General features: G+C 42.1%; 21 protein-coding genes, 4 long non-coding RNA genes and 1 other non-coding gene across 42 annotated transcripts in view; 7 read left to right on the top strand and 19 right to left on the bottom strand.

Annotated features, from left to right (window-relative positions):
* tti2 (TELO2 interacting protein 2) overlaps positions 1 to 4,901 on the bottom strand; it is a 4,962-nt gene extending 61 nt beyond the window's left edge. Inside the window, exons 1-10 of the mRNA XM_018664409.2 lie at positions 4,740 to 4,901; positions 3,657 to 4,134; positions 3,381 to 3,577; positions 3,058 to 3,115; positions 2,355 to 2,483; positions 2,114 to 2,206; positions 1,708 to 1,901; positions 1,430 to 1,573; positions 694 to 853; positions 1 to 567 (exon numbers count right to left, since the gene is read on the bottom strand). The exon at positions 1 to 567 is cut by the window's left edge and continues 61 nt beyond it. Of these exons, the coding sequence (XP_018519925.1) occupies positions 481 to 567; positions 694 to 853; positions 1,430 to 1,573; positions 1,708 to 1,901; positions 2,114 to 2,206; positions 2,355 to 2,483; positions 3,058 to 3,115; positions 3,381 to 3,577; positions 3,657 to 4,133 (1,539 nt within the window). The 5' untranslated portion in view covers position 4,134; positions 4,740 to 4,901 and the 3' untranslated portion in view covers positions 1 to 480. The remainder of the gene's footprint in view (positions 568 to 693; positions 854 to 1,429; positions 1,574 to 1,707; positions 1,902 to 2,113; positions 2,207 to 2,354; positions 2,484 to 3,057; positions 3,116 to 3,380; positions 3,578 to 3,656; positions 4,135 to 4,739) is intronic.
* A 2,254-nt stretch (positions 4,902 to 7,155) lies between these two features.
* LOC108875429 (chromaffin granule amine transporter) lies at positions 7,156 to 24,191 on the bottom strand. The gene is made up of 18 exons (XM_018664390.2): positions 22,439 to 24,191; positions 21,849 to 21,908; positions 19,470 to 19,568; positions 17,026 to 17,390; positions 16,816 to 16,940; positions 16,676 to 16,734; positions 16,484 to 16,567; positions 15,951 to 16,043; positions 15,700 to 15,789; positions 15,502 to 15,545; positions 14,854 to 14,914; positions 14,597 to 14,692; positions 13,905 to 13,983; positions 13,638 to 13,689; positions 13,204 to 13,267; positions 13,000 to 13,119; positions 12,634 to 12,767; positions 7,156 to 10,031 (listed from the first exon to the last, which is right to left on the bottom strand). The coding sequence occupies exons 3-18, from the start codon at positions 19,564 to 19,566 to the stop codon at positions 9,921 to 9,923; spliced, it is 1,674 nt and encodes a 557-aa protein (XP_018519906.1). The 5' UTR covers positions 19,567 to 19,568; positions 21,849 to 21,908; positions 22,439 to 24,191; the 3' UTR covers positions 7,156 to 9,920.
* An 82-nt stretch (positions 24,192 to 24,273) lies between these two features.
* On the top strand, positions 24,274 to 30,252 carry LOC108875451 (uncharacterized). Its single transcript, XM_018664418.2, has 4 exons — positions 24,274 to 24,839; positions 26,664 to 26,780; positions 27,976 to 28,084; positions 28,170 to 30,252. Exons 1-4 carry the CDS (start codon positions 24,729 to 24,731, stop codon positions 28,481 to 28,483), a joined length of 651 nt encoding a protein of 216 aa, XP_018519934.1. The 5' UTR covers positions 24,274 to 24,728; the 3' UTR covers positions 28,484 to 30,252.
* ppiaa (peptidylprolyl isomerase Aa (cyclophilin A)) lies at positions 30,139 to 34,228 on the bottom strand (the record flags this gene model as incomplete). The annotated part of the gene is made up of 4 exons (XM_018663454.2): positions 30,139 to 30,585; positions 31,486 to 31,658; positions 31,889 to 32,008; positions 34,040 to 34,228. Coding segments are annotated over 4 exons (615 nt in total), but the record flags the coding sequence as incomplete, so codon positions are not given.
* Positions 34,229 to 36,401: 2,173 nt separating this feature from the next.
* Positions 36,402 to 52,736, bottom strand: LOC108875414 (zinc finger MIZ domain-containing protein 2). 4 transcript variants are annotated; one of them, XM_018664357.2, is made up of 21 exons: positions 52,424 to 52,736; positions 51,791 to 52,254; positions 47,972 to 48,059; positions 47,212 to 47,326; positions 46,920 to 47,128; positions 45,305 to 45,461; positions 44,678 to 45,074; positions 43,875 to 43,993; positions 43,705 to 43,797; positions 43,423 to 43,612; positions 42,774 to 42,915; positions 42,537 to 42,615; positions 42,323 to 42,454; positions 42,124 to 42,229; positions 41,164 to 41,321; positions 40,985 to 41,052; positions 40,813 to 40,881; positions 39,728 to 40,014; positions 39,237 to 39,409; positions 38,509 to 38,706; positions 36,402 to 38,024 (listed from the first exon to the last, which is right to left on the bottom strand). In XM_018664357.2, exons 3-21 carry the CDS (start codon positions 48,019 to 48,021, stop codon positions 37,917 to 37,919), a joined length of 2,850 nt encoding a protein of 949 aa, XP_018519873.1. In that variant the 5' UTR covers positions 48,022 to 48,059; positions 51,791 to 52,254; positions 52,424 to 52,736; the 3' UTR covers positions 36,402 to 37,916. The 4 variants fall into 4 exon arrangements, with proteins under 4 accessions (XP_018519873.1, XP_018519865.1, XP_018519891.1 ...); XM_018664349.2 differs by having other exon boundaries at positions 51,791 to 52,736; XM_018664375.2 differs by having other exon boundaries at positions 43,705 to 43,794; positions 51,791 to 52,736.
* Positions 52,737 to 53,714: 978 nt separating this feature from the next.
* Positions 53,715 to 83,903, bottom strand: ogdha (oxoglutarate dehydrogenase a). 4 transcript variants are annotated; one of them, XM_051075095.1, is made up of 25 exons: positions 83,745 to 83,903; positions 80,518 to 80,914; positions 75,983 to 76,174; positions 74,030 to 74,132; positions 69,654 to 69,698; positions 64,694 to 64,738; positions 61,867 to 61,982; positions 60,859 to 61,013; positions 60,626 to 60,772; positions 60,461 to 60,551; positions 59,943 to 60,122; positions 59,721 to 59,849; positions 59,458 to 59,637; positions 59,216 to 59,368; positions 58,420 to 58,522; positions 58,210 to 58,338; positions 57,952 to 58,102; positions 57,734 to 57,861; positions 57,460 to 57,638; positions 57,163 to 57,234; positions 56,896 to 57,021; positions 56,531 to 56,603; positions 56,274 to 56,437; positions 55,662 to 55,816; positions 53,715 to 55,572 (listed from the first exon to the last, which is right to left on the bottom strand). In XM_051075095.1, exons 2-25 carry the CDS (start codon positions 80,755 to 80,757, stop codon positions 55,452 to 55,454), a joined length of 3,177 nt encoding a protein of 1,058 aa, XP_050931052.1. In that variant the 5' UTR covers positions 80,758 to 80,914; positions 83,745 to 83,903; the 3' UTR covers positions 53,715 to 55,451. The 4 variants fall into 4 exon arrangements, with proteins under 4 accessions (XP_050931052.1, XP_018519836.1, XP_018519855.1 ...); XM_018664320.2 differs by lacking the exon at positions 64,694 to 64,738; XM_018664339.2 differs by lacking the exons at positions 64,694 to 64,738; positions 69,654 to 69,698; positions 74,030 to 74,132 and adding an exon at positions 74,538 to 74,631.
* Positions 83,904 to 84,538: 635 nt separating this feature from the next.
* Positions 84,539 to 114,018, bottom strand: adam9 (ADAM metallopeptidase domain 9). Of its 3 annotated transcripts, XM_018664299.2 has the most exons (24): positions 113,472 to 114,017; positions 106,502 to 106,602; positions 103,066 to 103,124; positions 101,113 to 101,191; positions 98,629 to 98,705; positions 97,407 to 97,605; positions 97,269 to 97,334; positions 96,839 to 96,910; positions 96,586 to 96,755; positions 95,983 to 96,064; positions 95,733 to 95,866; positions 95,471 to 95,642; positions 94,827 to 94,919; positions 94,504 to 94,608; positions 94,220 to 94,310; positions 93,381 to 93,486; positions 93,107 to 93,290; positions 92,942 to 93,022; positions 92,757 to 92,862; positions 92,457 to 92,604; positions 91,773 to 91,875; positions 90,778 to 90,807; positions 90,319 to 90,377; positions 84,539 to 89,744 (listed from the first exon to the last, which is right to left on the bottom strand). In XM_018664299.2, exons 1-24 carry the CDS (start codon positions 113,548 to 113,550, stop codon positions 89,675 to 89,677), a joined length of 2,466 nt encoding a protein of 821 aa, XP_018519815.1. In that variant the 5' UTR covers positions 113,551 to 114,017; the 3' UTR covers positions 84,539 to 89,674. The 3 variants fall into 3 exon arrangements, with proteins under 3 accessions (XP_018519815.1, XP_050931053.1, XP_050931054.1); XM_051075096.1 differs by having other exon boundaries at positions 97,269 to 97,605; positions 113,472 to 114,018; XM_051075097.1 differs by lacking the exon at positions 90,778 to 90,807 and having other exon boundaries at positions 97,269 to 97,605; positions 113,472 to 114,018.
* Positions 114,019 to 115,421: 1,403 nt separating this feature from the next.
* On the bottom strand, positions 115,422 to 122,270 carry ercc6l (excision repair cross-complementation group 6-like). Its single transcript, XM_018664287.2, has 3 exons — positions 122,063 to 122,270; positions 120,930 to 120,974; positions 115,422 to 119,739 (listed from the first exon to the last, which is right to left on the bottom strand). The coding sequence occupies exons 1-3, from the start codon at positions 122,116 to 122,118 to the stop codon at positions 115,986 to 115,988; spliced, it is 3,855 nt and encodes a 1,284-aa protein (XP_018519803.1). The 5' UTR covers positions 122,119 to 122,270; the 3' UTR covers positions 115,422 to 115,985.
* Positions 122,271 to 124,973: 2,703 nt separating this feature from the next.
* On the bottom strand, positions 124,974 to 127,352 carry sdhaf1 (succinate dehydrogenase complex assembly factor 1). The gene is made up of 2 exons (XM_018664261.2): positions 127,188 to 127,352; positions 124,974 to 125,921 (listed from the first exon to the last, which is right to left on the bottom strand). Exon 2 carries the CDS (start codon positions 125,477 to 125,479, stop codon positions 125,231 to 125,233), a length of 249 nt encoding a protein of 82 aa, XP_018519777.1. The 5' UTR covers positions 125,480 to 125,921; positions 127,188 to 127,352; the 3' UTR covers positions 124,974 to 125,230.
* Positions 127,353 to 127,568: 216 nt separating this feature from the next.
* On the top strand, positions 127,569 to 130,541 carry nudt18 (nudix (nucleoside diphosphate linked moiety X)-type motif 18). Its single transcript, XM_018664238.2, has 7 exons — positions 127,569 to 127,671; positions 128,206 to 128,378; positions 128,967 to 129,077; positions 129,154 to 129,256; positions 129,335 to 129,458; positions 129,692 to 129,816; positions 129,979 to 130,541. The coding sequence occupies exons 2-7, from the start codon at positions 128,208 to 128,210 to the stop codon at positions 130,359 to 130,361; spliced, it is 1,017 nt and encodes a 338-aa protein (XP_018519754.1). The 5' UTR covers positions 127,569 to 127,671; positions 128,206 to 128,207; the 3' UTR covers positions 130,362 to 130,541.
* Positions 130,542 to 130,743: 202 nt separating this feature from the next.
* On the bottom strand, positions 130,744 to 139,433 carry fam240a (family with sequence similarity 240 member A). Its single transcript, XM_018664274.2, has 3 exons — positions 139,182 to 139,433; positions 137,377 to 137,498; positions 130,744 to 130,943 (listed from the first exon to the last, which is right to left on the bottom strand). Exons 2-3 carry the CDS (start codon positions 137,496 to 137,498, stop codon positions 130,832 to 130,834), a joined length of 234 nt encoding a protein of 77 aa, XP_018519790.1. The 5' UTR covers positions 139,182 to 139,433; the 3' UTR covers positions 130,744 to 130,831.
* A 2,431-nt stretch (positions 139,434 to 141,864) lies between these two features.
* On the bottom strand, positions 141,865 to 144,941 carry LOC127143179 (uncharacterized). Its single transcript, XR_007814433.1, has 2 exons — positions 144,843 to 144,941; positions 141,865 to 144,530 (listed from the first exon to the last, which is right to left on the bottom strand). It is a non-coding gene; the product is annotated as an uncharacterized LOC127143179 (long non-coding RNA).
* Positions 144,942 to 144,968: 27 nt separating this feature from the next.
* Positions 144,969 to 152,410, top strand: lrrc2 (leucine rich repeat containing 2). Its single transcript, XM_018664215.2, has 10 exons — positions 144,969 to 145,096; positions 146,826 to 146,970; positions 148,029 to 148,144; positions 148,244 to 148,338; positions 148,410 to 148,566; positions 148,674 to 148,810; positions 149,632 to 149,777; positions 150,003 to 150,155; positions 150,826 to 151,001; positions 151,085 to 152,410. The coding sequence occupies exons 2-10, from the start codon at positions 146,834 to 146,836 to the stop codon at positions 151,132 to 151,134; spliced, it is 1,167 nt and encodes a 388-aa protein (XP_018519731.1). The 5' UTR covers positions 144,969 to 145,096; positions 146,826 to 146,833; the 3' UTR covers positions 151,135 to 152,410.
* Positions 152,411 to 152,626: 216 nt separating this feature from the next.
* mfsd14bb (major facilitator superfamily domain containing 14Bb) lies at positions 152,627 to 167,444 on the bottom strand. Its single transcript, XM_018664193.2, has 12 exons — positions 166,770 to 167,444; positions 163,953 to 164,045; positions 162,960 to 163,022; positions 162,152 to 162,279; positions 160,527 to 160,641; positions 159,345 to 159,563; positions 158,359 to 158,472; positions 158,091 to 158,162; positions 157,874 to 157,986; positions 157,530 to 157,627; positions 157,295 to 157,437; positions 152,627 to 157,087 (listed from the first exon to the last, which is right to left on the bottom strand). The coding sequence occupies exons 1-12, from the start codon at positions 166,824 to 166,826 to the stop codon at positions 156,848 to 156,850; spliced, it is 1,455 nt and encodes a 484-aa protein (XP_018519709.1). The 5' UTR covers positions 166,827 to 167,444; the 3' UTR covers positions 152,627 to 156,847.
* LOC127143178 (uncharacterized) lies at positions 159,571 to 162,145 on the top strand. Its single transcript, XR_007814432.1, has 3 exons — positions 159,571 to 160,275; positions 160,441 to 160,670; positions 161,782 to 162,145. It is a non-coding gene; the product is annotated as an uncharacterized LOC127143178 (long non-coding RNA).
* A 3,522-nt stretch (positions 167,445 to 170,966) lies between the features above and the next one.
* Positions 170,967 to 173,853, bottom strand: LOC108875334 (uncharacterized). 2 transcript variants are annotated; one of them, XR_001959853.2, is made up of 5 exons: positions 173,759 to 173,853; positions 173,196 to 173,273; positions 172,633 to 172,852; positions 172,119 to 172,291; positions 170,967 to 171,603 (listed from the first exon to the last, which is right to left on the bottom strand). It is a non-coding gene; the product is annotated as an uncharacterized LOC108875334 (long non-coding RNA). The 2 variants fall into 2 exon arrangements; XR_001959857.2 differs by having other exon boundaries at positions 173,196 to 173,332; positions 173,759 to 173,849.
* A 143-nt stretch (positions 173,854 to 173,996) lies between these two features.
* Positions 173,997 to 181,311, top strand: spinb (spindlin b). Its single transcript, XM_018664161.2, has 6 exons — positions 173,997 to 174,145; positions 174,679 to 174,727; positions 174,842 to 174,936; positions 175,044 to 175,199; positions 176,171 to 176,404; positions 177,154 to 181,311. Exons 1-6 carry the CDS (start codon positions 174,094 to 174,096, stop codon positions 177,351 to 177,353), a joined length of 786 nt encoding a protein of 261 aa, XP_018519677.1. The 5' UTR covers positions 173,997 to 174,093; the 3' UTR covers positions 177,354 to 181,311.
* A 1,174-nt stretch (positions 181,312 to 182,485) lies between these two features.
* Positions 182,486 to 187,155, bottom strand: mak16 (MAK16 homolog (S. cerevisiae)). Its single transcript, XM_018664149.2, has 10 exons — positions 186,965 to 187,155; positions 186,242 to 186,291; positions 185,582 to 185,691; positions 185,276 to 185,340; positions 184,855 to 185,006; positions 184,661 to 184,715; positions 184,488 to 184,562; positions 184,207 to 184,329; positions 184,060 to 184,125; positions 182,486 to 183,056 (listed from the first exon to the last, which is right to left on the bottom strand). Exons 1-10 carry the CDS (start codon positions 186,977 to 186,979, stop codon positions 182,829 to 182,831), a joined length of 939 nt encoding a protein of 312 aa, XP_018519665.1. The 5' UTR covers positions 186,980 to 187,155; the 3' UTR covers positions 182,486 to 182,828.
* Positions 187,156 to 187,748: 593 nt separating this feature from the next.
* Positions 187,749 to 187,847, bottom strand: LOC127143227 (small nucleolar RNA U13). Its single transcript, XR_007814497.1, has one exon. It is a non-coding gene; the product is annotated as a small nucleolar RNA U13 (small nucleolar RNA).
* Positions 187,848 to 189,021: 1,174 nt separating this feature from the next.
* On the bottom strand, positions 189,022 to 199,153 carry LOC108875314 (ras-related protein Rab-14). Its single transcript, XM_018664137.2, has 8 exons — positions 199,025 to 199,153; positions 198,503 to 198,561; positions 196,974 to 197,027; positions 196,654 to 196,831; positions 195,765 to 195,831; positions 195,161 to 195,248; positions 195,032 to 195,062; positions 189,022 to 194,762 (listed from the first exon to the last, which is right to left on the bottom strand). The coding sequence occupies exons 2-8, from the start codon at positions 198,552 to 198,554 to the stop codon at positions 194,585 to 194,587; spliced, it is 648 nt and encodes a 215-aa protein (XP_018519653.1). The 5' UTR covers positions 198,555 to 198,561; positions 199,025 to 199,153; the 3' UTR covers positions 189,022 to 194,584.
* A 940-nt stretch (positions 199,154 to 200,093) lies between these two features.
* Positions 200,094 to 214,468, bottom strand: si:dkey-220o5.5 (actin filament-associated protein 1-like 1). The gene is made up of 16 exons (XM_018664125.2): positions 214,319 to 214,468; positions 207,379 to 207,513; positions 207,013 to 207,090; positions 206,880 to 206,941; positions 205,232 to 205,349; positions 204,922 to 205,154; positions 204,054 to 204,233; positions 203,855 to 203,941; positions 203,582 to 203,651; positions 203,202 to 203,440; positions 202,999 to 203,108; positions 202,721 to 202,838; positions 202,435 to 202,522; positions 201,895 to 202,061; positions 201,387 to 201,497; positions 200,094 to 201,125 (listed from the first exon to the last, which is right to left on the bottom strand). The coding sequence occupies exons 1-16, from the start codon at positions 214,392 to 214,394 to the stop codon at positions 201,099 to 201,101; spliced, it is 1,899 nt and encodes a 632-aa protein (XP_018519641.1). The 5' UTR covers positions 214,395 to 214,468; the 3' UTR covers positions 200,094 to 201,098.
* Positions 214,469 to 214,711: 243 nt separating this feature from the next.
* LOC108875279 (dematin) lies at positions 214,712 to 240,531 on the bottom strand. Its single transcript, XM_051075169.1, has 18 exons — positions 240,391 to 240,531; positions 231,025 to 231,081; positions 229,695 to 229,760; positions 228,619 to 228,653; positions 228,070 to 228,150; positions 227,857 to 227,985; positions 225,216 to 225,260; positions 224,059 to 224,236; positions 223,691 to 223,735; positions 223,391 to 223,543; positions 223,162 to 223,268; positions 222,853 to 222,958; positions 221,939 to 221,997; positions 221,815 to 221,857; positions 220,798 to 220,850; positions 220,635 to 220,691; positions 220,403 to 220,483; positions 214,712 to 219,782 (listed from the first exon to the last, which is right to left on the bottom strand). Exons 4-18 carry the CDS (start codon positions 228,628 to 228,630, stop codon positions 219,669 to 219,671), a joined length of 1,263 nt encoding a protein of 420 aa, XP_050931126.1. The 5' UTR covers positions 228,631 to 228,653; positions 229,695 to 229,760; positions 231,025 to 231,081; positions 240,391 to 240,531; the 3' UTR covers positions 214,712 to 219,668.
* A 2,015-nt stretch (positions 240,532 to 242,546) lies between these two features.
* On the bottom strand, positions 242,547 to 246,170 carry rsph14 (radial spoke head 14 homolog). Its single transcript, XM_018664066.2, has 6 exons — positions 245,622 to 246,170; positions 244,692 to 244,794; positions 243,889 to 244,007; positions 243,577 to 243,805; positions 243,273 to 243,409; positions 242,547 to 242,842 (listed from the first exon to the last, which is right to left on the bottom strand). The coding sequence occupies exons 1-6, from the start codon at positions 245,794 to 245,796 to the stop codon at positions 242,556 to 242,558; spliced, it is 1,050 nt and encodes a 349-aa protein (XP_018519582.1). The 5' UTR covers positions 245,797 to 246,170; the 3' UTR covers positions 242,547 to 242,555.
* A 678-nt stretch (positions 246,171 to 246,848) lies between these two features.
* On the top strand, positions 246,849 to 259,181 carry LOC108875257 (uncharacterized). The gene is made up of 6 exons (XM_018664054.2): positions 246,849 to 247,866; positions 249,293 to 249,375; positions 249,815 to 249,929; positions 250,037 to 250,081; positions 250,954 to 251,041; positions 251,530 to 259,181. The coding sequence occupies exons 2-6, from the start codon at positions 249,297 to 249,299 to the stop codon at positions 258,118 to 258,120; spliced, it is 6,918 nt and encodes a 2,305-aa protein (XP_018519570.1). The 5' UTR covers positions 246,849 to 247,866; positions 249,293 to 249,296; the 3' UTR covers positions 258,121 to 259,181.
* A 1,289-nt stretch (positions 259,182 to 260,470) lies between these two features.
* On the bottom strand, positions 260,471 to 263,732 carry srp19 (signal recognition particle 19). The gene is made up of 5 exons (XM_018664079.2): positions 263,511 to 263,732; positions 262,293 to 262,368; positions 262,098 to 262,169; positions 261,330 to 261,438; positions 260,471 to 260,892 (listed from the first exon to the last, which is right to left on the bottom strand). The coding sequence occupies exons 1-5, from the start codon at positions 263,573 to 263,575 to the stop codon at positions 260,762 to 260,764; spliced, it is 453 nt and encodes a 150-aa protein (XP_018519595.1). The 5' UTR covers positions 263,576 to 263,732; the 3' UTR covers positions 260,471 to 260,761.
* Positions 263,733 to 264,956: 1,224 nt separating this feature from the next.
* LOC108874905 (uncharacterized) lies at positions 264,957 to 279,919 on the top strand. 8 transcript variants are annotated; one of them, XR_007814431.1, is made up of 11 exons: positions 264,957 to 265,129; positions 266,071 to 266,126; positions 266,460 to 266,622; positions 267,097 to 267,367; positions 267,772 to 268,691; positions 269,097 to 270,016; positions 270,422 to 271,341; positions 271,747 to 272,666; positions 273,072 to 273,736; positions 274,142 to 275,021; positions 275,427 to 279,917. It is a non-coding gene; the product is annotated as an uncharacterized LOC108874905 (long non-coding RNA). The 8 variants fall into 8 exon arrangements; XR_001959797.2 differs by having other exon boundaries at positions 266,438 to 266,622; XR_007814425.1 differs by lacking the exons at positions 264,957 to 265,129; positions 266,071 to 266,126; positions 266,460 to 266,622; positions 267,097 to 267,367 and having other exon boundaries at positions 267,730 to 268,691.
* Positions 279,920 to 281,510: the final 1,591 nt, after the last annotated feature.

The following is a 281,510-nucleotide window of genomic DNA, read 5'->3' as shown; positions in this document are numbered from 1 at the left end:
AATTATTTAACTGATTAGTCAGACGGCAGCTCATTTTATATTTATAGAGTTTGAACTTATCCATTTATACAGCAGCTTTAAACACGGAGCTGAACATGAAGTGATGTTATTATGTTTATGATGCAGCTGATGTGGAAGTGAAAGATGATGATATTCATCAGTTAAAGTTTGTGTCCGACTCTGATTCATCAGTTTGTCTCTTCAGTTTTCTTCTCGTCATTAAACCTCAGACACTGATTCTGATTCAGCAGGAACCTCAGAGCAGAGAAACACCAACAGGAAGCTGCTGAGAGACGCACTGAACACCAGCTTTGATGACAGGAAGTACAACACCAGACTTTTATTTTGAAATTCTCTCTCGTGCAGCTTCAAATGTCCCAAACACCAACATCAGCAGAATCTCCAACCTCTGCTCTGATTCGTCTGCAGACAGCAGCTTCACTCCGTCACAGTCCAACTGCCAGGTGCTCCAGGTGTGCGTCACCTCTCTGTCGTCACGGTTACAGTCGCCAGGCAGGCGAGCACGTCGGGGCTGCAACAGCTGCTGTCGACCTGCCGGAGGAGAGGCTGACAGACAGACAGGTAGAGAGAGAGAAACAGACAGGTAGATGAGTGTTGGGTCTGAACAGAAACAGCTGAACCTGCAGCCTCTGACATCATCACAGGTGAGACCGTCAGCAGACGTGAACTCACCTGTAGTTTTCCGTGCAAGCAGGCGTCCAGCAGTTTGACGCAGAGCGCGGTTCGATCCATCAGCTGCTGTCGGACGGAATCACTGAGATCAGAGTCCGAGCAAACATCAACCAGCAACCGCAACAGGCGACACAGCAACGCGTTGACTCGACAGCCCATCCTGCAGAGAGAGTTCAGAGCATCAGCAGCAGCTTGGTTTGTCCACCAGAGGGCAGAGCTGAGCTTCACTGTTTCACTCCAGGTTTCCACTCAGTCTCATCTGGACAGAACTCATCACTTACAGAAACAAAAGTGTTTTTATTTTAAAGGTTTATTAAAATCTACACGACTTCTTTAACATGGAGAAAGATGAAGGTTGAATCAAAGGCATCTGGATTTCTTTTAGGTTCTTTGAAGAAGTTTTTATCTGATCCAGATCCTCATCAGTCCACCTTAGACTGTTACTGGTTCTTTTTCATCAATAAACAACTGAAGGTTTTAACTTATCATTTATAAAAAGAATAAATTCAAAACAGAATCAGAACTGATTAACACTCATTGGTCACTTATTAGGTACACCTTTCTAGTTCTGGGTTGGACCCTCTTTTTCCTTCAGAACTACTGCAACTAATTCTTTGTTGCATAGATTCAGCAAGGCTCCGAGACTCTGGTCCATAAAGACGTGTCTCCAGAGACAAAATGAATTTTAAGGATTAAGGATTTTTTGAGGCCTGCTCAGGGAAGGGTTTGTTCAGACCGTGGCCAGGCTGCTCTGGTGGTTTTCTCCAGGACCTCCAGGATTCTCAGTCTGTTCGTCTCTTCAGGTGGATCTCTGATCTCCAGGTATCCCAGCACCACCCGCTCCACCCGCCGCAGGTGTCTGCACACTGCCACTCCCATCCTGTAACCAAACACACAAAACAAACGCACCCTGAGACTGTGAGGCTCCAGCAGCAGGAAATGAATGGATGAATCCAACAGTTAAAAAATAATCCATTCATTTTTGATGAGTTCAGACTCACCTGATAAACTCACCTGTCTATGTAACCTGGCAGGGCGGAGGCGTAGACTCGTCGCAGCGCCACTTTGTGCTCCGCCTCCATGTGAGTCAGGACCAGACGCAGCACGTCGTCGTGGCGACAGGGCTTCCTGTGGGCGGAGGAGGGGCCGAGCGAGGAGGGGGGTTTCTCCAAGACCAACAGCAGGTCCAGCAGACAGGACAGGACCAGCTGCAGAGACAGAGTCCGGGTCAGACCTTTACTCTGGACTTGTACTTTACTTGAGTATTTTCTATAGTTTTTATTAATTACACAAAATACTTTAACTAAAAATTATGTCTTTTTATCTTTTAACTTTGTAAACAGTCAATTTGTTGTTATTGTGTGTGTGTGTTAATGTGTGTGTTAATGTGTGTGTGTGTGTGTTAATGTGTGTGTGTTACCTGTATGACAGCAGCCTCTGTGGTGTACAGGTGTTTGAATAACGCTTGATAGACGACTTCTGCTCTGTTGAACTGACGGAGATCAGCAGCAGGCTGAACACACACACACACACACACACACACACACACACACACACACACACACACACACACACACACACACCATCGTCATCATCACACACATATTTTCTTGTGTGAACTGGCCGAACAAAGTAAAATAAATGTGTGTGTGTGTTCTTACCGTGTTGAGTACGATGTGGTGCAGACAGCGAACTCCCAGCATGCAGTTCTCTGGTCTGTAGTGGTCACTGAGGAGGAGGGAGGGGGGGAGGAGGCGAGGCAGGTGAGGGGAGAGAGAGGGGCGAGTCACCTGTACAAAACATGAAGCCAGCGTCAGAGGAGACAAACTTCTGACTGAACATCAGGAGGCAAAACAGGAAGTTTTCCACATGTGGATACATCGTCCAGTCGGGTGGAGGAAGTCGCTGACGTCATCAAATACAGTGGGAACATGGGACTTGTTTAAGAGTTCTCCTCCGAAACAAACGGACGCAAAAATGAAAACTGGTAAAACCACTGAATTAAGCAGTTTCACATTAAAAATAACTGTTTCTCTGACACAGGACGACGAGGAGCCGCAGGATCGTCGTCTACATTACCTCAGGTGTTCTGCTTGTTTTTAATGCTGCGTTCAAGCTCCTCTCTGAAGTCTGAATTCCTGAGCTCCAAGAATCCAAGATGGCTGCTCCTCACATCAACAGCAGTGAACACTGATGTTTTTACTGGAGGCTGATTTATCCACAGAAACATTTTAAGAAGTGAATGTTTTAACATCAACAGCCGCCGCTTATTAAAAACTCTGAGTTACAGAGTTAATAATCCGCTGCTCAGAATAATAAACACACAGAGAAATAAAGCTTTTTACTGACTGTGGCTGAACTGACCTGCAGGAGAGTCCATGCAAACACCAGCTTCACTGCTTCACAACGCTGCCATGAGTCCCTGCAACACACACACACACACACACACACACAGTTCAATCCAAGCTACAAATTTAATGACCGAACACGACGGTTTCTCTCAGGACGTGACGACAAACTTCTTCTGTGAAAAACTAACTCCAGTCTGAGCCTCTGAATCAGACGTATCCATCCGTTAGCCTGCGTCATGTCGGAGGGAGGAAGCTGCTGTTTTGTTTTCATTGTGTTACATTGTTCTGTATGAAAAGACTGAAGGAACCACTGCTGTTGACCAAACAGATTCTCACTTGGTGAGTTGAGGCTGCAGGACGTCCAGGACTCCTCCCAGAATCCCTCTGCTCCTCCCTCCCTCCTCCCCCTCCTCGTCCTGACTCCCATCCCCCATCAGGAGTTGGGCAGAGTCTCGCCAGCTGCCCGCCCGCAGCAGCGCCTCCTGCAGGCTCTGCGCCGCCGCCCTGGAGGAGGAGTTGGTCCACGCCTGGTCCTGAACACAGAGCGACACGCTGACTTAAAAAACATCAGTTCACATCTTTGACCTGCGACGTTTTTCCCTCCACACTCACCTGGAAATGCGTCACAGCGAACACACACACAGGTGGAGCCGCCGTCAGCAGCAGACCGGTCCTGTCACCGTTTCCCAGAGTTCCCAGCAGCGCCCTGAGGGCCGAGCAGACCGGGACGGCTCGGGCTGGGACGCCCTGATAGGCTGCAGGCGTCAGGGAGCCGCAGTCGTCCTCGCAGAGCGGCAGAGCTGCTCGACCAATTAGAGCGTCAATCAGAGACCTGTATGCAGACCAAAGCTCCGCCCCCCCGCCCTCCTCATTGGACGGGTCCAGAGAGAGCAGCCAATCAGGATCCGCTGTTAGAAAGAGCCGCTCGACTCGACCGATCAGGCCACTCGCATCCGAGTCTGAGGACGCACCAATCAGCTTCTCCTGCAGCCGAGACAGGAGCTCTGTGATTGGTGGGAGAGGAGGAGAGGGGAGGGGCTTCTCTGAGGAGGAGAGATGAAGGTCATGGAGTAAAGATGAAAGCTCCATCCTGTGGTGGAGAAGAGGAGGGAAAAAGAAAGAAAGAAACAGTTCATCATCAGATAAATTCATATCTCTGTCTTTTAATTGGAGAAATAAAGATGAGTTTATTATTTCAACATGATTATCAAAGTAAATAATAACATATGGAATCACAACATGTCCATCCAAATCCACAAAGAAATACAAAATACATACGGACAGAAACAGGAGCAGTGTGTGGTCATTTTCTCTCTTTGAAGTAGTTTTGTGTCTCTTTGCAGTCAGCATTTGTCTCTTTGTGTAGCTTATTGTTTCTTTGAAGTCATGCTGTGTGTCTTTGATATTTTTCATCTATCTGTCTCTTTGAGCTCGTCCTGTGTCTCGGTTTTTTAAATCTCTGTTTGGTCATCTCTCTTCTCTTTGAAGTCATGTTGTGTCTCTCTTTTTTCGTCTCTCTTGTCGGTTTGTGTCTTTTAACTCGGATTTATGACTCTCAATCTGAACACTTATTTTTCTGTTAGCTTAACGTCAGGTGTCCGCTTGGACTCGTTTACGAAATATTAATATCCCTGTTTGTTTTGTATCTGTTCGTCTGATTTTTATTCAAAACGGAAACGTGAAATGAAAACTGACCTGAAATCAGCCGCTTCACTCACTTCGGTTTATTTTCTTTCATCGACGCGAAGAAACGAGCAGATTTTATTTTAATTTGACACGTAAATTATCTCCTCACGTTGGCAGCAAACAGACTGAAACCTCCGGATGTTTTAAACAGGAGGGACGGTACGTTCGGAGAACACTTCCGGCTGGGTACAAGCTCCGCGGTAAAGGTTCCTACAAAAATCAAACGTAAAAAACCTACAAAAAATATAGTTGGCATTTGATCCTTTTATCTACTAATTTATTTATTTGCTTTATATTCAATGATTAGGCATTTTCCATAAAAAAAATCTTGTGATAATTTTACAAATAAAAGGAATATTACAGGAATATTACAGTCATTCATAACACCTCTCTGAAGGGATTCATGTTTTTGTTTTTGTTTTTTTAATAAGAGAAAAATCTGCAACAACGTCAAAGAAAATAAAATTTAAAAACAAAATGTATTTTTTAAAAAGAGGACTGAGACAGACAACATGTTAGGGGTTTACATGAGTTAATTCTGTCATTCTAATATTTTTTTACCTTAATAATTAATGTATAACTTCTTCCACTGGTGGATTGTTTTGTCACTGTGGATTTCTGTTGATAGAAAACACAGTGAAGAATTTGTGTTATAGTCTTGTGTCTGAAAAATATAATTATGTGATTATGCTGGTGTCATTAAAAACTAAAAAACATGTTGAGGTCACCTCCTCTGTATAAACACGACTGCAGAACAGGAACCATGTTCATACGTGTTGGACACATCAGAGAATCATCTGATATCAAAGTGTAGATGTGACCAACAAACATCAGAGACAGACTGCAGAGGTGTTTGTGGTGATATTAGTGGCAGATTAAAAGCCAATATACACATTTAAAAACTGATTTTTCCCCTCTTGTTTACCATAAATCAGCCTCAGAGATTCAGACTGAACCGTTTCCAACCTGTTTACACAGACACGACCACATCAGAGCCGAAACACAAAGAGTTAAACACCTTTGATGACTGCACACACTCAGATTAGCATGGTATCCACTCAGAGTGTGTTTATTCATATTTCAAAGCAGGAGGAAATGTTTTGAAGCTGTTTGTGTGTGTGGGCTGAAGCTGCTGTGATCTGCTGTCAGAGGATGTTATCAACAGTCGGTTAAAGAGAATATTAACCACACACACGCTGCCAAAACAACGGTTATTTCATCAAATTCAAGTCAAGTTTTGATTTTCTCTGCCTGAACATTCAGCTAGCTGCTGTTAGCAGAACAAACAACAAACATAAGAGTGTAAAGAGCTTAAATACAGGGACTCCCAGGCTCCTTCTGTGAGTTCTGGCGGGAAATCTTTGTGTAAACAGACTTAAAACATCAAACGGACTGAAAACCTTTTAGCATTTATCAGAACAAAATGCTGAGCTATGTGAATTTAAAATTACAAGATGTTTCAACAGTAACTCAGATAAAAAGCAATAATAATACATACAGGTTCATGTTCTTATTAAACTGGGGTTTAGTTTAGATTGGTTTACGTTAGCCAAGAGTTAAAGTTAGCCTTGGATTTGGGTTAGCTTTGGGTTTAGTTTAGTTTGAAATCAGAATTAATTATGACTCTTGATTCAGGTTAGCTTCGGTTTTGTTTAGCTGTGGTGGGTTTTTTAGCTATGGTTCATGCTAGCTCTGGTTTTAGGTTATCGTAGGTTAGGTTATCTTTTACTTAGGTTTTTAGAGTTTAGTTTAGCACAGGTTATAGGTTAGTTCATGGTTTTGATTACCCAGAGTTCAGTTTTTATTTACTTTTTATTTACCTGTTTTTATTCATTTATTTATCATTAGCACAAGATCCAATTTCAGGGTTTGAATCAGGCCAAGGTTTTTATTTCATGTTACCGTAGCTAGGTGTTCAGGTTAGCTTGAGGTTCAGGTAAACTCAGTTTAGAACAAATGTGAGTTCTAGTGTCAGGGTTTACGTTTTGGTTAGCTAAAGGTTTAGATTAGCTCAGGCATTATTTTTGCTCAAGTTCAAAGTTAGCTCAAGGTTTAGCTTAGCTCAAAGCTAATGTTAGGGGGTTCAGGCTGGGTCAGCTTTCAGTTTAGATTTCAGAGTTTAAATCAGCTTAGAGATTAGCTCATGGTTTAAATTAAGACAGGTTTTATTTTAGCTCAAACTTCAGGTGAGCTCAGGGTTTAGATTAGCTCAAGGTTCAGGTTAGCTGGAGGCTAAGATTAGCTGAAAGCCCAGCCCTAGGTTAGCTCAGGGTTAAGAATCAGTTGTGTGAAAAATCTTTTTCACTTTTAGACCAAATGCACCTCCAGCTGCACACAGAGTCTTTTAGTTGTATAAAATAATGAAGACACGCTGAGTTTATGACGTCAACTGATTTACTGAAAGTTCATGACTCATCCTCTCTGATGTAACAAGGTTTCTATTGCAGTCCTACCAGAGCTAATGCGAACAATATCAGTATTTGTGGTCACTATGAAATGATTCCTTATGAAAGAAAAACTGAGTCTGTGTGAGCTTTTCATCCACTTCCTGTTTACTTTTCCATCTGACGGAGCTTCTGTTCGTCCTGTCGACATTTTCTGTGACGAAGAAACGAGCCGTCACAGGAAATTAAAGGGAAGATAAGAAGCATGTGAACACACATATAAACACACGAGCTGATTTCCATCAGTCTGACACTCCTCAGGGTAAAACATGGTGAGGACAGGTGCAAACACACTCACGGGTAAGCAGGTGTAGTCCAGGTTACAGCAGGTTTAATGGCGACACAGGTCAGAGGTCAGATACAGAGTCTGGTACAGTTTCACATCTCAACACTTTTTTTTTAAGTGGTTTTAAGATGAAGAATCAGTGAAGATGAAGGAAGATCTTCCTCAAAATAAACTCACATTCACACAGAAATCTCTTTAATCAATGTCATAAATCCCTTAAAACAATGAAGGGATTTATACATCAAAATATTTTGTATTTTTCACCTGAAACAAAGTCCTTAACTTCTGATGTAAAGACAAATACAAAGAGAAAGGGGATTAAAACCTATTTTTTATCGTGTTTTAGTTGAGATCAGCATTACTTTCAAGTGTTAGCATTTCATTGAGCTAACTACAATATTTTGTGGGGTTACAGGTTAAATCCACTGAGCACTGTGCCCTGATGATACTAGTTTAGGTCAATGTTCATAAATGTTAGCGATGTTGTTTCAGTCCTGTTTCCATCGCTCATCAGCTGGTGATGATGATTTATGGGGCCTGGGACCTATTAGCTTTAGCTTCTGTTTTTTTCATGTATGTAGCACTGAAATGCATATTTCAGATGCATTTGCAGGTTTTAAACCAGCTCACATATTTCATTTAGTTAGCTAGCTAGCTGCTAAAACATTTGTTAATGGCAACTCATTTGGGCTACAGCTATTAACTATTATATTATCAATTAATCTGCTTTATTTTCCCAATTAGCCCTCCATATGTGTTTGCTAAAAAAAATACTTAGATTATTAGTTTATTCATTGACCATCAAAATAAATAATTAATCTTCTGCCAATCATCTGATTGATTAATCAAACTGTTTTAGTTCTAGTTGTTATTTCAGTAAAAACTGATGGTTGGCTAAAATAAAACTGCTTCTGTCTGAAATCAAAGAATCAAATTACTGTGAATGTTGATGGTGAATCTGAACCGTTACCATGGGAAACTGTGACTGTAACATTCTAGAACACAAAGATCAACATGTGTAGCAACAGTAACTAAATGGGGGCAGGGCTTAGAGGACAGTCACCGGGCGTCTCTTTATGGAATTTGTATTGAAGAATTCCCATTAGTGAACCTGTAAACCTGCACACAATAAACCTCTTAACACAGCCTCCATGAATCTATCATTCATTACAAACCAGGCAGAGTCCAGAACCACCCCCTATTTACTCTTTGGTGCGTTTACTGTCCACCATTTTATTTGAGTGTCTGTTGTCAGTAACATGTACACTACTTCCTGCTAACAATCCCACAATAACTCTGATTTTGATTAGTGTCGGACTCTGAGTTCCTGTTAAATAACGAGCAGTAAGTGAGTGATTTTGGACACAGGGCCTGGTTTTGTAAAATGTGGTATTTTATCGTAAAGACAGAGCAGAGTTCACAGAGTTGGGAAGTGGGAGAAGCTGCACAGGTGCCAATAATACCTGCAGTTTTCTTACTCTCCTGGATGGTGTAACAATCCCACAGGTTTATGTCACAACCATCAGTTTCAATTATTTCAACTTTGTCTCTGAGAAATCATGTTTTGTTTGTCACTCTTAATACTACAATACCCATGAGCCTCAGCTGCTGTGGCTATGGATAAAAGGCCAGTAAGACATGTGAATCAACGTCAAAACAATTTGTTGTTAAAGCTGACAATAACACATGGTGCCATAGTTTCTGAATGAAGGATTTAAAATGAACGTCTCAACCTTGAAACCTTTGGTGGATTATGAGTGTGTTGGGCCCCTGGACAAAAACCCTAACCCAACACTGAAAGAGACGCAAAACTGTTTGTAGTTGTTTTTGTGTCTTTGGAAATGCTTTCTTTTATTGTTGTTTGTGAGTTGAGTCTCATCACATCTGTTTGTAACTGTTTTATATTTCTGTCGTTCTTTCAGTCTCCTTGTAGTTGTTTTATGTCTCTTTGTAGTTGATTTATGCCTCTTTGTGGTTGTTTGTAATTCCTCATTATTATTTTGCATCTGTTTGTAGTTGTTTTAAGTGTCTTTGTAGCTGTGGTTCTTTCAGTCTCCTTGTAGTTGTTTTATGTCTCTTCGTAGTTCTCTCTCTTTGAGGCCGTTGTGGGTTTTTTTGCGTCTCTTTCAGTGACATTTGGCAGGTGAAGCTCAGAGGAACCTGTAGGTTCGCTAAGTAACACATCTGTGCTTCTACCTTTGACTTTTAATCATAGAACCAGATGTTTTGAACCTCAGTTGTTACTGATTTAGTTCCTCCCACTTCACAACTCTGTTGAATGTAGAAATTAAAGACATGTAAGAGGTTTTAACATTGACACTGTCCCTTTAAGAAACGTCCACTATCTGCTCTGTTCTGACTGTGATGACAGGAAGTCTGATGGTGATGAAGGTGAAACGTGGAGAGACATCAACAACATGGACAGGTGTGTGTGTGTGTGTGTGTGTGTGTGTGTGTGTGTCACTCCTCTGTCTCTTCCTCTTCGCTGTAGTCGCTCAGAGGAAACTCGCGACTCTCCTTCTGTGTGTTGTAGCTTTTCCTGTGCATCACACACTCCTGGTCGATGATCGCCTGCAACACACACACACACACACACACACACACACAGTGGATCAATAACCCCCCCGTACGTCTCTGTAATCTGTGTGTAATTGAGAGTTTATTAAGTCGAAATGTTTCCTCTGCAGCTTTGAAGGCAGCAGCTTCTGATCTGTGATCAGTCTAATCACTGTGTAATGACTTCACACAAACACTTTGGCTTCAACATCACACACAAACACACACACACATACACACACACTTCCTGCTGATCTGTCTGGACCTGCCACTACACACTGTGTGAGTGTGAGTGTGTGTGATTTTAATAACCAGTGTAATTTTCCCTGTAAAACTCAGATCATGACAGATATTCTGAGGGTTTTTGGGAATTCGTTCACGGTGCATTCACTGAACCCTGCAGCTGTTTTGCTTCATGTGTTGAAAGAGCAAGTGGAGAAAGAGTCTTATTATAAAAATAGATCAGGATGAAGCGTCCTATCGAGGGCCTGTGTATCTGACAGCCTGGAATGACGGTGCTCTGAAAACACGGTACAGCGCTCTTTAAATGAAGAAGATAAATCAGTGTCTGGTGTCGACATGGTGAGGTATCCTTCCAGAGAAGAACACGAGATGCTGTGGCCTATACACTGTGTTCCAAATTATTATGCAAATGATATGTTTCTCTGATTTTGTTATATAGTAAATGCAAATGACACTCAGCATAATTTTCAAGTCATCAACTGTTAGAATATAATTCAAATGTTTTTGAACAAACCTCCCAATGATCATTCAAAAATAAAAAACTTAAAATGCACTGTTCCAAATTATTACACAGAACAGTTTCAAAACATTTTATAGGTTGAACTGAACGTGGTCCTTTGTTGACTTTGCAGCATTAGGAGGTCATTTTTACTGACATCAAAAGCTATTTCATTCAAAAACATCTTAACAGGTCAAGTTATATTTTAACATAGGACCCCTTATTTGATAGCAGCTTCACAATTCTTGCATCCATTGAACATGTGAGTTTTTGAAGAGTTTCTGCTTGAATTTCTTTGCAGGATGTCAGAACAGCCTCCCAGAGCTGCTGTTTGGATGTGAACAGCCTCCCACCCTCATAGATCTTTTGCTTGAGAATGCTCCAAAGGTTCATAGGGTTGAGGTCAGGGGAGGATGGAGGCCACACCATGAGATTCTCTCCTTTTATGCCCATAGCAGCCAATCATGCAGAGGTATTCCTTGTAGCATGAGATAGTGCATTGTTATGCATTTTATCAACTCGTTAGAGAAGGTTATTGCTCAGTACAGGACGGTTGTGGGTCTTCACTTCGCTCTTTGCTTTTTTTCCCCATGGCATTAAAGAGTTCAGCTGCAGTTATCTGTGACTTACTTACCTGGATTTAAGTCTTCAAGACTGCAGCTCCTTACAGCACATTCCCATTAAAGAAGTTTATTAAAGAGTAACAGTTGTGTAACTGGAATAAAACAGAACAAACCTGTTGAGGCAAAATAAGGCGACTAAAAAGGAGTGGCTAAAGAACATACACAGTGCATGACTGATACATCATATAAATCAGATGTGTCCAAGTGTGTATTTACATTTGTCCTTTAATGCTATGGGCATAAAAGGAGAGAAAAAAACATTTGAATTATATTCTAACAGTTGATGACTTGAAAATTATGCTGAGTGTCATTTGCATTTACTATATAACAAAATCAGAGAAACATATCATTTGCATAATAATTTGGAACACAGTGTACAATTAGGGCTGAAAGATTTGGGGAAAATATGTAATTGCCATTTTTAAGACATGTTATGATGACTGTTATGGGGGGTTGTTACCAGAGGAAAGATTCTTTGTTTCCACGACTCTTTCCTCTCACTTCCCGCTCAAAACAGCTAATCCTCAAAATGTTAAGAATTCCACGTGTTTACTAAAAATGTTTTTGAGAAATAAACACAACACAAATTTTACCCATTCCTGTATTTAAAGGAGCCACCTATAAGTTTTAGCTATTGCTACATAGGTAACATTAGCATTAACAGCTGTTTACTCACCAGTGAGTTCAGCATCAATCTCATTCCTTTACTCACCAACAGATGTCTTCAGAGGTGGAAAACAATGCCAATGTTTACTTCTGGTTCTATCACTTCTTTTCTTCTACTGAAGTTTAGCATGCTAACTAGCTAGCCTGTCTCGTCACTTTCCGATAGCACCTCACTGTAACGTCCAAACTGTGCTGAAGACGTAGCTCTGCTCTGAGGATTATTCTAACCTTTTACTGTAAACACAACGATGGCTGAAGCTGTTGGCAGTGACCATCACCACCACCTGCTCCCAACAAGGAACCACGTTCAGCAGCAGAAAAAACTTTTTAAAAGCTCCTTTAAAAAAATTATCTTTTTAATACAGACACACTGTTTTCTTTAATGGGGGTGTATCCATTTTAGCAAACGTGTTGTTGCTCTCTGCTGGTGGGGGTGCAGTGAATGTATCGGGAGCCCTGTACATATATATTTTAATATTTTGTCCTGTTAGCAACAGAGCTAACTTCCTTAGCGCCCTCCCTCTTTATTAACTCTAAGCTGACTGAAATCCTTACGACAAAAATCAGGGGAGTAAACGTCAGTTACCATTTTCTCCTCTCGGACTGCAGGGTTACGTAAAAGGAAGCACAGTGGCGCGTACAGGATGTTGATCACCCCGATAAACACCATGAGACAAGGAAAACCCACCGCCTGGACCAGAGCGCCTCCTGTGGATGGTCCTGGAACAACACAGCAATTTTTAATTGCATTAATCTCAACCATGATTTAATTCATGAAGACCAGAGATTCAGATCTTAAATGTTGTAAAAAGTGTGACATTCTCCTTTGAGATGTGGCAGAGTAGAAGTACAAGGTAGAATGAACCTGAAGTAAGAACAAAGTGTCTTAAAGCAGTTGTAGAAAATGTACTTGATTACATTCTATCACTGATATCATGTTTGTGTGCGTTACCGATTGCAAAGCCCATACACAGCGCCACATCAGCAATGGCGTAGACGCTGCCGTAAACGGAGGCATGACGGATGTCGACCAGGTAACCCATGATGGCCATCATGGAGGAGTCCACCATACCTGCAGATCAAACATCACTCAGTTACACATCATGATTAGTTTCATTGTTTTGTTGTTGATATCTGTGAGCGTGTTGATGGTCACCTATAGCGAAGCCCAGACCTCCGTTTGGTCCAATCAGACCGTAGATACTCGTCGCAAAAGGAACCTGCAACACATTAAAACCACTGGTTAAACTGGATGTTTTTAACATGAAGTTTGGTGCTGACTCTCATCTGACTCTGAGATGACGGCGGTTAGTGTTTTATGATTTAACTATGACACCATATTAATCTTACTGGACTGATGGATGGATTAAAAGTTGATTTGATAGATGAGTGAGGGACAGATGATGATGATAAGTGGTTGGATGAGGGAAGTAATGCATGGATGAAAGGTTGAATAAATGAATGGTAATTTGGGTGAATGGGTGAATGGTGGGTTGTATGGACAGATTATTGGACAGATGAATGGATGTCTGGTTAAAGACTGGTTGGACAAGACTGATTGATGTTTGGATGAATGGAAGTTGTACTCACACACAGCAAACTGATGCCGACTATAAACATCCCTAACATGGAGCAGAGCCACCTGGAGACACAAAAATACCCATCAGCCACCTGTCTGTCCGTCACCTGCAGGTTTACCAGAAACCTCCAGGATCAGGTCTGAACAGGACTCAGAGTTTCCAGGAAAGTTAATCTGTTAATCTGCTGATTAAACATCTTCCTCTGTGACGCTCAGATGAACTGAGCGACCGACTGTGTGAAAGTTTTCATTGTTAAAATAAAGTGAAACACACTGACCGTCCCATCTTATTGGCCAGGATCCCAAACAGGTTTGTTCCTATCAGGTAGGAGACACTGGCAGGAAGGAAGGCCATACCTGCAACACAACACACACCTGTTAGACAAGGAGAGGAAAAGCTGTCTGAGGAAACACTTTGTGAAATCACTTGAACCTGGAGAGATTTCTGAGAACAGCCTGTGTTTGTTTTCTACGCTGGAACATTTGTTGTTCGCTGCCTGAAACAAATCATGTCCAGCACGGTGCAGAAAGTGCGAAGGAATGAAAGCAGCTGGACTTCTTTTAGGTTTCTTGAAAACGTTGCAGCTCTGAACAGCTTCATCAGTTCGAGAGGCTGGTTGGGAAGGCCCAGGTATTTAACCTATGGAGGTGGTGCTGAGACGTTGACCCACCCTGTCGTCATGTGTTGAGGTGTGAACGGGGTTAAGTTGGTTCACTTCAGTTCAGTTCAACCAACTTTTAGATCTGATGAAGTCTTTCGGATGAGAGCTGAAACTAAAAGAAGTCCAGTTGCCTCCAACTCTGGCACTCAAGAACTGCAGGCCTTCTGCACAGCGCTGGACACTGATCAGAAACGAGCCCCTCTGGATTCGATGGAAGCAGAGAAATCTGAGGAGAGAAATCTGGACCAAAGAAGCTGGGAGGAAGTAGGAGAGGAGGAGTCGGAGGGCAGACAGACAGTGGATCGTACCAAGTTGCCATTTAGGGGAACACATAGTCTGCATCATCCAGATTGGCAGCGTTGGCTCCAGAATGGCAACGCCCATGTTAGCGAAACACAAAGAGCCTGCAGAGAAAAAGACAAGAAGACGTCTGTCTCTCTGCACTGACACCAGCTCACAGTCTTGGACAGTCGACTGTGGTGGTTTCACCTTTTACTTCAGCAGATCAGTGTGTTTGAGGTAATAAATATGTTGATACAGGTGAGTGGGAGCAGACGTCTCTTACCTGCACTGATGAGGATGTATGGATCTTTTAACAGGGTCAGTAATGGAGTCCCCTCCACACTCTGAAACACAACAAACTGAGCTGAGACTGATCAGAGTTCAGATGTTACAGAAAAAGTCTGACACCTCACACACCTGGGCAAAAGTTCGTCTACTAAAGTTCTTGTTTCTGTCACAGACTCAGATTGTTCTTCTCAGTGTCTGACAACATGATGAGAGGATTCCTACAGAGACAGAGCTTTTTATTAAAGAGGAAGATCCAGAAACATCTCTATATATCTCTACCAGACTCCATTGACAAAAACAGGGATTTAACCAGGAGCTGCTGGAATACCACTGCCTCCATCTGTCAGTGTGTCTGTGTTACTGTGTGGTACTTTTACTTCAGTAAAGTATCTGATTACTTCTTCCACCACTGAAAGTCACACAGTAACACAGACACACTAACAGATGGAGGCAGTGGTATTCCAGCAGCTCCTGATTAAATCCCTGTTTTTGTCAATGGAGTCTGGTAGAGATATATAGAGATGTTTCTGGTTAAACTAAAGGATCTGACTCTTTAATGAAAAGGATTTAAAATAGTGGAGTTATGTCAGATTACAGCTCAAACTAGAGTTATTGTGGCATCAGTGTTTTAAAGTGGACTCACCCCAGGAGAGATCTTTGATGGCTGCAGGATGCAAAGCTGCAACGCTGCAACACACAAACATACACAGATGGAACAAAGTTAACAGTCTAGTTCAGACAGTTCACACTGCATCACATGTTCAATGAACGCTTTTAATTTGGCGGTCTGTTAACGCAGTGGGAATTGCATTGGGTCGGTCAGAGAGAAGAAAACCTTCACCTCCATCAAACACAGCCAAGAAGGCCAGGATCAGGAAGGGGGCGCTCTTCCCCACAAAGTCGTACATCACACTGCCGAACGGAGCTCCGACTGAAACACACACAAATTACATATAACCTTAAAAATGTACAGAAACCGAGAGACATCGCTATACATCACCACCAGACTCCATTGACAAAAACAGGAATTTTACTGAGGTTAGGTGTGTGTGTGTGTGTGTGTGTGTGTGTGTGTGTGTGTGTGTGTCTCACTCAGGACTCCCATAGCCAGTCCTCCCAGTGCGATGCCCATGGCGATGCCTCTCTCCTCGTCGTCTGTGTACACACTCGCCAACATACCCAGACCTGCACATACACAAAAGAGGAAGTGTCGACTTCACGTGAACAAGAAATAATCAGTTAACGTTCATTTGATTTAATTCTGTGAGAAACAGCTGTTTGTGACCTCAGAGGCCACACAGTAAAGGGGAGGTCTTCACAAACTCTACACATTTTAAAACGATTTTAACACAATGGACACAAACCACAGCGCCCCAGATCTGAGTGCAGTTTATGTTGCAGTGTGTATCCTGACTGTTTGTTGTTTGTATCCTGACTGTTTGTGTTTGTATCCTGACTGTTTGTTGTTTGTATCCTGACTGTTTGTGTTTGTAGCCTGACTGTTTGTGTTTGTATCCTGACTGTTTGTTGTTTGTATCCTGACTGTTTGTTGTTTGTATCCTGACTGTTTGTTGTTTGTATCCTGACTGTTTGTTGTTTGTTTGTTGTTGTGTTGAAGTGTCGACCTGCCACAGAGGAGAAGGACGAGCCGATTCCCTGCAGAGAGCGAGCGAAGAACAGCAGAGCGTAGGTTCCTGAAAACGCAAACACTGACACACACACACACACACACACACACACACACACACAGTCATTAGACAATTCTTCATAGAAAACACACCGCTGTGATTGTGTGTCTGTGTGTGTGTCTGACTCACTGATGGTCGACACAAACATGATGATGAATCCTGCGAACATGGGGATGTGATACCCGATCCTACAGAGAGAGGGTTATGATCAATAGATAAACCAATAGATAATAACTGACAGATGGATCAATACTGAAAGAGATCGATACCTGTTGGTGAGCGGACCGACGAACGGGTTGACCAACAGCTGGACGAGAGCTTTAGAGGCAAACAACAAACCAACTCGAACATTTTCCTCCTCCAGAAAAACACTGTCCTGAAGACAGGAGGAGTCCTGCAGGAGGCGAGGAGGAGAATCAATCACATGCATCTCTGATGAAAATGATGAATCGATTACGGATTATTGATGATTGACTGACCGTGGTCTCGTTGACCTGCAGGTCTGTGGTCAGGTCGGTCTGGTCTGTGGTCTCGGGCTCGGGGGTCGGCTCGGTCCGGATCTCCTGCAGACTGAAGGTCGAGTTGTCAAACAGAGACACCAGAGGAGGGAGGGCGGGTGGAGACGACTGTGTACCCAGGACTGGTGCACCGGGGTCGGGCTGTGGGAGCTGTGAGGGCTGGGAGGTCTGACTGGAGGTCTGCAGGTCCGTGGAGGGGGACTGTGAGGGAACCATGCCCAGGCCTGATGCACCATGGCTGGGCAGAGGGAGCAGGGAGGGCTGGGCGGTCTGAGGCTCTGGACTGGGATGCTCCATGGCGTACAGGAACGTGGGGATGATCGGGACTGTGGGAGGAGGTGATTGATTAATTGATTGATTGATTCCTTTGTTAAAATAAATTCACAGCATCAACAAATCTACATCATCTTTTATAAAGATAAAAATTAACTGCAGCATTAAAAGATCTGAGCAGAGATGAGTCTTCACAGGTTGTTGAAGACAGAGAGAGACATTCCTGCTCTGATCCGGGAGCTGGTTCCACCATCAGGGAACCACAGACCAGAACAGTCTGGACTGAGAACAGCTTGTGGTCAGGGATGGAGATGATGATCCCTGGAGGAACACAGTCTGAGAAGGAACAGAAGCCTGAAGGATTGAGTTCAGACCCAGAGGTCTCTCTGCAGGCAGCAGCAGAGACCTGGATTAGATTCAGGCGGCCTTGATCGATGGAGGTCATGTGACCTTTCAGGCTGATCAGAAACCAGACACATTCTGGACCATCTATAAGGGTTTGACTGTCTGTGAAGGGAGGACCACCAGAAGACCTGAGAGAACCAGGGTCTGAAGGACTGAGTCAGGAAACAAAGGTGTTATTCTGTTTTTGTGTCTGTTGCACATAATCAGAGGAAATGACCCGAGGTTCCTCATGGCCTTGAGAGATGAAGAGGAGATTTTAATGTTGATGTTGTGATGGAGACTCTGATTGGATGAAACGACTAAGAGTTCAGTCTTAGAGAAGATTAGTTGAAGGTGGTTTTCCTTCATCCATGTGGACGAAGACTGTCCGTTCGTCTGGTGGAGGTGACAGGTATAATTGGGTGTTATTTGCAGAGCGGTGAAGTTCCACTTATCCAGGGTCGGGTTAGCAGAGTATTGCAGACTTCCCTCTCCACAACATTTTCCAGCTCCTTCTGGGGGATCCTGAGGAGTTCCCAGTTCTGAAGGTAAAAGAAGGTCCAAGGTACTAGCAAGGTGTACCTAATAAACTGGCCAGAGAGTGGACATATAAAAAAACAGGTGTGTAACAGCATCTAAAACCCAACTGAGGCTAAAAGAGCAGCGAAGATTTTATCTGAGAAGAAACCGAAGGAGACAACGGTGAACTGAGCCAGCTGGATTTAAAGGTCAGGGTCAAGAGGTCACGAGTGCGTTAGCTCTGAGTCTAACGGCTGACGACAGCTTCGACCTCGAGGTTTCCAGCTGCGTCACAGATCTGCTTCCATCATGGATTATAAAAATCTTTCAGGAAACAAAGAAGCTTCTAAAAATAAACTCTCTCCAGTAACTGTGTCGAGGTTTCCGCAGTATGTGCACAAAACTTCCCTCTTCTGATTTACATCTTGGGTCATTACGTGAAGCCTCTCTGGAGTCAAACAGACTCTTCGAATCTAATTATATTTATTTCAAATTGAATCAGAGAATAAACTTGTCTCATTTTCAAGAAGCTCCTCAAACACAAAAGCATTTAAACAAACATAAACACATTAATAATCCAAGCAACACAAAACAGTTAACATAAAACAGCAACAAGAACAATCCTTCAATCCCAAACCACACAACTAACAGGAAATAACATTAAATTAAATAAAGTAAAAAAAAAACAAAACAAGAACACACTTATGCAAAGTATCTGAACATTTAACAACACGATGAGAGGATTCCTACAGAGACAGAGCTTTTTATTAAGTACAGATCCTTTCAGTTTAACCAGAAACATCTCTATATATCTCTACCAGACTCCACTGACAAAAACAGGGGTTTTACTGAGAAGACCACAGGAGCTGCTGGAAAACAAAGTGTTTGAGTTACTGTGTGGTACTTTTACTTCAGTAAAGTATCTGATTACTTCTTCCACCACTGAGAGTCACACAGTAACACAGACACACTAACAGATGGAGGCAGTGGTATTCCAGCAGCTCCCAGTAAAATGATCTTCCTCTTTAATAAAAAGCTCTGTCTCTGGAGGTTTTTGTCCATATCAGTCATTTACACCCAAAAACATTGGAACATAAGACCCAGGTTCAAAAACACCAGAGTTTTCCTTTAAAGTAAAAGCTTTTAAAAACAACCAATGAACCAATCACATTTTAGTTTGAGTCGGTGTGGGCGGAGGGATGGTTGAGTGTTTGTGTGTGTGTACTCACCGACCACAGTGAGCAGCATGTTGTCGAGCAGCAGAGCGACACACACCACCACCAGGACGAGTCTGGGTGAACCTCGACCCTGATGGAGCCACGCCATGTCTACACAATCAGACGCACACACAGGACAAAACACACACAGACACAGGATGACGTCAGAGGACAGTCCTTCATCATTTCTCATGGTGTTTACAGTTGTAAGATCCTTTTCTTCCTGTTTAACCAGAATCATCACTATATATCACTACCAGACTCCATTGAAAAAAAGAGTAATTTTACTGAGCAGAAAACAGGAGCTGCTGGAATACCACTGCCTCCATCTGTTAGTGTGTCTGTGTTACTGTGTGACTTTCAGTGGTGGAAGAAGTAATCAGATACTTTACTGAAGTAAAAGTACCACACAGTAACACAGACACGCAATTTTGTATTCCAGCAGCTCCTGTGTTCTGCTCGGTAAAATTCCTGTTTTTCTCAATGGAGTCTGGTATGGAGATAGACTTTCATAAATAGCTCCATCTCTGTATGAATCCTATCCATTCAATGTTGTCAGACACTTAGAACAACAGTCTGAGTCTGTCAGTGGCAAGAACAAGAACTTTAGTGGACGTATTTTTGCTCCATCTGCAGCAGCTTCAGCTACGACGCTAAAACAGCTACTTAGCTAACGTAGCATGCAAACAAAGAGATGAACATCTGAGTGATGTTTATTTGGCTTCATAATGTTTCTGTGCTGCAGTAAAGGAACAGAGTGAAGTCAGAGAGCAGCTGTAGAGAAGCTGAGCTCCGTCATATCACAGCTGATCTTTAATAAAACAACAAGATGGTCTGTTATTATCAGACTCCAGATATTAGTCTGAGCCACCACATCCAAACTCTCCCCTGCCTCTGACATCAGGTTCAGTCTCTGATCTGTCGTGTTCAGTCGTGACAGGAAGCTGATGTTCTTTATTCTTCTTCATGTCATTAAATCTCACGTTCAGACTCACAAATATTTACCACAGCACCAAATGACCAAAGTCAAATATTGAGTCAAGACCAACAAGTCTCAAGTCAATGCCAAGTCCCAAGTTAAAACTAAGTCCCAGGTCAAGACCAGTGTAAGACTAACATGGTCCAACAGTCTGAAGACCAACAAGTCTCCCAAGTCAAGTTCCAAGTCATAACAACATAACACATCAGTCAGTGATGAGTGGATGTTTGTTCCCTGTTTCCAGTTGTTATGCTAAGCTAAGCTAACTGCATCCTGACTACAGTCTACACGCAGGAGTGAAAACCAGCCGCTGACCAGACGGTGGCGCTAAAACACAACATCAGACTGTTGGTAAATAAAAACAGAGGAAAACAGAATCAGCGTCTGTTTGAACCGTTCATTCACACGTCCTCAGTGTTTCTAGATTTTTCCTCGTTAGCGTGAACGTGAACTGAGTGACGTCTGTTCTGACTGCTGATTGGTTTACAGGCTCTTTCCTCCCTCGCTAACACAGTTAAAACACACACACACACACACACACACACCTCCCTTTATTCTCTTATCTGTCCATCTCGTTTGCTTCACCTCCACCTCCCTCTCTCTCCTCTGTTCTGTTTGATGGAACATTGATGTGAAATGTAATTTTGTCTCTGAATCTTTTGTTCGACAAAGCAGAAACACACACACACACACACACACACACACACATCACACTGACTGAAATAAATGTGAATAAAAACTCAAATTAAAAACCCAGAGGAAAATGTAGAAATATAAAAGTCAAAACAAAATCAACAGAAACAAACACAAATTAGAGACATAGAAATAAAATAGAATAAAACAATCAGTTATAAAATGAAAAAATTAGAAAAATTTAAATAAAAATATAAATAAAATAAATCAGAAAATAAACACTCAGCTGAAACTGAACACTCACAGAAATAAAAACTACTTGAGTAAATTTAATTTAAATCTATTTCATCTAGAACTAAAATACGAGAAATCAATAAAAGAAATAAGCAAAATTAAAAATACCTACATATGAATACAATATGTAGGAAAATAAAAGCTCAGCTGAAACTGTAAACTGTAACTATAAATGAATACATCTAATTTAAATATAGGAACTCCACTAACTATACTAACTGAAACAATAAAGCTGCAAAATGCATCTATGAAGATCAAAACATTCAAGAAGAAAATAAAGCTGAAATAAATAAGAATTAAAACAAGAATTTATTTCCACTAAAATTGAAAAAAAGAAGTGAAACGCAGCTGATAAAAAAACTTTAAAATATGATCATTTAACAAAATAAAAGCCCGACTAAATCTAGAATTTAAAATGTAGTTATTGTCTGAATCAGCGTCTGTTTTTATCCTGATGAAGGTTTAAACGAACAGGTGCGTCTTACCTGGACGACTGAAGCTCTTCTTCTTCTTTCAGCTGCTGACGGAGCGACTATATATCTGAGCTGAGGGGAGGAGAGAGAGAGACGAGGAGAGAGGAGAGAGGAGAGGAGGAAGGAGACAGGGAGTTAAGGATGGAGGAGGAGGAGGAGGAGGAGGAGGGTGTTTCCTCTCTTTTATTCTGATAATGATAAAAACAGACAATATGGAGACAAACACACACACATTTACACACAGAACACGCAAATGATACACCCTCTGACCTGTGTGTGTGTGTGTGTGTGTCAGTAATTGTGAGCATCTGCTGTCCTTTTATTGAAGCCCTGGAACAACCTGCAGGCTGGAGACCTTATCACACACACACATCTCCACACACACACACACACACACACACACACACACACACACACACACACACACACACACACACACCTGGTCTGTTTACTCTGCATGTAGTCTTCTATGTGTGTGTGTTCACTCATACATGAAGTCGCACAAATTGTCCAAAAATACAAACACAATATTCAGTCAAACACAAATTAGTGTAACAGCTGATACAGATGTGTGTGTGTGTGTGTGTGTGTGTCAGACCAACCTGCCGTCTTCATGTCATCACTGGTTGTTTTCCTGATCATCCATCAGCTGGTTCAGACTTCTTTCCTTTTCCAGGCAGCTGCAGGTTTTCAGTTCATTTCATAGATAATATATGTGTGTGTGTGTGTGTGTGTGTGTGTGTGTGTGTGTGTGTGTGTGTGTGTGGTCGGGGGGGGTTAAGTAGCCTGGTTAGCATCTCTGTTCCTGGTCTTGACTTGGGACCTGTTGGGCTTGATGTGGGATTCTCCACAACACTGCAGAGAACTGATGAAGCTACATGTCTGGTGTAAAAGGGCTCTGCACACCAACATGAAAACATCATCACAGAGGTGAAGCAGGGTGGAGGTTGGGGTTTAGTGGCAGTAAGACTGGACAGCAGGCGTAGAGCAGGAGGTTTGTTATCACAGACCAGACTCCAGAAGGAAAATCATGTTTCTCAGTTTATCTTCCAGGATGATGTCAGAGCGTCTGAAGATCAGCAGGATGACGACCCTAAACAAGTAGAACTTCAGACAAAGAAAATCCACCTTGTGAACCTGATCCAGGTTAGTAGATCCAGGCTACACCCAGGCTGTGATCCTGCAGTTAGCCCAGCAGCTACAGGCAGCTTTAGAGAGGCCGACCCGGGTCACATGGGGCTCTCCCTGCTCTCCTGTGTCGACCATCTTAGCTCTCTCAGAGCTGCAGGACTGAGTCTAAAACCAGGAAGTCAGTTAGCATGTTAGCATGTTAGCTCTTCCTGTTGTCAGTGTGTTTCTGGTTAAATGTCTGAAATAAGGTCTGTGGTTTTAACACAAGCTCAAGACATTTTCAGGTTTTATTCTCCGACATAAAATGGGTCAGTAAATCCCCCACTCCTGATGTTTGAAGCTTTTCCGTGTCTTAAAAAAGGCGGTTGCTAACGAGTGTCTAAATGAGACTACAGAGGTTGTCGGGGACGTTAACATGAAAACCCATCTACTCACCAGTCCACCTTTACAGCCTCGTTGTGTTTCTACTCACGCTCTTTCAAACTCTCACTAACTTTCTAAGAAGAAAGGCTTTTGTAGAAGAGCTCAGAGCTAAATGAAATGACCAGTTGGAAGCTTAGTGGTGGAGACGTTGACGTCATGTGACCGTGGTGTAGTTGGTTTATAGCCTAACATTAGCTTCTTACTTCAAACATCAGAACAGTGGTGTTCATCTGTGAAGATGATCTGATCAACTAAACCTGGAAGGATCAGAAACTTTAGCTGCTCAGTTTATTTTCTATGAAATAATCCCATTGTCTTTCTGTGGAGGAACCAGGCTGATGCTAACTTCAGGTTTGACTACAGAAACACATCATCACTGTGGGACTGTTTGAGCTAAAGCTCTTGTGACTTAAGAGGTGCAGATCAATAATGTTGACCACCAGGTGGTTCCAGAAGTTTTTCGTGCAATTGTCACCTGTTGCTCACCTGTGTTCTGTTGGACACAGTAGAAATGACCTGTCTTGATCCTGAGGTCCCCTCTCGGCTGTTTGTGATTGGCTGAGACACCTGTCAGTCACATGAACACACCTCTGTTGATAAAGTCTGTTTATTGGAAGAACGATTGTGTTGGATTTCCGCGTTCACAGACTCAGGTTTACTCTTCATCTGTTCGGTGTCGTCACCGGTCTCTGAAACGGATTCACTTCTCTGAGCGTTAATCAGCTTTAATCACCTGTAAACACTCACACATCCGCCTCCTGACACACACACATCCCGCTCTAATGAGTCTTTATCGTAACATTTCAGACCACATAAAGAAACCCCCCCCCCCCCCCCCCCCCCCACACACACACACACACGCTGCAGACGGCTCTACCTGTCTCGTGTCTCCAGGTGTGTTTTAATCTCTCTGTGGTCTCTGCGGTGTCACGTATCAAACGACCCGCCTCACCTGAGGCCACGAGGGGGCTTCCAGGAAGGAAGCAGGGGCGGCGCTGTGTCCCCCGACTGATGCGGTCGAGCTTCAAACGCACCTTCAAGACTTCTGAGAAAACCGAGGACGGATCAGAAGGGAGGGGAGGGGTATAAAAACAAACGCACCTGAAGGCAGCAGAGAGAGGACACAGACAGACAGACAGACAGACAGAGGTTTAGAAACAGGTTTTCTTTAAGACTGAAAGTCAACACAGAATTAAAGACGAGTGATTTTTATTTTCTGAAAAATAACTGAAGCTCAGGAGAAGAAGTTTCAGATCTGTGAAGCTGAGGTGAGACTCTGATCGTTTCACAGAGGAGTGATTGATTGATTGATTGATTGATTGACTGATCGATCAGAGGATGTGGATGTGGCGCAGCGTACTGTGTGTGTCGGTGGTTTGTGGACTGGCTCTGGACTCAAACACCATCAGATCCTCTAAAGAGACGTCAGCGCAGAGCTCCGAGCAGCCGGTGAGAATCTGAACCACCTGGACTGTTTCACCTCCACCTCAGCTCCATGTGTTGTTCCTGCAGTTTATTTAGGCTCAAACTGTGACTTTAAACTTTGTTCAGCTAATACAAAGAAATGAATCATGATAAACAGCAGCAGGTGCAGTGATGGCAGTAGTCTCTGTAGTAGCTGGAATATTATCAGTAGGATTGGTGTGGTATTTGTACAGTACACAGCAGTGACAGCTGTAATACCAACAGCTGAACTCAGCTGTCTCTATTTCAACAGGTGAAGTCATTCAAACAAATGAAGAATCTGAGAATCTTATTAATAATAACTGTACAGTAATAACAGACCTCACATGATAAACTCTATGATGACGTCAGGAGTGAGGAGCTGGTTAATGTCTCGTGGGACACAAATAAGAAATGAATAACAAAGTGAGATATTAATAATAGAGCTTTCAACCAGCTCGTGGTTTGTTAACAGTTTGTTCAGTGCAAAGCTCTGATTTCTACAGTCCACAGCTGAGTCTACTGATCTGCGACATACTGGCAAACCCTGTTAGCTAATAGCGTTAGCTAATAACGTATTAGCAACCGTCAAGCTGCGACTCAAGTGTTTCCAAAAAACCACGGTTCGAACCGTCACAGTAACAACATCGGTGACTTACGTCATTAAAACCATCGTCACAGACGTTCCACCGAAAGCTCGAATAGTGACGTAACGCTGCGTAGCTGGAGCAGCGGTTAGAAGCTCAGCTCGTCAGTGATTGGATGTTAGTCTACAGCATTCAGGTGGAGGGCACGAGGCTCCGTAACATCCAGATGGATGACGGTTTAATGTTGGAACTGATCAGTTTATATCATTCACATCATCACAGGTTCAGACTGAGAACTGAAGAGTCTCCAGCTGCTTTCATCAGAGCGAACTCATTCAAAATCACTCTCATGAAATCTGTTTACAGCTTCAGATACGATAGGACGGGAAAATACTGTAATATTCATATTACTAATTCTACAGTGAAGCGATGATATGAGAAGTCTGAGAGCTGATTATGTTCCTTTATACTTTTTTATTTCTGTTCAGTTTAGAAACAAAAACAATCACCTGCCTGGATCGAACAGTATATATCTCTGATATTTGATTTACTTTTATTCTACTGTGAATTTCTTGCAGCATGTATTTAATTGACCTGAGGTGTTGTCGGTGCAATAGTACTGCAGTATTACTGTAATATTCCTGCGAGGATAAACAGTGTTTATAGTAACTCAGACATTTTTGATTTATTTTTAATAAGTTCAGAGTTTATTATGAAGTTATTGTATTTTGGTGTAGAACTAGTAAAAGTATTATTATTGTTGTGGTAGTAGTAGAGTAGCAGCAGCAGTTAGTACATATAGTAGTAGAAGTAGCATGAGTAGAAGTAGTGGTAATAGAAGTTACAGTGGTGTTAGAATACTAGTAGCTAAAGCTGTGGCAGTGGTAGTAGTAATAGTACTAGTTTTTGAAGTAGCTGTAATACTGTCAGTAGTAGCAGTGTGGTACTAGTAGTACCAGTATCAGAGTATGAACATCAGTAACAGTAATAAAACTTGGTAGCGTAGTAGTAGATTGTAGCAGCATTAGTAATAACAGTAGTAGTTATAGTAGTAGAAGTACATGAATTGAAATAGACAGCAGCTGTACCACTAACAGTACGACAGGAGTATGACTTAATTCATTTAAACTGATAAATAAAGTAAGTAACTAGGTAACTAAATAAGGAGTACCTGGACCAGGTTTAGTTACTGGTGTTGACCTTTAACATCTGAGATCTGAGATCACTCTCACCTGTCCATCAGGATCGTTCCCATGGTGACCAGGTGGAGCGGGCGGGACGACACCGGACGGAGACAAATGTCAACTCCCATCGACGACCAGCACCTCCATGTTCTACACCTGAGTGCAACGTACCTGTGGTGAGTGACACCTGGTCAGACCGAGAGCGTCACCGGATTCAAACCTACAGACACAAGTTGTTTTATCTGAGAACAGACAGGTACCACACAGGTGAGGTCTCAGGTGTGAGAGGAACGATGGGGAACGACCCCTTCCTACAGATCCTGGAGCGAAATAAAGACTTTTCTGTTCAGATTTTTCAGTGCAGATGTAAAAATCTTTGGAAATTTGTGAAAACATTCACAGATTTATGAGGGAATATCAACATTTAAAGGTCCAGTGTGGAACATTTACAGGGATCTGTTGGCAGAAATGGAATTTAATCCACATAGGTCTGTTTTAGTGTGTAATCACCTAAAACCAACAGTCGTGTTTTCATTGCTTTGAATGAGCCATTTATATCTACGTAGTGGGAGGGTTGAGGGGACGGGTATTCAGTCGGCTGCAATCTGCGTTCTCACCACTAGATGTCACTAAATCCTGCACACTGCTCCTTTAAAGTACGTTTTTAAGGTTACAGCATCAAATTATTCTGATGTTGATGTTTGTTTGAAGAAGTAAGACACTTACAGTGAGTGAGCTAAACTAATTCCACCATGAACCTTCAGGGCCTCCGTAGGATGTGGCCCTATGATGCGTTCCAGTTGTGCTCAGAACAAGTTCCTAATCACAAGTTTGATCCTGAACGCCTCCTGAAGTCAGCTTTCCAACTTGGAAAGTTGGAGCAACCCCACCAACCCCGACATAAGAATTCTAGATGGCTGCTGCTCACATCACGAGTGAATTTCTCACAACTGGGATAAATAAAGTCTTAATCATTAATAGTGAACACTCTGCTGATGTTCCAGTTCAGTCTTAGTTTCACATCAAGTCAGTTTTGTGTTTTGTTAACGATCGACGAATTAAACGTCATCAAACTGTTTTTTTTACACGATGACATATGCAACAACAACAAAGGCGAGCGTCCATGTTATTCCAACTTCTCAATTGGAACGCCGTCAACTTGGAGATGACGTCACTCCCAGTTCCGACTTCCAAAGTAAATGGTTTTAAAAAAACACACATCTCTCTTTTTCTCCGTTATCGTGGAGATGAAGACCATGAGATGCAGCTGAAAGATAGAAAGTGGACCTCTAGTTAAGGTCACTTTGCTAAGCTCTATTTCCAATCATCAGTGATTTTAATGCTCCATCCATCTGTCCGTCCGTCCATCAGAGGGGGGGGTGCAGTAACAGAGCCCAGAGGAGGCCGTCCTCTCCGGACAGACCGGTGGACAGACACACAGACAGAGACACAGACACCGACAGCTTCAACAGGACCAAAGGTGAGTGACTTGGGTTCGACTACATCTCCCAGAGTGCACTGCTGCTGCTGCTGCTCCAGTTAACCTCTGTATCTGTGTGTTTCAGCTCCGGAGATGTCGAGCTGCGTCCGGTCTGGTGACTGCGCGGCCGGTCTGTGCTGCGTCCGGTACCTGACAGGTAAACGGTGTCAGAGGATCCCGGTGGAGGGCGAGGCCTGTCTGCTGCGAGGCTCCACCAAGCTGAGGAGGAACCTGGGGCGCTGCGACTGTGACGCGGGGCTGTCCTGCACCGCCCTCAGCCGGGCGGAGTCCGGGGGCAAGAACAAGGGCCAGGGGGTGTGCGTGCCCCTCCCAAGGCAGGGCCAGAGGAAAACGAGGCATTCTGGGAAGAAGAGGAGGACAGCGGAGAGGAGCTGCTGATGGATTCATCATAAACTTTAATTTAAGGCTTGGTTCAGTTTGTAGCTGCAGATTTTAGCTGGAGGTTTCAGGAGATGAACTTTTTTCTCCACGTGGAGTCAGAGGAGAACCTGGGCCCTTCAGAACAAACCTTCAATACAAGTTATTTTCTGAAAAATAAAAGTTAGTGTCATATATTAAAATCTCAGAGTTTCAGTGTTTCTCTCACAGCTGTTATTTTCAACAGAGCTCTTACATATAACATAATTATACAACAGCACAGCTTCACACACAGGTGATCATCTTCAAACTGAACTGAATTAGAAGAAGGTTCAATCCAAATCAACTTTGTCATTTCATGCGACCCAGAGCCCCGAGACGGCAGGGGTCACAAAATGACCACAAAGAGACAAAATACAGCCATAAAGAAGCAAACAACGACCACAACAAAACGTAAAGAAAAACAAAGAAACACAAAAAATTACCTAAAGAAACAAAAAATGACTCGAGAGACAAAACACAGCCACAAAGAAATGTGAAACGACTACATAGAAATATTACGACTGCAGAGAGAAAAAACGACCACAGCGAAACATAGAACCACAAAAAGACATAAAATGACCACAGAGACTAAAAACAACGACAAAGAAACACAAAATAACCACACATTAAAACACTGATGATGTCTGTAGTTGTTCCTTCACAGGTCACATAACAATGTAGTTTAACTGTCAGATGAACCAGGTTTTTACTGTTAAATCAAAGTTCATGTTTCTGTAGGTTCAACTTCAATTTAAAACTTTTTAACTCAAACAGAAAAACATCTAAGAAACATTACTGCAGTAACAGCAGAAAATATTTAAGTTGGATGTGAATGAAATCCAAGATATTTGTGGCATCAGTGTCTTTTTTTTCCTCAGCCTTTCCAGAGCTTGCTCCAGTGAGAAAGAGAAAGAGCGCCTCCTGCTGGAGACTCGCTCTGCAACATCTTTAAATATTCAGTTAAATTAACGTACTGCTGTGGGTTTGAGTCCAGTTTCCTTAAAAAGCATCAAAAGGTCTTAGAAGTCTGGTGTTTTACTTTAAGTCAAAGAAATACTCTCAAAATTTTACCAGAGTAGATGGAAGTTTTAGCATCAAAATATATTTAAAGTATGAAAAGTCAGAGTTCTCATGAGGCACAATAATACACAGTATATTATATTATTAATTTATTCATGTATTTGTAACTAACCTACTTCTATAATAATTTATTTGATGTATCAATAATGAACCTGTAAAGCAACTGCCAGACACCATGAAGATGCCGTACTGAGGCTTCACCAGCAGGTGTCACTATACAGTTTTTTTTCTAAAATGTCTCTACTGAAAATGAACCAGGTTCAGTTTTGTTCCTGAGTCGCAGCTAAAATGATCTTTAATCCAGTTTAATCCAGTCTGTGAGTTCGTACAGTTTGGTGCAGAACAGATCCAGATATTAACCCCGATCGCTTCCTAATAATATCAATCATTAAACCGGAGTAGAGAAAATGGACGAAGGGAATAAGCCATTAAATCAACAGCGATCAGAGCAGGAGAGAAATGATTTGTTCTCTTGTTAAAGTTTCAGACCCAAAGCAACAGAACCACAGACCTCAGAACTGGAAGATTTTCTGACAAAAACACACGCGTTTCAATTGTCAAGGCAACTTTTCTGTTTTATTTTCTTATTCATTTTTTTGACTTAACAAAAAAAACGTTTGGACTTTGTGGGAAAAAACGTTAATGCAAAAGAAACTTTTAAAGGCAAAGTCACAAATGCAGCAACATGATTTCATCAAGAACAGAATAAAAAAGGGTGGAGGGTGGGGGAGGGGGTTCAGGTGGGGTAGGAGGGCATCAGTTGAATCAACCATCAATAGGAATGTTGAATGGCAGATGAGAGGGTGGGCGGAGCCTAAAGACAGGGGGTGTGGCTACAGGGCGAGCAGAAAGGGTTAAGTGCTGGAGCTCAGAGCTGCCCACAGTCAGCGATGATGATCTTGGTCTTGGTTTTGCCGGAGTTGTCGCCGTAGCTCTCGATTTTTTTTACTACGTCCATCCCCTCGACCACGGAGCCGAACACCACGTGCTTCCCATCCAGCCTGTGCACACAGAGCAGAGAATCAGACCAGCAGGTCTCAGCTCAGCGTCTTAACATCACCACAGTGAACTATACACCTGTACCATCACACCATGAAACTACAACTGGTTCAAACACCAAAAATCTGCATTTTGATAGTTACAGTTTCAACAAAATCAGTTTCAAGTTAGCGGACTTTACCATGTCAGAGTTTATAATGGGTGTGTATTTGTGTAAAATGTTCTAGAATGTGTGACATCACTAACTGCCACCTTTGAAAATTCTGCCACAAAAAAACTAAATAAATAAAAAATCTGATTCAAACCTCTTTTAATTCCCACAGTTTCCAACCTACACAGACACTTTCTATATGAAGACGTAGAGAAATGTGTCCTCTCTCACCCAGTGTGACTCCCATTGTCACATGACTCACAGTTTGTGAATAAATCTCCACACAGAGAGCGCTGACCCACAGTCCCATAGACTGCCATGTTAAACTGAGCTCTGAAGCTTTGTTTTAAAACTGTGACGGAGCCTAAACCGTAAACAGGACGTCCACATATAAAACATCAGAGTCTTCACTGAAGCTCTGTGCAGCTCAGAGTGAACACACTGTGCTGATGGGAGTTGTAGTTTTTGAGCTGTGAGGGCATTTTTGATAGCAACCTTTGGCGTATGAGCTGTTGTGATGACTCAGGAGTTTCTGGGCAGAAATGGACTAAGCCGACTGATTGGCTGATTAACTCTTAGTCTCATTGAGCCCATTTTTACTGCTGACAGTAGGGTACAGCAGGGTGCGCCCCCTGGTGGCTTCGAAGGAACGCTTGATTTGATTTGAGCTGAGTTCTCGTCAAGTGAAGCATTTGAAGCGTCGGTGTCACAGCTGATTGTGTTCAAACTGTGTTAGTGTGTTTTCTCTCACCATGCTGTTTTTGCTGTGCAGATGAAGAACTGGGACCCGTTGGTGTTTGGTCCGGCGTTGGCCATGGACAGGGTGCCGGGGCCGTTGTGCTTCAGGGAGAAGTTCTCGTCGGGGAACTTGTTGCCGTAGATGGACTTTCCACCGGTTCCATTGTGGTTGGTGAAGTCGCCGCCCTGTGAGTCCACAGGAAGAAGTTAAAATAAACCATCATTTGAAGACGTCACCTTTGACTTTAGGAAATTCTACCAAGCATTTTCTTACATTTTAACATAAAATAATCTGAAAATCTACTGGAAAAAAGGTGCCTGAAGCTGGAGTCAGATTTTAATCATTTTTTAATCCAAACATTGGTTTCTTGAACTAATTTCTTCCTGATGTTCAAAGCTAGAGACAACAGCCTCACCTGGCACATGAAGTCAGGGATGATGCGGTGGAAGGAGCTGCCCTTGTAGCCGAAGCCCTTCTCGCCGGTGCAGAGGGCGCGGAAGTTCTCAGCAGTCTTGGGCACAACATCAGCACGGAGCTGCAAAAAACCACAGAAACCAACACACCCAAAAAGTGAGTCAACGTATGAACAAACAGGGAGTGAAGTCAGTTCATTTTCAAAACAAAGGGGTAAAGAAAAGTGGTGCATTCAGTGACCAGTGAACAACATGTTGAAATCCAGGCCCTGAGCCAAAACCAGAGCTGGTTTATCAGACTCTGCACTTTGTTCTGTGAAACAACTGATTGTATAAGTCTATAAGGAAGAAGAAGAACCACTCCTTCACATGTACCTCAATTCAAAATGACAGGTTCATATGAGAAACTAATTCAAGTACATGGTTAAAAAGTCAGATCAAGTTCAACAGCACCTGAGGGTACGAGTTCAGGCCCAGTGAACCTGGCAGTTAGTGTGTGGTTGTTGTGTAATGTCAGTGAGGCAGCGACTGCAGCACTGCAGCAGACTGGAATATCTGCATGCCCTGCACAGCACTGACGCTACCATGCAAGTATGTTGGGGGGGGGGTCTGAGAGTGGTGGTAGGGGGTGGGGGCTGCAGCAGGAGACTAGCTGGACAGCTGAACTCAGAGCATCCACCTGCTCGGCAGAAGCAAACCACGCTGCAGAGACAGCATGAAACTTCTGCACAGTAACTCTTTATTTTCTGGATTTTGTTTAAACACACAAACGCACCAGTGGAAACGTGCGTACATGAACTACACTCCTATAGTTCCAGTGACCGGAGTTCCTCATTTTTCACACGCGTCCACTTTCACCAATGAGGCAACTGGAGCTCACGCATTCATAATTAAAGAGCAGGCGGCAGGAGGAGGTCAGATTCCCGGTAACAACACCGCGCTAAGCCAGGAGGACCGGGAGCAGCCAGCGGGTCTTCAGGCTCAAATTCAGGCCATAAAAAGAAAAATCGGGAACGCCCATAATGGGGGACGCAGTTAATGCCATGAACACAAAATGGCTGCTGAGGCGCGTGAAGGCTGCAGTTAAACGCCGTCAAACCGGGCGGATGTTAAAATAACGTAGCCGCTTCAGTAAGATGGTGAAGACAAAGAACTGCAGGTATCCCGGGAGCTCCATCTCCTACATCCGCATTTTTACCGTACAGACAGACCTCCTCCACCCTGCCCCCCCCGCCTCACCGCGTCAGTACCGTGGAACTTTCCAGAACTACCCCCCCGTCCGCGAGCACAGGAACCGGCGCCGTTAGCTTTAGCGGCTTATGCAAAACGCCGCAGGCACCACTTATTTTCTTATAACCCGGATCAAACCGAGATAAAACAGCGTCAACCCGCCACACGTTCAACACACGACAACATAAAAGAGCTCCTCTGCCGAGTTGATATGTGTTTTTACGCCGAGGGCAGCGGCGGTTTCCCGGGCTTCAGCGAAGGCCGCGAAACGCTGCAACAAAGAGCAGCGGTGGATTTCCGCGTCGTTAGCATTAGCTCAACCATTAGCCAGCGGTGCCCGGGCAGCGTGCCTCTCAGCGACTCAAACCGGGGCCGCGGGCCTCAGCGTGACGGAAGCTGGTGCAGTTTGTCTATGGCCGCGGGAGTTCACAAACAAATGTCGGTGGATTATTTACAGATTTGCGGCTAAAACCGCCCCGATGGCGGCGGTAACGCGTCAGTCCGGATCACACGAATATTCTTAACAAAACACTAACGAGCATTTCTGACATGAACAGGAAGGAAATCCTCCGCAGCTGCGCCGAATTACTCCACCTGCACCGACATTAGCACCGTACATGTCCGCTGTCCAGCCCCGTTAACCAGCACCGAGCAGCGCTGGCTGGACGCCACAAACACGTGCACGTGGTCCCGTCAAGATGTTGGTGACAGCTCGGCTAACGTTAGCGCTCGAGATAATACGTGCAGACCACGGCGAGCTGCGGACACCGGGGGTTTGACGTCCCGCAGCCCGGGCTGACCCCCCTGCAGCGGCGGTTATAGCCGAGACCCGGCGGAGTCTCACGGGGCTGACGTTAACGTTCACCAGCCGCCCTGACATCCATCAACCCCGGCTACGCTGTACACCACAGGGCGCGGCTTACCTCCATCACAACCCGGCCGACTGGTGTCCCACCGGCGGTGATATCGAAGAATACTCTGGGCTTTGCCATTTCAGCAGGCGGATCAGGAGTCGGTAGACTTGAGAGTTTTCCGGCAGAGGGACACAGTGGGCCGCAAGGAACCGAAAAAGATGGAGGAGTGTGGATAAATTTTATATAAGACGCCGGTGGGCGGTGTCAAACCACAGCCAGCCAATCAGCAACACGGGAGCGTTTAACTGACGTTGCTTCTAGCGAATCAGCAGCCAGGACGCCTGACGCTCCCATCTTACAGGTCTGTAAACGGACAGACGCAGCTCGCGATGCGTTTGATTCGAGCACCGGAGCGGACCGCTACGGCGGAGGTTGGGTGTTTCCAGGTTTTGTCGCGCGCAGCACCGCCCCGTTTCGGTGTCCGGGTCGTGAAAACCCTGAACTCACGAGTGCCAGAGCAGCGCGCGGTACAGGTGATTGACAGCACGGGCGACCAATAGCGGCGCGAGCTCACCGCGGTGCGCGAACGGTAAAGTCCCGCAGTCGCAGCGCGTTCCCGCTGACAGTGTGAAATGTGTGTGTGCGCGCGGTCACGCGGTTCAGGGCGCGGCCCGTCCAGTTCTCCGCAGAAAGAAAGAAAAGTGAAGAAGTTTGTGTTTGAAAGACGCAGAAAAGGTGACTTCACCGAGCTGCGCAGGTGATACACTGCGACCGTTGACACGTGACCTGTCAGAGTGAAAACAAAAGTTTCATGATTGTGTCTCTAAAAGTCATAAAACCTGAACTTTTTTTAGACGTGACTCATGGTTCCCGGGACATTCCCCTGCCGTTACTCGGGAACGTTTTCTGTCCGGAAGTTCATGAAACATTGCACAAACAACTGTCCAGGAACCTTTATTTAACATATATAACAATGATTCTTAATACGAATCACTAAGAGTCCCACAGTGATGATGTGTTAGCTTCAGCCTGGTTCCTCCACAGAAAGACAATGGGATTATTTCATAGAAAATAAACAGTGAGCAGCTAAAGTTTCTGATCCTTCAGGTTTAGTTGATCAGATCATCTTCACAGATGAACACCACTGTTCTGATGTTTGAAGTAAGAAGCTAATGTTAGGCTATAAACCAACTCCACCACGGTCACATGACGTCAACGTCTCCACCACTAAGCTTCCAACTGGTCATTTCATTTAGCTCTGAGCTCTTCTACAAAAGCCTTTCTTCTTAGAAAGTTAGTGAGAGTTTGAAAGAGCGTGAGTAGAAACACAACGAGGCTGTAAAGGTGGACTGGTGAGTAGATGGGTTTTCATGTTAACGTCCCCGACAACCTCTGTAGTGTCATTTAGACACTCGTTAGCAACCGCCTTTTTTAAGACACGGAAAAGCTTCAAACATCAGGAGTGGGGGATTTACTGACCCATTTTATGTCGGAGAATAAAACCTGAAAATGTCTTGAGCTTGTGTTAAAACCACAGACCTTATTTCAGACATTTAACCAGAAACACACTGACTCTGGGACGAGGGAACAGGAAGTGCTAACATGCTAACATGCTAACTTACTTCCTGGTTTTAGACTCAGTCTTGCAGCTCTGGATTCTTGGTCAGAAACACCTGAAGTTTGACTCCCGACCAATCATCATTCAAGTCCTCGGGGAGGATCGAGAAAAACTAACAGTGTGTTTACATCAGAGCGCGCTGGGCAGGAAAATACAGAAACATCTGACGTTCTAGATTTTCCGTCGGTGGTGTCGTGGGTTAGACGCCACATGTCGCACTGTAAGGCCTGTTCTTACGCTCACAAGTGATGCTGGTAAATAAATGAAGTTTATTTGTGGTGTCTGTCCCTTTATTTGCTGTGGACCTTTGATAAACAGTACTGGGGGTTTTCCAGTGGGGCTGGGGGGCTATGGGGGGTGAATTGTCCCTTTCAGGTTTTCATTCGGAGGTGAGGTGTTAAAGCAGACCCTGACAGAGATGAGGTGGGCAATGGTGGGGGTGTGGTATCGATCAGTGACCTTTAATGACCTTTGAGGACCGGGGGTTGATGCTCAGAGGAGGAGGTGCACGCTGGCATCATGAACCCCCCCCCGCCAGGCTCAGATTGTTAAAGTTTTAGTTTAACCAGACACACTAACAGATGGAGGCAGTGGTATTCCAGCAGCTCCTGGTTAAATCCCTGTTTTTCTCTATGGAGTCTGGTAGAGATATAGAGATGTTTCATTTTCTGCTGCTGCTCAGTTAAGTTTTATTTCGTTTATATTTTATTTTTTATCTCTTTGACGTGTGTACTCTTCCTCACTCAAACCAAACATTTCATAATTACCTGTGACTGTCGTATACGTTATCAAAGCACCAGACTCTCCTCTGTCTGTCTTTCCAGTGTGTGTTTATTAAATTACAAAGGTTATTATTATTTTTATTATTACTGTTATTAGCATCGTTACTGAATCATACAGAGTGACCATGTACAGTTTTTATTTTTTCCAGAAGCACTGGACTCACTGGGACATGGAGACACCACAACTGTCTGGACTCTAGTCACTTTACAACATACAGAGTAATGATGATGAGGAGGATGATGAAGATGAACTCTGGTTTATTATTACATATACAAGCTGTGGCTGTGATCGACGACCAAACGACTGCGTTTCCTGTTTTCCTCTCGCTGTCGTCAGGGAGACGGTGAGCTTAAAAACCGACGACGCTTCCCGCCAAAAAGCCCTCCGGAGTCAAAGTGACGTCGTTACAGAAACAGGTTTAGCGAGTCGAGCAGCTTTGGCCCCGTTTACACTTTTCATTTCAGCCTCAGAGGAAATCCAGATGTGACCGAACACACTCCTGTTTACACTCAGCCAGATGTGCAGATGGACGGAGGTGAACGACGACAGACGGCGTCTTAACGAGGCGTCGTTTCAACATCTGCAGCGAGATCACTGATCAGTCAGGTGATTGATCAGGTGATGTGACGTCAAACTGCATCAAATGACGATCGTTCAGGCAGACATTTGACGTCGCTCCTTTCATCCGCGCGGTGTCCAGTGGTGGAATTTACTGTCCTTAAGTACACATTTGCGGTACTTGTACTTGAGTATTTCCTTCCCGTGCTGCTTTACACTCCTACTGTTTGTGGAGGGAACCAGCTCGTCTCTGCAGTTCAGAGGAATCTTCTGGGGAATATTTGAACATTTACAGGGAAACTCCGCCCCTCCATCGCCACCCTGTGGCTGGGTGTAAACGATGCGTCTTCGTTAGCGCCGCCTTCAGTGTCTCCACCTAATCTCCTTTAAAGCTCATCTCCAGCTGTTTATACCAACACATTTAAAAACTCATTAGGACCAGAAATATTCTGGGTTTAAAGGACCTTACTGCTTCAACTACAAATCACATCAACTCCTCATCGCTGCTGAGCGACACAACGGACTGACGCCATTTTTCTCTCCGCATTTTCATAGAAATGAACAGAGACTATCGTCTGAAGGAGGGAAATGACCTGGTGGAGGAGGTGGAGGAGGCTCAGCAGAGATGGTTGGATGTGACCTGCAGTTTAAAAACACCAACGCTCACGTTAAACAGTCTGTAGTTGCTGCAGTGAGGCGGTGAGCTCCGACAGGGAATGAAGGATGAAGCATCAAAATACAGTTCAGAGGATAAAAAACAATAAAATAAAGTTACCATCAAGTTCATAGTCACACATCAAAGAGTTTTCATATTTAAAAGTTGTGTTTGTTTTTTGTTTCCTTCTTATCGTCCGCTCCATCCTGTGCAGACGGCGGCCATGTTGGACCGATGGTCGTGTTTGGTGGGCGAGGAGAAAGAGTTTGTATTTTACAGAGTGTGTTTGTGTCTTTGTGTGTGTGTGTTTGTGTGTGTGTGTGTGTGTGTGTTCAGTTGTTCTCAAACAAAGACAGCAGGTCGTCGTTGTTGTTGCTCGGGAGGTCTGGAGGTCCGAGGTAGGACAGCAACTCGTCCGGGTTGGTCAACTCAGGAAGCAACTGTGGAAACAAACGTGTTACATTGGTTATGGTGTTCCTCAGGGCTCCGCACTCGGTCCTCAGCTGTTCTTCAGCTGTACTTCTCAAAGTAACTAAGTACATTTACTCAAGTACTGACCTCAAGTACAAGTTACTCGTACTTTATCTGAAGGATAACAGCAGCATTTCTGAACCTGGGTTTTATTTTCACCTGTTTTAAAACGTCTGTGCACTTTGTTCACAAACACCAGACTGCACTGACAAAAACAGGGATTTTACTGAGCAGAACAAACAAACATCTGTCAGTGTGTTTGTGTTACTGTGTGGTACTTTTACTGCAGTAAAGTATCTGATTACTTCTTCCACCACTGAAAGTCACACAGTAACACAGACACACTAACAGATGGAGGCAGTGGGATTCCAGCAGCTCCTGAGTTCTGTTTGGTTAAATTCCTGTTTTTGTGAATGGAGTCTGGTACTGACATATAGTGATGTTTCTACTTACGTCCAGAGAAGGTTCTGGAACCTCCGCAGAGCCCCCGAGTCCGAAGGAGCCGTCGCCTTGGAGACGGGGATTCTGGTTGCTACGCTGCATCATCTGGTTGCCGCCCCCCATTTGGGAGTTGCTGTGGAGACCCTGTGACTGCTGCTGAGAGAGAGGAGCACCATGGGAAGTGGAGTCCAGACGGCCTGAGACTGATATCTGAGAGGAGAGAGAGGAGAGAGGAGAGAGGAGAGGAGAGAGGAGAGAGGAGAGAGGAGAGGAGGAGAGGAGAGGAGGAGAGAGAGGAGGAGAGGAGGAGAGGAGAGAGGAGAGGAGAGAGGAGGAGAGGAGAGAGGAGAGAGGAGAGAGGAGAGGAGAGAGGAGAGAGGAGAGGAGGAGAGAGGAGAGAGGAGAGGAGAGAGGAGAGAGGAGAGAGGAGAGGAGGAGAGGAGAGGAGAGGAGAGAGGAGAGAGGAGAGAGGAGAGGAGGAGAGGAGAGGAGAGGAGAGAGGAGAGAGGAGAGAGGAGAGGAGGAGAGGAGAGGAGAGGAGAGAGGAGAGAGGAGAGAGGAGAGGAGGAGAGGAGAGGAGGAGAGAGAGGAGGAGAGGAGGAGAGGAGGAGAGGAGAGAGGAGGAGGAGAGGAGAGAGGAGAGAGGAGAGAGGAGAGGAGGAGAGAGGAGGAGGTGAAGTTTCAGTTGTTTATCTTTCACTCTGTTTGAATCTGTTTCTGATCCAGGTGAGTCTCGGTACCTGTCCAGCCAGCGGGTGAGGGGGAGGCTTGTCGGGGGTGAGGAGGGCACTGGAGAGCTCCGACTGGTAGGAGAGAGGGGGAGGACCAGGGGAGGAGAAGTCTCCCCCGACCCCCGGAGTCCCAGGACCACTGAAGTCGGAGAAAGTCCCGGACTGAGCGGGATAGGACGGAGCTGATGGAGAGAGAGAGGACAGAGGATTTAAAGGGCCGGTACGCCTCTAATCTGAGACACATCAGTTCATTTAGTTACTGATGGATGACGTCCTTCTCTCCAGACAAAACACAGACACACAATCCTATACATTAAACATCACTATATCACACCAGACTCCATTGACAAAAACAGGGATTTAACAGCAGCTGCTGGAATCCCACTGCCTCCATCTGTTAGTGTGTCTGTGTTACTCCTGTTAAATCCCTGTTCCTCTCAGTGGAGTCTGGTATTAACTACCCTTTATAAAGTGGTAGAAAAACCCGTCTCCTGGCCTACCTGGTCCGGGGTAGTCAGGTGTGTTGCTGCTGTTACTGCTGCCCCCTGCAGGTAGGGAGGGGTAGGGCATCGGGGAGGAGGAGGCGGCGGAGGTGGATGAGGAGGGGGCGGGGCCAAGAGATGCGATCATCTCCATCACACTGGGCAGGACCATGTGGCTGGGGCTGAGCGTCCTGCAGCGCTTCAGCACCGGGCCGTCAGACTCCTCCTTCACATGGAGGTCCGGCTTCACGGGGACCGGCTTCCAGCTGCAGACCGGGTCGATGGTGATCTCCTCGTACTCCGAACTGACAGGGAGGAGGGGGAGGAGGAGGAGGAGGGGGAGGAGGGGGAGGGGGAGGAAGAAGAGGAGGAGGAGGGGGAGGGGGAGGAGGAGGGGGAGGAGGAGGAGCAGGGGGAGGAGGAGGAGGAGGAAGAGGGAGAGGAGGAGGAAGAAGAGGAGGAGGAGGAGGAGGAGGGAGAGGGAGAGGAGGAGGAAGAAGAGGAGGAGGAGGAGGAGGAAGAGGAGAGGAGGAGGAGGAGGAGGAAGAGGGAGAGGAGGAGGAGGAGGAGGAGGAGGAGGAGGAGGAGGAGGAGAGAGGAGAGGAGGAGGAGGAGGAGGAGGAGGAGGAGGAGGAGGAGGAGGAGGAGGAGGAGGAGGAGGAGGAGGAGGAGGAGGAGGAGGAGACAGGGTTTTCATCGGTGGTGACGTCAGAGTGAAGAAGCGAATATAAACACAGAGGATGTTGTCAGACTGCAGTTTGACCTCAGGCTCCGCCCACACGGATACGCTGGGCTTACCTTTAAAGTGTTTTAGCTCCGTATCTGATCACATGACCACTCACCTACACTGAGCATGTGCGTGTTGGTGGAAACAGGAAGTTGGTTGTTTGTTCTAACTAAACTGAGGTGAGGAACTCCTGTCATTCATTCTCCATGTTGATTTCACTGCTGGTAGTCGAGGCCTGAGATGGGTCATGTGATCGGAGCGTGACCAATCAGGGATCAAACTAAAACAGACACCATGCGTAACCATAGCAACAGCGAGGCATTTTAAAACTAAAAGGCATCAAACGCAGAGCGACAGAACAAATAAAGTTTCTTACTTTTGAACGTAGATGAGGATTCCCAGCATGTACTGATCCACCTCCAGACCTTCTAACAGAGCGGTTTTACTGCACACACACACACACACACACACACACACAGGTTACAGAGGAAATATGACACGTGTATAAACGATGTGTGTTTGTTTGTTTGTTGTTGTTTGTTGCGTACTTGCACACAGGGCACCTCCAGGTTCCTCTCTCACAGTTGAGCTGCAGGTACGACTCCAGGTCGAAACACTGTCGACACACAGCGAAGCTCGTGTTAAAGTAAATGATACGACGGTGAAAAATGTTTTGTCGCTGTGACATCACAGCCTGTGGAGTGCTGTGATTGGCCGGCGTTCTGACCTGTATGTGTCGGCAGTCGTGACCTCTGGCGGGAAGCTGAATCCGGCGGAAAGTGATCGGACATTTTAATGAGACTCTGATGGCCGTCTGCTCCACGCCGTCCTCTCCGTTCAGCCCGGGGGTCCCAGGAATCGAACCGCTGCTGAAGTTCCTTTTAACTGAGAATCAGAAACAATCAGAGACAAGTTTATCTGGAGGAGAAAATAAATTATGATCCATATACAGAGCTGCAGGACTGACGCTAAAACCAGGAAGTCAGTTAGCATGTAGCATGTTAGCTCTTCCTGTTGTCAGTGTGTTTCTGGTTAAATGTCTGAAATAAGGTCTGTGGTTTTAACACAAGGTTTGATTCTCTAACGTGCAGGAATCAGGCTGATGCTAACTTCAGGACTGGACTACAGAAACACATCATCACTGTGGGACTGTGTGTCACATCAGTCTACAGAAGCACATCCTGCAAGATAGAGAATGAAAAGAGAGAGGACCCAATGGACGACCGTTGGACCGTCAAAAAATCCCTGAAGTTTCTGTCTCTTCTTGGTCCTCAGAGAAAAAAAACACTTAAAATGGAAATAAAAAGATTCTGGAAACTGTTGGTTTGTTGCGGGCGCTCCATCAGTAAACTAAGCTAATGATAACACAGTGTTGTTATGGAAACAGACGGCGGGAGCGAGCAGAGACGAGCACAACTTCAAAGACATCTAAGAGGTAACGTGTGGAAATATTTTGGGCGCTATGCCATAGATCGCAAAGTCACGAATAAAGATAACGCAGTTCTCAACAAAAACAAATCTGAGGACTCACCTGTTGACTGTCAAGGTACCGAAAATAATGACTGGTGGTGTTTTGGGGGGAGGGGCTTCAAATGAATTCAGTCTTTTCAAAATTGTTTGATTTAGATTTTTTGAACTAGTTAAAGTCTTTTAGAATGAACTCGAATCCGTTCCCGACTGGACTTACTCTTGGTGACGCAGTGCTCTGCAGGCAGCAGCCTCTTCTTCATCAGACCCTGCAGCACCGAGCGCACCGACGGACGATGAACCAGCTGCAGGACAAACAGGTGAGACTGCAGAGAGAGGGGGGAGGCATATTCATCAGTCAGAGTGAGGGCCGTTGTTTATTTGACGTGAACGCAGAGGGATGTAGGGTCCGTTCTTACGCAGCAGCAGGCGGTCACGGTGATCTGGATGGTGTTCCTGCCCGGCTGACACACCTGCTTCAGGTACAAAGGCTTGTGGGAAGTTTTGTTGTCGCCTCGTTCGATGGTGAGAGGAGTCGCGTTCACGCTCACCTGCAGAGGAGACAGACAGGTGAATAAAGAGAGAGGAAGAGGAAGAAGGAAAGAGGACGAAGAGGGAGGACGAAGGTCAGACCTGGACGGAGGCGGGCCAGTTGGTGTTCATCTGTCGGTCCTCGTGGTGGTAACACTTAAACTGGAGCTCCAGGTCCGGTCTGATACGACACAAACACACCTTCCATCCATCAGCATGAAACTCAGAGTATGACTTACATCATCAATCATCTCTGAGATTTTATGTCTAAATGTGCAAATGAGGGATTATCTAATAATCTGATCAACATCCTCCTCAGGTGTCGGAGATCGTTCTCACCTCATGATGAGGGTTTTGTAGACGGAGTCTCGCAGCTGGAAGACGTGGTTGCTGACGGCCAGGTTGTGCTCTAACCTGAAGGGCTCCAGGACCACGCCGTCACGCACCGGGAAGGTCAGCCGCAGGTCGTCGCTGGGGTTACCTGTAAACAGGAAGTCAACGTGGTCAGACACCCGGACACTTCCTGTGACATCACAAACGACCTGAGAGGACAGGTGATTGGTTTACACACAAAACTGAGATTATGAGTAAATCTCAGTTAATCTGAGAGTCAGATTATTTCACTGATAATAATCTGTTGTTATTCATTAGTTCTAAGGATACGTTGCTAACTATAATCAGATTATGTAACAGCTGATAACGTGGTTATTTTGATGGTAACAACTGATAAAAAACATGTTTTGTTTTTCAGAGATAATCTGATTGTTTCACTGGTAATAATCTAATTCTCTGAGTGGCAGTAATCTGATTACTCAGAGTACCTCAGTGATAATGAGATTATTTTGTGATAATCTGCTTTAATCTCGACGTTTTCATGAACCTCGTACTTTGTAACTGTCAAACAGAGTCTGACTGTGACCTGTTGGATTATTGATCACCTGTCTGTGTGTGTGTGTGTGTGTGTGTGTGTGTGTGTGTGTGTGTGTACCTGTGGGAGGGGGCGGGGCCAGGCTGGCCATGTTGGGTTTGATGTCTGGCAGGAAGGAAGAAGGCGTCGGCTTGACGTCACTGTTGCCAGGCGACATGTAGGGCGGCGCCATGGAGCTGCTGGGGGTGATGGGAGGGGTCGGGTTTCCAGGTACGGGGGAGGAGGGGTAACCTGGCAACCCTCGACCAGGCTGGAGGGGGGAGGGAGAGAGGGGGAGAGAGGTGAGTATCATCACTTTAAAGTAAACAAACAGAGATAAACTACACTCAGAGCTGGTCTTACCCCCGACGGCTGGTTGAAGGAGTTGTAGACACCACCAGCGCCCCCTGTGGTCAGAGCGTTCAAGCCTCCGCCCTGACCGTTAAACTGGTCCTGCTGCACAAACACAGGAAGTCAGACATGTTCAACCCTCCTGATGCTGCCTGAACCTGAACAGGATTAACTTTAGTCACCTTGTAGTACTGCGAGTTGGGGGGTCCAGAGGGGGGGTACTGAGGGAGGGACATTTTATGGCTCTGATAGGAGGGGGAGGAGCCTGAGCGCTGAGGGGCGGGGCCAGGACCACCAGGACCTGCAGGGAAACGGAAAGAACAGATGCCAGCGTCAAATTTCCCATTGAAAATGAATGGGGTCTCGTAAAAATGGTCAAACCCACCGCTCTTTGGAGCCACAGTATTTCATCAGACTTTCACATAGAAACATGGTTGGAAATTTAAACAGGTCACAAGACGTGAGACTTTTTAAGGTTAAATGTGCATGTTGAAAGCTGTTATGGTTTTTACAAAATCGCAGTTTAAGTTGCAATTTTTTTTTTATACTGTCAGAGTTTATAATGGGTGTGTGCTGCGCGGAATGTTCTGAATGTTCTAGAATGTGTGACATCATCACTCTAACTGACACCTCTGAAAACTGAGTTAAAAAAACTCTGATTCAAACCTTTTCATTCCCCCAGTTTCCAACCCACAGACTCTGTGTATGAGGAGGCAGAGGAACGTGTCCTCCCCTCTTCACGTCCCACTGAACTTTTGAGCTATGAGGCTTTTTGATGGGAGTTTTGGCTTTTTTTAGCTGTTGTCCACCTGGGGTTACAGTGTAGTTTGTCTGTGCATATTACCCATGATCCCTTTCTCCTTCTGTTTCTAACTCTTGCGTCAGTTTCCTGGATATCAGGGATGAACTCTGGTTTTTAAAGACTTCTGAGAGTAACGTCTTTTTGTTTATCCAGAAACACTGCTACATATTTACTTTGTCTTACCTGGGTGGTACTGCATGTTAGGTCCGGAGTACGGGCCGGGGCCGGCGTGACCTCCACCTGAACCCGCCATCGAACCACCGGCACCACCGGGACCCGACATCACGTTCACATTGGAACCGACAGGAACGCCGTACTGCTGAGACATTCCTGGGAAAGACTCAGAGTTGTAGGGACGTTTGAGGCCCTGTGGGGGCCTCAGGTGGCCCTGCTGTGGTCCAGGACCATAGTTCGGGTGCTGTGGGACCCTCTGTGGGCCTCCTCCAGGTCCATACATGGGGCCCATTGAGGGACCCCTGGTAGGACCTGGACCAGAGCCCATACCTCCAGGAGCCATTCCGGGGGGGCCGCGGGGGCCAGAGTGGGCCATGAACTGGTTGTTGTAGGCCGGACCTCCCATCTGGAAAACATGTTATCACACATGAGACATTCATGGACATTTCCATGACTTTCAAGGACCCAGTGGATGAATTTCACTTCCACATGACCTTTGGCTCTCAGCTGTGGCGGCAGACACCTGGGACCCATAAATAAAACCACCTGAATCCTCCAGCAGGGGGAGCTCTAACCCTGATCACTAACATGGTCCCAGCTGTCACTCAGTCTACAGGTGAAAACGACCTCCCTCACCTGTCCATAGTTCATCTCTTGGTTTTGTTTCTCCTGGATGGCGGCGACGGTTGCCGTGGCGGTGGCGGTTGCTGTGGCAGCAGCGGCAGCGACGGCAGCGGCGGCAGCCTGAGTGAAGTCAGCAGAACCTCTGGAGCCTCCGGGGTTAGACGGGTAACTGCAGACATGAAGGACACAGCTTACATTTCATGTGTTTATGTGTGAGTGACTCTTTAGGTTTAGATTTTAATTTGATCATTTTTATAGAAAAAAAAGGCAAAGAAACTGTGAAAAATATAAACGTTAATGCTCGAAGTTTAGTTTTGTTTAACTGTAATTTCCAACTACATAGAAAGACAAGTTTGACTTAAATATGAGTTTGTTTCCAGGAAACAAAAGATCCATAAAAAAGTAATCAGGGGTCGGTCTGGGAATTGGTTGGATTTTTATTTATTTTTCCGTAGGTAAAAGCGGTACGACAACATACAAATTTTCAGTGGAGGTTCAGACTGGTGCACACGTCAGAAACAAAAAATTACATACGTCCACCAGCAGGTGGCGCTATAATCAAGATTAGCACGTTTCAGCTAGAAACGCCCATATCAAACTTCTCACATTCAAAAACCTTACTTCTACGTGTTTCCTGCTTTGAGCTGATGATTAAAAGTTAAAAGAATTTTGATAATCAGTTGCAAACAAACTTCCTGTGTGTTCTACTCGAAACAGGAAGTATGTCACTCCAAAAGTTCGTCACGCCCTGCCGAGAATCGGCCACTAGGTATAATAGTGATATATACTAAAATTATTTTCTCTAATTAGTCTTAAAGTTAAATACAGCGTGATGCCAATAAAGAATACAAAAATGTGAAACACTCGCCTGTGAATACACGATACAGTTGCGGACACATTTTAGGTTGATGGTGGGACAGTGTGACGTCCTGCTGGGGATGCTAGCTGAAAAATCAACCTCCCAAAAAAATTCATTGTTTTTTCGCTGTGTAATATTCACTGTCTGTGTGAAAGTACTCCAAAGAAAAACAACAGCTTGAAAAATAAACTGACGTGAAAATAACCTCCCCTCAGTGTGAAAAGACCTTTAGGCCTAAAGTGAGATCTACATGAAACTTTACCTTTGTCCTCTCATGATGACAGTTTATGAAAATTCTCCAAAAAATGAAAAAGTTACAAAGGAAAAAGGAAGTTCTGTCATATTTCTGTCTGATTAATGTTAAACTTGAGCGAACGTTTTGTCATCAAGTCAAGTCAAATTTTATTTATATATCGCCAATTCACAACAGAAGTTATCTGGAGGCTCTGTACATATAGAGCAGGTCTAGACCGTACTCTTTAAAACAGGTATTTACAGAGAGAGACCCAACAGATCCACCATGAGCAGCACCAGGAGACAGTAGAGAGGAAAAACTTCCTTTAAGAGGCAGAAACCTCGAGCAGAACCGGACTCAGGGTGGGAGGGGCCATCTGCCTCGACCGGTTGAGTCTAGACAGTATGAAGTTGTGTACAGTAGGTGGTGCTAGCGATGGAGAATATGCGACGTGTGTTTCACAGTTCTCGTTTTAATCCTGATGCTGCTCTTCAGTGAAAATGCAATGAATGTAGAAACCACTCTGCCCTCACCTCCCTGTGTACCCCCCCGGTCCTCCGGCGTAGCCCCCAGTCGTCCGGCCGTACATCCCCTGGTTCATGTAGCCTTTGCTGGGCTCTCCGTAGCCCTGCTGACCCATGTAGCCGCCGGGGCCGCCGGCCATGCCTGGACCCCCGGGGCCCTGCATCATGGGCCCCCCACCTGGGTTGGCCCCAGGCCCCATCACACCTCCACCCAGTCCCTGACAGACACAGAAACACAGGAAGTCTCAACATCAATCTGTTCAAATAATCAACGACAACTTCCTGTTTGGTGATGTCATACCTGGCTGGCTGAGGGATTGGTCACCCCCCAGACGGTGGTAACCACGGAGAGGGATCCTGTGGGCTGGTTGGTGGGCTGCTGCCAGCTGGACGGGTCGTAGGGGTACGAACCCTCGCTGCAGACACAGAGGAGAGTCAGTGAATCAGAGACCTGAACCAGGACCGATGAAGATCAGTTAATCTAATGTGGTTTATGTTTTAGAGTCACTGCAGTGATTGAAGGCGAGCTACAGAGAAGAGCTCGGTTAAGACCAGAGTCGATCTCACTGCTTCTTCTTCAGCCGTTTATTTGTGGCATCGCTCCAAGTCTCAGCCACGAGACCAACAGCTCAACACCTGCTCCTCTGTGCAGGGTTATTACTGCTCAGACCACACTCACAACCAGGTGGGGTTCATCACTCAGCAGGACAAGAACATGTCTGGATGGTTAGGAGTATTTCCCCCAGAGACAGAGCTTTTTATTAAAGAGGAAGATCCTTTCAGTTTAACCAGAAACATCTCTATATATCTCTACCAGACTCCATAGAGAAAAACAGGGATTTTACTGAGCAGAACAAACAAACATCTGTCAGTGTGTCTGTGTTACTGTGTGGTACTTTTACTGCAGTAAAGTATCTGATTACTTCTTCCTCCACTGAAAGTCTCACAGTAACACAGACACACTAACAGATGGAGGCAGTGGTATTCCAGCAGCTCCTGGTTAAATCCCTGTTTCTGTGAATGGAGTCTGGTAGTGATGTATGGGTGAGGTGTGTTTGTACCTGTGTGGGTTGTTGGCCAGTCCAGCCTTCATCTGGTTCAGAGGGTTCATGGTGGAGCCGGCGTCCAATCAGACAGAGAGACAGACTCCTGGACAGACAGACAGGGAATTGATTATCTCCAGTCAGCTGATAAACTACAACAATGTTGTAAAGTTATTCATGACAACATCTTCTGTTATGTCCATTATACAGACTCCAATACCCACAATGCCTTGCACAGTGATCAGCTCAGAGTTTAGACTTTCAGACTTTAACGAGTCTCACAGACAGTTCATCAGCCTGTCAGTGCCTCTGGTCCGTCAGACTAGTTTACTGACCGCTCAGACTGGTCCATCAGCTGCCAGCGTTCATACACATTTTCCATTTCAACATTCCAGACTTTTCCAGACTCATATTTCACATGAGTATAAAAAACTAGATGTTTATCATGTAAAAAATCGTTTTAAAATCCAAACCCAGTGTGATTTACCTGTATCCAGTTACAGGTAAATTAAAATTATTCAGACCTGGAAATGACTAAAACCAAATTCCAGACCGCCTTTTTTAAGACATGTAAAAGCTTCAAACATCAGGAGTGGGGGATTTACTGACCCATTTTATGTCGGAGAATAAAACCTGAAAATGTCTCAGACCTTATTTCAGACATTTAACCAGAAACACACTGACTCTGGGACTGCAAAGCATCATATTAGGAAACAGGATGGAGCTAGCAGGTTAGCATGCTAACTTCAGCAGAAGAAAAGAAGCAAACATTGGTGTTGTTCTCACCTCTATCGACAGTTGCTGGTGAGTAAAGGAATAAAGTTTGATGCTGAACTCAACACCGACGAGTCAACAGATGCTAATGCTAATGTTAGCTATGTAGCGGTAGCAAAAACTCACATATCGCTCCTTTAGGAGGTGGAGAAATAAAAGTTGAATATTTCTGTCAAACTGAGAGAAACTAACAGAGTGAAGTGAGTCACTCTGCTTCAGATCAGTGACTCAACCTTCCTGGATGTTACCAGGTCATTGAACGCATCATCAGCCTGATATTTGGATTTCCTCTGAATGAAACCTGAGTCATGAAACATCCTGATGTTTCTCTGATGATGACGATCTGAAATATTTTGGCAGAAGTCCAGAGATTTTATCTTTAAACTCATCAACTGAACGTCTTCGCTCTGTCACTTCAGCATTAGACTTTTTAAAGAAACAGTCGTAGAAAAGAGAGAAAAACACTAAATCCCAATGATCTGATGCTCGATTAGATAAATACTTTACATTTTCCTTCAGAAACAACCCGATGGTTTATTTTATCAAATTGATTAATTGATGATTTATTTCATTAGCAGACCGGAGGATCACTCACCACTTTATCACTGAACCATCAAAACGACCCAGAGTGACACTTCGTCCTCTAATAAACCATCTCCAGCTGATTATAAACACACAAACACCAACTGCTTTACAGTCAGTTCACAACAACAACAACTGAACGCACACAGAAACACGTCTGGAAACACTTCTTCATGGGCGTGTAGCTGCGCTGATAAAGGTCACATTTAATTGCCAGATTTGTGAATGGACTTTGGCATGACGTTCACTATGAGACGGAAACACAGAGCAAGAGGAAAAACAGAAGAGTTTCTGACAGACTGAAAACTCCCGACACTTCAGATCCAAGAGTTTTAAATTCTTTAAACCAGTCACATCAAATTTAATCAATAAAACTGTTGGTTGATCAAAAGAGTCTGGGGGGTCAGGAGCTGATCGAGGGGCTAGATTTATTTTTTCAGCACATAAAATATTGAATTAAAAACTCCATCCACATGTAGCAGGAAATTTAACAGAATTTAAAGAAAATCCACCAAAAAAAAAAAAAAAAACAACTTCTGTCCACTGCTGTAAATATGAAGAGTGTCTGACAACATGATGAGAGGATTCCTACAGAGACAGAGCTTTTTATTAAAGAGGAAGATCCAGATCCATCTCTATATATCTCTACCAGACTCCATTGACAAAAACAGGGATTTTACTGGGAGCTGCTGGAATACCACTGCCTCCATCTGTTAGTGTGTCTGTGTTGCTTTAAAGGATCTTCCTCTTTGCTGTGTCGAGTCGTCAGATCACAGGTTGTGAGTGGAGTCAGGGCCCTGATCGAATGTTTTTCCACAATTAGAGATCAATCAGCTAATGACTAATTGATCAATCACTTTAGCGCTACAGAGCTGTGAAAACAGTTTATAATGTGTCTAAAAAAAGGCTCAATCACAGGAAACAGTGCAGATAAATCAACAGAGATCAGAATAACTCTTATCAGAGGTAATGAAACAGGAGGAAACAGCTTCATAAACTCACACAGTCTAATCTCTATCTACAGCCACAGTTTACAGAAGCTATTGTTTCTCCTTCATGTCACAATCTCAACAATCCAAACAACAGAACAGGTCAAACAACTCAAACCACCACCAACCAGCCCTGACACTCCCCGCTGTTTACATCTGATCTCAGCACCTGGAGACACCCGGCCGGATCACATGACTTCACCTGAGCTCAGCCCTCACCTGCTCTGTAACACCTGCTTTATAAACATGTTCATGTCATTTTAATGAAAGAATTATATTTTTACTTGAGTAAAAGGGTCTGAGAACTTTCTGAACACTCTGAACGTTATTACAGATGATTCATGAACAGATCCAGGGACATATTTTAATCTGTCACACTTTATTTTTACAGCTCTCAGACCTGACAGCTAATTTCCTGGAAAGTTTCCTCATTATTTCCTAAAAACAAACTGATGTTTATCTGCAAATGACTCAAATGTTTCCAGCAGACCGGAGCACTTTGGTACCAACTCTAATGTAAATGAAGAAAAACCCAAGTTATGAATTATTGTTTGGTTTTCTAGGAAACTCTGATGGACAGACCAAACTGTGCGAAATATTCCAGGAATTTACAGCTAATACCAGATAATTATCAGGAAAATTTCCAGGAAATCTACTGGAAAATCCAGGAGGTGTGAAACAAAGTGTTGGTGCTTTGTCTTGTTAAATGAAAACATTAGTATTTCTGTGATAAACTGTTTAATGTAAAGACTGAACTAGTTCAATGTCTCCAGTCGCGTGCACGTAACATACGCACGCGCATGGTAATAACATTACCGTTAATATATAAACCTTAAAAATAAAACCCGGGTCAAACCGGGCCGTGTTGCCCCGGTTCTCCTCGTCCTCTCACGTCCATCTGACCCGTGAAATGAAAACCTCCGACAAAATGAAAGTGTCAGGAGACATTTTGAGATCCCTTGTAGTGTTGGGCAGAAGCTAATGCTAACATGCTAACAGGCTAACAGGCAGCTTCCCTGCGCTCCGCGGCCGGGAAACGAGGCTGCTCCCGCTGTGGGCAGCACCGTTGTTAGCGTTAGCATGCTAACGAGACGACACCGGCCCACCGCCGCTAAACAGCCTGAAATAGATCACCAAACGCTGCTGTTCAAACTGTCACGAAGCGAGTATTCACACGTTAGGTGATATGTGTTAAATTCACCGCGGTGTTGAAAATATCGCCCCCTTCCACAGCTGTTACCGTGCTAGCTGTTAGCCTAGCTAGCCCAGCGGGCTGTGACAATGGAATGCTCCGAGGCTAACAGTTAGCCGCCAGCTAGCTTCTTCCTCCAGCACAAAACAGTCACCGAATGTCGGCGAACATGTGGCTCCGCACCGAGCAAGAGCTCCGGGGTTTAATTACCGACACATGTCCCCGAGTTAAAACACACACCTGTAAACAGCACACACGGACGCAGCGGGTAGAAATGTTGGTTTTCTCACACCGACCTACCTCCTCTACTTCCCCGGTGTCCGAGCCCTGCTCCGGGGCTCCGCAGTCTGAGCTTCTCCGGGCCTCCGGGGCATCAAGAACCGAGCGCACCCGAAGTCCGCGACCCCCGCCGGGAGAACCTGCTCAAACACGGACCCGAATATCCAAAAATGCCCCGGTGCAATCCTCCGCGGAAGCCGTGATTCACCCAGCAGCCCCTGGCTTTGGTTACCTCCTCCAGACCAGCCAGTAACCCTCCCTCCTCCCTGCCACCGCCGCCGGCCTCTGCGTCTGATTATCCGGCTTCAGGAGGCGACACCATCCCCCCTCAGCTCCGGGACTTTACACTCACAAAGAAAATAAAGAATGACTTTAATGATGATGATCCGCTCAGTGTGTGGAGGACGACACCGGAGCCGCTGCGCCGGGTTTCCTCTGCATCGCTGCTGCCGGTGGGAGAAAAGCCAGCAGGTCGGACCGGAGAACTGCAGCGACCGGAGGGAGGGAGACAGGGGGGAGGGAGGGAGACAGGCAGACAGACAGTGAGGGGGGAGGCAGAGACTGAACTCAGTGTGGGAATCATCATCACATCATTTAAATCGAATTACATTTAAATCTTTTAATTGACAGATTTTTCTCTGAAAACATTTTAACCTTTAACACTGAACCATGGCAGCTCGGCTCTGACGCTGGGGGGCTCTGGTTGATGAGGGGTCAACAGAATCTGAGCAGCGGCGACGTTTAGTCTGAAAACACTGAATCCTACATTTCCCATGATGCACCTGGACAGTGTCTGGTTACCTCCGCTCTGTGACGCAGCCTGAGCGCTGAGACCGACGTGCGGTGTGTAGGCTGATGACATCACTGTGACGAGAGTCCGACATCACACTGTGACATCTGTTACCGTGGCAACCGAACACACGCGCGCACACACACACACACACACACACACACACACACACACACGCAACAGGACAAAGGAATTCAACAAGAGGATCAGAGAAGAAAAGATGGAGAGGAGGAGGAGAGAGGAGAGAGGGAGGAAAAGGAACGAACAAAACAAGGAGACGCGAGGAGTGGAAGGAGGGAATGAGAGCTGCAGTTTCTCCGACGTCCAGCAGGAGGCGCTGTGGTTATTACCTCCTCCCTCTGCTGCCAGACTCCATTGACAAAACCAGGAGTTTTACTGGCTGCTTGAACAGAACTGGACTCTGCTCTGTTCTGCTTCAAGGTAAAGACGACAGTTACTTGAACCTGAAATCTTGTGATTTTCTTAAATTTGCAGAAAAATGTACAGGGTCTGGTTGGTGGCTTCTGTAGCAAGATCTGTGTTTCAGCTGAATCTGAAGCACTAATGTTTTTAATAAGAATAAAATGAAGGAACACTTGGTGCATTTACAGGCGTTAGGTTGGAAAACAGAATTATTTCAAACTTTCCATGGGAAGGTTAGGGTTAGGGTTAGGTTGGAAATATTCCAAATCTGACACTTTCCATGGGAATTAACGGGAAACACATTTTAAAAATGACACTTCTGACTTTGTGAGTAGAAATTTAATCTTTTCTTTCATTGAAGAACAAAACAACATGAATGTTGAATAAAATAAACAGATTCCCTACGACCAGCTAAGCTAACACCATGGCAGCTAGCCTCTTAAATGGTCAATGAAATGGTGTTAGCTAGCTAACAATTAGCATCTCAGATTTAGCAGCTAACAGCTAGCTGCTGTATAAGCATTTTTTGCAGGGTAGAAATTCAACTGACTTTATATCAAATCTGTTTTAACTGAGGTTACGCTGCGGGATGTTTTTTTCCAACTACCTTTAAGTTTCCTGTCGCATGCTAACCTGTTTATTCCTGTTAATTCCCATGGAAAGTTTCGCTACATAAAAGACTAAAATATAAAAGCAAAGCTGCATTAAAGTGAGAAATGAGCAGGACAGTGATTCAGTACATACAGTATTCTTTATTGAATGAAGCAAAATAATGAAGAGAATTTCAATCCCCTACTATGAAAATAAATAAATCATTTTCTTTGTCTCAGCCCAGAACAACAACCTGCAGCTGATTTCATCTGCTGTCGTGGATTTTTTTCTGCTGCGAACCAGGAGATGAATTTAACGTTTTCCTGCTGACGCAGTTCATTCAGCTGCTCGACGCCAAAAACAATAAAAACATGAGACGTTCCGATCCAGTTTGGCACGGGATAACTGCTCACCGAGAGAAGAGAGAGAGAAGCCGAGGGGTTAAATTAGAATCATCAGCAGTGCATTGGGTTGAGTTCATGTCGGGGATCGCCGCCATTTTATTCCCCCCAAAATATCCCTTCAAAATAAAAGACAAAAATAAAATCTGTGTGCGAGTTAAGCGTTGCCATGGTGACTAATTACAGACTTTCCTTAACGAGCGAACACACACCTGCTGAAAGGCCAAAAAACAACAACCTCCACCTGCTGTAGTGATACCAATCCTCAAATATCACACTCCCAACTTTTCCCAGCTAGCAACACTCCCCATTCGTTTTCAATGGGGAGCGCTAACTATGCTAACGAGACAATTTAAAAAGAAAAAAACTAAAAATAAAATGTTTCCTGCAACGATTCAGGTGAAGATGATGATTTCTGTGTGTGTGTGTGTGTGTGTGTGTGTGTGTGTGAGGAAGGAGTGTTGAAGATGATGAAGATGAGAGAAAGGAAACAGGAGGAAACACTGTTTTCTGAACTGTCTGCTCTGATAACTGCAGCTGGAGGAGTGTGTGTGTGTGTGTGTGTGTGTGGACGGAGGAAGGTGCGTGTGTTGAGAGGTCAAAGGTCATGAAGGTTCAGGCTGAAGGCTCAACTCCACCAGTGACGTCACCTCATCGAGAAAAACTCTTAATTTTCCTCCTTGTTGCCGCTACAAGTTGCCTCATGTTTCCACAACTTCTAGAGCAACTTCTGGAGTTGTTCTAGCAGTTGCTAACTGGAACATTTCTGCAGCACGGAGCAACAAAAGCCATCAGGTACTGAAAACAGGCAGTCTGATCCCACAGCACCAGACTCTAAGCTAAAAAAATTGCGAATTTAAGACTCGATTTAATCAGGTGACATTTGTGTTTCGTTCTGACTTTCCAACAACCTTTGGAAAACACAAACTGCTGCACATCAATGATAAACTTCGTCACATTTTCTTCTCTTTCACGTCATGTTTATCTTCTAATCCTGAATCTCTGCAGCGTCAAACTCATCAGATTTATTTCGTTATCGTTCTTTAACGAGTCGGATTCAGACAACGTTTCATGTCCGAGAACTTCGGCTTCTTTTCTTAAATTAAAAACGTGTTTACGTTGTTTAAAGTGAAGCTTCAGGAAAAGAAAAGTCAAATAAAAATCGTCTCGCTCTGAAACAGAAACAGAAACAGACTGAATCTTAAACCGACGCTGAGGCAACTCAGGGAGTTGCGTTGCTACGTTGCCAGGTGGTGGAGTTGAGCCTGAAGCTGCTGCGGCAGTACACACAGTACTTATACTTCACACTGAGTACAGTATGCAGTATTACATCCTCTGTGTGTGTGTGTGTGTGTGTGTGTGTGTGTGTGTGTGTGTGTGTGTGTGTTCTGTGTGTGCGTTGATGCTGCAGTCTGAGGTCAGGGGTCAGAGGTGAGACAGGTGAGGGTTGACTCCAGGTGTTGCAGGTCACAGGTTTTTACTCCTGGTCCTTGAATGCGTCCAGGTCGAAGGCGGTGTCCAGGAAACGCCGCAGCTCCATCAGGTGAGTGTTTTTGTTCCCTGTCGCCGGAGCGGCCGCCGGCTCTCGACCGGCGTACCTGAGACACACAGGGTGAACTCACCTGTCACTGACTGATAGATTACACTGAGACATGATGATGATGATGATGATGGTGAAGGTTATTACCAGACAGGCTTGGCTCTCTGGATGGTGGTCCTGATGCGAGGCTTCACGTAGTCGTAGTAACCCTGGTTCTTGTGCTCCTCCTGACACCAGACCAGGTCGGCGTTGGAGAAACGCTCCGACTCCGCCTTCACCTGGTCGAACGGGAACGGAGACAACTGCAGGAGGAAGAAGAGGAAACGACGGGCTTTTAATTTGGTGACTTGATCTTCGTCGGTCCAACCTGAACCCTCAGACCTGGGTCACGTTCGGCTGCAGGGTTCAGGTTCAGGTCCAGCTTTCAAATAACAGACGAGTGGTTCGGTTCAGAGGACATTTCCAGATCTTTACCAGGTACTTACATTCTTACATTAACAACATTAAATATTCATGAGTTCAAAAATGAGGAAAAAAACTTAGTTATTAATTATTAAGCAATCTCTATATATCAGTACCAGACTCCATAGAGAAAAACAGGGATTTAACCATGAGCTGCTGGAATACCACTGCCTCCATCTGTTAGTGTGTTTGTGTTACTGTCTGTCTCCAGCAGCTCCTGTTAAATCTCTGTTTTTCTCAATGGAGTCTGGTGGTGATACACAGTGATGTTTCAGAGATGAGCTGAGTGTTACCGACCTGCTCTATACGTGCGATGGCCACACTTCCCTCCATCCCTCTGTTCTTCCTCTCTTTGGTCAGCTCATAGTAAACCTTCCCTGTGCAGAAGATCAGCCTCTTCACCTCCTCTGGACGCTCCACCGCCGAGCCTCCTTCTGGGATCAACCTCTGGAAGTGAGTTCCTGCAGAGGAGAGAAGTGGAGGAGGAGACGCTGAGGCTCAGACTGAGCACTAAAAACTGTACAGCTGTTGAATAATAATGATGATGATGTTACCAGGCAGCATCTCGTCGAAGCTGGCTCTGGCCTCTGGGTGGCGCAGCAGAGATTTGGGAGTGAAGATGATCAACTGCAGAGACAAACAGGAGTTTTATCTTACGCCCCCTGAAGTCACAGTCATAAGAATCCAAGATGGCTGCTCCTCACATCAACAGTAGTGAACACTGTGCTAACGTTCCTGTTTACGTCACGAAACGTCTTAAAGAAACCTAAAAGCAGTCCAGCTGCCTTCAGCTCTCCACATATTTGTCTTTCTATTCATAAAACTGCCTCAAAAAGCTAAAATTAATATCTTAAGATTTGAGTCTGGTAACGTCGCAGAGGGCTGAGCTGAGCAGCTGGACGATCTGACTGAGGCTCACCGGCTTCCTGAACGGCAGGAGGATCTGTCGTCTGAGGACGTGGAAGTAGTTTCCAGGAGAGGAGCAGTTCACCACGATCCAGTTACAGTCGTAGAGCTGACGGACCGCGAAGTCCTCGGTGATGTTCTGAGAGAGACGGAGGGAGACACAAGGTCAGGACTGACGTTTAAGACCAAAATCTGTCCGGTAGTTCTTAATCTTTGTAATCTGAATTACTGACACCGCATTTGAAGAGAGTGTGTGTGTGTGTGTGTGTGTGTGTCTTACAGGCATGACATCTGGGTCGTCGTTGCACATCTGGAGGAATCTTTCTGGACGAGCTGAAGAATGTTCTGGACCCTGAAAACACAAACAGAGTCAGTTCACATCAAATCTACACAAACTGCCAGGAATAAACAGTGTAGTGGGTTAAACTGTCCACCAGGCGGCGCTGTTCTGCCCCAGTCACATTTTCCAAACTGTAATATTTCTCACTGAATCAGATCAGTGGACGAAGCTGAAAATAAAACATCCAGTGTAAACTCTGTGGACTTGTCGACACCCTGAGGCGAGCGTTGTCCTCACCATGCCTTCCATGCCGTGCGGCAGCAGCAGCACGATGCCGTTCTGTCTGACCCACTTGGCCTGACCGGGGCAGATGAACTGGTCGATGATGCACTGAGCCGTGTTGTGGAAATCTCCGAACTGAGCCTCCCACAGGATCAGAGCGTTTGGACTCGCCATCGCAAAGCCCAACTCGAAACCTGACGACGCAGAAATTTACAACGATAAATCCGCAGAAAGAAAAGGTTTACTGAAAAAAGGTTTACTGAAGCAGCAGCAGAGAGTTCGGACTGACCGAGGACTCCGTACTCGGACAGCGAGCTGTTGCAGACGGTGTACGGCGCCTGGTCAGGAGAGAGGTGGTTCATGGGAATGCAGATCCTCTTGTCCACGTTCTGGTCGTGGAGGACGTGGTGACGGTGGCTGGAAGGAGACAAACAAACACTGGACTTTCAGGACTTTCACCTTTGATTCAGGTTCATGTTCAGGATTCAGGATTCAGGATCTGTTTACCTGAAGGTACCTCGCTCTACGTCCTGACCCGACAGTCTGATGTGGATCCCTTCTTTCAGCAGCGATCCAAAGGCCATGTACTCTCCCAGAGCCCAGTCCACCGTCCGGTTACGAATCATCTCGGCTCGACCCTTCAGGATACGACTCAGACCTGAAACAACAAAACGCAGCACGGTCACGACGCAGCGCTTCCACCAGTCATCTGGTCTTTACTTTGATTCTCTGTTAGAAACTGATGTTTATCGGTCTGTGTCGGACCTCCGTGGATGGTGAAGTCCTCCACAGGGACGGTTGAAGCAATCTGTCCGATGTGGTTCAGGTTTTCTTCAGTCAGACCGGTAGAGGGGCAGCTCATGGATTTAGGCTGTCCGTCCAGAGTGAAAAAGCCTGAAGACGACAACAAATCAAAGTCAACAATTCAGTCCATGAACTCAGTCTGGAGACAAACTGAGACACGTCCGTCCTCACCGGGCCAAGGGGAGTCCAGCCAGTGCTTGATGTGGAGGATCTTCTCATCTTTGGAGCGAGCGTACGCCTCCTCGCAGATCTTATCGTACTTGGCGATTTCCTCCTACAAACAGAGAGAAGGTCTGAGGACAGTGGAAATAATGCGATATAACGTAGTGAACTCGACAAGACAAACACCTGTAACGTTTCTGCCTCGTCACTGAGCTCCTGGAGATTTGTTTCTTTTTGTCAGCACCAACTCATGAATCCACGTTTTCTCGACCGTGGAAACTGAAGCCAGGTCTTTGCAGATATAAGTTTTAATGGCAGCTGTTATCATCTTCCATCTCAGGCCATTTTTACACCCCAAGCTGCCAGATGTGGTCTAAGTTTGAATGTTTTACTGAACTGGTTTTATCACATCTCATCCTGGTTATTTTACAGTCAGGAAGCAACAGAATCTTTTCAGTGTCTGTCAGAATAAAAGCTCTCAGTTGGCTTGAAATGAAGAACTGCTGCAAGAAATAAATGTTCCAATGCTTTTATTTTGTAGGCATTAAAGTGATTCTGTGGGTAACTGCTGCTGCCAATGACAGTTTATAAAGATGACAGACAATGTTTGTGTCTTTGGTATAATTATTTCCAAACCCAAACCACGTCCATACAACAGAAGCCGACCCTCTGTTAGTACAAGCTCCTTGTTTTGAATCTCCTCCATATTTGTTCGTTACCCCTGTATCCACATTGTGTTTAGGGATACTGTCGTAAAGACCGTGATTTGTGATGTAGTGAAATAATCGATAAGGCGTAACATTACCTCGTACTCCTGTCGGCTCACTGCTCCCTCTGCGATCAGCTTCTCGGCGTATTTCTGCAGAACCGGCTTCTGCTTCTTGATCTGTTTGTACATCAACGGCTGAGTGAACATCGGCTCGTCCATCTCGTTGTGACCCATCCGACGGTAACACACCTTCACAGAGAGAGAGAGACAGGTGATTGTGTCTTATTCCAGTCACATTGCAGCAGAATTAAAACAGACAGAACAGGGTGTGGACTGACCAGGTCGACCACCACGTCCTTATGGAACGTGGCCCTCCACTCGGCGGCCACCTTGCAGACGTAGATGACGGCCTCAGGGTCGTCAGCGTTGACGTGGAAGATGGGAGCGTTGACGACTCGAGCCACGTCAGTCGGGTATGGAGACGATCGAGCCATACGAGGATCTGTGGTGAAACCGATCTGGAAGACGTGATGACAGAACACGTCACGGCTCAGTCACGTTCGTCAGCGTGTTCATTTTTGTGTGTGTGTTTGTTTGTTACCTGGTTGTTGACGACGACGTGCACGGTGCCGTGCGTGGTGTAGGACGGCAGGTCAGACAGGTGGAAGGTTTCGTAGACGATACCCTGACCTGCAAACGCTGCGTCTCCGTGAAGCAGGATGGACATCACCTGTACGTAAACACAAACACGCGACTCTCAGCTCAGTGAAAACGCAGTTTACTGTGTAAAAAACAAAGATGGCGGTTCGCTGTGGCGGCTCACCCTGTTCCCGTCGTTGTCTCCGCAGTAGAACTGCTCAGCCTTGGTCTTCCCCTGGACCACAGGGTCGACGGCCTCCAGGTGAGACGGGTTGGCCACCAGAGACAGGGTGATGTTCCTGTCTGTCACACGGTTGATACGACGATGGTACATACCCAGGTGGTACTTCACGTCTCCAGAGCCCTGAGGAAGGAGGTCAAAGGTCAGAGGTCAGTTCAGAAACCAGATTAAAATAAACAAAAAAAAAAAACAAACAAACAGAATTTTTAACAGAGCTAAAGTTTATAAAAACGTATGCAGACGATGTTACGCTTGACCTTCACATCATCAGATGTTTTTCATCAGACATTTCTATCTGGTTATTTGTTTGTTCCAAACCGACGTAACTTTGAGTCACATCACATGACTGGATCTCAGTATACTTCCCTCCAAGTCTGGCTTTGTCCATCAACAGTTAACCTGGTTATTTTTCCAGGATATTTTGCTATAAAACAATTTAAAATTACAGCAGCTTCAATCACCTCATCAGCAGCTTCCAGTTTGGAGTCGAACTGACAGAAAATCTGCTCCAGTTCTTTACGGATCACGTTGGCCAAAACATTCAGACGACCCCTGACAGAGAGAGAGAAGGTGAGGACACAAACAAAGACAAGGATGAAACCTGTGTGTTTATATGTGTGTTTTACCTGTGAGGCATTCCCATGATGACGTTCTCGACTCCGTTCTCAGAGGATTTATCGATGATGGTTTTCAGAGCAGGGATCAGAGACTCACATCCCTCCAGACCGAAGCGCTTCTCTGCAGACCACTTCTTCTGCAGGAACTCCTCAAACCTGATCAACACATAGATTCATAGCATGTTACAGCAGCAGCAGCAGGTCAGAGCAGCTCAGGTAAACTTCTCCTCCTCCGTGTTCACCTGGTGGATCGGACCATACGGGCCAGCAGAGTCCTCTTCTCCTCCAGGGTGAACTGCATCACTCCCGGAGTCTCGAACTTCTGTCTGATCCACTGACACTGCTCCAGGTCGTTGATGAACATGAACTCCACTCCGATGTGCTGACAGTACGCCATCTGCACACCAAGACCACAAACACAGTACGGTTAGCGTTAGCAGCAGTCAGGAGCATCCTCCATCCAACAACCCACTCAACTTGAGTTTTAAAGTTGAAGACTATAGGAAACATGGACATGGTGTTTGTCCAAGAGCTTCACACAGAAACATTGATTTACAACATTAAACTGTTTTTACTGGTTTTAATCATCAGGTCTGTTTTGTAGAACCATCGACACTGAAAGAAAATGAACCTACAGATGAAACATGAGTTGTTAAACAGTGAAATCAAGGCGACTACTGGACGTTGTGTGCACATGTGGAAAACCCTGGTTAGGAGCTGGACAAGAAGCAGAACAGTCTCTTTATACATCCTATTCTCTTTTATTGTGTGATTGCTGCTGAAGCAGAAAATGCATTTTCCAGAAAGAGTCAAGGTTCAAGGTTCATTTATTGTCGTTGCATATTTCCACATGAACGAAAGCAGCGAATGGAACAATTCAATCCTTTTTTTTGATGCATCTATCGCTGTGAGCTGCAGCCGCCAGCAACTGGCAGCAATCTAGTTGTTAATGTGACACATAAATTAAACACAGTGAATCTGTGTGATGTTTATTCAAGAACTTGTTGCCCAGTTGAGGAGTAAATATGAAACATGAGAGTTTAGAAACAGAACAAACCTTTATCTGATTTATCTAGGATCAAATAAACTGAATATGTTGTTTAAATTTCAAATTAAAAGCCTCTCTAAGCTTTGTTTACATTCACTCAGCAGGACACAGTGTGTGTGGTTAATGTGTTTACTTCCTCATAAATCCTTTCAGATACATATTGTGATCATTACTGATACTAGAGCTGTGTTTCTGTGTTTACCTCCAGTCGGCGGATGATCTCCTTCAGAGGAAGAGCGCTCTCCGAGCCTCCGATGAAGGTGGTGGTCGGCAGACGGAACACCTTGTCCAGGTCAGTCTCGTCCAGACCGTAGAAGCCTACATGTCCCATGATGCACCACGGGGCAGGAGGGGGGAGGGAGGAGTGAGGAGGAAAGAGGGAAGGAGGTGAGGACAGGTTGGAGGATGGAGGGAAGTGGACGCCAAAAACATGCACAGACACACAAACAGTTCGGGACAAATGAGAACATGCAACATGTGAGTTAGTGACGAATGAAAATGCATCGTTAACAGACGTTAGTTCAAATATGCAGAGAAGAGCAGGTGATCAGAAGAAGACAGGAAGTGACAGCAGCAGGAGGGAGGAGGGTGAGGATCAGGTGATGGTGGTGGTGGGGGGGCAGAAAACAAATGAAAAATAAAAGTAAAAATAAGAAGAGACATCGTTAGTGTCAATAATCTGAGCCAATCAGCGGGTTCACACATCAAACCAGACACAGCTCTGAAACATCTCTATATATCACTACCAGACTCCATTGACAAAAACAGGGATTTAACCAGGAGCTGCTGGAATACCACTGCCACCATCTGTTAGTGTGTCTGTGTTACTGTGTGGTACTTTTACTTCAATAAAGTATCTGATTACTTCTTCCACCACTGAAAGTCTCACAGTAACACAGACACACTAACAGATGGAGGCAGTGGTATTCCAGCAGCTCCTGGTTAAATCCCTGTTTTTCTCAATGGAGTCTGGTAGAGATATATAGAGATGATTCTGGTTAAACTGAAAGGATCTGACTCTGTCTCTGTAGGAATCCTGTCATCATGTTATCAGACACTTAACAATCTGAGTTTGTGACAGAAACGAGAACTTTAGTGGACGTAAAATAAGACCCAGATTTAAATACATCAGAATTTATCCTTTAAGATTTTAAACTCTGTGATCGGCCACTAAAAGAAACATACAGATAAATTTTACTGATTTACTTTTCATTTGTTTGGCTGCAGATCTGATCAGTGTTTATCATTAATCAGCACATTATAAAGGAAGTCTGTTCTCATGTTTCCAGGCAGCAGCAGGTTTGTATTAGATTACAACAACGCTGAGGAAGTTCCTCAGACATCAGGGTTTCCCCACAAACTGCTGCTGGTTGTTCAAAACTTTGATTTAAAAACAGAAAAGTCTCTTTATTAAAGTTTGAGTTTGTCAAAGTAGTAGTTTAGATTTTGGCTAAAGGAACAGAACCGGGGTCAGGACGACATCTACAGGATCAAACTGTCAAATCTGGTTTTCAGCAACAAAAGAAAACAGAGAAACAAGAGACCAGAGCTGAAGTTTTCTGGACTGAGACGATGAGTCAGGAGGTTCAAACTTCACACTTCAGTCTCATGGATGTGGAGGAGAAACATTAGAAACATTCAGTCTGGTAAAGGCGGAAACGTTCAGCTTCACCTCGCCGTTCTGAATGAAAAGGTACGAAGGTGGATGGAAACTTTCCATCGGGAATAAACTGGTGATTAGCTAAACTGCAGTTTGGTCTATAACAGGGAATTTGAATGTGGTTGAAAGAATCGATCAAAGTTCCACTCACAAATAAATCTAAGTAAGTCAAAAATGTCATTTTTGTCTGATAGTTTGTATAAATTACCCCAAAATATTCCATTAATTTCCATTACTTCCTGTTAATTAATTCCCATATATTCCCCTTATTTCCCATGGAAAGTTTCCAACTTGGTATATTTCCAAAATTCCCCAGCTTAACTTCCCGTGGAAAGTTTTTGAAAGAAAAAGTTCAGACAATTCACTGGAAAATTTACACCCTTTTGAAACGCTAGCCACAGCGCCAAATCGACTTGTCATCAAAGCGAGAGCCATTACGTTAACGCCTCTGATTCCAAGATGGCGGCGCGCTGTAATAAAATCAAACACCAGGGGGCGACATTACAGTGCCTCAGTGTTGCTCAGGATCTTTTTAACAGCTGTTTTTTAAACCTCAAATATCGAAATCGGAATTGTGCGTCGTTTTGATCTCTGAGACGACATCCTCGACATCCACGAGCCCGACGATGATCAGCTGACCTCTGCTGACCTCTGAACATCAGCTCTGGTCTCGTGCAGCAGGACAGGACAGAGGTGAAGCGTCCACAAGCTGAAGAGGATTTCCTGCTTGTTTTTTACTTTAATCAGAACATAAATAAAATAAAGAAGTTCCACTTCACCACAGAAAGAGCAGCAATGTGTTCATGACAGCAGCGATGACTGAGCGGGAACATGGAGGTAGGAGCGTTATGGGCATTTAATCGGTTATTTTGCAAACTTCAAACTGATTATGGGGCAGTTAGGGGGGAGGAGGGGTTATGACGGAGAGGAGGAAAGATCGAGAGGAAGTAGAAAGATGTGTTTTGTGTCTGTGTGTGGGGGGATACATCTATTTCAGATTCCTGTGTCCTTAAATCCAACAACCAATGACCTTAAAGGATGCCCCATGAGAAGAACACTCACAGCCAATCAGAGGGCTGAGCTGGGCAGACTGACAGCTGGTTCAGCCAATCACGAAGCTGACGCAGGTTATAAAACTACCTCTGACGAGCCAACAGAAACCACACGACTGACAAGAAGCCGGCCAATCAAAAAGCAGAGTCTCTCTAAAAATCAGCACTCTCCCTCCCTCCCTCCTCCCCCACTGAGGGGGGAGGCGATGGGGTGAGGGAGGAAAGATAAAAACACTCGTCACATCTCTGCAGCCGAGGCTTGTTTTTGTTTCCACAAACAGCTCCACAGGCACAAACACAGGTTTTCTGATCTTTACCGCTCCCTCTGCAGCCGACAATAAAGTGTGAGTGGCAGTCTGACTCTGAAACACACATTCACAACACTTTATTTATCGCGTTTCCACGAACTAAGTGGAAACGAGGATACGAACACAGGACATGGACAGAAGACAAAATATATAAACAATGATTAAAAGGTTTATAACACACTATAATGTAGTAATAAACAGATGTAAAGACATTTGTTCATTTACATCTTTTTGGCTATCCGCTAATCGACTAATTTTTATTTGGGTGGGAGGAGATTTAAGTTTTACTTCATAAAGACGTGGAACTAATGTTTATGGCACTGAGCAAGCAAAAGACTGGAACAGAAGTCGTCAATAAAAAGAACCGAAGCGTCGCATTATTTACGGTTGAGCGTTATGCGGGATGAAGCAAGAGTCACAAAAACGCTGAGCTTCAGTAACGACAACAAAAAACGACTGGATGTGTTTGAGCTAAACGCTCAAATAACTGCTCTGGTGATTTTAGTGATTTCAGATAATGTGCTTTTAGTTAACGATGACATCATGACTAATCAACTAAAACTGGCTCGATTATTCGACTGCAGAAAGTTATTAAAATGTCCAAACTTAGTATAAACTTATTTATGTGTAAATATGTTGTACAATGTTTTCAAGCCCTAAACACCATCCCTACATCACCTTAGTTTTCTGAGGTGTAATAAACATTACATCCTGATGGGGGCGCTAATGTCCAAGAGGATTTTTACTGTTGTTTTAATAAAAATACATTTACACTCAGCGATCACAATTAGTAAATAAAGAGTCTGAGAGTGGTTATCTGAGTAACCGTAGTTCTGTCAGCTCCAGTTTGACCATGACCTCTGACCTCTCTCAGAACTGTGAGTGAAAATCCCAGGAATACTTAAACCAGCCTCGTCTGGGTCAAAGGTCAAAGTCACTGAGGTCGCATTAACTGCAGGTCCTGACCTGGATCTGCTCTGCTGCCATGTGATCGGCAGGTGTACAGGTGTTCCTAATAAAGTGCTCAGAGAGTGGGTGTATGTGCTCTTCATATTTCTACAGCCTCAGTAGAGTCCTGGCTTTTATTCTTTTCCATCCATCGACCCTGTTTTTACAGCGAGTTCAGTTTAACACACACTAAACAAACAGACCAGGTTGACCTGCAGGATACAAACATTTACACATTTAAAGCTGCAGTCAGCGTCTTCCTGCTCAGCTGGTTAGACTACCCGCTGGTATGTTAGAGCTGCTGAGCTTCCTGTCCTTATTTTAACTCACTCTGAGGCAGACAGGTTAAAAGGCTAAAACATTGGAGCCAAGCAGAGAACAAGAGAGGAAGAGAAAGAAATAAAATCAAGAGATAAAGAGAAACAGAAAGAGCTCCAGCTCAGACCAGATCTGCTTCAAGCCACCAGAAACTAAAAGCTAAAAACACCAGCTGAACATTTTCTCTGAGGTAATTCATATTTACATTTAATAATTAATTTATAACTGACTATTAAAGTTTTTAATTTAACCAGAAACATCTCTATATATCACAGAGACGACACAGCGTCATGGTTTGATACTGAGGATTTAAAGGGCCGGTACGCCTCTAATCTGACACACATCAGTTTTCATCATCATCCTTTAGAAACTGATGGATGACTGACTTCCTTCTCTCCAGACAAAAAAAAAAAACAATTCAGACTTGAGACACAATCCTATACATTAAACATCACTATATCACTCCCAGACTCCATTGACAAAAACAGGGATTTAACCAGGAGCTGCTGGAATACCACTGCCTCCATCTGTTAGTGTGTCTGTGTTACTGTGTGGTACTTTTACTGCAGTAAAGTATCTGATTACTTCCTCCACCACTGAAAGTCACACAGTAACACAGACACACTAACAGATGGAGGCAGTGGTATTCCAGCAGCTCCTGGTTAAATCCCTGTTTTTGTCAATGGAGTCTGGTAGAGATGTTTCTGGTTAAACTAAAAGGATCTTCCTCTTTAATAAAAAGGACGAGTTTTAATTAGTCACTGTGAGACACAAACAGGAAAACTTCAGCCAGTGTTGAAGGTCAGAGTTGGAGTGACCAGCAGGTGATATGATAAAGATTATTTTTAAAAGTAAGGCCACAACTGAGCTGCTACAACTATAAGTAACCTCACGTCATCTGTGATGTTACTGATTGATCTGCTGTTATATACAGTGTACAGTGTATTGTATATTCAGCACATAAGAGTTAGAGTCCTGTTTTATGTCTCTAATACCAGTTTCTATTTTATGCTACTTTATATTTTATTTATCTATTGTAGCTGTTGCGTATAATTCAGATTTTAATTGTATGTTCCACATCTATTTCAGCTGTTTTGTGATTTATAGAAAGTTAACAGTAACATTTTCCTTTTGGGATTAATAAAATATAAATCTATATCTCATTATTTTACTGCGCTGATTGTCAAGAGGGAACATGTACCTGTGCAGACTTATATTTCACTCTGAAGAAAAATGTTCTTGTCATGTTTAAGCCTTTGTTGTTTATATATTTAAAGCTCCTTGTGTTACACAAGCTGAGACATGAAGAAGCATCGAGCATCTGTCGACTCGCCTCCACGCTGTGTTCTCACTGTGACAACCTGCAGCTCATGAAAACAACAGCGAGCTAAGCAAAGAGTCTTTTAATAAAAAGGTATTTTCTGGCATCATTAATAAATATTCCAATGACCACAGTTTGACAGAACTTTAATATCAGAGTGGTATATTTGTTGGAAAATACCGTTTTTAAGATTGTCTACACTTTAGTTCTTAATCCTTTTTTGGCCTCAGTTAAAAATAATCCTCAGATGCTACCTTGTTGGCTCCACCTGGACTTAAAGGATAACTCCAGTATTTTTTAGCCTGGACTTTATTTTTCATGTTTTTGGGTGTAAATGATTGAAAGGAACAAAAACCTTTGGAATCAGTGCAGTACTGATCAAGAACAGTGAACCACCACGTCAAAGTCCGTCCACTAAAGTTCTTGTTTTTGCCACTGACAGACTCCGATTGTTTAAAGTGTCTGACAACATGATGATTCCTACAGAGACAGAGCTTTTTATTAAAGAGGAAGATCCTTTTAGTTTAACCAGAAACATTGCTAACAAGGCAAATCTTTTCACTAAGGTTGAAATGTTTCTCTTCAAGAAGGGAAGCATCGCATATTTTTAAACTATGTGTAACAGCGCCACCTAGCGGCAAATTTGCATGACATTTTCTATATGATGTCAATGAGGTACAACAAACCACTAGCTCAAGTTTAGTTTTAATCAGATATAAATGTGTTAAGTTGTGAGATGACTTCAGGTGAATAAGTACAAGTTTTAGCTTTATAACTACTGCATTTTTTAATCTTTTAATAAAATGTCATCATGAGAGGACACAGGTGATACATGCAAAGTTTCATGCAGATCGCACTTACAGCTTAAGAGTAGTTTGAGAAAATAATTTGATATATATATGTGAGACTTCCTGTTTTGAGGGGAACGTATAGGAAGTTGTTCATTTGTAACTTGCTACCAGACTCCATTGACAAAAACAGTAACTTTACCAAGAAGAACACAGAGCTGCTGGAAAACAAAAGTCTGTGTTACTGTGTGGTACTTTTACTTCAGTAAAGTATCTGATTACTTCTTCCACCACTGAAAGTCACACAGTAACACAGACACACTAACAGATGGAGGCAGTGGTATTCCAGCAGCTCCTGGTTAAATCCCTGTTTTTGTCAATGGAGTCTGGTAGAGATATATAGAGATGTTTCTGGTTAAACTGACTCTTTAATGAAAAGCTCTGTCTCTGGAGGTTTTTGTCCCTGTCAATCATCTACACTAACGACATAAGAGCTTCAAAACACCAGAGTTTTCCTTTAAGGTTTCTGAGAGAGAACTGATCTATCCCAGAGCTCTACAAACGGTTCTACTGTTTACTGCACAGAGCAGGGTGCTAACAGCAGCTAGAAGCTAACAAAGCTGACTACAACAACCAGAACATACAGGAGACATTGAGAGGAGGTCAGGGGTCAGAGGTGTATATTTAGGTGTATATTTTTGTCCTCTGAATGTCTCCTGTGTGCTGAGATCTTAAAGGGATATTTCACTGTGGTTCAATGTCTAAATCCCCCAGCAACCCAAACAGTTTCCACAGGAGTAAAGAACAGTTAAAGAGGAAACACTGGCAAAACAAAAAGAGCAAAGACATCTAGATATGTCTGTCTATCTTCCCCTTAGCTGGGTGAAGATAACTAGCTAAGACCAGCTTTATTCACCTTAACTGAGGAGCACAGAAAAGGACTGACAACTGGAACATGAAGATGTGGCTCATAAAAAAAAACACCCTGTAAAACCCAGAGCTTATATCAGGGGTCCTGCTTTTACCAGTGGGTGCTAAGCGGTACTAACATTAGCTAGGGCTAGCTGGCTAACATTAGCATCTGCTGGCATAAATTTTGTTTTTCTTCATTCATCAAAGAATTGAGATGAACTACAGCCATGTCCTCTTCTCTTCCTCGACTCAGTGAAAGCAGTAAAATGACACTGAATAGTTTTTTTTGGAGAGAAACAATATTTTCAGTGGTCGTGACGTCACGAATTAACAAACAGATCGTTGGTGTAGCTGTGGTGACTACAAGTTCCCAAAAGTCAGTGACACTGGTGCTTAACCATTCTTTAACTCCTGAAACACTCTGATCAAAGTAAAGACACTGAACCCAATGAAACATCTCTTTTATCCTCCTCTAAAGCCTCAGGACGTCAGAAACAGATGCTGCCTCCATCTGCTCCAGCCGTCGGCCCAGCAGACAGCAGCATCTGTCTCCCACCTCCTGGACTTCCTGCATGTTACCTGTAGACTACTGCAGTGGAAACACTCAACTAAAGATGAACTACTGGCTTCACAGCACTGCGCAGTGACACACCAGCGCCATTGTCGTTGTCGTTTCTCGTACCTCCTACCGTTAGGATTCTCAGCCTCTCCTTGAAAACAGCCACGTCTGGATGGGTCGCCAGCAGGGGGCAGCAAAGGGAGAGATACCCGGACACCATTAGTGACCTACGACCTACATTCAAACCCGACACTCACCACCAATTTTTTTACACCACCGGCACAACCGCCTACAGCTAGAACGGAGCAAAACACCAGCATCTCGACGTCTCCACCACCTTTTAAATTCAATCACAAATTTACAGGAAAAAAATCAAAGAGTTTGGTTTAGAAAAAAGTTTAAATTTGGCCTGAAGTGGTGGAGAAAGAAGGATGCAGTTAACACCATGCTGAAGTTAAATAGTCCTCAATACAGAAGCAACACCACAACCAACCCACACTGAGGGTTTTCCCAAACAGGAAGCCATTCTGCGCAGGTCACCTTCACTACAGCAGGGGGCGACACTGAGCCCTGAGAACACAACACCGACCACCTCCATGTTTACTACATGTGTTTAATACTTTGTACACAAACCAGAAAGAATCAATCTGTCCCTGCAACTCTGCAGGTTGGATTAATATCAACTGATGTGACAGGTGACAGTAAAGGCAGGTGAAGTATTTAGAACAGAGTCGGTTTCTTTTTGCAGATGATGTGAGGCGAAGCTCGTAGCGGTTAGTGGCAAAGAGACTGTAGAGACTGACCAGGACCTGATATATTCACATCAGAAAAACTGATTTACTTCTATAGACTTATCAAGTCTGATAACATAAAAACAAATATACTGTCCAGTAAACTATTCTGAGTTGACAGAAAAAAACACTGTCGACGTCACGACAATAATGGATGATAAGAAGGAAACTCTACTGTTGAACTGTGGCGTTTTATACCTTCAGCTGTCTAGTATTTTCTAAGTGTCAGTGTCTGTCACTTTACACTGGAGTTTCTACGACCTGCAACATTTAATCGATTAATCTACTATTCTAGTAATGACTTGTTGCTTTCAGTCATTTTTTTAAGCAAAAGTACCAAATATTATCTTGTTGCAGTTTCAGATTTCAAATGTGACAGTTTGTTGTTGGCTTTTTGTTGTATATGACAGTAAATTAAATTAAATATTAAGGTTTTATGCTGTTAGTCAGACAAAATAAGCAAATTAAACTATTTTTATAATTTTTAACATTTATAGACTAAATAAGTAATTAAAGATGAAGTGGAGATTAACTGGGTAGATAAGACATTGTCCTTTCAAATCTCATATGAAACTATTAAGCAGATTCAGTTTTAACCTTTTAAAATCCACCATGTCACCTTCTTAGAGCTTCAGGTGAGTTCTGGTCTGAAATTGACTGAATTGTCTGAAAGCTCCTGATTCTGTTCCTGCAAACTGTTTTAGGGTCCTCACACGTGTTTTCACACTAAAACTGCAACTAAAGGCCTTTTATTCCCCTTTCTATACCAAAAACCTGACATTTCTTTATGTTTGTGTCTCTATAAGTTTGGTTTCCTGCCTCTTGTTCTTATTCTGACTCTTGGGTTGTAAAAATTAAAGAGTTTCCTTTCAAAGAAGACCAAGGTTGTTACTGTAATCCGAACAGTAACCTTTTTATTTTGGGTACATTATTTCCAGGCTTGGAAACAGGTTCAGATTTCTTTATAAAAACCAACAACTGGTGTCAAACTGGTCCAACAAACCTCAGCGTCTCTACAGCGATCAGCCGACAGAAACAAAAACAGCCAGAGGTTACAAATACAACCAACTACTGAGACCACAAAGCAGAAGCCAAACTCCTGAGGGCAGAAGCTAAAACTCGTCTGACAACTGCAGCAGTGAGTTTCTGGCAACAGATCAAACGCTTCAGATTCCAGAGCAGCTACTTCAGGTTAGCACAGCTCAACAGCCAGGCTGTGATAAATAGATTTTTCCACCAAGCAATAAAAATATTTGTTGTATTGCAGGGGTTAGCTGATGTTGACCCATGACCTGTGTCTCCCAAATGAGACTAAAGTTATTAAAGGTCAGCAGGAATCTAGAACACGTCAGAAACTTATTCTTTTCCTGATTAATGTCAAAACGTTTCATCTTGTTTTTCAAAGTGTACTGATTCATCCTGGTGGTTATATTCCCATAAACAAATCTCACGTTCAGAGTCAAACCAACAAATGCACCAAATGTGGATTAATCCGCCACTGAAAATAGTCCCAACAACTGGGTTTCTGAGAGGCTTTGCACTGTTGACAGTCTGATCATTTTGAACTATTATGTTTGCAATATTTACATAAGAGAAGCAAAACAAATGACAAAGTGCCTGATATGTGCTTATTTGCGAGTTTTTGCACTGTGTGCTAAATGAAAGGACACTTGTGTTCCCACAGCCTCTGACATTTACCATCATTTTCTCTGACAGTCAATATTTTCAGATCTCATCACCTGTGACAGCTGTAATTTTCAGCTGTTTGACAGATTTTCTTGGGACGTCAGGAGACGCTTTTAATTTGTTTTGACGCGTCATTGATGTATTTCCTCTGTGGCAGCAGAACATGTTACAGCAGCTTCAGAAACTCCAGCAGGTTCAACTGGACTCTACAGACAAACTGGAAATACTGACTAACCCAGCAACATAACAGAGAGCTGCAGGAACAAGTCTAAAACCAGGAAGCAAATTAGCATGTTAGCAACATTAGCTTCTTACTTCTGGAGGTTGGATTTAGGCTTCAAACATCAGAACAGTGGTGTTCATCTGTGAAGATGATCTGATCAACTAAACCTGAAGGATCAGAAACTTTAGCTGCTCACTGTTTATTTTCTGGAATAATCCAAAACACTATGAACAAATCCCATTGGCTTTTTGTGGAGGAACCAGGCTGATGCTGACTTCAGGTTGGACTACAGAAACACATCATCACTGCAGAGCTTTATAAAGCTGTAGTAACTCTAGTAGTCGCTCTATTCTATTATTGTGGAAGAAAATGTAATTGTCTCGTTCTGGAATATAAGACAACCTCCATTGTTGAAGTTTCAGGTTGTGCTGTGCCTCAGTCTTCTAATCATGGGGAAACCCTGAGTATTAATCTGTTATGACCAAAGATGATATCACGATTAAAGTTTTCATATAAGTCAATGTTGATGATAAATGTCAAACTATTATTGCTTTGAGGTTTCTTTATGGTTGGAACACGACAAACACTGTACTTCTATACCTACGAAGTGACTAAAGCAATGTAAACATGGAAATTTATGGTGCATTCCATTCACACCTCTGAGTTGACCACGTTCCAGTCGAGAGGTCAGAAAAACATGGACGCTCACAGGAGAAGCCTTTGTTGTTGTTGCTCTTTGAGAATCAAAACAAATCTGCTCCACCTGAAGAACCTCAGAGAGAAAAGTCGCAGAAGATATCTTTGTTTTTCAGCGAACTTTGATGACGTTAAAATGTCATTCATTGTTACCAAAACACAAAATTGACTTAATGTGAAACTAATAAGACAGAACTGCTATAAACAGTAAAATTAGCAGAGTGTTCACTACTACTGATGTGAGTAGCAGCCATCTTGAATTCTTATGGTTGCTCCGAGTTTCTGAGTTGGAAATCTGACTTCAGCGTACAACTGGAATGCACCATAATTATATCAAACATTATCAACTATTTGTTATATTTCTACTAAAAAAAATTATAACATAATTTCTTATCACAATATAAAATTATATTGTGATAATTATCATTATCGTTTTATAGCCCAGCCCTTCATCAGGGACAAACTGACAAACTGTTGGTTTGGATCTGCACATGAGATTTTTTTTGACAAGAAAAATAAAACAAGGACTCGTCCTTTAAATCCAGAACCAAAGGCCAAATCTGTTTCCACAACATTCTGGTGACACCTTGTGGAGGCTTTTAGTCCTGCAGGGGGACTAGTTCATTGCCAATTAACAGGATGGTTCCTGTTTTCAGAAAGTTCCAGAAACATTTGATATATGCAAGAAAGTTAATTATAAAATCGACAGATTCAGGATTTAGATGATACAAGAAGGTTTAAGGACTACGTCAAGGTTAATTTTCCAGTACAGAAAGTTTCAGAAACATCATATACCAGAACGTTTCAGGAACTTTACATGATGGAGAATCCTTCAGATAAAGTTCCAGAAACATTCACATAAATGAAAACATTTAAGAAGTTTTCAAAAAGGTTTCACCTCAACATAAACTTTCAGAAACGTTCATAGTACACAGGAAGTTAAATAAAAATCTTCCACTGTACAAGAAGGTTTCAGAAACATTCCAAAACATTAAACTTTAACCAACGTCCCCCTGGAATATTGGGAAGTTTTAGAAACAGCCAGACTGCGAGGCAGCCTGGGGGAGGAACAGGGGGAACGAAGGGGGGGGTTAGCTCCTCACCCAGCTTGTCGGAGGAGGTGATAATGTCAGTGGGGACACACGAGTCCAGATCGGCGTCCATGATGCCGAGGGGGTCCAACTGGGCCACATGGTGCCCTCGGATCTACAGGGAGTGACAACAGTACAGAGCCCACCCAGGAGGAGGAGGAGGAGGAGGAGGAGGATGAGGAAACAAGATGTAACGAAACAACAGAAAGACGGAGGCGGGAGGATGTGGAGAGTTGAGTGGATGAGAAGCGAGACGGAGTGGAGGATTGAGCGAGTAACAAAGGAAAAGATACAGAAAAGGAGAAAAAGATCAACATTGAAACAGGATTTGACACAAAAACAAGAAGAGGAGGAGGAAAGAAGGAGCGTCGGACGACAGCAGGAGAGGAAGACCAAAGGAAGGAGGAGATTTGACAAAAAGAGGAAGGAGAGAAGAAGAGAAGAGAGGGAGGGTGGGAGGGAAAAGCAACATTAACACCACAAGCTTTGTTTGTTTGTTTTTGTTTTTTTTCGTTCTCACCGACGTCCTGGAATCCGGTATTGACCGGAGCATCATCAAAATTCACACAGCTGATTCCCAGAGGATCCAACAGGGCGTTATGATGCCCCATCACCTAAACACACACACACCTGGTTATCACAACGCCGACAGCTCCTACACCTGGAGGTCTGCACAGGTCCAACCCCCGTTAACCTTCGCTGTAAACGAGCTGAGAAAACTCACGGTTTTATACTCGGAGCTTTGATAAAGAGGTCACACAGAACTGTTCTGGATTCAGTTCAAACGTGTGACCTGTGGAGACCTCCGTCAGCGATCTGGGTTTCTCAACCCTCTCATCATCAGCGGTCGTATCACAGAAACCTCCTGACCTGCAGGTCAAGTTTAATCTGTTTGAACCGTACAGCTGCTCTTTTCTTGTTTCTCCAGTCGACAGCCTGTCAGCAGGTGGAGTCTGACTCTGACAACGTGTCGCTGTTTGACGACCAAACACTCGTTAGCAGATCTGGTCTAGATCCCGGGCTGTGATCCTGTAGTTATGGGGCTCTCTCTGCTCTCCTGTGTCGGCCATCTTAACCCCCTCTCTCCTTTATCTCCACAGTTCATTCAGATGTTGCCAACACTTCTAACTCACCTGTCTTCCTGTAGTTAGTCTGGACTGATTGATTCTGTAAAATCTGATTTTAGACTCAGGAAGTTTCTGTGATACAACCTCTGCTCATTAGATGACTCCATGTGGGGCCCCGACCCCAAGGTTGAGAAACTCTTAACTACTAACTACTACTTACTTTTTTAAAATTATTAATACCTTAAAAACACACCAGATTTGTGTTTACATGAATAAAATGATACAGTGAGTGTAAAGAATCAGAAACAGTAGAATTAAACGATCAAAGATCCCAACAGTAAAATCACATAAACATTTGAAACACAGTCAGGAGTTTCAGGATGTTACAGGACGTCCTGTAGGAAAAGACAAGTTAAATATCACATCAGCGGATCTGGAAATAAAGGTCGAAAGATTAAAGTTTTGCGTTCAACTTTAAATTAATTTGATTAAATCAGCAAGCAGCAGCTTGCTCTGTTTCAAATTAAATTAACTTGCTCAACAGAAGATTTCATTAAACAGAACTGAGAGTTTGTTTGTTGAGTTTTGTTTTCACCTACACTTCCTGAGGTGATATTTATCCACACAGATGGTTTTAGTTTTTTCCTTTTTCAGGTTTTGTTTACAGTTCACAGTGGATTCATTTAAAATGTCATTTTTCACACTGTGAGCTGCACAAACTAAACCACTGTGCTGGAGTGGAGGCAGAATCAGGCAAAAAGAACCAGATCTGTGTGACAGCAAAGGCATAAGACACTGAATTCAGACAGTGAAAAACAGGAACGCTGTGATTTCCTTGGACGTGTAAACTAAACCTGGTCATTGTGCTCTCGGGGTGCAGGACTGAGTTTGTTCGTACCTGGTAGGCCCTGATGAGGGACTGGACGGCCAGGTGGTCCTCCACCAGCTTCTCCACGTTGGGCTGAGCTCCGACCAGAGAGGAGAGCTGAGGGGCGACGAGGCCGGACGCCGCCGACAGACCCAGGGGAGACTGGTAGGCGGCGCCAGGAGGAGCACCGGCGTTAGCGTTCCGGAAAAACACATCCCACGACTGCAGGGGGAGGAGGAGGAGGAGGAGGAGGAGGAGGAGGAGGAGGGAGACAAAACGAGAACGTCTGTTAATAACTACATACATTAAATTACAGAAGAAGAGTTGCTTCATTCAAGCTTCATTACGCCTGGTACACCGTGTGTGGACGCCAACCACAGGTTTGATATCACAACCTGTTTTTCTATGATGGCTAACGTTGTGGTCAAATCAATTTAACCTGCTTCTTCAGTCTGACGTTACTACCAATGAAAATCCTGTTTCCTGGTCCGACTTCTCTGAGTCTCCTGTTTTCCAGATGCTGCAGATCTGAGTCCGTAAGGTCTGAACAGGTCGTGACGTTAGACTGAACAAGCAGATGAACCCTGAAGCCCTGTTCACATGACAGTGGTTTTTGCATAAAACAGTAAAGAGGTTTGGCCTTTTGTTCACACAACAACAGCGTTCTGAGTGACTGAGAACAGGAAACTGTCTTCAACGGCAACAGGTAAATTTATAATTATAATACTGACAAGTTGTGTTTATTGTTTCAGGTATCATTCACCTGATCTGTTGACAGATTATTTAACAGCTAAAGTTTGCAGTGTCATAGGTAACAAAAAAATTAAAAGTGCACAGAACAAGAAATATATTGAAAGTGACGACACGCAACTTCTATTCAACGTCAAATTATTCCAGAGCTGTCCCACATTTCTACAGAATCACCTCGGTCCAACCAGAATTACCACCTCATGGTTGTGCAACTCCACCAACCAGTGACCTCTGACGATCGAATTATAACCAGTTCATCCTTGAGTCTGTGTGAATGTTTGTGTTAAATCAGAGATATTATGTTTGTGGACGACCTGAAAACATGACGCCTCGGGCCACGACTGTTGGCAACACGGTGGGAATGACGGGAACCGGAATTTCTGGATTCTGGATTCCTTTCATTCCTCACTGTTTACTTGTTACAGACGGCTTTAAGGTCCACAGCCCTAACAGGGAAGGTACCAGGACAGGAAATACTCTCTATCGCTGCCTGAGAACAAACTGCTTTCTGGTTTCCACTGTGGTTATTCAGCTCATTCTGGACTCATGAGTCATGGACTCTGTTCATCAACATCGTATTCCCAGTATGAACTCCGCTCTCGCCACCATCAAAGACATTTCCAAACACACTCCAGATCTCACTCTGCTGCAGCCTCCTCCTGTTGTTTCAGCTTTTACCACTTCAGCACATATTTGTCTTTTTACCCACTTCACATGAAGACCTTCACTTTACTGGGCAGAGAGTTTGATGATCACAACAACTCATCAAACCAGATCCTTAGTGTGGAACCTCCTCAGTCTTTCCAGCTACCATCTCTGAGATTTTACATTTTGTGGCAGATGAAAGGTCCGGGGTCGAGGCCGAGGGGTGAAATGAATTCCCATTATAAGACCGATCTGTGAACGATAAATCACCTTGGACGTCCACAGCTGCATCATCAACACAACCCTGACCCCAGGGTCGTCTCTGATCGGAGTACAGTCTCATAAATCTCACAACCTTCAGACATCTCTCCATCAGAGAACTCATCCTACATAGTCCCCGAAAACATCAGATATTAAAACCTGAACATTCATCAGTATGAACTGGCTGTTTCACACATGTAAACATCTGGATCATATTTTTATTTTCTCGTTGAAGGAGGTTCTGTTGGCCTCAGTGAGCAGGGAAACTGCCTCCACTTTGTTCTGGTAATTAAAGAATGAAGCTGCAGGATGAGTCAGACTGGTTTAAAGCAGAAAGACCACATGTCAGTGAACCACAGGAAAAAACCACCTTACAATGACTGAACCAAAGTCTGAGAATTAGATAAGAAGAATAATGTAGGGATCAACTGTTGGCTAATTAACTCTGGTTTCAGACTAATAATGAAATGAAACTTGACATTTTGGGGAATTAAATTCTGATACTGAGCTGTTTAAAGTGATTATTTATTCGTCTGTGTGTGTTTTCATTCACTTTAAAGGAGAAAGTTTGGAATTTTTCTTGTTCACCTTTAAACCTGATTTTACGTGATTCAGGTCCTGGAGCTCCTGATCCAGAACTCAGATCTTAACAATCTCCAGATATTGTCATTTATTTTGATAATTTAATTCTGTCTCCTTCAGATTTCAGTCAGTAAATAATTAACCTATAAAGCTAAAGTGTGTGCTAACAGGAACTGTCAGTTGGAGTTTGTTTTATTCACGTTAGTGGTTTCTGTTTCGACTGGGGCTGAAAAACAATGAGACTAAAAACTGTACATGTGGTTATGGACCCTCTTTACACACTATGGACCATATCCCAGAATTCCTCTGGTCACGATAATCGTATCAGCATTAAACAACAGTATCATGATGAGTCGGCAGGTGAGTCTGACCTCAGGAGAGTTTGTTTTCTAAACCGTTAAGATGGCGGCCATGTTGGTTATTGGTCGAGCAGAAACAGAATCCTTTAAACTTCAGTCAGAACTTTTCAGAATAAAAGCTCTCAATTACCTCGAAATAAAAAAATGCTGCAAAACCCCCAGAACTTTCTAACACTTTTATTTTGAAGGCAAAGAAAGTGTGTGTGTGTGTGTGTGTGTGTGTGTGTGTGTGTGTGTATTGTGTAAGTGAACAGCTACTTTGCTAAGCTACAGGAAGGTCACAGTGATCATTACATAACTGTGACATGTAACACAACACCTCTCAGTGACACACACAGACACACACCTCACTGTAGGATTTACTGTGTGTTCACATACATGTTCACAATTAGACAACACAGACTATTGATTATTGATTTCACTCAGGTGGTTTTAGTTTCAAACTTGTTTCACTTGCTGATAAATGAATGTTTATATGAAAACTTTCCTTGAACTGTTTACTGATGCACTTTACTTTACACTTCTGTACAGGTTATATAAAACGATCAGATTCAGAGTTAATGTCAGCTCAGTATTTATCTGTTCACTCTTCACTCTCATTTATTTATTTTTTATTTTTAACTTAATTTTAATCAGTTTCTTTTTAAACGTCTTTTTATTAAACGTGTTAATTATTAATTAACTGTTTTGCTTTTCTCTTGTGTCATGTATAATTGGAGCGAATCACATATATCATCTATTATAATTTTAATGTCTCATTTTCTCCAGACGTTAAAAACACAATAAAAGAAATAATTGTCTTCTCTAACTGCCCCATTTCTATAAAGAAATATTGAGGGTTTGTTTAAAATACGTCTCTAAACATTTTAGAAACTCCTCCTTTAATTTCAGGACTCTGTAAAAGTTTGATTTTTGGGGACAAACCTCTGATTTAAACTCATAGTTAATGAACCGTTAAAGGAAGCGAACGACTCTGATCAGCCTCCTTCACTTCCCCTGTGAAGCTCTGTCATGTGACTGAGCCTCAGCGAGCTAAAATTATCCCAGTCGTCTTTGAACACTCTGTTAAAATGTGTTTGTGTCCCTGAAGACAGATCACTGAGACACCACCTTCATTCAGACCTTTAGGGGGCGCTACACCTCCTGCAGAGTCAGATTATGTTTTTAAATGTAAATGTAGATGTTGTCCTTTAATTTATAAGTTAACCTGCTCCATAAATATCAACCAAATAAATCCCTTCTCTTTAAATTCACACAGGATATTAAACTTTGTGTGACTCCAATAGCGGAGTGTCTTTTGTCTCTTCATTTTGTGCCTTTTATAGTTTTTGTTGGGTTGTGTTTTAGTCTGGATGGACAGAAACTATGACACAGACGCCCACGTTCACTTCTGATTGGTTCTCATTCGTCACAACGTATCCTGATCCCTGATTGGTCACCCTCCGGTCACGTGACCCATCTCAGCCTCAACTACCAGTGATGAATGTAACATGGAGAATAATTACAGGTGTTTCTGGCCTCAGTGTTAACATTTAAAGTTCATTTGTAGTGATTTCTGCAGAGCAATCTACTTCCTGTTTACACCAGTTCGCACATGCCCAGTGTACGTGAATGGTCACGTGATCTGTGTCTTCAGTTGTGTTAGATTATTTCTGATACGTAGCTAAAACACTCATCTGTCCTCAGCAAAACTGACGTTTTCCAGAGATGGTAAAGCTACGAAAACGCTTAAACTTTTATTGACAGCTGTTTGTTCATATCATGTGTTACAGTACATTTATTAAACTAGTTTTGCTTTAGAGAAGAGTAATCACATTACTTTATAGCCACGTTAGCGAACTCTTCATTTCCAGAATTAATCTTTAACATGTATTTTTCCCTTTACGTTTAGTTGAACCAGTAAACCGCCATGGCAGATCTGTTGTAGTGTAGTTCTCCACACCAGCAGGGGGCTCCACTGCTCCTTACCTTGTGAACACTCTTGGGGTTCTCCAGCCAGGCGTAGTACATCTCCTCCACGTAGTTGGAGCTCGTCCCGTTCAGGAACGGCTCAGAGGCCACAGGTGCCGAATAGCACCTGATTGGCTGAAACGTCCTTGTGCCGCCCGGGGAGGCGACTGTGATTGGCCGCTGCTGGCCAACAGTCTGAGCCGCCTGCGAGGCGGTTAGTGGGCGCAACCGCGCCGCACAAGTCCTTAAACGATGCATAAGCAGTCCTTAACGTATCACACACGCTCAGCTGTGGTCAGTCCGACTATCCGGACGTCCTCGACCTCAGAACAACAACAGGAAATAAAACTCCAGGTCAGAACCAGGACAGAGAGGGAGGAAGGAAACGTCCACCGTCCACTGGTCAGTCTGTCCACTGAGAGAGAGAGAGAGAGAGAGAGAGAGAGAGACTGTGTTAGACAGGGAGAGAGAGAGAGACGAGGACTCGTTCAGACATCAGAACAAACAACATTTTCATTTTCACTGAGGAGAAAGTTTTTCTGTCCTGAGATAAACTCCCAAAGTTTAAGTCACGCTGAAGCTAAAAATACAAGTTATAACAAAGTCACATGACCTGAAAACGTCACACTAGGGCTGGGCGATAAAATGATCTGGATCTGGGATTGTGATAAAGATAAGATTATAAGCTCAGGACATTTTTAGTATAACAACCAATCACAGAGCAGCATTAATGCAACAAGAGCCAATCAGGCAGCAGCTGCACGTCAAAGTACAGAACCATTTCCTGACCTACCGGAGGTAAAGAAAGCTGTGGACGAGTCCGAAACTACCAGAGAAAAACCAGAGGCAGGAAAGTGAAGAACTCACATTATTGTCCAAACAGGAAACTGTTGACAACAAAGGTCACAGCACATTAATTATATGGAAGTGGTTTGGTTTTGTGACGAAGCCCAGATTAAGACGGTCGGTACCAACAAAGATGGAAACACAACAAATCTTTACAGTCAGCTGAAAAGGTTTCATCCCAGCAACCACACAGAGCGGATGAAGATGCTGTTTGTCCGTCCACACCAAGTCCTAACAGGGCTAACAGCTAACAGCTAATAGGGCTAACAGCTAACAGGGCCGGACCAAAAATAACATCTATCCTGTCGTCTTCTCTTCAAAGAGAAGTGAGAACCAAACCAATCTGCTCTACATAGAAGGTTCTACCAAAGAAATCAGGGATTATATCCTCAAAGTTCAACTAATGAGCTCACTGTTTGTTTAGTCTTCAGTCATTGGGATACTCTTCAGTTACATTTCATGATAAATATCGATACTGATCAATATGGGGAAAAAATCTTGGTCATATTTTTTATCATATCGCCCAGCCCGAGATTAACATGACAGCAACACTGAACACAAAGAGAAGACTGAAGGCAAACACAGCAACAACAACAACTCTTTGAATGGCGGCAACAGGTGGAGCAACAGGTTCGCTGTGAACTGTGGGGGAAAACAAACAGGACAAGAGTCGAGTGTGGAGACATTTGGAACGAAAAGGAGGAAACACCTCAGACTCATCTAAGCACCGAGGGACTGGTTTCTGTTGATAACTTTATATCCACACTGCGTCAAAAAAAAAAACTAAACAACAAAACTAAAGGAAGGTTCAAACGTATAAACACGTAACCACAGGGAACAGGTCCAGGACTACCCGCCCTGATCTGCTCGGAAGACGATCGGGACTGTGGAACGACAGTTTTCAAGTTTTTCGCCAAAGCTAATGGTTCATTCCATTTACATCGGAGTTTACGTCAGAAATGAGAGTGATGTCATCTCCGAGTTAATGACATTCCACTTGAGAAGTCGGAAAAACATGGACACTCACAGGAAAGTCTTTGTTGTTGATGAAAAGACGTAAAAACATCTTTCTTTTTCAGCGTATTTCATTGTGTAAGAAAAACATTTTGATCGCATTTTATACAACTTTATGTTACAACTTTATGAATTGCATCAAACACCACATCAGTCAGTTAGAACTGCAGTGACTGGTTGATTAATCAATTAGCTGATCGACAGAAGATTAATCAGCAACTATTTTCTCAATTAATTCATTATTTTAGTCATTTTTCAGGAAAAAAATTAACTCTGCTGTTTCCAGCTTCTCACGTTACAATAAACGGAATCTGTTTCTAAGACAAAACATCAGCTTAGTGTCTGACTGTGTTAATTAACTGGAACAAATAATCAGCAGGTTAATCAGTAATGAAAATAAGCTCAGTTGCCCTGACACACCTGAGGTCACAGGTGTTTAGTCTGAGAACCTGCCAAGTGTGACTCCATGTAAAGTGAACTCTCATCCTCATAACTGCTGCACTCTGTCCCTGCAAACAGCAGCTAAAGTTCAGGAACAGCCTTCAGAGGACTTTAATCCAGAACAGAAGCTGTAACTCGGGTTATTTCCAGTGTCAGGGCCCAGAAACCTCCGCTGAGTCTCCATGTGTCGCCTCGGCTGCAGTTTCTGTGTTTTGACCTTGTTGAGCCTCCACTCCCTGCCTCCATTCACCGTCCCTCACCCCGCGGCCCGGGACCCGCCCTCCACCGCCAACCGCGCCTCCCGATTGGATGCCTGAGCGAAATCCCGCCCAGAAATTGGACTCCGCGGGTTTTTATTGGCCACGCCACCTGTCAGTCAATTTGTCCTTTCACGAGTCAGGAGTTCCCGAAAATGACGAGCTTCACCAAAACATTGTAAAATCACCTCCTCTGAATGTTTAACCGCTAAAAAGAGCGCTGCTCGTTCCTCTGCGTGGTTAGCTTCAGAGCTAAAGTGCAGGGTTATGTGATTAGCCGGGTTATGTAATTAGCTGAAATGTCTCTGCTTATTCTATTAATTACCATTAGCACGTTCGGTTAGCGGCTAAACGTTGCTACTTGAGTTGACTTATAAAAGCGAAGTAAAGAAGCTAACGTCGCGGTTAAAATCAGCTTCTCCTGCAGCTGAGCTCCTAGTTTTCTCTCAGCACCGACAGTTGTAGCAGGTGCCCGACGGCCGGGGCCTCACGGTTACATTAGTGTAAACGGGCTGTGTTAGCTAGCACGCGGCTAACATGCTAACAGGTTTTTGTCTTTCTCAAATTTCCTCAAAACGTTTTTTTTACTTAAACACTTATCTAAACTGGATCCAGAATCTGGCTCCGTGTGAAAGAGCAGATCAGACCGTCTCCGCACGGACACGGTCCGCAGTCCCGGTTACTGACCTCGAGAAACTCGTTTTAGCGGCTCCCCTCTCGGCCGGTATCCCGGATGCCCTTCGCCTCTCCCGGTGAAACGATGACAGCTCCGGGCGCGGAGCCTGGAAGCGAGGCCTGCGTGGAAGTGACGTGATGATCCTGACGTCACGACGCACAAAGAAGGGGGGCGTAATCTTTCGCGTCAATTTTTTGTAAAAAAAAAAATAAAAAATAAAACAAAACCAAAATAAATAAAAACTAAAACAATAAATAAATAAAAAATAATTAAAAAATGTAAGATTAAATGAATGAAGTTTAGTATGTGTGAGTCTGTAGGAGACTGAAATAAATATATATATTTCATTATATCATAGTTTTTCTTTTTTTTAAAATATTTTTTTAGATCTGTAGCTATTTTAAATTATTCTATCGAACCATTAAGATAAGATAGAACTTTATTATTCCCGAAGAAAATTCTTATTTAATATTCAAATTAAAGAAGCAACTATATTATTTCTATATTTAATATTCTATACATTAATTGGTACTTAAAGATGGTAAAATGTGTTTATTTGCAACTTTTATTTGATTTCATTCGAGATTAATTTAACTGATTTAAAAATTGAGTAGAATAAACACACTTATATGTCATACTACTCAAGTATGACATATAGAAAATATATATTAATATTAAATGATATGACGCCACTGACCAAATGAAACCAACTGTTATCTTGATTAAAATGACAGATTTGTCTATAGGCTTGAAAACCGCTGGAAACGTGTGAAAATATAAATAATAACAAGATATATATCATAGGTAGAGTCATTAATAGACATTTTAATGAGGAAAAGTTACATGTTATAAGGTTAAAGTCTAATATTTCAGTTCTGTCACATATTCCTGAATGAATTTGAATCACATTACCACACAGTAAATCGGACGAATCAGGGTTTAAATTCTGCCTCCTGGCTTCGTACAAGGTGAATTATCCCGCAGTCACAACTTTTCTGTGTTGTTTTCCAATAAAACATAACGACATTCAGTTTGAATAAAGTTTATTACATTATCGTGTGAAGCTGCAGGAAGTTTGGGGGTTTTCACAGCAAACAGCACCTGAACGCAGCACGAGTTTTGGCATTTTCAGTCGCAGACCTGCTCCACGACCGTTGCTATAGTAACTTGAAACTGTCCGTTTACGACACGTCCACGAGATGTCCGACAGGTCTGAGATCAGAAGCAAAGGTTTCTTCAGTTTCCCACGTGACACAGCAACATTTCATAGAATAAAACTCCTCAGAGTTTTTTCTTTACCACAGATAAACAGTTTTACACCTGCGAGAAAAAAATCCTACACAAAATCATTTATTATAATAGAAAAAGGTGATGAGCGTCTCTGCGTTGCCATGGTGATATCAGTGTTTCCGGGGCGACCAGGTGACACCTGTGATACCGCCCTCATTCAGTGAGTTCACACAGGTTCAGTATCAATACAAACTTTGCCCTGAGTTTTACCTGTCAGGCTGCAGACACATCCCATTTTTAAAAAGTTACTGCCCAGCAGGCTCAAAGTGACGGAAGAAGTAAAAGCAGCAATAAAGTAGCACGGTGAAGAAACACTCAGTTACAAGTCCTGGTTTTTCATAGTTAACTTAAGTAAAAGTACTTAAGTATTAACAAATTAAATCCAAAATGAACTTAAAAGAATCTAAAATACGGGGAGTTTACTCAGTATGGAGAATTTCTGAATTATGACATTTTAATGACCATTCACCTGTTAGGACCTGTCTATAACAACTACAGCTCACCTGCAGGTGTCAGATAACTGTAAAAGAAGTAAAAAGCAGAAAATTAAATTAAATACTCAAAGAAAGTACAAGTAGCTGAAAACTGTACTTACATGCAGTACTTGAGTAAATGCAGCTAAGTTACTTTCCACCTCGACTCTAAGCCTGCGGTCCTGCTCGGGTTTGGGAGGAATCTCTGCCTGAAAGACTGAACTCAGGGCCAAACATGTTCCTTCAGACTGATCAGACTATCAGCTGGATCAGGACCGTTTAAAGAACCAGTCAGGTGTTTTTAAACAAATCCAACATGTTCAGACTCAATCCAACAGTGTGTTCGTCCGTCTCTCAAAACCTTCCCTCCTCTGTCTCTGAATGGTTCCTACTGAAGACATGAATCCTCACAGATGTAAGGTTCATTTTCTAATCTTAAAAACACCTGAATACTGTGAGTTTTATTTCTGTCATATAATAATGTAATATTTATTCTAAACAGGATTTGCATTTGCTGGGGACTATTTTTAGCGGCGGATTAATCCACACTTGGAGCTGTGTGGCTCAGAGGAACCTATCAGGCTGTAGAAACACTCAGAGGAAACTACCTGTTGGTTTGGATCTGAACATGAGTTGATTTTTAAAGAAAATGGAGACTATAACCAGACACCTTTAAACTCAGCAGCAGTTTACAGCCTGTAACCTGATGCTTCAGCTGCTCTGTGTCTGTAAATAACTTCAGTCTGAACAGTCTGTTCTCCACACTCAAGTTCAGGAAGAAACACTGATTGGTCTGAATATTTTTTTGGCATAAAAACAATCAAATGGCACTAGATTAGCCCTGTGAGTGACTTATTTGAATCCTCAGTCCTCTGGTTCACACCCATTTCTGTGCAAAAACACTCAAGAAAGCAAATTAAAAATATACTAAAGCAGATAAAAATATCAACATGATGTTCTCCTCACACAACACAGTGCATCCAGGTTCATTAAATTGCAGTGTGCGGCTAACTGGCTATCGATGCTAACAGTCAGAGGAAGCCAGTCGGTCAGAAACATTTGGTTCCCTGGTGGTGGAGTAAAAATCCCTGGTTTGAATGAAAACTGTCAGCGAAGGAGGTGAGCAGCTGAGTGACCGGCCGCGGTGCATTCACACGACAACGGAGAAACTAAAACTGTCCTGAATGTTTTCAAATGATCAGAATCAGTCTGCAAACCGGAGCTCAGAGTCCAAGGATGAGTCCTTCAGTTTCTCACATTCAGGTGATGTTGGTGTTTAAAGACGGCGGGGACAGGAAGTCTGGACACTTTCAGGACTTTGATGCAGGTGATCCAGTGGTGAACTAAGAGTTTAACGGATAGTTTCCACCTTTAAGACACTTCAACACTGTTACACCTTCAGTCAGGGATGTTTGATAGTGCTTCCCATGCACACTGATCCTCACTTCCTGGTTTTAAACTTCAGAAGAGCTCAGGATCAGGACTGGGAACAAATGGGATCAAGAAACAGAACCACTTTGTACTGGGTGTGTCAAAAGTGAATGCTTGTTAACAGATTTCCCACAATGCACCTCCTCTCCACTAAATCCAAACCGATCCAGCTGGACTCAAAACCTGGTTACTTGTGAAAACAATGTGTTGCTGGGTGTTCTCAGAAATCTGTCTACGCTAAAACTACAGTAAAATACAGCAAACAAAAAAAACAGTGCATCACACCCAACACATAATTTTCCAAAAGCTTCTCAACACTAAAACAAAATCTCCACGTTTCCAGATTTAAGGGTTAGTTGACTGGACATGAGTACGTCACATACATTTTTTCCGAAGATGGTTTCTGTTGATTTAAGTTGTTCTAATCACGCTGTTGTATTTTTACGTGTTAAATCTACTGATACATTTGTTTTGATTAGTTATTTGACGCTATAAAAAGTGGGTGTAGCTTCATGATTGACAGATGTGATTGACTCACAATTGGCCGGGCAGGTGTATGGGCGGGACTTTGATACCGTGGCTCCAAACAACATCGCTAGCACACCAAGATGGCAGCGCTCCTATGTGCGATATTTTGACTCCATTTTGTACAGTTGGAGGAAGTTAAGGCATGTCGTCCATCTTTTAGAGACCTCACTTTCTCAACAGCTAACTTCTTCAGGTGAGAAAAGATGTGTATTCAAATTTATCCAACTTACATTTAGTGACTGCCTATATTCCCCAGAATGCTTCTGTTTTTTTAAACAGCCAGAACTGGATCTGGTTTAAGGGATTCTCTTTCGACCTCAGACATCGAAAGATTTTAATCTAATTCCAGGTATCAGATTTAACAGTGTTGAAGTGTTTCAGGTGAGGTTTAGAACGTAAAGAGGTGAGTGTACATTCCCTGCAGAAACACCAGCCAGCAGAGTCACAAACATCAACGTACCACACAAATCCAGATCCAGAACCAGATCCAGAGGAGAGGAACTGAAACCCAGAGCAGCTCTGCACTCAGACGCTGTTGCATACTGTGATTTTACAATTCTGGAGAGAGAGATCGCCGAGCGAGTGGTGGAGACCAAGCGCACCTGCACAGCAGCAGCAGCAGGGGTGCGTTACATTCCTAAGACAGTGCTGAGCAGAGGGGAGGTGCAATGAGGCGGCACCAGTGCTTTCATTCATAGAGAGAAAGAAAGAAAGAAAGAAAGTCACCTCCAGTAACAATAATCTCTGTCTTCAAACCAGCCAATCAGAGTGAAACTCTCCTCCATCTTAGTATTGTCATGTACTTAGAGTTATAACAAAGTTTTTCGCAGGTTTCCCAGTTTGAAGTGAAAAGTCGGAAACACTAAAATGTTTTGACCAACTTATGAAGCTAACATCAATTAGCTAGCTAGCTGATAAAGTGTATTACTGCACTTAAGTGTATTCACTATATAATGTACGTGGTGTAGAATACAATATAGTGTAAATACTGCTATATGTAAACAATGTAGTGAAAACTTCTGGCAGTTCATTCATGAGACGTGTACTCATCGTGTAAAGACATGCTGTAGATAATTAGCTTGGACTTGGCTCATGACCTTTTTACATTTGCATTTAGTTAGCAAACGTTTGTTAGCAAGATGGCTAAGCTTAGTAGTGCTGTTACATTAGTTAGCTAGCCAGGTCTTTAAGTAGCTAACCTTAGTTTAGCAGTGCTGGAGGTCAAAGAGTAAATTTTAAAACAGCTTTTTACAACATAAGTACAAGTTGATAATGCTGAAATATTTGAGTGACTAAAAATTAAGCCTCAGTTTAACAGGTGACAAAGCTAACTAGCTATATTTCAGAATGCTAACAGCAGTAATATGAAATGTGGGATACACTGTAGCTGCATAGCACTTGCTCATAACTTTGTAAGCCTGCTAGTGTAGTTAGCTAGCAAAGTTAGTTAGCTAAACAGTTCTAGTTATTAGCTTATTAGTAAAAAAGTCAATGGAGTGAGTTATTGCCACTTGTTTTTAGTGTACAAAATGTCGATGATGAAATGTTTCAGTGCAGTGACTCAGCAGTTACTGGTGATAAGGCATACTAGCATTAGCTTGAGTACACTTGTACATTTCATAGTATTGCCAAAAAATAGTTAACAAACTGGCTCGCATGAAAAGTGGGACACACTGTAGTTACATAGCTCAGAGCTACAGAGCTTGTAAGCCTAACCCCTGTTAACTGGCAAATGCTTCTTAGCTACCTAGCATGCAAAGTAACCAATAGAGATCAGGGAAGCTTTTACAGCAGGAATATGAAACGTAATGACGCGCTAATCTGGTATTTGGCTTGTTGATGTCACAGCTGACTCTGTTCTGGAAATGTGATTGGCTGGTTTGGTGACAGATGATGTTTCATCTGCCGGAGCTGAGTTTTTTAATCTTTAAAGAAAGAAGAAACACAGTAAAGACAGACTGTAGAGGATAGCTGCTTCCTGTTTGTCCTGGTAAATTCCTAGTCCGGTCTGACTGGGTCCAGTTTCCTGATGGTCCAGTTTGTAGTCCGGCCCCCGGCAGACTTCAGGGCTGGCCGGCTGCCATCTTGGCTCCAGAATTGTTTCCTGGCTGTTGCTAGGTAACCAGCTCTGAGCGGACAGGGTCTGAGGTTGAAGAAGAAGAGAAGGGGGAAGAGAAGGGAGGTGCCATCCAGGTGTGGTGGGCGGGGCCCCCAATGAGTTAAACAGGTGGAGCGGGGGCAGGTCTTTGAGGCACCAGAGGCTGTGATGCAGCAGAAGGTTTTGGTTTTCTGAGGAAAAGATAAAAAAAAGAAACGTTAAAAACACAACATCTACTTTTTAGTTCAAACTACGACATATTTGTCAGGCTAACAGCTAACTTTAAAGTTAGCATCTAGGCCAAATTAGCTTAAAGTTACTGACTACCTTCAACTTCTTAGTCGAATTAGAGTAGAGGTTAATTTCTAGGTCCAGTTACCTTATAGTTGGTCTCCAGGACAATTTAGCTAAATTTCAATTTCTAGGTCCAGTTAGCTTAGAGATAGTTTCAACCTTTGCATCCAGTTAGCTTAGCTTTAACCTTTGGGTCCAGTTAGCTTAGCTTGGGACCAGTTGGCTCACAAATTACACAAAATGATCAAAATCATGAAAAGAAGAAGTGAAATGATGGTTTGTTGGAACAAGGCTAACTAGCTAGCTAAAGGCAATGCTAACATTTATCAGAACGTATTAATACTTTGTCTGTGATCATGATGGATCTTTATTCACTGGAAATGTAACTGCACTGTATCTTTTCACAGGGACTTTCAAACTGCTCAGACGCTGTAAAGAGTGTTAGTGACAGTTTAGTGTTGTTGTTCTTACAGAGGAGGAGGAGGAGGCCTCACAGCGTAGGATGGAGCCGTTCTGCTGGTCTCCACCACCTGATCACACAGAGGAAATGTTCTTATTAATTATTATTATTATCTCCCTACATGATGGTTGGGTTAAGTCTGGTTTGACATCAGGGTGTAAGTTAAATACTCACGTCTCTTTCTTATATTCTTGTTATCTTTTTTAACATTAATGGAGCATTGTCTTTATTTTAATAACAGATTAAAGAGGAGACAGGAAATAAAAGGAGGGAGAGAGAGGATGGACAACGACAAAACCCTGCATCATGTTTCCTCCAAGATCAACAGTTACAGTCCTGAGAACCAGGTCGAACACAGACAGAAGATTCACTAAAAGCAGCAGCAGAGCAGAGACCTCAGAGCACTACAGCAGCAGTATTACAGTAGTAGTAGGAGTATTAGAGTAGTAGTATTACAGTGAGTATTTTACCTCCTGTGGTGGCAGTAGCTGAGCATGGTGCTTCACATGTAGAGAGAGCAGAGGATGTTAGGACCCATTCATTTCAATTAGTTCTAATGAAACATCCACAACATGTTAATCACTACACTACAGCAGCTAATCAATGGGTCTATTGATCTATTGATATGACTGACTATTGGTTATGACAGACTACACTAAACTAAACTAAACCTGAGGCTTACCGGGAGTCCATCATCATCATCAGCCTCCTGATCAGCAGAGTCACAGATTAACATGTTTATTGTGTATTTACTTAACATCTAAACAAGTAAACAAATCAACTAAAAGCTGAAGGAACGGCACTAATTATCAGGAGTGTTGCTATGGTGATAAATTAATGTTAGCAGTATGTGTTCAGTGTTTGATGAGGTCATAACTTGTCAGAATAAAGGTAGACCTTCATCAGAAAGGTGAACCTGTGCTAACTGATGTTTTTAGTTTGTTTTCAGCAGAAACAGGAAACAACACTGACGAGTCGCCTCCTGATGGGACCGATGATGGAGAGGAATCTAAACATCTTGAGGGTAAAACGTCCAGTTAGATCCAGTTAGCTTAGAGCTAGCTTAGCCTCACCTTCAAGATCCAGTTAGCTTACAGTTAGCCTCTAGGACAATTTAGCTTAGCCTTCAATTCTAGGTCCAGTTAAGTTAGAGTTGGCTTCAACCTCTAGGATTAATCATTAATTTTCCTGATGATCGATCAGGGAAAAAAAAACAACTTCATGAGAGCCGAGAGAGTCAACCAGAACAGATACCAGGTCAAGTTTAATCTAAGTTTGACAAGTTTTGACATCATAAAACAACACAATTACTAAATGTCCAGAGAAGACGACGTTTGGAAATAATGAATGTTTTAGTCGTTTGTATCAGTAGTTTAGTCTGGGTTACACACACACACACACACACACACACACACACACACTCTATCATCTCTACACCCTGTCGGTCTGGAGGCCGTTAACTCACCCCGTCTCTGACGATGTTGTTGGCGTTGCCCCGGGCAACAGATGGAGGCTGCGCTCTGGGAGGTGGTCCTCTGCTGGGATTGGCTGAAGCTGCACCGTCGGCTCTGACGACAGAGAGCGAGGAAAAGTTAACAACAGCATCGTGTATGTGTGTGTGTGTGTGTGTGTGTGTGTGTGTGTGTGTGTGTGTGTGTTATTGTCAGGATCAGTTGGGTTTTAAAGCGACATTATTAAACTTTAAAATCACAGCTTCAGGAAACTGACGCAAATATCAGGAGTTAGAGACGGAGCTTGGTGTTTGTTACAGCCACAGCACTTCCTGCTGCAGAAGGAGAAGAGGATCATGGGTAATAAACACTGTTGGGTTGTTTCAGTTCAGTGAGTGGGACTACACACTGCTTCAGCTTAAATTCTCCTCACACTTCTGTCTTGCAGCAGATTTTAAATGTCTGGTTGTCCCTGAACGCCCCATGAGCAGGTGTTGGCGCCTTGTTTAAGGACAGGTGTGGTGCTGCTCAGAGCTGCCGTCAGTCTCGTCTGAGTATTAATAGAAACAACAGCTGCTGCCGACTGTAAACGCCGTCAGTCACCTGTTCAGACTCCACAGGTGTCAGTAAATGAGGCTGGAGTTCGACTGCACGACAGAGAAAATAAGAATCATCAGATAAAAGTCGGTCGCACTCACTGGTATCCCTGCGACCTCTTCCTGCGGCTCAGCCCGAGTCGTCGCAGCAGCTCGTTCCTGCGCAGGAAAACAAACGCACCCAGAGCGAGCAGAGGGAGGACGAGGAAGAAGAAGACCAACAGACCGTCTCTGAGGGACGTGTCCTTATCTGAGGACGACAGAGTCGATCAGGACCTGGACCGCAGGGGTCAAACTGAAGCCTAAACACCGTGCTTTTATTGTGAAATGTCTCCACAGGAAGTGTCGTTGACAGCAGTGATCAAAAATACAGCAGAGAAGAAGTGACAGGTGAACAGGTACCGTTCCAGGTGGGTCCACTGTCCACGCTGCCTCCGTAACCTTTGACCTCACAGAAAGGCGGAGCCCAGCCGTCCTCACAGTGACAGTTCCTGTTACTGTTACACACCTGGTGGAGACAGACACAGGTGAGTGTGTGATGAGCAGGTAGACAGGTGAACAGGTGAACAGGTGAACAGGTGTCTCACCCCGTGTCCGTGACACTTCTTCTCCACGTCACAGTCGTAGTTCAGGACGTCGGCGCTGCGACACTCAAAGTTCATACAAACCTGAACACCACAGAAGAAGAAAACGAGCATTAACCTCTGCTCCTCCTCCCCCCTCCCCCCCTCCTCCTCCTCCCTCCTCCTCACCTTGTTGTCTCCACACTTCGTCCCCTCATTCACCATCCCGGGGTCGGGGACATCTGATCCGAGCATGAAGTCGACTCCGTAACACTTGGCTCCTGCGATCGGCGTGCTGATGATCGACGGTTCGATGCCGAACACCGTCACCGCCTGAACGTTGGAGCACTGCAGCTTCCCGCACAGAGCGTTTCTATGGAGACGGAGACGAGCGTCACGACGCTATGGAGACGCCTCACACTGACAGGTAACACTGACAGGTGTGTGTGTGTGTGTGTGTTACCTGCTCTCACACTTCTTGAAGCCGTTGTTATGGTAACCACAGTTACCAAAACGATCACCTTTACTGTTCACCTCCTTAAAACAGATCTCAGGAGCTGCCTTCGCCTCTGAGGGGGGAGGAGGAGACAAGGAGAGGAGAGAAGGAGAGGAAACAAGGTGAGGAGGAGGAGAAGTGTCTTTAACAGCAATTAAAGGAAAACAGACAGACAGACAGATAGACAGATAGATAGATAGATAGATAGATAGATAGATAGATAGACAGATAGATAGATAGATAGACAGATAGATAGATAGACAGATAGATAGATAGACAGATAGATAGATAGATAGATAGATAGATAGACAGATAGATAGACAGATAGATAGATAGATAGACAGACAGATAGACAGATAGACAGATAGATAGATAGATAGATAGATAGATAGATAGATAGATAGATAGATAGATAGATAGATAGACAGATAGATAGATAGACAGATAGATAGATAGATAGATAGATAGATAGATAGACAGATAGATAGACAGACAGATAGACAGATAGATAGACAGACAGATAGACAGATAGACAGATAGATAGATAGATAGATAGATAGACAGATAGATAGACAGACAGATAGACAGATAGATAGATAGATAGATAGATAGACAGATAGATAGATAGATAGATAGATAGATAGATAGATAGACAGATAGACAGATAGATAGATAGATAGACAGATAGATAGATAGATAGATAGATAGATAGATAGACAGATAGACAGATAGATAGATAGACAGATAGACAGATAGACAGATAGATAGATAGATGGATAGATAGACTGACAGGTGGATGAACGTACTGGAGTCAAATATCGCCTGACACTGTCCATCGTAGTGTTGACATTTCCCGTTATAACAGTACGCCTGATTCTTCCTGCAGGGCTGACCGTTCTGAAAGGACAGGTGAACAGACAGGTGAACAGGTGAACAGACAGGTAAACAAACAGGTAAACAGGTGAACAGACAGGTGAACAGGTAAACAGACAGGTGAACAGACAGGTAAATAAACAGGTAAACAGGTGAACAGACAGGTAAACAGGTGAACAGGTGAACAGACAGGTAAACAGACAGGTAAAGGTCTCACCTGGACAAAGACGTCACTCTGACAGAGGGCTGAGGAGCCGTTACAGTACTCAGGTAGATCACAGTCATCTGTACTGGACCGACACACTGTTCCTCCTGGCTGATACTACACACACACACACACACACACACACACACACACACACACACACACACACACACACACCTGAATACACCTGAGATGTCACGTGTTTAGAAAATGAATCTAAAAGTAAAGTCAAACTAAATGTAAACATAAAGGGTGAGAACTGCTCACGTTAAATATAATCTGAACTCTTCTTCTTCTCTGGTGTAAAACAGGTTTACCTGAGCAGGTGAGTTTACCTGACAGTTGTAGCAGCACTCTCCGTACGCACACTGAGCTCCAGGCTTCAGTTTACAGGTCTGATACTCACAGCAGGGGTCGTCCTCACACTCCTGAACACACACATACAGGTTTTTAGTTTTATTTAACGCTTCACTTCTTCACAAAGCTTCTCTGACATTTCCTTAATTTTATTTTCATTTTTCAGACATTGTTTAAATCAATCATTCATATATATCAGAGTTTTTTTACATTATCAAACTTTAAAAAGATTTTTCAGGCATTTTATTAATAAATTTATGACATTTTTTGTCCAAAACATCAATTTGAGATGAGATTATTTTTATAAATATTTTTCAGAGATTTTTGTTGAAAAATGTTTTGTTGATAATTTCAACATTTTTTTAAACAAAAATTTTCAGGCATTTTATTAATTTTATAACATTTTGGGTTTTTTTTTGGACATTTTATCAATTTCATTAATATGTTTAGAAGATCATTTTGACATTTCATTCATATTTGATTAATATTAATATTAATGTTTAAACAAACTTCTCAGGGCCATAACTCTGAATCTGAAACAGGCTGCAGAGCCTCATTCAGACTCACAGTGACACAACAAGATGTTTTATTTCTCAGTTTATTAAAGTGAATCTCCACAGACCTTCTGAGATCCACAGTCACACTCCTCCCCCATGTCCACCAGTCGGTTCCCACAGTAGGGGGCGCTGTAGGCCTCGTCAGGACGGGGGACGTTCAGGAGACACGATCCTCCCGTCAACAAGATCATCTTTTCAAAATCATCAGCGCTGCAGGTACTGAAGTTCCTGGATCCTCTGCAGAGGAGGAGGATTTATCAGATCGTCCTGTGCATACCATGACCGCTTTAAATCCTGGGCTCTGATTGGTTGAAAGGTTTGTCTTACGTGGCTCCAGAGTGCATGATGCAGGCACTGGTGGGGCAGGTGCACTGGCGTCCGTCGTCGTGGTTCATCCCCAGGTTGTGTCCGAGCTCATGAGCCACGATGGAGGCGAAGGACGGGAGGTTGGTGTTGGTGAACTGAGGCGGAGATAAAGACCGAGAGCTGAATTTACCAGCTTTTCTAAACAGACCTGAACGCAGCATTCATTACCGAGGCGACACAGGTGAGTCGGCCAATGGGAGGAGCAGCGTACCGCATTGATCCCGCCTCCATGACTTCTGGAGCAGACGGTGGAGACGAAGGCCATCCCTGCTGTTCCTCCGAAACTCCTCCTCCTGCAGGAGATGACATCATCATCATCATCATCATCATCATCATCATCAGTGTGTGTAAAATGTCTGTGTGCTGTGTTAATGTCCATGAACACACTGTCTATATTTAATTCAACTCTACTAGCTAATTATTAGCCAGCAGGTGCTAATGTTAGCCAGCTAACGTTAGCAGCTGCTGGTGTCGAACTGTTTTTCTTCATTCTCAGCTAAAGTGAATAAAGCTGGACTTAGCTAGCTGTCTTCACCCAGCTAAGGAGAAAACAGACATATTTAACTATTTTCTCTATTTTTGTGGGCTCATAACAAGAAATGTCCTGTGAAGCTCAGAGCTTATATCACATGTACCTGTTTTTAACCACCAGGTGCTACCATTAGCTAGGTTAGCCGGCTAACGGTAGCACCTGCTGGTTAGTAAAAAGTACAGTTTAGTTCAATTATATAAAATATATTTTTATGTCATGTAAGACAAAAACAAAAACACAGTGTGTGTGTGTGTGTGTGTGTGTGTGTGTGTGTGTACTGACAGGATGAGTTGTGCTGAGTCGTGGCGGCGTCGGGGAACCAGCTCCTTCTCTCTCCACTGTGTGAAGCGGCTCAGAACTTCTCCGGCCGCTCCTTCGGTGCTGATCTGGTTCTGCTGAGTCCAGATCTCCAGACCGACCAGGACCACCCGGATGTTCAGCTGCACGTAGATCTGAACACACACAAACACACAAGTTCACACACAAGCATCCAGAGCAAAGGGAGGAACTACCCTGTTTGTGTGTGTGCACTTACACTGTCTATGAAGTTGGCCAGATGAACCATCTCCTCCCTCACTGCTGTTTCATTCCTGTTCATGAAATTATACTGAAGAGAGAAACACAGGAAATATTTATTCAGTGAAAGTTAACTCAGTGAAGTCAACCTCTGTAGTCTCATTTAGACACTCGTTAGCAACCGCCTTTTTTAAGACACGTAAAAGCTTCAAACATCAGGAGTGGGGGATTTACTGACCCATTTTATGTCAGAGAATAAAACCTGAAAATGTCTTGAGCTTGTGTTAAAACCACAGACCTTATTTCAGACATTTAACCAGAAACACACTGACAACAGGAAGAGCTAACATGCTAACATGCTAACTGACTTCCTGGTTTTAGACTGGAGCTCTCTAGAGGACACGCCCACTGATGATGTCACAGTTTCAGGTTGTGTGTGTGTGTCTCACCCTGTCGTTGTCGACCACCAGCAGCAGCTCCACGTAGTGAGTTTTATGAAGAACAGCTCGTTTTACCTGCAACAAAATGGACGACAATGAAAAACCATCACCGTGTGTGTGTGTGTGTGTGTGTGTGTGAGAACCCACCCTGCTGTGCTGTCCGTGGTGGATCTCCTCCTCTCCGTACTGAGCGTGCTCAGTGGCGTTCCCCTGCTGGTCATAATGTGGCGTTCCACACCCCCGGGGCTGTGATGTCACGTCTTGTAGGCGGTACACCAGGTGTTGGTGGGGGGCGGAGTTTAACGGCTCGATGCCGTAGCTGTCGTCGGTGAGATGTAACACTCCTCTGAACAAAGAGAGACAGAGCCAGAAAAAAGATGTTGGGTTTTGATTTTTCAGTCAGAGTGAGACATCACGGCCTGTTCGTCCAGACGTTTTATTTTCTGAAGAACGAGGTTAGAGTGTTGAATATCTTTTATCCAGCTGGTCAGAGGAGTTTTTTAGGAAGAAATATCTGCAGAGCAGCTGCAAGTGTCGTTAAAGATCACGAGAGATTTTTAACAGCTGTGATGAGAGGAACAAACCGGGGCGAAGGCATAATGTGTCATTTCTAATGTAGTTTAATGTAGACTTCAGCTAAAACCCTAAAGGATAACTGGTGTTTTTGAACCTTATTTTCTCATGTTTTTGCTTGTAAATGACTGATGAGGAGAAAAATCTGTATCTCTCTAACATCTCTATATATCTCTCTACCAGACTCCATTGACAAAAACAGGGATTTAACAGGAGCTGCTGGAATACCACTGCCTCCATCTGTCAGTGTGTCTGTGTTACTGTGTGGTACTGTTACTGGTATTCCAGCTGCTCCTGTTAAATCCCTGTTTCTGTCAGTGGAGTCTGGTAGAGAGATAGAGATGTTTCTGGTTAAACTAAAGGATCTGACTCTTTAATAAAAAATAACTTATCAGTCATTTACACCTTGAAACATGGAAAATAAGAGCCAGGCTCAAAAACACAGAGAAGTGTGTGTGTGACGTTCACCACAGTAATTACTGAGGAATCACACAGATCGAAACAGCAGGTGGACACACACTGAACCATCTGTGAGGAGAATATAAATGGGACAATAACTCTGTCCTTGATGAAGGGGAGTGTGTAGAGTGTGTAGAGTGTGTGGAGTGTGTGGAGTGTGTACAGTGTGTACAGTGTGTACAGTGTGTACAGTGTGTAGTAAGTGTGTGTTTATACTTTCCCCCCCAAAGATAAAACAGAGCAGATTCTGAATATGTGAACAGTTACAGTATCTCAGGTGTATCTACATGTTTATCACAGGTTTCCAGGTGTGTGTGTGTGTGTGTGTGTGTGTTACCTGAGGCCGTTGCAGATGCTCATAGCAGCAGACGAACCCTCCACGTCCTGAACGAAGCCCTGATAGTGACAGTGGTTCTGTAACACAACAACACTCAGTTAGAGGCTGCAGTGACTGAGAGACACCAGCAGGGGGCAGACACAGGCTTCACTGGAACATGAGGTGAAGAAGAAGAGAAAGAAGATTCAAAGGTTAAATACTGAAAAGGTAAAAATACACCAGATTCCACACTGTTGTAAAATAAAGTGATCCTGCATATGGAGAACTCACCTGCGCCCCCCCCCCCCCCCCCCCCCCCCCCCAAAACACACACACCTGAAAACTTTGACCCCACAACTGAACCTTAGGGTCATTGTTGGAATCTTTCCATGGGCATTAACAGGATTAAACTGGAATTTAGCTCAATCACAGGTTAGCCTATAACAGGGAACTTAAATGTAACTGAGAAAAAAACATGTTGCAGCATAATGTTGGTTAAAAAAACAGATTCAATGTAAATTCAGTTGAATTTCTCCCCTGTATTAATATATTACATCTGTGCTATTAAAGTTTAACCAGCAAAAAATGAATCTAAATGTTTATACAGTAACTGCTAGCTAGCTGCTAAATCAGACGTGCTAAATGTAAACTAGCTAACAGCATTTCATTGACAATTTAAGAGACTAGCTATCGTGATGCTAGCTCAGCTGTGACGCTGTTTCTGCTCTGTTCTATTCATTTATCCAGAATAAACTGTAAAATATTTTTTAAAAACATTTAGATTGTTTAGCTAACTGTGTATATATCTGTACATGGCGTTGCATTAGTGTTTTTACAAGCTTTTTTCTCAGTCTACAGAGAAATGCCACATGCTCCATCTGATGTGGATACATTTCATTTTTATGACACAGTTGTTAGTTAGGGGAGAAATTACCTCAAACTTCCTGCTAACTGAACACAGGTTGATAAGGTTTGTTTTCTGTCCATGCTAGTTGTTAGCTGTTAGCTTCTAGGCTACACTGCTCCCAGGAACAGACATTTCAAAACAAGGATTTGAGGACCTGAGTGAAAACAGTCGACAGTGACTGTATGAGTAATCAGCTGACTGGAAATACACACATAAACATGTGACAGGATTTACACACACTCTTCTGGTGTCACTCCCAAAGGAGCTTAGAAAACACTTCCTGTGTGTGATAGTAAACAATGCAGAGACTTCAGAGGAACTTCAAAGTCCCAACTTTAAAAGATGGTATTTTTGAATCTGGGCCTTAATTTCCCATGAGACTTTAGATCCTTTACATCAGCAGAGACATCTCTATATCTCTCTACCAGACTCCACTGACGAAAACAGGGATTTAACCAGGAGCTGCTGGAATACCACTGCCTCCATCTGTTAGTGTGACTGTGTTACTGTGAGACTTTCAGTGGAGGAAGAAGTAATCAGATACTTTTCTCACCTTCTTCTCACAGGTTTTCTTTGAGAAAATAAACAACATATCCTGAGTTTATCACCTCCATGATCCTCAGAAACTGTCCTAAAACCAGGAAGTCAGTTAGCATGTTAGCATGTTAGCTCTTCCTGTTGTCAGTGTGTTTCTGGTTACATGTCTGAAATAAGGTCTGAGACATTTTCAGGTTTTATTCTCCGACATAAAATGGGTCAGTAAATCCCCCACTCCTGATGTTTGAAGCTTTTACGTGTCTTAAAAAAGGCGGTTGCTAACGAGTGTCTAAATGAGACTACAGAGGTTGTCGGGGACGTTAACATGAAAACCCATCTACTCACCAGTCCACCTTTATGTGAAAAAGTCTTGAGCTTGTGTTAAAACATTTAACCAAAAACACAGGAAGTGCTAACATGCTAACATGCTAACATACGTCCTGGTTTTAAGACTCAATCCTGCAGCTCTGTATAATCTTCTGTACAGTTCTGACTGATCTGTGATGCCAATAAAGATGATGTTTCTCTCCATTGTCACCAAACTCATTTCATTTCATGGTGGGAGGAGGAAACAGCTGAAATACTGTGAACTCCATCAACTACATGATGTATTTACACGTCATTATATTTGAGTCTGAGTGCCGAGTCCAGAGTCTGTCGATCATTAATGATTCATCAAATACCAGATCACCAAACCCGGCAGACTCGGAGGGTCAGCAGGTCAGCAGACAGGAAGTATCAGTGCACTCACTAAACACACACTCAGAGGGAGTTCCCATCATGCCTCTCTCTGTGGGAAAAATCTCTGTTTCAATAAACTCAACAGCCTCCACAGCAGAGACGACGTCATCACTAAATCAAACTCTGTCAGAGAGGAGCAACAGGCCGAGACGTGTTCGAGTCTCCATGAGGTTATTATGGGTTTTAAAGCCCTGAGTGGAGTCTGTCAGGTGGAGAGTCTGAGGGAGGGAAGGGAACCAAATAAACTCCTGTTTCCTGCTCCAACTTCTCTGAGTCTCCTGTTCCCAGATGCTGCAGTGCTGAGGCCGTGTGTGTTTTACCTGTACAGGTGGTCTGGTTGTGATCAGGGATCCGTTCTGACTGTAGGAGTACACGGTGAAGTCTGCAGGCAGCAGCAGCCTGTAAACAACAACAACAACAACTGTGACTGTAACAGAAATGTCAAAATATATTATCAATAACAACAGGTTGGTGACAGGTGAGTTTTCTCCAGGTGTGAAAGTTATTTTACTTCATTAATATAAGTAGGTTCAGTGTCTTCTTTCATTTTTATGGGAATAAAATTAAATATTTAATCTGTTGCAGGACCTTTTCTTATTGTTCCCTTTCCTCTGAACAACCTCCATCCTCACATCAGACTGAGTAACTCCCTGTTACTGTTCCCACATCAGGTCTCTGAATCTCCCCCCGTCCTCTCTCTGTCCTGGGACCTCTCCCTCCCTCCTGGCTGTCAGCCCCTCAGGCCAGATGTTCAGGGTCTGGGTCCAACAGGAGTCCCAGCCTCCTCCTCCATTAATGTTAATCTGTAACGTTTGACTGTAAATCTACTTTGTTCTATTCTGTTCACACGACATCTACTTCCTGTCTGTCCGTCCTGGAACAGGGTCCCTCCTCTCAGGGTTTTCCATTGGTTGTCGACTGGACATTAAAACAGTTTCAGTCGACGACTTTCTCTCTGTTTCAAGTCACCGTCACTTTTTTCTAAAGTTCTGACTCTGATCTGAAACCAGATGCAGGATTTTAGTCGTCAGACGTCTGGATCTTCAGGAATCAGAGAAACAAACAGCTGCTCTCCACGTCCTGAACGTCACAGAGAAACACTGTGTTTTAAGGAGTTTTTACAGATTTTAATCAGCTGCTCTGTTTGTTTTGAAGAGGAGGATTCAGCTCCTGAAACATCAACACTGAAGGAATCTGAACCTAGAAATTAAACACTAACATACGAGTTGTTTAACAATGAAATCAATCTGACTACTTCTGTCACCCAGCTGGACATCTTATACACTTGTGGAAAACCCTGCCTCGTCTCTTCCTTTCATGTCTTATTGTTGTTTGTTGTGTCTTTTTAAGCCTCCTGCTGATCTGTAGCTGATCTGTTTCACTGCTGACAGAGCAGATATCTGCTCAAAATGTAATTTAAAGACAGAAAAAAAGCAGTTGGAAATAAAAAGATTATCAGGTGTGTTTTCAGCTGATGACCTCACAACCTGATGGATCTGATTGGCCAATCAGCAGTGTCTGATATGATGTCAGAGGACTAGATAATAACATGTCCTAGTTCATCCTGTGCTCTGACATGATGTAGATTTACTGAGACCAAGATCTGAGGCACAGACAGCTCGGTTTACTGATGATGTTTGTTCTGTCTCACAGACAGAAATAAATAACAAACAGGTCTTTAAACAACTCTTATAACGTCTGTTTGGACCTACAGGCTTCTCCTGGAGCTTTCAACTGCCTCTCAAGGTCTTCTTCAGAACGAGAGGTGGTTGAAAGCTCCAGAAAAAGCTGGTTAGTGGACATCTTCACCAGTCAGTCCAGCTACAGTTAACTGGCCTGTTTTGTGAGGTCACAGTGACCTTGACCTTTAACCTTTGACCACCAAATTTGAATCAGTTTGTCCTTGAGTCCAAATGAACATTTGTACCAAATTTGAATAAATTCCCTCAATGTGCTCCTGAGATATTGTTCATGAGAGTGGAACATTGATGAAGAGGAATGAAAACACTGAACACCTTGACTGTGATTGGCTGAAACCTGTAAACACACCTGTGACCACATTACATCTGTATTACTGCACCATTCATTCATTCATTCATTCATTCATCCACTGAACAAGTGCACAAACCCCCTCAAAGATTCAGGCTAAAGATACAAACAGGGATTTCTGTTTGAGCAGCTGCTGGCCTCAAACTTTGTTTTTCTTCATTTGTTTAAAAATCAGCAGCAGCCATTTTGTTTTTACAGCTCAGACAGATGAACACATGACTCACTCGTTTCTCTCCAGATGAACGACATGATCATTTCCATCCACAGTGATGATATAGGACACCTGAAGAAACAGAGAGAACTCGTTAGTCAGGAAAAGGTCGTCAATACGTAAACACCCGAACCAGTGAACAAAGATGGCCGCCGCGTCTCCCCTTCCTACAAAAATGGAGCCAAAATATCATGGACACGAGGACCGCCATGTTTGTGCTGATGACGTCATTTGGAGCCAGAGCCTGCGCTGTAGTGACTGGGGGGTGGAGCCATTATGTGGAAGCCCCGCCCACACATCCACTCAACCAATCACAAGTCATCAATCGTGTCATTACACTCGCTTTTTACAGCATTAAATAACGAATTAAAACTAATTGAACAAACAGTGTGATTGACAGAAACCATCTTTAATACTATTTTAGTTCAACTGTCCAATCAGCTTCCAAGAGGGGGGCGGGGTTTATGACCTACACTGCAGCCAGCCACCAGGGGGCACTGCAGATATTTCAGCTTCACTTCTCTCATTAAAAACCACATGAATTTTAAAATGTTCCATGTTACATGTTGGGCTGCAACTTATGATTATTTTTATTATTGATCGATTATCTGTCCGTTCACGTCAGAAGCTCAAAGTGACGTCTTCAAATGTCACGTTTTTGTGATAAAAATAGTCAAGAACCTGAAGACACTGATTTTAGTCTGACTGAGGAACCAGACATGTAAAAATATTCATGTTTCACTGGACAGTACAGACAATCACAATAATACAGTGTGTAATAATACAGGTGAACTGATCCCACCCACTTTGTCTGGTGCTGTGATAAAACATCACAAAATAAAAATGTTTCCAAACACAGAACAGCAAGTCCAGAAACTCTAAAAACTAAACTCCAAGGTCACCTGAGCCTCTGACTCACCTGGCAGACATTTACCTCTGTGTGTGTGTGTGTGTGTGTGTGTGTGAGCTGCAGCAACCAGCAGGTATGTAACTCCTGCAGGGCTGAACACACACACCACCTGTCTGTCTGTGTGTGTGTTTGAGGTGAGTCAGGACAGGAAGTCAGCGGTGGACTACATCACCCAGCTGCCAGCAGCAGCTCCTCTGTCCTCTAACACAGTGGGGGTCAAAGGTCGGCAGAGGTGCGGGGGGGGGACGTTTCAACATCAGTAAACAGTAAACATCTGTTTATTAATGAGAAAGAAAAATCAAAGGATAATAAATAACTGTGCTCACTACCTGCAGCTGACGACAGCCAATCAGATTTCAGAGTTTCCCTGAGTCACCTTCAGGTTTGATTTCAAAGGTGAAAGAAATAAAAGTTAAACAAACGAGGTGTTAATCAGCGAGTGTTAGAGGAGCACTTCAGCTAAGCTAAGCTAAGATGACCAGCTGCCATAGCTTCATATGTCTGAATGTTATAAGAAGAGTTTCTGCCTGTAAGAGTGTGGACTTCCTGTTTCCTGGTCCAACTTCTCTGAGATCTCTCTCCAGACGCTGCAGAGCTGAGTCTGATGTCTGAACAGATCTGAGTCCAACAAACTGTTCAGAGTCATTCTGCTGCTTCACTGTGACGAGGAAGAGGAAATGACTGCAGCTGAGAAGTTACAGGTTTTAAACCAATGAAGAAAAACAAAGTTCGACACCAGCGGGTGCTAACGTTAGCCAGCTAACCTAGCTAACGTTAGCACCCGCTGGTAAAAGCAGGTACTCCAGATATAAGCTCATGTTTCAGCTGTCAGTTCTTTTCTGTGCTGCCCAGCTAAGGAGAATAAAGCTGGACTTAGGTAGCTATCATCACCCAGCTAAGGTGAAAACAGAGTCATAGCTACCTGTTTTATTTTTGGGGCAGCACAGAGAAGGACTGACAACTGAAACACCCAGAGTTTATATCAGGAGCTAACGTTAGCCAGCTAAGGCTGGTGTCGAACTCTGTTTAACTTCTCAGCTGCAGTCATTTCCTCTTCTCTTCCTCGTCACAGTGGAAACAGCAGAATGACTCTGAACAGTTTTGGACTCAGATCTGTTCAAACATCACGGACTCAGCTCTGCAGCGTCTGGAAACAGGAGAGACTCAGAGAAGCTGGACCATCGTGACGTCACGACTTAACAAGTGAATAACAGCTCTTGCTGTAGCGGTGTTACCGAGGGCGGTCACTGATGTGTTTACGTTTCAGATGTTGCTGGTGAGTTTTCCATCCATTATATCTATGTTTCCAACTGAGCTGCCCAAAATGCTTAGGCCCTTATTATACAGCGAATCTGAATCCTGCTCAATATCAAACTCCTCGCTGCTGCTACCTGCAGGTTACTGTTATAAATCTACAGGAGTGTGTGTTTTTGGGTGGGGGTGGGGGGTGTCTGGGGTATTTCTGGGGGGGATTAACAGACGTGATACCAGGTAATGAGAGGTTTTGCTCAGTCAGATTATCACCAGGATTAAACTGTAACAGAAGAAACTGTGAGTTAAATGAAAATATTTGACCCATTTTTCTGTTTTAACAGATGAAAACTAAGAATCTTCAGACGTTGTTTGTTAAAGCTGCAGAGAACAAAAACACATCTGACAGAGGAGGAGAGAAAAACATGGCCGCAGGCAACACACACACACACACACACACACACACACACACACACACACACACACACACACACACGCCCTAATATCATACTTTCACATGGCGTCACTCCCTGCGAGCGATCTCACATTTCAACAGTGTGTGTGTGTGTGTGTGTGTGTTGGACTGAAAACACAGCGCTGACAGATTGTGTGTGAGAGGGTGAATCTGTGTGAACGTGTGAGTGTGTTGAACATGTTCCAGCACATAGGGCGGGAAAGACAGACAACACACACACACACACACACACACACACACACACACACACACACACACACACACACACACAGAGTCAGCAGCTTCCAGATTAAATCCTCCTCTGACAACACGTCTCTGAGTTTTAAGGTGGTTCTGCTACATGAACTGATTTCATCCTGAGGAGCTGAGGGCAGGAGCCTCAGGTCCACCTTAAATTACAGATACTTGTTGGCAGTACTCAGATCATTTACTGAAGTACAAGTAACAGTACAACAATGTACAAATACTCCATTACAAGTAAAAGTCCTACATTCAAAATCCTACTCAAGTGAAAGTATTGTTGTGTAAAGTCTCAGCAGTAAAGATACTTCCTTTAGGTAAAGTATGAATAAAATATGAGTAGTAAAAGTACTTCAGGTAAGGGTGGTTAAGGTATTGGTGGTGAGAGTACTTCCTAAAGAAGTACCACTTTAGTCCCCTGGTTCCCTGCCTGTCTGACTCAGCAGAGGTCAGGAGAGGTCACGCCGTCAGGAAGTGGACCTGACGACTCAGCTGAGTTTGTATTTCCTGAGGTCAGAGGTCACACAGCGACCAGACAGTAAAACAACCCAGAGGGAAGTTGAAGCTCATTACCTGACTGGGCGGTCGTCCGTCCACGTCCCGCCTCAGCCTTCCTCCGATTGGCCGAGGGACGGTCAGCTGATAGGAGGAGAGGTGTTCGGTCTGAGTAGAGTCTGCAGGTAGAAACAGGAAGTGAGGAGTGGGGGATTTACTGACCCATTTTATGTCGGAGAATAAAACCTGAAAATGTCTTGAGCTTGTGTTAAAACCACAGACCTTATTTCAGACATTTAACCAGAAACACACTGACAACAGGAAGAGCTAACATGCTAACATGCTAACTGACTTCCTGGTTCTAGGATCAGTCCTGCAGGACTCTGTTGCCCAAACAAAGACCATTTAAAACCCTTTCCTGGGCTGCGGGATAAGTTTTAAATTATTCACATTATTACTGTGGACATGTTAGCAACATGTGGCCTGTGTCACGGCAGAACTGATCCCATAACAACATGGACTCTTAAAGGTTCCTGTCGTCGCTGTCTGTCTGCAGGAGGCAAGGAAAATATCAAGACTTTTTAAAACCTTCTAAGGCCTTAAATTTAATGCTTTTCCAGACCCACAAATACCCAGAGTGTGTAGTTATTTTAAACACACAGACTGTGTGTGTTTGTGTATAAGACGTGAGCACCAGAAAAAATGTCCTGACAAGGGCAGAAATATACTCAGTAAACACACACGTTAACAGTTTGCCTCCGTCTGTTCACAACACACACACACACATTAATCTGTAACCATGGTAACAGCTGCAGTCTCTGGTTAACGACCTCTCTGTCCTGACGTCCTGCCCGGAGCCACAGCAGCTTTAGTCCCACTTTTTATTCTACTCCTGTTTCTATTTCATCTATTGTTTTTACTGTTTCATCCTCTGTCGCTAAAAAACATTAATCATGTTCTGTTATTAATAATTCTGAAAACATTTCCAAAATAAAAGCTGTGTCTCACATGTTCAACACAAACGTTGAGCCGCCATCTTGGCTCCGTGCAGGAAGAAGGTCGACAGTAAATCTACAGTTTGTGATTCTGTAACTTGATTTAACGTCTTTACTGATTCTATTCCTGATTTATCTTCTTTCATCTGACTGTAACTTAATAACTGTAACTGTACTGTTGTAACAGTAATATTGTAATGGTTGAATTGTAACAGTAACGTAACAGTAATGTTGTAACTGTAAAACTGTAATGGTGTAACAATAATATTGTAACTGATATTGTAACTGTAACTGTTTTACTTTGTAAAATTGTAAAATTCTGTAAAATGTGGATTAAATAAAACCCACAGAGATCTGAGCTCCACTGTGACAGTAATAGATTACCTGGTTAATAAAGTGTAACTGAAAAGTGAACGTGTTCTGATGGAGTGTTCTGTGTTTCTGATGAACATCCAACACTGTTTGTCTTTGATTCTGTGATCGTCAGAAAATAAAACACAAGGAATAAAAACACAAGCGACCTCAGTGACCTCCCCCTCCTGTTCCTCCCTCTGTTACATAAAGTCTTTGTGTTCATATTACTGCCGGCTTAGCAGCTGTTTGTTCGCCTCGTTTCATGGAATGAATGAACCATTTATGATACTGTGTGTGTGTGTGTGTGTGTGTTTAGTGTTTGTGATAATAATTTATCTCTCAGTGAAAACAGACTCTCTCTGTCAGTCTGAGGTCGTCTTGATGTCGCTTTTATGTTTTTTACGACGTCAATCTAACGTCCGCAGATACCAGTAACTATTAAGTGGTGATAGAAAACTGCCAAGGAAAATCTAAAAAAAAAAAAAAAAACAACTAGAGAAAAAAATCAAAATGTAAATTTTAGAGAAATCTAAAATCAAAATCAGGAAGAAAACAGTAATTTAAAAATCTAGAGAAATCTTAAAAGTACTCGAAATAAACCTCTTGAGAAAATCTTGAGAAACTGCAAATAAAAACTAAAGAAAACTTTCTGACAGTCCAGTGATTAACAAAATCTAGGGAAAGATCCAGATTTTTGATAAAATCTAAAGAAACCTAAAAATAAAATCCAGAAAAATCTTAAAGAAAATGTCAAGAAACCTTTGAAAAATGTAGAAATACTGTTAAACATCCAGAAAAATCTTTAAAAGACTCTAGAGAAATCCCAAAGAAAAGAAGAAACTTTCACAAAATCCAGAGAAACCTTTATGAAAAAATTTAAAGAAATCCCCAAAACTCTGATTTCAGTTTGAAGGAAGCTCAGTTTAACTGCTGGTCGCTGCCACATATGGAAAATCACTGTATTGCTTCAAGACACATAACACAACCTCGCTGATACAAACAATTCAATTCTCTGCGATCTACAAAATTCTTCTCGTCCGTAGTTTGAACCCTCTCAAGTCCTGGAGCTTTTTCCAGGACAAAAAAATCCATATTGTCCAGGTCTGAGCTTCTGTCTGAGGTTCACTCGTTTTACCATAATTTCCATTTATCTCTTCACCTCGTTCGCCTTCTTCAACAAATGAAATTCCTCTCATTTCATCCACCTGGGGAAAACCAGCAGTTTTCAGAAAGTGAAAATGAAGCTCATGGGGAATCTAAACGTCATTATTCTACAGCCATTACATTGTGAAACCAACAGTTACCTCATAATGAGAAGTTAAAACAAAAAACGTGTGTATTGTCACTTCTCATTTAAGTCGTATTCAAAGGACTTTTGTGAAATTTACTGATTCTTTGTTGTTTTTTTTAGTTTGAAATGAATCACATCTGGATGAACTGAAACAGTTCAAACTAAAACCACAAACATTTACACAAAGCTGAACAGAGACTTTTATACTGTCATTTTGAGATTGAATAACTTCACAGAGACCACATCCCAAACACGTCTGCCTTCACTTTCAGTGTGAATATGACTGATCAGTACTTTTGCACTTTGTCCATCACTTCGACTTAAATTCAGGTTTTGCATATTTCTTTCACTGCCATCTGAGTCACAGCGTTCCGTTTTTTCGAGGATGTTTTCCAGGTTTTTCTGTCGGGATTACAGTGGTATGAGGACAAACAGCCATCAGCTCATCATGTGAAACCTCCACCCACTGAATCACATCCTCTCTCCAACACCCTCTTCCTACTTTTTCGTCTCAGTGCAGCTCTCACTTCTTCGTGCAGAGATCACCTCCGGTCAGTCTGAGGTTTCAAACCAGCCAGAAACAAACCAGAGCTGTTACACACTGGGCAAAGAATGCAAACACCACAGCTCAGCAATTTAACAGCAGCTTCTCACTCAGTGTCGACAGTGGAAAGATTTAAATGCATCACTGCTTCTGTGACAATAAAATCTACATCTGCTGTATGTTTACCTTGACACAAAGAACTGAGTTCAGTTTATTGATTTTAAGGCCTAATACTGACTGACTCAGATGATTGATCACATTCACACATTCATCAGCCTGTAAGTTAAAAAGATGCTGATCAGAGTGTTTGATTCTTGTTTTGTTCTGTCCTAAGACGTCTTCCGGTCTGATCTGGATCCGGTTCTCTGCTGGTCTGCTGACAATCCACTTAACCCCCGAACATCAGTGGAGATTTGTCTAATCTAATTTAATCTAGCTTTCGTTTGCTGACTTTCTCTTCTTCTAACAAACCAGACAAGCGTCAAGAGAAATGTTGAACAAAATAGAAAATGTAGAGGAATCTGAAATCTAAATCAGGAGAAATCTGTAAGAAAATGTAGAGAAATCCTAAAGAGAGACTGTAAAGGAACTCTAGATAAACCTAGAAAACCTGCAGATTAAATCAAATCTATGAAAAGATCTAGGTTTCTAAGAAAATCTGGGGAAATCTCAAAGAAAATTAGTGGAAACTTTAAGAAGCAGAAAAATAAATGTAAAAATCCAGATCCTTTAAAATGTAGACAAACTGTGAAACAACTGGAAAAACCTCCAGAAAACTTCAAGAAATCTAAAGAAACTCTAGAAAAACAGAAATCCATTCAATGTTTAGAGTAGACAGGCTGCTTTAAGAAATTCTGGATATATTTAAAGAAAATCTAGAAAAACCTTTGTAAAACTGAGACAAATAAAAAGGGATGGAGAGAACACTTTAAGAAACCCTGAAGTGAACTCAAAGAAAAGTTCAGTATAAAGTTCAAGAATGTGTTTTTTTCTTCCCGTCCTCAAACCAAACCTGATGAAAACCTCAGTACCAGCTCTGGATGTGGATCAGCCAAGTGGGTTAAGCCGTTCTGAACCTCAGGAATCTGACCTGACCTTGACTGAACCACATCTGACAACCGGCCAATCAGAAACCACACCTGACCTCTGTAATGGTGAGGCCAGACCAAAATTTGCTTTCTAATCATGTCTGAAGAGGACGAGACACACTCACCTCTGATCTGAACTTTGACCTGTGAAAGTTCAGATCGGACGTTTCTCTCGGTGCTATTCAGGTTTTCTGTCGGCTTCGTGAAAGGTTTCTCTGCTTTTCTTTGAAGGATCTTTTTGGGGATTTCTATGTGTTTTTAATGTTTCTTGAGAATTTTTTTTGGAATATTTCTTTTGATATTGTTTTTAGGTTTCTCTAAAAATATTTGTTTTCCTTTGATTTTGTTTAATCTCCAGATTTCCTTGGAGGTTTCTCTGGAGTTCCTCTCTTTAGGACGTGTCTACATTTTCCCCTTGATGTGGATTTTTTTCCTCAAGATCCTTTTTATATAAAAATCTTGATATTTCCCCAGGTTTTGTTTAATCTGTAAATTTTCCACGTTTATCTAGAGCTCTTTACGATCTCTTTCCCTACATTTTCTTGATTTTGATTTTAGACTTCACTACCTTTTGTCTGTTTTTAGGGGCTTGTAAACTCTGGGAGCAGTGTGGAGGCGTAACCACAGCAACAGTGACGAGTTTTAAAACGATGAGCGCAGTTGTAGGCTAACACAATAACAACAATAAGAGAAACACAGAAAAACAGCAGACTGGTCCTTTAACAGAGAAAACGAGTGTTTCAGAGCTGAAGGTTTGTTCATGTTCGGTTCAGAGGAAAAAAAACAGAGTGAGTCATCGTTCAGGGAAACAGGGACGGCTGCTCCAACTGTGTGTGTGTGTGTGTGTGTGTGTGTGTGTGTGTATGTGTGTGTGTGTGTGTGTGTGTGTGTGTGTGTGTATGTGTGTGTGTGTGTGTGTGTGTGTGTGTGTGTGTGTGTGTGTGTGTGTGTGTGTTTGGCTGAACAGTAAAAGTTGCTGCTGCTTCCTGTAAATGTAATCACTCAGCTTCATTCAGACTCTCTGGATGTTTGAGTGTTTCTGTCTCAGTCAGCACACACACACACACACACACACACACACACACACACACACACACACACACTGACTGTCACACTCGAGTGTTAAACAGGGTTTACTTCCTGTCGGCTGCAGGACTCGGTGGCCGACGGACACTAAGCTGCTTAACGCTCAACCTGCCTGAACGAGACGCCAAAACACACACACACACAAAAGACCTGAAAATACACACATACATACACACAAACAACCTGAACACACACACACCACACACTCTGAGAGGAGACGTGGTGGATCAACAGTCCCTGAAGAAACAAACCAACAAATCAATACCTATTGATCTGTATCAGCTATTAAAAGAACATGACGTTGACAACATGACGACAAAATGTAAACACACTGACAGATGGAGGCAGTGGTATTCCAGCAGCTCCTGGTTAAATCCCTGTTTTTGTCAATGGAGTCTGGTAGAGAGATATAGAGATGATTCTGGTTAAACTAAAGGATCTGACTCATTGGAATTTGACAGAGAAATCAGTCGGGCTGCGTTTCCTTCCTCAGTGAAACATCAAGTCTGTAAAACTTTATTCATACTCACAGAGGTTAAACCTCTGACACAGAGGAGGCTGAGAGACACCTGTCCACCAACAAACCATCCAGGTGCAGCTCATCAGACTGTGGACACCTGAGGTCACTGACCTTAACCTTTGACCTTTGACCACCATATTAAACTCAGTTCATCTCCAACTGTACATACAGTCTGTAGTGTACTGCAGTAAATATTCAGTCATCATTACATACTGTACTGCAGTGGAAGCTACTGTAGTACAACACTGTGTAATGTACAGTGTACTCTGGTGTAGTACTGTGTAGTACAGTGTAGTACTGTGTAGTACAGTGTACTGTGGTGTAGTACTGTGTAGTACTGTGTAGTACAGTGTAGTACTGTGTACTCTGGTGTAGTACTGTGTACTGTGGTGTAGTACTGTGTAGTACAGTGTAGTACTGTGTACTGTGGTGTAGTACTGTGTACTCTGGTGTAGTACTGTGTAGTACAGTGTAGTACTGTGTACTCTGGTGTAGTACTGTGTAGTACAGTGTAGTACTGTGTACTCTGGTGTAGTACTGTGTACTGTGGTGTAGTACTGTGTAGTACAGTGTAGTACTGTGTAGTACTGTGTACTGTGGTGTAGTACTGTGTACTGTGGTGTAGTACTGTGTAGTACAGTGTAGTACTGTGGTGTAGTACTGTGTAGTACAGTGTAGTACTGTGTGTGTAGTACTGTGTAGTACAGTGTAGTACTGTGTGTAGTACTGTGTGTAGTACTGTGTGTGTAGTACAGTACAGTGTAGTACTGTGTAGTACAGTGTAGTACTGTGTAGTGTGTAGTACAGTGTAGTACTGTGTACTGTGTGTAGTGTAGTGTAGTACGTGTAGTACTGTGGTGTAGTACAGTACTGTGTACTGTGGTGTAGTACTGTAGTACTGTGTGTAGTACTGTAGTAGTGTAGTACTGTAGTACTGTGTACTGTAGTACAGTGTAGTACTGTGGTGTAGTACTGTGGTGTAGTACTGTGTGTAGTACAGTGTAGTACTGTGTACTCTGGTGGTGTAGTACTGTGTAGTACTGTGTACTGTGTACTGTGTGTAGTACAGTGTAGTACTGTGTACTGTAGGTGTAGTACTGTGTAGTGTAGTACAGTGTAGTACTGTGGTGTAGTACAGTGTAGTACAGTGTAGTACTGTGTACTCCTCACCTCTGCAGAGTGAGTTTCCACTCAGCAGCAGCAGCAGACAGCAGACCTCCAGCAGCTCCACTCTCCCTCCCATCATCATCTTCTTCTTCTTCTTCTTCTTCTTCTTCTTCTTCTTCTGTGGTTAAATAAATGTCACCGGGCCGCAGCTCCTCTCTCACACACCGTCCTCTCCTCCTTCTTCTTCTTGTTTTTATTGTTGTTGTTGTTGTTTTCCAGCCGTCTCCCCCCGCAGAGCCTCATGCTAAACACCCAGCGGTGGTTTTCTTCCTCGGCCGAGCCATTCGGTCCGTCCCAGTTTACGGTCCCAGCTGATGACCCGCCGCAGCCGTTACCGAGCCGTTACCGGGCCGCCGCGGCTCCGACGTCTCCCGCCGCCGTTCGACTCGTTATCTCCGTCCGTTACAAGACAAACCGTGACTCGGTCCGTTTCCTCCGGCTCAGTAAAGCGTGTCCTCTCCCGGTGCAGCAGGAGACTCGTCTCCTCTGAAACTCCACCATCTAAAACCAGCGTCCAGTCACCGGAAACGCTCTCTGCTCCCTGTGGAGAACTTCAAAATAAGAGTACTGGAAAAACCTGAAATCTTACAAACAGCGAAATCAGACAAATCACAACAAACTATTAATATCAGGAATATCTGGAGTATGTAAGTATATTAAAGTAGAATCAAAACACTCCTGAGTACTCTGTATTAAATGTTCATAGAAAACACATTTTAATATACAAAACATAGTTTAAATAATATGATACTTTATTATAAATTAAATTACTACCTGACAATAAATACAAGTACAGCCAAAATAACTAGTCAATTAATATTCTAATAATTAAGTAATTTTTCATGTGACGTGTCAAACATTTCACTTCTTAAATGAGACAATTTGCTGGTTTTCCTTTTTAAATTTTTTGATTTGTTTTTATTAATTTTGAAGTTTGGAGCTCATCAGACTGTGTCACACTGGACCAAACAGTCAATCGATGGATGAGAAAGTCAAGTCAAGTCATTGTAAAATAAAACATTAATACAAATGAAAGAAAGTCACTGTATCGTACACTTTCATGATGGCTTTCAAAAACACTGAATGAAAACAGACAAATATATAAAACAAACAAATATGTAACTGTAAACAACTAACTGATGAGATTATATGGTATAGCTTATTAAATATATTTAAAAATGTTTAAGCAAAAATAAATCTGCCAATTGTGATTGATGCATATTTTAAAAGTATTATTAAAAGTATCACAAGATTTTCTCTCAAATCTATTATTTTACAGTGAAAACATTATAAATGTATATCATTCATTATACTGATGCATATAAATATTTTCACCTTTTGTTGTCTTATTTTTATATTTAAAGTATTTGTGTTGTGGATAGAACATGTCTGATAGTGTTATTATGTATATATTGTACTATATTATTATGTATATTACGGTAAGTTTAGCTTTTTTATTCATCTCATTCTCTTGTGCTGCAGTAACATCAATTATTTCATTTTATAGTTAATTTGAAGTATTTTATTACAGACTTAAATAATCCTGTTGTATATTAATACATAATAAAGTACATCTGTCAAAACCTGTAAAATAATCTCGTAATAATTTGTTTTTTCCTGACATCGCTGCTGCTCTCACTGTAAACTGACGGGCTTTTATTTTGAAGTCAAACTTGGGTTTGTTTCTGTTCACGTGACAAAACTAATCTCCAGCTGGGGAAAAAAAGGTTTCATCTGCGCATGCGCCATTTAACCGAGCGCCGCCTTCTTCACATCATTACTTTATTATAAATTGATCATTAAGGTGAAACTGTCCGCTCGATGTTCGACCGGACGCGTTATTCAAACGCACGTTTTAAAAGCGTCGCGCGCTCAGCCTATGAAACAGGAGAGTTTGTAATATGATCCTACTGATGCGTTCAAGTGTCGCTAGGAAACTCAAGAGTGTAGAAATTTCACTCCAACTTCTTTTTTCAGTTTAATACAGTAAAAATAAACAATATTCTGAGAAACCATATTCATTGATTGGTTATGGACAAATTAGCAGCGTATTGCAAATTTTTGTCATCACAACCAAAACAAAGGTGAAAGATTTCAAAGGAACCATTTCTTTGTTACAACTTAAACTTACACATTGACTGAAAATTTAATAGGTCAATATATACAAGTGCAAGAAAATCTTTTTTTTTCTTTTGCAAAAACAGATAAGAGATGAAATCTGTTCCCGATTAACTGTGCCAGAGAATTTTTTTAACATAACTGCATAAACTGAACAGATACACACTTTTAACACTAACAGACAGAAAAACTAGTAAATGGTAAATGGTTTTGTGCAAAGAATCAGGTATTGTATGATACCGTTCAATAGACCAATAGAATTGTTGATTCAACCTGACAGGTTAGTATTTAAAGTTGTATTTTTTACAGCACAGTATCCAGGTCTGAACAAAAGAGGAACGAGTCTGTATCTGATTTCAGGCTGTTGTTTTGAATGTTTTTTTCTTTCGCAGGAAGGTTCTAACTTCTCTGACTCAGCTGCCGGTACAGTTGGATGACCATGAGCTGAATTTCAGGATCTCCCGGTTTGATATCGATAGCTCTCAGGAAGAAGCTCAGGGCCTCGTCCACCTTCCCTTTGCTGTAGCACTCTTTTCCTCTGCTGACCAGGGAGTTGTAGTTCTCATCCTCAGACTCGATGGCGTCTTTCGTCCCATTCGCCTTGACCCCTGCGTCAACGGTCAACTGATCCATTCTCTCAGAGGAGGCTAGCTCAGTGTCGCAGGTCGAATCCTCGAGGAAGCTGTTCATTTCCTCTCCTGATTCGTCGACTACACCTGGTGACTCAGACTGCTCCTCCTCCCCCTCTGTGTTCAGAGTCTCTCCGGTCGTCTCCTCCAGCTGAAACTCATCATGAGATGAATCAATGACGTTGTCCTCTTCGGCCTCATCAGAATGCCTCTCTGAACTGTCATCTTCGTCGTCAACACCTTCATCCTCATCACCCAATAGGTCATCCGTGTCGTCGATGATGGACTGGAGGAGCGAGTGGCGGGAGGCCACAGAGGTGTTTCCTCCAAAGCTCTTTCTTGACTGGAGAGGTGTGGAGGCTCCGAGCACCTGGAAGGAGTTTTCAAGTTGTCTCTTATCATTATCATCACCACCTTCATCTTCATCACTATCATAAATCACTGCTGCTCTTTTCTTTTTGGTGACTATGATAGAATCATTCATTAACTCCTCCATGTTAGAGGCATGGCCATTGTTGAGGCTTTGTCTGAGTCCTTCTTCTTTATGTTGCCACTCAGAAAGGGATTTATTCACGTCAAAACTCTCATTGATCTGCAGCTGCGACAGCAGTTTTCTCTCTTCCACATCGGCCTCTTGAGGATCCTGAACGCCGTTCTCTGAGAACATATCGCTATCCTCCAGCTGTAAATTGAAGTTTCCCTCAAAGGATTCAATTCCAGCACTGACTCTGGATGATGCGTCTGCTTTGAAGCTTGAATTGGATGTTTGCAAGATAGACAGTCTTTTGTTCTGCAGTGGTGTGCTGTAAGGGTGACCCAAGTCCATCTGGGAGTCATTGCATTTTGAGTGTGAACTTCCATTTAGCAGGTGTTTATGCTCATCAACTGCTGTGATGTATGCCAGGCTGCCTTCACCTGCTGAAACAACTGCAGCCTCAGACATCGCTGACTGGTTCATTAGTTCTTCAACGGAGGCATTTGCCACATCACCTGCTGCAGCATCAACGGCCTCCGACATCACCAAAGACTCATCAATCGTCTCCTGAGGAGAAGAATCCGCTGCTTCCAAGTAACTCCTCTCCTGCTTAATAGACTGGTGTTTTGGGGAATCCAGGCTCTTCTCAAAAAGCTTGTCTTGGATTGTTTCTACAACAGGTTGTTCTTCTTCTGTCATACTCTCACCTGCAGTTAGATCAATGACTTGGTTACTCAAATTCTGTTGACCATCCTCCTTGCCAGAATCCGAGTGGTCCAACTCCACCACAACCAGTGAGCTGTTTGAGTTGCTGTCCTGTTGTGGATATGAAGGACTCAGTCTTGGATTTCTTGGTTTTTTCTCATTCGACCGCTCCCTGCTGTCCACTGGTTGCCTGAGCCAGGCTGGTTCCGTGCTCGAAGCCATATTCTCCGTCAGCTGCATTTGCAACTCAGACTCAGCCCTCATCAGCTCCTGAGCCTTCTGGACCCGTCCTTCGATGTAGTGATGCTCCTGGTCCTCTGGGGCCTCGTCATGGTCGATGTCAAGGGAAAACATGAGGTCATGGTCAGAAATCCCAAACATCTCCATGGCGTGCAGGTGGGCGATATGCTCGTCCAGTTCAGGGTCTGTCCGTCGGTGTCTGGAGTGCAGGGCCTGAAGTTGCAGCTGTGTGGACGAGGACCGAGTGTCCTCCAGGGTGAAGAGCTCCTTCAGCTCCTGTTTGCTGAAGTATCGAAACGGGTTCTTCTTGTCTCCGGTATTCTGCCTGATGAGGGAGTCTTTGAAAACCTGCCGCCTGTAGATCTTCTCCTCCACTGTGCCGCAGGTGATCAGTCTGTAGATGACAACATTTTCAGTCTGGCCGATGCGGTATGCTCTGTCAACAGCCTGGGCATCTGTTGCTGGGTTCCAGCTGGGATCGTAGATCACTACTCTGTTTGCTGCTGTCAAGGTGATGCCAACTCCTCCAACCTGTGTAGTCAGGAGGAAGACGGAGTAACGCTCATCTGTCTGGAACAGAGTGATGCGCCTCTCTCTCTCTGCAATCTGTGTTATTGTGCCATCCAGTCTCAGTACTTTGAAGCCTCTGTTGCCCAGGATGCGTTCAATAATGTCAAGTACCTTCCTGTAATGTGCAAAGACGAGCGTGCGATGACCTTCTTGTCTAAGCCTTTCAAGAAGTGCAAACAGAAAAACAAGTTTCCCAGACTCAGATATTAAAGTGTCGTCAGGTACGTTGGCGATGCTGTGAGTGTCGGTGTCCACATGGTCACTCTCCTGGCTTTCAGCTGTACTCTCCTCCAAGCCCAACTTGGCTATGGCTCCAGCAGAGAGCAGTCTTGGGTGGTCGCACAGTTTTTTCAAAATGGTTAATTCAGCCAGAGGTGACCTGGTGGTTAAGAGCAGCTCCTTGATGTGGTCCAGAGAAATGAACTGCCGGTATATGTCCTCCTGAACAGCGCTCAGGTAAGTCCAGACAATCAGGTCATTCTTTCTCGTCAGTGTGGGCATGACTGCTCCAGAGTCTTTTTGGTGGTTTGGGACTTGGCTGTCCTTATTGTCCGATTCATCTTCTTTGCAAGGATGTGTGCCATTCATTTTGTTTTTCTGCACTTCTGCTTTTGTCCTGCGGAGGAAGTAGGGTTTTATTATGGCCATGAGATTCTCAGACATCCGAGAGCCGAGAGCCTTTTCCCCTGGAGTGGCATCCTTCTCTCTGGCACGGGTGATCGGGTTTTCATACTCTGTTTTGAATGTTTTCGCGGTGCCGAGGAGAGTGCCTTGACAAGCAAAGTCAAAGAGCGCCCACATTTCTTTCAAGTTGTTCTGAACCGGAGTTCCTGTGAGAAGGACTCGGTTCTTTGAAGGTATGGCATATGCACTTTTGGCTGTTTTGGTGGTTGTGGTTTTTATCTTGTGTGCCTCATCCAGGATCATGTAGTCCCACGTGAACTCTCTGCCATGGTATGACGACAGCTGCTGCCAGTTGTTCATGAGCATAGTGTAGGTGGTGATGATGACACCACCTCTCCTCTGGACTTTCTCCAAATTCCTGGTCCTCTCTCCTTTGCTGGTACCGTGAAACTCCTTGACCCTCATGCCAGGAGTCCATTTGGCAAACTCCTTGGTCCAGTTTGTGATGAGTGAAGTTGGCATGACCAATAGTGAGTGTTTAACTAGCTCATTGTCATACATACCAGAGAGGAATGATATTACCTGGATGGTTTTACCGAGACCCATGTCATCCGCCAGGATCCCACCTTTACGACCATCTCTGTAGAGACTGTACAAGAAGGCCACTCCATTCCTCTGGTAGTCGTAAAGCTTGTCATATAACTCTTTAAAAAGCATTAAACCGCTGTTGTTTACATTGACAAACTCCTCATCTTCATCCTCCGATTCATTCTGAGCAAGAAATTCTTCAATTTTCTTTATCTTCTTTTCAAGTTTTTCACTCTGGTGAAGGTTGTATGCCAGCTTGAAGAGCTCCAGCGCTTTGTGCAGGTCCCCTTGTCTGGTAGCATCTTTACCATCTTGAATGAACCTGAATAAAAGGACATCAGCAAGTTAAAAATAAGACAACAGTCTAAACCAAACCTGCAGTTTATGACTATTTTTGTTATTGATTAATCAAGTAATTATTGTCTTGACTACTCCTTCTTTCTTTCTATTTCTATCAATCTTTTGGTCAGTCACTTTCAGTTATAAATTGGAAGAAAATCGTTGTTATAATTTCACCCATGAAGAAAAAAATCACCAAAAAACTAACTGACTAACTAAGCACATTTAATAAACTATTATGTTTAGGTACTTGTATTCTACATCAGAAGTTCCAATTTATGGTACTCTATACTTCCACTTAAGACAAATGTACTTTTACAAACAAAACATAAAAGCAGCTTCATTATTACAGATTAGAAGCTCTGCTGAGATTAAAGTGATGTCACCAATGAGATAAATCTTGAAATGTAACATGGTAATGGTTTTACTCATTATTTTCTCTGGTGCCAGCTTCTCAAATTTTTGACCATTTTCTGATATTATTTAGACAAAACAATTAATGGATTAGTCAAGAAAATAATCTGCATATTAATCGATAACAAAACTAACACTTCGCTGCAACCCCAAGTCCAAGTCCTGAAAAATTACTATATTTAATCTTTTTTTAAACAATATAATAACCCATGTGGACAAAATGTTATTTTATGCACACAAGCATAAAAGAAACATCTTTAGGCACCTTAGGGACTCCATAATTTAAAACTCCTCTAAAATTAGTACTTTCTTAAAGTAATTTGTTTCTTGTAATACTTCTGTACCTTTACTCAATTAGAATTGGGAATGCAGGACTTACAACATAGTAATACAACTCTTACTTAAAGAAAGTATCTGAATACTTCTACCATCGATGATGGAAAATATGAGCAGACAGAAACCAGGGCATCAGGGTTTGTGGTCTGTGCCCATGAGACCTCCTTATTCTGAAGAATTTCATGAGGACTTCACCTTCGCCACAGTTTCAGGACCACTCACATTAAAGTAGTCTGACATCTGCTGGTCAGAAAGAGTCACTACACTAAGGAGGCTAATATTTCAACACCACATCAGATGCTTTAAATTCGGGGGTGCCAATAATTTTGAACTTGTACATAGGCCAGCCTTGGTTCAGAGTCAGCTAGAGTAGGAATTTTTTAATCATCTCATCAACAAGTGTCTTTAATTTCTGAGAGTTACCTGTGATATGCTTCCATGTTGTCGTCTGTATCTATGGACAAAGACCTGCAGAGACAAAGTCAAGATCAGAGACATCCACGTGTACAGATATCCAACACACATCTATCGATCTACTCATCTATCAGACATCCGAAACATGACAAAGACACAAACCAGAGACTAAACGTTTGGGAACCACTGGTTTATAAGTTTATCAGATGTTTTAATAATAATGTAATATCTAAATCTGAAAATTAACCAGTAACTACAGCTGCCAGATAAACATAGTGAAGTATATACTACATTACTTCAGTTTGAAATGCATCATAAAATGGAAATGCTGAAATATAAGTACCTGAAAAGGTAGTAACATTACCTGAGTAAATGTACTTTAGAGCTGCAACGATTAGTCACTTAATCGACTGGAAATAATATCACATCTGTTATATCAGACTGACCTGCACTAATGTGCAGTGTATTATATTATCTTACCACCATTGTACAGTGTATGTCCAGTACATAGCTATGGGCCTATCTATATAATTCAGCCTTGTTTTTGTTGTTGTTGTTGTTTACTTTCATCGTTGTTTTAGTGACCTATTGATCTGCCTTAATGATCCTTAATACTTTCTCAGGAAGAAATTAAATTATTCCTGGTTCCAGGATCTCACATGTGAGAGATGTTTGCTTTTCTTTGTCTTACATTTCTGTACAGGTTGTTTTGGGGGGTTTTAACTGTTTCGATTCGACGGATTCGATTAATCCTGAAAATAAGCAGCCGACTGAACAACAATAAAGATAACTGTTAGCTGCAGGCCTGATCTATTTTGTTTCTTTCCACCACCGGAAAACGACAACAAAAATGCGAAGTTGACCTTAAATCAGTAACAGATGACACACACGGTGTCTAGTCCTGTGAGATTAACATTACTGTCAGCCCTGTTCAAAGTGACTTATATCAGTTTTATGTGTTTTGTTGTTTTCAGCTTCATTTCTGTGATTTCTGATTAGAAACTATCTCCAAACACAAATCAGCGTGTCCTCTGTTAGCAGACATGTGGCTAACCTTTCAGCAGTGTTAACCAGTGGGATGTTAGCACGGATGCTAACTGTCAGCTAGCCGCGACACGGGCATTAACGTCATCTTTACTTACTTTTCCAGCTTCTCGGAAATCTTCGCAACTTCACCGTCACGGTGAGAGACATCCATCCTGACGAAGTGACGGTTTCACCGGCGCGAAAGAAGAAACAGCTCCCGGTGAATAAACGTATGTTTGTGGACTAAGACGTTTTGGTTTGTGTGTTGTTGTATTCAAACCAGCAGCGTTTCCACCCGCCAATTTTTTTCCAGCCTATCAGAGAGAATGATGTAGTGACGCTACAACGACAGTGTCCAATTGGAGACACAGAAGAGTGCAGTAGGCGGGACCAACAGCAAAGCGCAGCCAATCAGCAGCGTAGTTCCGGGCAGGAACGGGTCATCGATTAAAACGGTTGAGCTTAATTCCATTACACCACAAACTTTCCAGGGAATGTCACTAAATTTTAGCTTTGGGAAGTTTTTTCAATTTCCAGAGATTCCTGAGATTTCATTGGAAACACAGTAGACCACATGTAAACATTGAATTAATTAAAAATAAGCTTCTATTTATAGTTTATTATATTTGTTTTGAAATTTAATTGGACATAAATATATGAAATATGGAATATCTGGTTTTTTGCATGTATGTAAACGGGGAGAAAATACTGGAAACTTGATACATGTTTACTCATTTATTTAGTAATAGAAACACATTTAAATGTAATTAAAATCTATAGGTTTAAATCGAGAGTCACAGTCAAATATAAAAGAAAGAGTCTGAAATGTAGAACGAACAGTTTCAGACAGATATAAAATGTGCCCAGGCTTGTCGAGGTTTTCACAGGTGGATTCAGAATAACGGAGCCGCCTCCAGAGCTTTGACCCGAGCGGCGAACACCAGGACTCTCTTCTCCACCTCGGCGTTGATCTCGGCCTGAGAAGCTCTCGGGTTCAGACGCACAAACTCTGAGATGCCGAGGATACACTCTCTCTGCAGGAACACACACACACACACACACACACACACACACACACACACACACACACACACACACACACAGGGTGAGTGTGCTGAAGTTAATGTGGTGATGTGATGTTATTCTGAGGATAAAGCACCTTATAAGCGTCCACTTTGTCCTGGCCGGTGATCCGGTTCAGCAGCTCTCTGCCCACCTGAACGCCCGTTACCGCCGCCAAAATCCTCCGGTCCTCCTCGGTCTGAGAGGAGAGCCAGCGCAGCAGCGCTATCTGCAGGAAGGAGGAGGAAGTTCTTTAGTTACAGGTCATTTACACTTTACTGATGAGCAGTTTACAAACCACACACTCAGGGTTTATTCTGATTTCCCGCCAAACTTGGAGCCAAATAAACATGACTTTTACTTCAGGTACTTTAAGTGATAATGTGTCTGTACTCTCACATTAAGTAAATGCCTGTAATGAAGTATTTTTACTTGATCGTACTGATTTACTTTATGCTACATACACGATCACAACATGGTGAGTAATCCATCCACTAAAGCTTCATCTGAGCGTAGTTACTTTACATTAAAGTAACGAGCTTAAGAACAGAGTATTTCTACTTCCTACTTCACATTTCAGAGGCAAATACTTTAACTCTTACTGCTTTACATTTATTTAACTGTTGTAGTAATCAAGTAAAGATTTATTTACTCAGTTACTTTGAAAAGTAATCACTGTAATACAAATGTCTTGCTTCTATTTATAAAACATTGTTCAGGGCATAAACTGTCTTAACCAGTCATTTCAGTCTGTAGTTAAATTTGATTAGTCTTTATAATAATGTCTGCTGTTAGATCGCTGATTCATTAACACATATTTCTTTCACATGTATTAAGAACATATATTCATACATATACATTATATCCAGAAATCTGTGAGAATTGGAGTTTCAGGGCTGAAGTGAACTATTACTGCCACTGTTGGTGAATCTGATTATTTTGTTTGTTTAGAAAATGTCAGAAAATAATTTTTTAAAAATCCCAAAGTCTTCAAATGTCTTGTTTAACTTGTTAATCTTTTTATAACGTTAACTAACACACCTGTACTCTGTGTGTTTTGATTTTCTTACCTGTTGAAATAACTGGGCGTTTGTCATTTCTCCTCCTGAAGACGACATGACTGAAAAACACACGAATTAACGACAAAAACAAAAACACAGATGACAATTTTAACTAAAACAAAACCTCACAGCTTCACCTGAAGCCGCCAACTGCAGCTAAACTCTCTATTCTCACCGAAATACACCGAAAAAACACAACAATAATCACTGTCGACTTCAGGATGTTGGGATTCTCTCACTTCCTGTTTACGCTTTTTCTTCTTCTGTGGTGTCTCAGAGACTCGGGTCTGCTGCTGCCCCCAGCGGTCAACACATGAACTGCACAAAACACCCACAGTTAAAGCTGCGTCTAACTTCATCATTGTCCAAAAAATCTGTATTTTTATCAGTGGAGGAATTTATTTAGATTTAGATTCCACACCAGAAATATACTCCATTACATCCAAGACTGGTACTTCAGTAAATGTATCCAACTATTACCAGGATTATGTGCTCAAAAGATTAAAAGTACTCAACGAAGAAAACTGGCTGGAAAAACTGAAAAAATTTTATGTTATTACATAATATATTATGTTATTACATATATATATATATATATATATATATATATATAATTTTTTTTTTTTTTTTTTAAAGCAAATCTTGAGCAAATCTTCACATTTAAAATGCTGGAGCCATGAAATTTCATTCAACTAATACTTAATACTCTCAGTTACATTCAAGTAACTAAACCTGTCAGATGAAAGTAGTGGAGTAAAAAGTAAAGCACTTCCAAAAGAAAAAAAAAAAAAAGTAAATCTGGAGTAAACAAGAAAGTACATTAGCTTCCTGAAGTGTAGTGAAGCAGAAGTATAAAGTATAAGTACCTCAGATTTGTATTTAAGTAAAGTACTTGTACAAATGCTCTTAGTTACATTCCAACACTTTAATTCACATTTGATTTTACAACTTTTTATCTTTATTTTATTGTGAATCCCAGAAAAAAAATGCGAACAGAGACAGTCAAAAGTTTTTACTGTTATCACATTTAATTTTCCCACTGGGTGGTTGTTTCCCCCACTGTACTTGAACGCAGCATCTCAGCATTTTGAGAGTAACAAAGTCTTTCAGAGGTATGTGTCGGTGTCGTTTGAGGTCATGTGACACGGCGCAGGTCAGAGGTCAGCTCTGGTCTTTGGGTTTGGCGAAGGAGCCGAGCTGTTTGGTGTTGACGTCCCTCAGCTGCTCCAGCTGCCTCTGTCCTCGCCGGTACAGATACTCGATGTGCATCACGTCCGTCTTCTTGATCCGGGAGTTTTCCCTGAACTCGTCTCGGATTCGGGGGATGAAGCCCGGTTTGTCCCGACCGGCCCGGAGGAACTGCCGGTACAGAGCCAGGACCTGCTTCTGCAGCTTACTGTGACGCGACATCGGGAAAAACTCAAGTTCACGAGAGACAAGTTTCTCCTTTAAACGCAGGAAAATCAGAAACCAGCTCAGCAGGAGGCTAAAAAAACATGTTGACACCAGGATTCAAGATTCTTCAGCTGCAGTTCCTCTAACAGCCACTAGTCTGACTGAACTGGAGTGAATGGGAAAACCTCCAACTTCTCTCTGACAGAATTCAGCTCTCAGCAGATCACTGAGCTTCGTCCAGACACACTGGAGGTGATGTTGAACCCTGAATGTGTCATGAGCTACAGCTTGAACACAGAGGACCCTGAATGCACCACGACCCTCAGCGTTGTCTCTTTCCTCTTGATCGTTTGAGCTCTGATCGAACAAAGTCACCTCTGAGCTGGAGGAGGAGCAGGTGGAGTTCTGATTGGCTGAGGTGTTGTCTGAACTCTACAGGTGTTGAGCTGATGTTCGACTGCAGGAGAAGAAGAAGAAATTTGACAAAGTCAAAACGAAAATAAAACAGCAGCACATTCAGGGTTAAAGGTTCCAGAGTGATGCTGAACTGTAGCTCAGTTAAAAAAAGAGTCATTAAAAACCAGAGTTCGTCTCTGATATCCAGCCAGGAAGAGGATCATGGGTAATAAGTCAGTTAATACATTCACTCAAGTTCTATAATTTTACTTTATTTGAGTATTTTCTTTTCTTGTTAATAAGATAATCCTTTATTTGTCCCACAATGGGGAAATTTACATTTAATGTACTTCTACTTATTGTATCTAAAATATTATCACACATTAAACAACCCAACAGTTCATATAAGCAGAGCTGAGATGTTTAGTTCGTTGACAGATGATAAGTATTTTTTTTAACTATTTAAATGAATGATGGACAAAAAAATCAAATGTAATGATTTATTTAAATATTTTTCATTTACTTGAGACAGTTTTGTACGGTGCCTCGGAGTGCTCACGTGATTTTTTTTTTCTAAATGTGCAAACAAATTAGACAAAACGTGTACATGAAATACAACTTGTTCCCACGTTTTAACCAATTCTTTCTCACATTTTAGCTAATTTGTTCGCACATTTAGGGAAAATAAATTTGATGTGACCACTCCAGGGCTCCATAGTTTTAAGGTCCAGAGGTTTCACAGTGTACTTAAGTACCACTTTTATGTACTTATACTGTACTTGAGTATTTCCCTATTATCTTACTTTATACTTATATTCCACCACATTTTTCCAACAGCTGCAGTTACTTGTATTGCACACGTTAAATGTGACCAGTTAACAAGAGATAATGCCGTTTTAGATTAAATTACACCTTAATGCATCAATAATATAAATAAAAATAATATTAAAACTGAATAAAATTGACATTAACTTTACTTGAATACAGACTGATATTACACCTACTGAGTACTTTTACTTTAAGGACATTTTACTGCAAATAGTTTTGTACATAAAAGGGAGTACGGAATATACTGATTGTGCTGAATATCAGTACTTCTTCCACCAGTGAAATATCTCTCCTGTAGTAATACAGACACTCTCCTGGTACAGATACACAGTATGTTTTCAGTAGTAGTAGATGTAGTGGTAGCTGCAGTATTTGAAGCAGCAGTAACAGAGATGCAGGTTAATTAACTAACAGCAACAGAAACACACATAACGTTAATTTAATTAAACAAGGAGAGCAGAGGATAAAACAGTGAAAGAACCAAACCAGGTAAACTCACCTGTTTGCGGATTAACGCGTGTTCACTGGTTCATGTTGGTGAAACATTAATTAACCGTAAAACTAATCTAATTTAACGCGAACTGACTTTAAATGCGGTGTTAGCTACTGTAAACTGCCTGTGTGACCTTACTCCACGTTACAACACCGTGAAGCTAAGACTACAAAACATGTGACTTCCGGCAGCAGATTTCACAATAAAAGATACATTATGTCTATTTTAACCTGCTCCGAGCCACTGTTTAAGTAAGATATCCCATACAACAAAGGATAAATGCTTAATCACAGGTGAAAGTAAAGTTAGTATTTGAGTAAAAGTGCGTGTTTCAGTCCTGTGGCTAACTAACGCTAATGGTTTGAAAATCTCGAACCGGAAGGCGTAAGTACACTTCCTGTTTAGGTTCAAGGTGTCAAATGTCAAAACAGAGCAGCAGCAGCGATCAGCTGATGAATGGAAACATAAAGCTGCTGTTAGCTACACAAAGGTTCGTCTTTTTAGTCTTTTAGTTTTTCGGAGTGTTTGATAAAAACTGTTTCCGGTTGGAACGTTTAATGAAAACGGGAAAAAACGGATTCACTCGGTTTTCCGTCGACGTTAGCTGCTGCCAGAGCCTCTGACTTCACTAATTTACTTTAGCAACACCAGACTGTTAAATAACCAATTAAAAATATGACTTTATTTATTTGTTTTCTTCTTTTTCGTCATAGCTCCGTAGTTACATCACATTACCGTGAATACGGGGCTTATTACGTTGTTACACACGGGAACTGTCCCAGTTACCGGAAACCTTCCATGTTACACACAATCCCAGGTGTATCTGATCAGAATAACCGGAAGGAGATGTTCTTAATTCACAATCTCACACATACACTCAGTGATCACTTTATTAGGAACCCCCTCTGAGGGAGTCCGGCATGAAACTGGATCCTGCCAGCAGGAGGCGCCAGATCCTCCTCTGAGTTCAGTGCCCGTTTGAGGGTAAAGTGTGTTTTCTGTGTGTGTGTGTGTGTGTGTGTAGTCATGGAGGTGACGGAGGAGCAGCGGCGGGAGGTGGAGGAGCAGGTGGAGACCTTACTGAGCGGTCAGGGGTCAGAGGTCACCGGCTGTGACGTGGGCCTGGAGCAGAGCAAACCGGCGACTCTGAGGAAGAACGTCACGTACATCGTCTGCGCCGTCATCTTCAACGACAAGGTGACTCGTCCTGAGACTCTCTCACAGTTTTAGTTCTGAAAATGAAAACCTTGTGTTTGGTTCGTCTGTTTTCAGGGTTCAGGGTTCAACAGGTGACGTTGGGAGGACTTAGTTTACAGCTCCACGTCTCTACAACCAGTCTACGATACCAGGTATCAGAACACCTGAGTCCTGCTGCTCCTTTGCCTGCTATCCGGCCTACAAGGCACCTGACCCTGATCTGGGAACGCCTTCGGATTCCCCAGGAGGAGCTGGAAAGTTGCTGGGGAGACGGGCGTCTGGGATATCCTGGTTAACCTGCTGCCACCACAACCTGACCCCAGACAGAGGGAGAGGATGGATGGATGGTTTACAGCTGCAAATAACTATTAATTTCATCATCAGCAAACTGTTGTGTGGAATAAATAAATTAACTCTGGTTCTGGTGACGTCTTCACAAAGCTCATTCTGTCTGTTTAAAATCCAAACATCATTTTGTCACAAGAAAAGCTGAACTTTTTTGTCCATGTTTTGTGTTTCACGACTTAATTCATCCACAAATTAAATTTAAATGTTTAAATGTTCTTTAATGTGTCTGTGGTCCGTCAGGAGGAGGTGCTGATGGTGCAGGAGGCGAAGCCCGACTGTTACAAACAGTGGTACCTTCCTGCAGGGAGGGTGGAGGTGGGGGAGAGTCTGGAGGAGGCGCTGAGGAGGGAGGTGAGTCTCTCTCACACACACACACACACACACACACACTGTCTGGTTTACCTGAGTTGAAGCTGTTTGTCTGCAGGTGAAGGAGGAGGCGGGGTTTGAGTGCGAGCCAATCACGTTGCTGCTGATCCAGGAGCAGGGACCACAGTGGATCCGCTTCATCTTCTTGGCCAAAATCACAGGTCAGAGGTCACTCATATGATCCCTAAAACAATAACCCTGTTTTAATATGAACAATAAAGGATGACTCTGTGTGTCAGGTGGGAGCATAAAGACTCTGTCAGCAGCAGATCAGGAGTCTCTTCAGGCCTCCTGGTGGGACCGACAGTCCGCCCTCCCTCTGAGAGGCCGAGACATCCTCCGTCTCATCGACTGTGGACTCAAGTACGACATTAAACCTCTTTGTCTTTGTGCTGAGGCGGGTTAAACAGAGATGAAACTTAAAGATCTGACTCTGAAGAGAACAGGAGGGTTTAACTAAACCTCAAGACTGATGGTCCTGGTTTTTGTCACCAAGGGTTTTCTATATCTTCAGTAAACATGGTCTGAAATTCTTCGTAGTGATGGAAACAGTGAGACTAAGAAGCTGAATACCAACTCTGCTGTGCTGCATTCAGGTACCGTCAGGATCCCTGGCATCCCGTCACGTTACCTGTGGACCTGAGCTGCCGTCATGTCCTGCAGAGACTCGTCCTGGTCTTCATCAACGCTGAGGATCAGATCTGGATCCTGCTCATCAAAGGTACAAAACTGTTCTGACTCTCCATCGTTCAGAAACAACTTGAAAAGTCCAGATGCTTGTTGAGGATCCTCCTGAGTTTCTGGTCCAGTTTGTGTATCCACAGACTTTTAAGTGCCCCTTCAGATGTTTGCGCTTTAATTTTGCTCTATGTGCCCCCTGCAGCCCCGGCGCTCCACCTGCCCACAGCAGCGGCGGTGAAGACCCACGCGGTGACCTGGGCAGCCAACATGGTGGTGCAGGAGGCCATGCCATCTGCGTACTATGACCATGATGTGAACACGCTGGGCGTCTTCAGCCTGCAGCACAACGGGCGGCAGCATGGGAAGACGGACGGCGTGTGCTTCAATACGCTGGTGGTGCTGGTGCCCGACCACGTCCAACGGAACGAGGACGGAGAGAAAGTGGAGTGGACGCCGACAGGGCGACCTCCGCCCGTGGAAAACCCTCGATACGTGTGGGTGGAAGTCCGGAAACAAACGCTGAGGGAGCAACTGTTGGAAAAGACCAAAAAAACCTCCATCCTACCTCTGCACAGCCTCTACTGACCACAGGGAGGGAGGAGGGTTTGACGCCTCTCTGGGATTCAACAAGAGGACTCTTATTGTGAAAAGAACGGTTGGCTTTAAGAAAGGAGCTTTTATTCTGAGAGAAAGTATTTCATTTTATTAAGCGGTTGGATTGTAGTAAATTTAAATGTACACAAAGCAATAAAATACTGACGTGGATGTTTGATTTTATAAGAAAGGTTCTGGATCTGAAGAAACTTTAAGCTTTAATTTCATCCTTCAGTATCTTTAAAAATACACAAAAAACCCACAAAACTATTGGTTTAAATATGTCGTGCACACAATTTCATTAGTCCTGTCAACAAATTACTGAATCGTTCACCTCAGAAACTGACAGAATTAAAATCACACACAACATGAAGCCGATCCAAAAAAGTCACTTTATTTAAACAGGAGGATGAACATAGTTAGTCTTTTCTCTCAGGATTAAGGTGCATCTTCTTCCCTGCTCATGTCTGGTCCGCTGCCTCGTCCATGTTCACCTTCCTCACATAGTTGTCGTTGAGGTTCTTCAGGTGTTTGGTTCGGTTCTCCAGACGGACCAGCCACTCCCCCCTCAGCCTGAAAACACACAGGAAGGTTTTTAGTTTTACGTCTGTAGACTCATTTAGACACTCGTTAGCAACCGCCTTTTTTAAGACACATCAGATAATCCTTTATTAGTCCCACAATGGGGAAATTTACATCGTGGTAGCAGCATAAGTGATTGAAAAAGATAGAAAGACAAATACAAGTAAGGGCAAAAATAAAAACAAGATAAGGTTATAAAAAATATCCACAACAGTACAAACATGACAATGTAATAAAAAATATTAACAGAAGAGAAATATACAACTTTATACATAGAGACAGAAAGTGAACTAAATACAGATATTGCACATTTTGAACATTTTGAAATGGAATTGCAAGAGAGGAAAAAACTTAACAGTACGCAGGAGCTGCTGCAACAGGCTGCCACTCGTGCGGTGCCATATTAAAAAAAATTTTTTTGTAAAAGCTTCAAACATCAGGAGTGGGGGATTTACTGACCCATTTTGTGTCGGAGAATAAAACCTGAAAATGTCTTGAGCTTGTGTTAAAACCACAGACCTTATTTCAGACATTTAACCAGAAACACACTGACAACAGGAAGAGCTAACATGCTAACATGCTAACTGACTTCCTGGTTTTAGGATCAGTCCTGCAGGACTCTAGCTGAGGAATCAACATCAAAATGCAAAAGGCATTTGGTTTGTCTGTTGGTGGACCTGGCCCGTAGATACAAATATCTTCTTTATTCTAAGCCGACGTAAACACAGCGATTATTACTTTTAGGTGATTAAACACTAATAAAAACACACTTGTATTCTGTCCTTTAAGAGAAGCGACCACATGGCACCAGCTCATCACTGGTCACTCGTCACTTTTACAGTTCGAGGGATGATTTTACTGTCATGTTTTTAAAGCCTTGACCGGTCAAGATCCTGCTCACAGAACATTAAAACGGCCCTGCGGTCAATGCCTAACTCCCTATGAACCTGACCGCAGTGTGTGTGTGTGTGTGTGTGTGTGTGTAAGCAGCAGTAATGTAATATTTATCATTTAATGTGCTGCCGTGGTGTTGGCTGACTTTGAGTCAGCGGCAGATCTGGTATCTTGGTGACAGCTGGTGTGTTATCACCGTCACATCAGCGTTTCCTTTTGCTCCTTTATTTCACTATCAATCAAACGCACACCAACATCGCAGAGTGTGTGTGTTTGGAAAATGCAAACGTGCATCAGTGAGCATATGAGACAGAAAGACAAAGAAAGTACAGACCTACTGTTTGTGAGTGAGTGTAACCTAACCCTGACTGTCAGCTGTCCTCACTGTCTCTTCGCCACCTTCCTGTCGAGTTTCCTGGATTATTCCATTTGTTCTCTCAGCTGCTGATAATCCCCCCTGACCTCAACAGAGGCTGACAGACACATAACCCTTAACCCGAGCCATAAAGGTGGTTTTAGCTCTGTCCACAAACACCCAAACAACAAAAACAGTTAAATCTCTTCCATGTCCTCTTTTCTGTTAAACAACAAAATTGCTTTGGTCTTTTTCGGATGATGGTGGACTGTGTCGAACACACCACAAAATCACCTATAGGTATTGAACCACTTAGAGGACCTAAAAAATCATCTAAATTCTCACTATAAACCTCCTGAAAGACCATTACAACCAAAATACATCGACATACATCTTGTTTTATCTGAAACTCCTGTTCTATTACAGTCCATCCATCCATCTTCTTCTTATCTGGGTCGTGGTGATAGCAGACTAAGCAGGGTATTCCAGAGGTATTCCAACATTTCCCAGCTCTTTCTCTGGGATCCTAAGGTGCCAGATCAGATGGGTAATCCCTCCAGTGAGATCTGGGTCACCCCGTGGTCCCCTCCCACTTGGACGTGCCCAGAAAACCTCCAAAGGAAGGTACTAAGGAGGACCCTGATCCACTTCAGCAGACTCCTTTTGACACAAAGGAGCAGCAGTTCTACTCCGAGTTCCTCACCCTGTCTCTAAGCCTGAGCCCAGACATCCGGTGGAAACCCATTTTGGTTGGTGTATCTGCGATCACATTCATTCGTCACTACCAAAAGGTCATGACCTTGGGTGAGAGTTGGAACGTAGATTGACTTCTGGCTCAGCTCCCTCTTCACCACACTCTGGTAAAACAGGGGGCCCTCCTCTGGAACCAGACCTGGGAGCTTCCAGAGGCTGGACCTTGAACCACAGGGCCTGGCTGGGCTAAGCCTCAAAGAGCAACATGGAGCCATCAACCCGATGCATTGATCATTGGCATCACAGTCAACATCTCAAATCTGAACTTTCCTAGAATTGTAATCTGCACAGAATACGACATGCTCTTTAACCTTTGATATAAAACGGAGAAAAGATTCAAATTCTTCTGTTTGCAAAGGTGGAAAATTAAAACATTTGGCATTTGAACTCCAAATAACTATAATAATTAATCAATGATCAAAAACAGTCACCAATTAATTCGCTTTAGATCAACTCAATCAATTAGTCGACTAATTGTTGAAGCCCCCACACATTTAAACACTGAGAGCAGAGAGAGTAAAATCAGTTTTTAGTCGCAGCTTGATAGTTGATGGAAACTCTGCATCAACATGATTCTAAAAATATGTAACATATATATAATATTTAGATGAGAATATCTTCTAATTTCAGCCTGTGTGTATCTGTGTTTCTGTCGGCCTCCATCACTCATCGCTCTATGATTATCGCCTCCGCCCTCTGCAGCTCGTTCTTCCAGCCTCTGGTCGGGTCACACATAACGTACACAATTAGCGAGGACTAGAGTCGGGTTAGAGGCGACGGGAGGGGCGGATGGTTGTGGGGTTGGGGGGTACGTGGTAATAGATAGCAGGGGGATTAGGAGATACATGGTATTGATAGGTGGGGGATTAGGGGTACAGGGTAATGGATAGCAGGGGGATTAGGTGTGATGTGCTGAAGAGGTGGTGTAAGGTTAAGGGGGGGGGGGGGGGGGGGGGGACTGGGGTTAGGAGGGATAGGGCTAATTGCTGGTGTAAGAAGTGAAGGTTTAATAGGAGGATATTTACCATACACCTGAAAATCCCATTATAAGAGAGACTGACAGATGGCGAATTAACCTTTTCATGTATAAATTATTAAATCACAAAGTAGTAATGTTTGTTTTTAATTTTAAATAAGTGAAAAAACATGTCAGTAACTTTTTTCAATATAATGTTTGAAACAGTTCTGTATCTGTCCACTGCAGAAAAAGTGATTCAGTGGAACTTGATCAAAGCAAGTTAGTATAAATAGTATAAATACACAGAAGACATTAATTAACATTAACAACAATAGAGAGGATGGGTTAAAGATACGACTACATAACGTTTTCTATTAAAAGAGAAGGAAATGTTGTTAATAATGTTGGGAAGTCACAAAAATGTTAATACTGAACATATCCATAAAATATTCATGGACAACATTGTTTTCTGCCAAAATATCTGATCTTGTAATGACTACAGTATTATTAAACAGTTTAATGATTATGTTTAGACTCTCACAGCAAAGTTTAATATGTAATTTTTCTGCGTTAAAATGTCTAAGAACAACTTGATCTATGTTATATATTGTGTCAAATTGTGTTCTTACATTATCTCAAATTTTTCCAGTAATTTTCATCTCTGTAATTTTAACCAAGGTAACGGTCCATTTCATTTGGTCATCTGTCGATGGCATCACACCTATTTGTGCATGTGTTAGTGCTGTGGTTGCATAAAATTTTTATCTAGTTTTAAGTCTCATTTTTAAGATGTACTTTTGACTTTGGCGGTTTTTACCTATATATTTTAACCAGAACCAGAAGGATTTAAGTTGTCAGTCGTCTGTTCTGTTTGTTTTGGAGAGGAGGAGATAATTTAGCTCCTGGTAAAAACCTCCTGAATGATCAACAGGAAAAACAACTCCCATGATCCCACACTACTTCACATCGTCATTAAACTCCATCTTTTGTTACTGCTTTGACCCCAAACAGCAGAAATTACACACTGAATTCAAAGTTAGGGAAAGATCTTGTTCTGGTTTAATACAGAACAAGATCAAAGTAAAACCATCATCTTTTTCTAACCTTAACCAAAGAGCTTTAGCAGCCTAAACCACAGAGTCTGGACTCAATAATGTGTCACTTCATTCATTCAAAATCATGTTACCTCTGAACATAATCCAACCACAATGTAACTGGAAACAGAATTAAATGATACATTACTATCATTTCTCAGAGACAGTGTTAGGTTATCAAATGGAAGAAAAGACTTTTGTGTCGCATTATTCTTTAGAGATATTAAGTTGAGGACAACTTTTTTTAACAAATAAATTGGAGAGGATTTAAAGTATGTAAAATTTTAGCTACTGTATGAAAAATAAATCAGAAGGCAGATTGAGTGAGCAGCTGAAACATCTGCAGAGTGATGTATGTTTCATTATGTTCTATTGATGGTCATTTATTTTTTTCAGGTTCAGGTTACAGTGTGGCTGATGTTTCCGCTCGTTAGTGATCATCATTACTGAGACCTTTAACAACCAGACTGTCTGCGAGGGTCGAGTGTGTGTGTTTGTCCTGGTATGTCCTCCACCTCGCTGAGAGATGAGGCTGTTTGTAATGAGAGGATCTGTTTATAGATGTGTCTATTTGCCAGACGGTCACATGTCTACCACAACTGAAACCACATTCATTCTCAGTTTGGTCACAGATAACACATTCAAAGACCTCGATGGATCAGCATCTTCAGGAAAAGAGATACTTTTCCCAGATTAGGCAGAACCGACAGTCTCCTTCTGCATCAAGGCCTGGGAGATGAGTTTGAAGTTAAGCACCTACAAACTTACCTTCCCTTTTCCTACATCAGTAGGAAAAAGTGCTTATAGCTAAATCAAACTGGCACACGCAAAAAAGAGTTGAAACACCAGCCGTCAAAGAGAAAGAAATATCTGTGTAAAGAATGAAAAAAGAGCTGAGAGAACGTTGAAATCCAGGTCCCACCTCCACACAGCTGACCAATCATCGTACAAACTGTATGAATCATTGTACGACTTGGTTTAACTCAGCACAAAAAAAGGAGTGTTGACCTTGATTGAAAATATTCTTGAGTGGTAGAAGGAACATTTAAAGGAACTTGTGAAGCTGCAAACAGACCACTGGCATTTATTTGAAGAGGACCACTCATGCGATGAACGATGCATTTCTATAAACCAATCAGCCCGTGAATGAAGCTGGACAAACACCTGTGTCCACATCTGGGGCAATGAGTTAAGGTTTAGCTTAGTTTGCCTCAGCCAAGTTTATGCTTTGCTTCTCGTGATTTTTCCTGGACAGAATGGGTATAGCAGGAGTGGTGGGTGTATGAATCAGTTAACTCAAGATGCTTCTTTGCAGATGATGTAATTTTTTTTGCTTCATCAGACCATGACCTCCAGCACAAATATGGGCAAAAATAAAGTAGTTGGGTTAAGAATCAGCATTTCCATGTCTGAGACCGTGGTACTTTTCTGGAATGTGAGGGACTGCCCCCTTTGTGTTGGGGCCAGTTGCTGCCCCATGGGTGGTGTCTCAGGGATTTGTTCTTTATTGAGGGTAAGGCGGAGTAGGCAGATCTCTCTGGGTTGTCTGTAATGGTGCAGATATCACATCAAATCCTCTTAAAAGGATGAGTTTCCTTTGGTTAGACAGGCTCAGATGTCCAAGACAAACTGGTGTACCTTTCTGTGATTGAGGCGGTTCATCATCTGACCTCCTGAGGATCTGATCTGGGCTTAAACCAAGAGGTAGGACCAGTACACACTGGAGGGATCATACATCCCACCAGGCCTGGAAACACCTCAGGGTCCTCCAGGAGGAGGTCTAGTATGTAGCTGCTCTCACCACAACCTGGACCTAGATGGATGGATGGACTGGTGGAAACTAAGTCTACAAATCCATTATCTCTGGACCACATAGTTCAACAGAAAATCATTTTAGAAAGACCATCCATGCACTTCTTATGGATTTGAATTAAAGGTTTGTCCATTTGTCTACAACTGAAGGGATTTCCTTGAACTCTAATGTTGTTGGTGTGAACTACATCAGCATGTGGTCATTTATACATCAACCTCTTCTCCTGAACTGTGAAAACAAAGAAATATATCTTTTAAACACGTTCACTTAATAATTTTTCTTTCCTACTCATATGTTCACGACTCCACCTACAAATTTCACTCACTCTTTATTCAGTTCTCTTCATAACAGCATTGAAATACTCAGAAAATTATTTTATTTTTGATATTCGGTAGCTTTTTCCTATAATAGTTTTTTCCACTTTGGTTTTTATATACATAGATTACATGAGAGCTGATCCTACCTCAGAAACGTTTTCCACCTTGAATAATCCACATTTTGTTATTTTATAACTGTGTGTTATTGTGTGGTGTTGAGCCGTCAGATGTGTTACTGACTTTTTAAGTGCACTCTTGTTCATCCTCTGCTCCTCGTTCTCAGCGTACTGACAGTCGGCGTTAATCCTCTTCTCCCAGAACGACTTAATATGCAGCCTGTCGTGGATCAGAGCCAAGTTCATCTGCAACAACATAACACTCACATTAACTGTCGGTGATACTGCCACTGATACTTTGATTAAAGGAGACTGTCCTCCACATAAAAACACCAGCTCACAGGCTGTCTTGTAGTAATACATTCTGCAGCTTTGTATCAAGAAAATATTGAAAGACTAATGAAAATAATCATTAGTAGAAGCTACAGTCTGATGTAAACAACATTTTTCTGTTGCAACAGGTCGAGGTGGCGCCAATGCCAACTACTTCATACACAGTTTGGTAGTTTAACATAATCTAATCATGTAAAATCCAAATTTGCAGCTGTCAGATAAATGTAGTGAAGTAAACAGTACAATAGTTTCCTCTAGAAAAGAAATATTAAATAGGATAAAAAGAAATTAATCACAGTTTTCCACCGATAGATATCACTGATACTAATGATATCACATGTTGATTCTCTTCTTGTTTACACTATTTTACAGGCATTTAAATTATCACTAATGATGGTCACATACTAGTCAGGAACTATAGAAACAGTTTTTACATTGATTATTTTATCCCAAAAAAATCACTGCTGTAGAATACACACAAGGCCTAAAAACTAGATACTGCTCTACAACAAACTGTTCACAGCCACAGTGTTCAGCTAATGACAGATCCAGGAGTTTAAAATCCTAAACTTCTCAGATCTCTCCCATTTCAAATGTGCACACACAACAACATCTGAAAAATGATGGAGGCAGATGTAAACAAAATGGAGGCTGTGGTGCAACAATTTCCGGTGACAAATAAAAAAAAAACTTTGCAGTGAGAGAAAACAAAAGCAGGAGGCTAAAGGGTTGATTATTCTGTCAACAGTAATATGCTAGCTAACGTTAGCCTCGAGGGCTAGAATGTTTGCTGTTACTTGGCAACACCATCAGTTGCTCCAGGACTAACGTTAGCTTGTAATGCTAACATTAAAGTCCTGCTAGGCTCCCTCTTATAATGTTTAAGTTCAGATGTAATCATAGTCATCCAGATTTTAACTGCCAACATGTTTGATATTATCAGGATGCTGACGATGAGTCTGTGAGCAGTTCAGAAGGTTTTAAGACTGGATCTGGACCAGCCCATCCAAGTACTGTTAATATTCATACTGAAATCAATATTATACTTTAACTTACAAGAAGCAGCTACTGAGACCTAGTTTTAGCTAAGGCAAACTGTGGCTATCCCACAGCTAGTTTACAGTTCATATATCGCTCTGGTTTTAGCTGTAATAAGCTTCAGTCCACAGAGTTTTACCAAAATGCAGAATAAATATACAAAAAAGGAGTAAAACCTACAAAAAAGTTTTTACATAAAATACATGTTTCTCTGGGATTATGTTGTTTTAATTTAGTAAAATAGACATCAGAAAGGTCAAAACTCAAATTTTCAAAGGCCAAGTACAATAAGTATTTCACCTTTGTAAAGCAGAAAATTAAAATCAGTTGTTCACAATGTTTCATGCACTTAATTATAAACTTTATTATACTGAAATGTAAAATTAAATCTACCTCCTCATAATTCCAGACAGCTGCAGACACAGGAGTAGAAGGAATATCATTTTTAACTTTTACAGTTTTATACTAAGTTAATGAGTTGTAGTTAAAAAGTTACTGAAACCAGAGAAACGTAAAAAAAACTTAAATGTAAAAATACTAAAAAGATAAAACACAAACCTTCGATCAGACCTTCAGCTGAGCGTCCGTCAGCCTCACAGCGTGGATGAAACTACGACTCCCTCCCTCCTCTGCACAGACGAATGTTTTAGATGTGAACTCTGGTCAGTAAATCTCTCTCCCAGTTCTCACAGTGAACTCTCTGTACTGGGATTTAACTGGACTGGCAGCAACTGAGAGACATGGATGAACAGAGAGAGGGCGAGGGATGGAGGGATGGAGGGAGAGCTCAGAGGTGTGAATGAACTTATTTATAGATGCAGTTTTTTATCGCCTGACTCGGTCCAAGTCTAAATTCTGATTGGCTGGTGAAGCTCTGAAGTCGTTTTACTATTTTTAAGTTTCAGAAACGTCTTTTTAAACGCTCCCCGTGGAGGTTTACAAACATTATTGGTGCTATGGAAGAATGTTTTAGCTGTGACGTCCATACCTCTGGTCCAGACTGAAATATCTCAACAACTGTTCGCTGCACTGACGTTCATGCTCCCCAGAGGATGAATCTGTGGTGATCCTCTGACTTTTCATCTAGCACCATCGTGAGGATGATTTTGAAGAAACAGTGACAACAATTAAAAATCTACTGAATGAGTGAACGAGGGAGAGATTTCAGACACAGCTGATCAATGGTTGGAAATTCAGGGATGCAGCAGAAAAATGGTGAAGAAGAAGAAGAAGAGGAGGACGACTCCTCGCTGATGGAAACAAGACATTTTCTTTTCTTTTCAAGAAATCATCCTCACATGTTTTATGAGAAAGGAAATGCATTCAACAAAATTATTAGACCTCAAGGAAACATGCAAACAGGAAAGAAGACTTTACACCTCAGTGTTTGTTTCCAGGTGTTTCCAAGAGTACAACTGATAAACAGAGGAAACTGTGTGAAGCCGACAGATGTCCTACAGTGATGTTGGTTGGGTCTGAAGTCTATCAGTTAAAAAGTCAGAGGTGGAAGAGTATTCAGGTCCTTTACTTAAATAAAATTACTAATAAGACACTCTAAAAGTAATCCAAAGTAATCCATTACAAGCAAAGGTCCATCATTTACAGTGAGACACTACAGGTGAATAGAGTAAAACCAGGTTCTAAACTCTTGTTTCATTTATTGACATATCAGAGCCAAAGCTTTTTACAGATTTGTCTTTTTATCTCTCCATAAATCAGAAAATACATTAAAAAAAAAAATTCACTGTGTTTTTAAGAATAAAATGTTCTATAAATCAGGCTGTGAATAATACATGAACAAACCTCTCTGTACAAACTTTCATAACATAGACGTGAATAAAACTGTAAAGTTTGGTGAATGTAGGAGCTGCTGAAGTGAGAAAAAAAACTGCCTTAAAATATTTGGATAAAGTTTTTACTGGAAACAACAATTCACAGACAAATAAATGAACAAATAAATAAATAATATCTACTCAAATTAAATCTGAAAAAGATCGTTAAACTTTGGTTTGTTTCTCACCTGAAGGTCCATTTAGCAGCTGCTCTGGAGCTTTCAATCATCTCAAACTGTTTTCACCAGCACGTGATGGTATTGATGTTGACGAGCAGTGAAGATGCCAACATGGAGGAACATCTGAGTTTCCATGACGACCAAGCCAACGCCACCTGATGAATAAAAAAAGCTCAGACCACAACATGAGTGATGAGACGTCAATCATCTCACACACACACACACAAGTGTGTGTTTGGAGAGAAGGACTCAACACCGTGCAGGAAAATGATCTGAGTTTAAACTGATGTCATACTCAATTCACAATGATCTGTGTGTGTGTACTGTATTAGTCACGTAGTGGGGACACAGTCACATTATGGGGACTCCTGGGGACAAAACACAAGTCCCCATAAAGTAGACCATAAAATCTTAAAAGTGAAGACATGGTTAAAGGTTAGTGTCGGAGTAAAATAAATAAATATGAAATAAATAAAAACCTCATTTTGTCATGTTTTATCTTGTATTTATAATTTCTGCCAGTTTCTATATTTATTCTATATTTTCATCTCGAACTGTCAAATTATCGTTGGTTATTTTTCAAAGACACAAAATATCTATTTTATTCTATGTGGTGTCCTCGAAAGTGCTGAAAACAGAACTGTGTCTGGATGAATTTTTACTTGAAAACCATCATTGTGAGGACACTTTCAGGGATTATGACCTGGTTTCAGGCTTCAGGTCAGAATCAGGGATTATGTCGACAAGTGTCCTCACAATTACAGAGAGACCAGTGTGTGTGTGTGTGTTGTAGACATATATATCCTGCAGACCATGAAGGCACGCTGAGTGTGTAGAAACAGAAAGTGATCTGCTTTTACAATGATGTCATGAACTTCAGGACACATTTTACGAGTGTGTGTGTGTGTGTGTGTGTGTGTGTGTCACAGTCGGACAGTTGGGTGATAACACATGTTTGACATTTCAACCCTCTCGGGGCGTGATTTGATGCTGTCCCAGGGTGTTAAAAACAAACACACACACACACACACACACACACACACACACTGTACTAATATAAACAGCAGTCTGTTATAATTCCAACATGCCAGCGTCACACGGCCGCTGATATCTGACTCTTAAAGCAATCACAATAAATAACAGTCACTTCAGACTCACAACACACCTGGAAAATATGAATACCTGAAATATCACGACACAAATTTCATCTCGTGGTCGTACGATACGAGCTGTGTGTCCTCGTTACAGCAGATACTTTTTATTTTTATGAAAAGCACTCTTGGCTGAAGATTTATTTTCATCTGCATCATATGAAAAACAACAGATGAGGAGTTAGGAAACACAACTGAGAGATAACGAGTTCACATTGACACGATGTTATATGACAGGACAAAATTAAAATGTCTGCGTTATTTTCCACTTTTATAGTTACACTGTGGAAGTTTCTGAGCATAGTAGACTCTGTGTTTGTCTGTGTGGTGGCGCCCTCATGTGGAGCAGCAGTAGAACTACACCAGGACTGAAGAAGCTTCATCACAAGCTGCTACTCATTAAACTTTTCAATGAGCTGAGGGTGAAACAGATAAAATATCATTTTACCGTCGTTACCATGTTATTAGTCTGTTTACAGTTAATGTAGGGAAGCTCTGAAAGGTAAGAGAGATTTTTTGTCAGGATACTTTGAAGTGTTTGTCTTGTAATTCTCATTTTGGCCACAAGGGGTTGATCTACATCCACCGATACCCCTGAGTAGATCAGACTAAAAGCACTAAACTGATGTTTTCTTCCAGGTAACAGAGGATGTACACACTGTGTGTGTTAGCAACTTATGTAACATGAAAGTCTTTTCTTTTGGCTAAAAATGTACTTTAATTTGCAGAGACTGTCTGCAAGACAGGGCAGGTTATAAAGGTTAAATATAGGTGAAAAAAAATCACCAGTTTTCATTGATAACAAATAAATAAATGAAATTTAAAAGAAATATCTCTTGCCTTTCGGGGCTTCCATATAAATGTCATTTCACATTCAACATTCAACAGTAATATTTGAATTATATTATCCTGCATTTTATTTAATTACATTTAAATTTAATTAAGAAACTCTTTCAAAATATGATGAATATTCTCTGCTCATTTTATGGGGCTTGAACACTCAAATAAACTCATAACACTTCAGTGTATCAGAATTTTCGAGACCTAAAACACAACATTTAAAGAAACATTACGATCATCAGGTAATGTTAAATCTTATATCACAATTATCTTTGTCACATTATTTCTAATCCCTGCGATTCTCAAGACGTTTAAAATAATTTTGTTTAAACTTTCTTCGACTCTTCCTGCTGCAGCTTCTGTTTGTAGTTGTGAAGGTTAAATATACCATCAGTGTGTGCACATGTATTTAAAGGAGGTGAGCACACATGTCGTAAATGTCTTTACATTGTGTTGACTGTAAATGTCATGTAGCCGGATATTTATAGATCTGCACTGAACAACAGACACACAGTCACTCACAGCTGTTTGGTTTTGAAACACACGACATTTTGAACCTGTTAAAACTCAGCTTCATTTAATAATAATAATCTTAAATTTGATTTAAATCTCCTTTTACAAAACCAAAGGACTCTTTAAATTCAAAAACAATACTTAATTAGATCTCAACGTTCCTGTAGCGCCACCATGAGGTTCACATTTTTAGCTTTTTGTAAAATATATTCAGATATTCATGTTCCCTCCAGGATGAACTGTATTTATAGTATGTATATATGTATTATTTAGTTGTCACACATTTACTTCACCTCCCTGACCAAGACCTTTGATGACTGGTTACTCAGACACTCTAGAAGAGTCCTGATGGTTCCAGACTTCTTCCACTCTACAGTTATTGAGTCCAGGGAACACTCATATCTTTAGAAATGGTTTTAGACCTTGACCCTGATCTAAGCCTTGCCACAAAGTTCCTTGGTCTTAATGGTTTGAGTTTGAAAAAACACAGAATGAGAGGGACTGATCAGACCAGTTACTCGCATTAACCCATCTGTCCATTTTCTTCTGCTTATCCAGGGTCAGATCATGGTCACAGCAGGTTAATTGGGTTAATCTGGCAGACATCCCTCTCCCCAGCAACATTTTCCAGCTCCTCCTGGAGGATCCTGGGGTGTTCCCCGGTCAGATGGTCAGACAATCCATCCAGAGAGTTCTAGAAAACCTCCAAAGGAAGGTTCCCAGGAGGATCCTGATCAGATGCCCAAACAACCTCAACTGGCTCCTTTCAACACCAAGGAGCAGTGGCTTTACTCCGAGCTCCTCACCCTGTCTCTGAGGCTGAGCCCAGAAACTCATTTCAGCCGCTTGTGTCCACAATCTTGCTCTTTCAGGTCTCATGACCACAGGTGAGTGTCCGAATGCAGATCAATGGATAAATCGAAAGCTTTGCCTTCAGGCTCAGCTCCCTCTTCACCACAATGATCCGAAACAATGTGCACACTGCTGATGCTACACCGATTCACCTGACGATCTCCTGCTCCATCCTTCCTCACTGTGAACAATGGTGCCTTCCATTTACATTGGAGGTCAGAGCTGGGAGTGACGTCACTTCTGAGGTGACGGCGTTCCTGTTGAGAAGTCTGAAAAACATGGACACTCACAGAAAAGACTGTTGTTGTTGTTGCTCTTTAGAAGAATCAAAACAAATCTGCTCCACCAGAAGAACATGTCAGATGAAGAGGACAGGAGCAACAGATACCTTTGTTTTTCAGTGAACTGATGTGAGGAGCAGCCACCTTGGATTCTTAAGTTGGGGTTGGTGGGGTTTCTCCAACTTTCTGAGTTTGAAATCTGATTTCAGGGTGCGTTCAGGTTGACTAGGAACTCAGAAATTCTGACTTCAGAGTACAACTGGAATGCACCACAAGACCAAGATACTTAAACTCTTTCACTTAGGGCGGCAACCCTCCCCCCACACAATAAACAAACTAACACACTAACTATGAGAAAAAGAAAGAAAACAGGGCAGTCATTAAATCAAAGTAAAAATCCTCCTAATTGAAGCCAAAACAATCCAAATACCAAACTGAGTGACGTGTTTGTTGTAATATGAGCATAGAACAGTGTCAAAATCTAGGAAAACTAAAGTGTGTCGGTGCACAAGGAGTTACCGACTTCTGCTGTAGCTGTGTGGCTGCAGGTGTGGCCACAATGAGGACGCACCTGAACACAGCGTGGATCCACAGCGAAGGGTCTGAATACTTTAGTGAATAAGAGATTCCAGTTGTAGGTCTGTGATCCAGAGAAATACTTGAATGTGGGCAGGGACGGAGGCACCGGCATCATGTGACACAAACAGACACACATCAGGTATCACATCTCGGCTGGTAAAAATAGCATGTTGTGTCACACACACAGTCACAGTTAGTCTCAGTAAACAAGCCGGTGAAAGAGAACAGACAGGAGGACGTTAACAGGTGAGAACAGTTTGTTTTTATCAGTTTGGACTCACTGTTTGTTCATAACCAGATTGGACACAACAATAATAAACAGAGACGGCACAGGAAGCATGCATTTCACTCTGAAGGACATTTACTTGAACTTTACTCTCCAGTTTTTGCTGCTTTTACACTTATACTCCACAACTGAAATGTTGAATTACATTTATCTGACAGCTGTGATTACTTTGCAAATTAATGCATGAGCTTAGAAAATTATTAAGTTAATGTTAAAAATTAAACCAGGTGTTCCCGAACTTTTTGTCTCGTTCCATCAAAGAACAAGACAAATGTCTCACATGGTTTCATTTACAGAAATGTTTGAGGTCAAAGTCAAAGATGAGAGAAAAGTAAGAAAACAGATCAATGAATCAGAACTTTGTGTTTCTTCTTCTTTCCAATGAATCATGTGACGACGCTTTAGGGGCCCCGCCCCCTACTTTTACTGTCGTTTTAATTACATGAAGTACTTTTTTGGTCATACTTTGACTACATGAATTACTTGTACTGTTAACACTTTTCTACATTAAGTACGTTTATCATCATATTTAAACTACATGAAGTACTTTTACTTTAAAACTTAAACTACAGGAGGATATTTACTGTCATACTTTAACTATATGAAGAACTTTTACTGTGATGCTTTCAGTACATTTTGCTGGTAGTACTTCTCTACTTGTACTTAAGTAAGTTCTTTCATACACAGCTGGATGATGTTTATTGTCCAGCGAGCAGACAGGTTGTAAACATGACTGTTGATTCATGGGAAGTCGAGTTTCACCTCTAACATTTATCAGTCAGTTTAAGATGCTGAGGCTGAGTGGAGTGCATCATTAACTGAAGACCTGAAGGTGTCGCCAGAGGAAAAGTCAGAGGATCACTGGTCATCAGGGTTAATCCTCTGGGACTCATGAATATGTAAAACAAACATCAGGACATTCCCTCCAGTAGCTGTTATTTCATAAACCCCTAAATCAGCAGCACTATCTTAGATCAAAATAAAAGCGCTTTTTGCTCTCAGTGATGGACGGCGAACTTTGCTGAGACGTTGGCAGACGTGTCACAACGTGAGCGACATCAACAGCCTCCAGCAGCAGCAGCCATGTTTGTCATATTAATGTCCTGATGAGTGATGAGACTCACTGACTTCTTTATGTAGGTCAGAGAGCTCATTACACCAGAGACCAGAGAGGACGAACTACAGCGCTGACTCTGCATTACTTCATCTGAACGTTTATACACTCAGATAAAATCAACTCTGGAGATTTAAAACCAACGTAACCTTTGTGTTTTACTTCATAACCAAGGTTAAAACTCAGACCATAGAGAAGACCATAGAAGACCATAGAAGTGTCTTCTTTTACTGCACATACTGGGTTTAAATTCCCTCTAGACCTTGGAAACAGTGGCTTGCAAACTTTGTGAGATGTGGTTTGAAAAAGGTTGAGTTAAAGGTGCTATATGTATGTTTTTGCTAATGCTACAAAGCTAGCATTAGCATCAAAAAAAGAAACGTTGCGCTTTCAGCACCAATCTTGCTTCCTTTACTCACTGTCTCCAGAGGTGGAAGGAAACTCTGATATTTTGCTTCTATTTCACACATCACCTCTTTTCCTCTGCTGAAGTTAGCATGCTAACCAGCTAGCCCTGTCTTATCTCTTAGTAGCACTAGAGAGATAATCACACCTCTTCCTCCTCTTGTCTCCAGCAGCAGAGATGGGTTTGGAGAGGAAGGTGGACGTTCCGGTCTACGATCTGTCTCTGATCAGAGGGATCTGGGAGGTCCGAGTGAAGAAATACAGACACAGACAGAAGAAGGAGCAGGAGAGGGTCGAGAAGAGCGCGCTCGCCAGGTAAGAGGATAACACCTGTACAGCTTTATCTCTGGGCTCAAACATTTTATCAAAAGTTAAAAGCCAAGTTACTGGTGATACCCTAATATTTTTCTGCCTTAATGAGTTGGAGAGAAGCACCTGAACGCACCGTTAGCTTTAATCTCTCTGAGGTTTGACAGGAAGCAGCAGATCCAGGCCATTATCTTTAATTCACCAAAGAGCCATCGTGAATAATCTCTGTTACTCTGATACTGTAGGATGGAAACATTTCTCAGTGAAACTCGGATAAACCTGATGTTGACGTTATTCTCAAGCTCTGTCTGTATTCATGAGAAATTTTGTCTCAGCAGAAAGTAATGACAAATTACCTTTTTTGTTTTGTAAACACTGTTAAAATTCAGATGTTTTTAGGGGTTAAAACTCATTTAAAACTTTTATAATCAATATTTTTAAATTGACAAAAAGTCAAATTACTACTTTTACATGAAAGGTACCAAACCCACAGAGAATTAGCAGCAGCTCCTCAGCCCTTTAGAGATTTTCAGCCTCTTTTAACTCTTTGTTTTGGTTTTGTGGCACATTTCCTTTCAGAGTACTGAATGTGTATGTTGCTCTGTAACTGCTGGAAGTGAAAATAAACAACTGTTTGTTCACATGTTGACACATACTTTATATAAAGTGACGATGTGCCAGATTTCATCTTTACAACTTGAAGTGTTTCTTTTTAAACTCAGCGTATGTAGCAGGGACACTCTTACATGAGCTTTAAGTGGCTTAGGTTGTGAACAAACTGTGTAATAAACTTAAAACTATTTTACTTGACTGAGTCAGACACAGCTGACTGTTGTTATTCATGATCTATGAGGGTCAGGGCTGATTTTAGAAATATGAACACACAGGTTGCTATTAATATCCCAACATCAGCGCTGTGGTAGAACAGTGATGGCAGGTCAGAGTCTCCAAAGACCAGAAAGGTCACAAGTTTGGATAACGAGTGGGAACATCCAGTCTGAGGAAATCTGATCTGAAATCAATACAACGCTGCAGCCGCTGCATTAACACGACTGTCTGCGCAGGATCGACCAGCAGTGGCAGTATCGCATCTACTGTAAGACACTGAAGACGACTGAGCTGAACCTGCTGCACCATTACCTGGAGAGATCTACAGCGACTGATATACAGCCGTACACAGGTAAACACAGGTGTACACAGGTAAATATGACTGTATCTGTGTTGTTGATGATGTGATGTTGTGCATTTGTTGGTGTTTTTGTTGTTGTTTATCTGTCAGAAGCAGACCAGCAGCAGGACCAGAAAGCCCAGCAGGATCAGAAGGAGCCAGATCAGAGCAAACTGATCTTCCAGCTGGATGGAGAGCGATGGACGGTAAGATAACAAATTCAGGTGAGACTTACACACTCGAAGAAAATATGTTGTGATACCTGAATATTTTCCAGCACTTCCCCAGGGAGCTGCAGTGGATGACCTACCTGAAGGAGTGGCACATCAGAGACACAAAGATCCGCCAGTTGCCGGACTACCTGGCTCTGTTTACCCAGCTCACCGTGCTCGAGATCCCCAAAAACACCATCACCGAGCTGCCGCCTGAGATCGGTGAGGCTGAAAAACAAATTTAAAACATGATGAAGGTCTCAGAGCAGAACTGTCAGGTGAAAAATAGAGATTTACTCGACTCAAACAACCATCACCTGTCTCCTCAGGTAAACTGACTGGACTGAGGGAGCTGAACGTCAGCTACAACCGTCTGTCCAAAGTTCCTCCAGAGCTCGGAAACTGTGAGAACCTGGAGAGGCTCGAACTGGCGGGAAACCACAACCTGTCGGAGCTGCCATTTGAGGTGAGATAGAAACAGAGGAGGATGGGACGGATCATCTGGTGAAGAAAGAGAAAACTAGTTTGGTTAAACATACAGAGACTGGACACAAGTGATGATTTGTAAGAGTAAGAGACTAGTTCAACATTGTGGGAGATATACATTTCAGCCAAAACCAAGTCCGGTACATTATCTCCCCAAAATCACTAAATTGTAGTTTCTACACTTCAGTTTCTTTCCAGATTAAACAAGTTTCCTGCAGGCGTAAGAGCAATATCAATCTGAACATCAAACTCTAAGCTAGTTAGCTTATTAGCTTAACTGTTCATACTTCAGTTCCTCATTTAGACAATAAAGAAGATGCTGAGAGTTAAAATCAAACTTTCTCCACTGACGTAAGTCTGGATGTCGCATTTCTGTTTCCTCTGACAACTGCAGGAGTTTTGTAAATAGCAGATAAGAGAAAGAAAGAAAGGTACCTAATAAACGACTAATGATGTTGTGAAACTTTGGTTTTGAAACATTGATTTTCTCTTTATTTGAAAAAACAAAACAAAAAAAAAAACGAAAATGGTCGATAGCAATTAAAGCCAGCATTAGGTTTCAATCCTAAACCAACCATCGGATCCAATAAGCTTGGTGTGTAGCTAGCGTCTCTTAAGCTGATGATGAGAAAGGTCGGCTCTACAGGAATACAGGAGAAAAACAATACACAGGCGCAAACGATGAACCAATGAACAAACTGCGTCTTTACCATCAGCAGCTGACGTACCTCCCAGTTTTGGTTTTGCTGTGATGATGTCACTGTGCTGATGATGTCACGCTGATGTAACTTCCGTCTGCAGCTGCGCAGCCTGCAGAAGGTGGTTCACCTGGACATCGCGGAGAATCGGTTTGTCTCGATCCCGATCTGTGCTCTGAGGATGAGCAGCCTGCAGCTGTTGGACCTGAGCAACAACAGTCTGACCGACCTGCCGCAGGACATGGACAGGTAACTGATGATGTCATCACCACCTGTAATCTGATTACTCTGAGCAACAACTGTCTGGTCCTGTTGTTCTATAAATGTCTGTAAGCCAGAAGTCTTTCAGAAGCAGTCGAAATAAGATTCAAGATCTTCCTTAAAACATCATCAGAGATTCCCTTCTGCTTTATTTGAGCGTATTGATGAACAAACAAACGCCGTGTATCTGAGTAAATGTTGTGTCTTTCTCAGGTTGGAGCAGCTGGAGACGCTGTTCATCCATAAGAACAACCTGACTTACCTCCCTCAGTGTCTCGCCAACATCTCCACGCTCAAGATGGTTGTCGTCAGCGGCGATGAGCTCACCTGCCTCCCCTCCAAACTGTGCAGAAGCCCTGAAATCAAGTACGAAAACTGCACAGACACCAAGTCCAGTTTAGGTCCAGTCAGGGCTGAAGGCAACTTCAGTATATGTAGGTCCTGTTTACACGACAACAGCTTTGCTAAAAATGGAAATGTTTTTAAAAAGTTAGTGTTTACATGATAATGTAAAAACGATCTTCATTCACACTGATCTGCAACACAAATGAAAATGCAGTAGAATGATGCCAGGCCAACAGGTGTAACTTGATGAGTCTACAGCACAAACACAGCTTGACAGCCCGCCATTGTTGTTCTTCTATTCGCACATGGCCTTAGCCTGAGAATCTGAGGACTGAAACACAAACAAACTGTATTTTAATAGAGTAAAATCAAAACACTCAGGGGCAAGTCCAGGAAAAAAGTTCTATATTTTCCGCCAATCAGCTATGAGCTCAGTTTGGTTGATTACCTCACAAGGTAACTGATTTGGATCACTCTAATTACTCTATTTTTTGTTATAATGAACCAAAAACTAGACTTTCAGTTTTGTCCTGATTCAGTTAGAGGAAATTTTTGCAGCATTTATTTATAAGGAAGTAGAGCCTGTAAAGAGTGAAGGACCCAGAATCGATCCTTGTGGAACTCCACACAAGATAATTTTTTTACTATTCAGACTGTAATAATCATTTCTAACTCTAACCCTCTTCTGCAGGTTTATTCGGCTGTACGACAATCCTACAAGTGCAGAGAAGAAGAAGAAAGAGGAGAAGAAGAAGAAAGAGATGAGCAAGAGGAGGAGGTGGAAAGAGCAGAGAGAGGAGGAAGTGAAGAAGGACGGCCGAGAGAAGGAGTTCATTGAGGCGTACATCAGCACGCTGAAGGACAGAGGTGAGACTCAGATACTGACAAAGATCATTGTAACTGACTCACGATGAAAACAGAACTGACTCATGTTGTTTGTCCCTCAACAGAGTCCGTCCCCGACTCCACCACCATGGTCTCCATCTCCTGCCTGCTGTGAAGAAGATGAGGAGGAAGATAAAGAAGGTTGGATTGAAAGTCTGACGCCATGTGAGTGATTCAAAGATGATTTGATACAGCACGAAAAAAAAGAAAAAAAATCTAATGAAAAATGTTAAATCATATCCAAGTCAAAATGTAGGTAAACTCTTAATTTTATGAATTAAACTTTTTCAATTTTAGGTCATAAATTTGAGCCACAAATTTAAATGTGATTTTTTTCATTTTTTATTTTCTATATGAAAGCAACATTTAATCAAAAAATGAGAAAAAAATAAAATTAAGAAAGCTAAATTGTTCAAACAACATTTTTATAGAAAGCAGATTTTGAATAAAATGAACAATTTTAGAAATTTGACTTCAGAATCATCATTTTGACTTTGGATTTCTAGATTTTTAACATTTCACTTAGGTTTTTTTTTGGCAGAAATGAACTTCCATATTTAAAAGCTAATGATCTGTGAATTTATTCAATTTAATGAATTTCCACTGACTCAGTTACCAAATCTTTTTTATTGAAGTTTTCAAATAAAGTTCTGCTTTTCAAAAAAGAATTTTTCATTCCAAAATCAGATTTCCAACATTTAAATAGAACAACATCAACTCAGACATTAAAGCTTTAGTCAACAGTCCCATATTTTACACTTAACTATTTAATATTTTATAAATGTTTGAATTTCAGGTATTTCAGATAAATGTATTACACTCAGGTTGATTCAAGTCAAAGATATTTTTGGTTTATTTTGGTTTCTGTGTAAGGTTTGATTGTTTTAGTTTAAATGACTGGATGTTTGAGATAAACTGGATTTATCAGTTCAAAGTGTAAAAGTTGTGACCAAAGAGAGAAAAATGTCAGTAAACAGAAAGTTTTTAACAAGTATGAGTCTAATGGTTTGATTAACAGGTTTAAACAGTGTGTATATAGGGATTATTTATTTGTTAGATAGTTTGTGAAGTTGTAAATTTTCTGTTTTGAAGTTGAACTAAAATAACAAATGTCAACATACAGCAATTAGTTTATTTAAAAAAAATCTGAATATGGATCTTGATTAATTTCTGCAATAATATGTACAGTACAAATTACTGTTATTAAAACACATGATACAGGATTTTATTTCCAGATTTGGTCTCTTCAAAATAAAAATTAAAGTTTTTTTTATTATTTTTTTTATTTGTTTGATTTTTACTGAAGTTTCTGTGTGATACTTGGATAGTGAAGTCTGTGTTTTTATTCTGACATTTTTTAAATTGAATAAAAGTGGTTTGTGAAAAATGAAGTGTTTTCTTTTTTTCATATCGATTTTTATATTTATTTCAAAAACATAATTAACAAAATGTTAAACTATGGTTGAGCACAAGCCTGGTTTAGGAAATGTTTTTTTTTTCAAGCAATTTAAAAAAATTGTCATAATTTCAAAAAGTTATAATTTTTTTCAAATCATAAAATCAATGAATCAACGAGCACTTAAAATCAAAACAAAAAAGTCCAAATGTCAAATTCAATACATTTCTCTTTATTATTATTATTCTTATTATCATAGATATTTTTCAAAATTATGTTCTTAATAAGATAAAAGCAAAATGCACAACACGTGGACGTCATTCAGCGTCTCTTTGTTTATATATAAAAACAGATATGAACATGGAGAATGATTAGAGGCACAACGTTCAGAGACATTAAAGTGCAGCAATCAGCAAATGTTCTGCATCATGTACACGGGGGGGGGGGGGGGTTTGGAAACATCTGACTGCATCAGTTACTTTTTCGCTGACGTACAAAGACGTTTTTTTAAAAGCTTCAGTCACACGTTTGTTAAATCGCTGATGTTCTCTCTGGCGGCCATTTTGTCATCTTCACGTCCCACAGGAAAATTAAAACACGCACCTCATCTTTTCAAAGCTTAAAGGGTAAATTTTTCTGATGTTTCTGGGTGTAATTGATTGATAGAGACGAAAATCGCCCGTGTCCGTGTCAGCAGACGTCTACTAAAGTGCTTGTTTTTGTGTCATTATGGATAGGATTCCTACAGCTTTTTATTAAAAATCCTTTTAGTTTAACCAGAAACATCTCTCTATATCAGTACCAGACTCCACTGACAAAAACAGGGATTTAACCAGGAGCTGCTGGAATCCCACTGCCTCCATCTGTTAGTGTGTCTGTGTTACTGTGTGACTTTCAGTGGTGGAAGAAGTAATCAGATACTTTACTGAAGTAAAAGTTGTCAAATGTTAAATGTACAACAACTTTGTAAAAATAAATGGATGTTCTAAAAATAGAAAATTTAAGATAAGTTCTGAAGACAGAGTTTGGATGTTACCATGGTTCCTGTACACAGTCAAAAAAGCAGAAAAATAATTTCTAATTTAAATTCAAAAACAGATTTGAAAGCCAGAATCTTTCAGATTTCAGTCGTTTCTGTAGTTCAAACAAATCCAACAGAGTGAGACGTCTTTTCTCTGGAGGATCTATGGTTTCAGCAATTAAACTTTCCTTCCAATCAGATCAGTAATCGAAGTTATTCATATTTTTGAAGCAGGGCCTTCAGTATTTGGCTGAAATATATGTTTTTGTATCTAAAGCCATCGGACGTAGATTAAATCATGTGATGAGAAGTGACGTTGTTCGAGAGAAACTTTCCACTGCGACGTGAAGACGTGAGGACCAGAGAGACAGAGCTGAACTGGAGGAGGATGAGGACGAGTCCAGTAACAATAACAACAACGTGGTGGATTCAGGGACATTCAGTAACAACTCTGTCTGCAGAGCTTCAGACTGACTGTAGAAAAATATACTGTAGGTCCATCTGTCTTTGTCTGACATCTTCAGCGACAGAGAGACAAAACATGAAGCGAGAGTAAAGTCTCAGTCGAGGAGTTTGGTTCAGAAACAGAAAAAGCTGAAGATAAAAATAATAATGAGGCGTTTTAGAGATGAAGACTGAAATCTGAATTTTAGAGATTCTTCTCTGCTGCATTAAAGGACAAATCTGCTGTGGTTCTAGCGTGATTGTGCTTCATGAAACTACACACCATCATCTACCTCATCTTCATCAGGACGTTCAGGTGTTTCTGTAGCTGTGACGACATTAATGCTGTGTTCAGTGTCATGCTGGTTGGTGGAAAAACACCAGGAAGCCGACACAGAGACTAAAGTAAAGTCCTGGTTCCTTTTTTTTCCTGTTTCTCAAGCCACCAGGGGGCAGACATGAGCCAACTTCACCAGGCAGGAGCTTGAATTTCCCACACATCTGATATAATTTGAACGCAGCACATATCCTGTTTATAATAATTAGGACCAAGTGACAAACGTGAGGATGAACAAAGATCTGTTTAAGGTGATGATGGATTAACGTAACATCCAGAACACTGACTGACCTGGTATTAAAATGCAATCTGTATCTAGAAACGTTCACACCTGTGGTCGTATCACGGACCTGCAGATCCTCCCTTATCTGGTAACCATGGTAACCAGACCTAGGTCAAGACCAACAAGTCCTAAGTCAAGTTTAGCACCTGTTGTTTTTGTTTTGTGTGATTTAAGGTCTTTGGATCCAGATCGCATCATTAACACCAGTGTAAACGGGTCAGTCCTGACTCGGCATGTGATCCTGTAATGTGAGTAAATACGTTGGAGGTTTTGCATCTTTTAGCTCAGCTGCTACAAATCTCCTGTCCCTGCTTATCAGTGGATTTTTTTGGAATGTGGTGGTTTGACCTCTTAAAAACTCGGTAAACAGAAGGCAAAAGTAACAAAAAAAGTCAAAGAAAAATAAAAAACATGGCACAATTTGGTTCTCAACAACCTGCCGACTCCCCTCAGATCGATTCTGTGGTTTGATCTCAAAGTAAAGACGACGAGAGCGGAGCGTTCGCTGCACAAACGAAGATCAGACCTTCAGGCCTGGACTGGAAACAACACATTCAAACTACATCAGTAACTCGGGAGCACTCGATTTATCCGACCTGGAGTGGAGGCAGGCGGGTGGGGAGGAGGAGCACTTTCAGATCAAAACAGCCTGAAAATAAGTAACAGGCTAAAAACACGCTTCAAGTATTTAAACACAAGAAGAAGAGACGAGGAGACGTCGATAGAAACTGGAAATGATCTGGTGAAATAAATAAACGCGTACGGAGTGTGAGAGAAGTCACAAAGAAAATAAAAAGGTTTTTTGGGTATTATTTATTCATTTGTGCTCTTGATTAAAAACAATTTATCAGCTTCAAGGTATGAGCTTCGTCTTGTGTGCAGCCCTCACACACTCATCGTTTGATCTTGGAGATCAGTGAGCATCAGGTTTGCTGCCCTCTACAGGCGGAAACTGAGAGGTTGAATACTAAACCCGAAGTTCAAAACCGAGAGCTGCGGTTACTTAATCAAGAATCCAAATGAGTTCATGGCTTCAGTCAAAGGCCTGAATGACTAAATCAGGAGCACAAACGAATAAACACAATTTAATTTTCCTCTTTTTGACATCTCTCAGCCTCCGTACTCGTCCACCTAACAGCACTTCAAACTGCATAAATTAATTTCCTAAATTCGTCGTTATTTCTGACCAGACGCTGTTTTTTTCTCCTCGATGTGGAGAGGATGATGATGTCACAGCCGGAGGTCGCACATGCTCAGTGTGGCGGCCATGTTGTCATGGTAACAGTTATCCACAGCAAAGAAATCCAGCGTGTAAACTATCAGTTTGTGGAGACTGGACCTGGAGCCGACACTGCCTCCTGCAGGTGACAACTTACTGACCTCACTGTCCTGTCCCTGTTCTTCTGTCCCGGTGAAAAGTTTCAGTTTGAAAACAACAGTCTCTCGTCTTCAGGTGTGCGATGAATTCAACACACCTCCACCTCAGCAGGAGCGTTTGATCTCCTGACCTCTGCAGACCTGACGGGTGGAGTTAGGTGCAGCAGAGGGAAGGCAAACTGACTGCAGGGTGATCAGGCGGCAACCAGACTGACGGCTGTGACGAACGAGTGATTTCAGAAGCTGCTCTGAGAGATGATGCTCACAAATGATATGTTTTCACTCGAGTCTGGTCCTTCTCCTTTCACCTGGGAATCATTTCGTTTATGTTAAAATAAAGTTGCTATCAGAGCCCTTCTCTGTCTGACCTTCAGGTTAATGTCGTCTACAGCAGCAGATCATCTTGTTTGAGAAGCTGGAACTGGAGAATATTTGGCATTTTTGCTTGTCAAACAACCACAGTGATAAATCAATCACCAAAATAGTTGACTGATAAAAATCGACTCATTTTATAAAACTTTGACACCTGTCGTCCAGGGAAGTTTGCTTCAGTCTTTTCAAAAACGACAGCTCAAAAAAAAATTGATGAGTAAATTGATCGCACGGAAGAAACGCCCCCGGTGTGAAAAGACCTTTAACGCAAAAATATAAACTAAACAATATTTTTAAAAGGCTTAAATTTGATCTGCTGCAGACCAGGTTCTGGTTTTTCTTTTTGAGTTTCATGGTGACAGACCCTGACATGTACGTGCTGTCAAGCTCCGCCTTTTTCTCCACGTCCAAAACATCAAACTAAAATCAGCTCGTCAGTGTGGTTGCCGCCTAACGTCACCTGACGTCACCTGAACAGTCTGAATCTGAGGAAATTAAAAAAAGTAACTTTAAAAATAAAAGCTGACACTGGTTTATTTTGGAGGGGGGTGGGACTGAGGCCTCAGTGCCGTGATTGGCCGAGCAGCCCGGCTGTCAGTCACATGCTGCTGTCCTGTAGGAGCGGCTCGATGTCCTCTGCGTCGCTGGTGGGCGTGGCCTGAGGGCTGGCGCTCTGAGCGTGCCCGGCGGCATTGGAGGCGGAGCCACTGAATTTGCGGCCAGAGCACGTCTTGATGTCGGCCGAGTGGTGGTGCTCGGGGATGAAGACGGCGACGAGGAGAGCGAGTAAGACGGCGCAGGCTCCGAACAGGAAGGGAGGACCGGGGATGACCGACTTCTACAGAGACGGAGACAGATTATATCATGAAAAAATATCAAGACTTTTATTTTGAAAAGAAACCAGAACAAAGCTTCAAGGCCTCAGTTTCCTCAAAAACTTAGTGGGTGACGTTCAAAACCAAAACCAAGCGGAGCCTGAAGGACTCTTCAGGTCTGGGTTCAGCAGAGCTGTGGTGTGTGTTTGTGTGTGTCCATGAGTGTGTACCTCTGTGTTCTGTGTGGGTCTTCCTGCCACCGGCTTGATGTCGTTCAGCTCCACGTTGAACAGGAAGAAGATGAAGCCGTAGAGAGCCGGACCCAAACCGTTACACAGACCTCTGATACCTGTGATCATCCCCTGAGCCACACCTGAGCGCGCACACACACACACACGAAATGGTAAAGATGGCTTCCTGCTTTCCTTCAGACAGACAGGTGGACAGACAGACAGGTGCGCTCACCTTGTTGGTCAGGTGATGCACTGTGTGACACCAGAGCAGAGACTGCTGGGAAGGTGATGGACGACATGGCTGCTACTGTTCCTGCTGCCCACATCATCCTGAGGAAGATAAACAACAATAAAACTATCAATCACCTGGATGTTAACGTGTTAAAGTATCAATATTTTATAGATATTATTGTCTAAAGGTGCGAATGGCTGCACGTGTAGAAGTTTATCAATGATCGAACAGAACAGAAAATATTAAATATCTACATAAATGACCTCAAAATTATTTTAAATCCTACATTCACTTCACAGTGAAAACCTGATTTCAGTGACACCAGGATCAGAGACTGGACTCACCAGGGCTCGGAGCCGAAGCCGTACCAGGCCAGCTGGAAGAGCTGGAAGCCCAGACCGAGAAGGACTGTGTTCTTATTACCGATGGTCCTCATTAAAACACTGAAGAGCACAGTCTGACACAGAGAGGACAGATCATGGTCCATGACGTACGATGAAGCCACAGATTCACATATTATTCTATAACCACACTGTCAAACAGACCGAACTGGTTCAGTACCTGAGCGACGATGGAGAGGATTCCCACCATGGCGATGAAGGCAGCGATGGCTGCAGGAGAAAACTCAATCACCTGTAAACAAACAGAACAGACAAAGAGTGTGATTACTCTCACTGCCAGTAGGAGGAGACAAAGCTTCGGCAGGTCTCAGGTTAGAAATAAGATAATCCTTTATTATTCAGTGTCGCAGCAGCAAAGATAGAAAAGGGGAAGATATAAACCAAGATAAAATATCACAATATATTTAAAAACTATAAGAGTGTGTTACCTGTCTCAGGTAGAGGAAGAAGCTGGAGTACTGTCCGGCCTCAGGCAGGTAGGACAGGAACACTGTGACACAGATCAGCAGCACTGTGGTGTCTTTCCCAACACGACGCAGAGACTGAACACACAACACAATCAGCTGTCAATACTGATCAATAATCAATCAGACACATTCACACACAGTCATCCTGGCAGTGATACCTCTACTTTATTTTCTGCTCCGTCACTCTTCCACCTCTGTTCAGAATTATCTTCCAAACAGTTGTTTATTCACCTCTGTTGTTTGTTGTTGTTGTTTTCTTTTCCTAATGACTGTTTGTACCCGTGTGTTTACTGATGACGTCTCTTACGGCCATTTACTGGCAGGATCCACGTCCTTACTGAGTTTCTCCAAATCAAATCTAAAAACTCTGACAAACGTTAAAGTGGGCGTTAAGGCTGAACCTTATCAGGATATTAATAATATTTTTACCTATTAGCGTTAATCTCAGCAGGTCTGGACATATCTGTGCTGAGCTTTAAAAAGTCTGCTCCTCACATGTGGGGGTTGCCTTTAGCTTAGCTTAGCATCATCGCAAAATGAACTGTTGAATCCTGTCTGTGGTTGAGACGACCTTTCGTATTTAAAAAGACTTTTGAAGGCTTTAAAATTTGAAGTCTTAAAGGATGTGTTGTACCTCCTGCTTCGACCTGTAAATAACTGGAGGTTCTACTCGTTGTGTTAAAGGACAGAGTCTGTTTTCTGATGACAGATCATCCGTCATGAATATTTCAGTTTATCACTGAGAAGATTAGAGCTGAAAACCTGCAGAAAATCAGATGATCTACAAGACAAACAAACTGACTACACAGCTCTGGTGTGATGTTCCATTATCAGCACTTTCTTTTGTTTTTTCCTCCGGGGCATCTTTGACCTTCTGTGTGACAAAACAAACTATGTGTGACCTCTGACCTCTGACCCCTGTGGTGTCTCGGTCTGGGTGAACTCACAGCGAAGGGGTCGGCCTGTTCCCAGGAGATGGGGAAGCCCCAGGACGTCAGCCTCATCTTGTCCGGCAGCGACTCGGGGACGACGAAGAACACAAAGGCGATGTCGGCCACCGCGATCACCGTGGCGATCAGGACCACCAGGCTGTCGTCGTACTTGTCCGACAGGTAGGCCCCGATGGCCGGGCTCGTCACCAGACTGGCCGCGAAGGTCGCCGAGACCTGACGACACAGAGACGCAGGAGGACAAATCAGTGCTGTAGAAACAGATATATCACCTTTCCTGTGCCTACATTACCCAGAATGCAACTCAGCCACAGAGTTGGGTGTGTTATGTTAGTAGGTGCCTGCAGCAGAGATGAGAGGGGGGATTTTTTTACTTGTGAAACTTGTCGTCTTCAGACCCGACCACTCTGACTCACTCGACATTTAAACTAAAAAACTGTGGGTAAAAAACTGAGCTCCTGTTTTCTACATTCACAGAGGGAATCGTTTATTTATTGTTTTGTGTTGTCATTGTGCTTTGACCTTCAGGGCCACCATAGAAATATCTTAAAATATACATTTTTGATCTTTAACGTGATGATAACCAGTTAAACTAATCAAACTGCTACTAAAACCAACTCAAAAGTCAAGGCTTCTTCTAGAGCCACAGCTTTTAACTGTTGCACAAGGGGAAATGAGGAAACACCCACATGTACACACACACACACACACACACACACACACACACACACACACACACACACATATATATGAGACACGTCTCTATTGGTCTCTGAACCTCGACATAAAGAGTCCAGAGTCCTTTTTTCCTCGAACTTCCTGACCTGCCCGTGGCCCTGATTCACTGCAGATCTCTATAATGGCAGGAAACAACATGACACAGCTTCAGAGCAGGAGCTCCATTATACTCACACAATATGCTGTTACAGTAAGTACACAGTCTGCTCCATTATGTCGACATAATGATATAATATCTAGTCGGGTATCAGAGCTGAGAGCCACTTCAACTCCAGCTCCGACTCTAATCTTTAAAACCTGGGAAGTCGCGGCTTCTTTGGTTTTTTCGTCTGAATTCTGTCGCTCTGTTAAACAGCTGAGAGACGAAGCTGAGGTCACTTCCTGTCGTAACGGCCGAGGTGACGCTGAGCGACCTAGTCTGCAGTGTGAAGCTGTGGTTACCAGGCCGTAGGCTGTGCTCCTCTCGTGCTCCTCTGTGATGTCGGCGACGTAGGCGAAGATCACCGAGAAGGTCACGGCGAAGATCCCGGAGACGGAGATCAGGGCGAAATACCACCTGCACACAGACAGGAAACAACACACCAGGTGATTCACACTGTAACTCAGACTGAGTCACTCAGAGCTGATTCTGTCGTCTGAGCTTCGTCCAATTCAACGAGGACCAAACGTAATCCTGTCTGTATCCTGATCTTCAGATCCTTTAACATGAAAGCTTCTCTCTGCTGCACTGACCTCGGCTGTGCAGAATTACACAGTGAAACTTTTTTAACTGATGAACGACAGTCTGAAGATTTCAAAATAAAACTCAATCACCTCATGAGTTTCTGCAGAAAGTGAACCTTCTGTAGATCCTGGGAAACTGGCTTTGACTCAAAGTAAATTTATTTTGATCCGAGGGTTTGTGTAACGTGATGTGATGAACCATGTGACTGATCTCAGGCCTGATATCAGCTGACCTGATCCTGCTGCAGTGCAGTCTGCAGCCTGAAGTCTGACGGCTTCAAAACTACTTTAAAATAAAAACTGAATTTCTGTCTGATGAGAAACAAACAAACGGAGACCTGGTTATTGTTTTCTTTGTGATCCAGGAGACAACACTTCACCTCTGCTCGTGTTTCATGGCTGATGAACAGAGAGCAGTTTGAGAGGGTTTTAATGCTGCTCACATGAAAAGCATGTGACCGGTCAAACTCCAGCAGTCTGAAGCCTGAAGCTGCTGCAGCGCCTCAACAAACCCTCCCACCTCTGACAGATCAGACTGCAGCTGAAACTGACCTTTAGATTCATTAATGATTTTAGTAAAAACATGTTGATTCCTTCAGTCGTCTAAAACCCAAAGAGATTCAGTTTATTTTAACAGAAACAGAGAAAAGCAGCAAATCCTCACAGTGCATGAGCAGGAAACAGATTTTAAGATTCTTTGACTTGAACTTTTACTTATTTTCTGTTCTTCGATTTCAATTAATCAATTAATGACTGAAGTAATTCATCAAGCAAAAAATATACATAAATAAATACATAATCTATCGTTAAAATAATCAACAGGTTAATCAATGATGAAATAATCATCAGCACCAGCATTAAACTCTCTACAGCACAGCCGACACTTTTCATCTTTAGTAGAAGCAGTAACGTAGTGTTTGCTCTGTAACCCGAACTGATCCGACGTCAGTGTTTCTGTTTGGATTATTTCCAGGAACTGACGGAGCGTGACGGAGCGGAGAGTCTGACGAACAAACGCTAACATCAGTTCAGTTCTGAGGAAACTTCAAGCAACAGTGACTGTCATGACGAGCAGGATTCAGATTCAGACTGAGCCTCGCTCCTGTGGAGGAGGAAGTACTCTTTACTCAAGTAAAAGTAGTAGTACCTCAGAGAAAAAAATACTGTAAGGTATAATAAGCAGGACCATCAACCAGGTCACATCACTGTCTCTGTCTCTCTCGTCGTGTATTATTATTTTGGAGGATTTAACGTTTACTTCAGGAGCTGGATTTACTTCTTCTACCTTAACGTACATCAGTTCCTACTGCATCGACTCTTAACACAGATAATTATCGTCTCACCAGGGGCTGATCCTCATGAAGGGGATGGGGGCGCAGGTGAAGAAGACCGTCATGAGGAGGAAGGACCTTCTGCCCCAGATATCTGACAGAGCACCAATCAGAGGCGCCGATAGGAACGACAGGAAGCCCTGCACAGGAACACAACATGAAATCACACAGAGTCATGAACAGTTAAACAAAACCTCCAAACATTTGATGGTTCCAGGTTCTTGAATGTGAGAATTTGATGTTTTTCTTGGTCTCACTGTTGTTGTTCATTGTTTGTTGTTGTGTTTCTTTATTTTTTGGCTGGAGTTAACGGCGGCTGACGACGCCGGCAGCAGCCCGGCAGCAGACACTCTCCACGCCCACACAAGGTGCTTGTTTAAATCCTGTTTTCTAACAATTGTCTCGTGCTGATCAGTTGGTTTAAGTATCTCCATCCACTTCCTGTCTACACTGCTTGAACTCGTGTGAACAAAAGACCCATAATGCAATGTGTTACTGACATCACAATCCTGAACTCTATCATGAGAAGTGTCTTAAGAAGCACATTACAAATAAAATGTATTTCTAGTATCTTTTCATCAGTAAATTAGTTTTTTAAGAATTTCAAAATAAAGTACGTTTGATTTTCCTGCACTTTAATTTCTTGTCATTTATACAGTGTACAGATTTTATTCAGGATTAAGTCCTGGTATCAGATAATCTGAGGTGTTGAGTCTGTGTGACAGCAGCTGTTTGTCCTTTTATCATATGTAAAATAACAGGTTTAGTTCTTTCTCTGTTTGTATGATTCATCATCTCCTGTTGATGAAAGACATCTCACCTTCACTCCCTGAACCAGGCCGTTCATCAGGAAGGTGTGCTGAGGAAACGTCTCATGGAGGACCTGAAAACAACAAGAACAGAAGATTAACATGTTGATAACTGTGTCTTCTTCCTCTCCATCTCTCACTCATGTTGACTGACAGTGGATGATGTCTGATGGTATCTAAATGAGTCAGCTGTGTGACTAATGTGACTGAATGCACCGTAGAAACATGACTGAATGTGCCTGTTACACTGTTCCTCTTTTCTTACAGACTGAAGCATCAGGACTCAGACCTGCAGCTGAAGGACAGAACAGGACAGAACAGGACAGACTGTCGCCCTGACTGATGTTCAGAGCTGTTCAGTTACAGCAGTTTCATTAAACTGGGTCACACACAGTTAGATGTGTGCGACACGTTCAGTCTGATCTTAAATGAAATCATTACATTGTGTTGTATAATTTAGAATTCCAGTAACTTTGTGTTTATTTAATCTGTCCTTTAAATTACTAATTTATTCAGATATTTACAGTGAACATGGTTTTATTATGGAAAAAACTGTTAATGATGAACTGAGATGAGTGTAGCTTAGCTTAGCACAGAGGCTGGAGGCGGGGGATTTCCCAGTTCACCCTGAGGAAGGTGTCATGGCCGTCAGACGTCTGATGCTGTGTTCAGACTCACAACCTGCTGCCTGGGTGAGCAACAAAGGTTTCTGTGCAGCTATAATCTGCTATAACTGTTTTAAAACCAGACACACAGAAAGTCTGCTGTAAACTCTTTTGTCCCTGTTGGGATCCTGTAGGAGCGATGACACCTGTGATCTGATTGGTCAGTAGTTGAGCTGTTGTTTTGATCTGATCCTCTGAGGTCAGTGAGTCGGCTTCATGTCACAGGAGAAACCTGAGTTAATCCTGCAGATATCAGGATCACCTGAGGATCAGGCTCCAGGTGATCGACCTTCAGATGCTCAGCTGACGTGTGGATGTGGATGGTTTTTGTTTACTCACGGTCAGCATGGGCGTGGTCAGCAGCCCCCAGGCGAAGAATTCCAGGAAGATCACCACCACGGCGTGAGCCACTCTGGCTCGGCCTCGGCCGGGCTGCGGCGAGAGAGAGAGAGAGAGAGAGAGGAGACAAACATTAACTATTCATCTGCAGGAGTTAACTCACTTCCTGTTCAATCTGAGGAAACTAATGAGTGTGTCCTGCTACAGCTCAGACAGGAGGACTGTACAGATACATTAGGACACCACAGACCTGACCTTTGACCTCTGCTGTTTGTTCTCATGTGGATGTTTACTGTTACTGTTCTCATTTTAAGATGCACTGGATAAGAGTTTAGAAAAGCACTTCAAAAGCAGCAGGAAGCCAGGTCTGCAGTCATGTTTTTACAAATGCATCCACTGATTTATTGGTTTGTTAACGTAGACGACATTAATACACACGGCTGCTAAAGGGCTGTTCATTCAACACAGAGGCAAACAATAAAAGACAAACAAAGCAATGCAACAGGAATGTTAATGCATTATTTAACACGATAATATTTTCATGTCATTAAAACTGATAAAGTATGTGTTGTGTAAAACATCTCAAATTATCTGGTATTTGTGCTCAAAGTCTAAAAAACAGGATGATGGAGCTGTTATTTTCTGTTTCTGCTGAGCTGTATGAAGAGGAAGTCGACGAAGCCACAACCTCAACAACTTCCACAAATGTAAAAACATAACAACGTGTCCAGGTAGAAAAGGCCTGTGTCTGAAATTACAGTTACTGTGCAGTTCACTACATTTACTGGACATCATTTTATTTTAGTGTATAAATTCTATGCCCTCCAAAAATAATAAAAGAATCTAGAGCAGCAATAATGACAGGTTTGAACAGATGATGACTGTTGTTGCTTCAGGCCGAACTGTTTTATCATAAACAAAATCAAAACCCTAAACAAACGTGTTTTAAATAAATCAGGACTAGTGAGGAATAAACAAACTCACCAAATTAAACTGAGATTAAACCAAAATAACTAAAACGTGCTGATCGTGTCCTGGTGTCTGGCAACAGGAAATTATAGGTGACAATTAAAAAATGATTGTTTCAGTTCATCATTTCATTCACTATTCCTCATTTCAGCAGCTTCAACACATTAAACTCAACAAGGAACTCAGACATCAACTCAGTGTTGTTAAGACACTGAAATAATAATAAAAACCTTCACTTTCATTTTGTCTCTCACTTGCCCAGCTGTGTACAGGTGTGGCTTCACAGGTAACAATAAGATGTAACCGTTTCTACGAAAGACAGATAACTGTAGTGATAAATAAATAATCAAATAAACAGTAGAGTCCATTAGCAGCAGAATAAAACTAGTGCTCATCATGTCTCATGCACAGTGAGCTGCAGACCAAACTCTGTTCAGAAATCTGTCGATTTCAGGTGAATCTCTTTGGATTTTAGACGAGACACATGAAAATGTCACCTTTGACTGTGGGAACTTGATTAACCAGAACAATAACAGATTCTTTGGATGTGAAGCTGAGCTCATGACAAACAGTCCAGTGGAAGGTTTTATTTGGATTTTACAGCAGGATAAATGCCACGAGCCGACGCAGACATAGTTTGCATGGAGCCTTTTGCATGTAAAAGTCATATAAATTACTTTGCAAGCTGGTGTATGATAGTAGAGGCCAAAACTCAGTCGCTGTTTAAAACTTTCCCCTTCTGGCTGACTGAAAAGACCCGCAGAGAAATGGATTACACGCAAATTTATCACGAGAAAATCAGCATTAACACAGTCAGCGCTGTGTAATCTTCCTCTATACACATTGATGCATCTGTCAACAAACAAAGCATCAAACTAACTACCTGTTAATTATTAACATGAGCTAACTAGAAAAGAAAGAACTAGTTAACTACAACTCCCCTTAGTTGTAGATGTCTTGTACTGAACAAAATATGATGTTTGTTTTAATTAAACTACCTGAAGAGATTAATCAAATTGTACTGGCAACTATTTTCATAATAACTTCTTTTTCATGTAAAAATACCAAATATTTCATTCTACCAGCTCTTGAAATATGATTATTTAATGCTTTACCTTTAAATAATATTTATAATTTTTTAGTTTAGACTGTGGGTTGGATAAAATGAAGATAATGAATAGTTGTAGTCCTTTAATAAAGAATTAGCGCCGTCTTATCCAGCTGTGTCTTTAATTTCTGATATTTATTGATATTATAAACATCATAAATAATGATATAATAGATGATAATGTGTAATAATCTGCACTGTTACTCTGACTTTTAATACTTTACGTGCATTTTCCTGAGTAAATTTGGTAACATCTACAATACAGAACTTTCTCATGTAATTAAGTACTTTTGCAGTGTTAGTATTAGTACTTTTACTTCAATAAAGTATCTGAGTACTTCTTCCATTACTGACAAACTATCTCTAGATCTTAAACTTCCATCCTCTGAACACAAAGGACTGACAGCTCATGTTTGGACCCGGAAAACATTAAACTAACGGTTAATTCTTAACGTTTAGCTACAGTAAATGTGCTAACTAGCTGAGGGAACTACTTAGCTAGTTTAAGTTAACTAACTAAAACGGAAGAATTACCTACCAGTCTAGCTAACCCTCTGAATTAGCTCCTAGTGTTTGTCTACGGGTAACGACGCCAAACTGATCAACTAAACGTCACTAAATGTCGTTTTCTAACCGTTCGTTCGTTACCGTTCGCCAACTGTTTGTTTTTATTTTAGATTTCCACGCAGACGAGCGTTAGCCGGCGGTGCTAACCGAGTTAAGCTAGCAGCCCCACTCACCGAGCTCCGGACCAACATGATGTCGTTGGCCTCGGTCGCTGTTTTCTCCCGGTTCATCTCACATCTTGCCGTGACGATTTTCACATCGAGTCCGCGTGTCCCGGCATCCTCCTGAGGGTTCTCCGCCTCTTCCAGGGTGTCCCGCTGCGTGGATTATAACTACGTTTCTGCTGCGCTATCATGGACTTCGGCTGTAGTCGACTCGCCACCGGAGCGGTAAACTGTGACCGGAGCTCAGCTTTCGTTTTTACCTAAATTCCTCTGCTCTGATTGTAATTTAACAGTTTGCTACGGTGGGTTTTATCACCAGAGTCTCCCGGGTGAGCGGCGCTGTCTCACATCGGTTAAATGTCGTTTAAAAGTGATAAACACCGCCCTTATGGGTAGTCCCCATAAACATATCGAACGCATGTCCGCCGGCGCGCGGTGCTAGCTGTTCCCAGATCAGTTTTTCTTCCGAATAACTTTAGCTAACAGCTAACAGCTCTGACTCTGGATCAGCACATACGTTAACAGTCATTCCTGATCCGGTAAGCGCGCCCCCTGCTGAGCCGCCGCCCGCACTACAATGCAGTGAGCGTTTTATTAACTTAACGGTACGCAGGGCGCGCGAGGTCGGCGTGTTGAACGTCTCAGCGCACAATAGAGACCGAATACTGTTTGTGTTTAAACGGTTCTGCTGTCACGGCTCCGCCAGGGAGAAAAACGGGTCATCAGAGAGTCTCTGTATTTGGCAGGAAGACCCAGCAGCAAACTGCGCTGCCGACATTCTCCCGGATCACTATTTAGCAAGAGCGAGAAAGGCGGGACTCGGCGGTGCAAGAATTTTTGGCTTCAATGCAAAACCTGCACAACAACCATCGTCAAGACAACCGGCGTCATACACCGCACATCCGGCCAGAGTTTTTCGAAATAAAAGCTTGATTAAAAGCGCTGAAACGTGACTATCAAACTTAATGATTTGAAGAAGACATTAAAACCATTATGTCTTAATAACATTTCTTTATCATTATGCGCAAACGTGTGTTTTGTGAATTTCTCCATGTGTGATTCGAGGAATGTCATACCATGTATATGATGTTACACCCAGTAGAAGTGATTTATAATTTGGGGCTATGTAAATGAAATTTGACTATACATTTAATATATAAAAAGAAAAAGAAAATATTTTGTTTGTATTATTTCTATCAATTCCAAGTCAAGTGGTTTTGAAGATCCTGTTGCAGAAGAAAAATAAGTGTAGCAAATCCTCACAATTAAGAAGCTAAGTATTGTGTAGACACATTTTCAGGTCATCAACTAATTTAAAAGTGTCATTAAACACACATAAATGAAAGATGAAAAGAAAGAAAACAATTCCATTAATTGAACACCAACAATAATTATCACTCTGTTTAAACTTTTAGTTAACCAGAAAAATCTCAGATTAAAAATCTCTTGTCAAACATCCTGGCCATGATAGGCAAATAATAATGTTGTTACAGGAAAACCACATAAGACTGATAATACAATGAATGCCACAATATGTGCAATCATAAAATCACAAATACAACTAAAGTGATTGAAAATAAACCAGGTCATCTAAAATATGAACAGTTTCTGCAGCAATTTGAATTCAGAGAGACTGAATCTAATTTCAGAAGGATCCAGATTATAGCTTTATCTTTGTTTTTGCTGCTGCTCCATGCAGAGCTGGTTTTAACTGCATCAGATATGGTAAGATAGTTTAGTCCAGTGGGTCCCAACCTAGAGGTCACCAGATAAATCTGAGGGGTCGTCACATGGTTCATCGGAGAAGAAAAAAGAAAGATAAAGGTCTGATACACTAATTTCTATTACTATAACTAAATCATTTTTTCTTTCTGGGTCTCACATAATTTGCAAAATGAAACCATGTTTAGAGGGTAAAGGTCTCTTTGGTGGAAGTGAACTCTAAGACGTCTTAAACATGTTATTGTTGTTTTCTCCATCCATTTGTTCCTGCTCATTCGGGTGCAGTGGCAGCAGGTTAAGCAGTTCTTATTAGTCTTTTTAAAAAGTAAAATCTTTATTTATTTGTTTGAAAAAAAAAATACAAAAGAAAAAAATCGCATTGCATCAAAAATCCAGGCTTTTACTTTGAAGGCCGTGCCGCCTCGTTTCCGCCCGCCGTCCATCTTGGCGCAGTTAGCTTGATGCAGCGGAGAACCAAACGGAGGCAGAGCGGATCAATTTGGAGCCACGGCGGTTGATCGGGATTATGCGGCGACACTGATTGCTGTATCGGTAAGAAACTGCGGCTTCTGGCACCGCCGACCGACCCGGTTACCGGGCAGTTTGTCCGCTTCGACGTTTTACCGCAAAGCAGCTAGCTTAGCGCCAGTGTTTTTCTGCTAACAGACCTCCCCTCTCCCTTTGTTCGCTTGCGCCTTTTTTTTCTTGCTTTGCACCGATGCGGGTTTTGTAAATACTGGCGCAATATGGCGGCCGTCTGGGGGCTGTTAACCAATTACCTGTGCAGATATTTTGATATATTTGTAGCGTAAAGAGCGGGAGGCGGTGGTCAGTCAGACAGGAGGGTAAACTGTGACCTCTGGCTGGTTCATCTTCATCATCATCATCAGCCAAAACAACCAGCAACTCATCAACACAACAACACAAACACACGAACCAAAGCCTGCTGTTATTTCAGAGGGACCTGCACACTTTAAAGTGATTACACTGGGCTGTGTTAGTGTGGAGGAGGAGGTCATTATTATTCTGTAAATACTAAATCAGTGTGGGGGGAAGACATGCAGAGAAACACAGGGAAAAAGGTGTATGTCTGGGCTCAGGTAAACTCAGGTAAGCTTCTTCTGCACATGACGTGATCAGACAGACTTATAGTGATGCTGGGCTTTATTACATTGAATATAGACATTTAATAGACTGAGTCAATGAGTAAAAAGAGAAAAAACCCTAAAATGTACCAAAAAAGTCATAAATTTAATTTCCAACAGTCTGAGTAGACGTTTGTTGAATGGAAAATCTCCAGGACTTTTGTTTCAAACCTCTAGACTTAGATAAGATTTATATTCAGGCCTCAGATAATTTTATTTTCTGTTTTTTCAGCTTCTTATCCAGGTCCAGGTTATTATATGTATTATGTGTTAGTAACAATCATTCTAGACCGCTGTAATGTGCGGATAAAAATGTCAAAGAATTAATGTACTTAACTAGTACATAAAAAGGGTTTTTAAGAGATATTTTTGAAGGCTGTGAAATTGGGATTAAATTAAAGTTCTCTGTGGTTATAAAAGCCTCTTTAAAAATCCTAAATTTAACTTCGCACTGGGTCCATCATTTACACATTACTCATGAAATCCTTTTTGTAGGAAACGCCTTGTGGTCGCTCCCAAAATACCTCTCTATCTTTCCTGAGGAGTCTGGTCGTAAATATCATTGTCAGTAGCTCAAACCCTCCATTGTAGTCTGATGTGATGGGAGTGGAGAATATGTGCAGAGGGGCAGGACCAACAATTAAAGTCTATTTATTCTGAAAAAATCAAAACAAATTACATGCAGCTGAGTCAATAAGTCAAATAACTTTCCACTATTTTATATTAGAATTTATTGTGTTTATCATTTTTCAAGCTTCAACACCAAACACCAGCTTCTGCAGTGTGAGTTTTGCTGCTTTTCTTTGTTTAATTTTGCAGTAAACTCAGTTTCTTTGGGTTTTTGTCTGTTGATCGGACAGAACACAACATTTAAAGACGTAATTTTTAGTGACATTTTGAATGTTTTCCACCCAGACGATGACTTGATAAAATAATCTGCAGGTTAATCGGTAATATAAAAATTTGTTAGCTGCAGCCGCACAGAAATTTGTAGTATCGGAGCTCCGCCCACACACCCACATGACCAATTACAAGCCTAGTGGTGCGTTCCAGTTGTGCTCAGAAGTCGGAATTTCCGAGTTCCTGGACGGAAGTTTCAACTGGACCGCCCTGAGGTCGGTTTTCCAACCTGCAAAGTCAGAGCAACCCTGACATAAGAATTCAAGATGGCTGCTACTCTTTAATCTTAATGTTTATCGCAATTTGTTTCACATTGTTGTGAACTGTTTTGTGTTTTGGTAACAGAATGACAAACTAAACGTAATCAAAGCGTTTATTACACAATGAAATACGCTGGAAAACAAAGATGTTTTGTGCCTTTAATCCTCCATATTACTATCCTCCATATACATATTAGATACTCAACAGCAAAGGCTTTCCTGTGAGCGTCCATGTTTTTCTGAATTTGCACCTGGAACGTGGTCAACTCGGAGGTGACGTCACTCCCAGTTCAGACTTCCGACATAAATGGAACGCACCATAAAACTGGTCCCACTGCGTTTCCAAAAGTCTTGGTTTTAGGGGCTCAAGAACTTTGGTGTAGCTTGAACGCCAGGCGTCACCATAGCAACAGAGGTGGGTCTTAAAACTAGACCGTATTAGCTTGGATGTAGCCTCAGAATTAAAATGGAACCAGCCCAGTGTTAGCGCTCTGTATAGACACAGTTAGTCAGGTGTGAGCCTCCTGCTGTGTCTCTGGTCTGGGTCTTGCTGATCCAGGTCTGATGTGGATCTGATCCTGGTGTAGTGTAGAGTTACTGCAGCTCGTGCAGCAGCAGCAGCAGGAGGTCTGTGGTTTGTGTTGCAGTTGTGGTTGTTGTTGTGCTACTTGCAGCTCTGCAGAACTCCTCTTTGTTTATCTCTTGTTTTATCACAATAAAGCTGTAAACATCAGGAGAGTTTCAGGGGGGAAATCATCCCGTTTCCCAGCAGCCCCGGCTCCGTCTCTGTGTTTTGTTGCTGCCAGCGTCTGTGACCTTGTAAAGACAGAATATTTCTCTGGTTATCGGGGGATTTTCCCTCCGCTGCCTGTTGGATTAAAGTTTATCCTGATTTTTACTGACATTTCGATGTTTTCTGCTCTGAAACCAAATCAGTGAGAACAGAGTTATTATTCACATGGTCTGTTTCGTACCTGGCGGTGACCTTTTCTAATGAGGAAATATCAGTTTTTATAGATTTTATTGAGCCTCAGAGAGAGAGAGGAAGTGATTCATTTGGTGATGTTGTTAAAAAGAGTCGCAGTCATAATGAAACGCTGGAAACAAAGGATTTCTATTAAGTTTATGGTAAGAAAGAAAATATACAGTGATGTTTCAGACACCAGGACAGCAGCTTTTACTGGGTTTGTGCTTGTGCTTTGATTTTATGCTGTCTGGAGCAGCTTAATATTCTTCCTTTGTTTTAAAAAGACAGCATGGTCCATTCTCCAAGTTCATGGGGATTTGAGATTTTTGGATGCTTTACCAATATAACCTTGGTGTTGAAGTACCTTATAATATTTTTCCAGCAGTGCTCTCTCCAGTCCATTTAGTTTGTCGTAGATTGATGACGACGTTGTGGGATTGCGGGAGTTGTCGTCTCCATTGTCAAACAACTGATGGCATTTTATTTGTAGTTCCATATTCCTTCAGTATCAGTCATTCAGGAGGTTTTCTAAAGGACCTGATGGTTAAAACCAGTAAAAACCCTGAATAGAACAGTTTCATGTTGAACCCAGAGTTTCTGCTGCTGACGTTAGCTCAGCTGATTAAAGGTTACAGATATAAGGTTAGAAAAAGTGACAATAACGTGACCTGAAGCAGTCAGAGAGATGTCGGCTGAAAGTGTTTGGCCTCTGGTTCACTCGACTGTTTAATGTTAAACCAACTCAAAAATAAACGACCCACAGAGTCCAAAATGTAATTTACAAATACAGAAAAATGTCTTTTAGTTCTCATCTGAAAGAAAAAATTCAATCCAGTAACAACAGTGCACTGCAAGAAAAAAGAAGAAAACAAACTCACCAGAAGCTGAACTGGGGGTTCATACTCTGGTCTAGACCTGGTCTCTGCTCCTGGATCTCCTCTCTCTGGATCCAACATCCTTGACGTGAATGAGTCCTCATTTTATTTCTCAGATCTTCTGTCTTTGTTTCACCTGCTCCAAACATTTCTCCCTGGCCACACCCCCTCTTCACACCTGTGCTCCTGACTCAAACATGTGACCAGGAACAGGAGACTGTACCTGGCAACAAATTAAGAGCATGAGTGACGGGGATAGAGTGTAATCAGAGCTTTAACTTTGAAAGGAGTTACTTTGCAAATTAAGATTTTATGAAAAACACATATCACACATTTATAAAACATAATGATGCACTGTTGAAGATTAACTTAAATAAACATACATATATATAAAATAGTCCAGGTCCACCTTGAAAACTACATGTCAGTGCATCAGTAATGTTTTCAATAAATAAACTTAATCTTAAAATATCTCGTTCAGTACATGTCACAATAAAACTCATAAGGAACCATTAAAAAAAAGACTTTTATTTTGGTGGATTCAGCCGTTATTTCTCAGATTTTACATTCGTCCTTTGCTGCTGCTCAGTTAAATAGACTGTAACCATGCAGCAGGATGGAGGACTTGACCTTTGACCCCTGACCTGTGGTTATGTGTGGAACAATGAGTTAAACTCCAGAGGAGCAACAGTCGCAGTGTTTCCTGTCAGAGATTCAGTGAGAGAAACTGGAGCCGACTGAGTTCAGAGGAAGTAAAGTCGTTATCAGTCAGATAAAACTCAGCTTCAGCAGCCTGAGTCTGTTCTTTACCACAGACATGATGAACTGTGTTCACACACTGACCTCAGGTCACAGAGTAACGCTCGATTCAGGCTCTGTTCACACTGATGAAAATAAACCAAGTGTTAAAAACCCAAAAATTAACTGATTCAGAGCCTGAACACAAACGGCTGCAAAACAGAAGCAGCTTAAGACTTAGTGAAACGAGAAGAATTCATGTTGTGACTGAGAGAAAATCAGTCCTCAGCTTTTTGTAACTGGTGTCAGTTTCAGTTTTTCTTTGTTTTAATTCAGTCTTTTAAAATGATGATGCTCAAACCCCCCTCCCCCCCCCACAGGCTGAACTCACCATCTCCTCATCGAGTCCATCGGCTGTGACGTCACCTCAGTCTCCAGGTGTTAGTCTGTACCCAGCCTGTATGCAGCCTGTCCAGGGCCCGGCCTAATCCCTGGTGCTCCTTCTCTCCCACCTCCTCCTCCCTCCTTTCCCTACCCTCCTCCTCCTCTTCCTCCTCCTCCTCCTCCTCCCCCCTGCCCCCTCCCTCCATCCTCACCCCCCGTGTCTCTCCCACACACACACACAGACACACACACAGTGACGCCGGCCCTGGTGTCACACAGCCGGACTCCCAGCCTTTAGCCTGGACCCGGCGGCCTGGCTGGCTGCCCCCTACAGGTGGATGAATGAAGACCCCATTCAAGAGCCCAGCGGCCCCGCGGCCCCGAGCAGACGGGGGTGAGTCCCTGAACGCATCAAACACTGAGACGCACACAGTTTCAGACAGAAACAAATGAGCGTGAATTAAAACTGAACTACGACTCCCAAGGTGCATTTCACCAACAAACATCCAATCACAGAGCTTCACCTTCACCAAAAACTAAAGATTACACTTTGTAGAAACCTAAAGAAACAGATTCACACCTCTATCCACAGCAACAGCAGCTGAGGCTCATGGGTATTGTAGTACGTCACCAAACCGACAGAAAAACCTGATTCATTAGAAGCACAGTGTAAATAATTCAAAGTGATGGTCAGAACAGGAACCCGTGGCCACATTAAATGATCCAGGAGGAACATTTAGGAGATAATTAAAAATAAATTTAGATTAAAGCACATTCAACATCTGACAGACGCTGATAAACCACTGTGTGAATTTGGTTGTTTTGACTCACTGACCTCAGATGTGAGAGTGTCCCTGAACACACCGCCTACTCTATCAGTGTGATGTGGTGGCAGAGATGCTGAATGTGTGTGTTTGTGTGTTTCAGGACATTCAGGTGTGTCTGCAAACATGATGAAGAAAAAGAACTCGCACAAGTAAGTCAGATATCTGTTCAGACGCAGTCATCTCCGGGTATTAGCCTCCTCCCTCTCCTGCACAAACTCGTGTTTACCTAGGTCTCTCTCGTTTTCCTCCCTCTCCCCCTGCAGGAAACAGAGGACCAGTGTTGGTCCCAGTAAGACTCTGGCTCAGCCCAGAAGGAACATAGTGGGCTGCAGGATCCAGCACATCTGGAAGGAGGGCAGTAAGTCACATGTTTGACATTTTAAAAAAAGAAACCAGCTTTTTCTCTCCTGTGTAGCTGATTAATCTGATCGTCATCATCTCTCTGCTTCCTCCTCCTCCTCTCAGGTAAGTCGTCTCAGTGGAAGGGAACGGTCCTGGACCAGGTCCCCGTCAACCCCTCCCTCTACCTGATCAAATACGACGGCTTCGACTGCATCTACGGCCTGGAGCTGTACAGCGACGAGCGGGTGGTGGGGCTGGAGGTGCTGCCCGACAGAGTGGGTGAGGAAGGACACACGAGTCTGGACACAGCATCATCTAGTGGTCATAAGAGGAACTGCAGCCCAACACACCTCAGCTCTGACTGATTCACTGTTTTCTGTTGATTTTAGCAACAAACAGCGAACACATACAACTCTAAAATTAATTTTTGACTTATGTGGGCTGGAAAAGTGGGGTATAACAGCACTTAACGTTAAACCATAGCAGCACTGGTCTCACTTTTATCAGCACGCCCAACAGAGTCCTGCAGGGATGATGTGTTTCTGTAGTCCAACCTGAAGTTAGCATCAGCCTGGTTCCTCCACAGAAAGCCAATGGGATTTTTTCATAGTATTTTGGATTATTCCAGAAAATAAACTTTGAGCAGCTAAAGTTTCTGATCCTTCAGGTTTAGTTGATCAGATCATCTTCACAGATGAACACCACTGTTCTGATGTTTGAAGTAAGAAGCTAATGTTAGGCTATAAACCAACTACACCACGGTCACATGACGTCAACGTCTCCACCACTAAGCTTCCAACTGGTCATTTCATTTAGCTCTGAGCTCTTCTACAAAAGCCTTTCTTCTTAGAAAGTTAGTGAGAGTTTGAAAGAGCGTGAGTAGAAACACAACGAGGCTGTAAAGGTGGACTGGTGAGTAGATGGGTTTTCATGTTAACGTCCCCGACAACCTCTGTAGTCTCATTTAGACACTCGTTAGCAACCGCCTTTTTTAAGACACGTAAAAGCTTCAAACATCAGGAGTGGGGGATTTACTGACCCATTTTATGTCGGAGAATAAAACCTGAAAATGTCTTGAGCTTGTGTTAAAACCACAGACCTTATTTCAGACATTTAACCAGGAACACACTGACTTTGGGTTGAGGGAACCAGTATTGCTAAAATACTAACTTCTAGTCTACTAACTAATAGTTGAAGAAGAAACTCTAATGATAAATAAACTCCCTGTCTCTTGTCTGTGATTGGTCCAGCTCCAGCCCGTGTGAGCGACTCATTGCTGGCGGAGACGATGATCGGCAAAGCAGTGGAGCACATGTTTGAGACGGAGGACGGGCCGAAGGAGGAGTGGAGGGGGATGGTTCTGGCCCGAGCTCCGATCATGACCTCCTGGTTCTACATCACATACGAGAAAGACCCGGTTCTCTACATGTACCAGCTGCTGGATGACTACAAGGAGGGAGACCTCCGCATCATGCCCGACTCCAGTGAGTGTTTTAACATAGATTTATACTCGATTTGATGACGAGAAGAAAATCAGTACAGGCCTTAAAGATCCAGGATCAGCTTATCTGAGGTGTCTTGGAGTTGGGTTTTTAAGGTGTCAACCACAAACCACAACATCACAGGTCCCAGGTCCAGACTTGTTAGAACGACTCTACAGAAGTGAAGAAGGAACCAACATCAGAGTGAATGAGCAATAAGACACATTTATCAGCAACTTCTTCTGACTCACAGTCAACTCTCTACTGATCAGAGAGGACATAACCAATCAGAGCTATAGACACAGTTTTGTTCGGTTGGTTTCTCATATTTGTTTAACATTAGACTGAAAACATTAGTTGATTAATTGATTAGACAATTGACTGACAGTTAATCAGCAGCTGTTTTGATAATTAAATAATCATTTAGAATATTTTCAAGCAAAAATTCTGAACGTTTGAAGCTTTTCTTAGCCTCACAGTTCAGTAAACTGACGGTCGAACAAAACAAGACATTTAAGGTTGTTGTCTTGCGTTGTTGTTGTGGACATTTTTCAGTATTTTCTGATGTTTTATTGACAAAACAATGAATTGATTAATCAAGAAAATAATCTGCAGATTAACAAATAATGAAAATAATACATATACCTAATGTGCCCAGGTTTTTTTTTTTTAAGATTCTGGAAAAGGACGTTAGAATTCATGAGGATAGAACAAAATCTGAGCGTTTCCCCCTCGTCTCTCTCTCTCTGTAGACGACAGTGTAACGGCGGAGCGGGAGCCTGGCGAGGTGGTCGACAGTCTGGTGGGCAAACAGGTCGAGTACGCCAAAGAGGACGGCGGGAAGCGGTCGGGTATGGTTATCCACCAGGTGGAGGCCAAACCCTCCGTCTACTTCATTAAGTTTGACGACGACTTCCACATCTACGTCTACGACCTGGTCAAGACCTCCTAAGGCCAGAAAACCTGGTTCAGGACACCCCAGAAAGACTTATCAAGTCCTGTCTAGATCCACTGAACACCCCCACCAAACTCCCCCTCCTGTAAAGAAAAACCACAGCTAGGGTTGAAAACATCCTGAGACTCACCACGATCTGTGGAGACGCCTGAGACAGATGATATCCATTCTTTACCCATGGCTTTGATGAAACGCCTTAAAAACAGGAAGCAGACAAACAGGACCCCTTCATTAAGAAAGAAAACTGCAAACCAGCTACGAGTCTTCAGATCGCTCCCTGAGGAGGATCGAATCATTTATCATTCATCACTTCTGTCAGATTTCTTCAGACTCTTTCAGGACGTTTCCTTCAACATCTGCTGGGACGAAGACGACTAATGATCCAGCGTTGTTTGGAATAACTGACACCTGTGTCGATAAATTGGATTTTGGGACATTTGTGGTGATGACCAACAAAAACACGGCCAAAAAAAAATCTGGTTTGGTGAGAAAACTTGACTCCTGAGATCTGCGAGGACTCGATCCTCAAACGGAACAAAAGGTCTCCCGAGCAAAATGTCTGAAACCATACAAGTCAAGTCAGAAGGACCTCCTCCCCCTTTTCCTGAAACCCTGCTAGACCGATTGAGACCTTTGTTATGTAAGGAAGGGGAGGGGGTGTACAGGTCTGAGTCTGCCAGGGTTAATGAAGGGACGGGACTTCAGGAATACAGAACAGTCAACCAGGGCCCGCAAAGTAACCAAACCATCATCTGGTCTGTCTAAATCTGCGTTTATAGAAGGCATGAGTGGACATCCAATCACTGAGCATTTATTTACTGATCAGACGCTGACTGAAAAACTCTGAAGGACGCTGTGGAAAAACCAGAGGACACAGACTCTTTCCTTTTCCCATTCTTTTATCATGTTTTACCTGTCTGTGTTGATTCCTACATGACCCATAATGACTTAACATCAGACCATTGTAGAGGCTGATAGAAAAACCTTCACGTCGTTGGTGAATGTGAAGGTATCTGGCATCGTTAACTGCCCACAGAAAGCCAGTTAGTCCAGAGATTCCAGTTTTAGTAGGAATGCTAACGATGCTAACAGGCAATTTTTAAGTTGAATTAAAAGCTAAACTTTCCCTCTTTTTTGTGAATCATCCATCAATGCTGTTCCCCTTTTTTCTGTTTCTATTCTCATATCATCAGGCTGTACAGCCACTTCTTTGTCCATGTGTTTATATCAGCTGGCACATACGGATCGTCTTGTTGTCCATTATCTGTTCTCTGGTTTTATTTCACCTCTTGTTCTCTGTCCTGTGTAAACTGGATATTACTCAGTTAGCAGTCGGAGGCTCGTGGCTGCATTAAAACTCAGATTTCAGGTGAAGTGACAGAGGATTTGATCCCGTTAGGTCTGTAGGATTGTTTTTATGCTGACTGACAAATCTCTCGTCCCTTGCAATCATTCTACAGCTCCCTGTAAAAGTTTTAAAGGATTGGTCTGCAGGTGCTGGAAGAAACATTCTCATTCATTTCACACCCCACAATCCTCTCTGCTTTTAGCTGATGTAGCTCCACCCACCAAACACCTGAAGCATAAACAGCCAGGTTGCCTGATCCACATCCCATGTGCCTGAAGGGACCCAAAGATCTGAAACTAAATGTTTTCAAGAAGTGTTTTTCATTCTGGGTCTCAGCTGATTCAGATCTAGAGCATTCATGGTTACAGTCTGGGTTGGGTTCTGCTGGGGAGATCAGTTCTCCTGGTTTTGGAATCTAGAATTTGATCACCTGCATCACTGCTCTGGAATCTGTTGCTTGATTCTGTGGAACGTGTTTAAAACCTTCACGTTCTGATTCTAGAACGTGGAGACCCTGGAATGTGAAAGTTCAGTCTGTGAAGTTTTGGGAAATATGATGAGAAGCCCGTTCTGACTGAAAACAAAATGTTGCTGAAGGAAGGACATGTTTGTTTTTCTGAAACTGACAGTTTCAGGTTCTGGAAAATGGAGACTCTTGTTGCGACACCGGGCGTTCTAATCATAGAACTGCATGTTCTGAATCGAGAACACACCTGGTGGGGATGTATCCTCGCTCTAGTGTGATTTTTACTAAAGATTTAAATCATCTGATCAGATTCTAGAATCCAGCATGTAATCTCTTCCATTACTGGTCTACAATCTGTTGTTTGATTCTCTGGAATGTGTCCCAAATCAAAACATGTGTGTAACATGTTTCCTTTTAATTCACAGCTTCAGATTCTAGAACAGGGAGAACTTTGTTTAGAAAACATTAATTTCTTATCATGGAACCCCCACGTTCTGATTCTAGAATAAATTGGGTTTAGATATTTGTTTTCATAGTCTAGAGTCTGGGATTCTAGAATATGAGAATATTTCTGCTCTAGAAGGGTCCTAAAATACGTGGAATTCTAGAACATGGAGACATTATTCCAGAGCTTTTTCATCTCAGAACCCAAACATTCTGATTCTATAACAAATCAGGTTTGGATATACTTTAGGCATTCTCAGTCCAGAGTCTGTGGTGTGCGTTCCTGAATTTTTTGTCATCACCTGTTCTAGAATCTGTCGTATGATTTAAAAAACATTCTGGAACATGCGTCTTCATCGTGGAACCCACACATTTTTATTCTAGAACACCCACGTCCAGAGAGGACAAATGAGAACCTGTTTTCTAGAGATTACAAAAATGCTGTTTTGTATTCCGTGGATCTAAATGTTACCAGCTATGAAAACGGTTCTCTCAGATCACAATCGATTAGCGATTAATCTGCAAACATTCTGATAAATGCTTGATCATTTAGGTCATTGTTTACACAAAAGTCACATTTGATTATTCGTTTCTCAAATGTGAGAACTTGCTGCTTCTTGTCTCATCGTAAACTGAATATTTGGGGATTGTTGGACTGTTGACATTTGACATGGTCAACTTGGGCTCTGGGATTTTTTTTTTTTTTTTTTTACTGTTTTCTGATTATGATTAATTGACAATAATTGGCAGATTAACTGACAGTGAAAATAATCGTTAGTTGCAGCCTGAATCACTTTGCGATCACATTAAAACAAAATATGACAAAGGACACCAGTGATTCTGAGTGCAGAATATTTCCAGTTAAAACAGGTTGAAATGCTCCTTTAATCACCTCACCTGGTCCGCTCTTTCTTCGCCTCGATCTGGTTTTCTGGGAAAGCAGAGTAATCAGCTGTGGCGTCTCATTTTCCTTCTGCTGCTCCGTTAACTGTTAACCCAGGCGTTGTCGAGAGCCTTACCCACGATGCATCTGTCCTCAGGCCCAGTGAAGCACGGGATGTTCAGACCGTAGTGAGCCTCCTGGGTGGTGGTGGGGGGTCGGGACGAAACCAGAGTCTGGGTGGATCTTTAGTCTCCATGATGTGGACATGAGTAGTTGTCTGTTCAGGAGCCGACATGCCGTTCGTATTTTACAGAAAAACATTGATCTGTAGTGTGTGTGAATGAGTGACTGTGTGAAGGAGTGAATGTGTGTGTGCTGTCGATCAGCCCCTGTTCAGAGCAGTGTTGTTTTTGCATGCCTATATAGCTCAGTGTAAATCGATGTGAGTTGCATGTCTGTGTAGTTTTCAGTTGTTCGGCTGACTTCTGTCTGTTGTGGCTTTGGGTGCCTTTCATTTGAGTTTTTTCCTCCTCTCTGTTATATTTTGTACTGTGTGTCCCAGAGACTGGTATTTTTGGGTTATTGAGCAAAAAAAAGATTAAAAAGAGAAAAAATCCTCCTGTGAACAGAACTGACAGCAGTTATTATCAGGTAAAAGAGCAGAAACTGACAAACTGAGGAGGTGATGACGGGTGTGAATTCTGTTTTTGGGTGGATTGTCCCTTTAAAGAGTGCCAACTACAGATGCCAGTGTTGTACAGCAGTGAAAAGCTCACACTATTTACTAAAATAAACCATTTCTCTGTTTTTTTCAGCCGCGAGTCTCTCAGTTATTTCTGTTTTTTCTTTAGACACAATCAACACCGGTTTATTTTCTGTCGCAGAAAATCGATCTGTGAATATTTTGATAATCCAATAACTATTTTAAGCAAAAATCTCAAATCTATTTTGTTGCAGTGTCTCTTGTGAGAATCTGATGCTTTTCTTTGTCATAAATCAAATTAAACTGAATCTCTCTGGTTTCAGGACAAAATGTCTGAACATGGAGAAAATAATCATCGTAAACAGTTTGTCTCAGAGGTGTAAGAGGAAAGGTCAGGGGTCACAAGAATCATGGGAAATGATTCCTCAAGGCCGTAGATATTCAGTCCAGCTGTTTACAGAAAACCAGAAAAGAAAGTGAAGTGTGATAAGTATCAGTCGGAGGGGGAAGGTGTTCAGATCCTTTCATAAGGCTCTTCAACTTTCAGCAGCCAGTCACCAAACATGTTGATTGGACTGATATCATCAGGATGGACAAAGATTTAGGCTGTTTACACAGGAAAGGTTTGTCCTTTGTGTTATAAAAAAGTTCAGTGTTCACACAGTGTTGTGAAAAAAAATTAAGTACTCATGCCAGACCAGTAGATGGCAATGTTCCTCATCACTCATTTACACCATGAAGACACATGGGAAATAAGACCCATGTTCAAAAATACTGAGTTATCCTTTAAAGGATGTGAGTATTTCTAAAGATGGCACTTTGTGGGAAACAGGTTCTAAAAATGTTTCTTTATTCCAGACAAGAAACAAGTCATATGTTAAGCTCAGATTTTTTAACAAGGCTGAGTTATTGTGTTAATTTCATTATGATGAAGTTTCACAGGATATTTCTGTGAAAAAGGCAGAAATCTCAGTCATATCTCTAAACCTGAACACATACAATCAAAACATATGGACATATGGTTATTTTTGGCACTGACCTTTTACATGCATTCTGGGTATTTTTTGAGTCTGGGGCTAGATTAGGTTAAGATGATCGGTCTTATTGTGAAACACACTAAGCTCAGTCTGATCCAACAGTCCTGTGGATGCAGTTTGAGCTGTTGTTACTCAGTCGACCCTCAAAGTAGTCTTATATTCAGGGTAGTCTGATGATCAGACCAGTTTATTCAGTATTTCTGGCTTCTCATCCAATGACAGCTGATCACAGATCTGAACTCAATCTCTGATTGTTTATTAACTTTATTTACTTGAGAAATGATGAAGCTGAACTTAAAGAGAATAAAGGACTAGAGACGATTCAGGTTTGATAAAAGAACATCAAACCCTGACAGTTCAGAGTCTTAGAGGATCCGAGACCTTGACGAACACCCGAACAGTGAGTGAAACCACCTCCTGTGAGAAAACTCTGTGTCTTTTTAAACATGAACAGAAGAGCTCGGTGTCACAGTCTGAGAGGGAGTGATGGGAAAACACCTGCAGTGATGAACGAGCTCAGTGAACGCACCGTGAGGCGTCGGCGTTAACGTGGACCAGAGTCTCTGCTCAAGGTTCGACTGATGCCCGACATCATGATGTGGTTCTGCTCTTGGAGGTGGGCTCTGTTTCCTGCTCGTACTCAATCTCCACGTATGCTCGCTTCTTCCTCACCACCGAGCCGTTAGCCGGGGATTTGCCTTTAGATTTGGAGGCCTTCATCTCCACCTCCATCTCCTCCTCCTCCTCCTCTTCTTCTTCACTCGACTCCTCCTCGTCCTCCTCCTCCTCATCGCTGCTCGTTCTCAGCTTGTTCATGTCCTGAGAAGAAACAAAAACCAGATTCAACATGTTTTGATTATTTTTAATCTTCATACCATCTGTGATCTGACCCTTCGATGTATCCGTCGGGAAATTCCTGATTCCACTCACAGACCAATCCCACAGAGCCTCTGAGTGTCCAGGACTATTCGTTATATTGAACATCCAAATTTGAGTCGACTGACAAAACTCAGGTGCAGCCCTACAGGAAATCATAACAGTGTTAATCTGTAACACGGCTAAACTAGTTGACAGCAAGAGACCATGAGGCGTGGGATTCAGCCTCTGCAACCCAGGCCACCATGTTGTCCATGCTGGATCAGGACTGTATGTCCAGACCACAGGATCGACTCACAACGACCACAACGAGGAAGCAAGATCAGATGCTTTTGATGACTTTGACACATAAACACAGAACTTTCAGTGTTTGCTGTGGGGCGAACATTAGCAGGTTAGCTGATGCTATGCTACGCTCGCTTTCAACGGAAAACGAAGCTTCTAGACGTGGTAGAAAACAGAGGACAGAGCGGCTCGTTCCTGTCGTCCTCTCTGATCCTCTCAGCTCTGGTGTCAGGTGAGTTCTACCTGCTGAGAGCTGCTCAGCTAAAACAGAAACTAACGGAGATACAGCGAGTTAAAACAGACTGACAGTGTCAGCAGCCCGACAGGAGAGACGTGGAGCAGTAGGGTTTCATAACTGAGCTGTGAACAAGACGCCAGCTTCATGTCTGCAGTGTTTCTGCTGTGCTGTTTGTAGCAGCTGCAATGTGATGAAGTTGCAGTTACACAACTCTGCAGAGGGCTTTTAATTTGAAACGACAGTCACAGGAAGTGGAGCCAGCTGTAAGACCCGGCTGAGGTGAGAGGGATTTATTCATTCACAGAGTTGACATTGGCTGCGTCTGATGCTACCACCTCTCGGGTCCAGATCTAAGGAGGAAGTATCCAGATCCTTCACGAGTAAAAGTACCACAGTAACACAGACTGATCTCTGGTGATTTACCTCGAAGTCGCTCAGGTCGCTCTCCTCCACTTCTTCTTCTGCTACAAACTCTCTCTTCCCAACGTCCTGCAGACAGAGACGACCAGATATAAACTCCTGATTCACTGTGTGTAAACGCTGTGACACGATGTGAGTGTTGTTCATCACCTCCTCCTCCTCCTCTTCATCCTCCTCCTCCTCCTCCTCCTCAGACTCGGACTCGCTCTCTTCGTCCTGCTGCTCCAGAGCTTTGTCAAAGGCGTGGACGGGGAAGTTGTAGATGTCTCCGTACTGAAAACACACAAACACACACAGTGAGACCTGAAAACACGTCCGTCATCAGCGCGGACGCAGCGATTCGTTAGCGTCAGTTTCAGCCCTGAAGCCTGTGAACCACTGAAACCAGCTGCTGACAGCAACAGTGTTTGTGAGGCTGAGAGGCGTCGTACCGTTCCCTGTTTGAGTCTCTCCAGCAGCTCCTTCTCGATGGCGTTATCCAGCTGAGCAGCGATCAGAGCTTTCTCCTACACACACAACAACAAGGAGTGAGAACCACAGGTAAACACACCTGTACAGATTCATGTGAGGAGCTTCTCTGCTCAGGTTTCTGGTGGTGACTCACCTCTTTCCTCTTCTCTCTCTGCTCCACCTTCCTGCTGAGAGGAACCAGCTTCCTCCTGAAAACACAGAGGAGTTTAACACAGACAAACTTCACTGGTTCAAACGTCTCGTTTGATTCAACCAGACTAAAAACATTCAGTTTAAAATGAGAAACAACAAAGAAAAGCAGCAGAACTTTGTGTGAACAGGACTCACTGTCTCTTCAGGACCAGTTTGCGCATGCGGATCAGGTACTGGGTGATCTTGGTGAATCTCTGTTTACATTTGTGTCTGATGAATCGAGGCCAGTAGATCAGATTCTCGTCGATCTGTTCCAGAGCTTTCTCGTAGTTCTTACTGAGCTTCACCTGCACAAACACAAACACACAGACGTCGTCGTCATTATTATTATTCTAAATAAAATGTACAGTCACTGTTTAAAGCAGCTGCTCCCAAATGTTTAATGTGGAAACGTTACAGGTTTGGATTCTGTTGCTTCCTGTAAGTAATTTGATAATTATTGATATTCATTTGTCTATCAATAAGTATTACTGCTACGTTAGATCAATACTTTATTTGGAGAACCACCTGGTTTGTATGATATAAAAGCTGTGTACCTGTGTTGGTTCAAACTCACCTTCTCCCACATCTTGGAGGGAAAAGCTGCTCTCTCGATCACCTTCATGTAGAGAAAACACTGACCTGAAGAGAAGATGTCAGCATGAATTCACTCCTTCACTGCATCAGTCTCCTTCTCATGTCTCATGTTTATGTATGAACACTGAGATGAAGCCGAGTCAGAGTCGGAGAAAACGAAGACTGAAAGACGTTAAACTGAGTTCCACTGACAAACGTTGACTGAAACATTTCATGCAACATATAAAAGATTAAAACCAACGTCCTGCTGTTCCCCAGTTTCTCCAGCGAGTGTTAAAGAGTTTACCTTTCTCCTCCCTGATGGTGGCGTACTGACTGTTTGCCAGAGGACAGGACGAGCGGTTACACAGCCCTGTGAGGTTGTATTCATTACGACAGAAGCTCTGACTCTTTGTCCTGAACAGAGAGAGAAGATGGTCAATATCATCAGTATCACTACAGATCTGAGCTTATTAACAGCTGTTATACTCAGTGTCTGATAACATGATGAGACAGAGCTTTTTATTAAAGAGGAAGATCCTGTTAGTTTAACCAGAAACATCTCTATATATCTCTACCAGACTCCATAGAAAAAAACAGGGATTTAACAGGAGCTGCTGGAATACCACTGCCTCCATCTGTTAGTGTGTCTGTGTTACTGTGTGACTTTCAGTGGTGGAAGAAGTAATCAGATACTTTACTGCAGTAAAAGTACCACACAGTAACACAGACACACTGACAGATGGAGGCAGTGGTATTCCAGCAGCTCCTGGTTAAATCCCTGTTTTTCTCTATGGAGTCTGGTAGAGATATATAGAGATGTTTCTCATGCAGTGAAATGATCAGTGATCAATGATCAGTTTAATTAAAACTGATGTACAGACAGTAAGATACACTCTCCAACATCTGAATGAGTGAATGACCAGTTCAATGAATGAATGAATATGAAGCAGATTCAGAGACTTACTTGACTTTGAAGGAGCAGAACTGTTGGTTTCCAATAATGTCCCAGATCACCTGCAGGAAGCAGAGTGAGCTGATTACAAACATCCACAGCGCTCTGCTTCAACAGTGTTTAAACAAGACATTTAAAAACATCAGCCTGAAGCTCAAAGACACTGTGATGGACTGATGATGATGATGTTAATAAACCAAACTATTCATCGGTTAATCAACACAGAATATGCAGATGTTGTGTTATATTCCTAAAGAGGAGGATTCAGGTCTAATTTGAATGTAGAATTTAAGTCTATAATAACATAGTGAGGAAGCCTGTTTATCAGAGACACATAATGTCATTACACCGGGTGGAAAAACGTCAGTAAACTGTCCTGAACCAGCAGAAGACTGTGTTTGACTCCTGTTCAGATCAGCTGTGTGTGTTTGCTCAGGAGCCAAACACCTTTTAAAAAGCACGTTTCAATAATGAAGTTTGGCGTTTGACGTGAGAGACGACGTCCATTTAGCTTCAGAGTTCAGAGTCTAAGATGTGGTTTAATGAATGAATTTAATTCCTACATTTATGTCCGGATATAATCATTAAAGCTCCGCTGTTCAGAAACCAGTCCAGCTGCTCAACAGCAGAGGAAATAAATCAAAATAAGAACTAGTAACCGGTAAGCTAACTAACGTTAGCACGAAGACGTTAGCAGAGCACGTTAGCAGCTTCGTATTAATTTATGACACTTACGTCGTCGTGTTGCATTTTTACTTCCTGTCACGGTTTCACCGCAGAGTCCGCTGTTTGTTTTCAACGATGTTAAATAAATTAACGTGAAGTTATGAAGTTATGAAGTTTTTCTGTCTGCGAAGCCACATGGACACTCAGGGAGCCACCATCTTTGTTTCCATGGCTCAGAGAGATCACGGGGTCGGGAGTCAACGTGACGAAATATCGCGATAGTTAAAAAATAAATAAATACAAAAAAAAAAACTTTATAAGAAAGAACTTTTAACAATTTATATTCATTTATTTTATTCGTATAAATATGTTTCTTATTTCTTCTATTTTCCATGGCTGAAAGTGGAGATTCTACTGTAAAGGAACTTTATTTTCTTTTTCTGACGTAAACATATTCAACGTATATCAACACATTTCTGAACTCATCCTGATCCATTATCATGTGATTTTGTTGCCGCTGTGTGGTGAAGTGGCTGATGAGTAAATACTGTTATTATTCTTTAGTGTTTGTTTAGTTGTTTACTGATAATAAATCAAACATATCTGTTTATAGCTTGTGTTATTGTAATTAAGGATTTTTTGTATTGTATCATTTTTTTAAATCTAATTAGGCGTGTTCTTTTTTCTTTAATAATTTGTACTAATGACGTTTATTCTTCAATTACGTAAAAACACAGCAAAACAATTACGTTTCATTTCTTGCTGTGTTAGATTTTTTTTTAATCAGTGGACTTCGACTTATTTCTTGAATACTTGTTCTTTATTAACTTGAGGTCGTGAGATTCCGGTTCAGGATCAGAAAGGCTGAGGCGCACGTCGTAACAAGGTAAGGCCGCACCTGTCACGGAAGAACCGTGATATAACCGATCATCATTCTCATGAACCGAAGGATCAAAGTTTCAACATGGCGCGGACACCACCTGTACCTCCTCTCCACCTCTTTGACTGACGGTGTCAAAACTTTACTGCACAGCTTTGATCATCTCTGTCTCCCTGAAGTTACACCGAATAAAACCTGAAATGATTAAACATTAAATCACATTTCAGAGCGACTGCTGTAGAATTAAAGCAGAGATTTGGAGCTTGTCCTGGAGCGGTGCATTGTGGGAGCGAGTACAGTTAAAATAAAGCCAACAGCAACACCTGGTGGTCAGGAGGGAAACTGCACTGCTACAATATCCAGATACTGATATATTGATCGTTTACACGTTTTCTTTTTTCTTTTTACAACTTTTAACAAACATTTCTCACTTTTTAAAAACAGTTCAGAACCACAGTGAAACAACAACAAGCAAGACTTTGTTTGACTCCCTAACATTTTGAGACATACTGAAGTATATTCATTTATTATCTGTCATAACTGGTTTCTAACAGACTATTATGCAGCTGTAAGCATTTCTAAGTGTATTTAATGTATTTAAAAATTACATTACCATGTAATTAAAACAAAATTTTTGTGTTATAAACAGTTATTTACATTATTAATTACATTATTATTGCATTTTAATTTGTGTATTTGTTTTCTCATTTCCTTTTTTAAGTTTAAATGTCTGTAGAGCACTTTGCCGCCGCCTTGTGTGTGATATATTGTGCTGTATAATTAAGTTGCCATTGATAAATATGCTTGGTTAACGTAGAGTGATCCCTTATTCTTCTATTTCCAAGAATATTTTTCGTGTCTCGTCTGGACCAGAATCCATGAAAGCTTCAATAAACATATTTAATTTGTGGGAACATTATCGTGATCATCCTGGTTATTAAGGGTCAACAACACTTGGTATTTTTTGGTACAATTATAAAACTGTTGAATTGAGGCGTAAAAACATCAGTCCAACCTTTATGTTGGAAACTGAGGCTGCACCTGAAACAGGAGATTGACAAATTTCACAAGGAGGGCTAATTTTTGCTTTTAATTCAATTTAAAAAATAGGCTGTTAGCATCGTTAGCATTCCTACTGAAACTGGAACTAGTTAGGAACCTCAGGGCGGAACCACAGCTGCTTTAGAACCACAGCAACTTGTTAACGGTCATTCAGACAAATCTGACACAGAGTCATCAGCGTATATACAGTATATATACTTTATTTACAAATAACTGAATCCCCATGGTCGTACAATGAAAAGGTACAGCTCAAGAAAATCATTACAGATTAAGAATATAAATAGTCAAAGAATCATCGTAAGAAGCATGTTTGTTATTTTAGCAGACAAAAAAATCAACAGACATTACAGGACAAAAATAAAAAGAATAAAAAGTACAGAGCATGTGTTACAGCCAGTGAGCAGGGGATAAAATCGGATATTTGTCGCAAAGTTTACGTCACTCTGACCTGAAGCATCAGAGCTCCTTCAGCCTGATTACAGCACCTCCATCTGACTGATCAGTGTAATCATTTAAAACACAGTTTTTGCTTTAAACATAAAACTCAGCAGCTCAGAGACGTACAGCACTGTTTTCTTGTTACAAGCATTTATCAGAATTAAAACAAATTTAGCTAATGTAAAGATAAACTCCCTCTTTTTGTTTTATTCCCAGAACACAGATATAAATTTAGGAATCTGGAGATGCTGTAACTGAATCAGACAAAGCATCTTTAAACAAACTGCATGTCGTTTTTTGAGATAAAAAGGCGATTGCTATGTGACAACACTGCCACCTGCTGGCGCCACTGTAAGTACGCAGAAGTTCCTGTTCCATTTTAATCAATTTCTGATTTTTTTTTAATGAAATGATTGTTTTCCTTTGGTGAGGGAAGCTTAAGGCGTCAGTCACAATAAAACTATGTGTTTTTCTTTATGAATCCAGTGACTTATTGTTGATTTTTGTGACCATTTGGTCTCTGGAAACTTGTTAAAATCTTACATTTCAAAAAGTATCAACAAGGAAACAAAGTATTTTCTTCTTTCCTTAAAAAAAAATCCCCAGTGAATGCAGCGTGCAGATTATTACGTGATGAAAAAGCAACAAGATGTTTGAAAACTTGGAAGTCAGATGTGTTGTTTTTTGTTTTTACAGTGAGGGAGGGGTTTCGTTCGTAAATCAAGCATCACAGTTAAAGAAGGCAACTGTCCACCAATCAGAGGACAGCGAAGAGTAAAATCACATGGATCTCTCCCCATTCAGACAGATTTAGACACAGTTTAAAACCAGATTCTTTGCTGAAGTGGTCCAGGACCCACTGACAACAGGTGACGCTGGTCTAAACTCAAAAAGTTTGACTGGATATGTACACAAAATCACCAGACCTGATTCTATGATGGATGGGGGAGATCAAAGCGAACAGGGCAGGAAAATGACTTTTTCCACAGGCAACAGCGGCTGATTTTTAAAATTTTAAATGAACTGATTTTATTCAAGACTCCAGCAAAACAGTACGGAGTCCCGGAGGCACCAAATGTCACTGTTGAGTAATACATAAATGTACATGAGAGAGTTAAATAATTTCAATTTATTTCTGTGTTTTCCTAATTGTAAAAAAAAAAAAAAATACTTTTAACAAATTTATAAAGTTAAATCTCTTTATGTCAAAATTGCAAGATAGCAAGTCAGAGTTAGTTTTTTTTTATTTTAAGAAAAAATGCATTTCCCCTAAGACAAGATGAAAAATTATACAAATGAAAATACTAATTGTAGGTCTGAGTAATTTTTTACATTATTGTGACTTAACATTTTTATATTTATGAATTTTCTTCTTTTCCTGGCTAAAACACTTTTAACTGGTTCAGTTTATTGTTTTTTAGGGAAAGAAAAAATGTTAAGTATGAAGAGTTTGAATGTATTCTTTTTATTTGTTAATTTTTGATTCTTTAACTCAGTGTATTACTTATGTAGTAATTAATACTTGACTCATTAGATAACCCATCAGTGACGTTTGTTGCTTCTGAGATTTCATATAAGAGAAAACGTTTCTCAGGCTTTTTAAAAAAAAATTCCATATACCTTCCTGATATTCAAGCAGAATTACTGAATATCATTACCGTGTGTTTTCCCTGCTGGAGAGACACTGGACATAAACTGGATGCCTGACAGCTGATTTGTTTAGTGTAAATCTGACTTTAATCCATCAGAGAGAACGAGCGTCGTATCAGGTCAAAGCTGCATTAATTGATATGTTTTTTAATGAAATGACTAAAACATTATTTGGTATAATCTTTGTGCGCATCAATCGGCTTGCTTTCTATTCGCAATACATACCTGACAACAAAATCAATTAATGCAGCTTTGAAATATTTAAAATAAATGTTGTTAAATAAAGTCTAGCAGGGCTGGTCTGTTTCTGTTAGCGAGTTAGCGCTGGAATGCTTCTTTAGGAACAAAATTTACTGACCAACCCAGTTAGTCTGAGAGAACTGAATCAGGACTGCACGTTAAACACCATTAACTAATTTTCCGATTGATTATTTAGTTGGTGACTGACGTTAAGTGACAGTAGTGGAGATTTAAAGCACTTCAGGATATCAAGGCCCAGATCACACGTTTTGCAAAATGTCCACATTCCTTAAATTTTTACAACTCTTACACACAAATACTTTGTCTCCAAACTTTTGCAGAGCTAGCCAATATTCAGTTTAGGTTTAAAATGTGTGATGCCTTCACTGCAACATAACAATTTAGCTGTAAAGAACAAGAAACCAGAACAATGTATTCAAGTAAATTGTAATCCTGGCCTAACGTTAAAAACAAAACTAAACTAACAAAAAAACAGGCAGTAATAACTTAAAAAGAATCTGCGTTGCTTCCACTTGTGGCATTTTTCTTCCCTAAATATGCACTTAATGTGAGGGATGAAAAAATGGCCACAAGGGGGAGCTGTGACATCACAAATATACTGTATTTATGTTTGATTAAAAAAAACAAAACAACAATAACAGGAAAAAGAAACATTTTTAAAAATCTATCCTGAACTTGAGATCCACCGAGGGACCAGTAGTGACATTCTGGTTCAGGTTAAGCCATTTGTTTCTTCATCATCACCTTCATCAATCAGCTGCTGCATCTTGCTACAGAGCGATCAATACTCTAAGCTGCTTTAAACAAAGTTATTTAGTTAAAATATTTTAGATTTTTTAAAAAAGGCAAAGTGTGGAGTTGCAGAGATGGTGAGTTTACTGGGTGGAGGTGGGATTCCTGTCTGTGATTATATGTTTGCTGGAGGTCTTCAAGGGTCCACTTAGGGTAGGATAGGGTCCTGGGTAAGGTCCTGAGTCCAGTTAATATTCAGACTTACTTCTATGGGCATTGTCTTACTGTGCCCAGATACTTTTTGAATCATCTCAGTTTTGAACAAAATATTTTGTCCATGATGGACTCAGGTAGGGTTTTGACAGGTCAATTGCAGAACAGGTCTAAATTTTGGACCCATGAAGATGTCTAATTAAAATTCTAATCTAAGTTAATGCTTCATATAAACACCTGTGTGCATAATATATGAGACTATGTAGACTGAGCTGTTCTGTTTTTTCTGATCTTTTCTCAAACTCCTTCTTCCAGCTGGGATTAAAGGGGTACTCCAGTGATATAGACGTGGACCACATTATAGATAAGTATTAACATGATAAGTAATCATCTTATAAAATCAGTGGAGTCCCCCCTTTAACCTGCATCCGAGGTGACTGGACTGTAGTCAGACAAGGACAACAGCTGGATCACCTCCAGAGACGCATTTGACCACAATAACAGTTAAAATGCCTGCAGTGTATTTCATCAAAGAGATTAGTCTGGAAAGTTGTGGATGAGGAAAAGGCATGAAATCGAGTAGATGAAGAAATGTTTTCTATGGAGGAGTCGTCCCAGAGGTGAGTTCAGACGTCCAGGCCTCTCTGTGATAGAATTTATCATTTTGAAGCATGAATTCTAAAGACTTTTCCAACTAAACAACAAACGATGGGATATCACATGTGAAAAACACAAATACAAATAAAAACCCAGACGTTTAGATCAAAGAGTGAATATCAGAACTGAATATCTGAATTTTAGAAAAGCAGTCCAGATTTGGACTGTAGGGTTGTCCAAATCAAGCACTGTATCGTTATTCGTCTCCAGGACAAGGGTGTTTCAGATTTGGGACAAATGAAATTCCAAATATGGACTACCCTCACCTTTGGTCCAAAGGTAGACCTGGATGCAGGGTGCTAGCAGTCCAGCTTGAGCCTAGGCTCTAGATGTATCCATAGTGATGTCCTATTGCACATTAGGGTGACTGGCATTTTGGTGAAAGCATAGCTCAGACTTGGGCTGTAGGTTGGTCTGAATTTGAGTCCTTTATTTGTATCTGTTTTGTCTCTGGGACAAGGGTGAACCAAATTCAAGGGATGAAAGACCAAATCCTGACTACCATTGACTGATATGGGTCGACAGGGGTCCACATTGGGAAGAGACTGGGTCTGGAGGGTAGTCTTATCTTGGAACAAAGGTATCTGATGATGGGCTTAGACCTGCCCTATTCCTCATTCTGAATGGTCCTGCTTGGCTGACCCGTAGGTAAAGCGTGCCTCCATGTGAGCCAAAGGCAGTCTTGATTTGGACCAGTTGTGATCCAGTTTATGCCTTGGCTCTGGCACTCTCCATTGCAATGTCCAGATTTAAAACTAAGGCAACCCCTTTGGTCCAGTTTTAGGCTGTAGGTTGGTTTAAGTCTGAGCCTTGTATCTTTGTGTCTTGGGTTATCAGTGATTCATATTTGTGGCCAGGGCAGTCCTAAATTTGTACTATCCTCACTTGAGTTGAGCCACCAGTGCTTAAGACTTGTAAGAGATGTAGTCTGGAGAGAAGTCCAGTCTTAGGGAAAACAGTTGTTTGGTTATTGGTCATTGTTTTACAGCTTATTTTGGGGTTACAATAATCCAGACTGACCAAAGTTTGGGCCAAGCAGATTTGGGCTGGAAGTTGGTCCAAATTTGGTATTAGGTTGGTATTTTTTGTTCGTCTCTTGAGACATGGGTGTTTTTCACATTCTGGATGAGGGGAGTCTCAAATTTAGACAACCACTGCTTGAGTTGGACCAATGTCACCCCAAACCATGAAGAGACAGTGTCGGGGGAAATGGTCTAATCTTGGAAAAAAGGTTTTCTGGTGCTGGAATGGTGGTTGTCTTATTCTGGTCTTAGAACAGTCCGGTTAGGCCCAAGCATGTCTGGATGTGGGCTGAAGGTAGCGTGGATTGTGACAAAGTGAACAAGTCAAAATGAGACCCAGCGTGATCCAAGTGTGGACCTAGAGCAGTTGGGGTTTATGCTGAGGGATTGTGCAAACAATGTTCCAGTTTAAGTCCAGGATGGTCTGGATTTGGGAGTTTTCAAGCACTGATCCAAATTGGAGACTGGTTCAGAGGTGGTACACTGAAATCTGGATAGTTGTGGATTTGATTGAAAGTGTCCTGATTTAACTTCAAAGCTGGTAAATGTTTGACTGTGTGGAAAATGGCTGTATTGGGTACCAAACTGCAGTCCGGATTTGACAGCAGATGGTTGGACTGTGCCACTGGTAAGTTAAATGTAATCCATCTGAATCCTGTTTAATTCACTCTGGATAGACGATGGATACTAGTGCCAGGAGGAGAGGGGATCTCTGTGTACATATCTGTCTCTGTCCGTCCGTCTGTTTGATGGGTCTGTAGTTTCTGTCTGTGGTTAGCAGCTGCAGCCCTCTTTCGCCGGCTGGCTGTCGGCATTGAGGCGGCCTCCCTGCGGCGCTGATGGTTTGTGCTGGACTCCTGACTCAGCAGCGTTCAGGTCCAGACTGCCATCTTGGATGTTCTGATAGATCCTCTTTGCTGCCTCCAGGAAGGCCTCCTCCACATTCTCCCCTCTAAAAGGGAAAAAGACGAAGGACAGGAGAGCGAGTGAAAATTATTGATAGGGACAAAAGATTTTGGAATTGGTGCAGTATTGATCAGGAACAGTGCAACCAGCCACCACAAACCACTGCTGCAATGGTCTCAACTTTCATGAGTTGACTTGATGTGGGTTCAACAAACATTATGTAACACAAAAGTTTGACTCTTCACTCCAGTTTAAATGGTTTATATTTTTACCAGTATACAATCACAGATATGAGTTGTATGTGTGTGTACTTACGTCTTAGCGCTGGCCTCTAGAAACAGCAAACCTGATCAACAACAGGAAGCAGAGAAGGTCAGAGGGTCAGTCTGATTTCCTGTTTTTGCTTAATATACCGTACATTTCAACGTTTTTCTGCTCTCTCACCGTTCTCCTCAGCAAACTGTTTGGCCTCCTCATACGTCACGTCTCTCTGAGCCTCCAGGTCAGCCTTGTTACCAATCAGAATGATCACCTGAAAAACATCATTTATTAAATACCTAAAATGCATGAAATTGCAGAGGAAAAAAATCTGCTCCTTGTGGATAAGAAACATATACAGAGTCTGATTTTAAACCGAGCAGGAAAATTTCATTTAGATGTAAATTATTTCACAGGGCAGAAGCATTTGTATTAGTTTAATTCCCATTTGTTTTAACAAAATTCTGCTAGTTTTGATGATTTAGATACACATTATGAACTTACAGCTTTAGACATAGGATGTTATCCTGAAAATATTTCATGGCACAAGCTGTAAAAAAGACACTTTAGCAATAAAATCCCAAAAATACCGTTTTAGTTAGTGCATTGTTGGGTTTACAGTGAGATGGCACTGAAGTACTGGTAGCTTGTTTACCTCCTTCTACAACCCAAATGAGTCAATACTGGACTCCTAATGCACTACAGCGTGAACCAACAGTTTTCTGTCATTGACAAACTGATCAATCAACTAATTGATCGCTGTTTCAGCTCTTGGTGTGTCTATACTCACTGTGTTTGGGTTGGTCAGGTTTCTGGCATCTGTCAACCAGCTGCTTAAGTGGTTGTAAGTACTTCTCCTAAACACAGACGCAAAGAATACGATGAGTTATTCTTCAACAGCATCAGGTGTCTGCAGCTGAACTGTCAGCACAAATTATAACTTTGACCTGATGATGGCGCTAGAGGAAAAGTCAGAGTATCACCAGGTTATTACAGTTCATCCTGAAGGGAACATGAACATCTGAATCACGCTGAAACCAAAATAATTAGAAGTGGTGCCATTGCTTAAGCAATCAGCAACTCATGGTCCGTGACGTGTTGCCAGTCCATCTATAGCTAGCATCATGGCAATGGTACTTAATTTCCCTGAGGGAGTCATCCCAAAGGGATCAATAAAGTCTTGTCTAAGTCTTGTCTCTATGGCGGAATAAAGTGCCAGAGTCCCGTTTGGGATTACTTTGACTATAACTAACGTGAGAATCTGAAAGTCCACTTGAAAAGGGGGCACAGGAAGGCTAACCTCGCTTAGCTTGACAAGGTAAGGGAGACTCCATTTACATCAGAAGTTGGAACTGGGAGTGACTTCACCTCAGAGTTAATTGCATTCCAGTTGACAGGTCGGCAAATCATGGATTCTCACAGGGAAGCCTCTGCTGTTGTTGCTCTTTTGGAGTATAAAAACAAATGTGCACTCTACCTGGGGCTGACTTTCTGAGAGGGAAATCTGACCTCAGGGGGCGGTTCCAGTTAAAACTTCCAACTAGGAACTCAAAAATTCCATCCTCCGAGTACAACTGGAATGCACCAAGTGTCCAGCCCTCCTCCCTCAGAATGTGACTCTGGATTTAGTTCAAGGACAACCACCCCCCACCAACCAGCCCGTCCCTCCCCATCAGTACCTGGTGATGTCGTAGACCATGAGGGCCCCGGCGGCCCCTCTGTAGTAGGACCTGGTGACGGCCCTGAACCGCTCCTGACCGGCCGTGTCCCAGATCTGCAGCTTCACCTTCTGACCATGGACCTCCATGATCCTCGTCCCAAACTCCACCCCGATAGTGTGAGGACAGTCCGCCATGACTGCACACACACACAAACACACACAATAAACATCATTATTTATTGTTTTACCAGGGCACAGTCACTGTTAGACCAAAATCAGATGCAGGAACATTTCAGTACAAAACTGCAGATAACGGGGGAAGGAGAAGAAAGGACTCACATTTTTTCTCTGTGAACTGGTGCAGCAGACAAGACTTCCCTACTCCCATATCACCTGGAGACACAGAAAAAAATAATCAAGGTTAAAACCCAAGGTCAGAATGAGAAGGTCTAAAAACTACATTACCCATGAGCTTCAGCTGCTGTTACTATGGAGAAGAAGCTCATCAGAGGTGTGAATCAGAGCAGCAGCAGACTCAGAACATTCAACTTTTCAGGTTTCTATAAAAGTGCACTCTTTAGTTTTTGTCTGTTGTTGCTGCACTGAAGCTCTGTGATTGGATGTTTGTTAGTGAAATGCACCTTGGGAGTTGTAGTTGTCTTCTCTCCTTCAGTTTTCTTTAATGTCCACAGGTTTCTTGGATCTTTGACTTTTTGACTATCTTCTAATAAAATTCTGTGTCCACTGAATTGAAGTATGTTGTTTTATCAGTTAATAAAATCAAAATTCTTTTCCATTTCATTTTGCTAAAATCAAATTATAAAGCCTACCACTTCTGCTCTCTGCTCCCAATCAATTTTCACAAAGACAGAGCAAAATGTTTTTCTACAAATTAAAAAGTTCTTTTTGTTTCATCACCAACTACAATGTTGATTGGTTGGTTGTTAACACCTCTACAATAACCAGTTATGTCCTTGTTCCTATAGGTGGAGGAAGTAATCTGGTCTTTTACATAAATATATGTATTAGATCATCACTGTAAAAATACTTCATTAAAAGCAAAACTCCTACTTATGTACAGGTAATGAGGTATTATCTGAAGAATAAACTTAAAAGTTACTTGTTTTGTCTCTGTGACTAAACAGTTGGATAGTTTAGACCACGTGTCAAACTCAAGGCCCGCGGGCTAAACTGTGTTTTGCATTTTGGCCCCCTGTGCAATTGAGTTTGATACCCCTGGTTTACACTAAAACGGGTCCACCAGCGTTTCCAAAAATCTACAGAGTCACATGGACTCCAGGCGTTACCATAACAACAGCGATAAGTTTTAAAATCAAGACATATTAGTGAGGATGTAGCCTGAGTCCAATAATTTGAGGGGTCGTCAGGTGATTAATCAGAGAAGGAAGAAGAAAAACAAAGCTCTGATTCACTGATCTGTTTCCAGCTTTTAGACTTTCCCTCTGCTCTTTGATTTTATTGTGAAATATTGGCTCATTTGAACATTTACTGAAATGAAACCATGTGAGAAGTTTAAAGGAGGAACTGATAACAACAGTCAGACATCTGAAGTGTGACCAGACGCTCCAACTAAACACTGAGTTTTTCCCTGTGTGAAGTCACAAGCAAAAAAATTCAAAGTATTTCGTTAAATGTGACAATTTGTTGCTTTTTCTTTTAATTATTTGAACATTTTTAATAATAATAATGTTGAAGCTCAGACTGATGGTCAGACAAAGCAAGGCTCTGATTGAGGTTTTGAACGCAGGGCTTTTACTGGTAATAGAGTATTTATACAGTGTGGCATTGGTAGTTTTACTTTAGTAAAAGTATCAGAGTAAATAATACTAAACAAACCAGACACTCACCGATGATGATGTATTTGAAGATGTAGGAGTAGTTGTAAGGTGCAGCTGTCATCTTGATGCTGGGGGGGGGACAAAAGACTTAATTCAATCTAAAGGTGTGTGTTTGAACAGAGAGTCCACACCCTGTCTGACTGTCTCACTTCAACCTCCCCCAACTGAAACCGTTCAACTGGACACACAAACAATAGGAAGCGGCTAGGCTAAGCTAACACACAGCTAAGGCTAAACACCGAGCTCGGCTTTGGCACGCAGCATTAAACACAGTGACAGTCGTGCGAGATAAAAGCAATCCTGTTTAGCACGAGTATGAACCTTCCTCAGCTGACTTCCCTCCCCGAGAAAACCCCTGAATTCCTTCTGTTAGCTTAGCCCTGCAGCTAACCGGCTAACTGCAGTTTTGTCTACGCCTTGCTAACAGCTAAGGGCTAACAGCAAGAGGCCGCTTTTATCAAAACTCACAGCAAAAAACCATCAGATAATAAAGAGGACAGGCAGGGTGTGTAACACACCCCGATGTTTTACCTTCGGTCTGGGTATCTATCTAACCTGTAACCCTGGTTAAACCGCTGGTTAGACAGATAGTTATCTTTGTTAGCGGGCTAGCCTGCTGAGCCGTCAGGAAACCTTTCCCCACTTCCGCGATTCTTCCTCACCGGCGAGAAAAGGGATAATACCGCGAGACTTACAGGCTTCTACCGCCACCCCGCGGGAGATTCATTTATTGAAATTATTAATTATTATTTTCTATTATTCTATTAATTTCTTGTCAAAATAGTGTTTTGGATGTTACACTGAACATTAAAAGTCCTTCATATTCACATGTGCAAACTTTACTATAACGTATAGTATAATGTAAGTAAATATAGTGTGATCTCGCCTTGGACTAAGTAAGATGTAGAATGCAACCTGGTTAGCACGTTTTTTTTTTTAGCCGTAATTTATTTAAATTTTTGGAAATTAAGGCCGAATTTACTATTAGCACTTCCCGTTTGCTATGTACCACTTTGAGTCCAGACAACTATTAATGAATGATTTTGACACTAAGAAAACTTTAAAACCCCATGATTCTCAGGCAAGTTCTGAAGTTAAAATGTCTTTTTTTCTGTGATTTCTAAGCGAGTTATGAATCTATATTTATTTAATAACATCCTCTGAAAGTGTAACTCACATTGAATATAAGAATTTGTCCATCATAACACACTTGAGTATAAAGTACATTACTATAATACATTCAGAAACACCTATATCTGCTTACAACTACTTTACATGTTTCTATTATTAATGCTAAATAAGGGGACTTCATCAATGTTCAATGATCAATGATCAATGTTCCTGATGATGACTGGTGACTAGAGGTCATATTTATTATTATTTTACATCATTCTTATTCTGTCTTACAATAGAGACACTATTAAGATTCCAACAAACAAAGAATCTCTGCTCTAGTTGCTTTGTGTGACCCAGTCAACATTTCAAAACCTTACAAGTAACAGCTGAAGTGGTAAATTGTAAAATTCAGTTTTTAATATTACAGAATCATTTTACAGATCAGTGTTTAGTCCAACGTCAACACAGAGACATTCTCCTGAGATTATAAAATTCACTAAATATAAAAATTAGACAAATAAGCGACCATCACTGTAATTAACACAAATCATCAATGATTTGTTGTCATATACTAAAAACATTGTGCTGATCATGGTGAGGACAGATGTAAAAACATTTTAGTTAAATCAAATAAAGACCATGTGTGATTAAACAAAGTAGAAACAATTAATTCAAATTAATGTGTTCCCTGAAATTCACAACGGTGAGTGATCATACTGAGCAGATATAAAACGCTTTAAACATGAGAACAAACTGTTTCCATCACAATATTACAGAATTAAGGAAATCCTGACATAACTGCAAAGACTGCTGCTGAATATGTTAAAAAAGTTTTCACTCAGAACGCACCTGGGTTTAGGTAGGAAGTAAGAAATGACTCAGTGGCTCATCTGGAAATATATCTGACCAGCACTGTAAATGTACAGTCAGCATGTTGCTGTGTTTGTTTACTGCTGCGTCCACGCATAAGACACACTTCATTTGTAGTTATTTTGTGTCTTGTTCAGTCTGGACGTTCTGTTCCATGACTGCGTACGATTAAAAAAAGAACAACAGCAGGTACACTGGATTCTTAAGTACCAATATCTTATGATCACGGATCTTATCAAAAACAAAAATAAATAATGTTTAATGTTAATAAAGAAAACATACAGTGTTTTTCATGTGTACAGTTTATGTTTGATGGTCTGTGCACTGGCCTCTGTTAATACGAGTTAAGACGTCTGCACATACGAATGTTTGTATATGGTCATGAATTCTGGTTTGCTGGTGAACGTGACAAGATGACAAACTTCTGGAGGTTTATCATAGAGAAAGTATTTACAACAGCAAATGAAGAAGTTTCAAAACATGGCTGGATTACTGTTAATGTTTGAGCTATAGACAGTCTATGTTCAGAGCAGTTTGTCACTTGAAATTGAATCTGCAGTGGAGTTTAGGAGGGTCTTCTGTAGTTTGTGGATGGGATGTGATGATTGGACAGCTGGTGTCAAGCAGCAGCTTTGGTTTCCCATTCCTGTGGAAACAAAAACAGCAGCAGTTACGTGGATAAAAGATACAAAGACTATTCAACAACACTGCACTCTCTATGAATCATATTCATATTCAGCTGTTTTCTATGGTAATGGGGCAACCATGTCAGTTGATTGTTCCATTGGTTTGTCTGTTTTATTGATTATTTGATTAGTTATTTGCTGTTAACACCAGAGAGTTTGAAAAGATCAGCATTAGCAGCAGGTAAATTCAGGTAACATCGGTGTTCATGTCTGAATCTGACCTTCTTCCTCTGGAAAACCTTCCCATGTTCGATGAACAGCGCTGAAGGAGCTCGTCTCAGGGAGTTTTTAGCCGAGGCTGTCCGTCGCAGCAGAGGGTTCAGGAAATTTGCCTGGACCAACAAAGAAGAGCAGAAACCAGTGAATAAAGCAGCAGAATAAATCCAAATGACAAGTGGTTCATTTCTAGGATGCATCTGGACCTCTGTTAAAATTTTGCCCTGGCTACGGCCATGCATTTCTACTTATACTTGTTTTATTTATATTTTCTACTGGTTTTATTTTGGGAGTATTCAAAGTGAACAAGAAGAAGATCAGAACAAAAACTAAATCTGAGACAGAAAAAAATGAAAGATGCTACTTTCCTCTGACTACTCAATCAGTGATCACTTCTTTGTTTATTGTTGAATAAACAGAGCTGCATGTGTTGTATGACACATCATATCAAATCAAATTAGAAGCAGCCTCTTCACTCTGACATATTTGTATATTTCCCATCCACCTTCCCACCTGAGCGCGCTCAGTGCAGACGGCCAGCGACTGTCTGAAAGACGTGCGTTTGTTTAGCTTCCCGGCTGACGCCAGGTTGATCTCTGAGCCCGCCCTCAGTTGCACCGGCCTCTTCCCGGTCAGCTCCAGCTTCTGAACGGTTCGCTCCACCTCAGCCAGCTTCCTGTCTGAAATTGCAGTATACTGTTTATAATATACTGTCTATACATATATACCTGTCCCAGACCATCTAATGGGTCTGGATACCTCATAAGTCCCAAGTAGATTAGAGATGGAGATTTAAAAATCTATCCTCTGATACACAGGACAATCCACCGTTTTATGGCAGAGAACCACAGCCTCAGCCTTGGATTTTACAGAGACAATCACAAATCCCTCATAGAGAAGTGTTTCTTGCAGTAGAAGAAGGTACCGCAGCCACCGTGTTCCCAGGGGTTCATGTACAGGTGTATGTTGAGATCTAGTACAGGGGTGTGTATGGATAAAATCCCCCTGCGACCTTCTGTAAAGTAAAGAAGGTATTCATGTGCTGTGACTCACTGTGGCTGGTGAAGATGGTGTTACTGTAGGTCACAGAGTCTCTGGACGACACTGAGCTGCAGTGAACCAAATCCTGAGAGCTGTGGAGCTGAGAGAAAAACACAAACACTGGTGACATGTTCGACAAATAAAAACCTCTGAACCCAAGGTCTATTGCAGGAGGTAAAAGGTGCGTCATCAACTCAAGGTATGAGGCAGTTATTTCAGAAGGTTAGAGGCGTAACGTTCATCTTTGATAACAGCTCATAGACGTTTGTGATCACTAAGTTGAATCAGTTGCTTGTACCATGTGCTCCAGTATGGAGGTGTTGGAGTAGACGGGCTGGTCCCGGCCTGTTCCGCTCAGGTGGAAGGGATCGTCCATGTAGGTGTTGGAGGTGGGAAACCTCCGGATCTGTAGCCCACTGAGGAGGGAGAAACAAACAACATGACTTCAGAAGAAGAAGAAGAAGTTACGACTGACTGACCTGTGTACAGTATTTGATGTTCTAGTTATTACTGACAGTTCACTGTCACCAGGCTCTGATGCAGAACAGATGGATGGACGTATTAACAGACTCTTACCTGAGAGCACCACCTGTGTGCTCCTGTGCGTTGTTGCCATGGTGACTGTGATTGGCAGCGCCGTCCTGCAGCAGCTTCAACCACCGCTCCTTCTCCTCCGAACTGCTGACCTGAAGGAAGGAAGGGAGGAGGGAAAAACAAACGAGTGCATGAGCAAAAACATGACTGTATGAACGAATTAATGCAACTTCACATCAACTCACCTCCAGCACTGCAACCTGGTCACCGAGCATGCTCAGTGTGATCCTGTAGGAGTGGTCGGTGTCCGGTCCGGCTCGGACCTCGCACCCTCTGAGCTGGACGGTGTACTGAGGAGATCGCTTCCTCTTCACCTCCTCCTCCTCTTCCTGCTCCTCCTCCTCTCCAAACATGTTGAGGAGACCGGCCTCCACCTGACACAGTAAACTCTGCCACTGACAGTTCATCAGCACATTCAGGAAACCTGTTGGTCACATACATCACCGGTCACCTAGTTTACTGAGCAGCAGCCAGACGACTATATTCAGTACAGATAGAGGCAGTGTTATTCCAGCAGCTCCTGTGTTCTGTTCAGTAAAATGTTTTCTGTTTTACAGAGGAGTACCTTTGTCTTTGTTGAGGCTGCAGTGAGCTGAAGGTTTCTCCTCCTCAGAGTCAGTCTGGACTGTACTGGACTGAAGAAGGAGACATGAAATCATCAATTTTATGACTTTAATCCTGGACAGAGTGAGTCCAGTATAGATTTCATATGGTTGTTTTATCAAGGTGTTGTGACTAACTTTATCTTGGTTGTCATCTGAAGAGTTTAGTTTAATGTTAGGAGTTGGATACTGTATTATCTCATCACAAATGTAATGTTATGGTTAGTGTGTCTCACCCTGCAGGACAGCAGCTGGTCTGATCTGATCAGAGACGACGAACTCTGAGTCTCCACTTCACCTCCAGCACTCACCTCCTCTATCACCTGCACATGAAACACACACAGACCAGCTGATGTACATCACTGATAACAAGCAGTGAATACAACACATTCAGGACAAATAATGAGTGTGCTGGATGTTTTGTGTGCTGTTGACCTTCCTCCACTCGTCGGCCTGCTGGAAGCTGCTGTAGCCCAGCACCAGGGTCTCTGAGCCCAGAAGAACCAGTTTGAGCTGGTGCTGGATCTTCCCGTTGCTCTTTGACTTGTAGACGAGTTGACAGCCGCGAAGGTCCAGCTCCAGCTGAGGCAGCAGGTCCCGAGCACACTTATAGCACTGACACAATGAGGACATCAGTGAACACAAAACAGAAAATGTGGAACAATAAGAAGAAGAGAGTTTTAGTTTCATGAGAACCCAGTCACTGTGGACAGCTGCTGCAATGTAATCCAATGGGCAATCGTCTACATCAAAGTCCGTCCACTAAAGTTCTTGTTCTTGTCACTGACACTGACACTGACAACATTATGATAGGATTCCTACAGAGACAGAGCTTTTTATTAAAGAGGAAGATCCTTTTAGTTTAACCAGAAACATCTCTATATATCTCTACCAGACTCCATTGACAAAAACAGGGATTTAACCAGGAGCTGCTGGAATACCACTGCCTCCATCTGTTAGTGTGTTTGTGTTACTGTGAGACTTTGGTGGAAGAAGTAATCAGATACTTTACTGAAGTAAAAGTACCACGCCATCTGTTTGGATGGTAACATATGTTAGCTTGACTAGCTTGTTAAATGATGTCGTGGATGCACTTCCAAACATCGCTAAAAACTTGAAATAACAGGTCGGTGCCACACCCTCCCATCCTGGGAGGATGACATGAAGAAGTCTGGAGGAGTCTGGTAGAGATATATAGAGATGTTTCCGGTTAAACTAAGGATCTTCCTCTTTAATAAAAAGGCCTATCCTTTGACGTGAACAGTTGTCCATTAGATTACATCAGTCTCCTCTCTGTCCTCACCAGCAGCACGTTGTTCCTGATGATGAACAGCTGTTTGGTCCACTGTCCGAGCCACTTCCTCCTCCACAGGTAACCACAGAGGCGGGACTCAGGGACAGGCCTTAGACAGGGCTGAGAGGCAGTCCACTGGATGTAGTGAGCTCTGTCCTTGACAAGCCCCTCCCCCTCATCTTCATCGTCATCATCATCCTCACCGTATGACTCGTAGTGACTGCTGTCTGACTCCGCCTTCTCTGGAGATGAAGATTATTGTTACTGTTTTTAACCTGTTTCTACACAAATGTGTGTCTGTGTGTGCGTTTGTAGATACCAGTGTTGGACGTGGTTGTGTCTGCAGGTACGTAGGGCTCTGCTTCCTCGTAGGTATCTTCATCATCATCACCTCCTAGACCTCCTGGTGGGTGAGGTGGTACTGTGGGGCCCTGGATCTAAAATAATAGTTCAGCAGTGTGGTGAAATAATTGAAATACTCAAGTAAAGTACAAGTACCTCAGAGCTAATTATGTGCCGGACACGTTTAATAATCTGTTTCTTCTTATTTATTATTCATACAAATTTCGGCATGTAACTAGTCCTAAAGCTTTGAGAAAACCCCGGCAAACATACATCAAAACATGCGGTTCGATCGGGAATAGTGTTCTAAGTCTTTTAGTCATTGGACAAAATGATGCCACATGATTTTGACATACTTTCATGTAGAAACATGGTTGAAACTCTAAACAGGTCACAACACGACTTTTTTGGGTTAAATCTGCATTTTGATAGCTGTTCCAGTTTTTATGAAATCGCAGTTTAAATTTTACGGGTTCTTTTTTACAGTGTCAGAGTTTATAATGGGTGTGTATTGCATGGAATGTTCAGAATGTTCTAGAATGTGTGACATCATCACTAACTGCCACCTCTGAAAAAGACTTCCTGAAAAATTCAAACCTCTTCTAATTCCCACAGTTTCCAACCTACACAGACACTTTCTATATGAAGACGTAGAGAAATGTGTCCTCTCTCACCCAGTGTGACTCCCATTGTCACATGACTCACAGTTTGTGAATAAATCTCCTCCAAACACAGAGAGCGCTGACCCACAGTCCCATAGACTGCCATGTTAAACTGAGCTCTGAAGCTCTGTTTTAAAACTGTGACGGAGCCTAAACCGTAAACAGGACGTCCACATATAAAACATCAGAGTCTTCACTGAAGCTCTGTGCAGCTCAGAGTGAACACACTGTGCTAATGGGAGTTGTAGTTTTTGAGCTGTGAGGGCATTTTTGATGACAGGAGGCCAAGAGGCAGCTGATTACCCTGGACACACAGAGCAGCAGACACAGTACTTGAGTAAATGTACTCAGTTACTTTCCACCACTGCACTGCTGGAACTAAATGCTGTGTTTGAACAACATTTCCCAGGAGATGTTGTTGTTGTGTGTTTGTGTGTGTGTCCATCCATCACGTAGACCAGATGCTAATCGGCCGCCATCAGTGACCACTTCCTCTCTCTGCAGAGCTCTCAGCCAATAGGACGACAGATAGAGGAGAGATGGCTTCATATGTAAACACTGTACATCCTGTCACTCCCTCTGACACACACACACACACACACACACACACACTCGGTAACCCTGCTGCCGTTTCCTCCCAAACCTCAGAAGGACTCAGTCTGTCATTACTGACCCACATCACAGACCTGCCTCCTCCTCCTCCTCCTCCTCCTCCTCCTCCTCATCCTCCCGACCACTTTTCTTTGACCTCAAGAAGAAACTCATGAGCACGACTGTACTAACCTTTAAGTGGGGCCCCCAGGGGCAAAAACTTACTGTGGGGCCCTGCAGAACCCAACCAGCGCTGTAGAACTGAAACAAGACCAGGTACAAACCCAGGACACACTGCAGAGTCTGAGCTGAGGTGGTTAGGGGTAGATCAGGGTGGGGGGGCTTTCGGTTTCCCAGTGTGTGGTTACTCACCCCGTTCCTCAGCCAGACAGATGAGTCCTGAATTGAGACCAGCTCAGAGGACCGGACGCCGTCTGGACAAACAAACAAACACATTCAACATGTTTCATTTTCCAGACCTGTACAGACATGTTGCTTCCTGTACCTGTCCCAGGTGTGTCTGTCAGCTCGTTGCTAGGAGACGATGAAGGACAGCTCATGATCATGTACTCAGCATCCTCCACTGGAAACACAACAGACACACCCAGGTTAAAGTCCAGCTTCTGTCAGAGCGGCCATTTTAATCTCCACTTCATCAATATTTCGAATGTTTTGACTGCAAATGTTCTACAGAGAGTCAACGCATTGTCTTCTTTTTTTCAGATGAAGGAGGCACAAAACACAACAACAACAACAAACACATAAAACCAGGTCTAGTTCAAAATGTTGTTGTATTTTGCACCTCAGAGCCACCTTACCCTGAGCACTAGTAGTATCAGTAATATTGTTGTAGTGGTAGTAGTAGTATTACCTGGAGTGTCGTGTGTTTGCAGCTTAGACAGCAGCTCTGAGATGGATTTCTTCTGAGCCTGAGCGATGTAACTCAGGTTCTCTGAGTCCAGAACAGACAGGAAGGACTGCAGGTCCCAGATCAGCTTGGCCAGCACTAAAGACAGAAGGACAAACAGACAAACAGATAAATACTACAAACACAGTAACAGATGGAGGCAGTGGTATTCCAGCAGCTCCCAGTAAAACTCCTGTTTTTGTCAATGGAGTCTGGTAGAGATATATAGAGGTATTTCAGGTTAAACTAAAAGGATCTTCCTCTTTAATAAAAAGCTCTGTCTCTGTAGGAATCCTGTCATCATGCTGTCAGACACTGAGAAGAACAGTCTGAGTCTGTCAGAGGTAAAAACAAGAACTTTAGTGAACATCCATGGACATGAACTGTTCACAGTGGCCTGATACACAGTTCCTCCTCAATCCTGCACAGATTCCAAAGATTTTTGTTCCCATCAATCATTAACACGGAGCACTCCCTCCACCACTGCTCAGTAAGACACGGAAGACTTCACTGGAAGTTAAACAAGAGAGAAAATCACCACCAAACAGACTTTATCTGAGCGTAACAGTGAGTCATTGTGGATCACAGCCATCAGCAGCTTCACTCTCAGTGTCTCTGTTTACACACACTCAGACTAACTGTCTTTATTTCTTTCTCTTCATCTCTTTAATCTTTAACTCTTGGAAAATATTCCTCATAACCTCTGACCACACAACCAACTGATCATCTGATATCATAAATACAGATTTGTAATAAACCAAACTGCTGGAAAAACTGTTACATTTTCTATTTTCAAAAACAGAAAATATAAATGCAGAAAATAAAAGAACACAAGCGACATTTATAGGCCAAAGAACAGAGATATTCACGTTTTATTATTCACGTCTGTTTTTTATGACCACATCATCACTGGTATTATAGGAGACAGGAAGTGATCAGGGTCCAGTTTGTCATCAGCAGGTTGATAAAACATGAGATAAGATAAGGTCATTCTTTATTAGTCCCACAGCAGGGAAATTTACAACATAGAAACTGTCATGAGGTCGGTCTGTGTTCATGTCATGAAAGCAGGTGTTGTCTCTCTCTCTGTGAGTGAATGAATGACTGCTTCAGCCTCAGAAGAGTAAAGAGCTGAAATCATTAAAAAGCAGCAAAACAAGACGCCTCCGACTTCATATTATCCACTGTCATAGATACAGAGACAAAGCTAATATTTAAACTGACATTTTAATGTTGCACTCATCCTCTTTGTTTCTTTATCTGGCTGATGTTAAAGGCTCAAAAGCTCATTTTTAAAAAGCATATAAATAATCCTCTGTTTTATTTAAAATGTAATTCTGCTTTTCTTACCTCCCTGTCTGATTCCCCTCCTGACCACTAGATGGAGCCAATTTACATGATCGCACAACAAAATAACATAAATAGCAAACCAATAATAAGAACTGTATTATCAGCGTAAGAGGCAAAATAGCAAACTTTTAGCTACAGTGATAATGTCATAGCTCACAATATTAGTAGCAGTAGCTTGCTAGCTTTAATTCTTTGTTAGTATGTGAAGTTCGTCTTAACCCAATACCTAAAATTAACAACAACACTTTTGATGACAAACTGGGATTTTAAATTAAGCATTACCATTTATAAGATATAACTCTGAGCAGTTTGAATCTGCAGCATCTCGAGCTGTTGTGATCAACACTGAGGTGCATTTATCTGCAGTTCCTCTCATGTCCACTAGATGCTGCTGTGATCAAACTCTGACTGTGTTGAAGTGAATGGGAAAATCCTTTCTCTACAAATCCAAAGTCAGTTCTGTCTGTTTTAAATAAACATTCAGCTCTCCAAAGCTCAGTAGTAGTAACAGAAGACTCTAAAAGATGTTGATGGTTGAAACACAGAAGACGCTGTCAATTAGAATAAAACAGTTTAGGTTAGTTCTTCTGTTGGTGACTGAATAAAAAAGCACTGGACACTAAACTGAACCTGTTCAGGTGAAGCTTCCCAAATGCTCAGATGTTCTGACCTTCACATGTTAACTGATGTGACAGGACACACACTGATAAGCTACTGGATGCTGCTAATGTTTAACACAGAATAAAGATTCAGTGACAGTGTTGTTACATCTCTTTGAAACACAAGGTCCCTGCACAAGAACTGGGAAAAAGGACAAAACTGTACTGAGCAAACATTTACAGCAAATTCTCCACAAGGAAGGAATTTTTGTACAACCTTTTATTTGTTAAACTTGTTATCTACTATCTACCTTATATAACCTCTTGAATGTCTTTTAGGATGAGTACATCCTATATGATCACCAAAACCTCTTGATGGATGACCAAAATCAGTTCAAGACTTCCTGACCATTAGAACCGGCTAAAACACTCCTAGAATTTTTTATATCCATGTCCTTAAGGATGAGTAGAACCTCTGAAAAGACTAGAACAACCTCTCCCATCTGTATTTTATTGTGTATGTATTCCCAGCTTATGTCATTTTATAATCATAATAATTGACAGGAGACATGATCTATTGTTTTCTGCTGCTGAGTGGAGCAGAACTGGAGTGAATGAGCCTGAGAGGTTTGACTGAACTGATCTCTGAACAGTCTCCATTATCATCAGAGGGAGGGGAAAATGTAAGAAATGCAGAGAGAAAAAACTCCAACAGTCAGTGATTGTGCTTCAGCTCCATTCAGACAGACAGAGTGAGTCCATTCACACTCTGAGCCGAGTGGGAGACGAAGGTTAAATGTTTCTGATTAACTCTTCTGTGCTGATTTTAAGGATCCTACAGTTCTGTTTATCAGCCGGCTGCTGTTTTAAACACTGAACTGTACATACCTCACACACCCACAACACCACGACAACAACACTGCACTGCTGAGAAACAACACCTCAGAGACGAGGACACAGACAGACGGCTGCTGGACTGACAGACGGACACAGAGTTTGTGTTACTGAATGCTGCTTATCTGACCATCAACATTACTTCCTGTCTCCAGCTTTGATGCTGCAGAAAACACACACAAACACACACAGTGAATGACGTCCACTGTTCATCATTCACAACAACAAATCAGTAAACACAACATTAACAACAACCAGAAGCTAAACAACTATAACACGTAGACGACGGCCTCCATCACTGACTGCATTCACACATAAACCTCTGGACGTATGTCGTGTTGGTTCTGAAAGTCAGTTTGTTTTGTTTTGTTTTCAGTTTGTGCAGTGTGCTGATAAACACACAAACTGATCATTTGATAAACAAATCAACTGATAAACAATAAACCACCTAACTAACTAAATAACAAGTAGGTAAACAAATAAAGAAACCAAATAACAAACGGACAAATAAACATTTAAACTGAGAAAGGAACAAATAGTCAAACTCTCTTAAAACTGACAAATAAACTGAAAAATAAATGAACAAACTAACAAACAAACAAACTACCTAATGAACGGACAAACTAACAGGTAAACAAACTGACAAACATACAGATGAACAACCTAAGCAACATATGAACAAACAAATTAACAATTAACAAGAATTAACTCTTTAATTTGAGCTGTGAAACACTGAAGTGAAAATATCTAAAATCAGCAGTAACATAATGTTTTCAGTCAGTGTTCGAGGATAAAACAGAAACAGTGAGCAGTTTTTAAAGGGAATATTTCTGTAGTAGAAATTAGTTCACGCTTTGAACTATGTCTTTGTAATTTGATGAATTGACCTTTAAACTTTTTGAAAAAATGAAGCTGCTTTGAAAGAAGAAAAGTGAAGAGATGATCTTGTAACAGACTGAAGTTAAAAACCTTAGAAAAGTTGAAAGTGTGTATTTTAGTGATATAAGCTGCTTTACCATAAAAACCAAACCCTCAAATTATCTGAAAGACGGCGTGTGTGTGTGTGTGTGTGTGTGTGTGTGTGTGTGTGTGTTGCAGGGTGTGGAGCAGTTTTCTCTTTCATCTTCTGGTTGGTAAATATAGGACGGCAGAAACGTTTACATTACTGCGCTGCTGTTTCCTCAAACTGCCTGAACTTCAGTCGTCCAATCAGAAATCCCACTCATTTTCATCACCCTGTAGCTCTCTGGGTCAAATCATTAAGTACATCTGTTTTTTTCTTATTAAAAAAAGCCAAATTACAAGCTTGACAAGAGGTTAACTACAACTCCCAAGGTGCATTTCAGCAACAAACATCCATTTATAGACCTTTACATTCACATTTCTGCATTAAAAATGAACAAACTTGTGTGGACGGCAACTTTTTCAGCTTGTAATTGTTTACATTTTGATCAAATAAGTTAGCGGAATTTGCTATTAGCAGCTTCTGTCTGCAGTGTCTCTAAGTCATCCCAGCCAATCAGTCTGCTGCTCATTGACCTCCACTGTCTAAACATGGACACCTGAATCTAATCCAGGTCTCTGCTGCTGCCTGCAGAGAGACCTCTGGGTCTGAACTCAATCCTTCAGGCTTCTGCTCCTTCTCAGACTCTCAGGGATCATCATCTCCATCCCTGACCACAAGCTGTTCTCAGTCCAGACTGTTCTGGTCTGTGGTTCCCTGATGGTGGAACCAGCTCCCGGATCAGAACAGGAGCGTCTCTCTCTGTCTTCAACAACCTCAGAAGACTTCTTCCATTTATCTCCTGCTCTTTGTCTTATTGAATAGATGTGGTTAACTCAAGGAAACAGGATCAAGTGACAAAGGAACAAAGGACAGAGCGCTACTGCATGAAGGCCAGGTAGATTATGGACGAAGGTGCAGGCGGGGAAAGACCAGGTGACGGCAGGACAGGTGAGGGGAAGTGGAGGGAAAAACACACAAAGACAGACGAACACAACAAGGAGAGTCACTTCAAAACTAAACAGGAAATAGCACAAATTCCAGAGAGGGGGAGATCATGACACATATCAGCTTGTTAAGTCGTAACGTTACGACCGATGAAAATCCTGTTTCCTGATTCAACTTCTCTGAGTCAGATCTGAGTCCAAAAACCAATCAAGTGTCAGTCTACTGCTTCACTGAAAAAAAACAAGTAAGCGAATAAAGAAAAGCAAAGTTTGACACCAGCGAGTGCTAACGTTAGCTAGCTAACCTAGCTAGCACAGGTTAGCTCTCGCTGGTAAGAGCAGGTATCCCTGATATAAGCTATGGGTTTTACAGGGTGTTTCTTGCTCAGGCAAATTAAGGCGGTCTTAACTAGCTATCTTCACCCAGCTAAAGTGAAAATAGACAACATTAGCTAGCTATTTTTGCTATTTTTGGGAGCACAGAAAAAGGACTGACAACCGAGACATGAAGACGTAGCAAGTTTAGGCAACGTTAGCATCTTCTGGCAAAAGTGGTCACTCCTGATAGAAGCTCTGGGTCTGAGTCCTTTTCTGTGCTGCCAAAAAATAGCAAAAATAGCTACCCGAGGTTGTCTGTTTTCATCTTAGCTGGGTGAAGATAGCTAAACTAAGTCCAGCTTTATTCACTTTAGTTGAGCAGCACAGAAAAGGACTGACAACTGAAATATGAAGATGTGACTCATAGCAAGAAACACGCTGTAAAACCCAGAGCTTATATCAGGGATACCTGCTTTTACCAGCGGGTGCTAACTGGTGCTAACTTAGCTAGGTTAACAGGAGAACCTCTGCAAAGTTGGACCCGGAAACAGTATTTTTGTTGGTCATGTCTCACGACTTAACAAGTTATATACAGCCTGGATGTCCTGACAGAAATATGATATAATTATTGATAAATTATTGCACTTAATAAATAATCTTTAACCTGAATGGCCATGAAAACGATGCTGAATGTTCTACGTTGTATAAATAAACGTGTAATCATGGAACTAAAACTACCAACAGCAGCTAGTCAGGGATCTGTAATGAGAGAAAAATGCTGAAACAAACACGCACAGATCTACTGAATCTAAACAGTCTATTAGCTCAGTCTCCTGAGAGCAGAAGGAGGAGGAAGTGATGATGAGGAGGAGGAGGAGGAGGAGAGGGAGGAAGGATGATGGAGGAGGACAGACGGGAGTTTCCGATTGTTGTTGTGTTGCTGTAGATAACATACCATCGGAGTGATGAAGAGTCGACACGCAACAGGACGACAGAGAAATATCCTGAGCTCATCTCCACACGTTCAAAACCAAAATATAAGTAAAAGTACTCAGTGTGAAGCTCAGTCTGTTTGTTGGACATATTTTGGTTTAATGATCTAAATCTGCAAAGTAACGAGTCAAAGCACCAGTACACAACTCGAGTAAATGTACTTAGTTACTCTCCACCACTGCCTGAGTATGAACCCCGTGACCTTTCCTCTCCACCTGAAGACTGTTAGAAAAGAGAACTCATCAGGATGTTGTTTGGTTTTGTTGCATCTGTCACACCTCTGTGTATTGATCTCATAAATTAATCAATACATTTTCCAGGTTTGGTGACAGTTTTATTCTGAGGCTGTGACTCTGTTTAACATTTCTAAGCAGAATGAAATAAATGCTTTCTAACAGTAAATAAACAGCTGAATGATATAAAAACTGCATTTTTAAACACCCAAAACAGAAACTTATAAACTACATTATAGAGCATTATAAACCATTTATTTCATGTATGTGGGTATAATGTAATAATAAATACACACATTGTAATAAAAACAACATAAAACAGTAAATTCACTCTCGGTCGTCACAAAGACCAAGGTTGAAATTAGTGTTTATATCAGGAAATGTGGTGAATTTAACTTTTATTTCATGTTTTATGTAGAAAATAAAGTTGTTATTGTGGACGGATTTGTATTAAATTTTAATTTCTTTTTTTCACATGTGAAATGTGTGAAAATCTCAAACCACCTTCTTTATTTCAGTTCCTGTGTTTGATGTTTCTCCAGTTTTATAATAAAATGAGTTCGGTACCTTTCTGTTTGTCCATGTCTGTTGGTCGCTTCAGTCGCTGCTGATCTTCATTTCTCTGCTGCAGAGTCCGAACCATCAAATAACAAACAGATTTCCTCCTCAGAGAAACAAACTCTCTGCTCCGAGTCTGAGTCTGAGAGAGAGGACGGACCAACAGTCATTATGTAGGAGGGGAGGGAGGAGGGGAGGAGGGGGAGGGAGGGGGAGATGAAAACAACCTCCTCACTGAATATGTAAACTACTGGTCAGAGGTTTGAGAGGAAGTCAAGTTAATTTAATTTATACAGCGAGGGGGAGAGGGGGAGGGAGGAGGGAGGAGGGAGAGACAGAAAGAGAGAGAGGATGGAGAGATGACGGCGTCAATCAGGAATCACAGACAGAAACATGCTAAGCTAACGCTAACCAGTAGAAATGCTCTTTATTCATGGTTAATCATCCACATCACCACTCATCTGTTACATCACCTGCATCCAGGTGTGAAAACAACAAGAAGAAGAATTAAATCATCATTCAGTGGTTCAGTATGTACAGCAGCGGGGCGGCTTCAGACGGGCGGGTCAACGTCAACAGGTCTGACCTTTGACCTTTGACCTCAGAGACCAAAGAAACGTCAGTTCAAATCCCGACTGACCTGCCTCCAAGCCTTGTAACTGCCAGTGTCCTTATACGAGTCTATTTAAATAAAGGTTTAAATAAAAATGTGACATCATCGTCATGACATCATGCATACAGCAGTTACAGTCGGCCAATCAGAGGCGCGGACAGTGACACGCCTCCAGTAAGTCGCCCCGCGTGTTCAAATAATTCAATAAAAACAGAATAAAACACGTCAGAATGTACAAAAAAAGAGAAGAAAAAATAAAACAAACATGGAACAATCTTTGTGTCATCATGGTGTTAGTCACAGCAACCCACTTCCTGTCTCTAACTAAAACACAACCAATCAGAACAAAGCATAGAAATCTCTCTCAGTATCATCAAACAGTGTCAGAGTCAGTCCTCAGAAAATAACAAGAGACAACAAATCAACATAAAGTGACCAATGCGCGTTCACTCCAGCGAACAAACCTCACATCTTCATCCAGTTTTTATTTTTATTTTTTAACATTTTTTTCAGTCTTTTCTTAGTTCCAGATACAGGAAGCGTGGTGGTGGCGGTGGTGGCGAGGCAGACGTGGCGGTGGCGTGATGCAGGATGTGGCGGCGTTGACGGACTCACACAGCTGCTGATTTAAAAGTGCAGTGGGTCTGATTTTACCTTCAATAAACCACATTCATACAGAAAAACAAAAACACCACCATGATGACTGTGAACCAGACCAGGCCGTCGGCCATTTTAATGTTTCACCATTAAAACAGGAAGTTGTCGTTGAGGGGCAAGAGATGCTCAAAAACTACTGAAATCTGGCACATGCATCTGAAATGACAAAACTGAGATCTGATGAGTTTCAGGATTAGGTGTCAAAAAATGGCTCAATAGTGCCACCTGTAAAATGTTAGCGAATAGTTCTCACGTTTTCACCTGGTTGTACAAAATCTGTTTGGCACGTGTAGCGTCTCAAACCAGCGGCCCCGACCTGCATGATCAAATTTAATTTATTATCTCCTCGTTTTGAAAACTAAAATCCTAAATTGTTGATAAATGATCATCCGACAGGTTAGAAGAAGAAAGTGTTCCGAAATAAAAATACAGTTCAGAGTTTGAGACGTAACAGCTCGACTGCTGAAGTTTTCTTGAACATTTTTGATCACACCCATCACTTTTTGAAGGATAATTCTTTTAAAGCAGTTTACAGTCAAAAAGAAAGAGTTAGTTAGAGTGGCACGAATGTTTAATTATCTTTGTTTTGTATAAACTGTTGTCAAAAGGATTTGGATACTAAACTGGTTTAAAGAAACAGAACTGTGAGGTTTTAAATGACAAACTCTCCTGTTTGTTATCAACTGTTTGTGGTTTAAATCAAAGTCATTAATATATAAGTGTGTTAAGAGGACACCCTAACTATTTAATCTTTAAACATAAACTTAAAACACAGCTTAAAGCAAACCAAACATGCAATCATGAAAAAAAAGATGTCGTTTTGCCAGATCTCTTCAAGAAATGAAGAAACGTTTCCCTAGATTTCATGAAACTTTCCCATGATCTTAAGAAACTTTTGTAAAATCTTGAGAAAGATTCTTGAGATGTTGCAAAAATACATCTTTTTTCCTCCATGTTCCTTGACAGGCTCTGTGTTAATGGGCACTGTCCCTGGTAAATAAATAAATGAATAAAATTTTGTATGCTCTGTTTTCAAGCCAAACTTTGGCAGAGGGCAGATGTTAAACAGAAAAATGTTCTAATAAAACATGGCCGACCTTCCATTGATCATGCTTCTAATTGGAACAAACAAGTCAACCATGTGCGGCCATCATGGCTCTCATCTACCAAACCTGAGGAGTGAAAACCTAATGGAGAAATCATTTTAAAAGGTCTGATGTCTCACAGGTTTACAGTCATCATAATGAGCTGTGGCTTTGATTCACTGACTCATAAAATTCTTCGTACTGCACCTTTAAACGAGGTTCAGTGAGGAATCGTCGTCTGTGCTGCTCTTAATGAGTTAAAGGTGTTAAACAAGTTGAATATTCATCAGTTGTATTGCAGTGCAGGTTTAGATCGAACCTATCCATGTTGATGCAGATCAGATATGATGCTGGTGGACATTAACAGATATATAAGTACAGGTGCTGAAGTCCTTACAGGTGAAAAATGTCCGGTGATTTCCCATCATTCCTCTTGTCATCTTTTGGTTCAGAGAAGTCCAGGAAAAGTCGTCCATTTTGTGTCTTTTCCATGCCTCCGTCCTCCATCTTTTCCTCTTCGAGGGTGAAAATAGTTTTTTCCTTTGCAACATTCATATACTGATAAATGATTTTACATTTTAGATTTTTAATAACAAACATGCCACTTCTCTAGGTAGGTTAAAAAATAGCTGCACATCATTTGGTCACTAAGCAACACTAGCCGACGCTAAATGTCTACAACCTGCTGATTGGACGAACCCGAGCCGAGCAGAGACGAGGCTTCAGTCTCTGCTCTGAGCTCTGGTCTGAAGGTTATAATTGTTCTCGTGCTCTCTCAGGACTGTGTGTTTTTATCTGTGCGAGTGCGGTTTACGTAGATAAAACAGGGCAGTGGCTTCTGCTGAACTAGAAAGAAAAAACAAGGAGGAGACAGTTTGATCACAGAGACGAGTGTTGTGACTGACCCTAAAGTTGGCATCAGCCTGGTTCCTCCACAAAAAGCCAGTGGGATTTTTTCATTGTGTTTTGGATTATTCCAGAAAATAAACAGTGAGCAGCTAAAGTTTCTGATCCTTCAGATTTAGTTGATCAGATCATCTTCACAGAAGAACACCACTGTTCTGATGTTTGAAGCCTAAAGCTTGTGTTAAAACTACAGACCTTATTTCAGACATTTAACCAGAAACACACTGACTTTGGGATGAGGGAACAGGAAGTGCTAACATGCTAACTTACTTCCTGGTATGCATTCAGGACTTTTACATATCAATGAACGTCCGTTACATTCAAGCCCTCGCTGCCAAATGACTTCACATGATGCTGATCAAGCCTATGAGTATTTCACAGGATTAAATCTGGTGTGTGTGGTGACATTCCTGCACTGCACAGTGATAGCAATGATCAGTTTGTCAGAGCTGAAGAGGGGAGTGACCGTCTTTGCAGAAATTTCTGACTTTCAGTGTTTGTGTAATTACTCTCACTGCCAGAAGGGGGAGACAAAGCTCTGCACTGCAGGTTACAAGCCTGAAACTGCAAAGTAAAGTAAAAGGTAAGTTAATAAGCTGTTGTAGTTTTCCTTGATTGGTGGAGGAAGATATCAATTAAAGTTCTTGAAGATGTTGAAGTTGTGGCACTTTTTTTGATAAACTGATAATCTTCTTGAACTGCGATCAAACTGTCTCCTTGTTTTTCCTTTTGGTGCTGGGAAAGAAATGCTGTCACTGTGACATCATAGCTGGCTAAGCCAATAGGAACAATCTTTTATTTTTCTTATTTAAAAAGATGGCTGACAGGTGTGTTTCCTCAGTCAGCATCAGATCTGTACTGAACCCTGACTCAGAGTCAGCAGGAATGTTGTTCTAATGCCCGACTGCAGCTGGAAGCTCAATAATCAGAGACTGACTTCAGTCGTTCAGTTTGATGGAAATAAAATGTCTAAAGCAGAAACACCTCGGTCTGAACTGACAGGAGGTTTGATCTTTAATCTGCTGAGTGTTGAAGCCACAACGTTCAAACCACTGACAGGTGGAGTGGTTTTAATGCTATGGCTGATCAGACTGTGAGAATTAACTTATATCATCACTACAAACATCTGAGCTTCACGTATTCAGAGCGGATCGACCTTCAGATTCAGCTGCTGTAACACACTGACCTCCTCTAAACTCCTGAGCAAAAACCTCAGCCTCTAAAATCCACATTTCATCCACAGTCTCCTCACTGTTGAAACCTTTTTAGACAAATGAGAAATCTGACCAGTCAAACTGGGAAGTATCCAGTTACACCCAGGGCTGCAAAAATCTGGGGATTTTCAAAGTTGGAAACTTTCCATGGGAATTAACGGGAATTAAATGGAGTATATCGGTTAATCAGATATGCTAAATGTAAGATAGCTGACACCATTTCATTGACTTTAGGCTAGCTAAAATGGTGCTAGCTAGCTCAGCTATGATGCGGTTTCTTTTTGGGGGGGGGTCCAACAGAACTTGGAGGTTTTATCAACATGGGAGAAGTTTACATTCTACAGTTAAAGCTTAAATCTGGTTTTCCTCTGCAGTCTGAATACGAGGGAAACAAATTGTCAGACCTGATGTTGTTTCTAAAGACAGCCATAATAAGTCTCTCTTTGCCTCCTTCTAAACACTGATCTCTCTCCTAACTCTGCTCAGGCTCATTCAAAACCTGCTCTGTGCCTCCAAGTCCGTTTCTCACGCTCTGAAATCCTGACGATCAGGTCGATAACTTGTGCTTGCTCAGTAGTTCTGTTGTTAATGGACTTAAACAGACATCTAGAGACTAAAGCTTGTTGTCTGAACAGGTGATTTTAACGTGTGCAACAGGAATCTGCATCAAACCTTCACTGAGTCACGTCAGAGAGTCGACATCAAAGCTGATGCACTGACCGACAGAGATCTGCTGCTGTGATGATGATGAAGACGATGGCGTTTGTGCTGCTGATAATGACGTTTTCATTTGGAGTCCGTGGTTTCAGGATCCTGCCGGTGATCCAAGAAGAACGGGGGGGTGGGGGGGTGGGTGTGGGACATGGAGTCCGTCCCCAGCGGCGTCAGAAGAGACAGACCTTCTTCTTCAGGTTGTTCCTCTTCCAGAGAGAGAGCTGGTCGAACTCCTCGATGGACATCCCGAAAACACTGAAGAACTCCTCCTGAGAGAGGTGTCTCTGCAGAGGCGAGAGACATACAGAGAGACAGGGAGACAGAGAGAGAGAGAGAGGTCAGAGTAATGAGCATCCTAAACAGATCTAAGCTCTGCATCATGTCAATACAGAGCTGCAGGACTGATCCTAAAACCAGGAAGTCAGTTAGCATGTTAGCATGTTAGCTCTTCCTGTTGTCAGTGTGTTTCTGGTTAAATGTCTGAAATAAGGTCTGTGGTTTTAACACAAGCTCAAGACATTTTCAGGTTTTATTCTCCGACATAAAATGGGTCAGTAAATCCCCCACTCCTGATGTTTGAAGCTTTTACGTGTCTTAAAAAAGGCGGTTGCTAACGAGTGTCTAAATGAGACTACAGAGGTTGTCGGGGACGTTAACATGAAAACCCATCTACTCACCAGTCCACCTTTACAGCCTCGTTGTGTTTCTACTCACGCTCTTTCAAACTCTCACTAACTTTCTAAGAAGAAAGGCTTTTGTAGAAGAGCTCAGAGCTAAATGAAATGACCAGTTGGAAGCTTAGTGGTGGAGACGTTGACGTCATGTGACCGTGGTGTAGTTGGTTTATAGCCTAACATTAGCTTCTTACTTCTGGACTAAAGACTGAGGACAAAGCAGTTTTTACCTCCAGTCTGGTCCTGTCCACACCCGGAGGCAGTTTGCTTCGTCCTCTGTGAGTCACCACCAGCATCTCATAGGGGAAAATCTACAGACAATAGAATCAATCAATCATCAATCAACTGATTTATTAGTCTCCAAAAAACAAAACAAAAAACTAAAGCAAGACGATCAGTATAGAGGGAAGAGAGAATAACGTATCTGACATTAAATATAATCATTAGGAAGACTGCTGTCACCTTATGGTCCAACATGCTGGGGAGAGAGTTTCCTCTGTCCATCCTCGAGTCTCCGTTCTGCAACACACACACACACACACACATGTCCAGAGGCAAACACAACTGCAGTAACACAAATATCATAACAGTATTAATGATTTTTGCAGATGAAAACACTCTGTACCTGAAGTCCTGCAGGAGGAGAGAAGGAGAGAAAGAGAGAGAGAAATGTTAATCAACCTGACAGACGACATGAAAACTGTGAAGCTCGTCCACAAGCAGTGAAAACATTTACACGATGAAGGTTTAAGTTGATCTGCAGATAAAAAGCCTGAACATGAAATCGCTCTGTGCAGACGTGAGATAAATGATGGTTTGTTTTAAAGGAGCAGTGTGGAGGATTTAATGACATCTAGTGGTGAGAATGCAGATTGCAACTAACTGAACACCTGTCCCCTCACACCTCCATTTCCAAACATGTCAGAGAGTCTATGGAGGCTGTGAGGTGACAAAATGGTGTCAGCTACAGCATCGACTGGTCTGTCAACTGAAGAGGTTCATTCATACAGATATATATAGATATTGTATTTAGTTGTTAGTCTGTAAAACTGCAGGTAATGGCTGACATGCAAGACAGCAAATATTCCTCTCCTTCCTCTGTATACAAGCTGCAGTGTCAATATAAAAATGCAAATAGCCTCTGTTTGGTTCAGTTTGTCTGTTCTGGGCTACTGTAGAGACATAGTGGACTCTGTGGAAGAGGACCTGCTCCCTGCATAGATATAAATGTCTCATTCTAGGTGAATGAAAACACAACAATTGTTAGTTTTGGTGATTATACACTAATAAAAACATAGTTATGGATATTATATTCCATTTCTTCCAGTAGATCCCTGTAAATGTGACACACTGGTCCTGTAAGCTTTAAAGTTCAGCATCAGTGTGAAGGTTTTATCAAAACAATCCCAAAGTTCAGGTCCATGCACAGGCTCTGCCTGAAGCTTTCAACAGATTGATGTTTGTTTTTTCAGGTGGAGTTTGCAGGTCGTTTTTTGGGTTCCTTTGCTTCCATAACCTGTCTCAGACAAGTGGGAAGACTAGAATCATCTGACCTCTTGAGTCATGGACTCATCAGATTCCTGTTTATTTCAGTCTAAATTCATTCAGTAACATCATAAAAAGAAGAACTGAAGGACTTTACCTGCAGGAGTTTTGTTGGAGGAGCTGAACTCGGCCGACTGCAGCTGAAGACAAACAGAAACAGGTTCATCGCTGTCGCCATGAGACTCTGCTGTGATTGGACGACTGCGTTCAGCGGTACTCACCCTGGACAGGCCGGTCTTAGAGGAGGCCGGGAAATACACGGACTTGGAGGCGTTGGACCCTGGAGACGAGGAGGTGAATGAAACGAGACATCAGCAGGAGTCAGAGTTTATCATCCTCCAGCTTTCACTTTGTCAAGAAGCTGAACAGGAAAGTGTCTGATGTTTTGTTGAGGCTGATATGAAGCAAAATAATAATGAAGGAGTGATAATGTTACAGGTCATAAATCGATATATATAAAACCCAGACCATGTGCAATAACTGATCTTATTTCTAATAAATGATAAACTTCCTCTTTGTTCCTCACACAGCTGAGCATTTTATCTTCATGTTTCTTCTTTGCTGAATTAAAAACATTCATAAAACTAGAATAAGTTAGAAATCCTATAGAGGAGGTTTTATAATAAGCCTCCATGGGTTTCTTTTACTACTTGTGTGCTAATCTAATATAAATGAATAAATAAAAAGATTTCTGTGCATAGTAGCAGCAGGTTCAATGTCTTCAACAGAGCGTGTGAACTGAGCTGAATTTACTGTCAGGAAACAACATTACTGTAAATAATTCTACATTTATAAATAATCTATTTGTCTTAAAAGATCAGTTCATGTCTGGAGACGTGTTTGTTGACGTCAAATGTTTCCTCAGCGTACAGTGACTCTCCTCATGTTGTGTGTTGTCTGTCTGACCACTAGGTGTCCCCACAGCTGTACCTTCTGCAGACTGATCTCTGTGTGGTGGTTAATTAGGACCTGAGAGGCCTCAGAGCTCAGACTGGGAGTTTTTGGATTAAGGTCAGACCACACTGGGAGAGTTTCAGAGCTCTGAATCTGAAATCCATCAGTTTTCTCTGATTGAAGGGAGACCACGATAAAACCAATGAAACAACTGATAAAAACAGTCAGTGTGTGTCTATACCAGTGTTTTGGCTGCGGTCTGGTAAAGAGCGAGTTTTCCTCCTCAGGGGAGCTGCAGACTTTTCCAACTCCTCCTTCAGGATGATTTTACCCAGATTAGACTGAATCTGACAGAGAGAGAGAAACAACATGATGAGAGGATTCCTACAGAGACAGAGCTTTTTATTAAAGAGGAAGATCCTTTTAGTTTAACCAGAAACATCTCTATATCTCTCTACCAGACTCCACTGACAAAAACAGGGATTTTACTGGGAGCTGCTGCTGAGTCTGGTATACAGAGATGTTTCTGTACATTATAATTGTCTCTCACCTTGTTGAGTTCTTGTTTCTGCAGAGCTCTGAGTCCCAACAGTTCATCACCCAGCTCCCCGTCCTCCTCATCTTCATCCTTCTGCTCCTTCCTCCTCCACTCCTTCTCTAGAGGAGGAGAAGAGTCTGATTAATATACAACTGTCAGATTGTACAACTGAACAGGGTTTTGTGTGTGTGTGTGTGTGTGTGTGTGTGTGTGTGTGTGTGTGTGTGTGTTTGGGTCGTACCAATCACAGCCAGCGAGGGGGGGCAGGGCCAGTAGTCGGTCTCTATCTTGGAGGGCAGGTTCGGGTCCGGAGGCTGAGCTGCTGGAAACTTTGAGGACTCGATGATCAGATCCTCGATGTGTTTCCCCTGAGGGACGGCAGGGGACGACACATCTGTACACACAACACACAACACACACGTATACATGAGAGCAGCATAATGCTAAGCTAAACTCTACATGTTCATTATATACAAACTGTATTCTGATGCTAATGAACAGCTAAATGTACGTTTTACACTGATGAGTGTAACATCTGTACCTTGTTTGTAGATGGGAGGCTTCTTATAGATGTTGGTGCCATTCTCTGAAAACAAACAAACCAAAAAAAGTAAAAGGAGTTACAGTCAATAAATTAACAGCTTCCCTGAAGAGACCAGAAAATACAGGATATTTTTCTGTGTTTAATTGAATTAACGTAAATAAATTATAAGCAAAAAGGTCTAAAAGCTGTTTTCTACTCCGTCATGTCAGGAATAAATTCAACTTGTTAAATTTCTTAAATTAGGTATTACTTCAACATACTGTTAAATAAAAGCTTCTAAACGAGGTTTAAATGATAAAAGGTATTTCAGCTCTCTGTTCTCCAAAGTGAGAATAAAGAAAATAAAAACACTGAGTTTTGTTTACCGGGCCTGTGGAAGTGCTGCACGATGCTCTTGGTGCCAGAGGAGTGTGTGTTAGGTGTGTTTGGTGTGTGTGTCGCTGGCGGTGTGTGTGTGCTGTGTGTTCTGCTGGTCTGGATGGTGGAACCAGGAGAGGATCCTCCAGGAGACCGGTTCTCCAGCCACCCGTCCTTAGAGAGGTTCTGAACAGAGAGAGGACGGAGGTGGTGGTGTGATGGTGAGGAGTGTTTTCTTAACACTAATCAGTCACAGTCTGAACGTCACAGTCTATCAGAGTATTGTTGTCAACCATGTTCATCCCTTCATGGCCTAGTGTGATACTACAAAGCTAGCTGAGGCTAATGGCGCGTTCCATTTACATTAGAAGTTGGAGGTCAGAACTGGGAGTGATGTCGCCTCCGAGTTGACGGCGTTCCAGTTGAGACGTCAGAAAAACATGGATGTTCACAGGAAAGTCTTTATAGCTGCTCTGTCAAAGTTCAGACAACTTCAAAACAAATAACATTAGCAGAGTGTTCATGTCTATTGATATGAGTAGCAGCCATCTTGAATTGGGGGTTGGTAGGGTTGCTCCGACTTTCTGAGTTGGAAATCTGACTTCAGGGGGCGTTCAGGTTGAAATTTCCAAGTAGGAACTTGGAACGTCCGACTTCTGAGTACAACTGGAACGCACCATAAGAAGCTAAGCTAAGAAGCTAAGCTATATGCTACTCTTGGGTTGTGTTGTGCAGCATCTTGCTTCGCAGCAATCATCCCATCACTTAATTAATTCATGATTAGTTTGTTTTTTTTAAATCTATAATTCTGATCCATCCTTGGTTACCAGGTGCAGAATACAGGGTGCACTGAAGTCACACTGTGCTGCAGGAAAACTCCAGTCAGAACCAGTTTTATGGGAGAAACACTCAGTGATAAGGTTTATTTATTAATGGCAAACTTTACTACTACTACTAATTTGTTTTATGGACCACGAGGGAGCCATGACCTCTGACCTCCTCACTAATGGCTGGGTGTGATGTTGTTGATGTTCTAACTGCAGGTTATTTTTGCTGTTGAAATCACAGAAACCATCACAGTGTAAACAGGAAACTTTAAGATAAATGACTGTATATCAAGACATGTAAAGATAGAGAGGGGGAGGGGGACATGGGGGAGTTTTACCTCTGGGGAGGGAGGAGGAGAGATGGAGCGAGGAGACAAGGACCTCTGGAAGAAGGAAAATAAAAATAGATTAAACACTCAAACGTATAAATAGACTCAGAGAACAAGGAAGAAGCTCCACATAACACAAAACCTACAGGTTCATTTACTAATAAAACATTAAGACCAGGCTGTTTATGAACCAGAATCATTAAGAAATGAGTGAAGATTTCTGAGGTGAAAGCTCCATAACAGGTTTGTTTTACCTTTATATGTATTCAATCACAGGCATGTTAAAGTGACATTAGACAAGTGTTTTGCTTTGAAGTAAATCTTGATTGCACACTGTAATGGCTGTAGAATAAGACACCATCGTATTTAAGATTTGTTCCCTGTGAGCTTTGTTTTCACTGTATAACTCTGCTGATTTGTCCAAAACAGAAAGAGGACAGAGATTTTGTTTTCCCTGTTAGAGGAAAATGGCGGAACAACAGGAGGAACTGTGGAAACTTTACCCAGCATAAGAAAAAGACTCAGAGGAGGCAAAGAAGGTGAAGAGGGAGAGGGATAGAAAACGTAGTAAAACAAGAGTGACCCTGATTTTTTTACGTTCCACCAGAATTTGTCCCGGTCGTCCCTTCGTCCAGTCCAACTACAGAGAGAGCTCCAGGACTTGAGAGGCTTCAAACCGACTGTTGTTGTTTTTATTTCTACTGGATCAGTCAGAAACTAAACCTGCTGCTGATTAATACAACCAGTGTTTCACTCTGCCTTCATCATAGCTCTGAGATCAGGGTTTTGGTTCAAACTGGATTCTTACAGTCGCTTCTTCCTCAGCCATGTCGCTAATGCTAATTAGCATTAGCATAATCCAGAAAGAAACAGATGATTCATTGTGTGTTTGATAATCTGAACAAATAACTATCAAAATGTTCTGCTTTCAGCACTTTTATGCTTGTATCCAACTTTTTTCTACTGTTTATACTTTTTATAATATTCTGCTTTTTCTGCAAAAATGTTGCCATTTAAATGAATGTTTCAGTGACTGTTTTCAGCTTTCAGCTTCCAGTTTCTGCTTCTGCATTTATGTGTTTTTTTCTGCCACTTTCAGCATTCCTTCAACAATCACTCAACAATCTTTAAACTTCCAAGTTTTTTTCTGCATTTCAACTGTGTTTTCAGTCATTTTCAGCATTGCTTCAGCAGTTTCCATTCAGATTTCAGCATTCACACTGCGTTTGCAGCAGGAAATACATGTTGTAGTTTACAACTGTTGTTATAATTTGATAATTTCCTTATAAAAATTCAGCAGCAAATGGACTAAATTACAAAAATCAGACACAAACAACTCGTATAAACTGCCTTTTTAGACACACAGACAGGCTGGAGCTCTTTGTCTCCCGTTTAGCTTGTTATTGCGTTATCCTGTCGCCACACACACACACACACACACACACACACACACACACACACACACACTGACAGATTTGCTGGGTCTCAGCTGTGGTAACGAGCTGTCCGGTCTCTAAGCAGCAGATTGATGTCTCACTCTGCAGCCAGACGCAGAACTAACCAACCGACAAACTAACCCACTGCCAGCGACCAGCCGCAATCTGCTGTCACACTGACCGCTTCACCAACATCCCATAATCACCCCCCCCAACCCCACCCCCCACCTCTCTGCTCCCAGTCATTGTGCTAAGCTACAGGCTAAAAATATCCTGGACTTAGACATGAAACTGATTTACCCAAATGTTGGACTGGTCCTCTCAACACTTTCCCTCTGAAACAGCTGCTCACTGTAGTTTTTAATCAAACAAACAACAGGAAATAGAGCATTTAAGAGGGACTATTTTCAAAGGCGCATTAATCCACATGTGGCGCTGTAGTGAGTATTCGCAGCAGAGCAACGGTGATGTTTTTTATTGGTTTTGGGACAACACTGAAGCTCCGTGGCTCAGAGTGGGACACTGTCTGCCTCCTACTTTTAATTATGAGACATTAATATCAGGGGATTATTCTCTGTCTTACTTTATATAATCATGCTCTACTTTTTGGAACTATAACTCCCATTTGGAGGCTGTAAACAATGAATTTTTGTGTCATTTTCTAATCCATGTGTGTGTCCATTCAACTGTTTTATTACCTGTGGTCCTCTAACTGTCCTCTGGGTCTCAATACCTGATGCAAAACGTCTTTAAGTTGATATTTGTTCAGATTTTGGAAAGTAAAAGCTAGCCGAGTTAGTTACTAGCAGCTGGTGTTTACGGTAAATTCATGCACGTCCAAACTACTATCACTGGATTAATGTGATACTGAAGAAAAGTTCAAACATGAGGATTCTTAAGCAAGTTCTTAAAGGTCATTTTTATGTGATTTCTAAGTGGATTTATGGACATTTATTCTAAATGGACAACAAAGATTAATATCTTGTAAGAAAGCGTAAGTGACGCTGAATCTAAAAATATGTGTTTCATGTCTGTGTGATCAGATGTGACTGAATTACGACTCAGAGAAGGAGGATAGTTTTAAATATCAGGTGCCTTAAAGGATTTAGTGAGTAAATTAATCTCCTCTGTGCTCCTCTCACCTCTCACCTCTCCCTCCACATCATATAAATACAGAACATCAGCTGACTTATCCTTTAATCACTTTAAATCACCTCCAGTGGACTGTAGCTGTAGTGCGGCTGGTAGATCATCAGGTCTGGTCTCTCTATGTCCAGGATGGCTTTGTCTCTCGGCAACGCTGCAAAGTCCTTATAGCCGATAACCCCATCCTCCAGTCTGGCCTGTGGAGAGACGGGGGGTTTACAGATTACTGCCTCAAGATTAATCTGAAAGATAATATAACTTGATCAGTGTGTGTGTCTCACCACGATGGCAGCAGCAGGGGATCCTGGGATACTGGACCCTCTCAGCGACAACACACTGCCAGGGGACGTCTGAGCCAGCTGCTGCTCACACACACACACACACACACACACATACAAATACATATACACATGGGTCAACCTGTGTGTGTGTGTCAACATTATGGATTCCTGCAGAGATAGACCTAAAATCCTTTCAGTTTAACCAGAAACATCTCTATATATCTCTACCAGACTCCATTGATAAAAACAGGGATTTAACCAGGAGCTGCTGGAATCCCACTGCCTCCATCTGTTAGTGTGTCTGTGTTACTGTGTGACTTTCAGTGGTGGAAGAAGTAATCAGATACTTTACTGAAGTAAAAGTACCACACAGTAACACAGACACACTAACAGATGGAGGCAGTGGTATTCCAGCAGCTCCCATATATATAGAGATGTTTCTGGTTAAACCATACATTACATTTACACCCAGACATATGGGAAAGTAAGGCCCATCGACCATCAGAAGAAACATGTCTGATTTCTTTTTGATATCACACAAATGTTTACCTTGGGCATCATCCTGACTGCTGATTGGTCAGTTTCTGAGAGAAAAACATACATAAGACAGTATTAGATGGTTATACAGCACATAACAATATATAGAACGTATATTATATTACAGTTGTGTCAGTGCTGTGAAATGATGACAGACTGGAAACAGAAGCAGGTGAGTTAGAGATCAGCCGACAGATGACTTTGTGTGTGTGTGTGAGTCAGCTGGAAAACAGAAATCTGCTGCAGAGGCTTTCTATGACAGACAGCTGCTGAACCAGAGTCCTGTATACACCAGGGTTCAGTCAGTTACATCCACAGTGAGTTGTATTGTGACGTATCTTCAGCTGCAGTTCCTCTAACATCCACTAGATGGTGATAAAACAGATTTTACTGAAGTGAATGCGTAAATCTCCAAAATCACTCTTTCTAAATTAGCGCTTTCCTACCTGCAGCAGCTGCACAGGATCATAAGATAAAATCTAAAGTTAAGAGACAGTGTTGGGGGTAACGCACTGCAAAATAATGCGTTCGAGTACTCCGATTACTTTTTTGTTGAAATGAGTAACATAATTCGCTAGTTTTGCAATTCAACAAATCATCAGTACGTTATGTTTTCAAATAAGAAATCTGTAAATCTGTTACTGTTACAACAAAATCAAAACACATTCACACAGTTTGTTTCTTTCCTGTCGCTAGCAAACTAGTGGAAGGTTTCCCAGTGCGCAGGTTGTGCTAAGCTAGCTAGATGTCGTGGAAATTTTTGCATTATTTTGAATTTGTGAGAAGAAGATCACAGTAAAATGAGAATGAGACGATTCAGTTCAGTGATTTCAGATTGTTGATCTCAGACAGTGAACACAACTGTCAGCGTACACGGCTCTGCTGCTGCTCGGCCGCCAGCTCTGTATTGTCTGATGTGACCGAACGACACAAAGAGATTATTCCAGAGTCCACAGCTTTGTCCAACACACACACATTAACACACACACATGTGGAGGTCTGGGTAACATACGGTCAGTGATGGGGAAAGCCCCACACACACTCCGAGTGAAGTGTGTGTGTGTGTGTGTGTGTGTGTGTGTGGTTACCTCAGGGGGAATAAGGGATCATGTCTGAATCTGTTCGTCTTCAGGCCTCTTCAGCCCAATCAGCACCTGAGACACAAACACATTGAAGAAATATGGTGAGAAAACAGACAGGGAGCTGAGGAGAAGACGAATGAAATGAGGAAATGGAAAGAAGAAGAAGAGCAACACAAGGAAGAGGAATAAAATAAAAACAGTTAACGTACACAGTGTTCCTATTCTAAACTGGATTTTAAGAATCAGATTTTTTTGTTATAAATGTTTTTTCTTAAGTTTCCATATTTAAAAAATAAATAAAATCAACACAGATACAATCATCAGATTACAAAACAACAGCTGTTCACTGTGACGTCCAGAGATCATCCGTCACTTTGGTTCTGATTCATTTTCTCTGATTAAATCTTAATTATTCCCTGTGGCTGTTTCCAGAACTGACACACCTGTTGAATCAAACATCATCACTGCTGACGAGTTTCAGATTTTCTGCTCATCTGACAGATTCTGTCCAGACTGTCTCTGACCCTGTGTCCCCCCCGTATTGATCTGTGCTGGTGTCACTGACGCTGAATAATTAATACGTTCATATGTGGGTGACTGGATGACTGCTTCAGTCCGACTGGGAGATGATCAGGAAAGATTTCTGGAAACCTCTGTTATTCATATGAAACTCCTCTGTACAGTAAATTTGTTATTTTAACAACGTGGGAGCTGGTGCCTCAGGATGTTTTATGAGGTCACAGTGACCTTGAACTTTGACCTTTGGCCACCAAATTCAAATCAGTTCATCCTTGAGTCCAGGTGGATGTTTGCAGCAAATCTGAGGAAAAATCTTCTGAGAGATCACGTCGAGACTGACGCTCGAGACAGAGCCACCAACAGCCTCAAACATGATCCATGTAGAGTTCATCATAATGGATGTTTCAGGCGACATCTGTCTGGGTTTACCTTCTGTCTGACTCAGACACAAGTGCACGGAACTGTTTATTTAAAAATCATCTGCACAGAAACGTTAGCATGACCCACAGCGGCCAGAAGAGATTTATCCTTAAAACTCACTGAAGGCCAAGTCCAGACAGCTCTGGATCCCAGAGAAGACAGAGATCTCTATCTGTCTCTGGAGGGAGATCAATTACAATCCTATGGCTGCTGGTGATCAATAACCTGATCAATAAGTGAAGGGAATCAGGTGACAGCTCTTTGCCTCAGCAGCAGCACAGTCAGTCAGATGATACCAGGCCGAGCAGAGAAACACTGACGATGACGGTTCATCTCTCTGCATTTTGATTTTCATGGACCAAAAGGCCAAATCACAGGTTAAATCTGAAAAACTCACATGTTGACAGCTGCTGATTTCCTTCACTGCAGCACAGGAGTCAGCTCAGCTCTCGGTCTGAAAAGAAAACCAAGAACAGAACGTTTTAAAGAAGCAGAACGAGGGATGTGAATTTCACATCTCAGCGTCAGATCTGATCTTTGCAGCAGACAGGTGAGCTGGGTCCTGCCTCAGTCCAGGTGAGGCTGCTGCACAGAGGACGACCTGAACTATAAATAGAGACGCAGTCGACGACTGTGTTCATGTGTCAGAGCAGATTAAACAGCTTCACACTCTGAGGTCTGTTTAACTGTCACGTCCTCACACCGACTTGGTTAGAAACAGTAGATATCTGAATGGACTCAGATGGAGTCACCATCATCATCAGCCTCCTCCTCTTTTCTCTTTGTTTAACGTCCCACATGAAGCTCTGAAGCTCTGCATCTATTTTCAGATTCAGGTTTTATTGTCGAGAAGTGGACTCTGTTGCTAAGCGATGATGCTGCAGGAGTTTAATCTGAAAATGACTGAAAACGACATGAAACAGCCGAGTCCTGTCGGACATGAAGGAGGAAACAGACTGATTTTACGGTCAGATAATATTTCTTTTGTTTGTTACCTGACGACATTAGTTTGGTTACTACAGGTAAAAAACTCCTGTTAGGTTTCTTGAAGATGTTTCACCTCCAACCTTCCAACCAGACTCTAGAACTAAGGAACCGTTTTGGATGAGAGGTGAAATATCCTCAAGAAAAAGAAGTCCAATTTCTTTCAACTCTAGCACTGATGAGTGTCATGACCTGAATGACTGAGAATCTACACAAACATAAAAAAACAACCTGTTATTTTGTGATTTTCAGCCTCTGTGGTTCAGAGTTTATGTCTTCAAACATCACCAGGATCATGGTTCCGACAGCGGATCGATCGGTTTCTGTCCGAACCTCCTGAGACCTGAGTGATGATTTTGTCTTCATGTTTAATTTCTCCTGCTGTTTGGGATCAGTTGGACCTGATCAGTATAAAAACTAAACCATGTCTTTGAACAGGAAGTAGTTTTTGGAAAAACAGCATCATAAACAACACAACAAACCTTATGATTGTTCAACATTTTGTATATTTTTGCAGTGGACGACTGCACAAAGGTTGATGTTTTCTCAGACAGAACTGACTTTCAATTTTTAATAACCCAAAACAGAAAAACCTCGACAGACTGATTTCTGGTAGAAAGCTTGCAACTGTGTGGAGACAGAACGAGACTAATACATGAGACAAACATAAACGTCACATTTCCATCATGTTTCCTCCAGTGATTCCTGTTCTGGATATCAGAGATGAACGCTGGTTTTTAATGACTTCCAAGTCTTTTTTAACTGATCTGAAATTCAGCATCACTCTTGCTGAACTTGCTGGGCCTGATGGTGCGTTCCAGTCGTACTTGGAAGTTGGAATTTCCGAGTTCCAAGTCTTTCCAACATGGAACACCCCCTGAAGTCGGAATTCCTACTCAGAAAGTAACCAACCCCGACATAAGCGATCAAGATGGCTGCTACTCGCGTCAACAGGTCAGAACACTCTGCTAACTTTACTGTTTATAGCAGTTATTTCTTATTTGTTTCACATTAAATCGATGTTTATCTGTGGACATGCTGCTTCGCTGTTTGTATGAACAAAATACCACAAAGAGCGTTATCATCAACTGGCACTGCTAACAGCGAGTTAGCTGAGAGTCCGAGACATGGTTCACGTTCATGGTTTAATGTGCCTTTTTTTCTCAAACAGTTAAATCTGAGAGGGATTTTAAGAACATTCTAATTTGTTTTGTTGTCTATTTTCCAAAAGAGCAACTATAAAAGACTCTGGGAGCGTCCATATTTTTCTGACTGGAACTGGAATGCTGTTAACGGTTCTGATGCTTGGATGGAAATGGAACGCACCATGACCGGCATCCAAACTTTTGCACAATTATTGATTTTATTCTGTTTTTTAAGTTGATGAGATAAAATGTAACATTATGTTTTACTTCACAAATCAACAAAATACAGAAACTGGAACTTTTGCAAACAACTTTATAATCGATGTTTTTAAAATACATTGTGGTAGATTTCTATGTTTTTATTTTTTGTTTGTTAACTGAGCGGTTGTCCTGGTTCTCATCCAGCAGGTCTGCCTCTGTGAGTCTGCTGGGACAGGAGATAACTCAGTGGAATGCTGGGAGATATCTGAGGGTTGCTAGGTTACCACACCCAGTCGTCCAATCAGCTGTCAGAAATGTGGGAGAAGACAAAAGAGAGGGATGCTGCACTAAAACAGACCTCCCACCGTCAGACCACCACGACACTGAGAGAGAAAGAGGGGAGGTCACCACACACTGCCAGGGTCAGGTAAACCCCACCCGGCTGCCACGCCCCGGGGTATAACTCAAACTACCACTTTCCTCCAGCTGAATCCAGCTTCTTCTACAGCCGTCAGTGATTTCCTACATCTCCCAGAATTCCTCTCAACAGCCCAGAGTGAAGGTGGTGGTGTGTAGGAGGAGAGAGTGACTCCGGCCTGAAAACACAAACTGTTTCTCTGTGAGAAAAAAACAAAATGGAGACAGAGATGAAGGAAGAAGCAGCGTCTGTTTGTGGAGGAGAGTGTGTTTTTTGTTTTTTTTGTTTTTCAGGTGCGATCTCCCTCTAATGCTGAACTGTAGATCAGTTAAAAAGACTTAGAAGTCATTAAAAACCAGCAAATATCAAGAATCAGAAACACAGTTTGGTGTTTTGGTGAGTTTGTTACAGCTGCAGCACTTCCTGCTCCAGGACAAGAGGATTATGGGTAATATACACCTATCACATTTTATCCAACAGTTCTTAAATGGGTCTGAAAGATGAGTTCAAGGTCCCAACAGAGGGACATTAAGCGGCTGGCTGACTGTTGTCGAGGGCGTCTGTCTTTCTCTTTGTGTTCGGATCAAGAGACGTAAATTATCTGGTTAATATCACAGAGGAGGTCGTTAGTATCGGTCACTGCTTCTCTACACACAGAAGACAAAAACACAGGTCCTGAGAACGTGCAGACCTTACATTCAGATTTATAACTCACACACACACATGTTCTCCACCAGAGACAGTTAATGGAACAAAGAATTTAAAGACCACAGGACTGTTTTCTCACATTAACTGCACAACTAGTTTTTGTTCGATGGTGATGCATTCAATGACTCAGATGTGACGTCCGAGATTTTAAAGTTGGTGGTTAAAAAGTGAATCAAAATCTGGACTGAAATACAGTCTCAGTCCAACTGTACTCACTGTACTCAGTCCACCAGACTCCACTGACAAAAACAGGGATTTAACCAGGAGCTGCTGGAATACCACTGCCTCCATCTGTTAGTGTGTCTGTGTTACTGTGTGACTTTCAGTGGTGGAAGAAGTAATCAGATACTTTACTGAAGTAAAAGTACCACACAGTAACAGAGACACTAACAGATGTTTGTTCATTCTGCTCAGTAAAATCCCTGTTTTTATCTATGGAGTCTGGTGGAGATATATAGAGATGTTTCTGGATCTTCCTCTTTAATAAAAAGCTCTGTCTGTGTAGGAATCTTGTCATCATGCTGTCAGACACTTCACTCTCTGAAGCGTCATCCTGCTCAGTTTGACGCTGTTTGTCTCATTTTGTCGAGTCGTGATGCAGTAAAATGTAAAACTGGTTGATGCCTGAAGCTGTAACTGGGTCAGAGACTGAAACCTGCTGAGTCACAGCTTCACACTCACGGCTCCGACTGATTATTCAGATTCTCACCGAGCTTCAAACGTTATCATCTGCAACATGTTCACAGCAACAACCTTGATGCTTCTTCCTGAAACACAGGAGGTTACATTTCACATTTCCACAGTTTTTGTGGTTTGTCTGAGCCTCCTGCTGCTGGACAGTGAACGCCTCACACATGTAAACAAACTGGGCATGTGCAGATACCACCACTAAGCTTCCAACTGGTCATTTCATTTAGCTCTGAGCTCTTCTACAAAAGCCTTTCTTCTTAGAAAGTTAGTGAGAGTTTGAAAGAGCGTGAGTAGAAACACAACGAGGCTGTAAAGGTGGACTGGTGAGTAGATGGGTTTTCATGTTAACGTCCCCGACAACCTCTGTAGTCTCATTTAGACACTCGTTAGCAACCGCCTTTTTTAAGACACGTAAAAGCTTCAAACATCAGGAGTGGGGGATTTACTGACCCATTTTATGTCGGAGAATAAAACCTGAAAATGTCTTGAGCTTGTGTTAAAACCACAGACCTTATTTCAGACATTTAACCACAAACACACTGACAACAGGAAGTGCTAACATGCTAACATGCTAACTTATTCTCCGTCTCAGCTGCAGGTCAGGTGGGGGCGGAGCTTCAAACAGAAACAGAAACTGTTCACAGGTCTCAAACGTCTCAACAGTTAGAGTGTGTTTGTGTGTGTGTGTGTGTGTGTGTTGGCAGGCTGTTATCTCAGCTCACAGAGATGTGACCACACCCAGCCTGACATCGTTATGGTAACGGCTGCTGTCATTGGCTGACACGTACGACATCACAGCGTCTGTTCTGAATAACAGGAGATTAAAATGCCTCCTCCTTTCCTTCCTTGTTTCCTTCCTTTGCAACATCCCTATATTGTTTCCTTGACTCCTTTCCTTTCCACCTCTCTCTTTCCTTTCATATTCCCTTATTTCCTTCCCTCTCCTCCCTCGCTTCCTTCCCTCCATGCAGCGGACCAGTTGTTGTGTGTTTCTGTTGTCACGACGACAGCAGTGATTTGACAGAGGTTTATTCTGAAGCCGTCGTCGTGACAACAGAAACACACAGGTGATGTGTCGGTGAACACACCTGGTCTGAGCGCCTCCTCCTTTCCTTACATCCATCCTTCCTTCCTCCCTCCTAAGCTCCTCCTTTTCCTTCCTGATACTCTCATCTTTCCTTTCCTACCTCCTTCCTTGTTTGCTTTCCTTCCCAAGCTCCTTAATTTCCTCTCTACATTCATTGTTCACACTTCTCTCCTTTCCTATATCCTTGTTTCCTTTCCAAGCTTCTTTCCTTCCCTACTTCCTCCCTCCCTTCATACTCCTTTCTCTGCCTTCTTTCCTTTCCTCCTTCCTCCTCCTTGCTCCCTCTTTTGCCCCCTAACCTTATCTCTGCTTCCCTATACACTTGTTTCCCTTCCTCTTTCCTCCTTCCCTTCTTTCCTATCTCCATCTTTCCTTCCCTACCTCCTCCTTCCTAGTTGTAGTTGATGGTGTAGCAGTGGTTATGTTGACGTTTTAAAGCTTTAACAGGTTCTTTTCTTCCTGCTCTGATATCAGAGGTGAAGGTTGTTCTGTCGTATCAGCAGCAAACACCAGAGCTGCTCAACTTAAAATTCCTGTTCTGACAGAGCTGATGGCAGCTTGAACGCCTGCAGCCAAAACAACACAGTGCAACAGTTTGACCCGCCCCAGCTCCACCGGCAGCTCCACCACTGCTGGCTGTGCCCATGGCCTCATTCCTGCACCATCACAAATACCCCCCCCGGCCCCCCACTGCGCTCAGAGATAAGAGCTGAGGCCTCCGTCTGCTGCATTCAACACACACTTATTACAGGAACATTCAAACATCGTCAACATGCTGCAGCTCTGAAACGACCTGAACACGGTCCTCTAGTCCCGGAGCCTGTGACCCCTGAAGGCATCACGACATAAATCAGAAAAAATCGTATTCCTGCTGCACACACAGACGACCACTTTAATTAGATTTAAATATGACGCAGCATCGGTCTGAGCTCTTAAAACTGACGATCCAAACACTGAAGGTCCTGAATCAGAACGTGTCTCCAGGCTGAAATGATTGATTTGAGATAGATGACTGGTAAGAGCCGGTTGCTCTCCGCTGGTTCAACTCCTGTTCCTCATCTGTTGGACGTCCTCATAATTACACAGCTCTGATCCGTCCTATGTGGATAAATACACACTCAGCTTTATTAGGTACCCCTGTTCAACTGCTCGTTAACACAGATATCTAATCAGCCAATCACATGGCAGCAGCTCAGTGCATGATGTTCACACTGAGCATCAGACTGAGGAAGAAAGGTGATTTAAGTGATTCCCCCTCACTGTGTTTACAGAGAACGGTCTGAAACAGAGAAAATATCCAGAGAACTTCAGTTACTCAAATAACCACTCGTTACGACCAAGGTCTGCAGAAGATCATCTCTGAACCTCGGAGCAGATCCAGCAGCAGAGACCACAGCAGGTGTCAGTCCTGTCAGCTGAGAACAGGAAACTGAGGTTTGAAACGTTGTCTGGTCTGATGAGTCTGACGTTCAGATATTAGGGTCAGAATCTGGTTTAAACATCCTGCCTGCCCTGTATCAGCAGATCAGGCTACTGCTGGTATGATGGTGTGGGGGAGATTTCCTCGTCACACTTTGAGCCCTTTAGTACCAACTGAACATCGTTTAAACTCCACAGAGTGTTGATGCTGACCATGTCCATCCATCATGGACGTGCAGCCGACAAATCTACAGCTACTGCCTGATGCTGTCATGTTGAAATCTCTGAGGAATGTTTCCAGAATGAAGAGAGTTCTGAAGGGAAAAGGCGTCCAACCCAGAACTAGCGAACTAATGAAGTGACCGCTGAGTGTCTAAACTAATGTTTGGGATCCATATTTCTTAAACTAACATGATCTAACTTGTTTGGTTGCGTCACCTCTTATTTGTTATTTTTAGATGTGGAAGTAAACAACACAAAAACTGAAAATCTAGTTTCTCCATCATTTCCCTGCACACTGATTCACTGGGGTTTCTGCTCTGATTCTACAGCAGTGTTACAGATCAGAGTTTCTTTCCTCACAAATGATCTTCAGTCGAGCTCAGACACACAAACCAACAACAGAGAAGTTTCATTTGTTCTGTCGTCAACTTGTTCTCAGAAACAAAAGAATTTAATCTGACCATTAAAATAAACCATCATCACCACTCTACTCCTGCTTCTATTTGCGCTGCAGTCGAGCAAAGTTTCTATTGTATAACATGAGTGAAGATGACTCATGTGTCCAGAAATAGAGGCAAGTGCCCACGCAGCACGGTGAGACGTTCAGGGACTGTACGAGTACAGGACGCCATCAGTGAGAATAAAACACACCAACTGTGAAACAAACTGTCCACACAGATGAACCAGCATCTCTGAAACAGCTTCAACAAAAACTACAAACTGTGTATTCAGTCAGTTATTTGCTGTTTTTTTCAGACACCAAGACACCAACCACTGCTCTGAAGCTGAAATTATTAGTTCATCAACCGATTAATCAACAGACAAAAAAATCATTGGCAACTATTTGGATAAATAAGTAAATAAATAAATAATAAATAAATAAGTCCTCTTCTATGAGAAATAAGTCGAAATAAAATTGTTGCTTTTTGTTTCTTTTGTAAAGGAACCTTGTCGCTTCACTTTGCAAGGTCAACCTAATCAGACCAGAAATTTATGGCTTTATAATCTCTTAGAAAATTCAAGTTTTTCCTCATAAATGTATTACTTTAATTTCTGAGAATATTTGAGTTTGAGTTTTTTTTCCTTCATGAATTTACAACTTTAATATTGAAATGTTGAGAATATTTGAGATTTTTCTCATAAATTCACATCTCAATTTTTTTGATTTTTATATTAGGCTTCCTTCTCTCAATGCTCTGACAGTTTTCATGGCATTAGCAGCCTGTAAACATTAAAAACATTACAGCTCTTGCTGTGAGTTAAGGCTGAAATCATTAGAGATCTGACTGAAACACTGAGCAGGTTGTTTCCAGCTCCCACAGGACTCAAACCCATTATTCACAGTTACAGTGGGTTGAAAAGGACAGAGACAGAGACGCTGCCTGTTACAGTCATTATGAGCTGTGACCTCTGACCTCTGACCCCTGACCTCAGTCAAAGATTCAGGAGGTTTTTGAGCATCTCTAAGAAATCTTACAGTTTTTAGATTGGACACTATGAGCTCAGAGGCAGCTCATGTTTCCATGACGACACCTCTCTCTCACACGTCTCATGGATGGATCTCTTTCCAAAACCAAACCAGCTCTTTTCTTCACAGCAACAGAAACATCTTCAACCTAAACTTCATCCTCTCAGGCTCAGACTTTAACTGATGACACAGTACACTGCAGGTTTATTTCTGCTGCAGTAAACAAACACACTCACAATGACAATGCTAACATGTTGACGTTTATAGCAGTGATAATGTTTAGCACATGCTAATTAGCGGCAAACACAAAGTCCTGCAGACTCAGATTGTCTGACAACACTATAGATAGGATTCCTACAGAGACAGAGCTTTTTATTTAAGCAGAAACATCACTATGTATCACCACCAGACTCCACTGGGAAAAACAGGACTTTTACTGGGAGCTGCTGGAATACCACTGCCTCCATCTGTTAGTGTGTCTGTGTTACTGTGTGGTACTGTTACTTCAGTAAAGTATCTGATTACTTCTTCCACCACTGAAAGTCACACAGTAACACACACACACTAACAGATGGAGGCAGTGGTATTCCAGCAGCTCCTGGTTAAATCCCTGTTTTTGTCAATGGAGTCTGGTAGTGATATATAGAGATGTTTCTGGTTAAATTTTTGTTACTATAGATAGATAAATATTATGGGACTGTCATGGGGAGGATTTCAGAGTGGAGGCCGGCCGGCAGATGTTAGAGGAGGGAGGGGGGTGTTACATAAAACCATCCTCCCCTCCTTAATCCATCCTCCCTCCTCTCCTCTCCTCTCCTCCGCGGCATGCTCACTTCCCAGCAGCCTCTTACATAATGTCAGCCCATCATCAAACACCTGAACCATCCCTGGCCACATCTCTACACCATGCTGATTACACACCGGTTGGTTTTTATACGTTTAAAGGGTCAATAAGGAAGATGGAGGAGGCTGACGTCGGAGCTCCTCTGCCCCGCTGCGGCGCTCCGCAGCCCGGCGTGTCACAGCGCCGGCTCTCCCCCGGACAAGGTCGACCAGAGCCGGGGAGAGAGCCGGGCTGAAGTCCCGATAAAAAAAATCCGCATTTTACCCCGACATTATCTCCACATCATTCTAACTATATCTCCATAATGAGAGCATGGGGCGGGTGTTTTAGGACAAACTTCACTCTACAGTTTTATCACAACATCGAACACACATCTCTAGAATATTCCTCTAACATCTCTCCATGAATATATCCACCACATATTCAGGCTGATCTGGACACACAGGCGGTCACACTCCTGTAACACACACTTCCAGTTTGTCTGTTTACATATGAACACAGCTGATATCTGGGCCCGGTTAGTACGGACAAATCCGGCAGGTGAAGCCGCAGCAGAGCAGCAGGAGGCGGGTCTTACCTGTCTGTTGTTCCGGTGTTTGTCAGAAACATCCAGCAGCTCCTCAGTCCGCTCAGTCCCAAATATAGTCCGAGTGTGTGTGTGTGTGTGTGTGTGTGTGTGTGAGTGATAACAGCAGTCAGTCTCTCTCTCTCTCTCTCTCTCTCTGGACCAGTCCATCTGCAGCAGTGGAGGGGGGTGGGGGTGGAGGAGGTGGAGGGGGGGGTTAAACATGAATATAACTTCATAAGTTGTTTAACCAGTAACGGAGTACTGCATTTACAGTTTTTTACAAGTACAGAAGTAATCCTGATGAAAACTACCTGCAGGTTGAACTTGGAGTTTTAAATACTTCATAAACTTTTGGGTAAATTTAATTATTTAACTTATAACTGATCATATGTAAAACTTTCAATCTGAAAAGTAACTAAAGTCATTAAATAAATGTAATGGAGTAAAGAAAAGTACAATATTTCCCTTTGAAATTCACTGGAGTATATGCTCATTGTGTTTAGTGTCAGTACTTGAGTAAATGTACTTAGTACTGTTGTGAAGACGTCGTGTTCTCGGTCAGAATCAGTTTTATTTTCACTAAACAAAGTAAAAAAGACAAAAAGCAGATTTCATGGTTTTGGAATCAAACTGTTTCTGTGTGTGATAATTTTCAGCTTCATTCTGTTCTCCACTGAACTAAAATCAGATCCCTCACCTCTGCTTCCTCCTCCTCCTCCTCCTCCTCCTCCTCCTCCTCCCTGCAGTAACAGGAGCTTCAGATAAAGGAGCTGCATTCAGGAGTCTGGATGTTTGCAGCCGCAGAGCTCGTGGCCTTAATTTGACTGGAGCAGCTTCTTTCAGAGCAGCAGGTCAGAGAGGAAACTCTATTCAGGACAAACACTCTGCTGAAGGCGATTCTGACTTAAACTGTGGTCTGCGGCCCTGACGGGGTCACTGAACAGCTCGAGGGCCGGTTCAGTCTTTAACCAAGAACCACTTCAGAAACTGCACCTGGTCCTGGCCCTCAGAGTCTCAGTAATCTGCAGCCACCAGAGGAACCAGAGCTGCAGGTTCACCTGGACGTCAGTGTGATACTGCCACCTGCTGGTTACATCGCAGAGCACAGCCACGACAAACTGCATCCAACTGTGTTCCTCTGCAGACAAACCGACGCTCAGAGGAGAATTCATCAGGTTACTGACATGAGCCGACACACCTGACGTGACGTCAACATGGCGGACTCACCTGAGGGTTTCCTCTTCGTCTTTATCTCCTCGTCAGTCCAGTCTCTGCAGATCTCGGTTGTTTTAATCTTTCGTTTCCGCTCCCTCTGTTCGATCAGGGGATTTAAAATTGGAAGACGCCATCACGCGACCAATTATAAGGCGTACGCACCTGTACCTGTAGAACGGGCGCTGTGATGCGTTCAATGACTAGGGAGGGTTGTAAAAACCAAAACCTTTCTTCTTGCTGAAATGTTCAGAGCCTTATTGATCTTTGATCGGCTACTGGAGCTTTTGTTTGTTTGTTTCTGAATATGATATGAAAATATAGTTCATGGGAATAAATCAAGTTTTAGTTTAGTAAACAGCTGCTCCTGCAGATTTATAAACTGACATAAATAAACAACAGATAATTAGGTCTATGTAGGTTCTCAGTCATCCAGGTCATGGTACTCTTAAGAGCTGAAATTGAAGGCAGCTAGACTTCTTTTAGGTTCCTGAAGACGCTTCCTCAGTTATGAAAACTGGTTGTGGAGTCTTTTTAACCTCTAGGAGGTGGTTCATTTAATCTGCATTCACCCCCTGAGACATGAGACCCTGACGACTCACATAATGACAAGGTGGGTTAATGACTCCCAGAACCATATTGTTGATTTTTCCTCTTTTTAACTATTAACTGAAGTGAATACTGACATATTTACATACATACATGCAGTAGGTCAAGCTGATAGAGCGCCCTCTGCTGGATCAAAAGGCAAACTACTTCAAATGGTCTGAAGCACTTATAGACTGCTGCCAACAACACAAAATCTGTTTTTTTTCTAAATAAACTGAAAGGTACAGTTAAAAAATTCTTGATAATATGTGATGACTCTATAATAAACCACATCGTTAATTATTTTATTTATTATCTCGTCAGCTGAGGTTAATTGAGCAGGTGTGTTCTGGGGGTCAGAGGTCATCAGGGTGTCAGGGGGTCCAGGTAACGACCCTGACGGCGGTCAGAGCGGCCCGTCGGATGTCCCGGTCCTCCTCTGCCGCCTCGCTCCTCTCCACCAGCAGGGGGAGCTGCTCCAGCAGGAGGCGGCGGCCATCCGGAGCCTCAGCCAGCGCAGTCAGAGCGCGCAGGGAGTACATGACGAGGGCCTTCCTCCTCCTCCTCCTCTCCACATCCTCCTCTTCCTCCTCCTCTTTCTTCTTGGACGCCAGGTGGAGGAGGACGGGGACGACGTCCAGATCCAGACACTGCTGCTTACCTGCAGGAGGAGGAGGAGGAGGAGGAGGAGAAGATTCAGTCATAATCTGATGAAGAAGAAAAAACCTGACAGGTGAGGAGAGGTCACATGGTGCATTTAAGGTCCGGACAGAAGACGACTCTCCTGCAGTAAAAGTCTGGTTTATTTCCTCACAGTGTTAGTTCTACGCAAAAACTCAAAGGCCCAAGAGCTGAACTGAAGTCAACTACAACTCCCAAGGTGCATTTCACCGATAAAAATCCAATCAGAGTTTCACATTCTGTTAGTGAAGCTCATGATTACACTTTGTAGAAACCTGAATTCACTAAAGCTGAGTCACATGACCAGCCTCTTCTCCAACAGCAGCTGAGACTCATGAGTATTGTATATTGAATTTAGAGTTGTCCACCAAGCCAGCAGAAAAGCATAGTGGACCAAAGTGTGTTTGTACCTGTGGTGATGACGACAGTGTACATGATGACTCCTGCAGCGTTGGCCTGAACCTCGACATCTTCGTCCTGCAGCAGATCAACCAGGACAGGAAGGACCGCCTCCTCACACACCTGCCTCTTCCCGTCCTCAGGAACACTGGAAGCAGAGAGCAACCAGAGCATCAAACGGTGAGACCAGCAGAGAGCAACCAGAGCAACAATCGCTGAGACCAGCAGAGAGCAACCAGAGCAACAAACACTGAGACCAGCAGAGAGCAACCAGAGCAACAATCGCTGAGACCAGCAGAGAGCCTGGTGTCAAACCTGAGGGCCATCATGGCTGCTGCCGCCTCTCTGCGGACGTTCGTGGAGCGGTGGGAGAGTTTCCGTTGCAGCAGCGAGACGCCGTCGGAGGCCAGAGCAGGAAGAGCGTCCAGCCTGGAGCAGCAGCTGAGGGTGGAGAGGAGCAGCACCTGCACCTCCTCCTCCTCCTCCTCCTCCTCTCTGAGCTTCAGCATCAGTTTAGGAACCAGAGTGAGGAGAGCGTCTGCACCTGCAGGTTATAATCGTGGTTTCTAAACTGAAACAGAGCAAGAATCAAACCTCTGAGTGGAGCTGCTGGACTGGAGCTTTTACCTGCGGGTAGCTGAGCGAGGCGGTTCAACACTTGGTGGACGTTTCTCCTGCAGGAGGACGAGGAGTCGTTCAGCAGCTGAGAGAGAGGAGGGAGGATGGAGGAGGAGAGCAGGGCCTGTCTGCAGGAGGAGACAACAGAGACACACAATGACCGACAACACACACATCAGAGAATCACCAGAACAAGCAGAAACATCTCTATATATCTCTACCAGACTCCATTGACAAAAACAGGGATTTAACCAGGAGCTGCTGGAATACCACTGCCTCCATCTGTTAGTGTGTCTGTGTTACTGTGTGGTACTTTTACTTCAGTAAAGTATCTGATTACTTCTTCCACCACAGAAAGTACCACACAGTAACACGTAGAGATATATAGAGATGTTTCTGGTTAAACTAAAGGATCTTCCTCTTTAATAAAAAGCTCTGTCTCTGGAGGAATCCTCTCATCATGTTGTCAGACTCTGAGAAGAACAATCTGAACATGGACTCTGTTACTGCACCGATTCATTTACACCCAAAAACATGGAAAATAAGGTTAAAAAATACCAGAGTTGTTCTTTAGGACCTAAAAGTTAAAATGTTCACTCGTTATGATTCCCTCTGAAAACATCGTTATGTTTGGTCAGTACTGGGATGTTGATTATTCTACAGACTGACATTTCAATGGTGAAGTTATAGTACAAGATGATTTTAACCAATCAATTTAATTCTCTAATGATGTTTTTTGTACATGTTTTATTTGTGTACTGCAATAGAAGGCAGTTTCTACTCTGAGTAATACAGATAAGCAGCAGATGTACCTGCCGACGCTGTGGGCCGTCAGCAGGTGAAGCAGATCACAGGTCTTCGCTCTGAGTGATGGATCTTCATCTGTCAACAAAACCTTCAGCTGCTCCAGAAAACCTGCAGAAGAAATTCAATCTCCTTCATTTCAGAGGGAAATATTCTTCTTTTTACTGAATTCATCAAACATATGATGAGTTTATACAATAAGATGCTTTGTTTTAAACAGTAAATACAAGTCGAGCTCAGTTGAAAGAAGAAGATCTTAAAAATCTAAAATCTATCCCAGAATGTACGACGTCCTCCCTCTCCTGAGCTGTAGAGTCTGGTCTGTGACTGGTCTGGTTTAGTCTGGTCTGCTGCTCCTACGATCCTGCTCAGCACCTGCTGCTGTACTTTAACAGATAAATGATTAGTGCTGCTTCTAGTATCACTGCTACTAATCTTATTATCACTTTACTCGAGGTTTTTCCTCCCGACTGTCGCCTCGTGCTGCTCATGTTGGTTCTCTCTGTTCTGTACATTTATTTCAGAATTACTGATTTGAAATTTCACTTTCCTTCCACATCATGAATCTAAAGTTTCCAATAACCTTGTTTTAATGTTTGAAAATAAAATCAGTTTGTTCATTCAATCCTTTATTCTAAAAACAAGTCCCCTTTATATTTACAATATATACACACTCACTGATCAATGATTTCTCTTCTGATCAGTTATTGTTAATATTTGTTAATAAAATGTTTAAATAATAAATTACAACATTTGTCTGCGCTGAGTATTTGTACTTGTCATACTCTCGGTACTTTTCCCTGATAGTACTGCATGTACTGTTACTAAGCAACATTTCCCAGTCAGGACTTTTACTTGTAACTGAGTACTCGGTGCAGTATCCTATTACCTGCTCAGTGTGGACAGGCTGCTTCCTCAGAGAGCTCAGTGGACTTTACCTCCGTTAACGGTCTGGTAGAGCCGCTCCGGGTCGTGGACCAGGTCGCAGAGTGAAGCCAGAGCCCGCCGCCTCCTGCCGGTCTCCGGCCGCTGCAGCTCCTCGAACAGCTGAGGCACCGCCCGCCGCCCGAAGGCCACCGGGGCCCGGGTCGGGTCTATCAGGACACCGGCCATCTTCACCGGGACGAGGACTATCTTCAAACCTGGCGAATCAGGAGCGAACCGGACCAGACGGCCAGGTGGAGCAGACTCTCAGCTGCCGTTGCCTGGTAACAACATGTAAACATCACTGGACGACCGTGCTGCGTTCACTGCCTGTAGGAAAGTCTGCATGCGGACATTTCAGATCTTTTCAGTTTAGATTTATTTCAGTCAAACACCTGATCCGACAGGAGATTACATGTTACTGTAACCGAGCAGGTGATGAAGACCAGGACCGCAGGTAGAAAGACAAACAGGCCGACAGTGCAGGTAAAAATACAGAGGAGCGAATGAGGGAAATGAGAGACAGATGTGTATGAAGGTGGAACAGGTGGAGCTGGGAACAGGAGGGACATCTGGTGGACAGGTGGAGTATGACAAGAGACAGAGGCAGAATGGAGACAGGAACAATGCAACAAGGAAACACAAACTTACAATATTATAAAGGGCTGGGTTCTTTCAGGAAAGATATATAATCATATATAATATATGATTTATTTGATATATTAAATTGAACTGAACACTGAGAAGAGAATGTCCTGTCCATCCTGATCAAGTCTTTTTATTCTCCTCTCTCAGATTTTACCCAGGTACCTGATTAAAATGTTTCACATGTGAACAGTCACCTCAGTCTCAGCTGGTCTACACAGCATCATCATCCTGAACCACATTCAGATTTTATCCAACGTACAGTGGGCAGCTGTGGTTTAGTCCATATCAGCTCAACTTCAAGTCCAAGTGAACGTACTGAACTTGAAGAAATTCCCTCAAAGCTTTGCTGGGACAGACAACCTGAAAACATAATAATCCTCTGTTTATATTGTCTTTACCAACAGTTAATTAAAAAGTTACATTACTTTTCCATTGAATTGTTTTCTAGATAATTTTTCAATAATTTACTGCTACATATCATGAGATGATGAATATTTATCAGTAAATACTTGTGCACATCAGAACAAAATACACAATAATAGAACCATACATTAGAGATTTTTTTGTTTAATACAAAGAAAGAACATGTTTCATAACTCAGGTGGGTGTGTCGAAATTTGTCTTATGTTTTTCTGCACAGATCAAATCTACAAAGTGACAGTCTCATTTGCTGAGACCAATAAATATGCAGTGTGTGTGTGTGTGTTTCTACTCCAGTTTCACTGTGGTTCCAGAAATTCCTGTTTTGTCTGATGGGAAAGGAAACGCACTGAATGCTCCTGTTCCTCGTTGTTCCGTCTCTAAGGCCTCAAAAATCTGATTCACCCTATAGACAGAACAGAATGTGACAAAACCTGAACAGCAAAGTTCATAAACTAAGAACAAGGAAATAAACAACCAGGAATTCTTTGTCTTAATAACTGACATCAGAAACATCACTGCAGACTCAACCTGTTTATTCATTTGCACATTTTCCCATATCTGTGTGAATGAACTGAGTATCTATGGGTTTTGGGTCTTTCCAGAAGCATTTTCCCCAGTATTGAAAAAAAAAAACTGTAGCCTAAATGATGAACTAATTATAAATCAAGAAGGAAATATTTGTCAGATTAACTAGAATCACCTCCTCCCTGAATTCTTGAGTTATGGGGTTTTGTGGAATCACACTGACCTTAACCTTTGACCACCAAATTCTAATCACTTCATCTTTGTGTGGAAGTGAAGTTTTGCACCAAATTTGAAGAAATTCCCTCAAAGAGTTTGGTGTTTACAAGAAAGAGACAAACAGCTTGAAATTATAATGATTGATGTGAAGTGAATATGAGGCGTCTGTGGTCTCTGAGGTGCTTGATCCTGTGGTACTTCCACACTTTTCCGGTCAGAGATTCAGCTTTACATGAGCTGGGCCGTGACTTTGATTTGATTGATTAACCACTGCCTTCAAACAACATCCCTGGGTTCATCCCCCAGCGAGAGTCTCAGCCCTACAGGGTAAAAAAAATTTATCTGTACATTTACCACCGAGCTGACGGAAACAAAACCCACAGAGACGAAGACTTCCTCCACCACACCTCAACTGTCTCACCTGGAGAACAGGATTTCTAGTTTCAGGTGAGTCAAAGAAGAATAACTATGAAAAACTAAAAAGCTTTTTGAATGCAAGTGTTTAATGTATTTCTAATGTTTCAGCTGTATCTTATATTTCAAACAATTTCTCCAGTTGACACATTGCACTGCAGGAATTCCCACAGCATTCCTAGAATACTCTTGCTCTAACGTATAGTTTTATAGTAAATAGTGATCATGTTGCTCTAAACTATGTTTTAAATTTACTGTATGAAAAGAAAAGTCCACATTTTTTCCACAAGTCTATCTTAATATTTATTTTAATAATTTAATATTATCTTGACCTGGATCTGTGATACTAGGCTAACTGCATCTGTGATAGTTGCAGCAAATATGCAAACTCTGCAAAAACAAGAAAAAAACAACAACGATGAAATAGACGAAAATGGTTTACTTAAAATAAGCAAAATTTTCTGCCAAGAACAGGAAATTTTCAAACAATGTATTTTTAGATCGTCCGTCTCATTCTCTTGAATGTCTTATCTCAGTAACTCGAGGAAATTTCCAGAAATTTGGCCCAAACTTTCACTTAAAGATGAACTGATAGATTTTGACTGTCAAAGGTTAAAGCTTAAGTTAAAATCTTAACTTAAATCTAAGATACTGAAAGAAACAAGTAAAATGCTGAGAAGAACTATCTTGTCAGACAAGTCTTGATTTGAGATATTTCATCTTACACTTTTTTTGCAGTGAATAAATTGACCAATCCTCTAGAGCTGAAACAATAATGTTAATTAATTAAGAGGAAATTAATTAATTGATTAATTGATAACTGATTGAGTCATCACTCTCAAATAGGAATATTTGCCTGTTTCTCAGTTTTCTATGAACTCAACATCTTTGACTGTTTTTTTTATTTTTATTTTGGCTTCAGGGAATAATGACGGGTTTTTGTTTATGTTTTAAAGTTTTAATTAATCATTGTTACTGGTAATAACAGAGCACTAAGATTTACTTCTGCAGAAACAGACCCATCAATCAATTTGTCAGTCAGAACAGCTCCTAATCCTGTGGCAGGCGCCCTGAGGGCGTCTGATTTCTCTCCTGAGAAAAACAGGTGAAAAAATGTGTTAGCAAGTTATGTATCATTACACAAGACACAATATATTGTGTTTAAAGTGCATGGAAATATTAAAAACCATGTGGATGCTTTTAGTTCTAGTTAGACTGATGTTGTGGTGCACTCTTGTGGCCAAAATGAGTATTACAACAAAAATGGATCATCAGATTTTTTTTTCCTGTTTAGTCTTCAGGGCTTCTGTACTTCGATTTACATTTGGATCAATGATTGTGCACATTCACACCACATTTTCCTCATTAGTTATTGATGTAATGTATTCAATGTTATTACACTACATAGTAGGTTAATTCTCATTGATTCCTTCCTACTCACTCCATATTAATTTTGCAGTGTGATGGCGGGACAGAAGCAGAGCTGGAGGACTCTGCAGCTCCTGATCCTCTTCAGCCTCCTCGGCCTCACTGTAGAGTTTGGTGAGAGACTTTCTCTTTAACATTTTAACAGGTGAAACAGGAAAATATATTGGTACAAGCACAGGTGAGCTGTGCCACAACACAGCCATTAAGAGAACTTCAATAACACTCACACCAAGAAGGAACATGCGACTAAAAACCCAGAGAAAACCCACGCAGGCACAGGGAGAACATACAAACCACTGTCCTGCCCAAGTGACAAACTGATAAATAATATTGATTATCTCATTACATTTGCTGCTGTCAGGTTGTGGGATATATCAGGCAGCAGGTGAACAGTCAGTTCTTGAAGCTGATGCAAGCATAAGGATCTGTTGAATTTGACAAAAGATATTCTGAGCAGGTCCCACAGAAAACACAAAATATGCCTCACAGTGGTGTGCTATTTATGTGCAACCCCATGATAACATGTAGTTCTCTCTGTGTTTTAACATTGCAGAGGTGAAAGAGGATGATTGGGAAGAGCTCAGCCCCGACATCGCTGCACTTCATCACCTCAAAGACCTGTCTGCACACATGTTTCGTGAAAGGATCAAGGAACCTTCGAAATCCAGGTATCTCAGCATCAACTGTAAACTAGCACCACAGTCATATTACCTTAGGTAGCAAAAATAATGGTGACACATCTGATTGCTATAATGTGCTTTGTGAACAAATATAGGGACACATCCAAGCATGGAGCCAGAGTTGCAAGATCCAGTAGTGGGTAAGGTCACATTCATTTATTTACATGTTTCACTGTGTGTATATTTTTTTACTGGTTTAGTCATAATTTATAGTGACAGGCAGCACTGCTGTCGGTTAGTAACGAAGAAATACTGCACCATCTTTGATTTTACATTGGTGTTAAAGGAAATAATATTATTTCTACTGAAGTTAGTATTGTAACTTTACACTTTCATTTCCTCCTTCTTCACCTGACACCGTTCCAGATCCTGTGTACGTGATATTGAGAAAAATGTTTGATTCTTAAACTTAGTGGTTTTCAAAGAAAGTGGACAGTTCACTCCCCTAGCCTCAGTGAATATTTGCATCCGGATTATTAACTGACTGTTTACCTTTCAAATGGCCAACATCCTACATCTCACTGTTTCATACAGCTGCTGGACTCAGGGTGTCGGCTTGTTTGGTAGTAGAGAGCTAAAATCTGGCCTCATTAAAAGGCTTTGTTTCACCACCTATTCTGAAAGGTTCAAACATGATATAACAGGATATTACAATTACACATTTGTTAGAATTTAACAAAATTTGATCCTTCAAATTTCAACTCTGAATAACAAAAACAACAATAGAATTAAGGATTAAAAACAATATTGTGTTAAAGGAACAATGAAAGAAATGCAAGCACATGCTTACCTAGGCATGAGGTGACCTGATCTCTCAAATTATTTTTGTCAGCTGCTATTTTCATGGTCAAGAATTTCAATTTCAATTATTTTTAACATTATTTTTTTTATCTAACCAGTGCCATCACATGGTGCCACAATGTTTTGTACAACTTACTGTATTATTTAATGTGCTATTTATTGAATGTACTCTGTTATCTCAAATAATACTATCATGTTAATGGTCCATTAGGCTGGACACTGACCAAAACCCCATGAGTCTGCTGGAAGGATTTCAGGGTGGTGACAACTTCACTGCATATTTCATTGACAAGGAGCAGGTTGGTGAATTTTAGAGGAAAGCAGGCCCGCCACCATGTTTCTACAGTAGCCCAGAATGGACAAACCAAACGCCACCTAGTTTCACACACTAATAACATCTAAGTATATCTATGTAAACAACCCTCTTTACTTGACAGACTAGTCAATACAGTAGCTGTAGCTAACAACATTTGGTCACCTGATGGCTACCACTGAATCTTCAACATGCTTGGAAAGGGAGGGGTGAGAAGCCAGGTATTCAGTTAGTTGTAATCTGCATTTTCACCACTAGATGTCACTAAATCCTACACACTGCTCCTTCAGCATGAACTGAAAGCCAACCTGTAGAGTCACTGTAACTGATGAGGACAAAACACAACAGAGTATAGTAAAGAAAGGATTGGCATGTGGTCAGATTTATTTTTGTTAATACTAGAGTGATGATGTTGGAATATACAGGAGCAACATCAGTGCTCTGCCTGAACTAACACTATGGCTATTTCTTTAGGACTTTGAGACCTTCATGGCAGATTTTGATGAACAGAAGAAACAAGACTGGCTGCTAAGTGCATCTGAGATCTCACACAGCTACACTCAAAAATTTCTGATCATGACTGACAAAGAAAAGTCAACGATTGACAGAGTCCAGCAGGAATACAGCATGGATCCTCTTTACTCAGTAATAGTCAGTAAAGATTGTCTGTACAATGAATCATGTTTACCAAAAGCAGACGGCTACACTGTAGTGAAAATATTTGGAAAGGTTTCAGAAGATGGACAAAGTGTGTCTGGGCTTTCTGGTTCATCACTTGCAGAGCTGATGTTGAAACCATCACTTGAAGCTGCCCCAGTGTTCTCCCTGGACGGAAACACAACCACAGACTTCCAGCATAACTTCATTCGGGTTTTTCTGGTCCGTGGCAGCAACAAAGTCTTAGAAACTAACCAGGATAATCACCAGATTTACCAGGTCATGGATCAACCTGACTCAGTTTCCAGCTACCGAATTCCACAAAGACCAGTTGATCACACCACACAGTACGACCACCAGCAGATCCTCATTCTGGAAGATAATCCTGCAGTCAGAAAAGCTGCTACTTATCTTTATGAAAAGCATCCAAAGGTCAGCTCTGTCTACATTCTTGATCAAAACCAAAGACCAAAACTGATCCGTGGGGACCCAGAGCCACTGTCAGAGGGCAGCAGACTGGTCCTGGTAGGTCATGGAGGAAGAGACAGCTCAGGAGAGATGAAACTGGCTGGGTACAGAGCCCAGGATGTGGCCAAAATCATTCAAAGAACCTCCAGAGTCAGTGATACAATCAAAACAACAAGTGTGGTGGGATGTGAGCTTGGATCAGATAAAGTTTTCATTGAGACCCTGCTGAGAGAGCTCCATGAAACTGCCAACATCCAGACAGAGCTGCACCTGAGGGATGCTGTGATCCAGGTCACTCACACAGGACAGAAAATTACCCAGGAAATCACTCCAGATGGGACACAATGGAGACACAAAGATGACAGCAAGAAAGTGGTGGCAACTCTTGACAGGAATGGAGAAGTAGTTATTAGAAATGAGGCTGGCAGTAAAGGAGAGGCAGTTTTTACCAATGAAAGAAACCTTCTAATGGTTAACTTATTTAAACGTCCTAATGTACGGTTTCTCAAGTACAGAACTGACTGGCCACAATATCCAAGGAAATTTATACACCCAGCATGGCAGGGGCAAATTGGAAATTATAACCTTGAGGCCTTGACCTGGGCATTCTTTCATCCACACCAACTCCCTCCCAATAAAGTAAACATCAACAACATCAACTTAATGAGACAATACATAATGCGAAACATAAGAGTACCCAATGAAATTAAATGGATAGTAGATATGCAGATATTAAAGGATGTTCTCTCAAAGTGCTATAAGATTGAATCAGGAAAAGATGTTAGAAACATTATCCGTCACTACGCAAAGACTGGAGAAGATGAGCCCACATATCTGATGGTTGATGACTGGATATTAGTTGTAGATCCTCAAACTCTGTACGTGTACCCAGTTGGAAAAAAACTTGACAACAATCAAATTGGAGATGAGAAAAAAATCAACAAAGTTAAGGACAGTATTACTGATCAGATAGGTAAAGAAAAATACCCTGACATGCGAAAAGCCATTCTAGGTGATAAAACCAGTCCAGAAGAAATAAGAAAGATAAAAGAGAGTTATGTTCAACATGTGAAAGATATTTTTCTTGGTGATCACACAACTCGCCTACCTCTGTCCACTGAGGCCTGGTTCACCACATATTTCACTGCATCAGTTATATCTGAATCTGCCAGAAATTTCAGGACATTTCCTCTGGTGCTGATGGCTCTGAGTATGGCTGAAAGCTCAGACAACAATATCAGAGAGAAAGGACTGAATTTCTTTTTTGAAAACCACCCGATGGCAAGAGGAAGGAGTTGGATTGACCCAAGCAGGCGTGGATTTAGTGGCTCAGCAACACATGAAGATTCCAGCAAGTTGAGTAATAACAATCCTAGAACAGAGGGTCAGTTAATATATGACCTTAAACATGTCCTACTCTTAGAACATGACATACTCACAAAGTGTACCGAATGTAATACACCAGAATGGATGGCTGGCATGGCACAAAAATATAAGATATTTGAAGATAGTTCAAATACAGATGTATTCTTAGAAGGTTACAGAGATTTCAAAGAAAAAACACCATCTGGAGATGAACCTCCAGCATCTGGACCATTAGGAGGTTATGAGGATGGCTCTGTAACATCACAAGACTTGAATTCTGCCTCAGAGTTAGAGAATTCCTTCAGACTTGAAGATTATTTCTCCAGGGCATCTGCATCATTTTCTGAAGAAGTCCACAGCCAACTGAAAGCAAAATATGGTGAAAGACTGGCAGAGCTGCATGTGAGGGAGGGCAGTGCCAGAATAGAAAATGGACAGTTCATATGTCAGCTGGTGTCCAAGGGTACTGATGCTGAACCTGTCGAGTTTAGGGCTGAGTTATCTCCAGAGAGTCAAGAATACACTGAAAAAATGTTGAAGAGCATCGACACAGCAGTTCATGACATGGAGACGCACAGTCCAGAATCCTCCCATCAAGTCAGCAAGTATGTAGAGCACACTGGGACGGCTGTTGGTGCATTAGGCCTCATGCTGGGGATGAAAGGAGCTGTTCATGCTTTTGAACAGGGCGACATCAAAGATGGTGTGGTGGGAACTTTGCAAACAGCTCATGGAGTGACAGCTATGACGACATCCGTTATTGCAAAACAAGCCCTGTCCTCAGAGACAAGAATCGGCAGAGCTGCAGGAGCAATCATGAGAAACCCTGCAATGAAGGGCACCATGAAAGTTATGCCAATAGTGGGAATTGGATTTGGGATATACAATTTTGAACAAGACTTGGAGAGAGGTGACACACTGGGATACATTGACGCTGCCTTTGATGGAGGTATGATTTTTTTGGATGTTGTTGAAACTGTTCAGCCTGAACTGGCACCATTTATAGTGCCTATAAACCTGGCTCTATCAGCAGTTCGGATGGCCTTTGATGATGTTTATATGGGCATCCAGAATGAACTGAACAGCCTCCCAAAGGATGCTGGAGTTTTAGATAAACTGGTGGCTGTGTATGTTGGCTATAGAAAAGGTATTGATCATTTTGCAATCCATGTGGCTAGTGTGTTTTATGATTGGCGTCACGATGAAATTGAAGAGGGACGCAAACTTGTTGCTCAGATATCAGACTACAAAGAATATTACAGAGTTACAAAGGAAAAGGATGGAACAAAAGCCATTGATTTTAGTGGTGGTGGTTCCTCTTGGAATGGAGGAGGTATTTACTTCTGCCTCGCTGATCAGGGTCAGTCTGAGTTCTGCATGAACTATTTTGTATCTAGTGATGAGAGTTCTGGGAGGAGGTGTTGGAACATCGATACACAAGGAAGCAATGATATCATTCTTGGCCTGGGAGAGTCACATCAATTAGAGTATAAGACACTACAGAAAAAAGTACTCATGCTCATACCAGCCGGGTCTGTGGAAGTGGTTTCAGGTTATAAAGCTCTGTCATATTCAAGATATGGAATATACAAGGGAAACAGAGATGCTAATCGCTTTTTTGCAGTTCAGGAATCAGAGGACAAACATGTTATTGAACTGATGTTGAGTTACTATTATCAGCTTTATGGTGAACCAGGTGATGACATATTCTTCCTGGGTCCACAGAGAAGTTATGCTGAAGGCTCTGGTGGAAAAGACACGTACGTCATTCCTGACAATGGAGGGAAAACAATAATTAACAACTACGATCCTTCCAAAGCACAAGACACTCTCCATTTCAGTGCTGATTACAGTCACATTTCTGTGTCTAAATCTGGAGATGATGCAGTGTTAATGTATGAGGGCAGCCATACTGTCATCATACAAAACTGGTTTTTAGGGGAGCTGTATCGTCATATGAACATGATGTCAGGAGACGGAGTCTTATTTGAGATTTCCTCCACTGTGGTTACTTCTGTTCAGCTGGTGGCCACAGGAATTAACAAGATGTTTAAGAAACAGGGTGAAACAGTGAACACATCACAGCCACTTTTACGAACAGTTACAAACATCTTTGGGTCTCAGTATGATGACGTGCTCATTGGAAATGGAGAGAAGAATCTGATAGATGGAGGAGGAGGTCGAGATCGTCTGATCGGTGGTGAAGGAGAAGACATATATATGGTGAAAAACAGCAAACAGTCTTCAGTGAGGATTGAGAATTACTCCAGAGACAATGAAACAGACCTGGCCATTATAGAAGCAAATCTTCACACTTTAAAAGTCAGAGTAGAAGGTAGCAATGTTATTCTGAACGCTGTCCATGACACAACAACCATCCAAGTGACTTTAGTGAACTGGTTCAGATCACCAGAAGACAGACACTTGCTCATCATCACGAAGGATCTGATCACTTTCACAGTCTCATATAACAAGGCTGACTGCCAGCAGAAAGATCCGTTCATCAAGTGCATAAAAAGTCAGAGAATTGACTACAGCAGCTCCACATCTCGTCTGGAGGTGGACCTTCAGGAGGACGAGGCTCTGAACAGTGTAACAGAGGTCCGTGGGTCAAATTTTAATGACATCATCAGAGGGAACAAAGAACACAATGTTTTTGTCCCAGGAAGAGGAGACGACTTCATTCAGGGGAGAGGAGGAGAGGACTGGTACATTATCACACCAGGACAAGGAGTAAAAACCATCAACAATCAATCACCAGATCTGACCTTGGACGTTCTTTTCCTGAAAGAACAATATGAGCATGTAACATGTTCTTGTGAAGGACAGAGCATCATCCTTTTGGTAAACGGAAGGAGAAGTGTTATCTTACAGAAATGGTTTGAGTCAAAGAATTATCAGCACCTGCAGATCAAGACCAGTGATGGAATAACAGCTGGGCTGATGTCCAACCTCAGCAGCTGTGGCAGCAAGTCTTTAATGTTACCCTTAACTGTTGATTACAGAAACCAGAAACCTGAACAACTTCATTCAGTCCAAACACAAATCCAGAAACGATCAATCAGTGTAGTGGAACAGCCCAAGTGTTTCACATATAGAAATAAGAATTCAGATGAGAAGATCCTCTGTGGCCTCGAAGGCAAAGTGATGATGATGAATAAAGTTGAGTCAGTGAAAGAAATGTATGGCTCCCCAGGTTTCGACATCATGGTTGGGAACAGCAAGGAGAATTTGCTTGATCCTTATACTGGGGGTGCACTGATGTCTGGAGGTGAAGGTAAAGACACTTACATCATCAAACATGGATATGGAACTAACTTAATGATTGATAACTTTGCAGAAGATCAGATTATTGACACTGTGTTGGTTGACATGGATTTCGTTGATGGCAGCGAAGTCGCACTGAACTCATCATCAACAGGAGATCTGGATGTGATGATCACAACAAATGGGGAACAATTAAAACTCACTCTGCTCAGCTACACTGAAGGTTACCAACACCAGCACCTGGAGTTTCAGAGCTCTGACGGAGTGAATTTTAAATTGAAATTACTAAACTCAACTGGAGATGTTCCTTTATTTGAGATTGAAGCTTTCAAAGTGACTCTGAAACAGTCGCAGACTGACTGCCGTTTGGACCTCAGCTCTCAGAGAAATCTGTCAAAGGTCCATACCGTTCAAGGCTGCCCCTCCCAGTCCAACGATATACTAGGTAATGATGAAGACAATGCTCTAATTGGTGGGTGGAAGGATGACGCCTTGGATGGAGGCCAAGGAGATGACACACTGATTGGAGGAAATGGAGCTGACCTCATGATTGGTGGTCTGGGAGATGACACTCTTTATGGCGAGGATGGAGATGACACGATGATGGGGAACTCCGGCAGTGACGTCTTCATTCCTGGACCAGGGGCAGATCTAATGGATGGAGGTCCTGGCAGAGACACTGTTCTGTACCGGGGCGATCATGAGAAGGGTAAAGGGGTTTATGTCAACCTGTTGACTGGACAAGGCCGCTATGCTGATGCTGAGGGGGACGTGTTGAAGGATGTGGAGACTGTGATCGGCTCCATCTACTCTGATATCTTGGTATCTGGTTATGAAAGTTCCCTTCTCAAAGGCTCTGATGGAGATGATATCTTGGTGTCCACTGGTGGTGATTACCTGGTCGGGGGTGATGGAAACGACATCTACATATTGGGTTTCCAACGTGGCTCAGTCACTATTGACAACTGTGCAAAGGACAACGCCACAGATGTCTTGTACTTAGGATCAGGGTCACCACTGGCATTTGACTGCCAGATTTTACCTGACAGAGTTCTCCTGACTTTCTTTGGATTAAACCAAGCAGTTGTTAACATTGCACTGGAAGGCTGGATCAGTGATGAATACAAATGTGGTCACCTGGTGTTGGTTTTCAGAGAGGCAGAGGTGTCGGTGGACAGGCTGCTACAAGAGTGTCAGTTAAAACAGAGAGAAGAGGTCGAGATCATGAGTCACAAGTTGAGCCATCTGTATCAGTCTTGTCATGAACAGCTTGTTCATGTTGATGATTTGTGGAACATACAGTTTTGACATACTACAGAAGTAAGCTTGTAATACAATAATATCTTGATTTCATTTATAAAAATCACAGAATGTTTTCTGTGATTGTAGTTATCCTGTTAATTAATAATCAGTTTAATATATTCACTGAATCACAACAGCTAACTGTTAATGAGCCTGTAAAAGATGTAGATGCTCAAAATTTTAGCTACAATCTGTTGTTGGTGATTTGGTTTTGTCTCCTGAGCCTGTGCGGTTTATGCTTTTAAAATCACTGCCAAGTTTGATTTTCACAAATCCACTGACTTTCTTTAGTGGTGAATGTTTCAGCATGTCAGGGTTAGGTTTTCTCCTACACCTCAAAGACATGGAAGAAGTTTTTTTTGCCACAAAACTACTTAAATTAGTTATAGTTGAGTTTCCCAGACCATGACTTGTTTTGAATGACATCAGGGACCAGTGTGTAGGATTTAGTGATATCTAGTGGTGAGAACGCAGATTGGAACCAACTGAATACCCATCTCCTCAGCCCTCCCTATAAGAGTGCGTTGGAGAGGCTACAGTGGCCATCAACTACTGCATCCTTTAGCCTTTCAAGTGACGATCAACAATACTTTTTAATGCTCTCTAATGTCCTCATGTCTTTTTGACGAAAAATTGTCAGCATTAATGTAGAAACACAGGACTCTGCTGGACAACATGAGGCTCATACAGGTCTAAATTTCAACCATTAGTTTAAATTATTTCAGCTTCGTTTCTAAGACATCATGTTTTGTCCATCATTTTGGTGCACAGGTTTAAATTCTACAATACCCATGATCCTCAGCCACTGTTGCCATGGAGTTGTTTGGTGATGCATCACACTGCAGTCTTCAGTTATCTGTCTGAGAAAACAAAAAACATTAGATATTAGTAAAATACTTTGGTGACTGTGTTTTAATGACTTCCTGCTTTGACTTATTTTGATTCACATCTGTCTGTTCTGTATCTATCACTGTGATCAAATGTTCAATCATCATCCTTTCAAATTACAAGTGACATCATTGTATGAATATGTGATTTATTATTGGAAATAAAAACATTCTAAAGCATTGGCCTCACCTCATCCTGTTTGAGTGAAATAACTGAGTGATCAGTCCTCCTGTATGAAGAGAGAAATGTCATCAGAATAGTTTGACTTTATCAGTCACTAATCATATTGAAATGGGAAGAAAACACTATTTTTTCAGTAGAAAACATCAGTGACTTACCTGAAGTTTTACTTTCTTGTTGATGTGCCTGTAGAATTAAACATGAAGTCTAGGTCAAGGTCATGAAACTACATTCAAAGTGCTGAAAGGGCCATATGGATCAATATTATCCTTATTACTGCTGTTTAAAATGTCATAGTCCTGCTCTGCTGCATCAGATTTGATCGTTTTTTTAAGTAAGAGTTGTGTTATTGAAGTGTGAAGATAAATCTGTGGGGAAATAATACTTTAACTTGAGTCAAAACGTTTTACCAACAAAAAAAACTTAGCAAAACCAGGGAACTCATTATGTTGCATCAGTTTGACGTTAATACTAGATTACTGATAAGCCTGTATGCAGCACTGCATTGACTTTATAAATAGTTGATTGTCAAGTAACTAAAAATAATAAATAAATGTAATTCAGTGAGTACGATGGTGTAGCACAGGACAGCAGCTGGCAGATATGTTAGACCAGTGAACTTAAGAGTTTTTAATATTTTCTAAGATGTTTTTTCTTTTACAGAATCTGAATTTGGTGGTTTTATGAGGAAAACACCTGTAAACTAAAGCCTAAACTGATGAAACATGCACTGTTCTCTGTTTTGAAAATGCTTTGAAAACCAATGATAATGCAGGAAGGTGGGGTGGGGATGTGATTTGGAATTGGTGGCTTTAGACCAGACAATTTAGGGGATGTTAAGATGGAAGGTGACAGTCGAACACAACAGTTATTCAGTCTGAGTCAAGAAAAGCTAAAGAAAAAAAATCACTGAAAACCTCGCTGACGTCTTCGCTTCATGTATATTTATCACAGATTTTTTCCCATCAGCCCCAAAGATGGCACACTGCGGTGTTTCTATTGACAAAGAGCAACTTGTGAATCAGTGAATTTAGATTCATCTGGGCTGGTACTTCAGATATAAATGTCACATCTCAGGTTTGTTCTGTTCAAAGACTCAGTCCTGGCTGTACGTGACTGGTCCATGAACCACAAATAAAAAATACTTGAGGTAAAAAAAAAACAAAAAAACAACTTGCAACACTAAAATCCTTGTGCAGCTGGAACAGAAGCTAAAAAATAAACCATCACTTACTGTCACACTCCTGAACACGAAAATGCTTCTGCGGAGACAATTAATTTGCTCAAATTAAACCAACAAAGAAACTTTATTTTATTCCTCTAACAAAATGTGGAGGAGGAGAGGGGAGGCATATGAAACAGAACCACAGATGAACATCCTCCTCCGTCTTTTTGTTCAGCTGTATATTTTCTGAGGTCACAGATGAAGGCTACTGTTCAGCTACAGCCACATTACAAAACACACAACAGCTCGGTTGAGTACAGGTTTGATTCTGCTGGATACGGATCAAAGAACTCAAAGCAACAAGCCTGTGAATTAAAAAAAAATAAAAACAAAATGTTGTGTAACGCTGTGTTTCTATTTCTTCTTTTTCTTGCTCTTCTTCCCTCCCTCCCCCTGCTGAGAGCTGGTGTCTCCTCCTCCACTCTTCTGTGTCCGGGTTTTCAGTTTGGGGATCATCTCCGCGACGTAAAACATCACGTCTTTACCTGAGAGGGAAAAAAAAGACCATCATTCTGCTGTTAAAACCAAACGTCTCCGTCCTCCTGGACTCTGAGGAAACTGATTTCTACATTAACTGAAGATGGAAACGGGTTCAACGTCTCTCAGACCTTTACTGGAAGAACTTGACTCTGATCGAAGACAGAGGATTCATGCAAACACTAACTAACTGAGTACACGCCAACACAGTTACAGGGCCGGTGTGTCGGTGCCATTAAATATACTGAGAAATTTAAAAACCAAAACAATACCTACACTTTTGAAGAAATTTGAAGAAAACACACTTTAATAACAACAGGTGGGAACGAGAGATTAAACCAGGGCCATGCCTTAATGAACTGATCTTGTTGCCAAGCTTTATTAACTCGTGGCCACACAGTGCATGTTTTTGTTCTTCAAATGTCAGAGTGTGTGTTGGACTCACGGGAGCTGAACTTGTCCTGACACAGGCTGCCGTCTTCCTGCTTCAGCTGAACTCTGACTCGACCTCTGAACTGGACGTCTCTGTTCCACTCTCTGGGATGCATTTTGTTCTGTAACACACACATAAATACTACACCATCATCCTGTGATGCAGAAAAACTAGTTCATGCATTTGTCACATCTAGTCTGGACTCAGGATGGGCTTTTTAATGACTTGAACCAAAATAATAAAACCTGATCAACCAATGACTGTGTGAACCAGTTTAGACACTGTCGATGTAACGGCAGGTGACAACGACATAAAACTCTGTCCATGCATCAGCTGTTGCTGCTACTTTCTTGGTTTCCATCAGATTCAGTTTTAGCTCAGAGGAAACACGTCGTCTGAAGTCAGCGGAGCAGTCACCGTAGGTTCAACACATCCAGTCAGTTCTCGTGGTCGTTGCTGAAGCTCAACGTGTTTGTGACGGCGTTGTAAATGACTCGTCATGTCGTACGGTTGAATCTGAATCTTTTTACTGTCGACATCTGTTCCAGTTTTTTGCTCCACACAAAGTGAAGTTGCAGAAACCACTCAGTCCATTCTTAAAAAAAGATGCTGACTATGCATACTGATTTGACTCAATCGACTAATCAATTGTTCGTGCACATCCCTCATCCTGTCCTCATAATCTGTTATAGATTATCAGGTTGTCCTCAATAAGTCTCTGAAGACTCTGACTTGTGTTTGAAAGCGTCTGATGAAGCTGTTTTCAGTCGTCAGTGTTACCTCCACATAGACGTTCAGCCCAGCGGCCGTCAGGACGTCTCTGATCTCAGCGCAGGACGGGTTCTCCACAGCCTGCAGACACACAACACCAGCTTATGAACCTCAAACATATCACCAGCGAGAGTCCATGACAATGACAAGAAGCTGCAGGAAGGTAAAAAACTGAAAAACATCATGCAGTATATAAAGAGTCACCTTCTCTGTGGGGATCCTCCGTCCTTCGGCCAGAGTCTTCTTACTGTTGATGTAGACTGGATAGACGCAGATGAACCTGAAAAACCCAAAGTTTATTCAGTTTACAACCAAACCTGATGAAGAGAAGCAGCAAATCACCACAACTGAGAAACTTAAACCAACAAATGTTTGAATTTTGCTTGAAAAATGACAACAATAAATCAATTATTTTAAATAACTACATTTCTGTCAGTTCACTTACCAATAAAGCTAGTTTTGGAGCTCATACATGGACCTTTTTATTAAAAGAGTAAGATTCTTTCTGTTTAACCAGAAACATCTCTATATATCACCACCAGACTCCATTGACAAAAACAGGGATTTAACCAGGAGCTGCTGGAATACCACTGCCTCCATCTGTTAGTGTGTCTGTGTTACTGTGTGGTACTTTTACTTCAGTAAAGTATCTGATTACTTCTTCCACCACTGAAAGTCACACAGTAACACAAACACACTAACAGATGGAGGCAGTGGTATTCCAGCAGGTCCCAGTAAAAATCCTGTTTTTCTCAATGGAGTCTGGTAGTACTACATAAATCACTGTCCTGAATGAATGGCTCAGATGGAAACTACCAATCCCTGCGTAACTTCATGATTAAAACTGGTCAAATTTATAACAAATACCATTTCACATTAGTGTGACACAGAACAGGATTTTCTGTTTTGCCATAAAACACGATATAAAGTGGTGGGGATCAGGAAATATGCGGGTTTAAGGACTTTTACACGTCATGCTAAAGGGCTGCTCTGCGCTGATAAGGCACCAGGCCAAACTTCATGTAAAAACTTCGACATTTTAACATTTGCCGACGTTTCTCCTGAACAGGTCGCAAATATTGATTTAACATCGAACTCACGAGAAACAACAATTCTACAATAGTGTAACGGTCAACCTGATTTGTTAAAATAAACGTTTTATCTCGATTTACCCGACAGCTAGCTACTCCCCCAACCCCACTGTACTTCACGGCTTAGTTGGATTTAAAGATATACATCCGAATTAAATGTATGCCGAATTGAAGAGTAGCCCTCTATGAACGACAGATTCACCACAGTTATCATTAAAAACTAAGTTACCATTAAAAATACCAAAGATGTCCTTAAATTCCAAAATCTTCTATAGGCGTTTCACAATGCTAGCTTTAGCTTAGCTAGGCTAATGGGCTAACAGGAACTCACCTCTCTTTATCAGCAGGGTTCTGAGTGAGATGAGCCATTGTTCTGGCGGATTCTGTTATTATCATCTATTATTGGTGCGTTACAACCATAGACTGTACATAAAGATCTATATATTATCTCCTTATATACAGTCTATGGGTAAGGCATGCAGCCATATGGCCGCTTCACTAGCACATTCACTGACTGTTGACAACGAGCCGGTGCGCTTGATTTGAGGCCCCGGTCAGGGGGATATCGAGGGGGGCGGGGGCACCGTCTGGGCGGTGCACAGGCATAATAATACCAAAACTCTGATGATTCTCTTTGAACTGAGTCTCTCTGGACTCTTTGAACAAGCAGACATGACTCAGGGAAATTATGATGGGTTAATTTAATTTAATTAATTATTAAATTAATTTAAATTATAATTTTACTGCTCTCTGAAACCAACTGATTATTTGATTAATGGGAGAAATAATATGCATATTAACTAAATGTATACCTGGCTGCTATGTCTGCATAGCAGTGGTAGCCCCCCTTAAAGTGCAATTACCCACCTGGACACTCAAGTAATATACAGTTCAGCATATTTAAATTTATTTATGACAATGCCATACAGAGTCCGTTCACTTTTAATTCTATCATCCCAAAGGGATCAATAAAGTCCGTCTAAGTCTAAACTGACAACATGTAAGGACCAGTTTAGCGGCATCTAGTGGTGAGATTGCAGATTGCAGCCTAATGAATAAGAGCTGGACACGGTGCCGCCGCTCAGCCTTGCAGCCATTTTTTTCCAGTGGTCACTCGTGGTACTGCAACGACAAATCTCCATAGGCCACCATTGTAAAAAGAGACGCCTGTAAAACTGTTGACAGGACACCTGCAGCTGTAAACAAAGTCAACTATTACTCTTTGTATTCTACATTTTTGAGCCATGAAGTTTAGATCTTTGTAAAACTTTTCAAAAAGCGAGTGACGTCACGGCCGCGTACGGGCACTCTACGCGCGGTCACGTTGTGTCTCGGGAACGAGGATCCTCGCTAGCTCACAGCCTGACTTCATTATAAAAATGTTCAAAGAGCCAGACCAGTTCCTCTTGTGAATGTGGTATTTTAAAAGTAAAAGCAAGAGATTAACCAAATAAACAAACTCTTTTTCTATGTTATTATTCATGAGTCCAAGAAAAATGTCCCTGTTCTTCAGTTCCAATGTAGTTGTGCGTCCTCTGAAAAATTCTTCAGGCTCAGTCCGGAATATTTTTGTGAACACACAATCATAACAGAGATGTGAGCTAGATCCTCTCCGTTTTTACGGTGGATGTATTTTTTAAAAAGACCAATCAGAGGCCGTTGCTAGGCGGAGCAGAATCGGTCAGCCAATCAGCGTTTTTCTACCAACGTTAGCTGACGTAGGCGCGACGTGTTTCCTCATTGGTCGTTATCTTCTGGGAAGTGCGCAGAGAGGCGGGGAAACGAAGTCGGAAAGCAGATTTAAATCAATTTTGGAGCGTTAGTTCTGTTTGTCGGTACTGTGAGGGAACGTTGTTATCGAAGAGGTTTGGATGTTAAAACAAACTCTGGAGCTGCTTTTCTTGTCGAACTTGAGTGAGACTGGACGCTGAACACACCTTCGGCGTGAAGGTAGGGCAAACAGCAGCTAGCGTTAGCACTACTGTCATCGGAGAGCGTTAGCGGTGAGCGTCAGCATTAGCATTACCTTGCAATGATATCGTTTAATTCCATTTTCAGTCGTTCATATAGCGTGGGTAACCTGGTTTATTAGCATTAACATCAGCGCGGCGAGCGTTAGCATTAGCATCGAGCGTTAGCATCAGCCTTATCATTTAGGGTTGTCTCTGGGCGTTTTTATTTGCGTGGGTTAAAGCGCGTTTGTGTTTCTGCGACCAGAGTCCCTGACATGAGTTGTGGAGGGTTGTTTTTTATTATTTTTTATTACAACTCCGTTTGCATCTCTTCACAGTTACTCTGCAGACATTTTACTGCTTCTTTGTAAACTCCTGCTCTATCTTGGTCATTTTAAATCAGTTTCTGGCGGATTATCATGTCGATGTGATCATTTTGTGTCTATTTGTGGTGGTATTGCATCATTTTGCTCTAGCTGGCTGTTTGACATCTACCTATGGTCAGCTTCTTTGTGGTTTTGCATTGTATTGTGTCTTTGTAGTCTTGTGTCTATTCCAGGTCATTTAACATTTATTTGTGGCCATTTTGTGTTTCACTTTGTGATCAGACATTTGTTTGTGGTGACCTGAGACTTAACTAAGCTCAGTTTTATGTTAAATACAAGCTTTAAAATTTAGATTTTAACTCCTTGCTCCTGCACAATTTTTAAGACTTAGATTACTGTTAAAAATTAAAAACGTCTAAACATCTAAAACTTAAAAACAGCTTTTCTGAGATTAATAACATCATATTCTAGTAACATAACTAGTTTATTTACCTCAAAACTCAAAGTGTGCTTATCAAGGTTCTAGTTTTTAGTGTTGTATTCTTCTACACTGTTCGGGTTTTGGAGGTGAACTATTCTTTATTGTGTTGTACTTGTGATTTCCATCTTACAGGTTCAGCTGCTGCAGCCTGGACAGAAACACCAGCTCTCACCTGACAAACCAAACAGGTATGTGTCCTAAAGATTTACCTGGTCTGAAAAAATGTGTTGATGAGTTGAATTATTAATGTTACTAACAGTATTACTGGTTAAATCCCTGGTATTTAATGAGTTTAGTATTGAATATAATTAATTGTTTTAATAAAATATCAGAAAAAAATAATAGTTATAATTTTCAAACAGTCCATTTTCTGAAAAAGCCCTCTAATGTTTTGTTAAATGTTTTGGTTCAGCTGTAATGTTAAGTGTTTCTCTGCGTTTATATGGTTAAACTGTTGATGAGGAATAGGTAGTAGTGTATTGATCATTTTCCTTTGTAGGTTCCTCTTTGATTTCCTCCAGGTGTCACCACTTCCTCTATGACGTTATCCACGATCACACAGACATGGTTCATGATGGGAGAGACATTGTCCGCGATCACAAAGAAATAGTCCACGATCACCAAGACGTCGTCCATGATCACAGAGATGAAGAAGTTCTTTGAGACCAGGACAGAGGCCTCCAGGTAATTATTATTATAATAATTCACAAACAGTTTTACATTAACTGTCCAACACAGAGCCATTAAACTGTTTATGTTTAGCATTCAGTATATCAGAAAAGTATACTATTAGAAGTAATGAGCTATATAAAACTCTGTATTAATAGCAGTAATATGAACGGAATTAGCAGTATCAGAAGTAAGAGTCAAAATAATCTGTTACTAGATGTAGTTTGCAACATTAACAGTTGTCTGTAAATTTAGAAGTAATATGTCATAATCTGTAATATAAAAACAAATGCAGAAGTAATAGTAATCCAAAATAGAAGTATAAATGTTTTATTATATTAAGAAAACAAAAATGCCACAATATAGTATGTGGTCAAAAATGTCAATAAACGCCACAGTATAGTAAAGCATCTAAAATGTCCAAAAATGTCATTGTATACTACAGCGTCAGAAAATGTCCTGTGTATGTTTCTCTTTGATTTCCTCCAGGTGTCACCACTTTGTCCACAACATCGTCCACAATTGCTGAGACGTCGTCCATCATCGGAGAGACATTGTTGAAGATGAGGGAGACATCGTCCACGATCAGAGACATTGTCTGTGACTCGTGGTGACTCAGTCCCCGATTAGTCGGCATTGCCGGCGTTCATGGAGACATTGTCGATGATCGCAGAGACTTTGTCCATGATCTCAGAGACATTGTCCGTGATCACTGAGAGTCTTCAGTGAAGTTCTTTGAGACCAGGACAGAGGCCTCCAGGTAATTCACAAACAGCTTTACATCAACTGTCCAACACAGAGCACTGACATTAAACTGTTTATGTTCAGTATATCAGAAAAGTGTAATAACAGAACTATTTGGCGACAAACATGTAAAAAAGTCAAATGATTAAAAATCATAAGAAAGATATTTCAAATAATATCGTAAATTAAGGTTTTAAAAATGTCAAAAAGTAATAGTATGTTAAGCCATTACAATTGTAACCAAAATAAATGACAGTATAACATGTTATCAATAATTTTATAAAAATGTCGTACTGTAGCATGTGGTCGCAAATGCCACACAAACATCTTATTGTAGTGTGTAGTAAAAAAGTCATACTATATTAAAGTAGTAGAGTATTAATCATTTTCCTTCATATGTTTCTCTTTGATTTCCTCCAGGTGTCACCACTTCGTCCACGACATCGTCCACAATTGCTGAGACGTCGTCCATGATCGGAGAGACATTGTTGAGGATGAGGGAGACATCGTCCACAATCAGAGACATTGTCCGTGACTCGTGGTGACTCGGTCCCCGATAAGTCGGCATTGCCGGCGTTCATGGAGACATTGTCGATGATCGCGGAGACTTTGTCCATAATCTCAGAGACATTGTCCGCGATCACAGAGACGACGTCCACGATCGCAGAGACATGGTCCACGATCGGAGAGACATTGTTGAGGATGAGGGAGACATCGTCCACGATCAGAGACGTTGTCCGTGATCGCAGAGACCTTGTCAAAGATGAGAGAGACGTTGTCCATGGTCAGAGACATTGTCGCTGCTTCGCAGAGCTCTGCGCAAGAGTCGGTAGTGACACTGTGGTTCCTCGATTCGACGGCATGACCGCGATCAGCTGACATTGTTAATGATCACAGAGAAACAGTCTATCATCTGAGACTTGGTCCACGATCACAGATATATTGTCAATGATCGCAGAGACTTTGTTCATAATCTCAGAGACATTGTCCGCGATCACAGAGACGTAGTCCATGATCACAGAAGACCAGGTGTCACCACTTCGTCTACGACATCGTCCACGATCGCTGAGCCGTCGTCCACGATCGGAGAGACATTGTTGAGGATGAGGGAGACATCGTCCACGATCAGAGACATTGTCCGTGACTCGTGGTGACTCGGTCCCCGATTAGTCGGCATTGCCGGCGTTCATGGAGACATTGTCAATGATCGCTGAGACTTTGTCCATGATCTCAGAGACATTGTCCGCAATCACAGAGACGACGTCCACGATCGCAGAGTCATGGTCCACAATCGCAGAGACTTCAGTGAAGTTCTTTGAGACCAGGATAGAGGCCTCCAGGTAATTCACAAACAGCTTTACATCAACTGTCCAACACAGAGCACTGACATTAAACTGTTTATGTTCAGTATATCAGAAAAGTGTAATAATAGAAGTATTCGGCGACGTACACGTAAAAAAGTCAAATGATTAAAAATCATAAGAAAGATATTTCAAATAATATCGTAAATTAAGGTTTTGAAAATGTCAAAAAGTAATAGTATGTTAAGCCATTACAATTGTAACCAAAATAAATGACAGTATAACATGTTATCAATAATTTTATAAAAATGTCATACTGTAGCATGTGGTCGCAAATGCCACACAAACATCTTATTGTAGTGTGTAGTCAAAAAAGTCATACTATATTAAAGTAGTAGAGTATTAATCATTTTCCTTCATATGTTTCTCTTTGATTTCCTCCAGGTGTCACCACTTCGTCCACGACATCGTCCACAATTGCTGAGACGTCGTCCATGATCGGAGAGACATTGTTGAGGATGAGGGAGACATCGTCCACGATCAGAGACATTGTCCGTGACTCGTGGTGACTCGGTCCCCGATAAGTCGGCATTGCCGGCGTTCATGGAGACATTGTCGATGATCGCGGAGACTTTGTCCATAATCTCAGAGACATTGTCCGCGATCACAGAGACGACGTCCACGATCGCAGAGACATGGTCCACGATCGGAGAGACATTGTTGAGGATGAGGGAGACATCGTCCACGATCAGAGACGTTGTCCGTGATCGCAGAGACCTTGTCAAAGATGAGAGAGACGTTGTCCATGGTCAGAGACATTGTCGCTGCTTCGCAGAGCTCTGCGCAAGAGTCGGTAGTGACACTGTGGTTCCTCGATTCGACGGCATGACCGCGATCAGCTGACATTGTTAATGATCACAGAGAAACAGTCTATCATCAGAGACTTGGTCCACGATCACAGATATATTGTCAATGATCGCAGAGACTTTGTTCATAATCTCAGAGACATTGTCCGCGATCACAGAGACGTAGTCCATGATCACAGAAGACCAGGTGTCACCACTTCGTCTACGACATCGTCCACGATCGCTGAGCCGTCGTCCACGATCGGAGAGACATTGTTGAGGATGAGGGAGACATCGTCCACGATCAGAGACATTGTCCGTGACTCGTGGTGACTCGGTCCCCGATTAGTCGGCATTGCCGGCGTTCATGGAGACATTGTCAATGATCGCTGAGACTTTGTCCATGATCTCAGAGACATTGTCCGCGATCACAGAGACGACGTCCACGATCGCAGAGTCATGGTCCACAATCGCAGAGACTTCAGTGAAGTTCTTTGAGACCAGGATAGAGGCCTCCAGGTAATTCACAAACAGCTTTACATCAACTGTCCAACACAGAGCACTGACATTAAACTGTTTATGTTCAGTATATCAGAAAAGTGTAATAACAGAACTATTTGGCGACAAACATGTAAAAAAGTCAAATGATTAAAAATCATAAGAAAGATATTTCAAATAATATCGTAAATTAAGGTTTTGAAAATGTCAAAAAGTAATAGTATGTTAAGCCATTACAATTGTAACCAAAATAAATGACAGTATAACATGTTATCAATAATTTTATAAAAATGTCATACTGTAGCATGTGGTCGCAAATGCCACACCAACATCTTATTGTAGTGTGTAGTCAAAAAAGTCATACTATATTAAAGTAGTAGAGTATTAATCATTTTCCTTCATATGTTTCTCTTTGATTTCCTCCAGGTGTCACCACTTCGTCCACGACATCGTCCACAATTGCTGAGACGTCGTCCATGATCGGAGAGACATTGTTGAGGATGAGGGAGACATCGTCCACGATCAGAGACATTGTCCGTGACTCGTGGTGACTCGGTCCCCGATAAGTCGGCATTGCCGGCGTTCATGGAGACATTGTCGATGATCGCGGAGACTTTGTCCATAATCTCAGAGACATTGTCCGCGATCACAGAGACGACGTCCACGATCGCAGAGACATGGTCCACGATCGGAGAGACATTGTTGAGGATGAGGGAGACATCGTCCACGATCAGAGACGTTGTCCGTGATCGCAGAGACCTTGTCAAAGATGAGAGAGACGTTGTCCATGGTCAGAGACATTGTCGCTGCTTCGCAGAGCTCTGCGCAAGAGTCGGTAGTGACACTGTGGTTCCTCGATTCGACGGCATGACCGCGATCAGCTGACATTGTTAATGATCACAGAGAAACAGTCTATCATCAGAGACTTGGTCCACGATCACAGATATATTGTCAATGATCGCAGAGACTTTGTTCATAATCTCAGAGACATTGTCCGCGATCACAGAGACGTAGTCCATGATCACAGAAGACCAGGTGTCACCACTTCGTCTACGACATCGTCCACGATCGCTGAGCCGTCGTCCACGATCGGAGAGACATTGTTGAGGATGAGGGAGACATCGTCCACGATCAGAGACATTGTCCGTGACTCGTGGTGACTCGGTCCCCGATTAGTCGGCATTGCCGGCGTTCATGGAGACATTGTCAATGATCGCTGAGACTTTGTCCATGATCTCAGAGACATTGTCCGCGATCACAGAGACGACGTCCACGATCGCAGAGTCATGGTCCACAATCGCAGAGACTTCAGTGAAGTTCTTTGAGACCAGGATAGAGGCCTCCAGGTAATTCACAAACAGCTTTACATCAACTGTCCAACACAGAGCACTGACATTAAACTGTTTATGTTCAGTATATCAGAAAAGTGTAATAATAGAAGTATTCGGCGACGTACACGTAAAAAAGTCAAATGATTAAAAATCATAAGAAAGATATTTCAAATAATATCGTAAATTAAGGTTTTGAAAATGTCAAAAAGTAATAGTATGTTAAGCCATTACAATTGTAACCAAAATAAATGACAGTATAACATGTTATCAATAATTTTATAAAAATGTCATACTGTAGCATGTGGTCGCAAATGCCACACAAACATCTTATTGTAGTGTGTAGTCAAAAAAGTCATACTATATTAAAGTAGTAGAGTATTAACCATTTTCCTTCATATGTTTCTCTTTGATTTCCTCCAGGTGTCACCACTTCGTCCACGACATCGTCCACAATTGCTGAGACGTCGTCCATGATCGGAGAGACATTGTTGAGGATGAGGGAGACATCGTCCACGATCAGAGACATTGTCCGTGACTCGTGGTGACTCGGTCCCCGATAAGTCGGCATTGCCGGCGTTCATGGAGACATTGTCGATGATCGCGGAGACTTTGTCCATAATCTCAGAGACATTGTCCGCGATCACAGAGACGACGTCCACGATCGCAGAGACATGGTCCACGATCGGAGAGACATTGTTGAGGATGAGGGAGACATCGTCCACGATCAGAGACGTTGTCCGTGATCGCAGAGACCTTGTCAAAGATGAGAGAGACGTTGTCCATGGTCAGAGACATTGTCGCTGCTTCGCAGAGCTCTGCGCAAGAGTCGGTAGTGACACTGTGGTTCCTCGATTCGACGGCATGACCGCGATCAGCTGACATTGTTAATGATCACAGAGAAACAGTCTATCATCAGAGACTTGGTCCACGATCACAGATATATTGTCAATGATCGCAGAGACTTTGTTCATAATCTCAGAGACATTGTCCGCGATCACAGAGACGTAGTCCATGATCACAGAAGACCAGGTGTCACCACTTCGTCTACGACATCGTCCACGATCGCTGAGCCGTCGTCCACGATCGGAGAGACATTGTTGAGGATGAGGGAGACATCGTCCACGATCAGAGACATTGTCCGTGACTCGTGGTGACTCGGTCCCCGATTAGTCGGCATTGCCGGCGTTCATGGAGACATTGTCAATGATCGCTGAGACTTTGTCCATGATCTCAGAGACATTGTCCGCGATCACAGAGACGACGTCCACGATCGCAGAGTCATGGTCCACAATCGCAGAGACTTCAGTGAAGTTCTTTGAGACCAGGATAGAGGCCTCCAGGTAATTCACAAACAGCTTTACATCAACTGTCCAACACAGAGCACTGACATTAAACTGTTTATGTTCAGTATATCAGAAAAGTGTAATAATAGAAGTATTCGGCGACAAACATGTAAAAAAGTCAAATGATTAAAAATCATAAGAAAGATATTTCAAATAATATCGTAAATTAAGGTTTTGAAAATGTCAAAAAGTAATAGTATGTTAAGCCATTACAATTGTAACCAAAATAAATGACAGTATAACATGTTATCAATAATTTTATAAAAATGTCATACTGTAGCATGTGGTCGCAAATGCCACACAAACATCTTATTGTAGTGTGTAGTCAAAAAAGTCATACTATATTAAAGTAGTAGAGTATTAATCATTTTCCTTCATATGTTTCTCTTTGATTTCCTCCAGGTGTCACCACTTCGTCCACGACATCGTCCACAATTGCTGAGACGTCGTCCATGATCGGAGAGACATTGTTGAGGATGAGGGAGACATCGTCCACGATCAGAGACATTGTCCGTGACTCGTGGTGACTCGGTCCCCGATAAGTCGGCATTGCCGGCGTTCATGGAGACATTGTCGATGATCGCGGAGACTTTGTCCATAATCTCAGAGACATTGTCCGCGATCACAGAGACGACGTCCACGATCGCAGAGACATGGTCCACGATCGGAGAGACATTGTTGAGGATGAGGGAGACATCGTCCACGATCAGAGACGTTGTCCGTGATCGCAGAGACCTTGTCAAAGATGAGAGAGACGTTGTCCATGGTCAGAGACATTGTCGCTGCTTCGCAGAGCTCTGCGCAAGAGTCGGTAGTGACACTGTGGTTCCTCGATTCGACGGCATGACCGCGATCAGCTGACATTGTTAATGATCACAGAGAAACAGTCTATCATCTGAGACTTGGTCCACGATCACAGATATATTGTCAATGATCGCAGAGACTTTGTTCATAATCTCAGAGACATTGTCCGCGATCACAGAGACGACGTCCACGATCGCAGAGTCATGGTCCACAATCGCAGAGACTTCAGTGAAGTTCTTTGAGACCAGGATAGAGGCCTCCAGGTAATTCACAAACAGCTTTACATCAACTGTCCAACACAGAGCACTGACATTAAACTGTTTATGTTCAGTATATCAGAAAAGTGTAATAACAGAACTATTTGGCGACAAACATGTAAAAAAGTCAAATGATTAAAAATCATAAGAAAGATATTTCAAATAATATCGTAAATTAAGGTTTTGAAAATGTCAAAAAGTAATAGTATGTTAAGCCATTACAATTGTAACCAAAATAAATGACAGTATAACATGTTATCAATAATTTTATAAAAATGTCATACTGTAGCATGTGGTCGCAAATGCCACACAAACATCTTATTGTAGTGTGTAGTCAAAAAAGTCATACTATATTAAAGTAGTAGAGTATTAATCATTTTCCTTCATATGTTTCTCTTTGATTTCCTCCAGGTGTCACCACTTCGTCCACGACATCGTCCACAATTGCTGAGACGTCGTCCATGATCGGAGAGACATTGTTGAGGATGAGGGAGACATCGTCCACGATCAGAGACATTGTCCGTGACTCGTGGTGACTCGGTCCCCGATAAGTCGGCATTGCCGGCGTTCATGGAGACATTGTCGATGATCGCGGAGACTTTGTCCATAATCTCAGAGACATTGTCCGCGATCACAGAGACGACGTCCACGATCGCAGAGACATGGTCCACGATCGGAGAGACATTGTTGAGGATGAGGGAGACATCGTCCACGATCAGAGACGTTGTCCGTGATCGCAGAGACCTTGTCAAAGATGAGAGAGACGTTGTCCATGGTCAGAGACATTGTCGCTGCTTCGCAGAGCTCTGCGCAAGAGTCGGTAGTGACACTGTGGTTCCTCGATTCGACGGCATGACCGCGATCAGCTGACATTGTTAATGATCACAGAGAAACAGTCTATCATCTGAGACTTGGTCCACGATCACAGATATATTGTCAATGATCGCAGAGACTTTGTTCATAATCTCAGAGACATTGTCCGCGATCACAGAGACGTAGTCCATGATCACAGAAGACCAGGTGTCACCACTTCGTCTACGACATCGTCCACGATCGCTGAGCCGTCGTCCACGATCGGAGAGACATTGTTGAGGATGAGGGAGACATCGTCCACGATCAGAGACATTGTCCGTGACTCGTGGTGACTCGGTCCCCGATTAGTCGGCATTGCCGGCGTTCATGGAGACATTGTCAATGATCGCTGAGACTTTGTCCATGATCTCAGAGACATTGTCCGCGATCACTGAGAGTCTTCAGTGAAGTTCTTTGAGACCAGGACAGAGGCCTCCAGGTAATTCACAAACAGCTTTACATCAACTGTCCAACACAGAGCACTGACATTAAACTGTTTATGTTCAGTATATCAGAAAAGTGTAATAATAGAAGTATTCGGCGACGTACACGTAAAAAAGTCAAATGATTAAAAATCATAAGAAAGATATTTCAAATAATATCGTAAATTAAGGTTTTGAAAATGTCAAAAAGTAATAGTATGTTAAGCCATTACAATTGTAACCAAAATAAATGACAGTATAACATGTTATCAATAATTTAATAAAAATGTCATACTGTAGCATGTGGTCGCAAATGCCACACAAACATCTTATTGTAGTGTGTAGTCAAAAAAGTCATACTATATTAAAGTAGTAGAGTATTAATCATTTTCCTTCATATGTTTCTCTTTGATTTCCTCCAGGTGTCACCACTTCGTCCACGACATCGTCCACAATTGCTGAGACGTCGTCCATGATCGGAGAGACATTGTTGAGGATGAGGGAGACATCGTCCACGATCAGAGACATTGTCCGTGACTCGTGGTGACTCGGTCCCCGATAAGTCGGCATTGCCGGCGTTCATGGAGACATTGTCGATGATCGCGGAGACTTTGTCCATAATCTCAGAGACATTGTCCGCGATCACAGAGACGACGTCCACGATCGCAGAGACATGGTCCACGATCGGAGAGACATTGTTGAGGATGAGGGAGACATCGTCCACGATCAGAGACGTTGTCCGTGATCGCAGAGACCTTGCTAAAGATGAGAGAGCCGATGTCCACCATTTGCAGAGACATATACAATGGTTGGAGACTTGAGTCACTGATTTTATGGTATTGCCCGCATTTGGTAGTCTGTATTAATTGAAGTAATTTAAAAGTAATTAGCAATATCAGAAGCAATAGTCAAAGTCTGTTACTAGATCTAGTTTGCAACAGTAAAAATTATCTGTAAATTTTGAAGTAATAAGAAATGAGAAAAGTAATATGTAATGGTGAAAATAATCTATTATTAGAGGTAGCAGTGAGAGTGATTTAAAAGAAAAAAATACAATAAAAAATGTCATGTTATAGTAAAGAATCAAAAAATGTATGAGAAATGTCAGTTTAGCAAGCTTCAAAAACGTGATAAAATGGTCTGTCTATACCAGGGGTCAGCAACCTTTACCACTCAAAGAGCCATCTGGACCCGTTTCCCACAGTAAAGAAAACACTGGGAGCCACAAAACCCTTTTGACATTTAAAACACTGCATATAATGGTTAGTTTTATAATAATAATAATGTGTTGCATTTTTGAAATCAATGAACGACTGCAGAGAAAACAAAATTACATTTCTGCATGAAACAAAAAACATTTTGAATTCCGAAAAAAGGCGTTGGGTTGAAGCTTTCAAGTAAAATACTCAATGTCCATTTGAGTCCTTCTTGTACTTATGAAAAAAACTCCGAACCTAAATTATCCACCGGCAGCAAACCAAAAATGCCATCCTCTCTCTGTGTGCCGTCATCCTTTTACTGGCGCGTGCAGTCAGCTGTCAACCTGAATAATAAAAGGACTATTTCACTGAATGAAAAAATATGAATATATGCAAAATAATAGGCAATTAATATATTTATCATACTTGGTTAATGTAATTTCTGCTCCTGAACCTCAGCGCACAGCATCTGCACATCAGGGCTGTATGCCGTCACCTTCATCTTTACACAGGATCGTAAGCTGTCATCTGTGAGGCGTGCGTGATGTTTGCTTTTAATAAAATTCATGTTGGAAAACACCTGCTCACATACATATGTGGATCCAAAGATCGACAGGACTCCAAGTGCATACTTTTTCATGTTCACATAAACGTTGGGGATAGCATTCCAAGTTTCGAACACAAGTTTGTCTGGTTTGGGGAGGTTTTCAATATCACGCCATTTGTGACTCTGAGCGAGAACGGCCTTCTGATGGGCAACATCTTCAGGGTCTGCTGTCAGGCGTTTAAACTTGGACACCCATATGTCTTTGTCGGCTATGTCGGCCAGTTCCATCTCAAGATCAGGTTGACTCACACCTGCCAATGCAGTCGTATTCAGCAGGGATGGATCGAGGTTCAGGGGACAGGGAAGGATAATGTGGTTTTTTCCTCTCTGAACTCACAGAATCGCTTCCCAAACGATGTTTGCATTGTGATGATTGCAGAATGTAGATACTCCGAATTTATCACGTGAGCTTCTTTGGACTCTTTCAGATTGGGGAAGTGTGACAGTGTACCTTTCTGTAAATCTCTGGCAAGCACTGTCAACTTGCGCTCGAATGCCAAAACCTCCTCCAACATGTGCAGGGCTGTGCGTCCTTTCCCCTGAAGAGCTGTGTTCAGCGTGTTCAGGTGCACTGTCATGTCTACCATGAAGTGTAGCTTTTCCAGCCACTCTGGCTGTTCCAGCTCAGGAAATGTGAGCCCTTTGCTGCCCAGGAAAGTTTTCACTTCTTCCAGACACGTGGCGAAGCATTTCAGCACCTCCCCTCTGGACAGCCACCGGACTTTGTTGTGCAGCAGGAGATCAGAATATGTGCTTTCCAGCTCGTCCAGTAAAGAACGGAACTGACGGTGATTTAAACCTTTTGCCATTATTTTACTGACAATCTGAATGACAACATTCATTACTTCTGTGCATTCTGGAGGAAATGTTTGAGCACAGAGTGCCTCTTGGTGCAGGATGCAGTGAAAAGTCAGCAGCTTTCTGTCCAGTGACTTCTGCGGTCCTGTCATACTTGGTGCCCCATCAGTAGCCACTGACACCAGGTGGGTGGTGTTTATTCCTTTGGCTCTTAAACAATTCAAGACAGCCTCACAGATGTCCTTCCCCCCGTGTTTGGCCTTTTAGCGGTATCAGCTCAATCATTTCTTCCTGTGGCCCAGCAGAGTTTACATACCGGCAGAACAGCGCTATTTGTTCAATATCACTTTTGTCTTTGGATGCATCACAGGCAATTGAGTAGGCCACAGCTGAATTGATGTCTTTAATTTGCTGTCTGGTGATGTCTTCTGCCATTTTTATGGTTCTATCTTTGGACAGTCTTTGCAGAGAGGGGCATATCCCTGATTTTCTTCACAATTTCACTTTTGTTTTTAAAGTGTGAATAGATGTTCTGAAATCTTAATGAAAGATTCTTTTATATATTGGCCATCTGTGAACGGCTTCCCATGCCTGACTATTTCCTGAGCGGCTACAAAACTAGCATATGTACCTGAATTTGCAGACATCATCCACTTCTTGAGGTGATTTTTGCTCAGATCAACCTTCCGCATCTGTTCCGAAACAGCTTTTTTTCTCTTATCTCCATCCGGATATTTTTGAGCAAAGACTGCGTGTTTATTCTGGAAATGTCTTGCAACATTTGACTTTTTGTTGTTTGCTAGTTTCTCATTACTTACCAGCAAACTGGTAAACCAGTCTTGTCGGCAGTGAAAGCAAATGAATCTGCCCACGTAGCATTGAACGTTCTGTTTTCTTCAGACACTTTTCTTAGAATTATCCATAGTTGGCCTACCTGGGGTTCGAAAAGTTCAAGAAATCACGCGCTGAAGGGTGTCGCACATTGGCGGTTGTGATGCATATTAAGAGCGACAAAAATTTTTAACACATTTTATTTAGATGTTACAAGATCACCATAATCTTCAAATTTAGAATTACATTTTTAAAAACAAATGAACTAAAATAAAATACATTTTAATTAAATACTCATTAATCATTTTCAAAAGCCACAGGGAGCTGCATGCTGCTCCGGAGTCGTGGGTTGCCAGCCTCAACAATTTTATAAAAATGTCATAGTATAGGATGTTGTCAAAAATATGATAAAAATGTCACAGCAAAGCATGTCGTCAAAAACGTGATAAAAAGTCAGAATAGCATGGCATCAAAAATGTGATTAAAATGTTACAGTATAGGATGTCAAATATCGAATCAAAAGGGCATATAGCATGTGGTCAAAAACGTCATAGTATAGCATGTTATCAAAAATGTGATAAAAATGCCACAGCATAGGATGTCGTCAAATATCTGATCAAACAGTCGTATAGCATGTCATGAAAAATGTGATAAAGATGTTAGCTTGTAGCATTGACAAAAATATGATAGAAATGTCACAGTATAACATGTTGTCAAAAATGTGATAAAGTCATAGTATAGCATGTCGTGAAAATGTATTAAAGTGACAAATGCGCTAAAAATTTAATAATATAGAACGTCAACAAAAATACAGTATAGCATGTCGCCAAAAATGTAATAAAAATGTCACAGTATAGCATGTTGTCAACAATGATAAAGTCATAGTATAGCATGTTATGTTGTTAGCATGTGTTAAAAAAGTCAGAATAGCATGGCATCAAAAATGTGTTAAAAGTGACATAGAATGTCAACAAAAATACATATCATCTCACCAAAATTGTGATAAAAATATCACAGTATAGGATGTTGTTAAAAATTGGATTATAATGTCACAGCATGGGATATCAAATATCGGATCAAAAAGTCGTATAGCATGTTGAGAATGAGTCATTGTCATTGAATAGCATAACATCAAAATGTGATAAAAATGTCATAGTATAGGATGTCAATTTTTTTTTTCAAAAAGGTTAAAATAAAAGTCATAATATAGTAAGGTATCAAATAGCATTTTCTTTTTCCCATTGACTCAGTAACATAACTTTACCTTATGTTGTATATCCCACCTGTCTAGGCACAGGACGGAACTTTGCCCATGTATGTGTTGATTTGTTTCTGCATATTACTTGAGTTTTGTTGTTTACAGTGTTTACAGTCAGGTTTCTGATTAATGTTAGCATGTTCACAACCTAACTTGTAGGTTATGTTAGATTTTGTGTTTGTCATTTCATTTTGATGTTTGTTTAAATAAATACTTCTGAACTCTGAATATTCTGTTGGTCTGTTTTATATAGTATGAAAGTGAATATTTTTAGCCAGAGATTAGGGTTAGGGTTACGGCTTTGAATCACTTTTCTGCATTTTTGAATAACAAAATAATTTCTTTGATATTCATATGAAAATAGAGAGACTCAACCCAAAAGTTAAACTGCAAAACTTTATTGATTCTGTACCAAAATACATTTGGACCACTTGGAGACACCGTTATATTCTCTCAACCCACATTTAATGTTAGGGTTAGGGTTAGGGTTACATCTTTTAGCCAGAGATTAGGGTTACGGCTTCTAGCTACAGGTTAGGATTAGGTTTACAGCCTTTAGTCAGAGGTTAGGGTTACAGAGTTTAGCCAGAAATTAGGGTTAGGGTTACGGCAGTTAGCCAGAGATTAGGGTTACAGCTTCTAGCCACAGGTTAGGGTTAGGGTTAGGGTTACAGGGTTTACTCAGAAGTTAGGGTTAGGGTTAGGGTTACAGGTTTTAGCCAGAAGTTAGGGTTAGGGTTACAGAGTTTAGCCAGAAATTAGGGTTAGGGCTTCTAGCTACAGGTTAGGGTTAGGGTTAGGGCTTCTAGCCACAGGTTAGGGTTAGGGTTAAGCTTTTAAACTACTTTTCTGCATTTCTGCTCAACAAAATAATGTTTGTGATATTCATATGAAAATAGAGAGGCTCAACTCAAAAGTTAAACTGCAAAACTTTATTGATTCTGTACCAAAATACATTTGGACCACTTGGAGACACTGTTATATTCTCTCAACCCACATTTAATGTTAGGGTTAGGGTTAGGGTTACATCTTTTAGCCAGAGATTAGGGTTACGGCTTCTAGCTACAGGTTAGGATTAGGTTTACAGCCTTTAGTCAGAGGTTAGGGTTACAGGTTTTAGCCAGAAGTTAGGGTTAGGGTTACGGCAGTTAGCCAGAAATTAGGGTTAGGGTTACGGCAGTTAGCCAGAGATTAGGGTTACGGCTTCTAGCCACAGGTTAGGGTTAGGGTTAGGGTTACAGGGTTTACTCAGAAGTTAGGGTTAGGGTTAGGGTTACAGGTTTTAGCCAGAAGTTAGGGTTAGGGTTAGGGTTACAGGTTTTAGCCAGAAGTTAGGGTTAGGGTTAGGGTTACAGGTTTTAGCCAGAAGTTAGGGTTAGGGTTAGGGTTACAGAGTTTAGCCAGAAATTAGGGTTAGGGTTACGGCAGTTAGCCAGAGATTAGGGTTAGGGCTTCTAGCTACAGGTTAGGGTTAGGGTTAGGGCTTCTAGCCACAGGTTAGGGTTAGGGTTAAGCTTTTAAACTACTTTTCTGCATTTCTGCTCAACAAAATGTTTGTGATATTCATATGAAAATAGAGAGGCTCAACTCAAAAGTTAAAGTTCAAAACTTTATTGACCACTTGGAGACGCGTTTTTATATTCTCTCACCCCACATTAAATGTAGTGACGAAGACACATAGGATATGTTTATTAAAGTCTTATACATCTTCAAACATCTTTAACAACATTTAACTGCTTTCGTTGTCCTCTTCAGGTGATGCAGTCTCCTCCTCCTCCTCCTGCAGAGATAGAACACAGAAACTGTCCAAAGC

Source organism: Lates calcarifer, linkage group LG13 (assembly GCF_001640805.2).
Source record: "Lates calcarifer isolate ASB-BC8 linkage group LG13, TLL_Latcal_v3, whole genome shotgun sequence".
NCBI lineage: Eukaryota > Metazoa > Chordata > Actinopteri > Centropomidae > Lates > Lates calcarifer.
Note: the sequence above shows the minus strand (reverse complement) of the source record. Positions and strands in the feature narration are given on the sequence as shown.

Bases quoted from the DNA above. Each gene is read 5' to 3' on its own strand.
- LOC108875429 (XM_018664390.2), bottom strand. From the start codon at position 19,566: ATGGCGTGGCTCCATCAGGGTCGAGGTTCACCCAGACTCGTCCTGGTG. The intron at 15,790-15,950 runs GTGAGACACACA...TGTGTGTTTCAG, and splicing joins ACTGGCTATGGGAGTCCTGA to TCGGAGCTCCGTTCGGCAGT. The intron at 13,984-14,596 runs GTACGATCCACT...GTTGTGTTGCAG, and splicing joins TTCCCCTAAATGGCAACTTG to GTATGGCCTTCCTTCCTGCC.
- LOC108875451 (XM_018664418.2), top strand. From the start codon at position 24,729: ATGTGGATGTGGCGCAGCGTACTGTGTGTGTCGGTGGTTTGTGGACTG. The intron at 26,781-27,975 runs GTGAGTGACACC...TCCGTCCATCAG, and splicing joins CTGAGTGCAACGTACCTGTG to AGGGGGGGGTGCAGTAACAG. The intron at 28,085-28,169 runs GTGAGTGACTTG...TGTGTGTTTCAG, and splicing joins CAGCTTCAACAGGACCAAAG to CTCCGGAGATGTCGAGCTGC.
- LOC108875414 (XM_018664349.2), bottom strand. From the start codon at position 48,021: ATGAACCCTCTGAACCAGATGAAGGCTGGACTGGCCAACAACCCACAC. The intron at 41,322-42,123 runs GTAAGTCCAGTC...TCTGATTCTCAG, and splicing joins AGAGCACTGCGTCACCAAGA to TTAAAAGGAACTTCAGCAGC. The intron at 38,707-39,236 runs GTACCGAGACTC...CTCTCCTCTCAG, and splicing joins CTCACCCGCTGGCTGGACAG to ATATCAGTCTCAGGCCGTCT.
- ogdha (XM_051075095.1), bottom strand. From the start codon at position 80,757: ATGCATCGTTTAAGGACTTGTGCGGCGCGGTTGCGCCCACTAACCGCC. The intron at 57,862-57,951 runs GTAAACAGATCC...GTCTCCTTCCAG, and splicing joins GTAGAGCGAGGTACCTTCAG to CCACCGTCACCACGTCCTCC. The intron at 56,438-56,530 runs GTAACATCATCA...TCTCCTCTGCAG, and splicing joins CTTCGACGAGATGCTGCCTG to GAACTCACTTCCAGAGGTTG.
- adam9 (XM_051075096.1), bottom strand. From the start codon at position 113,550: ATGATGATGGGAGGGAGAGTGGAGCTGCTGGAGGTCTGCTGTCTGCTG. The intron at 98,706-101,112 runs GTAAAACACACA...GTTGTGTTACAG, and splicing joins CAACCAGACCACCTGTACAG to AACCACTGTCACTATCAGGG. The intron at 93,023-93,106 runs GTGAGGAGGAGG...TGTGGTGTTCAG, and splicing joins CGAAGTGTGGAGACAACAAG to GTTTGTATGAACTTTGAGTG.
- ercc6l (XM_018664287.2), bottom strand. From the start codon at position 122,118: ATGGATGTCTCTCACCGTGACGGTGAAGTTGCGAAGATTTCCGAGAAG. The intron at 120,975-122,062 runs GTAAGTAAAGAT...TTGTCTCTGCAG, and splicing joins ATTTCCGAGAAGCTGGAAAA to GTCTTTGTCCATAGATACAG. The intron at 119,740-120,929 runs GTAACTCTCAGA...CCTTTTATTCAG, and splicing joins AACATGGAAGCATATCACAG to GTTCATTCAAGATGGTAAAG.
- sdhaf1 (XM_018664261.2), bottom strand. From the start codon at position 125,479: ATGTCGCGTCACAGTAAGCTGCAGAAGCAGGTCCTGGCTCTGTACCGG.
- nudt18 (XM_018664238.2), top strand. From the start codon at position 128,208: ATGGAGGTGACGGAGGAGCAGCGGCGGGAGGTGGAGGAGCAGGTGGAG. The intron at 129,257-129,334 runs GTCAGAGGTCAC...TCTGTGTGTCAG, and splicing joins CTTCTTGGCCAAAATCACAG to GTGGGAGCATAAAGACTCTG. The intron at 129,459-129,691 runs GTACGACATTAA...TGCTGCATTCAG, and splicing joins CTCATCGACTGTGGACTCAA to GTACCGTCAGGATCCCTGGC.
- fam240a (XM_018664274.2), bottom strand. From the start codon at position 137,498: ATGAACTTGGCTCTGATCCACGACAGGCTGCATATTAAGTCGTTCTGG. The intron at 130,944-137,376 runs GTCAGTAACACA...GTGTGTTTTCAG, and splicing joins AACAAGAGTGCACTTAAAAA to GCTGAGGGGGGAGTGGCTGG.
- lrrc2 (XM_018664215.2), top strand. From the start codon at position 146,834: ATGGGTTTGGAGAGGAAGGTGGACGTTCCGGTCTACGATCTGTCTCTG. The intron at 148,339-148,409 runs GTAAGATAACAA...AATATTTTCCAG, and splicing joins TGGATGGAGAGCGATGGACG to CACTTCCCCAGGGAGCTGCA. The intron at 150,156-150,825 runs GTACGAAAACTG...CCTCTTCTGCAG, and splicing joins TGCAGAAGCCCTGAAATCAA to GTTTATTCGGCTGTACGACA.
- mfsd14bb (XM_018664193.2), bottom strand. From the start codon at position 166,826: ATGAACCGGGAGAAAACAGCGACCGAGGCCAACGACATCATGTTGGTC. The intron at 157,628-157,873 runs GTGAGTCCAGTC...TATCTTCCTCAG, and splicing joins GGCTTCGGCTCCGAGCCCTG to GATGATGTGGGCAGCAGGAA. The intron at 157,438-157,529 runs GTGAGCGCACCT...GTGCGCGCTCAG, and splicing joins TGCATCACCTGACCAACAAG to GTGTGGCTCAGGGGATGATC.
- spinb (XM_018664161.2), top strand. From the start codon at position 174,094: ATGAAGACCCCATTCAAGAGCCCAGCGGCCCCGCGGCCCCGAGCAGAC. The intron at 174,937-175,043 runs GTAAGTCACATG...TCCTCCTCTCAG, and splicing joins GCACATCTGGAAGGAGGGCA to GTAAGTCGTCTCAGTGGAAG. The intron at 176,405-177,153 runs GTGAGTGTTTTA...CTCTCTCTGTAG, and splicing joins CCGCATCATGCCCGACTCCA to ACGACAGTGTAACGGCGGAG.
- mak16 (XM_018664149.2), bottom strand. The intron at 184,716-184,854 runs GTGAGTCCTGTT...CTGTGTTTTCAG, and splicing joins AAACTGGTCCTGAAGAGACA to GAGGAAGCTGGTTCCTCTCA. The intron at 184,126-184,206 runs GTGATGAACAAC...CTCTGTCTGCAG, and splicing joins ATGAAGAGGAGGAGGAGGAG to GACGTTGGGAAGAGAGAGTT.
- LOC108875314 (XM_018664137.2), bottom strand. From the start codon at position 198,554: ATGACAGCTGCACCTTACAACTACTCCTACATCTTCAAATACATCATC. The intron at 197,028-198,502 runs GTGAGTGTCTGG...CTGTGTCTCCAG, and splicing joins CTTCAAATACATCATCATCG to GTGATATGGGAGTAGGGAAG. The intron at 194,763-195,031 runs GTAAGTACACAC...TTTCCCTTTTAG, and splicing joins CTAGAGGCCAGCGCTAAGAC to AGGGGAGAATGTGGAGGAGG.
- si:dkey-220o5.5 (XM_018664125.2), bottom strand. From the start codon at position 214,394: ATGGTTCGGACTCTGCAGCAGAGAAATGAAGATCAGCAGCGACTGAAG. The intron at 207,091-207,378 runs GTAATACTACTA...TTGTGTTTCCAG, and splicing joins GCAAACACACGACACTCCAG to TGGAGGATGCTGAGTACATG. The intron at 203,441-203,581 runs GTACTCCTCTGT...TGTGACCAACAG, and splicing joins CAGCCTCAACAAAGACAAAG to GTTTCCTGAATGTGCTGATG.
- LOC108875279 (XM_051075169.1), bottom strand. The intron at 222,959-223,161 runs GTGAGAGACAAT...TCTCTCTGTCAG, and splicing joins AGAAACAAGAACTCAACAAG to ATTCAGTCTAATCTGGGTAA. The intron at 221,858-221,938 runs GTGAGTACCGCT...GTTTGTCTTCAG, and splicing joins CTAAGACCGGCCTGTCCAGG to CTGCAGTCGGCCGAGTTCAG.
- rsph14 (XM_018664066.2), bottom strand. From the start codon at position 245,796: ATGGCCGGTGTCCTGATAGACCCGACCCGGGCCCCGGTGGCCTTCGGG. The intron at 244,795-245,621 runs GTAAAGTCCACT...TTTCTTCTGCAG, and splicing joins CTACCAGACCGTTAACGGAG to GTTTTCTGGAGCAGCTGAAG. The intron at 243,410-243,576 runs GTTTGACACCAG...CTCTGCTTCCAG, and splicing joins GCAGCCATGATGGCCCTCAG to TGTTCCTGAGGACGGGAAGA.
- LOC108875257 (XM_018664054.2), top strand. From the start codon at position 249,297: ATGGCGGGACAGAAGCAGAGCTGGAGGACTCTGCAGCTCCTGATCCTC. The intron at 250,082-250,953 runs GTAAGGTCACAT...ATGGTCCATTAG, and splicing joins GTTGCAAGATCCAGTAGTGG to GCTGGACACTGACCAAAACC. The intron at 251,042-251,529 runs GTTGGTGAATTT...CTATTTCTTTAG, and splicing joins ATTTCATTGACAAGGAGCAG to GACTTTGAGACCTTCATGGC.
- srp19 (XM_018664079.2), bottom strand. From the start codon at position 263,575: ATGATAATAACAGAATCCGCCAGAACAATGGCTCATCTCACTCAGAAC. The intron at 262,369-263,510 runs GTGAGTTCCTGT...TGGGTTTTTCAG, and splicing joins AACCCTGCTGATAAAGAGAG to GTTCATCTGCGTCTATCCAG. The intron at 262,170-262,292 runs GTGACTCTTTAT...GTGTGTCTGCAG, and splicing joins GGAGGATCCCCACAGAGAAG to GCTGTGGAGAACCCGTCCTG.